Source organism: Eschrichtius robustus, chromosome 15, assembly GCF_028021215.1.
Source record: "Eschrichtius robustus isolate mEscRob2 chromosome 15, mEscRob2.pri, whole genome shotgun sequence".
In the NCBI taxonomy this organism is placed as follows: Eukaryota; Metazoa; Chordata; class Mammalia; order Artiodactyla; family Eschrichtiidae; genus Eschrichtius; species Eschrichtius robustus.
Genome location: NC_090838.1, coordinates 46,129,561 through 46,382,434, shown reverse-complemented (window position 1 = coordinate 46,382,434; position 252,874 = coordinate 46,129,561). Strand labels below are relative to the sequence as shown.

At 44.0% G+C, this 252,874-nt stretch overlaps 2 protein-coding genes and 1 pseudogene across 5 annotated transcripts; 1 reads left to right on the top strand and 2 right to left on the bottom strand.

The window, feature by feature from the left end:
* Nucleotides 1–12,432: 12,432 nt before the first annotated feature.
* On the bottom strand, nucleotides 12,433–207,314 carry SPTBN1 (spectrin beta, non-erythrocytic 1). 4 transcript variants are annotated; one of them, XM_068563955.1, is made up of 37 exons: nucleotides 206,380–206,477; nucleotides 204,205–204,286; nucleotides 153,407–153,601; nucleotides 81,194–81,345; nucleotides 69,935–70,108; nucleotides 66,057–66,148; nucleotides 64,741–64,821; nucleotides 64,249–64,364; nucleotides 60,401–60,513; nucleotides 59,413–59,600; nucleotides 57,967–58,084; nucleotides 56,760–56,918; nucleotides 55,787–56,089; nucleotides 53,777–53,930; nucleotides 52,204–53,074; nucleotides 51,975–52,112; nucleotides 50,394–51,150; nucleotides 49,243–49,445; nucleotides 44,233–44,323; nucleotides 39,279–39,425; nucleotides 37,726–37,989; nucleotides 36,331–36,555; nucleotides 35,615–35,704; nucleotides 35,164–35,442; nucleotides 34,359–34,489; nucleotides 32,947–33,151; nucleotides 32,185–32,559; nucleotides 28,323–28,567; nucleotides 27,036–27,174; nucleotides 26,137–26,221; nucleotides 24,122–24,318; nucleotides 22,914–23,026; nucleotides 22,117–22,180; nucleotides 17,551–17,789; nucleotides 16,148–16,321; nucleotides 14,598–14,640; nucleotides 12,433–13,766 (listed from the first exon to the last, which is right to left on the bottom strand). In XM_068563955.1, exons 3-37 carry the CDS (start codon nucleotides 153,552–153,554, stop codon nucleotides 13,548–13,550), a joined length of 7,092 nt encoding a protein of 2,363 aa, XP_068420056.1. In that variant the 5' UTR covers nucleotides 153,555–153,601; nucleotides 204,205–204,286; nucleotides 206,380–206,477; the 3' UTR covers nucleotides 12,433–13,547. The 4 variants fall into 4 exon arrangements, with proteins under 4 accessions (XP_068420056.1, XP_068420054.1, XP_068420055.1 ...); XM_068563953.1 differs by lacking the exons at nucleotides 204,205–204,286; nucleotides 206,380–206,477 and adding an exon at nucleotides 207,084–207,313; XM_068563954.1 differs by lacking the exon at nucleotides 204,205–204,286 and having other exon boundaries at nucleotides 206,380–206,577.
* On the top strand, nucleotides 206,701–208,564 carry LOC137777232 (uncharacterized). The gene is made up of 2 exons (XM_068563957.1): nucleotides 206,701–207,045; nucleotides 207,943–208,564. The coding sequence occupies exons 1-2, from the start codon at nucleotides 206,772–206,774 to the stop codon at nucleotides 207,972–207,974; spliced, it is 306 nt and encodes a 101-aa protein (XP_068420058.1). The 5' UTR covers nucleotides 206,701–206,771; the 3' UTR covers nucleotides 207,975–208,564.
* A 10,729-nt stretch (nucleotides 208,565–219,293) lies between these two features.
* Nucleotides 219,294–219,533, bottom strand: LOC137778049 (CDC42 small effector protein 1 pseudogene; annotated as a pseudogene).
* Nucleotides 219,534–252,874: the final 33,341 nt, after the last annotated feature.

Genomic DNA, 252,874 nt, shown 5'->3' with positions numbered 1-252,874 from the left:
ATTTTCCATCCAGTAGCCAGAATTATGCTGTGAAATAAAACCAGATACTCTTCTCTGCTCAGAACCCTCCACGACTCCCCATCACTCTCAGAGTAAAAGCCAAAGTCCTTATCATGGCCTACTGAAATACAAACATGGTTTAGATTACAAAATGGGTGGGTTAGACTAATTGCATCTTGCCTATGGTCTAGTCCCTTGCTACCTCTCTAACCTCTTCCTCCTACCCTTCCCTTGCTCACTTATCTCCAGCCATTCTGGCCTTGTTTTGTTGCTCTAACAAACCAGGCACATTTTGTCCTCAAAATCTCTGCCCTGGCTGTTCCCTCTTTCTGGAACAATTTTTCCTCATTTAGCTGTATGACTCATTTCCTTACCTTCTTTGATATTTACCCAAATGTCATCTTCTAAGTAAGGCCATCACTGGACCCCCTACCTAAACTGCAACCCACCCCACACCTCCACCAAATACATGCACCTCTTTAATCTCTCGTCAGCACTTAAGAGCACCTAATATTATACATCGTATTGTTAATTGTCTGGGTGTCACCATTAAAATTTAAGATCTCTTGGGACAGGGCATACAACAGAAGAAAGAATTTGAAAGCTGGAATACAGAGAGATTATGTAGAATGCCACTGTTATGGACTAAATATGCCCCCCTGCCCCCACCAATTCATATGTTGAAGCCCTAGCCCCCAGTGTGGCTGTATTTGGAGATGAGGCCTCTAAGTAAGTAATTAAAGGTGGGGTCCTGATCCAACGGGATTAGTGTCCTTATTTATAAGAAGACACACGGGAGAGTTCCCCTCCCAACTGCTTCTCTCTGTGTACACTGACAGGTCACGCGAACACACAGAGAGATGGGGGCTATCTACAGGCTAGGAAGAGAGTCCTCACCAGAAACTGAATCTGCCAGCACCTTGATCTGACTTCTAGCCTCCAAAACTATGAGAAATATACTTCTATTGTTTACTCCACCAAGTCTGTGGTATTTTGTTATGGCAGCCTGAGCAGACTAACATAGCCACGTAGAGAGATTTTGTTTTAAAGACACAATAAAATGGTAGAAATAAATCTAATATGTGAGTAGTTACATAAATATAAAGGATTAAAAAACAGAGATCACCAGACTAAATTTTTAAGAATCCAGGTAAATGTTACAGGAGACATGCCTAAAACATAAAATAATAGAAAGACTAGGTTGGGGGGAGGGTCAGGGAAGAATGGAAAAATAAACGTTAGCCAAATGAAATTTCTTTACTAACTGAATGAAATAATATCAGACAAAATAAAATTTAAGGCAAAATCATTACTAGACAGAAAGAAGGTAACTACATAAAATTTCTAAACTTCGATTCATCAGGAAGATAATAAAAATTCTAAACTTGTATAGACTTAATAATGAAGCTTGAAACAACATAAAGCAATATTGATAGAATAATCCCCAACTCAATTTGTGAAGCTCTCATAACCCTGACACCACAAACATGAAGCAACAGTATAAGAAAGGAAAATGATGCCAGGCTCACTCATGAACGTGACTGCAAAAATCCTAAAACTAATTTAGTAACCAAATATAGCTATGTAAAAACAAACAAAATAATACATCATGACTAGTTTATCTTAGGAATGAAAGTTGGGCTAGATAATATCACTATCGTAATTCATTTTCCAACAAATTAAAGGAGAAAAAACACACATGATTACATCAATAGACAGACAGCTCTGCCACTAACAGCTGCAGGGCTTGGGGCACAAGTACAGATGGAAGCCACATATCATGAAAATGATTTTTAAAAGTTATAAATCAGTCTAGGAAAATGATAGATAAAATATGCTTTATCCTCCTATCTTGATAAATATACCTCCATAAGGACAAAATCAAAAATATAAACTGAGATAAATGTGTAAAAAGTGAAAAAGTAAAGTTATTTTTATTATATTTTCTAAGAGAGCCATTTTATTTATACCCAGGACAAAAGTGTAATGTATGCTTGTGAAGACAAATTTGCAAATAAGTTTAACAGGCCTCAGGTTCTACCCCCAAATTTCCACCATATTGTAGACCATCTGTGGGTTAGATGTTATTGATTAAACATGAAATTAAGGACTAATCAAACAGTCTTTGAGGTTCCACATGCGTGCTGACCTAGCAGACACACTTTTTCATTGTTCTGCTGAACAATGCCCCCCACAAAGATATCCACATCCTAATCCCAGAACCTAGGAATATGTTACATTCATTACACGACAGAGAGGAATTAAGGTTGCTAATGAACTGACCTTAAAACAGGGAGATTATCCTGGATTACGCAGGTGGGTGCAATGTCATCACAGGGGTCCTTAAAAATGGAAGAGAGATGTAGATGTTCAGACGGTGTCGTGAGAAGGATTTGCGTCCACTGTTGCTGGCTTTGAAGATGGAGGAAGGGGTCACAAGTCAAAGAATTCAGCTCCCCTAGAAGCTGGAAAAGGCAAGGAAACAAATTCTTCCCTAGAGCCTTCAGAAAGTCAGCCCTACTGACACCTTGATCTCAGCCCACTGACACTTGTGTCCAACTTCTAACTTACAGAACTCTAAGAGAATAAGATTGTACTGTTTTCAGTCTCAAGTTTATGGTAACTTGTTAAGGCAGCAAAGGGAAACTCATACTGCCACTCAGTTTTTTAACCGCATTCCTACATTGTTGGAGTCCATCACCTCTTGAGGCAGAACTCTCCCTAATAGAAAATTAGAATGCCTTTTCCTGACCTCCCTTGCAGTGAGTGAGGGCACCGGGCCATGGCCTCATGTCTACCAAATATATGCACCTGCATGGCTGTAAAAACTGTAAGCCTGGTGCCCTGGCCCTCCTGGAGATGCTGGGAGCCTTAATAAGTTCCTTTTCTGCCTAATTAGCCAGAGTTGGTGTTTGTGGATTGTGACTCAGAAGCCTCAGTGAACCAGGTATGAACAGATAATTTATTCAAAAGGAAAAAGAAATTGTCATATTCAGGAGAGGAAGTTTACCCTAGCTGGTAGTCAAAGAAACTCAAAGCAAGCTCGAGATGCTGTATTATAATTACTAAAAATAAAAACAATCGTTTTTGTGGCAAGAAGGTTACTTTTGTTTACAGCTAGTAAATAAACAGATGAATTGTTTGGAAAGCAGTAATAGGAAAATGAAGTAAAATCTGTAAACATGTTCTTAGCTTTTGACCTACCAATACCCAATAAAATGTGGCAAAGTGTGTGGTAAGATGAAACAATTATTTGTGTATTTGTGAGAGAGACTACTGATGCAGGCTTAAAATGTGTTGGGTTGGGAATGATAAAATTTGCATTAGGACCCCAGAAGATTTTAGGGAGCAAGAGATAAAGACCCAATCTCAGTTTCCCGAAATGTAAAGTTCCTGAAGCTGTCAGGTGACCAAGGTCAAGACCCAGAGCTGGAAAGGGCAGTGAATCCCCAGAGAGAACATCTCCACAAAGGTGGAGCTGACCAAGCTCTGACTTCGTTCTTCCCAGCGGCAGTTCTCTGGGGGCATGAACTCCCTCCAGGGAGGGCCATTTCACAGGCCATACTCCCCTTTGATCACCTGCCTGGGCACACACCTCGTAAGCCTGTCTCTAGACCCCGCCCAGCCGTCATCACTGAGGGAGCCAGGCACCCAGCACCCAGCCGGCCCTCAGGCTTTTTCATTTAAACTGGAGAGAATCATTTGTATGGGATCAATAGGAATACATGTTGTAGCAAACAGCAAACAGGTGAATTCCCAGCTCACAACAATTGCCCCTATTTAAGAGCCCCACCACAGAGGTGGACCTGAAGTCATGATGCGCTATGTCCTTGCAACTTAACCCTGACCTCTGGCCACCTCCTAGGAGTAGACAACTGACCTAAGCTGTATCAGCTTTTGACACTTGAAGGGAGAGACTGAAGCTGGTTGAAGCTGTTACCTTAATGCCAGTGTCCATATACTCCCGCTGCCGAGGCCTCCGCGGACCGCGACCCATGGAGACCGCTGCCGCCATTAGGCCTCGGACTTCACGTCCTGGGTCCGGCCAGTGGGCAGCCGTGGCGAGGGCTCTGGAGCTCTGCAGGACACAGCCCTTGGCCTGTCCCTGGGGCCCCCGGCTCACCTGCCGGCCTCGAGGCCGGAGGGCCTGGACGGCCTGGAGGGCCCCGAGGGCCCCGGGGAGAAGGCCGAGACCCGCCGCCCCGCCCCACCCCACCCCGCCCCACCCCGCCCCGCGCTCTCTGCCGCGAGGACCGCTGGGAGCTGAGCGTCGGCGGAGCTGCAGCCTTCAGGGTGCCGCGCTAATGGCTGTGCGCCTGCCCCACCCCTGTTACACAACCAGTGGTTCTGGCACATTCAGATCCAGCTTGTGCTCCTCGTTTCTCAGCAAAGACCCTCTCCCTTTCCTCTGGGGTACGTTCACACTCGCACACCCACTTCCACAGAGCCCGGGCTGGCCGTGCAGGATGCCAGCGAGATCCGGGTCGACACCCTTTCTAGAAGCTGAAGGTAACACAGCTGAGTGGGGGGTGAGGCAGGGGGCCGGGGCGGTCATGGCGTCAGCTAGAACTTGTCAGAGCTTCAGGACACTCGGAGGCGCTGTGGGCTTGCTTCTCCTAGCTCGGGCGGGGCTCACTGTCTTCTGTTCCCTGCAGTGACAGTTCTGGTCTGAGCTATAACAACACCCCCGTAACAAGTGTCTGCTTCACAGGGTCACTGTGAGGTTAGCTGAATTAGCACGTGTGAAATGCTGAGGTGGCACCTGATGCATACAGTAAGAGCTCAGCAAGCTGGCCACCAGTCACAGCTGGGGCAGAAATAGCACTCCTCTTGGTTGGGCCCCAAGAGCTATGACGACAGCCCTGGGGTGGAACGCGGGCCCTCCACTTCTGCCGGCTCACATCCCAAAGATCTGAGACACGAGGGGAGGCATGTGGTGATGTTCCCACAGCCAGGCTGCTCCCCTGAGAAGCAGCTGTGATAGAGAAATGACGGAAATGCCAAGTGTCACAATTAAAAAGATAATGTGCAGACAGGTTCATCTCTGCAAACTGTTCTGCTATGGAATTTAAATCCTCCCCCTCCTAACTGAGGAATGCCAAGGATTCTGCCTCCCCTTCTTTTCCAAAGACCAGTGCAGCCTCTTCCACCCAGACCTCTGACCCACCCAAGCGAATGGCTTCCCCTGAACCCTGCCTTAGCACCCCAGCCCGGTCCCATGGGACACCCTTGGCCTTTTGAGTCATTCATATTCTGGGTACTTCTACCTCCTGTCAGTGACGAGAGATTTGGTAAGAAATACGGTGCTGAGTGGCAAGGGAGCAGCTCCCTCATGATGTAGGGCCCCCAGGGACAGCGTGCAGACCCTCACAGATTGTCTCTCGACCAAATGAGGTTCCAACTACCAACTCAGGCACTCGGCACTCCCCAGAGAAACAGATAATTAGCACCTTCAAAGGTGAGGGCTTTACTTCAAAAGAAAAAAAAAGTCCAATTCTTTAGCCAAGCATTTGGTTAATGCATAAATTTACAGCATCCCAACATCAGCTCCTTTCCCTGCTGAGCTGTGCCAGTGTCTGAAGTAACCCCCCACTGACTGCTGGAGAAGGGAGCCCTGCAGATGCGAGCAAGCAGGACTAGACCCTTAGGGCCTCTTCTGACTCATTAACCGGCATCTGTTCTCTGAAGCCAGGTGCATCCCAAACAAGCACCTTGGAGGGAAAGCCCAGGGCCCACCGTGCAGTCAGGGGGCAAGCTTGGATACATTAGCAGGTGCTTTAAATGCAGGGAGCTGCAGGCCTCATTCCAAGTGGTTTCTTCTAGAACCATTGTTCCTCCTTTTTTAAAAGAAAAAGTAGCTTTCAGAGAAGCTCCCCCTTTCCCCAAACCCCACCCCTCTTTGGGGGCCAGCACTCTCATGGTGAGATATGCGACATTTGAGGAACCAGGAGGAAAGTGGGGGCTTTAGCACCCCGACACTCACACATAATCTCCATCAACCTCCTCCACCCCCCTCACCCAAGCCACCCCTTGAGGTTGTTATTCATTGATGTGGCTTTCTCAGTCTTACGTCGTAATGGACAATGGGGGCCCATCCCACCCATGTCCACTGTAATGGCCAGTGGTTTGGATGGTGCACACCTCTTGCAGTAGGTGTGGTTCAGGGATGGTGCAAAACCTAAATGAATCCTTTCAGAGTGAAACTCAGGGCTTTGTTCTGTGTTTGGGGGAGGAGGAGCCCTCTCGCTCCTCCTAGATGTGAACAAGGACATGGCCTCGGAGGTGCTGGCAGTCCCCATCCCCGGGAGGGAAGCCAGGCTGAGGCCAAAACTGACCCATAGAGGAGGGTGGGGTTGACAGAATACAGAGATACCACCTGCAGTCCTGAGAAGATGGAGAATTTCTGGAGCAAATCAACCCATGGACTGGCTCTACCCCAGGATGTTTTAGTTGTATGAGCTGACAAAGTCTGTTATTCACTGCGCTGGGATGTGGAGTTCTTGTTATTGAACTGGGAAGCACTCTAATAAAATCATCTTTGGAAAAAAAAACCACAGAGAGCCTCCTCCTGGCAGTGAGAGCAGACTCATTTCTTCAATCCCCTTGTAAAGAAAAGATGACTCAGCCTCTGATAAAGCCCATGGTATGGAGTATAGCATACTGAAGCTCCCCCAGAGCTGGCACTTAGTAGGCGCTTTGCCAAGGTGATGAGGGAATATTCGTCACTTGGCTGCACAGTAACCAGTCTGGGCTCAGAGCCCACGCTCTTCCCCAGAAAAGCAAAGGCCAGGCAAGCCAGATACAGCACTCAGATCAGGTACCCAGGAAAGCCCAGGGGAGAGATGTGACAGACGCATGGAACAGATGGCAGCGGGAAAGGGCCCGCCAGCACGCCAGCAAACACGGCGGCAGACACACACTCTTCGAGGCCTTTTTAGCTGCAGCCCTGGCACCTGTCCCTAGGATGGCGGCCCTGGGTGGGAGATTAAAACCTTGAGAGATTGTCTCCCTCACAAAACCAAAGCTTGAGGAACAGGAACGCTGGAAATCATCCTCTGTGACAGGGAAACTCAAATGGTGACTGAATGGAGCAGATCCTCCAGGGAGAGGGCTGTGAGCCAAGGCTTCCTCAGCTCCATGGAGGAAGGCCCAGGCTCCGGAAGGCAGGATGCCCCACCCCTGGAGAAAGTCCCTGTGGGCTTCGGGAAGAGAAAATTCCCTTTCCCTTTAAAGCAGCAGTTCCAGGAAACTCCACTAATGTTCTGCCTCCTCCATTCCCACTCCCAGGCACAGTGGGTCCCCAGAGTGTGATAAACATTGGAAGGCACAAGTGGAAACTTGTGCTGGGGCCCGGATGTGGAGCCCTGCGGGATAGCTGTGTGTGGGGAGCAGGGCAGGGGGCGAGGCAGTGGGGGAGCCCTGCTGTGTCCCTGCCCCTCCAGCAATTATGTGAGTTTGAAGTGAACACTGACAACCAGGGCAGCTCAGGCAACAAACCCCACGTTTGGGGATTAGAAACTGGGGTGTTTCTGAGGACACTGGTCTTCCAAGCTCCTCTGCAGAGGAAAGAGACAAATGAGGTGCTACCTTGGAAAAATCTGAATTCTACAAATAATTCTACCCACTGTCACCAACCCCCTAAATCACCCCAGCTCATGTGAGTCTTGGGTCGGTGGCACAGCCTCAGCTTGAGTGAAAATTCCCTGAACAGCATAGGAGAGAAGCATCAGTTTCTCACATGTCTTGACTCCTAATTTAAAGTAATGGGAGAGAGTAGGTCCCTCCAAGTCCACTTCCTGAATCCCTCCTTTTAGAAGGAGGGCCTTCTACAAAAACATACAGAGCTCCAAACAGGATATAACATTCTTTCTCAAAGTCAGGCCAACTGGGAATTTCTTTTTTTTTTTTAACAAGTTGAAAAACTTATTTTTCTAGAGTGGCCTGCATTCTTTAACCTTTGAAAAACTTTGAAGCTCACATTTATTTCTCCCTTGGAAAGTCTTTACTCAGTTCTGAAAGTAACAGAAGAGCACTTCACATTAAGAGCTTGACCTAGCAAACTGGCCAAAAATAAGGAAGGTTGCTGGAGGGAGGGGGGGGCGTGGAAAGTTAGAGAAACTAATTAAAAAACTTACATATATACATAAACCACACCAAGGTAACGAGCTTCAAGACAGCCAAAATGACTAGGGAACACCCACATATGGATGGGGGGGGGGGGGCGGTGAGCATTAAATATAAAAATTATTTGTAGAACTAAGACTACAGGGGGTTCAGAGGGAGAGAGCAGAACTACTTGCTCAGACATTTTAGATACAATAAAACGACCTAGAAGTGGGGTAAAGGGGAGAACGGAGAGACCACATACAAAATGTTTTTAAAAATTGTTCTCAGCGCTCCTGGGCAAAAATTTTTATCCCAGAGAAATGAAGGTGTATGCTCACACAAAAACCCACACATAAATGTTTACAGCAGCTCTATTTGTAACAGCCCAAAACTAGAAATTATCCAGATGTCCTTCAGTAAGTGAATGATTAAGCAAATGGTGGTATATCCACCCCATTTAATAGCACTCAGCAATAAAAAAAGGTATGGATACGTACAATACACACAATAACCTGGATAAATCTCCAGAGAAGTATGCCGAGTGAAAAAAGGCCAATCCTAAAAGATTACATCCTGGGTGATTCCATTTATACATCATTCTTGAAACGACAAATTTATAGCAATGGAAAACAGACTGGGGGTTGGCAGAGGTTGAAGGCAGTGGGGCTGGAAAGCAGGTGTGGCTACATAAAAGGGCAGCAGGAAGGATCTTTGTGGTGATGGACATGTTCTGTATCTTGAGTATATCAAATATTCTGGATGTGATACTGTGCTACAGTTTTGCAAGGTGACACCACTGCGGGAAACTGGGTAAACGGTACCGAATTACTTCTTACAACCCCATGTGAATCTACGATGGTCACAAAATTTAAAAGTTTAATTAAAAAAATAAAAACTGTTCTCAGCAATTATATTGGTGGTAGTATTGTTGGTATTCTGAGTTGATGCATGTAATTTGGGATAAAGCACATGAGTAATTATAGGATATTCTAATTCTATGGCTCCTGTATCCTTGAAAGCCATGATCCTGAGTGAAAATGCTTAGTACACAATACAGGAAAAACCTCTACAATCCTGAATTCGAGTTATTTTTTCTTAGCTCTATCTACTGATACGCCTAGAAAACAAGGACCAACCCAGGAGCAACGAGCATTGCTAGCACACAAATTACGGTTTTCAAAATACCATTTTACACTAAAAGAAACCAGGTTTTCTTAAGAGGAATCTCTGATTGCAGGTCCGGGTGCAAGACACGTACTGGATGAGCCTGGGACAGTGTGTCATGCCAGATAAGGAGGAAGGGGATATCAAAAGGACTCAGAAGCCAACTTGAAGGGACTTCCACCAGCCGAAGATGGGACATCTTTAAATTTCAAAAAGGGTAATTTCATCAATGGTCAGTGTTGGGAAGTGGGAAGTGAATGATTTCACCATGACTCTCAATAGTGAGAAAAGTCCTGAGATTTGGTGGATAGAAGTTTTACTTTTTTTCTTTAATTTATGCTTTTTTGGGTTATGATCATGCTTAGAAAGACCAGCTTAAATCATGGTAAAGACTCAGGCATTTACACCCTGTCTTTCCTATATGAATTCTACCACTAGATGAAATATTCAAATATTCCAACTAATAAATGAAGAGAATGTATCCAGAGGGAAATATCATAGCTGCCCCCCACCCCATACACTACTAACCCTAAAAGTGCCAAAAAGTTGGTGAGAAGATAGCCATGTGTCCACTGCTCAGCCTGATATACTCTATTTCATTGACTGAAGACCTGTAGGTTGTACAAAGAATCACCACTCTAAGTACCGCCAAGAAAACACAACGCTGAGGCTTGGGAATTGAAGATGCATTCCAACTTCAGAGACGTTCAAATGTGACAAAAGCGGCCTTTCATCAATCAAGAATGCCTCCTTCATGTCCTGAAAGTCTTAATTTACTGCTTCTCAATTCTCAGATGTATACACAGAAAGACCAGTTTTATTACCCATCCTGCACCACCAAAAATTCAGGTAAAATAGTACATTATAGCAACAAAAATAAATGTGCACAATTCTCAAAATGTTAAGCAGTGCACGATTTTTACAAAAATCCATTATTTACCGTGACAGGATTGAAGATCACGATCTTATATGGCCTGTAACTTCCCCCTGTGAACATGTCTTCATTCGGATTTTCTAATCACATGTGCTGACATCAGCTCCTGATGACCCACAGAAGCCATTCTTCTGCAGCTGCTTCTCCTCCTGCCGCCCATCATCTTCCACTTTCAGGCCTCAGGCATCCTCAGCAAGGGCAGTGAGGCGAGCATGTACCACCAAAACCAGGTATCGGGGGTCTGCAAGCCTCTGGAATTACATGCAAAATGTTCCATCCACATCTACTTTCTATGGAAATCTGGGATTGCTGGTTAGTTTCCTTTTGAGTGTGGCCTGCCTGCCACCTGCCTGGCTTTGTCAGGTAGGCTGTAATCAATCATGATTATTATTATTTTTTTTAACATCTTTATTGGAGTATACTTGCTTTACAATGGTGTGTTAGTTTCTGCTTTATAACAAACTGAATCAGCTATTATGTATACATATATCCCCATATCCCCTCCCTCTTGCATCTCCCTCCCACCCTCCCTATCCCACCCCTCTAGGTGGTCACAAAGCACCGAGCTGATCTCCCTGTGCTACGTGGCTGCTCCCCACTAGCTATCTCTTTTACGTTTGGTAGTGTATATATGTCAATGCCACTCTCTCACTTCGTCCCAGTTTACACTTCCCCCTCCCTGTGTCCTCAAATCCATTCTCTATGTCTGCGTCTTTATTCCTGTCCTGCCCCTAGGTTCTTCAGAACCTTTTTTTTTTTTTTTGATTCCATATATGTTAGCATACGGTATTTATTTTTCTCTTTCTGACTTTCTACACCTCATTACAAATAACTCAATTTTGTTTCTTTTTATGGCTGAGTAATATTCCATTGTATATATGTGTCACATCTTCTTGATCCATTCATCTGTCGATGGACACGTAGGTTGCTTCCATGTCCTGGCTATTGTAAATAGAGCTGCAATGAACTTTGTGGTACATGACTCTTTTTGAATTGTGGTTTTCTCAGGGTATATGCCCAGTAGTGGGATTGCTGGGTCATATGGTAGTTCTATTTTTAGTTTTTTTTTTTAAGGAACCTCCATACTGTTCTCCATAGTGGCGGCACCAATTTACATTCCCACCAACAGTGCAAGAGGGTTCCCTTTTCTCCACACCCTCTCCAGCATTTACTGTTTGTAGATTTTTTGATGACGGCCATTCTGACTGGTGGGAGGTGATACCTCATTGTAGTTTAATCATGATTATTTTCTAAGATGCTTTTTCTTAAGCAAACATTTTGGTCAGAGGTTCACCTGTTGCGAATTGAACAACTTGATTCCAATCCTGAGTAAGGCGAGGGCAAGGGAGTGTCATGGTGAGATAAATGGCCTTGGGTGCTTGGGGGGGTGCAGGTGGGGGTAGGGGGAATAAACAGTGAGGTCTCAGTTCACCTGAGGGTAACAGAAAGCCCTGATGCTAGTCAGCTGTGAGGCCCAGGACTGATGTCATGGTAGGCATGTCCTCTGGGGAATAAACTACTGAAAAGTCTATAATACTAGCACCCATTGCTACTCTATGTAAGAAAACACGCAAGTGGTACGGAGTCGATACACACAGATAAACTAGGACAAGTACAACACACGTATCTAACCCACGATCCTACGCTGGCATCAGCAAACTGGCCCACGGGCCACACCTGGCCTGTCATCTGTTTTTGTACAATCTGTGTAAAATAGATTTTACATTTTAAATGTTTTTAAAAAATCAAAAATGACTATGGTGTGGCACATGAAAATTGAACGAAATTCAAATCTGTGTCCACACATAAGGTTTTACCGGAACACAGTCGTGCCCACTGGTTACATATCATCGATGGCTGCCTCTGTATTACACAATGGCAGAGTTTCAACAGAGAGAGTAGGGCCTACAGAGCCTAAAACATTTACTTATCTCTGGCCATTTACTGAAAACGTTTTCTAACCCTTGCCTCAGAGCTCAGGTTTAGCAAGCTCTCTGATAACTTTTTCATAAATAGAAGATAAAATCTGGATGTAGAGCTGCAAAACATTCCATATTTATTACTCCGTTTATTGTAACTTTCAAAGCTGGGGTACCAGACATGCACAAGAATGCGAAATAGGAACCCAGATGGACAGTCTAATGTTTCCCGTTTGCTATTTCTCACTTTGCAAATTCCCTACATGGCGTGCATGCAAGGAGAGGAAAAACAACAATTACCCACCATGCTAGATTTAAAAGCATTTAATGACATAGCATATATTTAACAGAGAGGGCAAAAGTCGAGAGGTACAGGTCATAACGACTGAGCACCGGGCCTGAGTGACCACCTCCCTGCTCAGGCCCAGCCTCTGGAGTTCATTCCTATCAATGCCATTTTGATTGTGCAGTAAGATGAAAATTTGTCATTACAATCGTTACAGTGACAGAGAAATGCACACTATGTATCAAATAGCAAGGTAATGAAGCAAATTATAACACAGTGTGGCAACGCACAAGCAAGTAACCATTAGGGTAACAGGACTTTGTCCAGTAAATGCTTCAGTTCCACTTGTACACTTACCAATGATTTAAAGGGTTTATTATACATCTAGTTTTATTATACTTTGTACTAGAATTATCTCAAACATACAATATAATGTATTTCAGCAAAAAAAAAAAAAAAAAATTGAAATTACAGATTATTTAAAACAGTATCAGCTTTCTATTCCTTCTTGGAACCCGACATTCTTAACCGTCGTCCAGGTTGATGCAGAAGAGCCGCATGTCGTGTGTTAGTAAGTGATGCCAGATACAAATGGTTTGGTCTGTAGAGTTAACAATGGAGCTGCACTGTGGCTGCAGCGAGATCATAATACACAATCTGTTTATTCCAGGTTAGACCCATCGTGGGCACTTCTAATAGTCAAGACTCAAGGTAACCACTGGAAGTAAATGGAAGAGAATGGTGTTGGGAACTTGGTACATTTTGTCTGTGGTGAGCACAGGAAATACTGTTTAAGCACCGCTGCCTTGCATACCAACAGCACTAGAGGCGGGTTATTTCCAACACAGCCTCACAAAATTGAGGAACAGTTTAAATATTGAGATCTAATCTATATAATTTCGTTTAAAAAAATCTGGTCTTCCCTCTGCACCTCAAGCTTTTTTGTAACTTGGAGATAAAGTGTTTAGGTGTATTTTCCCCACCCCACCCCCCCGAGAAATGCTCTATAAATTAAAAGAAAAAAATCAACCACATTGAGGAACATTTAGGCACAGAGAGTAATGTGTTGGTTCTGAGCTTGCATGCTGGAATTTCACTGAAAAGGTTAAGAGAAGGGCAGGAGGTGACGGAAAGGAGTTCACTTCTTTTTGCCAAAAAGGCTGAACCTCTTTTCTTTGTCTTTCTCTTTGTCCTTCTCCCGTTTGCCGGGACTGGACTCGCTGGTGATGGTGACAACGCTGGTGGGCAAGGTCTGAGCCCGGCTGGACGCTGGCGTGCTCTGGGTGCTGGCGGACACCTCGTGTTTATCGGAGGAGATGGCAGAGGAGATGGCCTGGATCCATGTGTTCATTTCCTCCTGGATGAAGGAGGGGACACAGGTGAGACTCAACTAAGAGGGACGGGCACGAGACGCTCTTCAGTCCCCCTGGGTGACTGTGTGAGCCTCTGGGGGCTGGAAGGCTTGGGAACGGTGTTGTCTGCCTGAGAGGGGAAAGCAGTTCCCAAACGAACCTCTGCTTTGTCAGGACAGGAGTGAACATGATTGAACGCTCACCAGAATTCGGTTTACGGTACCTGAAGGTCCTCTCTCTAGTATGTGGCCCTAACAAATGTGGACGAGCTGGAAGACGGGTCTACAGTAGGGTGTCAGGTCCCACCCTAGAAGGTGCTTTTTCTTTTCCTTTTTTAAACTGAAATATATTTGACCCATAACATTGTATAAATTTAACAGAAGTTGCTTTTTTCGAATGTAAAGCCCTGCATACGTGTTGCTTCCCCATCGGCCGACCCTCTCTCCTCTCAAGGAGGAGCACAGCCATGCAATGGTTGGTTAAAGGCAGCGGGGCGCAGTGGGTGCAACGGGGAGGCTCCTGGCTGGGCTGCAGGATCCACACCCAGTGCTGGGACCTGCTCCCTGTGCTTCACCCACAGGTCTCCTCCGCGGACTTCAAGGGACCCTGCACTAGCTCTCCTGCCGCGGCGGGAGGACGGCGAGATGACATTCACTGCCTCTGAGAAGATACAGGAGAACCGAACACCTGCCAGCGTTCATGACCGTGGAGGCCAGAGGACGGAAGCCACCACTGGATCATTACTTATGTGAAGAACACCATAAATAAAGCTCATCGGGCCACCAACACTTGCAAACTTCTAAGTATTTGAAAAAAAATGAAACTTAGAAACTTACATCGTCTTTGGCTTGGAAGAGGTACTCATTGCCGTCATTTAGTCTGTAATTTGAAGGAAGAAACTCAGTCACAATATAACTTAAGGAAAGAAAAAAAAAAAAAATCCCCCAACTCTCATGTGGGATACAAGCAAGCCGCAGGAATCACACCAGAAATGCCCGTGAGAACCCTGCACACGTCGCCCACCGTGCCGGGGGCCTGCACGGGCCCAGCAGCCGCGCCCCGGGGCATCAAGAAGCCATATAATTGGGCCAATATGCACAGGTAACATGGGTGTTTCAATCACTGGAAGGATCCAAAAAGCTCCGAACATGTCAACACCTGGATCTGTTGTGGCAAAGACCACTGGGATGACCGATCACTGCTCTAAACTGAACACAGAAGAAAGCTCTTTAAAACTCACGGGCCCTCCTGAAATTCTGCCACTGGACTTACATCCCCCACATTAACAAATACCAGGCTTTCTGAACTGACACCCAGAAAAGTTCTCCTAGACTTCTATTCTTATACACCTCTCAGAACAAGAGAAACTGCCCTGGCCGGGCTATCGCTGTGACACGGAGAGGACGCTGGCTGGGAGGGCCCCTCCTTCTCTGCTGCGTCCAGAGGAAGCGGGTGTTGCCGGTGCAGAGGAGGTAAATGCCCTCTGCCGACATCCCGACGCTCTGAAGCTGCATCAAGGAAGTACAAAGTGGGCGTGCAGCCAGGGTGGGTGCCAGGCTGGCCGTGCCTGGTCTTACAGCGTGTAAAGCGTCCAAGGTCCCTGGGGCCTGCCTCCAGTGCCCGTCCAGGGCTCAAAGAATCACCCTATTTGAACTGCTCTCGTTTGTGGTCCTTGGCCTCGTCCAGCTGGCATGAGACTCACGTGTAACTGAGGACCAAAGTTTGCTTTTCAAATCCCAAAGCAACAGATCAAGTTAGTATCAGACTAAGTATCGTCCTAACCACTAACATGTTTGCTTTTCACGCTTTTAAAAGAAAAACGGATTTTTCTGCCCATTCCCAAGTACAAGCAGAACTTCAGAGCTTGGATCCACTCTGCTGGGAGTCGTATGTGTTGTACAGGGTAGAGACATTTGGAACTGAATGGTTCCAGAGGCATCTGGAACATCCGCTGGGTGAGTCAGGGGAGCACCCGCCCCTTCCTGTTTGTCTCCACCTGGCTCCGGGATGACTCACTTGACCCATCTCCAGATAAGTCATGAGCAAAGAACAGCATCTCCTGGGTCTGGATTAGCTGCAAAGACGGGGAAACTATTTTTCTAAGCTCCCCTTAAACTGTGAAAAGTGACTAGCTCACCTTGTCTCAGGAAACACTAAGTTCCAGCTTATAAAAAGGAAAGCTCCTTTTCTTCCATGTTCAGTTGTGCCGTTAACCGGCCACCGAGCCCAGAGATCCTAACCAAGACGTGTGCCTATCCAGTTTGTCACTTTGTTGGTGATTTTTTTAAACGGCAGAGGAGAGGAATCAACTGGTCACAGCATCTATCTAAGAAAACCAACCCCCAGAGTGAAAATAAACACACACCCACTCTCTGGCAACGCTCACCTTAGCTTGAACACGTGCTTCTTCTTTTTGTAATCAAGGGCCACTTCACAGATGGCTTCTTTCAAACTCACAGGGACCTCGCTGTGGTAGGGAATTCCGGAAGCAGCTGTCTTTGCATCTTTGTAGAAACCCATTTCTTGGTTATTTATGACACAGTAAACATTGTGCCAGGACCTGAGCAGTAAAAAAAAAAGGAACTTCAAGTTTCTGCTCCACACCCCCCTCAAGAACTAAGGGTCTGATTAACACGAAAACGATCCTCACACAACATGGCATGATCCCCTGTTAAAGGCCCTTCCTAAATCCTGCTAAAAATACGCAATGGAACAGAATTCCTCTGTGGACTCCCAAGACAAGACACGTACTGCTTAGTGGCAGGTTTTTGAGGGCCACTTCTCACTCTGAGTTTGAAGAAAACCACAGTGCCCTCTTTCATTAAATAAAGGTACTCTTGGCTCTGACGGGAAAGACTTTTGCCGGTGTTTGGTACACTCTTGTGGTAACAGGGTACAGGCCAAGCTCCTTACTGGAAACATGCCTGTCCTTAAGCAGCTCTTCCACCTCAGCTTCATTCTGTAATGAAGTGGCCTGGCTACGTGACAGGGAGGGGGAGGCAGACCCAGGGCCACTAGCACTTATGGTACACTGGCTGAATTAGAAAAAGGTAGCCTTTCCCCCAGGGTATGGCAAACTGTCCTAATATACTGCCTTTATTAGAACAAGACACTTTACTGCCACCTGCCTGTATTAACAAATAAATCTATAATGTCCCCAATGTGGATGGCAGCTCTTAGATGGGATTCCCTTGTACAGTGTACAACCTGTACAACTGTACATGGTGGTTCCAGGCAGTTTGGTTTACTGGTTAAGCACACAGGCTGTGGAGTCAGATGAGTTTTACCCTAGCTGTGCCATTTACTAAGTTACTACACAGAGTGAGCTTTCTTAACCTCCCAGAGCCTCAGTTTCTTCATTTGTAAAATGGAGATAATACAAGTAGGGCTACTGGGAGATAACGAGTATAAAAACTGATATGGAGATAAGGTAGGGGAAATGGTGAATGTCTTAAAACATCCCCCAGGAGGGAAACAACAGTGAAATCATTTCACTCTAGGGAAGACTCCCCCCGCTCCCTCAATCTAGCAATATTCCTTCTCAGGAGGAACTACTAAGGCCTCTTCTTGCTGTTCCCACACACACTTAACTCTTCCTTCTCTCGGTGAATAAAAAAAGCACACTACTCCCACTTCCCAACGTCAGTCCCGAGAAGGATGTAATGCCCGGGAAGCTACAGAACAAATCAGCCACATAAACACACACTCCCCTTTCGATCAAGAGTGGCCCACCTCCACCTCTTAATGGGCCGACTTCCCCCGGGACCGCCTCAGCCTCTGTGCTGTTACCTGCTTGAGGCCTTCTTATTGTGGGCCTCCCACTCGTGCTTCCGATTCAGGAAGCCTTCCATCTGGGCCAAAGGCGTCTCCTGGGTCCTGGCCGGCAAGGTGGCAGCGCTCTGGGCCGGGAGGGCAGTCTTGGCTTTGCGCTCGGAGGTGGGAGAGGGGATGGGGCTGGACTCTTTCGAGCTTGTCCTCTGTTCTGCAGCGCCATTGACCATTTCGCTCGTGTCCACCGTTTCTGCCATCTAGGGACAGCGGAGAGGCCGTTCAGCTAACCCCGTGAGCCCCGGGGGTGACCACATACGCTCTGACTCGCACACGTGGCTGTGTATAAATGCCTGGCACAGATCGAGGCAGTACAGTAAAACCATTGCACATCCCACAAAGCCAGCTGGACACCAAGGACATTAGAAGGTGGGAATGGATTAATACCCGCCCGTTTACGGGGAAATGAGAAAAGCGAAATGCCAGGATGAGTTTTACTGCACTCTGTTCCTCTGATCAATCCATTTTCTCTAATAGAACTCAGATCATTTCCTCTTATGGTTACTTTAAAACAAAAGGACAACAGTTAACAATCACACATATTAAATATGAGAGAGTGGACGTTATACAGCAGCCACCTTACAACCAAGGACGCCACCAGAAGGGCTGGAAGTTGAAGCGAAAGGGCATTCACAAACAGATGGATAGACGACTCTACCAGTACTACACGGCATTCCCCCAAAGTCAGACAAGAAAGACCTTTGGTTTCTGAAAATGCTCTTCGGCTCTCCTCCCACCACCCCCCGACACATCGTCATAAACACATGCAGAAATTAGGACGGCAATCATGCATTTCACATCTACCATCCCCGTTAGACTTTGGAACTTAAGAGCTGGAAGGAAATGAGGCAAGTCAACGAACATCAATTTAACCACATCTGCCGAAGTTGTATCGTGAGTGGGTTGTAGTTTGTGTTAAAGGAGCTGGAAAAGCCAATCACAGTCACTCAACACCACACAGCTATTTACCCCCAAACAAAGACAGAACCAGGGCCTTCCCCATCACGTGCTGGTTGATCACGGTGCCTTGCTGCACTGAGACGAGAAAGCCCAGACAGCCAGGCTTCCAGCGGCTCTGACCCTTCGGGCTGGAGACGTCTTCGGGAGCTGTTCCTTCCCAAGCTCATTTATATTGTAACCCTCATGGCTTTTCGGCTTGGGAAATGCAGTAGGGTCTCCATTCATTATCGCTTTCAGCCTGTGTGCCATCAACTGTGTACCATGAACTGAAGCGGTCCCTGGCTGATACACCCAGGGTGTGGGATTAGCGAGTTACTAAAGCTGGGTGTGGCTGATGCTTTAGTGGATTACAGACAACCTGCACCCTTCGTACACGGACAAACATGGAGGTGTCAACGGCACGCTCATTACATACGTCCCCCACCTCTGCTGCCCAGAACCAGGTGACAGCAAAATTAGCAGCAACAACCTCAACAGGATCAAGGGGAGACTGGCCACCACCGCTTGAACATCCGATATGTCAACTCCCAGGAACTGGGATGTCTCTGTTGGGCCTTATCTAAGTGGTGGGCTGGGAGTCAAGTTTATACTCTGTCTATACAAACGATCACTGTCTGCAGCGGGGGGGGGGGGTTAAGGTAAGACTAGAGGCTACGCACTTGAAGGGTGTCTGTGATTAGAACCCTTTATCCACACAGCAACGTGGAAAAAGGATTCTTAGGGTAGAAAGGCACAGGGAGGAGATGCATGGTGATTATCCTGGCCTTGCAAGTGACAGCCTGTCGACCAGTGCTTATAAGAAATATGCTATTTAAATCTCTCTCTTGCCTTTCCCTTTTAAAGGAGAGACAAAGGGGAAATGGTAACCAAAAAAACAAAACCCCCGAGTCAAAAGTAAGTGAGTGGATTTTAAGGTTGACACATCTGTTCTAGTGTGAGATTTCAGGAAACTTCTGGTTGGGAGGAAGTATGAGATCGGTCTGGAAGGCCTGTGCCAGGCATGAGTCCAGGGAGACATGGGGTTAGTGTCTACAGAAACCAGGTTAAACAAAAAAAAAATTAGTGCTGCAGGTGTGACTCAAAAACTGCTAGTGACAGCAGTGACCTGGATAGAGGAATGTTTACTGGAAAAAGGCTAAAATTTATCACACTTGGTCAAACTTCAAGGTAGGTGACGGCCAGGGGAAGCCCCTTCTGGGGGAAGTTCTGCAGCAAAAATTTTTTTCTTTAGAGTTAGAAGGAAAGAGAAAACCCCAAACCAGTATGCAGAGATAATTAATGTTTATGCAAATGAATCACTAACCAAGAAAACAAGGAAAATAAAAGGAACAAAATGAATTTTAATGGACATGTGCTTAAGCATGCCAACAGACAACACGCCACTAGAGACAAACATCAAAAGCAAATCGTAGTGCTGTGACCAAACAGTGGGTACATGTGGATACACCCCTACCCCCACCCCACATTGCTTCTCTTTAGCGATTAGTGGCTGCGTACACCTGAGAATATTTCAATCAGGAGGTGAACATAAATGCAACGTGACAACTAGTAGCACAAGGGACACCTGATTGGTTTTCTAAGTGCAAGAAGCAACACTATTTTCAAGTTCATTAACTTGAGTCTCTGCACCGTAACTCAGAAGAAATGAAAAGAGCTTTTCTTCTTCTGATACAATCCAATTACAATTAAAAATTTGTCTGGCAAGCTACAATTTAAAAATCTAGATAAAAATAGGCATGAGAACACATGCCAAAAGCATCACAGCACTCCTTTCTTGTGTGCTTATGTGGCTTTGTTTTGTTTTGTTTTGTTTTGTTTTTGGTCTTCTGAATACGAAAGGCATAAAATTGGGTATTAGTCCTCATGATACAAAATTTAAACATATATATATGGACACACCACATATATACATATAGATCAATGACACATATCATTTGGAGCCAGAAACACACGTCAGGGCTCCCTAATCACCAAAGATGAAGCAGTAGTTTCTTTTCTAAAATGAATTTTGGTGTGTTTTAAGGCAGAGACCCAATAATGGTGCACACTACTCCCAGAACATAAGAAGCTTGGCATCTATCTATATACCCATCTACGGTCGCAAGTAGATAGATATGTACATAGAAATGAGGAAACAACAAACAAGATGCTATATGATGTTATCCTGACAAAAGAAAAAAAAAGACATGCATCATGAAGTGAAAAGACAAATTAGACTTAACTCATGGAGAACACATATCAAAACAGGTTTTCTGATTCCACTAACATCTAAATATGGCAAATGAGCAAGTGAATGTCTCACAAGGCTTTGATGTAATATGGGCTTGGTTTGGTGAACAGAATCTCTGTTAAAACATTTTCAAATCCCTGCTGGTGGTCTGATAAATGTCATCCTAAACGACTCTTTATTAGAGAGCGTCACAAAAGGTCAGAAGAAAACGAAAAATGAATCAGAAGGTCCATACGAGACATACAACGGAGTTTCTGTCTACAGAGACACTGAAGGACTTCTGGAGCCTGGAGGCAGGCAACAGCTCCTGGGGTGGTTCCCCCAAGTGTGTCGTTCAAGTAATCAGGGTGAACCAGAATGGCTTTTGTTCCATGTGTTTGAAAAATTTAAACAGTTTGACACCCTGAAGTCATCAACTGAACGGAGAGGCGTGGAAGTCTGGTAGGCAGGCTTCCCCAACGGGCCGAGAAGCGCTGCCACACCTGCCACATCCCACGTCCTGGCGGTGCCGACAGTGACCCAGACAGAGGTGGTGGCAGCAGTCAGTGGGCCCCTGACTCCTGAGGCTGGCTGCATTATCTGCTGCAAGCGAGCCTACAATTCTCAGTTCAGGACTTGGCAGAAAAAAATAGAGAGAGGACCTGGTTTGTAAAAAAGTAATAAATGATCCGAGGGTCTCAAAACCGTTCAGATTCTGCGCCTAAAGTTTAAAAAACCCTCCCAAGTAGATTCAACTTTTTTTTTTTTTTAATCATTTTCAATAAATGAATGCATCCTTCATGGAATGTTACACAGCTGACTCTAGGTTTTAATCTTAGTACTGGAAGTCTCCCTCCTCAATTCCTAGTGAACTATTGCAGGTTAATAACTCTGTAAAGGGGGCTACGTATAGTGCAGGACTGCACCCTGTTAGTATAACTGGATGTGTCATACCTGTCAGATTCTAGTTTTCTTCTTCATTTTGCTGTAATCTCATTTAATTTCAATTACTCACGTAAGGCTTTCGCTGCAAAATCTTAATAAAGTAAAAAGCTCACGATAAATAAACAAAAAATACGTATGTTGCTTTCAGGCAACTGAGCATCCATCAGTTAAAAAACTCAAATAAACATGAATTAAACGCAAACAAATATGAAACCAAGGAAGGCTATGAATTAAGTAAAATTTTTAACACTGTGGGTGAAGTGGAAGCCAAAAGGTCAAACCAACAGGATTTGGAAAGAGTGGTTCTTGACAAATGGTAGCGAACTTCACAGTCCAGACCACGGCTGGTCACTGGCTGTCCGTCTGCTATTAAAGTTTTTGTAGTTTTGGTAGGTTTGAGAGCGGTAACTAACCCGTGGAGATCCCTGTTCAGCCGGCAAACCATTCTGGGAAACTTGCTCTCCTTTTGAAGTATCCCTGTTGGGGAAGGGGGAGAAAGAAGACAGAGGAGAGAAGAGGAGGAAAGGGGGAAGGAGGGAGGGGAGGGGGGAAGAAAAGAGGAGGAGAAAGAGAAGAAGACGGGGGAGAACACAAGTCAACTTTATTAGAGCCCCTCTCTCAGGAAAACATATGCAGCCCTCTTTCACATGACGTGATTTCTTTCTAAAAACTCTTTTAAGTGTTTCAAATTGACTCTAGATAGAGAGTAAGACCACAGGCATCCCTGCCCATAAAGGTGGCATTCAGGGTTGTCATGGAGCTTGGACCCCAGCTAAATAATCAGCCTTTCAGAAATACAGAGTAATTTCTGCCCTTCGTGTGAAAGTCACCCAGAACTTTCAGAAAGCATCACCACACAATCACTGGCCTGAAATCTGGGTAGTTCACTCCATCCATTTACTCATGTGGAAATTCTAAGTGTGTGTGTGTGTGTGTGTGTGTGTGTGTGTGTGTGTGTATACACACACATGTGCACAGCAGAGATGGCTGCTGTCCACATTCCACTTCCGCTACCAACATAGCAACGTGACTGTGGACAAGTCACTGTCCTCAAATATTATCCAGGGATGACTGTACAGAGAGAGTCTCAGGAGTCTTCGGAAGTGACTAACAGGAAGGGCACATCAGCACGGGCTTAGAAAGTGTGCTCCCTAAACCTCTCTTGTCACTGAATCTGAGACTGAAGTGGGCGGGCTGCCCCGTGACTCACCACTGCTGCTGGGACTCGGTCTCCTCGGAAACCTTCGAGCTCGGCTCAGGAGAAGGCGGCCGCCTCTTCCTCTCCTCTTCCTCTTGCTGTCTGCGCACTTCCAGTAGCTCCAACTGAGGGAGAATACGCTGATGTGTGGCAGAGCCCCGGACTCTGCCTCTTTTAAGGAGAGGGCTCCAGGCAAACCCTCCTGTCTGAGTGGTCTACGCTGGATCACGCGGGACAACCAGAAGGTCTAACATCCTAAGCAAAATCTCGTTAAGGTCATAAGAACTGCAGCTACAACCTCAAACCACAGGAAACAGAAGTCTGAGTGATGAAACAGATCCATTCTATGGGCTGGCAGAAGCCCTGTGAGTTGTGTGTGCCCCTGGGACATCGGGTTTAGTTTCTAAATGAACTCTGCAGCTCTCAACTTTGCTGAGGAAGAAAGCACCTGAGCATGAGGGTCCGTGCTGGACTTCTCATCAGCGATCAGACAAACACCACTGAGTTAGAGCTGCAATAATTCCCACAGAGGCTTCTTGTGCTGCGGTAGGGATTCAGGTTCAGCCAAACCCCAATAACACATTAAAAAAAGCCACGAAACAGACTAACTGGAACTAAGCCATTTCATGAGCAATATGCATGTACCAGAAGTATTCCGTTTTAACACACGTGTACAGGTACATTTTAGATGCCCACAACTGTAGAAATCGGGAAGCACACCATAAAGAATCAGCTTTCCACCAGGAGTGCAAGTGTCTTGGGAGAGAAAACACCAGTGGGCAAGGCCTATTCTAAGGCCTTTATTTTGGCAGAAGAGATTACCAGGACTGGGGAGAGTTTTCAGTGGTCTAAGATCGAGCTACTAGTGCTTGATGGGAATTCTAATCCTGAAATCGGAAGAAAACTGTAAGGCTATGCTCCACGGCTTCTGTGAGATACAGGAAGAAAAGTAGATCAAAAGAGAAAAGCAAATCCCAATCGATCAATTCCCAGACAGGAAGTGACCACAGACCTAGGTGCCCAGCAAGTGGTTGAGGGGGCAGGAGCCCTGGACCATCTCCCCATGTCCTGTACCAAGAGAAACACCAACTCCAGGAAGATCCTTACTGCTTTTAAAATCAGAGCAATGACCTGAGCTCCCTAGCCTAGAAGGTGAGCAGGAAGGAGAGGCTGCCCACGGGAACCACGGCAGAGCACCCCGGCTCCCAGGGCCCACTTACTGTCGTCAGCCTTTCCAGGGCGGAGAACCTCTCGTCCCAGGTCGCTGCAGACTTTTCAAAAGCCTCGTGGCGCTTGATGAGCTTCTCCACCTCGTCCACGCTCTGGCCTATTTCTCGGCTGGAGAGGTAGGGCTCCTGTCCGAGCAGCCAGGCCTCGGCCACACTGGCGTCCCTTGAGAACTGATGGACCTCCAAGACTGCACAGGGAGCCAAGAGTGAGTGTGGAGGGCAGGGTGACTCGGCAGCTCAGGGTGGCGCTGCCCTCTGCTGGCAGCTGCCGGCACAACCAGCTTACAGTCTAGTCTAGACCTGCGCTGTCCACATAAACGTCATGTGAGCCACACGTGTACAACTTTAACCTTCCCAGCAGCCGCATTAAAAACAGGTGAAGTTGATTTCAAATGCACATTTTAGACAACCTGATGTAACTGTTATTTCAACACGTAATCAGTATAAAAATTAACTGAGTTGTGTTACATCTTTTTTTTCTTCTGTCTTTGAAATCCGACATGTATTTTATACTTGGAGCACATCTTAATTTGGACCAGCCATGTTGCAAGTTCTGAAGAGCCCCATGTGGGCAGTGGCTACTATACGGCCATGCAGGGCCAGGAGGTATGCTCTGCTCACTCAGCCCTACTTCAGTGAAGTAAGCCTCAGAGCCCTGAAGAATTCACAATCTACATATAACCAGATTACTCTTGATGGGAGAGCCATTCACCAATCACCCTTTCTCGGGTGGAAGTGCTATGCTTTACTTTGGGGGGTTGAGAGGCAGGGAAGGATCTGGAAGCAGTATGGAAAGTAGGGACAGTATGGGCTAAGGCTTCTGCTTTATTCGTTCTGTCCCTCCACACGTGAGGAAAACACAGCATGACCTCCACCCACTGCAGCTGTGAGAAGGCAGCCCAGACCTCCGCTCTGCCTGCGCTATGGCTGGCATTTTCATTATACCTTAAGCAGCAAAGGTTGGGGTCATTCGGGTAAGAAATCAAGACTGCGGGCAGCACTGGTGTCACCCTGGCGGCCTCCAACACGGCACAAGATGATGCCCCCACGGCTCGAGAGACTTGTCACCTCATCAGGAATGCCCAGCATGCACCCTGGTGCCTAGTTCACAGTGGAGTGTAATCTGGGTTCTGCTGAACTGAACTGAACTGAACCTGCCCTGGGAGCTGGCAAAATTTACAGACCAAATCCTCATCCAAAGAATGATCAAAAGTGGGATTTCTTTTTCAAAAGAACTGAGATGCCTCCACTAGGTCTCTTACACACCTTTCAGAAAAGGCCCCTTGGATTCTGCTTCTAGAGAGCACTCCTGGTGCCTGAGAATAAGGTTATATAATATAATATAAAGGACAGAGCCCGGAGCCCCAAACACAGAATGGCAAAGTATGGTAAATAATGCTTCAGTTGGGCTACCTTTGCAGTTCATACCAATCATAAATGCTATTCCCAATACTGTATATTATAAACTCTGTGTTAGCTCACATATTCCCTTTATAAAATGAGATTAAAACTAGAATCTACCTCAGAGGGTTATTGTGGGAAGTCAATAAAGAAAAACATATAAAACACTTAGAATAATGCCTGGTTCACGGCAAAATCTTTATCGTTGTTAGCTTTCATAAGACCTAACAAGCCAACTTTCCATCTTCTTGACTCCACAGTAACAATTCTTCTTAAAGATACCTGGAGGAGAAGGGGCTCCTGTCTGCACTCTCCCAGAGGGATGCCACATCCTGTCGCCCCCATACTGTTCCTACACACTCAGACCCCGCTCACAACACTGAGGTCAATCATGAGATGAAAGATAATGAATATGTCACAGGGAACTACTTAAAAATACTTATTAGCAGGAAATGGTGAAATAGGACATTAAAAAAGCAGCATTCAGAAAGACTCCAAAAATCATTAAGAGATAACATCATATCAAATCAATTAAAGCAGGTAAATAAACTGGCTTGCTTTCAGTGGGGACCCAAAAAGGGCAGAGAGATTAGGTACATCCTTACTCAGTCTTAACCATTCCCATCGGTCTTCCCACTTGTCAATCATTTCTTTCCTCTTTTCCGTCAACTGCAGTAACTTCTCCTTGATCTGTGAGAAGAGAGGACCCCAAGGACATCTTAATAGAGTAGATCACATCCTCCTAGTCTGCCCCTTGATGGGCCGCTTCATATAAGAAAAACACTTTTTATGTAGAGACCACCACTAAGGCAGGAAAGATCTAAGGACTGCTCAGTCGATCTGCGTACTGGGAGAGGAGAGAAAAGCATGGCGACGTTCCTTCCAGAAGGGGCTGGGAGGAAGGCCGGGCTCCACCCAAAGCTGCTCTGTCGTGAGGAGGCCTACAATGCACTGAGCCCCCTCCAGACTCCGGGGCTTGCTGTGGTGAAGACACTCAAGTTAAGAGCAGGGGGCGGCGAGAGGGGCAAAGCCCTGAGCTCTCGGAGGCCTCACACTGATAACCACTCACCTCTGTGTCACCAGCCTCCCAACTCGACTTAGCAACCATCCACTAAAGAGCAAACAGATCTAGGGCACAGGTGACAGAGAAGGGGTGGCACCTTCGAGAACTGATGGAGGAGGTGAGAGAGGACGAACCCTTGACCAGAGGCCCTCAAAAATTGTCTTCTGTGCCATGGATTGATTGGCTCTACACCTAGAGACTTGCCTGTCTTATTCTACACATACAGGAAAGAAGCAAGGAGCTCTGAAACACATATAAGTGTGTGCATGTGTGTGTGTGTGAATGTAAGCACAGATTTCTGTGTGTGTGTGTCTATATATGCCCACACACACATACACACACACAAGTGTGTATACTCATACGCTCACAAGAGCGAGTCACTGTACATCTGAACACCAGCTGCGCTCACCCCAGGGGCCCCAAAGCGAAGCGGCATCCTACCTCCTCTGATGCGTAGTGCTTCCTCGCCAGCAGCGATTTCCCAAGTTCAATGCAGGTCGTGAAACTGTCATTACGAGCATCGATTTCAGCTTTGATACCTTGATGATTATTCATTAATAGTTCAACAGAGGACACATCCCTAAAATTACACAAACGATACTTCCTTTAGGAGACCAAGCTTTTCAAATAAACGTGTAGGTTGCAAAACACGTAATTAATTTGAAGGAAACTGGCGGCACAGTATCTGATTCACAGTCTGAGCCCAGGCAGGGTCACTGAGCTGCAGCACAACGATGGTGTAACTCAGGCACAGCTTCACAACCTAACGCTGAGAATACGGCTACTTTTATTTTTGTGTGTGCGCTTAAACAATTTTTCTAGGTGGAGACCAGAAAAACCACTGGATCTCTGTTCAACCTTTTACTTTGAAATGCACTTCAGACTCTTCAAGAAGGTACAGACTCTTCAAGAAGGTACAGGTGTCCCCAGTTGTACCCCAGTGAGTTAGCTGCCCAAGGTTCAGGACGTGTGTGTTCTAAAGAGCAGCAAATACTGTCTCCTTATTTAGACCTGAAGACACACAGAGCAGGAACCAGCCAAGCAATCAGCGACTGGCAGAGCCGTGAGAAGGTCTCATCCATCAAAACCGACTGACTGGGAAGTCCTGACCTAAGGAAACACAACTGCCTCATGTATATAATAACCGTATTTCTTCTTTTGGGGCACAGTCCATTCCTCAGTTACGGTGAGGGCTGGAGCCGGCAGTGGGGAACAGGAGGCTATAATATGTGCCTGCTTGTACACCCACTAGCTCCTCTTCACCGCTTTGCATGAAACATGGCCAAAGAGAAGACACAGAACAAATACTAAATACAAATCCCGAGACACCATTAAAGCAGATGCTGAGTGCAAGAGGCACCTTTAGTAATATGTCTGAAAAGGGATAGAGTGGTTTTTGATCTGACAGACATAGAAAAAGAACTCAGAAAAGCCATCTCATGCCAGCGGTGAGGTAGAGCTAGTCCGGTCCCAGGTATGCGGCTGCTTTGAGGCACGAGGCCCACAGATGAGAGCAGGAGGTCCTGGGTGAACGTGGACCCAGGCGACAGGGTCTGGGAGAAATGGGGAGGGCTCCACAGGGCTCGACTACACTGGGCCCCTCGTTCCCTGACAACCGCGCGCAGGAGACAAGTGGAACAGCGGCGGCGCCCCCAAAAACCCCTCCCCGCCCCCGCTCTGGCCTCGAAGCTCTGGGGCAGGGCCCAGCCGGGAAGCCGGCAGCGTTACCGTGGCTTCTCCTGGGCTTCGATCTGCCGGATGACATCCTCCATCCACAGCATGAGGTCGCGCACCATGCTGAAGAAGCGGAACTTGTCCCCCGTGTCCACCAGCCGCACCCTGCGGCCCTCGCAGGCGTCCAGCAGGGCCTTCCAGGCTTCCAGGACCTCGTTCTCCCGCTTCTGGATGTCCTCGGCCTTGTCGCCCGCATAGGCGGCCTGGAGGCGGGCTGCATCCTCCTGCAGCTGTCTCACCTGTGAAGCCGCCGGGAGACGAGACGGCTCAGAGCTGGGCCTCCGCGCCACCACCCGGCCTCCCGCTCCCCCTCTGCACACCATTCTGCCTTCGCGCTGATGGGAGCCCTGGTCGGGAAAGGTCCCTGGAGGTGGCCCAGGATGTGAAGACGGCACAGAAACACACGGTATGCACCCAGATACAGTAAAGGATAAACACCTAATCTGCTTCTGCATGGTACAGACGGTGTTTTTTTTTATCAGGAATGAGAAACTGCCATCAAGAACTCATTTTGAAAACACCTTTTCCATTAGCTATGTGATGTTGCTGTTGAAAACAATGTATGTATCACCTGTAAGAGCTCCCACAACGGCACATTCCAACGTGAAAAACAAAAACGCAGCACTTAATGTAGTTAAAAATGCTGCTGCCAAAGAAGGTAAAATCTTAACCAGCCAAACTTCAATAAAAACTCTGGAGAACAAGAAACGCCAATGAGTCATATGAAAATATGCTACATGGAGATACTGTAATTTGTCATCTCTTAGTTGGCAAAAAATCAAGCTTGATGATGTATATGTCAGTGAGCTGATTCACTGTTGATGGGACGAAAGGTTACAGCTCCTACAAGCAGGCACAGGCAGTACCCACCAAACTTATAAATGCGTGTGCCCTTTGATTTTATGATTCCACTTTGGGGAATTTATCCTACATATACTCTTGCACTTTTAGGAAATGAAATACACATAAGGTTATTTATTGCACCAATGTCTGTAAATGCAAAAGACTGAAAATAAAGTGTCTGTTCGTCCATGAGGGACTGGTTATATCACAATGGCACATTCATACAGCAGGCTCCCATGCAGTCATGAAAAAGAATGCGGAAGGGCTCTGTGTACTCGTGTGAGAAGTACTCCAAGATGACCGCTATGTAGAGAAAGCAAAGCCCAGAGAGTGTACATAATATCAATACTTTCTGTGTAAAAAGGGGGAAAAAAACAAGAAACGGCTTTCACCTTTTTGTTGGGGGCGAGGGTGGTGGTGGAGGGCAGATACACCTTTACAAGAGAAACTAATAACCGTGGCTTATTTTGTAATTTCCTTCTCTTATGTTTTATATAAAGTACGTATTAGTAATGCCATACTCGTGCACAACATCTAATTTAAAATATACACGTATGGGGAGCGCACACTCAATCTTCATTTACTGATCGAAGTCTGAAGACAACAGCCATCCTGAATGACAGCAGCCTTCAGAGGTCCGTGAGGGGAGTATGTGGACAAACATCACGGGGGGGGGGGACGGGCACTGGGGCTTGCGGGGAGGTGTACCGACCCTGATCACTCAAAAGGCTCTAGGTGGCGGTAGGTAAGGAAAAACAAATTTCTGCCAGAGATGCAAAGAAGAATCAATGGGGTTTGGTTTCCCTGGTGATTTGATTCCCATATCCTAAGAGACTTTTGGAAACATTCTTTACATATGGCTCAGGTATTAACTCAAATGACAATAAGCAGGTTCCTAGGAAATTATTTGAAAAGCTTATCTCCTATATGACTAACCAAATCGTTCCAAACAAGTTAAAAAAAAAAAAAAATTTCCTGGGCCTCCAGCTGTTTTCAATTTGTTCTCGCAACAGCAAACCAAGGTAGATGAGGAGAGCAAAAGCAGAAATTCCCGCTAGAATTAACTACTGCTTTGAGGAGTCACTGCAGACCATCATCAGGTTCCCTCATGTCTACTGTTCCTGCACAGAATGGAGGATGGTGGCGGGTCAGCTGGCATTAAGAGTAAAGCAGCCAAGGAGGAAACGCCATCGGCTTCTGGAGGCTGCACCGGGAGCCCTCCCTTCTGCTCTAACTGCAGGAGGGGCATGCATACTTTTGTGGCTGAAATGGCCTGGCCCAGTGGGTATGGTGCGGTGCAGACTATCAGGCTTGACGGAACAGATTCCTGTCCTGGACGTTCCTGGACTCTCAGTGGGCTCCTGCATCTCTCTGAGCCTCACAAAGTGAAGGGATTTCATGAAAAAAAAAAAAAAATGAAGGAGCAACTCTACCATCTCTGGAGTCTCCTGAAGTTCTAAAACTAAATGATTTTACAGGTGCAGAGGAAAGACCTGCTGCTAATAAGGCTTCCAGGCATTCCAGAAGTTCTCTTAAGCTTTTTAAAAACTGTAACAATACACACTGCAGTCCTTAAAGCATTAGGGAACCGAAGCTTAGGAAGGAAATTAAACTTGCAGTGATACAGCGTGACGGGCTCAATTCAAGCCAGGGTCGGCCCTTCTCTGGTGGCCATGCTCTAAGTGCACGGCTCAGGATCCTTACGCGCTCACGTGGTGCTCCAGGGCCTTACACGCAGTGAGAGCCACTGAACAGGAAGCTGACAAGCTTCTGAATGGAGAATCCGCCAGCCGTGAAGGAAAGACTGGAAACCCGCACAACGCATGGTGGGCGCTTTTAAATTCTGCCTGATGCAGACCCTCAGCCACTCCACAAATCTCCTAAATTATCCCCCCCACACCTTCTACCTCCAGGATGGAAAAGGGGAAGCCACTTAACGTGAATGGAGCCCCAGCTGTGACCTACCTTTGCTTCTAGAAGGGGCAAATTAAGGGGAAGACAACAGCAGTAAAGGTGGTCCTTCCACAGAACAAACCCCAGAGCACACCAGAGAAGGCTGGCACACTAGATCAGGGGCTGGCCCACGGCAAATGTGGGCTCCCTGTTTTTATAAAGCTTTGCTGGCACACAGCCACGCCCTTCACTTTCGGATTGTCCGTGGCTGCTTTATGCTACGATGGCGGAGCTGAGTAATTGTAACGGACTGTATGTCCCACAAAACCAAAAATCTGTACTGTCTGGGCTTCTACAGAAGAAGTCTGCCAACCCCTGCACTAGATCACTGATGTGCTTCTAAAAGGTAAAAACAAACCTCCTGATATCCTCAGGGCTGACATCTTTAAGAAAACGAACTTCTTCTCTAAGATCTTGAAATTTAAGGGAAAAGGCAGATAAAATTTATTTTTCATCTAATAGACATAAGACTAAGCAGTAAACTGTGCAGGAATGAGAGTGTGAATTAGAGAGTGATTATACTACAGATCGTTACTGTTATATTGTTATCACTTTGCCAGACAGCTCTTAAACAAAGCCTTAGTGTTAACCACTTCATGGCGGGAGGGGAAGACCGGGCATAGTAAAACGTTAGAGTCTTGTTTTCTCTCTTCTCCAATACATAACTCAGACTCTGTTTGACGGAAAATGATGAGGTATCATTTTGGAAATTATTCTGGATGGATTATGCCAACGTAATTCAATTCTTGTTGAGAAGGCCTAAAACTTGTCAATGTTTGTGTATGTGTCTGGGTTGTTTATTTTAATCGTAAACACTGTTCATCCAACAGTGTCTGCAAAATATGGCAAACAGAATGTTACGGACTGGTAAGTTCTCCCAAATGGAGCGTTACAACAATGTGTGTAATATGTGTGTGTGCACACGCATGTCCCTTTAATTTGGGCAATTCTTTGAGGCATGTTTGGAGGAGCCAAGGAACGGAGAGAGATGCTCAGAGAGGCACAAAGACGCTGTACGGAAAGAACCCCTGCCACCACCGCTGCGCAGCGCCTCACCCACCTGAGTGCCCAGAGCCTGGATGTCGTGCTCGAACGTGGTGTGCATTCTCTGTAAGGTCTCCACTGTGTTCTGATCTCTCCCGAGCTCCTCGGGGAGTTTCTTGTGCTTGTCCTGGATGCGCCCAAAGATCTCCTTGGCATCGTGGTAAAACTTGTGCAGTTCATAGGAGGCGGCGAGGATCTGTGTCCTCGTGTCGATGAGCTCCAGGAGGTCAGCCCAGGCTTCGTTGAGCCCGTCCTTCCACTCGGCGATGGTGGCGGCATCCGAGTGTCCAGAGTTGATGAGTTCATCTGCCATGTGATTGACCGTGTCCACACGCTCCTGCCCAATGTTCCCCGTGTCCCGGGCGAATTCCCGGAATCGCTCTTGTAGCATCTGAAACAGGGATGAGCACCAAGAAATCAGTGAGACTACTGTGAACACTTTATTTCTTGATCACACGAACGTCCTTTGGAGAGAAATGCCTGACTTAACAGATCTCAGCTCCAAAGTCTCGTATCAATCAGGCTTCCTCCTTGCTCACTGCCGCCGAGTAAGGCACGGGCTCCATCTCCTCTGACCAGAGGAGGACAGGGCGCACGCAGCAGAGAGGTTCAACCATCCCCAAGTCGCCCGGTGATCAAAGTGTCAAACTGAAACGAAACCCCGCCGTCTTTGGCTCGAGTCTGGGGTGCGTTCTCCGCTCGCAGACAAGGCACGCAAGGGGCCCTCCACAGCCCGCGCGCGCCGCACTACCGCCCGGGCTCTGCCCGCGGTACTTGCCGTGACGTGCTCGTAGTCCTGCCCCAGCTCGTGCGACCCTGCGACCACCTCCCTCTCGGCGATCCACTGCTCCAGGTCGTCCACCTCCCGGTTGAGCTGGAACAGCCGGTGCCTCTCGTCCAGCTTGCCCCTCCTCTCCTCCGCCAGGTCCTTGAGACCCGCATACAGCTTGTCCACCTTGGACTGCCGCATGCTGATGCGCTCACTGCGGGGGGCGAGATGAGGGGGACACGTTCTTCAGGGGGACAGTAAATGCGGAGAAATGCCAAGAGATCACGTTCTACAACATTTCTCAAAGGAAACTTCAAGTTATCCTATTTAGCCTAAAAAAGAAAACTCTGAAATTTGACCTCAAGTAATGAAGAGCCAACGTGTAACAAAACACAGTAATCAAGGACAAAGGCCATCCTGACCGTGATGACAGAGGGAGGGGAGAGAGATCGAAACACTCTGCACTGCTGGCTCCGTATGTCAGGATTTCCTCTGACATTAGAAGTTAACCCAGGATCCGTTCTCAGGTGCCATGCTGTCGAAGGGACAGATAACATCCCCGTCTGCACACACCTTGACCTTCTCTGGGCTGTATGCTCTTCTCTGCCAGGAGGGCGGGCCCTGCTGCTCCCATTTCCTGGGTCCTGGGGGTGCAGCATCCGTCCCCCTCCCTCCAACTTCTCCCAGAATGACAGTCTTCCAGCATGAAAGCAGTCAGACAAGGACTTATTGATGCCTGTCCTTGGGCGATGAGGAAGGCCACTTTCCTGGGAGTCCTGATGACAAACACCTGAAGGAACCCCTGTACCAACCCAGCCACTGACCTCATCTCCAACTTGCCTTGATTAACGCACAAAGCCGATTCTTGTCTGCCTGAGCCGTAACAGGCAGTTCCAGAGAAAGCCTAAAATGACTGCCACCGAAGTGAGCGTGTAAGCCTGGTCTGTAACAGGGCAGGAGTACCACACACTCCTTTTTCTTATTCCTGAGGCATTCTCAAGACTCAATGTATAAGAGTTCAGAGGCAGCATCATTTTCTTCTCCCGGCAGCCCTTTTAATTTACAGGTCCAAGTATCCTTATCCATGGCTCTATTAAGACTAGTAATTACTTTCCTAAACTGGATGACTTTTTAAACCCAAGGGTAGGTGCTTTTATCACCTGTATATCCATGCAAGTCAATCGGTACTTCTGACGCATGACACCAATAATCTTCTCAATAGGGCTTGGCCAGCAGGAGATAATCAACCCGCAAGAGTGAGCTCCTGTAATGTAACCGTGCACCCTTCCTGTTCAGCACAGGCCTACTGGGTCTGTTTTAAAAATGCTTCCCAAAGATCTACGTTACCAGTTACTCGAGCAAGAGGCCCTGACTGGGGAGGAACTGACAGGCCAGTCTCACCTTCACAGAACGGCACTCACCTTTCAGGATGGCTGTCGGCCACCAGGGCCCGGCTGGTCTTGGAGAGCTGATGCACCGTCTCCGCGTAGTCCTCCACAGCTTGTTCTAGAATCTGGTGCTTCTTCAGCATGGAGACGGCACTCTGCTCATCCTGATTAGAGAGGGGGCCGTCACAACCACAGCCGTGCCCCCGCCCCTGACCCAAAACCCCCCGGAAGACGGGCGCCCGGCTGACCGCGTGGTGTGGCAGGAGGAAGACTTGGCAGAAAGAAAAAAGCCACACGTGTGATATGGGCGCTGGAACACGGAGCGCTCCATGAGCATCAATGTGGACTGGCCCGTGGGAGCCTCTGAAAGACGGACGCGAGGGTGACGCAGGGTGACGGGGACCCGCTGAAGTATAAGGTAAAGCCCAGGCAAACCTAGTGCATCCTGGCTGGCTGAAACACTCTCCACGGTCTAACAGATGTAGGTAACAGCATTCTGGTGAGAATACTTTCAAATACTTCTAGATTGTCTCAAAACAAAAGCACCTAGTATACTGTAAAAGACAGACTTTGGCAAATTTCTATTTAAAAAAGCGGAGGGCATGATGAATCCAGTCTTAACGACAATACCGGGATTCAGACAAGAAAATTCTGCGTCGAGGGGCAAAGAGCCAGGTTCCAGCCACCGGTACGCACCACACTGCCCCCACGACCACGGCGGCAACGACACGTTTCACGAGGACGTCGCCCCCACGGCCCACAAGCTCAGGCTCTGAGTCTGAGGCTCTCCGGCGGCTGGGCCGGGGGGAGGGGGCTCGGCCCCCACCCCCCGCCTCACCTTGGCCTTCTCCTCGGACATCATGTACAGCTCCTGCTCGCTCATCCACGCCTCGGCCTCGGCCGCGTCGAAGTAGTACTGCTGGGCCTTGTGCGCCTCCTCCAGCCGCCGGTGCCGCTTCTCCGTCTCCTCGATGAGGAGGCCCCACAGCTGCTTCAGGTCGGCCAGCCTCTGCCGGATGGCCTCGGCGTTGAGGGTGCTGTCCGTGACGATGCTCTGGCTCCTCTCAAAGACGTCGTCGATGCGGGGCTGGTGCCCCTGGATCTCCTTCTGCAGGGTCTGCGGGAGCAGGGCACACACGCCGGAGGCTCGCTAAGCCACGGCAGCTCGCTGCTTGCGCCGCGCCGCGGGGGCCGAGGAGGAACCGCCAGCCCTCAGAGCTCTGCCGCTCACCGCCTCGTAGCGTGGCGCCGATCTACCAGGAGGAGCCAGCCCCAGCAGACACGCTTACCTGATTTTTCTTTATTAACAGCTGCACGGTCTGGAGGTTGTGGCCGTGATCCGTGGAAGTTGCCAAAGGCATCCTCTCTCCAACCCACAACTGGAAGGAATTGTAAACAGGTGGTCAGGGCCACTCAAAAAGAACAAATATTTGATGCAAACGAGGGCAGGAGGGGAGAGCAGGGAGGCCAGCGTGAGAGAGGAAGTGTGTTCAACCCCACCGGGGGATAAACAACAAGGTCCTACTGTACAGCACAGTGAACCATATTCAATATCCTGTGATAAACCGTAATGGAAAGGAATATGAAAAAGGACATATACATGTATAACTGAGTCACTCTGCTGTACAGCGGAAATTAACACAACGTTATAAATCAACTATACTTTAATAAAATTTAGAAAAAGAAAAAGAATCCCACTGGGAAGGGCGGCCTGGGGAGCCTGCCCTTCTTCTCCGATACAGGGCACGGGCCAGTCTTCCAGACCTCACTTCATCCTCAATACCGGACTCTCCGTGAGTCCTCATTCATTGTTTTTAAAACTACCGTTCTAGGGGCATTAAACCCTTGAGTTACCTTTAGAAAGCCCGACAGAAAAACAGAGTTACATTTTGTGTGGATATACGGAGCACGGTTGGGACGGCTCAGCCCACTGACGTGACCGAGGTGGGTCGGGCCCAGAAGTGAGAACACGGGCACCAGGCTGGCCAGGCGGGGAAGTACTCACGATCTCGTCCTCCACGTCCCTGTTGAACTGATGGATCTCTTTGGAGGCCAGCAGGTTCTGCTTCCTCTCGCTCAGGGGCTCCAGCAGCTCCGTGAACTTGGTCTGCACGGTGAGGCGCCTGCTGTCCACCTCGTCCGTGCTCTTCCCCTCCTGGCTCAGGGCCTGCGCCTGGCTCTGGAGCTCTTCGATCTCCTTCTTCCGCACCTCCATCTGATTCTCCAGCATCTGAGGGCGAAGACAGACCCACCTTCACACCCGAGACGACGGACACACGGAGGGTGCTGTAAAATGTTCCCTTGTGGCACTGGCCAAAATGGAAGACCCAAGAATATTCACTGATACAGTGGAGAGCCCAAGAAATGGTTCCACATGGCCAGCGAACCAGCAATTAGCTCTCCACTTCGTCAGCTGATCTTTCAAAAAAAAATCCCTAGAAAGATTTTTTTCAACTTGGGAGCAACAGTCAAGTTTATCCAGGAACTTAGGAGGCAAATGACAGGGGAAACAAGAATTAATTATGGGGAAAGGCCAGTCTTCATCTGCCTGTTCAGAAGCCGTAACGACGTTGGAAACCAGTTTAACCCCCAGGAAGGAGTCAGGTCTTCTGCTTCCAGTTCTTTTAGGCCAGAAGGACAGCCAATGTTACCATCTTCTCTTGATTTCTTCAATCAGAAAGCTGATTATTCTTTTTTAAAACACTGGATAATGGCTAAAAACATCCTAACTGTGTATTTACATGAGGAACACGAGCAAAAGCAGAAGCAGAGGTCTCTCACTCAGGAAAGACCACCCTGGGAAGCCCACACACTGCTGGCTTAGAGACAAGGGGCTGGCGTCTGAGAATAGACTGACTCTTTCCTTAGGTAGGGGAGGACTCGGCCACGCACTGCAAACCTGGCCCAGGGAGCTCCTGCCAGGTTCTGCCACCAACTTGCTTGCTCAACCTCACCAGAGCTGTTTCCTCCTCAATTCAGAGTAAATTCATTGGCCCTTAGAAGGGCTTTAACTGTGATGCAAAAAACCCCAAATTTCTTTTATTATTTATAAAGAGCCCCGAACAACTCAGGTAACTATCACATATCTAGACGTTATACAGCGAAGTATGCAAACACGGTAACTTTCCTTCACGTAAATTGCGGACTAAATGAAATGAATATTTACTCAACTGTTAAGTGGTGATACTATCCATCAACCAAGATGATAATGAAAGAATATTTCCATGCACGGACACCCAACACTGCTACTGTGTCTTTCCAGTCGATTCTGGAAATGTCCCACGATGCTGTCAGAGCCCGCCGTGCTGCGTTAAAATCCCTTCCCACACCAAGGGGATGTCTGAGAACACAGTGGGCGAGTTAAGACTATCAGGACCACGGCAGGGAAACAGCCACTTGCCTGTTGCTTTTTCAGCAGGATGTTGACACTGGTGAGGTCTTTGCCATAGTCGTCAGATTGAATCTGACTCTCCAGGCCGTGCAGCCATTTGTCCAGATCTGCACAGCTCTGGGTGAAGAGTTCAGCTCTGTTTGCATCGAAGAGCCGCTGGGCCTTGGTCTGTGTGGTAGACTCAAGGACTTCCCACATTTTATGTAAACCTGTGAGTTTCTCCTTCACCACGGCTTCCGTCTCTGGCTTTTCTGAAATGAGCTGCATTCCTTCCTGGAAAACACACATACATGCAGTTTGCAGGAGAATAGGTGTCACTGTGAAAAACAAACCTGAGATATTTGATCTGTGAGTTTCCTATTCATTCAACACACACACACACACACGCACGCACACGCAGCCTTTCCACGTAGAGTTAATGGAAAACACACATACATGCAGTTTGCAGGAGAATAGGTGTCACTATGAAAAACAAACCTGAGATATTTGATCTGTGAGTTTCCTATTCATTCAACACACACACACACACACACACACACGCACACGCAGCCTTTCCACGTAGAGTTAACTGCTCAACAAAACTGACAATGGCCTGGCCTACTGTGGTTTTCACAGGCGTGGAGCACCAAGTGATTGCTGGGGCTTAGGGACACTTAATGCCAATAACCTAAAACTCCATCCCCTCCACATCACCCCCAAGAGACCATAATACATTATTTTAACTGTTAAGAGTTTGAAACAGTATAGAGTGTGAAGGAAGAGAAGGGTGGGTGGGGAATGTCACATTCATGTTCTATTGTGCTGCAGAGAACCTCCCTGTGCCGAAGCAACACATTTTAGATTATTTAAAATATATAATATTTCTAAGTTCTGTGGATCCGCTCAGTCTCTGTCACAGTCCAGCACAGATAACATGATCAACAGAGTGAGGACGCCGCCCCAGGGGTTTGCGGTCCATCAGGTGCAGCAGATGAGACACACGACAGAAACTCAACTCCTAGTAGTCATCAAAAGACAAAGCAGGGCTTCCCTGGTGGCGCAGTGGTCGAGAATCTGCCTGCCAGTGCAGGGGACACGGGTTCGAGCCCTGGTCTGGGAAGATCCCACATGCCGCGGAGCGACTGGGCCCGTGAGCCACAACTACTGAGCCTGCGCGTCTGGAGCCTGTGCTCCGCAGCAAGAGAGGCCACGACAGTGAGAGGCCCGCGCACCGCGATGAAGAGTGGCCCCCGCTTGCCGCAACTAGAGAAAGCCCTCGCACAGAAACGAAGACCCAACACAGCCATAAATAAATAAATAAGTAAATAAATTAAAAAAAAAAAAGACAAAGCAGGCATTTTGTGCCACCTGGTTGGGTTTCTGCTTTTCTCCCTTCTGCTGGGTTGAAGTCAGGAGTTGGTAGGTGGAGGTGGGACTGCTCCCGGCTGTGTAACTTCTGTATGTGGTCAGATATGACTCAAACATGCTGGAAAACGTGCTAAATACAAAGGAGCTCATTTCCACCCAGTTCGTTTACTCACCACGGCCACAATGACGGAGCCCCATCAAACATCTTAACTCACCTTCTCAATTTTGTCAAGCCATTCTTTGTTGGATGCGAGTTCTGCCATAAAGGCTTGATGTTTTAACCATTTACTGTGCAGATTTCTGGCTTCATCATAAGACATGTCCTGGGCTGTAAGCATCTTTTCATTGATCCAGAGAGACAGCTAGGAAAGAAAAAAAAAATCAGGAAGGTTTCAGAGATTGTGATCACAGACATCAGCCTCTCTTGTGCCCGGAAAGAGCCATTATGTCGTACTACACACACTCCATGTTTCCATGTCAACAGACAGCCAAACGTTCACTTTACCACTCTGACCCGTCACAGCAGGTTATCCCCACTGTCTGGACGCTGTACTGGAGCCTTGCTCCCAACTATGTATCTAACATTAAATCCAGGAGTACAAAAGTGCCCCGAGCCAGCTTTCAAACTGCTTGGCACCCTTAACCAGCTTCTCCCCCAAAGGCTTGTGTTTAAAATTCTGCCCTAACCAGGCTAGGTCACAACCTTCTTTCTCCTTCAAATAGCCGTGCCAGCTATACCATGTTAATCATGATTAAGTGTCTTCTACTCTGTTCGGTAATCTTTTTACCCTTTTAGTTCTTTTATTTAAAAAAAACCAAAGCCCCTACTCTTTTATCCCTCCCTTTTCCTTCACAGGCCTATCTACGGGGATGCCAAAAAGCGTAAGTAACTTGCTCACTATAGGGGTAAGGCAGCAACGATGCCCTCTCAATGCTCCCTTCAAGTCTGAGTCACCTTCGCCTTTTCTTCTATAGCCTCTGTCTGTAAAGAACCTTCCATTCAGACCAAGAACACTTCACAGGACTTGATTTTGAGACCCAACATGTCTCGCTTGGATCTGAACTCTAGGAAGCCTCTTCACAGAGCCTGCCAGCCACTGACAGACAGATCTGAGAAGCCTGGGGCGGGAGTCAGCCCAACCTGGCTCCTGGACACACTTCTCTTGCTGGCTTTCATCCTGATTTGCCTGGCTCCTCACTGCCTGCCTGTAGTTGGCCACACCAGCACTAACCAGGAAGAGCTTTTGTTTGCCCAGGCGAAAGATACGCAAACAAACGCAGGATCAGCCTGGAACCAGAAGCAAACGTCTTCAGGGGCTGTGCCCTTTCTCCTAATGTGACCACAAGAAGCCACTCTTACACCAGTTGCTGCCACAACGAATCTGCACCCAAACTGCTTCATGGTCCCGACACCAAAGGTTTAGAAATGGTGCATAAAACCAACAGAAACGCTCACAGAATCAACAATTCCGAGGCCATTCACTTGCACCCTGGGCTGCTGCTAGGAAAGGCTTCCTCATAAATTTGCTTCAACACTACAAAGTCTGTTCTTTGAAAACGATGTCAAGGAGGGTGATGCGGGTCATGGGAGCACCCCGGCTCTGCACATGGGTGAACCCCCAGGCACCATCCCTACTTTCCTCAGGATACTCACCCACCACACAGGAGGGGGTGGGGTTGAAAGCAAAAGGTGGTGAGACCTTTGATGTCACGCTTTATTAAGAGAAAAAAACCCAGTAAATCTCATAAAGCCCTTTGTAAGCAAGGAGCATATATTTGTTACACAACAGCCGAGACACTAAATTTCCTACTTTAAAAGCATTACCTATTTTCCTTCCAGTTACCTGAGTAACTAAGATCTGAAACGCTATGGCCATTCAATCTAAGGAGAAAAGAGGTTAAAAGGAAAGCAAATGGTAAAACTTTCCCCTGTACTCTGTACACACACACTAAACACAATAAAAGGCATTTATCCGAAGTGCAAAGGACATTCACATATTTGCGCTATTCATAAACAGCTACCCAAGAGAGATTTTTAAAAAAAGAGCTACATAAAAATCAGAGGCTTATAAACAAATCTGCTCTTTGCTGAACACATCATCCTACAGATAAAGCAGCATGCAATGCAGCACAATGAAATGGAGCTATGGAACTTGCTAGCTTATCAGCCCTCCATCAGCATTCTGGAATCAGAACCACAGTTATTATTTGTGGGCATTTACAAAGGTCATTTAAGAATATACTCATTCTCTGCAGAACAGAACACTGTGCAGATTGGAAAAGGATAGGAAAAAATGCTTTGATCACTGAATTAAGCTCAAAGCAAAGCACTGAACTCGCTATCCCTGTGCCACCACGTCTAGTTATACTGTCCTCCGGGGAAAAAAAAATCAATTTCAGAAAACAGGAGGTATGGTGGGAGGGAATAAAACAGAAAAGCAGTACCTTTTAAATCATTCATTTTTCAGGATATCACATTAAAGTAACAGTACAAAAATTATGATGCTCTTTGTATCGCTATCTATAACTGGGACTAGGTGGGCCCTGCTCATTCCCACGGCACCGCTGCGATAAATTTCCCCATCCAGGAAGTGTTTGTGGGGGGTTAGCAATGACGGCAGATTTCACAACCCAGCCCCCTCTAGCCTCTAACCCACGAAGAAGGGAGCGTGACAGCCAGACAACCTGGATTCTCTAGACCTTGAACAATACCAACAGCCAGCAATGGTATTAAGTCTGACCTCTGGGTGCTCTGTAAAAATCCACCAGCACAATAATAGATAGGTTTTCAAATGTTGGGCTGGTCCACACACAAGCTCCATTCTCAGGGGTTCTGGCTTAAAAGGGGTGTATTTTAATGAGGCTGAATGATGGAAAGTTTATAGTCACGAATAGTTATCTCTTAATAATAATATCACCCCTTTGCTTGTACTGCTACACTGAGGGTTTTGGAGCCCCAAACCTGACCTAAATTCCGTCACTATGTGGAAACTATATATGCTGATGTGGTACCCCCAGCAGATCCTATGGTTGTGCTAACTCTTAATGAGGTTCAAGGAGAGAAAGATAAACCAGGGAGACTTGGCCGAGCAGTCACAAAGAGACCTGCGAATCATCTCCAGGACAAAAAAGCCCGGTCAAAACCTTTGTGCATACTTCGAGGGGAAATCGTGCAGGGCTGAGCCCTCTGGGCGTGCCTAACAGTCACTGGTGTGTGTTAAGGAGGGGACTCCTTGTAACTAAGGATGCTAATTTGGAACAAGCGTTAACAAAGATCTAAAAATCTACTAAAACTATTTCCTGTGATTCAACTGGGAAGGACTATCGTTTTATCTGCTTACTTTTCCCACACATTTCTATTTTCGAATCCACACGTATGTAAATGGAAAATCGGGGGCTGGAAATTTCAACTGAGCTTCTCTCAAAGGTTCCTCCGACCTCTCACTTCCTGCTCATTTCCTGGCATTCTTTTTCCCAAATTTAGTCCAGGTTTCGCCATGTTCAGGTCAATGAATTTCATCTCAGTAATTTGTCCTTTAAGCAAGGGTATGGAATCCCACTGATTTCCCCAGCACAGCACTTCCAATATGTCTTGAGGTTAGAACAAGTCACTGGTGGTGCTTCAAGGGAAACATCAAGGTACTTCAGGGACCTTCGATCTGGGGAAGGCACAGCCCAGGCTGCAAACATCTCCTGACAACTTTCACTCCCTCCATTGCTGAAGGGTCACTTGGTATTCACTGCAGCACATCATGCAACTCTACACAGCTAACCTTGGAGCCCGTTACTCTTCCCTATGCCTTGTCTGGGGACGTGAATGCCTCTTCAAATGAGCATCCTATTCAAATGGGTTATTAATGCTCAGGTGTCACTTGAAGAGGCACTCCTGTCCTCAGCCTGTCTGGCTCCAGGCAAACCCCGAGAGACCTAGATCCATCAGTGTGGCCCTGAAAGCCAGCAGACCCTAAGCCACATAGTTGAGGGGCTTTCTTCCCTTCTCAAGGTTTAGCTACTAAAGCATATTTTAAGATTCACAGTAAGACAGCAGTTTAATGGACATGAAGGATCGCTTCTGTCACCGTCTCTCTGACTCAGCTGTTATTAGAGCCACATTTCTTTTAACACACAGCTATAAGTTTGCATGTGAGGGATTCGTGATGAGTCCAGTCATATTTTTAGCACATGACCTTGATCCTCTCCCCACCCCTCAAACTCCCCGTCCCCACGGTCCCTGCAGCTTCACTTGGATATTCTTCATCCCATTTCTGCCTCCAGTGGGATTTAAGTCTAATAAACCAGAGAGGACCGGGTCTCACTGTGGTTCTCTGGCAGACAGTGAAATAGGACGTGCTCATGATCTCACACATGTGAAGTCAGCTAGATGCTTTTTTCCAACTAGCTTGCAGAGAGATTGCATTTTTCTGGCTAACTTTAGTTTCCCCAGTTTGTTTATGCATGTATCAGGGGAGCATGAAATAGTTTGAGAATCATCAGATTAATACCACATGCTAAAACTCAAGAGCTTGAAATCAGGATTACTGCTCTTGGCATATCAGACAGACACCCGAGGAGCCTGAAAGATGGGTATTTCAAGGTCTTCAGTGAATAAGAAAGTCAGTTTGTATTTTTTTAAATCTTTCTTCTTACCTGGGTAGCCAACTGCAGTTCCTTTTAGTTCTTTCCTTCTGTACTATTAAATGTGCGTTATTGTAAATAGTTTAAAATATAATATTAGATGCTTTTAGGTTACGGAATACTTGAGAATGAGAATATCACTGTCTTTGACGATGGAAATGTTCTACATCTGCATTGTCCATGTGATATGGCAGCCACGAATCACAGCTGGCTACCGAGCACTTAAAATACAGCGAGTATGATGGAGGAACTACACTCTTAATTTCATTTGATTTAAAATGAGACAGCCACATGTAGCTAGTGTCTACTGCATTGGACAGCACAGTTCTAGACTACAATATTCTAGATTGTAATAACCTGGTTACTCTGAGTGGTAGCTTGTAGGCTGGAGAACTGACACTGCCCCACCTGCCAATTATATACGTGATATGAATTTCTGGCCTCAGTTAATTTTATAATTCCAAGGGCTCTTATGCCAAATGCTCGGCGGCTCTTGCGAGAAGAGAGGAAAGGAGGAGTTAAAAGGAGACGCACCTCCTGACAATCTTGCAGGAATTTCTGAAGATCCCTGTTGTCCTTCAGTCTCATCAGCAGCTCACTGGCTGCCTCACGATTCTTCCTATGTCTGTTACAAAGATAAGAAAAATAATTTTAAAAAGAGGAAGTAGGGAATCTTGAAATGCAGAATTTACAACTCGGCTTCTTTCCTGGGTCTCAATATATGCTGGAAACAGTTTGCCTACAGTTCTCAATCATGTCAAGGAGACAAGATAACCAAGAGAGTTTAGCATCCTCCAAATGAGTAAGCCACGGTACAAGAGACCATCACACCTGTCCCAGCCACACAACAGGCCAGGATGCAGGCAAAAGAGCTTCACAAATCTGGTGTTAGGGGAGAAAAACCCTGAGCATGTGCTGAGTTAAGGGTCTCCATTTTAGGAACTATGCGAGAATATGAAATTGATCTTTAAGAAACTCATACCTGGGTGACAGGCCATGTACATGGCTAAGAAAATGCATAAAACCATGTAACTGGCTTAAAGGAACCTTCCCTGATAATAAGATTCTCGTCAGGAGAAAAACTCACCCAAATCAACAATAAACCAAGAATGAAAATTTTTAGACCTGTGACATCACACACCTAACTCAATCCCACTCTTCATTAATAGATAAGGGTCACCAAGGTTTAAAGAAGTTAAAGCACAAAACCTTAACGGAAAAACTTAAAAGAACTGGAAGGAGCTGCTGAACTCGGGGAACAACAAGGGACGTGGAGTGCTCGCTCCCCAGCCCGGATGCTGGGCACAGGGCTTCTTGGCACACGCTGCGGGGGTGCCGGAACTCCCCTGCAAGCCTCCTTTACGCGCCGCCCAGGGGCCTCTCCACCAGACTGTGATGGAGAGCTATGTGAACGCTTTGAGTGCCATGGAAAGGGCTACCTTCACGTGGTTCTACTGCCATGGGGCAGAGCTTTACCACACTGAGAATCAAGAAGCATCACCCTAACACAGCTCCCCCATATTCCCAAGGGACCCAAGCGCCAGCCAGCCGAAGCGAAGGGTACGAAGAAGGGCAAAGGAAGAGTGCAAATGGGGAGGTTTGGTTTTTCATTCCAATTCCCAAAGCAATTTCTTGCTGCAGTGCCTGGGCAAGGTCTCTCGACCAGCCCTGCACGCCCCCCTGGCAGAGAGGAAGAAGAACACGACCTCTGATTCTCTACAACACCAAGAAAAGGCAGCTCAGGGAGCAGCACCTCATGCCAACTGGCTTTTAAAGAACCTTCTTCAAGAGCAAGAAAGACCTTACAGTGATGCATGTGTCACACAGGCCTGCAGTGGCTGCTGGCAACAAGGGACAGTGGCAGCACTGTAGCTACCATCTTGCCTGGGGACCAAAGGGAAACGCCCTCTGTTCCTACAGGTACCGGCGACTACAGAACACAGCAATAACATGAATGGAAATAATACTGTCAGGGAATTACTTGATACATAGGATGACTTTTTTTTTTTTTTTTTTCGGTTGAAAGGGGTTTCCATATCTTCAGGAAAAGGGGTCTTAATATGTTTATACCACTTAGGCAAAATGCAACAATAGAAAAGTACTTCTCATATAATGCTAAATGAAAAGAGTTTATGTACAGCCAATGATACAAAACTCCAAGGCACAAACTGGAAAAGCAAAAACTAAAATGGCATGTGCTAACGGTGAGATTAAAAAGTAGTAGTTTCCACCTCCCCTCCGAATTTTTAACATTGTAGCTTTTATAATAAAAAATAAAGGCCAAAGCCCCTTTACTTCATTGCTATCCTTTCTCAACGTTCAAAAGTTTTTTTTAAATGTTTTTTTAAAGATTGTTAGTGATTTCGGACTAAAGGAATTAGTCATCTAAAAATGTGGGTGGGGAAGGAATGTCAAGAAAATTTCTTCAAGTTCCCAACCCTCAAATTCCAGTCACTATTTGTAGGGGGGTTTAAGAGAAAGAAAGCAAATAAAGCAAACCTTCAGGAGGAAGGTAATTTGAGTTGGAGTTAAGTCACAAAATGCAAGAGTCCTGCCTTTAGCCAAAGGCCTTGAATGAAAGTTCCCATTCCCTTCCCCAGCGTCACACAAAAACGCTACGAAGGCAAGGAGTAATCAGAGACACGGGCAGTTAAACCAGGACATGCAACTTTGAAGCTCGTAGAAATAATAGGAGTAAAAATAACTTCAAACACTGAGAAAATTTACTAAGAGAGAAATACCACCGGACGGAATCTTGAATGTCTCTCTTATATAATCAAGACTCACACGTGCCCAGTAGACTTCTGCCTGGACAATTTTCCTCTTTCGGTGGGTGCATGAAGGAGGGAAAGGCCAAATGGTGATTTAAGGCCTCATGTCCAAACAACACAGATCAGGAGGGCATGAGGATGGCCTCTGAGTGATGTGCTCTGCGGAACGAAAAACAGCTACACAGGCAGCTGAGATGGCTGCTGCTTCAGAAAACCCTTGAGAGAAGTGAGCGTGGCTTAACTGTGCACTGGTGGTCACCAATGGTATTCACGGGAAGTGAAACTTGGGAAGGTCTTTCAAAGGGTGATCGTGGATTTAGTTATAGGGAAGGACCTTCTTAAACTTGGCCGTAGCTTTCCACACTCCTAAGAGTGCTCTTGGGGGCAAGGTTAAATCTCTTGCTTTCTTTCCATCTCTCACCACCTACCCCTATAATAAGACTCAAAAGCTCCTCACCACATGAGGCAGGTATTGGGCTTAACTGTGTTTCTTACGGAAAATAAAGAACCACAGGTACCTAAGTAAAGTGGGTTGGTGATTTTTAAGCTTTTTTTCCCACGTGAGATCAGGCCTGGCTTTATGAAACTGGGCACTTTTCCTTTTCTCCCAGGACTGCACTGGGGCTCGAATTTCCCTCTGAGCCAGGAAGCTCACCCGTTCACACCCACCCTGAGCAGGCTTGGACAGGAGGCTCCTTTCCATCCAGTCACAAGCCCTTTAAAGGACACTCACGCCCCCACCCACATCTGTTAAGAGTCAGTGTCTTTGTTCTAGTACTTCTTCTTCTCAACAAACTTCAGTGGTAATCGATGAGATTTCCGGAACGTAAGCAGGTTATGATGATTTTGCTTTCTACAAAAATAGCTTCACGGGAGCGTCAGAATGTTTCTGGACGGGGATCAGATCCGAAGAGTTAGATATTTACTTAGCTTGCGCCCTGACACCACCTGGAACTCAGATTTGTGTATTTTTTTTTTATAACAGACCAGTGTCCTCTGGGGTCAAGTTTCAGATCTTGAGGCCTCTGGGGATATTCAAGTGAAACCAGAATTCGGTTAACACGTGCTGAGGAAAATAAAAAAATGTAGTCCTCCTGAGGGCAGATCACTGGAAAGCCCCATCCCCCTTCCATCTCTCTTATGCTTATGGATAGTAGGGAATCTTCTTCCCAATGCTTTTTTAACAACAGAAATCCCCAGGAGGCCTTGGGACCCCACGGGCCCAGGCTCTCACTCAAGGACAAAAGGAAGGTTAAGCCAGCACTTGAGAGCTGCTGAAGCATTCTCTCACACCCAGGAGCCTCCCGTCTTGACAGAGTCAACTGCTTCCAACAAGCCCTTGCAGCTGCAGCATCAGGGGACGGATAAACACACTGAGGAAGCTGCCAGGCAGCTGCACGCCTGCCTGAACACAAGTGTCCCCAGTGGCCCGTCCTGCCTTCAGGAGACCAGCTGTGTGCACCTAACATGGAAGAACATGGTGTATCATGTTTACAAAACAACACGAGATTTAAAAGAAATCCTTTCTCCTCCAGGTTAAGCCTGTCTTGCCCAATCCTTGCTTCTCACACTCACTGAAGAAGGGCTTGGTGGAGGGATGTTTTTTTCTTTTTCGTAGCTGTTTTAAAAGCAACAGATACAAAATTATAATTAATATACCTTACATCCTATTCCATAGTACCACCCTGAGAGCATATGGTTTAGGATCTGAATCAGTGCAAAGGACAGACTGGTTAAAGCCAGGAGCTCAATCTTTACAGGGCAAGAGCAATTCTCCTCTCCACTGCACACTGTAAAACGTTCACCTGGCCCAGGGTCCCAGGAGACCCTCTCAGACATGGTAAGACGGTAAGTAAGGAAACGCTCTCAGGAAGAAGTTCTTCCTCTTCGCTGCACTTGAAGGCCAGAGGACCCTTGAGGAAGAGGTTGTTTCTCGATGACATCAGTCTCACAACAAGCCCTTAAATCTGGCCCAGGGCTCACTGGCACCGGAGAAGATCAGCTGGAGCAGAGGCTAGTGACCGACCCAGATGGGCCACACCCAGAGAGAAGTGGCCAGTCCAGAACCAAGCCAGGGCCCGCTCAGGTTGTGCTTCCAAACCAGATCTGCCCAGACCTCCTACTTCAGTAATAACCAAGGCAGAGTTAGGAGTCAGGGGTGAGGGTCTAACAGAGAACACTGGCCAGGGAGAAAAATCTTTTGGAACTGCAAATAAATAAATAAATAAATAAAAATAAAACAAGAGCATCTAATCTTGGAGAGGCCTTGGCAGAAAAGGAGGAAAAGAGTCTTGTTTCTTATTTTGAGAAAGATCCTATTACAGCATTACCCAAGCCAATTTTCCAAGAAAGGCCTGATGGTGTTCTCACTTTTGCCTCTGCCAGGTACTCAGGACAAGCCAACTTTGCCCTTCTTCCCTGTCCCCTCCTGAAAGGCCTCAGAGGAGCCTTGTGTGGATGAAGGTGAATGTGGGCTTGGCTGCGGAAGCGTCTGGCTTTCGGGGTCCCACTGGGTGACACGCTACGTGTCACCTCTCACAGGGCAAGGCTCACACCTCACCGCTACTCAGCACTCTGGCTCTCCTAAGTCTTTGGTTAAGAATTAGTCTGGCGTCTCAGGCTTTCTTTCTATTGTAGATTAAATTTTGCTAGGTGCCCACGTCCTGCCCACCGGGGGAATTTATACCCACAGCCCCAAAGACGTTGGCCAGTGTTTCAGACGTTTGACAGCCCCAGGGTGCATGACTCCCTTGAGAACCTCAGGATGCCGCACCTGTCATCGATAGAGTCCACCTTCTCCTGGATGCGGTCCGAACTGATGTTCCCATCGCTCACCAGCCTCCGGCCCGTCTCCACGACCGCATTGATCTTCTCCTCGTTGGCGTCCATGGTGGTCATGAAGTCCTCTTGTTTTTTAATAGCTGCTTCAGCTCCTTCCAAGGTGGTGGGCATTTCAGTATGGGCCAAAACATACTCCTTATTTAAAAAGGGAAAAACAAAATCAGAGCAGGATGAGAAATCATGAAATACAACTTGCTTTCAGAACAACAACAAAAAAGCACTCTTTCCTACATCCTGCATTTCCACGCAACATACTTTGCAACAATTGCTTCGTCACACTCATATGAAATTATCTATGGAGTCAGATAACACAAAAAGTTGGGCGGGGAAAAAAAATCCCAGTGGGACACCGCAAGTGACTAAATTTCCCTAAGTGGTTAAATGCTCTTATTTTTTTCCCAAAGAGAGTGAGGGAAGTGAACAAAGGTTTGTGCATCAGCCACAAGGGTCCACTCATGTGCCCATAAGGTGACAGCAACAGACTGTTCAAACCCAATCTTTTAAGAGGGATTATCAACCACAATGTTGGTGACCATCCTTAGCTCTTTCTCTTTCTCTAATCGCTAATGTCCTTGGGTCATTGGGTCAAGTCCCTGACCTTTCTAGAGCAACGAAGACAGAACCATTCAGAAAAAAAAAAAAGAAAAAAAAAAAAAAATCCCCTAAAATATTGGGTTGGCCAAAAAGTTCGTTTGGATTTTTCTGTAATCTTATGGAAAAACCCGAACTTTTTGGCCAACCCAATACTTTCTAGATTGAATTAACGCCTCTCAGAATGTCGCTAATTTAATGAACTGCTATGAGGACATACGTACTATGAACACACTAAGAGGTCCTCGACCGTAACTGCAGTGGAACTGTACCTTGCAAGGCAAGATAGCCCCTGTGGAAATCTTCAACTCTATTTCCTACGTTGTGATGGGTTTCAGTGCCTTAGATGTCAGGAAAAAAACAAATGTCTTTCCATCATTCTTCTCATTTCCCACAGGTGAGGTTTAAACCAGCAGCCCCGGCAGAAACGCTTCCAAAGGCAGCCAGGGCCTGCCCCGACAGGAAGGAAGCCAAGGCAAGGAGGGACGTTACCTGGTTGTTAAGGAAGGCTTCGGCCTGCTTGGTGTCCCGCAGGAACTGCTGGTAGGCGTGGGACTGGGAGAGAAGGTTCTGCCTGTTCTCCCACATCTTGTGGAGCTCATTCCACCCAGTGTCCAGGGCCTGCAGCCGCTGCCGCAAGAACATGTACTGGGCGTCGGTCTGGCCCTGGGTGACCATCTCACCCATGTCCCTCATCTTCTGGTAGTCCTCCTCATAGTTGTCGATCTCGTTTTTGATGTTCTCGTGCTGCGTGAGGAGCTTCTCGGCCTCGGTCAGGGTGTTGGGCATGTCCTCCGAGGCGATGGCCGTCTGGGTCCTGGAGAGCCAGGACTGGAAGTCGTCCAGGTCCCGCAGGAACTGCTGCAGCTTGCTGGCCTCTCCCAAGGAGGCCTCGCGGTTCTTCAGCGTGGTCTTCATCTCCTCCCACACGTCGCTGATCTCGGCCAGCCGAGACAGGATGGCCTGGGCCTGGTCGGGGTGCTCGGACTCCAGCTTCTCGGCCTCCTTCTGCAGGTCGCTCAGCTTTGCCTCGATGGCCACCAGGTCCCGCTCCATGCCGGTCAGCTTGCGCTGCAGGGCCATGACTCCCGCCAGGTCGTTGCCCAGGTCCTGGGTGGACTCAATGACCTTGGTCTTCTCCCGAATCCAGGACTTGGTTTCGTTGCACTCGAGGTGGTAGTTCTGGATGCTCAGGGCGGAGAGGAGAGCGTCCTTCTTCCGGTCCACCAGCTCCCTGAACTGACTCCACCTGTGGGCGCAGGGGCGGAGGAGAGAGCAGAGTGGGAGAGAGGCGGGAAGCTCACGGCTGGACAAGGAAATTAACAGTGATGGTCGAAGCTGCGGCTCCCCCTCCAACTCTGCTTTGACTACATGCGCTTTGGAAAATCATCTCCCTCAGTATATGGACACCAAATATCACCATCGAAACAGCTCAGAGACACACTATAATCGGGAAAGAGGCTGACAAGAGGGGGGACTTGTCAAAGGAGCTGCAAAGTCAGCAGTGACAACACATCTGTCCCCCAAAGAGTCACTTAATTCATGTCTGCAATGCACATTTTACTCATCTCCGAGCTGCACCTAATGAACGTTTCCCACACCCAAAGGCTTCAGAACCAAGGCCAGCTTGCCACCATGACCTACTCAAATGTATTTATTCAACAGAAAGATAAGACGGGGACAAAGGTCCACCTTGATAATCATGACTTTCATCCACCAATTACGTCTCAAACATGCTAAAACCCTCCCTGTTCCAGAAATCATTTTAAAAGACACAGGACAGGTGCCGCCTTGATGCTGTGATCCACCACGCTGGGCACAGGTCTCACACCCAGGCCCTCGCTTCCCACGTCGGGAGGGGCTGCCCCGAACGATGTCGCCCACCCCCCCTCCCCACAGAGACACTTCTTGAAAAACCAGGGTATGTCGAAAGGCAGATGCCGACATCATGACGTCAGCGCCACAGTGTCAGTGACCCTGTGCAGGAAATTCCTGACCGCGAGGCTCAGCAGGTGACCTCGCCATCCCGGCCCGGCACACAGGGAGCCGGCCCGCCGCCTGCCTCACGCTTACCTCGTGTTGAGCTTGTCCTGCTGGGCCTTGATCTCCTTCTCACTCGGGTGGCCGCTGTGCATCAGCTGCCGAGCGATCTGGTTCACCACCGCCACCCGGGAAGCCTGGTTGTTCATCTCTGGTTCTAGGCTCTCGAATCTGCAGAGGCAATTCAACAGGGGGGGTCACCGGCTCGGTCACCTCGGCTGCGAGGGCCGGGCGGGCCGGTGTCCCCGCAGCAGCCGCTCACCTGTGCTGGATGACCTCCAGGTCCTCCAGCTTCTCTGGGATCTGCATGTTGTTGAGCCACTGCTCCTTCTCGTCGATCCAGAGCTCGCAGGCGTCGGCCTCGCTGAACATCTTGTACAGGGCCAGGGTGTCCTGCAGCGCCTGCTTCCGCAGCCGCGTCAGCTCGGCCACCTCCTTGTAGCGCTCCTCGATGCCTGCCAGTCGGCCCTGCACGTCGGGAGACTCGGCGTGCTCCTGGGGGAGGGCGCCGGCCTGCTCGTGCAGCGAGTCGATGGTGGGCCGGTAGTTGGCGATCTCCTCTGCCACGTCCTTGTGCTTCTTGACCAGGGACTGGGTGGAGTACTCGTCGTGGCCCACGTCGCTGCTGGAGACGATCTTGAGGATGTCCAGCATCCAGGCGTCAATGTCGTCGGCGTCCGCCTGGAACTGATGCAGCAGCGAGGCCTCCTCCAGGCGCTTCTTGCGGATGGCCGAGAGCTGCTCCAGGTGGGCCCACTGCTCGCGAATGTAGGCGATCCGCTCCCGGATCTTCTCCGACCCGAAGTGCTCCTCGGCGATCATGTCTTCGCCCTCCTTGATGGCCTGCTCGAAGTGGCCGCTGCGGCCGCTCATCTCGTCCTCGAACGCCCGGTGCTTGCTGAGCAGCCGCACGACGCTGGTGAGGTCCTTGCCATAGTCGTCGGAGGACAGGATCTTCTCCTTCTCCCGGATCCAGCCTTCCTCCTCGGCCATCTCCCAGAAGAACTTCCAGAGGCGACGGGACTCTTCCAGGCGGGCCCGGCGCTCGGCCGCCAGCTGGCAAAGCTCTTGGTAACAGAACTCCATGTGGGCCACGCGGTCTCGGATCACCTGGGGGTCGCAGGGCTTGTAACCTGTTTAACGCCAAGGCGGGCACGTGGGTGTGACAGCGGCAGCACAGGCTCCTGCGCGTTTGCAGGCAGTCGGCTACACCCCCGTTCTCCCTCCTAGATCACCAGTTTACACTAAGTGCAGGGCCACGTGATGGGGCAATGGAGCACCTTCTAGGATCTTGACTGGATGAGGAGGGACAGGCAAGGATAACTGCTTCTTTTTTTTTTTTTTTTTTTTTTTGCCCCAAGCGTTATTCTTTTTTTGATCACTTAGGAACCAAAAATAGCAGGTAAATTTAAGAAAGAAGGCAGCTGCATTTAATTGTTTCTAAAACAGAACAAAACCAAATCCTTCCAAACATCCTTTAAACAAAGATATGCACAGCCAGGTGTGAAAGCCATGAGGTGTCTGAGAGACACACCAGGCTATCGGTGTGCAGAGTGTGGTCTGGCAGATTTCAGTGGCCAACATCAAGCCATTAAAAGCCAAGCAGCACTCGAGTGCTGAAGGAAAAGACAGGTCCAAGTCAGAATAGCAAGACAGAGTTAAAATGTAATGGAAGGCCACCCTACTGCATCTCATTATACCCACGACACGGCCCACTGGGAACCCACACTAGCAAGGTAACTTTAAAGGTCCCACTGCCACACATAACCGATCTACATCTCTGGAGATGGACTTTTGGTGACGAGGGGGTAACATCTCGAACGGTCTGTCTTTACCTTCCCCGTCTGTTGCAAACTTCTGGGCGGAGGCATTGACACCTCTCACCCGCTCTGCCTGGATGCCAATGTCCGCTTCAACCAGGGCGTGCTTCTGTAACAGGTCTTCCACGCCGAGCAAGTGTTTGCCATAGTCTTGAGACAATAATAGCACCTGCGCGCAAGAGGCAACAAAAAAGACATCCATGAATACAACCTTGACGTCAGCGTCTCATAATCTTTGGACAGGATGGGAGCCAGCAACCAAGCTGCACGCTCCCTCCAGCCAGCCATCCTCCCCATATCTTTAGGGGAAGATGATGGCATGCAAACCAGAGCAAAACAAACCCAAAAGCCTGTAGCAGGAGAGACATTATAAACTAATGACCATCTACCTTGGAATAAGAAGTCAAACCTATACTAAAAAGTAAAGAATAGAAAAAAGAAAAAAGAAAAAAGAAAAAAAAAAAAAAAAAAAGGAGGAACCTGTATGAAATATAAACCGAGCCTCCAAGAAGGAAGTGCCTGCAATAACAACCATTCAAGAAGATAAGATAAAGGTAACAGAGCTGTTTCATGTCAAGGTTTAAAGAAGTCTCCTAGAAGTTGCTGACCCCTTAACTGGATGCTCTCCTCACCTGCAAGCTCACTGGTACACCTCTGCGATACTTACACACTCAACGGGAGAAACACCTAGTTGAAAAGCTTACAAACTATATCTCTAACCAAATCTCTAACAGGGTCAGGTGACTGTCACGCTTAGGAGGTCCCGAGCAACATCTCTGGTTTAAGTTTGGACCCACTAATATTTTCTTTCATTTTTTCCATCAGCCCAATTTGGGGCTCTCATCACACATCCTCTCCAGATGGAATTTCTGCTTCATTCTTACTTATGAGGACGTCTCTGGCCCAATCTGAATTATAAAGTGCATGACGAATTCTAAAATGAAAAGCACATCTCTGCTAGATTTTATGAACATTTCTATTTTAAGAGGTCAAGACAGACCATACATGAGAACATCATAAACCTGGGACAATAAAGAGGGAAAACTCATGGTATGAAGTGACCTTGCTCCCCCTGCCAGGAACAGTTCAAGAGGTAAGCAAAAGACAAGGGCTTACATCCCAGGAAGGAAACCCCTCGCATGAGGTCAAGCTGGGGAACACAGCGTGTTGAGATAAAGGAGGCTTCACGGCACGGCCTGAAATCTGCCCTGTTCTGTCCTAGCTATGTGGCTAAAGGCCTGTCAGCTGGAGAACTGCTTGACACGGATGAGCTTTCCTAAGAGGCTTGCATCAGAAGACACAGACAGGCACAGGACTACGGCACAACGGCAGGTCTCTTCCTGGGTTGGGGGGAAAGCTGGGAACACCATGCCCAGAGCTGTCAGTAAAGGAAGGGGAGGCACAAATCGGCACTGGCAGCCCTCTCCAACCAGCACGCCGTCCTGTGATACATACACATATCTTGTGCTTAATTCTCGCTATAACCGGATGAGGTAGATGAGGCAGATGGTAAGTAAGCTCTCCGCTTACAGGTGAAGGAAGGAGGCTCAAGGAGATCGGGAAGCTCTGGCGCTCACCATCTGAACGCTGGCTGCCTGGTTCCCGGGATGCGTTCTGTCCACACTGCCTACTACTCTTCCGTACCACCCGCCTGGCCTCTCCCCAAAGAAGAGCCACTCACACACAGACCAACGAGACGGAAAGGCAGCCCCAACTCTAAAAAGTTAAAACCACAGAAGACCACAATTTGATTGACCCCCTACCAGGGGATATAACCTAAATTAGACCTGAGTCACAGCGGCAGCCCTCCAGCTATGGAACTGACCTCTGTCACAACTTCTTCTCACTTCACGTCTCATTTAACTTGTGAGCTAACAACCTTCCCGTGGGTGACATGGCCCTTCTCTGGCTATAAGTGAGCGATCAGACCAGGGGCATGGCTGTGTGTTGGGGGGTTAGTGGGCGGGTCCCAGATGAGAGAGGCCTGACTGGATGGGCTCTGGCCTCCATGCTGGCACGTTTTACCTTCATTTCATCCATCCAGTCCATAATGTAGAGCATTTCCTGGAATATCTTCTGCAGCCCCAGGTTCATCTCGAGGCGCTGCCGCCGGGCCCTGAGCAGCTCCAGCAGGTACTCCCAGAGCCGGATGACGTTGTCCTTCCTCGCCGCGATGCGCTTGATGTCGTGGTAGTTCTCCGCTTCCAGCTCCCTGGCCACGGCCACCACGGCCTGCACGCGCTCCTCGTACGCGGCAATGTCCGTCTCAATGGCCTCGTGCTTCTTCGTGGCAGCCTCGACGGCAGGAAGGTCAAATCCAAAGTTGTCCTAAGAGAAAGGGAACAAAAAGAAAAGAAGCACAAAATTCAAAAGCCATCCAATTTGGAACAAAGGAACAGAAAACGGAGGTGGAGTCCTGGGCACACCCCTTAATCTTGGCGGGGGCGGGGGGAGGGTGTCCCAAAGCCAAACACTGACTCCCGAGTCACGACCCCCACTGGTCTCCGCCTTCCTGGGGGCCCTTAGAACTGTGCTTGGGCTCAAATGCTGCCCCCAAAGCAAACCAGCAACTTCTCACTTTACAGAGGGGTGCAGCACATAGGTAGCACCCGGCTTACGAGACTGGAGCAGGCGATGGCTTTGGTTAAGCCAAGAAGAAAAGAAGCCACTTACTTATTTCATGGCCAGTCTAGCTGCCTTGAAGGCCAAAGACTGGGAGAAGGAGACAAATTTTTAAATATGAACGGTTCACACACACTCACTGGCTCTAAACAAACTTTGTTTGAACTACTTCCAGATCTATAAAAAGTCAGATAAATAGAAGAGAAAATATATTAGAAATTATAAACATCCTCTTCATGGGAAGTGGGTGAGATGACTTGACAGCTGCTGCAGGACACTGGATGTTGACAAACAGCTGTCCTAAGGCCCCTGAGCGTGGGCTAGGTTCTAGCGGACCCCGGGAGCAGTTTTCTTGAACACTGTTCTAGAGCAGGACCTGGGACACCAGACGCTGGTTCTCGCTCAGCCAGGTCTCCCTCATAGCTGCCTTGCGGTCGAATCTGCGGGCAAGCTGTTCCAGTTTCTCCTGTCTTATGAGCTCGTTCCGCAGGGCCAGTTCTCGCTCGTGTTCCGCTTTTTCCAGTCTTTCCCAGGCCTACAGAGATGAAAGAGAACAGTTTCCTGCTACGTTCAAGGAACAATCCTAGGCTGCAGTTAACAGCCAGTGCTTCTCAAAAAGACCTGAGAACTTGAAAGGGAAATCCCATTCCCAACCTCACTGACTCTTAAGCCTTGGGAAAAAAATCATTTTCTCTCAGTTGAGCCCCATGGGAACACTCTCCCCTATCTAAATCTAAAGATCCTATGTCACATCTGGGAAACAAAACAGTGTAGATATGGAGCAATGTAGCTAAGTTACAAAGACCTTAACTTTAAGTGAGAGGAAGCAAAGTATCTTCAACAGCTCTGATGTAAAAAAGATAAATGACATCTTCTAAGAAATCATACTATGAATCTCTCATTCACCCCACTCTGAAGTCACTTATTTTTAATTCACATATCTGAGTATTTTTTTTCCAAAATACTCACCAATTAAATTCATTCCTATGAAATATATCTTACTTCACATTAAAAAAAAAATTCCACTTAAAAGAATCTAAATGTGTACAACTGACCACAGTTCTAGATTTTTCAGATTTCTGCTTGGAAATAATGCCCACCATGAAATTCTATAATTGCAGATATAACAGGCATGGAAACAAATTTTTTGACAGCTTCTCTGACGGAAGGAGTCAAAATCCTAAGCTCTAACCTCTAGGGATTCCAGATACATGCAATAAGGTTTTGAATTCTCCCTTTTGCAATTTAAAGATGTTTGAGCCAATTGCCTGGGACAAATGACAGGTAAACTGATTATGTATCTGAGTGACAAGGTAAGCAGGCTGAACCTGGTTTGATAAAATCTAACACACACACACACATACACCGCCAGCCACCTGCCCCCAAACCACCACAAGCACTCCCTTGACCCTCAGCACTACGTGAGCAATGACTGCCGCTTATCAACTCGGCAGGCCAGGAAGGAAGCCTTTCAAGATCTCTTAGCAATCAAGACCCACTGATAGAACCTGAAAACCTACAGGAGGCTGGCGCCCACACCGGAGGACAGGGCCCACGAAGGAGGCCAGACGGATCGGTTTTACCTTGTTAATGTCAGAGATGAGTTTCCCCTCCCGGGGCATGTAGACCTTCTGGTTATTGGCCCTCATCTTGCTCTGAATAGTGAAAAGCAGGACTTCCAAGTTCCCCTTCTCAGTAAATCTAAGCAGAGAAAACCAGCCATAAACATTATACTATATTTTGTTCTTTCAAAAGGAAAAACGCATCTGCTTCTAGAGAAAAAAATAAAATAAAAAAACACACTTCGGGGCTTCCCTGGTGGCGCAGTGGTTGAGAGTCTGCCTGCCGATGCAGGGGACACGGGTTCGAGCCCTGGTCCGGGAAGATCCCACATGCCGCGGAGCAACTAAGCCCGTGCGCCACAACTACTGAGCCTGTGCGTCTGGAGCTGTGCTCCGCAACGAGAGGCTGCGGCAGTGAGAGGCCTGCGCACCGCGATTAGGAGTGGCCCCCGCTTGCCACAACTGGAGAAAGCCCTCACACAGAAACGAAGAAGCAACACAGTCAATAAATAAATAAATAAATAAACACACTTCTTGCAGCCTCACAATTTTAAAAGGTATTTATCTCCAGTCTGACTTTTACGTGAAACGCGTGCGTGTTAGAGCAGTGGGTTAGTTTTTGGGTACTGAAGACCTCAGTATGTACCAAACTGTGGGGTTTTTCTTGTGGTTCGTTGTTGTTGCTGAGATTTACAGTCAGGGGCACAGAATGCTACTCTTTTGTTAATCAACTCAATCAAGATTTAGACCCCAAGCCCTGGACGATGAACTGGCTTCATTCGGAGAGCACAGCTGAATGCATTCAACAAGGATCATTTCAAACGCCCACCTAGGGTCACTGTCAATGGGTTGTGGAGACCTCAGCCAGGAATTCACAACTGAGTGAAGTTTTCAGAAAAAGGAGGGATGACTCTTGTCATAATAAGCAAGAGATAAGGGCCACAATATTTACTGGACAACTACGTATCTTTAAAATATGTGAAAAATCAGACTTCTGGGGGCAGCAAAACCTGATCTGAACGGATATGAAACTATTGTTTTTTTAATTCACACAATGTGAATAATTACATGTTTTGCTACAGATATGTGAGGAGGCCTGATATGAGTTAACTGCCTCAGAACCACCTGGCATGTACCCTGTTACTTCTCTAAAATCCAGAAACGATGGAATTCTGAAACACATTAGGCACAAGAGCTTTGGATAAGGAACTGGGGACCTGCACCGTTTCTTGGGACTCTCACGTATCACACGTACCAGTGGCACATTTCTGCTGGAAAGGGCTCACAGAGGGTATAATTTGGAATACATCTCGGCAACACAGGCTCAGATTAAAAGGAGGAGGACAGGCCGCTGGCGAGAGGCATTCATTGAGAGATGAGACCATGCCAAGTCAGAAAACAGGGGTCTGCGGCTGCAATCACCTCTCTCCCCATAAGAAGGGCAATGCATTACACTCTGCATCTTACTTGGGCGGCTTTTCCACAGTGCGGTAGGTGTTGAAGGCCTGAAGCTGTTGTTGAACCCCAACCAGCGAGTTGGCAAATTTGCGATTGTTCAAAATAATGATGGTTTGTTCAATCCACTCCAGAAGGTCAGAGGCAAGGGATTCATACTTTTCAATCATTTTTTCTGTTTCAATAGCATTGTCAAGCACCTGTAAACAAGAGTCAGAAAAATGGAAAAACAAGATCGTATCCCTACGTAAGAGAGACATGACTGCAGCCCTATGGGAGCCCGCACACACTTCAGCACTGGCTCTGAAACGGTTCTATGAGACTTAGGCACAAGAGTTTTTAAAACTCCAAGAACCATGTGCTAATAAGCACTCAGACCGTGGCTATCATTTGTGAGCAATGACAACTTAACTCAACTGTAATTGGTTCTGTAACCTCCCTACCCCCAGGCAAAGGGTTTCAGATCCTGAATGACTCCTGATACCTCAGCTCTGAAATCCCTAGAGGAACAAAAAGGGCTCTATTTCGCTTGGTCCTGTCCCATGAATGCCCATGAATTTTCCATTCCATTGCACTGAGAAGACAATGTCATCTGATCTGCTGTGTTTTGAAATATATGGCAGGGGAACATCAGCCAAACAAAAAAATTTAAAAAGTGTAATACTGATGAGGCCTTTCCAAGCGTGGTTAAGTAGAATTTTCACGTCCATGACATCAGGTAACTCAATCAGATTTTCAATACCCAATTTTCTGGCAACGTTGAGGGGAGGGGTGTTTCTGGGTCTGAGATCCCCCTGAAATCCCTTCCTCAGTATTTTAGCCACCCACCACTCCTGCCTCCTGTTACTCTTTGGGATCGAGAGGCTGCTGCCCACTTCCCTGCCGTGTGGAGAACCTGCCACGAACTCCCAATAGCTAAACGTCTGAGTGCGTGGTGGCGGCACATTAAGATGCGAACCTTAATTACGTCTCACAACTTACAAAAGTGGTGTGAGCTCACCTTTCCAATTCGTTTTCCTTCAACAGCCAAGGCCTTCATCTTTGAGAAGTAGTGGTAATAAGTCACCACGTAAGTGATAATGGACTTCTCATCGGGGTGGTCCACACTGATATCTGCAACCCAGAGAAGATTCTGTTCAGTACTCTGCTCACGGCACCGCCACCCAGGCAGCAGGAACAACCCGGAACAGCTGCTCAGCACTGCACAGGCCTGTATCTTCATTTTTTGGGCTGAGAGTTCTGCCATCAGTGTGTTAATTATAAAGTTAACTAACAGGGATGAAATCACCTCCCTGGCTCTTTTATTATATGAACATTCATAAGTGCCTTCTACTGCAATAAGGACATAAAAGTCTTTTTTTTTTTTTTTAACATCTTTATTGAAGTATAATTGCTTTACAATGGTGTGTTAGTTGCTGCTGTATAACAAAGTGAATCAGCTATATGTGTACGTATATGCCCATATCTCCTCCCTCTTGGGTCTCCCTCTTACCCTCCCTATCCTACCCCTCTAGGTGGACACAAAGCACCGAGCTGATCTCCCTGTGCTATGCGGCTGCTTCCCACCAGCTATCTGTTTTACATTTGGTACTGTATATATGTCCATGCCACTCTCTCACTTCGTCCCAGCTTACCCTTCCCCCTCCCCGTGTCCTCAAGTCCATTCTCTATATCTGCGTCTTTATTCCTGTCCTGCTCCTAGGTTCATCAGAACCACTTTTTTTTTTTTTTTTTTTTTTTTAGATTCCATATGTATGTGTTAGCATACAGTATCTGTTTTTCTCTTTCGGACTTACTTCACTCTGTATGACAGAAGGACATAAAAGTCTTAACAGACATGATCCTTTCTCTAGAGGATCCCAGACTACTGAGATGACAAAATATATACAAAACTACTACACAGAAATGAAGAACATAGTAAGAACTGAGTCAGATATCTCAGTGATGTGGTTACCACCCAGACACACCACATTCACCTCCCTGCCTCCCCGACCCCTAAGCTGGTCTGTGTTTCTCTGTGGTCCTTATTTCTGCCAGTGGCACCAGAATCTTTCCCGGCCACTGAGTCCATGGACATCTTTATCTCTTTGTTACCCATATCCAGTTAGTCACCGGGTCTGAGACCTGATGATTCTATTTATGGAATCCTTACTGTCACTCTCGGGTCCAGCTCTCACGGTCACATAACCAGACCTGAAGCAATGGCTTCCTCACTGGGTCTCCCTGCTACTCGATTCACTTTACACACTGTGCCTGGCTGATCTTCCAGAAGCACAGCTGTGAAGCACAGCTCCCTCCAAGCCCAAATATCTCAGAAGTGCCCTGCAGTCTGAAAAATAAAGTATAAACCCCAAAGGCCTCTACAATTTGCCCTTTCTTTCCCTCCTTCCCTTCCTTCCATCTATCCATCGAATATTTATCAAGCTTCCTCTAAGTGCCAAATGCCATTCTAGACATTTCTCATTCTATAGCCTACTGGTTCTTCTAAGGCACTATAGATCTAAACCAAACTGGACTATTTACCACCCCTCAATTCCCAATATTCCTTCCGGTTACAGCCTCCCTTTATCCGAAAGGGCCTTCCCCAGCACACCACCTTCTTCCTACCCTTCAGGTCCAGCTCAGAAGCCACCACTCCAACACAGCCATTTCCGATCCCTACAGCTGGAATGACTGTCTCCTCTGTTCCCTAAAGGGCTTTGTTTATGGTTTGCTTTCTGCCAGGTCCTATGATTACTTATGCACATTTCATTAGTCTTACAAGACTGAGTTTCCAAGGCAGGAACCCAGTCCTGGGAAGCCCTGGGCCACCGTGCCTCCCCACCTCCTAACGTGCTGTCTATATACAGGGTGGGTGGTCAATAAATATTTATCGAGGGAGGGAGCAAATGAATGAAGGTGGTCAGTCTTCGGGGTATGGCAATGTTGAGGGAAGTACTCAACTCAGGATAGACGGAGGAGAGAACACACAGATGGCTCTTTGTTGACGTATGGGGCTCTTTTTTCAATGTGCATCCGCACACGCGCCTTCACTTCTATCCTCCTGGCAGCCCTGTGTGAGGCAGGTTGTTTCTCTTGTTTTAAAGACTTGACTACCAGGGCACAGGGCGGGAAAGCTCCCTGCCCAGAGTCACTGAGGCAGCTGATGGCAGTGGGGGCCACAGCTACTGTTCCCACCCCAGGGCCCCTGTGGCCAACTCCTGTGTCTGTTTGGCCCCATCAAAGTGGGCCCCGTGGATACAGAATTGGAGGAAGGCCAGGAAAAAATGCCATCCCTGTATGCAATTTAATAAACACAAAATGTTGACATAACTGGGAAAGAGTGAGCAAGCAAAACCTTTTTTAACTTGTTTACAATTTTATTTTAACTGATGCTCTCTGGGGCACCGGACAACTAACAGCAGCTAAGGACAACTAATAATCAAGATCAAACCCACAGAATAAGTGACATCGACTGCTTTTTTTTAGCTCCTTGTCTTCGAATGATCTGGGGAACATCAATCCCCTTTTCATAGTGGGTGGTGATTAGCAAGAGTAACTAATGAGCAACTTATTAAATTTCTTTTTGTCATAGTGATTAAAAAAAAAAAGATTCTTTATCTAAGCACAAAGAGCCCGGGCTCAGGGAGGATGCCTTTCCAGAGTAAGGCAGGGGTTAAGCACAAAGATTTATCACAGTCCAAGGAATTTTAGTTTTGTGTTTATATTGAGAAATCATTTAATGGGCTAGCACAAAGATAATTTTATCTCAGCTTCCTGTAGTGAAACTATCAGTGCATCTGATGCACTGGAAAATAGCAAGACGCCTGCCTGGCAGCCTCACGACCTCGATCTGCCCTTGGGGAGTTCAACTTCCTGTTCTATATTTATAAGAACTTTAAACTTTCACTCACATACAGTTTTTTCTCTCTAATATCTGCTAACAGCTGAGAGGGTCTAAAAAGCTCCAGCCCTACAAACAAATCCTCTTACGTTTTAAATGCTTCTCGACATCAGAGAACGTTCCTGTGATAGCTCATGCTAAGATGAAGCCTACAGTTAGGATTTTGGTAAGCAAGGGATTTACAACCTATGGGACTGTCCCACACAGGTCTGCTCCATGTCACCTGCAGTCAGTCTTCAGGGTCTTGCTGCAGGGATCCGCAGAGCAGAGAGGTTGGTTCCGTGCAGAGACTGGGCCGCCAAGCAGCCAGCCACAAGGAGGGACTGCACGTGTTACTCCTTCTGCCACCCACACGTTCTGGGTGCACCTTCCTCACTGAAGCTCTTCTTGCTCAGGAGCAAACACTGCACAGTCTCCTAAGGAGGCCCCTGCCCCTATCTCTACCCAGGCCAAACCACGCTCTTGCCACCGTGGGATGAACACCAGTCAACAAGCATGTATGAGAGCCTAAGGCAGGTTCTCTTCCTTGAGCACAGAGGCTAAGGGGCTTCAATGACTCCCCACTGCCTGCTGAATAACCTCTAAAGATTGTCACCTGTTGGGCCCCCACCCACCTTTCCAGTTGTATTTTTCCCAACATCACGCTAACACCACCTCCAATAAACTGTTAGTCCCCAGTCACACCTTCCTCTTTACTGGTTCCTTTGCTCACACAAATCCCTCTGCCTGCCCTGCCCTCTCCTCTGGCACATGTTTAAATCATACTCATCTTTCAAGGCCTTTTCAGATGTAATCCTTTACACAAATCCTCAAGTAACTCCCACACCAAAATTAAACTCCTCTTCCTTAGATAATTCCCAAAGCACACTGTACGAATACAACAAACTGACACAAAGCAGATTTTATATTTACCCCTCAGTGCTAGAGATACTGACAGTCCCACCTTTTACCCCTTGAGTCCTTACCTTCGGGGTCCAACAGTTTAGTGAGGCCGAGGTGCTGCTCTGCAAGGTTAAATGCATTCTGCAGATTGTAGTGTGCATTGGACTTCTTTAGCTTGTCAAAATCTATCAGGTCAGGCCTGTGTAGAACAACAGTGGAACACAACAAAAACTGTGGCTTGAAAACACACCGTGTGACCAGTGGGACTCGATTACTACTCCAAAAGTGTCCACTTAGCAGAGTAAAAGCCTACGATATTAGTTAATCATCAAACAATGAAACCCGATTTTTGAATAAACAACCTCAAAGTTTATGAAGAGAATGGGTGAACTTGTTTCTTTTGTTTGGGAGAATTTACACACTCTCTCTCACCTTCCTCACGGGGAAGGCAGGAATTTCCACCGTGATGCAACAGCGAGGGCAACGGACATGAGGACTGAAAGTCACCCAGATCTGCTACACAAGGATGTCAACATTCCACCCCCAAATTGTTAGCATGACCTCTAAGGACTCACCGGTGTTTGTGTATCAGTGCATTGAAGGCCATGCCGTCCCTCCAGCTAGTGGTGAAATTGTGAATGTTGACATTGGGGTACCTAACAAACACGAGGCACAAGACAAGAGCGACACAATTATCAAATAAAGGTCTGTGCTTTTGCTAAACACAGTGTTTAAAAAAAAAAAAAAGTCTGTAGGCACTGCGAAAATGTCGGGCAGTGAATATCAATAAGGACAATCAAATCGAAGCTAAGATCCGCCTCAACTTCTCCTTGTTGGAAAATAAGAATAAAACACACGTCCACATGGCTTTTCTTTCTTGGTAATTCGATCTGTGATCTGCGTCCTCGACTGAAAACACCACGCTTACTGAGAAAAAAGTGACCACAACTAGATGCCTCTGACGTCTCCCTGCTTCACTGGCTTTCCACGCCCCCAGCACAGCTATCAGAACCCTGCAGACACCAAGACCCGAGTTCACACGGCACTCCGAAGTAGCTGGGATTACCTGTTCAAACACTCAGCTCTCCTTCTTCCTTATCCCACTGAACTGGATGAAGTTTTGTAAATCTAGTACCTCCCTGAAACACTTCCCTATGTTTGAAACTTACCCGCAGTCAATCAGCTACTCTACACCACATTGATTATTAATAACTTTCTACCTGTGGTTGATTAAAAGTTCATCCCTAACTTGATCACCTTACTAAGCCTTACACTCTTTATGGTTTCCATAGTTACCACTGACTAATCATGTCCATTACAGTTACATCTGTCCTCCAAGTAGTCCTGACTTGGTGCAAAATTAACCTGGTACAAAACCAATCCTCAATTAGTACCTAGGAGCTCCGACAGTTTCAGTGAGCAATAAGCAAGATGCGATTCTCTAAAAAATATCTTCACGAAATTTCAATGAGAGAATAAAAGAAAGGGAAACTGAGAAAACGTACAAAGACCACCCACCCTTAAGTTTAATGCACAGAGCTTCCCAAAGCAACAGAAATTAAGGAGAGGAGAAAACCCACAACTTTTTACAAATATCATGGATGAGATTCTTAAACATGGTTTCAGGGTTTTAAAATTCAAGATTAACTTCTCTCTGGAACTTCCTTAATAAACAGAGGAAAACTGATTGTGCAAATGACAGGTCCAGGATATAAATCAACTCCTGTTCTGAGAGCTAGCTGAAATGTCAGCGCATCAACTACTTACGAGTCAACAAGACGTCTCAATGGAAGTGGTGGAAAAAGATACTTGTCAACACCTTGTAAGTGATGACTCTGGTAGAACTTAGTCCTGGGAGAAGCAGCCCCTAACCCCCTGAGTTCGTGCTCACCCAGCTGTCTTCATCTGGCACCACAACAGCAATGCATCCTTGGCAGATTTCTTCTCTTTGTTGTCTTCAGTTTCCACGCTGATATCCTGGATCTAAGATTTACAAAGAAATATTAGACCAATAGATGCGTTAGCTTCCGAATGAAAGCCACAGAAGAACAGGTCTGCATATACATAGAGTAAACTTTAGATCAACACCTAGCCCTGCAGACTGTCTACTCCAAGGGTCAATGAGAACTGCTTTCTGAAGCCAGGGTTCACTTCTTAGAAACACCAACCAGAACTAGGTTCTCTATTTTGCACAAAGATAAGACTGAAGTGAAGACTAGTTACCTGCTTGACTTCCAAGAACCTATTAGGGGTCATTTCTACCCCCAACATAGCCCGTCTTCTCCAACTACAAGCTAGAACAGTGGTGCATACGGTACACCTTGAACCTCAGCAGACCCTAGAAAAATACCGTTTGTTTTCTCACAACCAAAGATTTTTTTACACCAGGGTGAGTGAGTCCTTCGTTGATGAGGACAGTGCGTGCACCATTTCCTGAAAACTGACCCAAACTCTCAGAGAAAGAGTGCCCTTAAATGCTGTGCTTCCATGGTCTGAATGTTTGTCTCCCACACCCTCACCAATTCTTATGTTGAAATCCTAAGCCACACAGGTGATGGCGTTAAGAGGTAGGGTCTTTGGGAGATGCTTAAGTTATGAGGGTAGAGCCCTCATAAATGGGATTTGTGCCTTATAAAAGAGGCTCCAGAGAGACCCCTAGCGCCTTCCACCATGTAAGGACACAACGAGAGGTATGCAACCCGGAAGAGGGCCCTCACCTGACCATGCTAGCACCCTGATCTCAGACTTACAGCCTCCAGAACCGTAAGCAATAAATTTCTACTGTTTGGAAGCCACCCAATCTGTGGTACTTTGTTTCAGCAGCCTGAATGGACTAAGACAGCCTGTATTCATCAGCTACTCAGAGGCCGCTGATTCTCAACAGGACATAGAGCCTGGTCTACTGGCACCAAAGTCAGACTCTCTGTGTCCGAATCCAGGCTCCCCCACCTATTGCGTGTCCTTGGGCGAGTTCCTTGGCTTCCCCTCTGAGGGGTGGCTATCTCGGAGCGCTGCTGTACACTTGAACAAATGCAAATATGAAGGGCTGGGCTCTTAGTAAGGATCCATACACGTCAGCTCTTTGGATCATGGGCTGCCTACCAGTTACGTGATTTTAAACAAATGCTCTAAATACCCCTTTGCCTTTAGTTCCTTGATTACAATGATAAAATGTGGGATGGAGTCAAGGGAAAGGGTGTTGGCCTCTCTTTCAGCTCTAACCATTCCAAGCTTCCCTGTCCTGGCCCCTGTCAAAGGTCTTTCCATTTAATCTAGAAACACGCCCCAGAATTATTTTTAAGAGAAAGAGGTAGGAGGAGGATAAAATACATACATGTAAGATTTAAAAGTTAGAAACTTTCAACTAGGAAAAACACCTAGAAATTGAAATAATTACACTTCTAAAAAAAATTCTGCATTTTTAACTGTTGTAAGTGAAGTCTGAGCTTGCATAAACTCCAAACTCCAACGAGTGTGCAAGAATAACCTTCGCTCAAGGAGTAAGACACAGACTCACCAAGAAAGGCAGGTGGAATTTTACACATTAACCCCCGTCAGCTTTCCTATGCCTCAGTGTGAAGGGAATCTGTTTCCAGACCGGTTCTTTTAGAAACAAAATCTACCCTTCTGAAGTGAAGACAGCTCCCTATGTGGACTAGGCAAACTCGACGACTCTCATTCCAGTTTCTCACACCATCTTTTACTCTCTTTTAAGGGAAAGCAGCATAAAACCTGTCTGTCATCATCGGTATTTAATGCACACCTGCTACACACATCAGGGCAGGCCACGTCTTGGGGACTCTGGACACACACACACAGAGGAAATGTAAGACAAGGTTGCACATTCAGGAGCTGGGGGGCGGTGGGGAGAGAGATCTTTGTAGATACGTGGGACGCCTCACAGAAGACGCAGAATGTGAGCTGGGCCTTGGCTGGTGCAGAATCAATACATGTTTGTGGAGCGCGGGATGATCTGATAAAACTGCTGCAGGAGGTGGGGTCATGTCAGACACCAACCCTGCAGGCCATGCAGTGACATCAGCCTCAAAGGAAAGGGAGAAACTATGTATCGGCATTTACAGGTTCAAGCACAGAAAAAGGCAAGCTGGCAGGAAGCTAATTAGTCAATGACGCAACCCAATTCATGTGGAGAATCCTGGAAAGGGCTGTGTGTGCCAGCTCCCCGCCAGGGGCACAGACCCGCTGTCAAGAGAAGCTGCTGTCAGGACGCCCTTCCATGCTCTGATTACTACAGGCCAAAGGCAAGAGAAATAGGACTTTTTACTCTACAGAACTGAGGCAATGCTCCAGGAGAGTCCTGTTGGCCTAAGGCCAAGAGCAATAGTTAGTGAATGTAATGGTATTCACTCTGTTTTCAAATCATTCAGGAACTAAATGACAGAAACCTGCAGAAGAGTTCTGTTTGCAAAATAAAGTCACTGATTGCTGCAATTAAATCTCTACTAACAATGTCACCTTCACAGTGGTTCCCCGCCTCAGACCTATTTAATTAGAAGCGCTGGGGCTGGGACCAGGGAACCTGAATGAGTAAACGGCTTTCCCAAGGCAGGTCCAGGCTTAGGAACCCCCCATGCAGGGAGTGTCTCTGTACAGCTCTGGTTTGGTCCCCTACCCCCTCCCTCCTCCCACATACCCACCCAGACCACTGAACTAGAGCTGCCCGATCCCGAGGGAAGCGAGAAGGAAAACGACTGGTTAGAGGTTGATTTCAGCATTTTAGTAAGAATACAAAGAGAGCTATAATTTGATTTCTGACATGGCCCTTTGTTGGTGAGATTTTTATTTACGTAGGGAAAAAAAAAAAAAAACAATCAAACTTCATCAAAGGGGCTTAACAGGAAGGGAAGATACAGAGAACACAGCCACAGTGGAGACAGGACTGTTCGGACTTTTGTTTGCAGGGTAACCTGACGCCATGGTAAGAAGTGTTTCCTGAATTTCAGATTTTAACTGAAAAGCAGGGGCATGAAGCAACAGCCTGGAGAAAGAACCAGTCATCAGGCCGGAGGTGCTTCACAGACGAGAAAGGCTGAGCTCTCTTCCAAGGGGTCAGGAGCACGCACAGCAGCCCTGACTGGCTGTGTGATCCCTGGCAAGGCTCCTCCCTTCCCTCATAAAGTGAGGGAACAGGACAAAGTGACCTTGAGAGCACCTTCTGGCTTACAGTATTCCTATACTTAGAACCTTTCCCTCGGGTATAACAAACCCATAAAATCGTCATCAATTCAAACAAGCAGAAGGCTTTTTGGCACATCCCCCCTGAAAACTGCTTCCTCACATCCAAAGGAGAAGGAGAAGGTGAAAACAGAGCCCACGCGTGTGTCATGATCCTAAGCAGCTTCGCCTAAAGATATTCTATGATGCATGCCACAATCTGGCAAAGTTCACACAGTCTAGTGGTAGTAACCTAGCATCGACCACACCCTTACACCTCTGCTCCCGAACGCTGAGCAGCAGACACCAGACGTCTACAGTAGGTGTCGGCGAAGTGGTGGGCTGAGACGCAGCCCAGAAACCCTCTTATTTGCCAGGAGAGTCAAGACTTTCAGGGGCTGGCAAAACTGAGGGAGGATATGGCTAGCTGCCACATGCCTACAGGGCAGCCAAATGTGACCCGCCGCTCTGCACAGCTGACTCTGAGATGACATTTCAACCTGGTCTTCCTGGTCCCTCTGGAATGGGGAGGCCAGTTTCACAGGGATGCTCATACCCAGGAGGGAGGCCGAATCGCCGGGCCAAGTCCCTTACCTGGAAGCGCAGGATGATGGTCCAGATGAGGCCGAGGGTCAGCCGGTGGTTCCCATCCACGATGTCGTGGGACCCCATGTTCTCAAGATGGACTCGCTGCTCCTTCAGGAACTGAAGGGCCTTGTCCACGTTCTCCAGACAGTGGATGCGCATTCGTCCCTTGGTGGGTTTAGGCTAAAACAGATGAGCAGAAGGTGGAAACAGATCATCCAAGAGGGCAGAAACCAGCTCAGAACTACAGCCCAGAAAGTGCACACGTGCCCATTCATGCAGCGCTTTCCGACCCATACCAAAACGTTAAAAAAAACGTGCTCATTCAGTCCAAGGACAGAGTTTATCTAACAGCCTTAGAAAAGTTTACTTAAGGGATGGTAACCGATCACTCTTCAGAGGTTTTTGTTTAATCATGGAAGTGACACAATTTACAAATGAGCACAGAAGCTGGAAGCTTAAGAGAAAAAGGAACCCAGTTTTCATAAAGAATTTCAGAGCTACTACTGCCATCCATATAATTTTTGCAGATGCACAGCGAAAACACCTCTGAGGACTTTCTGGCTGCTTTAAACGTAAAAACAGGTTTGCCACCTGCTGGTTCGGGTCGTTTCCCAAGGTTGGCTCAAAATGAAAAAGGGGGGACACTCCACCCAATCAGCGGAATTTTCAAGTGCTGGTTTTGTGAGGATGATGGAGGGGGGTTGAGTAAAAGGGTGTGACTTACTGGAAAGAAAGGATAAAGTAAAAAAAAAAAATATGAGAGTAGTCTAATTTGACTACCTCAAATGTCTATTCCTTTTAATCAGTTATATCAAAATCAAAAAAAGGCATTTTCAAGGTGAGCATTTTAAATAAACAAAGCAACAGGTAAAGATACACACACACACACTCGAAATTTTCAATGGGTCTCTATCATCTCCTGTGTCAAGAACAAGCTCATGCCTCCATCGCCCGCCTCCATCCTTCCCACCCTCCTCTCTTGTCGCCCGTTACTCCCCCTTCTAGCTGAGGTTGCACCTCAGGCTGATCTCACTACTCCACAAAGCTGCCACCAGGTTGCCCATACGCCCCTGGCCAGAAGATGAACCTGGCCTGGCTGCCATCCTACCTCCTCAGCCAACTCATTGTACCCTACCCACCTTTCAAGGTTCAGGTCAAGGCACATCTTTCCTTCTAGGAGTCATTTCCAACCATTCCAGTTCTCACAGGTCTCCCCTTCCCCCCCAAACCTATATGTCTGTGGTCTCTGTCTGGACCACAGAGTTCAGGAACTAATCACATATCTTATATTTTTGCTGTTATTTCGTATGTGTTGTTTTTATTACTTCCAACTTGACTACTGCCTTGAGAGCAGGGATGATGCTTTATATGCCTGCTATATCCTCGGTGGCCTCTGGTTTGGTTCAGCACCCAGGGCCTACATGGAGTGACCTGAACGCCCACAGATGGACTGGGCAACGGTGTGTGCTATGAGCCGGCCTCACAGAGGAAAGGCAGCCAGGTGTGCAGCAACCTGGGCACACGCAGGTGTGGGCGGCAGCTAGTCCTACGGTAAGGTCTTGCCTGCTTCCCACTTTACCCTCTGTAGCTGAGATCCTCAGTTAAGTGCTAGATGGAAAACATGTAAAGAGAAGATAACTTGGCTAACAAGTGACCACGTTAAGTACCCAGTCTCAGATTATGTTATTTTTTTCTCGACTTTCTCTTCTACAAAAAAGGACTGGCAAGCATAGAAGAATGTGCCTTGACCCCGAGGAAATAAGATTATGGCCAGAGGCCTTACCACAAGTGGCAGATTTTTTCAAATAATAGCAATGGAAAAAGAAATGTCTCTAAAAGTCAAGCTTTTCATGCTCCAGTCGGCCCTCCGTACATGCGGCAAGTCCTGGAACCAATCCCTCTGCAGGCATCGAGGGAAGTCTGCATTATAAGAGTTTACTTACAACCTCCCACCACCCCCCCGCAAAAAGGCATCCTCTCTCAGAAACGTCACAGCTAATACATTTCAGGTATGTCAGAAATGCTAGGATTTGTTATTCATGTTACGTCAAGTGATAACATTACATCAAAATCAAGCAACATGGCGAGGTAAGAAAAAGGTCAGATATTTAAAACAGAAAGCGGTGGACTCCATCTAGGATTCCGTGAGCGACTGTGTAGACACACTCTGAGGCCGACACTGGAGCCCCCCTCTTCCAAGGCGCGCCCAGCAGCCTCCTCCTCTGGGTCCCCTCCTAACAGGGGAGATGGCCCTGATGGAGGGGTGTGCCCAGAGCCCTAGGGGGAGAAGTCCCCGGACTCTGCACCCGGTTCTCGCGGGCCAGCTTTCGGTTCTTCTCATTTTCTCTGGATCAGCGGTCATTTCTTGAGGTTGACAAAGTGACCACCCACAGCGGTCCCTTGTTCTTCTCGTGTCCAGGTGGCTCCTGCTGAAACTCTGTTCAAAGTCGAGGGGTGGGGATTAACTGCCTCTAAGGAAGCATGTGAATTCTGGGGCAGGGGGTCCTGACATTTCTCATTGCTCTACGGAGGCCTCTTCCTCTCGTCTCTTTAATGCCTGCGCCCTGACCAGTGAGCCTGTGACCAAACAGCATGTGTCAGGCACCATACGCCCAGGACCGCAGAGCAAGAGGGACGGAAGCATTCTCCTAATGGCAGCAGGTATCTGCGAGGCCAGAAGAGGTTATGTCCTAACTGAGCGTGAGAGGAACAGTGTGGATGGAATTAGAATTGGTAAAGTTAATTCGAGTACCAGGACCCACAAAAGAGGGGCCACCCCAGTGGCTCGGCCCACGTCACAAACCTAAGTAGGACTGCCCTTGAGGGAAACAGTTGTCAAGGAGCCCAAACACACACCCATCCCAGTCCTCCAGCTCACCTCGCCCCAGAAAACAGGACCCACTCGCCTCCTAAGGAAACCTCCAACCTCCTAGCCAGTCACGCCCTGCTCCCGCGCTGCCCCTTTTCTAACCTCTGGAAACCTGCTCTCGCCCCAAATCCCTAAGGAAACATGCTCCACCACTTGTGAGGCACGGCACTCCTCTGTCCACGGACTGTGTCCCCTTGAATAAAGGACATCAAACTCTTTACTAAATTGTTTAGTTCTGTCATCTGACAGAAGGACCTGAGCAGCAGGAGAACAAGGAACAGGCTGGGGGCTGTCAGGACCTTCCCAGGTTGCAGCAGGCGTAACTACAGTTGGTCCTTTTAGACTTTATCTTGAAACACTCAACTTCAAACGTGTGTGAGACACCGCTCAAGCCTCTGTTCTCTCGTTACAAAATCCCAGCCGACTGTGTGTTCGTTTCCACGTGAGTATGGGGTGCAAGGGTGTGGGAGGGGGAGGGCTGCGAGAGGGGTCCAAACGCTTTCCTGCAGGCTGGAAAAGCCCAACGCCACGTGGCAGGGACGCCGTGCTGATGCTGACTGGCCATGCCAGGTGGGATCTGAGGATGGTTCACCCCAGACCTGGACACAACGTTAAGTCCCCTCCAGCACCAGCCATCAGAAACACTAGTGCATGGGAACACAAAGGAAGGAACTAAAATAAAAACGGCAGAGAAACACCTTTGGGTAAATGATCAGACTTCTTCAAATGGTTAAAAAACAAACCTCACCAATTTCCAAAAGTCAGAGGAAATGGAAAACTTTCAGGAGACCCCCTCACCCCACTTGGGTTTTTTTTGGAATTCTCCCAAAAATCAAACCAAGATTCGGGGGGATGATACTCTGCTCTTCTCCCGCTAAAGCTTTTTTATTTTTAATTTTCCTACTGCTCCTGGCCTTTATATCTTTTAAAACATAAAACATGAACAAACCGGATCTCTGTATATGCTTCTGTTGGGCAATTCAGCGTAGAAGATGATGCTAATGTTAAAATGCCCACATTTAAGTTACAATTTCCCCACTTTCTAGCCAATCAGCGCCTTACTTCTCAAATGTCTGTTTATCCATAACATGGGGATAATATGAATAATTATCTCAAAGGGCTGCTACATAAATGAAATGGTGAACTAATGATTATGGTGTTCTCAAACCCACAAAGTGTGTCTACCAACAGGGGTGCCTCAAGGATTTTCCTCCCAACGATTCTACTTAAAAGAGGGGGCTCCCCCTCTCCATGCCACTTGGGCTTCAAACTGTTTAGAAATAACACACCTCTCTGTTAGACAACAGGAAATGTTCAGGGTCTAGATAGAACTCTCCCACTGAGAGGCAGAACTCTCCCACTGAGAGGCAGAGAAGTTGGTATACGTCAACTGAAAGGCAAATTTAATACCAGAAGGGAATGTGCCCCCCAATAATGGTAATGATATTACTCTTCTAATCCTGACACCCCAAATTAAACTCTGGACAGAAATAAAAGGAAAAGGTGGTAGAGAAAAATTATGACTGGCTGCTGCCTGGAGGGAGGGGAGATAGGACGAGAGAGCAGAGAGGATGTGAAAACACCCAAACCTCAACACTTAAGGCCTCTATACACAGTAAGACCTCTATGACTCAGAGCTTACTAGGAAACAAGGCTGGAAAGCACGATTTACAGAGATATTTTAAATATTACTATTATGCTGTGCAGCTAGTAATTCAAACTAGGCTAAATGTTGTGCAGTGAAAGTTGCTTCATTGCCTCACTATACCTCTCTATGTTTTTCAAACACTTTCCCACATTTCATCTCAATCGAAGCTCACTCATCTTCGGTGGCATATTAACCCCTTTTTAAACCAAAAGAATAAACCAGATGTGGCGTGATTAGATGATGTACGGGTAGCACAATGAGGGGGGAGTAAGAATCAAGACTAAAACTCAAGAATACCAACTCCGGAAACTCATGCTGTATCTGCTTCAGAGAGGGCTTCTGAAGTGTTTTAAGGCACGGTACCTGGGCAAGTTTAGGGGGCAATCATTACAGGGAATTTATTTTAGAAGGGTTAATGACTGCACAGAACTATATACACTGAAACACACTGGGTCATATAAACAGCAAAACTCCCAAGATCTAAAAATTCTTAGCTGCCATTTCCTGTGCCACTATGTTAATCTATCTGTTAGGTGGTTTACATTTATTTAATCCTCACACTAACACTGCACAGCAATAATTATTATTATTCTTGTCATTTTGCAGATGAGAACATGCCGGCTTAGAGGGGTGAGGTGATGGTGCGTGGCTGGCTGGTGTGCGGTGAGCCAGGATTCCAGAGCGCGCCCTCTTCAGGCTACACCGGGAACCAAGGGCAGTACACACACACGTCTACGTGAAAGGAAATTACGAGGCTCGGTTCCCATCTGGCAGACAGTTTTCCTTTTTTTTTTAAAGAGCTATTTTTATTTTACTCAACCTCCATCTTCTCAAGAGGAAGAAGAGATAACAATGGAGAGAACTGAACACCGAGCAACTGGGGGAGGGGTGCATCGCTCAGGGATAAACACAAGCCTCGCCCCAAGAGTGGCTCGCCCTGCCGAGAAAAGGAACCTTCCCTGTCTCGTCTCCATTAATTATTGTCACAGGTCCGTTCCCACGGCAACATGCGCATTTCTGTCCTCTGTGTCCTTTCTGATGGGGCAGTTTGAGATGCGACTTAGGAGGAGGCAAGGATCAATACCAGACTCGCGTGCAACTCAAGCAAGGGGGGCTCTGCAGGCACGGGCTCCTCTGAGGAAACGCTGATTTTTACGGATCCTCCTTTAAATCAATCTAACAAGTGTCCCTGCTCTTCCGCACCAGGGCCCGTGGGCCTGTGTCTTGCGGGCGCTTTTCCTGTTTCCCCTTCCCAAGGTCCCTTCTGTCCCTTCTAGTCCCAAATCTCTATCAACCACAGCTCCAACCCATCTGGGCCTTCCTCCAGACCCATCTTCTTTCCAACTCCAAAGGAGGAGTGGGAATTACAGGGCTAAATAACCAACCTCCAGAAACTGACAATATATTCCTGATTGCTTATTAGAGCAGCTAGTCCGAGCCCTGCCCCTGAGAAGTGGTGTGGTCCTGGGCAAATTCGCCAAGTGGGCCCAAGGCCCTTAGAAAGGAAGGAGGGGGCTGGATGCCGCCCCACACACCCCCCCCCACCATGGCTCTGCCCCGACTGTCACTCAGCCTGGAGTTTGGATCGATTACACGCTGTGGGGCATCAGGATTTGCAGAACTGTGGAGTAATCACGATGGCAGGCTTTTTGTCAGAGTCTAGAGATGGAAAAGAAAAAGCAAATGTTTCCTGGAGCCATTTTTAGCCTCCTTGAATAGAAGAGGAAGACATAAAGGAGGATTCCTGGCAGGGTATTTTGGGAGGACCCTGGGGAGCTGGGCCACTCTTCTACCCTGGTAAGCCCCACTCCCTCTGATTTTCTTCATGGGTATCCAAAGCCACCTTGAAGCCACCTGGAGCAACCGCTCTCCAAGGGTTGCAGGGTAGACAGAACACCAATCCTGGGAATTGGGAGAGGCCGACTGCCACATGCCAGCTGGATGGCCTTGATGGCTGCTGACTCTCAGTTACAGGACCTATGAAATAAAGGGATCTAACTTAGTGGCCACTAAAGTCCCTTCCAGCTATAAAATACAACCAACGTGTTGGAGGGTGAAAGACTCACTAGCATGCAAGGTGAATTCTAAAGTGCCTCCTGATCTCTCGTTTAGGTGAAGAAGAAAGAGAGAAAAGACACTACTGGTCTCAGTATATCAGAGCAATGGATACTTGCTTCTATTTTTGCCTTTTAATCAAAAATCAGTGTTTGCTACACACACACACACACACACACACACACACACACACACGCCTCTACTTAATACAGAGGGTAGGATGGGATAGGAATTTGGGATTTGGGGATAGGAACTCCAAAATCTCCTCTGATACAACAGACAAACTCATTTCACATTATGTCCCCAAACACCTCCCTACACATCACACTTTGAGCTTTAAGAAGAGTATAAACGATTCTTGCCCAATTAAAATTAAACAGGAAACAACATACTTTGTTCCATTAATTCCTGCCCGTCTCCTTCCTGGTTGGGACCCACTCCCAAGGAGAATCTTCTCCTTTAGCAGGACTCAATGAGAAAGGAGGGGACCAAGAGACAGGAGAGTAGGCTGGAGTCCAAGTTATATTCCTCAGTAGTGATACTGGCCTTGGGCGAGGCCCTGGTCACTCACTGCCCGTTTCTCCTATAAAGCGTAAGTTGTCCCCTTGATTAGACTGTGAGAACTAAACACATTATGCATGAGACAGAAAACACTAAAAGTGACTGACCATCATCACTCCTTCCAAAAACAAACTCCAATTCAGCCAGGATGCTTTCCCTACACCTGTTCCCTCCTGCCACCCACCCTCAAGCGCTCTCTTCACTCTTCCTCACGGCTGACACGCGGCCCCTCCTTGACACCCCATCCAGAAGGCCCGTTTCCCCTTCTGAACTCTAGGGCTTTGGGGCCATTCATTCAGTACTTTATCACATGGTATTACTATTACCTGTTACTATTAATTCACTTTTAGTATTTGTGCAATTAGACCCGAATTTAACAGGGGCATTCTTCTGTGTCTGGTTGTTTAGAACAAAAGCAAATTCTCCCACACAAGAGACGTTACAAACAACAGGCAGGTTCTGTGGCCAGTCCATAAAACCCCGTTTCTATAACAATACATGCCAGCATGTTCTCCTAACAAAGGCTCTATGTAAAACGCACTCAGGGTAGTTCAACGTGGGATTTGTCTAAGGCTTAGCAAATCTCATGGTAAATCTATCTTCTCCACCTAGCTCAGCCTGTTTTGGAATTAACGGTGGTAAAAAAAAAAAAAAAAAAAAAAAAAAATCCTCTTTTTGCTGCATTGTCTTCTTTGAGATTGATTAACAGAATAAGAAGACAGAATATCAGGAAAACATCAAGCAACCAAAAATCAGTGGTACCCGCTATTGGAAATGGCGGGGGCTGGGGGGAGGGCAGAAGTGTTCAGAAAACCTTGTCCTCTTGGTCAGAGGCGAGGGCTCAGTCTGGCAGGAGCAAGGCAGGAAACTGTCTTATTCAGAACCATCCTTCATGCCGAGGCCCACGGAGGGAAGGGGGCAGGCAATGGCCAACTTCGAACTTGGATGAGGACCCGTGGGCTCCACTTCACCCCCGAAGTCCAGAGGCCCCACTCCCTCCAAATGTCAGTGGGTTGTGCAGGACAAACCTTTACCCCTCAAGTCCCATTTCTCATCTGGCCCTGGGACCTAGGACCAATGACAAAGTGACCAGCACAGTGACCACTTCTACCTGGTCAGTTGATGTCGTAAAGGGTGGTCTATATTCTTTATGGAACTTTAAAGCAAGACATTTATGAACTTATAGTACATGGTAATTTCAGAGTAACACATTGGAAAGGAAAGGTTTTCTTTGTCATCAACCCAATCCCGATTAGCAGCAGCTTCCGGGCTCAGCCAAAGAGTTTCCTCACTGCTCCAGGATCTGACATACCTTGCGGCAAAGAGAGCGACAACTTCCGGACACAGATCCCGCCCAAGTCAGGAGCAGACGTGAGGATTCCTGCCCTCTCATGTTCCCCAGTACACTGGAATCAAGTGCCTTGATAACCCAAAATGCCTACCCAAAGCCTGCTCAAATCTAACTCAAATTTTATTAAGCCAAAATGCAGGGTGGGGTTAGGGTGGAATGCTCTGGATCATTAAGCTAATGTATTTCTTTGAACTTAGTAAAAATAAGACAAATCTCCCCCTCTGTAAAGAGGGATGAGTTGGCTCCAAGAATCTATTAATAAAATAAATTTAGATACCGCAGTCCCTCAAACATTTATCTACCACCTACTGCCAAGCTGGTGGTAAGTGCTGGCGCTGAAACGCCGATGGAGACATGGCTCCAGATGGAGTGCAAATGTTTATGTGACCCCAGGCTTTGGATCACTGGTGCAGAAAGCCCAGTGCTGACTGAACGTTATCTGATGATACAACCGTTTAGCTGTGGACATTAACTTACCCAGGCCTGGAAGCTCTAGCAACCTCATTCGTTTTGGAATCTGAAGATGCAAGAATCCTTTGGGGTAAGCCCTCATGGATGGATGTCCTCTCCTGCGGGGAGGGTCTCTAACGTTGAGTCCCTGGCAGCTTCTGCAGCCAACAGCAGAGTGTGGTCTGTGTCCCTTCCAGAAGGCTCCATGAACCAAATAAACCACGGGGCCAAAGAGGCCGAAAATCTCCAGTACAAATGAACAAGAGCTGTAGCTCACTCTATCTATGGTATCCTTACTTTTGGAATAAGAAGATTAATCAGACTGCCCAACCTATAGTCAGAGTTGGCTGTGAGGAAAGGATAATAAAAGAAGTCAAGGCTCTTGGGGTTTTACAAAGTGGTAAGTCATGGCTAAACACAGCTTCTGCCACTGACTGCCTGAGAGGATGGAGATGGCAGCCCTCTCATGCTTCTCTATCTCTACTCTCCCAGGCCTCTGGGTCACTGCAAAAAATTTATATATATAAATATATATACTGCTGGCAGCAAATAAACAGAGGAGTGGGAGGTATCTGCAAACAACCAAGAATTATGCTTTGCTGGTTGCTTTTTTTCTCCCTAATGTTTTTGTTGCCCTTTCCAGAATAAAGGGCAAAGGGTCTGATCCCGTTTATTATGTGGACATTATCAAGGACACAATCTTCTTGGTATGAAAGAATTATGGACCTTCCAGGGTGAACAATTTACTCCCCACAGCCCTGAAGACGGGACCCTATTGGGACAAAAATTAATGTTCAAACTAATTTCTAGTTTCAGGTGACCTTTAATGATTTTTTTTTTTTTAGCTACTTTCAAAACATCATTCAAAAAAAACCAAAAATCAATAGACAATCATACTAGGTTAAACATTAAAAGGGAAAAAAATGTGGGGCGGTTGAGAAAGTCTGGTTACCAAAATTGTATTTAAAGATGAATATCACAATAATTCTGGCCTAGACTCACGTCAAAAAACAAACCAAAATGACCGGCCCTCCCCCTGTGGACCCACTGCTCCCACTTGCACCTTACACACCGCCTTCAGGGCAGCATCACGGTCACGGAGGCAGGAGCCTCCTTTGTTTCTCCAGCGTGTCTAGCTTGACCCACAACCTCTCAAGAAAACGAGGCAACAAAACGTGCACGCTCAGGGAACAAAGAGCGTGTGGACCACAGGCACTGAGGATGAGGCGGGCCTTCACTGTCTCTTAGAGGAGGCTGTGCTGGCACGGAGGGGCAGGGAAAGGGAAACCTGATGTTCTTACCCGGGCTCAAAGGTGCCATTCTGCCTGTGGGCTAATGACGGGACAGGGTGCAACCGCAGCCCCTGGCCTGTGGTCAGAGGTGTGTGGGTCGGTCTGCATGCAGACCCACCGCGGCTGTCAAGTTACAGGGTGGAGCTCGAGTTAAAAGTGAGGCTTTCTGGCAGCCCTGCCAACCACCAGCATCATGTTTTCCTGGTGATGTCACTGCAGACGTGGGCTCGATCCCTGGGCGTCAGCCTGCCTTTGGCTGGGCCCCCACCAGCACCTATGGAACCGCCTGTGCTCTGGCAGAAGACAGCACCCATTTCCACACCAAGGCGAGACAAAACCTGTTGGGTCAGTTACAGTGACTGGTTTAAGATTCCTCAGTTTAAGGTCCATAGACAAAAGTCACATCAGAGACAGCCATGGCAGCTCTGGGAAACAGAATGGGGAGAACAGTTTCACTGCAGGCTGACAACTCCCCTGCCCAAAAAGGCGGCTCGGGGGAATTCATCAAAGCTCCAAGTTTCCAAGGAGACACAGCACCAGCCTCTCCCTCCACCCCCAAAACAAAAAGTGTGCATGGAAGAAACCAAAAAAACACCAGGGACCATTGAATTCAATTCCTGCCACCTTAAAACAGCAGCTCAGATTTTCCAGAGAATCAGTAAGACACAAATTTAAAATTATTCCATGATTTCAAGGGATACAGGTACATCCTGGAGCCAGCACCCAAGGCTGGCCCTTAAATTTCCAGCACCGTGCCCTGTTCAACAGGGGACACCAGCCAAGATCTTTCTGACCAAAGGTAGTAACCTTGCAAATAACCAGAATGAAGAAGCCGCTTCACTACAGTTCAAGAAAATCACCCAGATTCAGAATGTTACCCTGGAGCTTTCCCCAGCGTGCTCACCTCACTTATCAAGAGTCTCCTCCTCAAAAATATCAACCGTTAACTGCAGAAATCAACAGGAGACAACTCCACACTTGATTTTTCAAAAAAACATTTTCCCACCTACAGTGCACCACACTTCACATCCCCTCTTACCAGTCTCTCTCCGGAGAGGACCTCCAGCAGCTTGATGAGCATCCGTCCATCCCGAAGGTCAGTGTACAGGTCTGTGATCCGGCAGGACACCCGGGCGAGGTGGGAGTTGACCCACTTGGTGAAGGTCTTCTTCTGCACGGCTTCACGTTCATCTGCAAGCAGAGGAGAGCTCACTTTACCACCAACCACAGCCTGGGCAGTGGTGGGTGTGTGCCAGTGGGGGCATGAGACACTGGCCAAAGGAAGAAGAGCAAAACTCAACTGTAATGAACCTTAGCTCCTCTAAAGCACGGTCAGCAACTCGGGAATAGAGGAACCATACAATCCCTGAACACTGGAGCCCCTAAGCATAACCACCAGCAGAGCATCCTTCGCTCGCACTCATCTCATTTCCTCCCACCTCTGCTGAAGAGGCAACACGACAGAGAAGGTCACCGGGGCCCTGCCCGATAGTATAATACTTGGCTGGTAAAGTTTCTAACGTGGGCGTCAGCTATTATTCCTCCCCAGTGTGGGGGACGCACACAGTACACAGAAGGACGTGGGGCAGAACAGCTCAGGAGACAGCCAGAAATTGCTTCCCTCAGGTACAAAGGATCAGGCAACACCTGACGAGATAAATTCACTCATGACCTTGATCTGCAATGACCCTTTCACCTGCTGAGTGGGATGTTAAGTGAACAGCAGAAACAATGGTGGGCAACTTGGCAGAGTACAAGGAGACCTGGCCAGGCACTGGGAGAGCAGGGCCTGGGCCCGAGGTTGAGGTTTCGTCAAAAATGTGCTGAGACCCTGGGCTCAGTGTTCCCTTCCGTAAAGTGAGTAGACAACTATCATCTCCAAACTTCAACCATTCCTTGAAAAGGCAACTGCTGGTTTATGGTCCAAAGTGGGGTAGCTGCACATCTAAATCATCCAGGAAACAGTATTAAGCTTTTCAAGCCTCAGTGATCAAGCTCTGTCCAATTCAAAGCACAAAACTCTAGACACACGTGCCTAGAACCGGCCCTTCACATTTCATACAAATGGGCTTCCCATCTTCTTGCCTCTGCAGAATGTTCTAAATGCAGGCTGTTGAAGATCTTCGACAGGGATCCACAGAATGTGCCCTGGACCCACCAACTCACACTCCCTGACTGTTCTCTACTGAGCTACCCTTTGGTCACATATTCACCCCACTTCCAGTTCCATCAGCATAAATCTGTCCTAAAAGGACCCAAGACTTCCTCCTTTCAGCGTTAGGCCCAAACCCACCAAGATGCTTATGAACCAATCTACAAAAAAAGGGAGCAGACTCCAACAACTTTTTGTGTATTTCAGCATCACTGAGTGACAGCTAAAAAGCCACCCTTGCTGATGGGGCATGAACTTGGTGGCCTGGGTGTACTGGGTTCCCAGGCTGCCCAGGGTATCCTGGGAATGTCTGCAGGGAAGGCTCTGCTGAGGCCTCCACCCACCACAGGGAGGGAATGAGGCAGAGGCAACAAGAGATGAGCCTTTACTGCTGCCAACCTGGCAGGTGAGGCCACCGGGCCACCTGCCAAGACAGCGGCCCACCTTCGAAGCCAGCAGCTCCTCCTGGCCCAGCCTTCCCCCGAGGGAACAGCCCGCCAGAGGGAAAGAGGGCCTTGCCTCGCAACAAAGGCCAGCTGAAAGCAAGGGATCAGAAAGGGCAGGATGGGGGAACAAGGAAAAAGGCAGTGAGGGGCACAGTGCAAACTGAAAAAGGCACTGCACCAATAACATCATGATCGGTCGCAGAGAAAAGATCCCATGCATTATTCATCACACAATCATCATGATGGACGGTAACTTTATGACAGCGACACAGAAGCTGTATTTTTTGGCCGAAGGTTGGCTGTTTGGAAAGAGCAGGTCCAGAGCAGAGTACACAGACACATGAAGCTTCTCCTAGGGACATGTCACAGATGGCAAGTAACTCGAGGTTCAGGTGCATTTAGGGTCAACTAATTTTTTTCTAAATTATAATATCTTTTATGTGCTACACAGTTGGAAATGTCTTTAATAAAGCCCTTGATGGGTATCCTAGGTTGTTATTAAAGGGTCTGGGGCTCCAAATTGCTACCACACCCAGCCTATCACGGGAACAAGGTCAAAATGAAAACCTGCTTGGATTAAGTTATTTCTAAATAAACAAGTACCAAATGTGTCCCCAGCCAACTGTCACTGCTTTGGGTGAATCTCACATTACAGAAACACCCCCGGCTTCCTTCAGGTTCTGAATTAACAGGTTCCTTTACAAGCAGATTCGAGGATCTCCTCCTAAAGACAGTGCGCTCCCACAGAGCCCTGTCCTGAAGAGCTGGAGGCTGACCCCAACCCTCCTCCCCATGAAGACGCAAGCAAGCAAAGAGGCCACGGGTGGCGCAGAGGGAACCGAGTGGAAACAGGACAGGCTGAGGATCTGTGAGAGGACGGCTCCCCAGGGCTGCTGGGGTCCTCAGAACCTCCTGGAAGAAGGGAGGAAAGAAGAGAAGGAAGAGAAGTTCAAAAATAAAATTAAACAGAAGGAATGAGCGCTTGCTCTCCTGCTTCCCAGCTCTCTACTCTGCCCACCCCCGCCTCAGGAGCAGGCTCCAGGTAGCGTGAGCATGCTAGAAAAATCACGGAGGGCTCAAGTTCCTCGGGCTTACTGGAAAAGGCATGGAAGATTCCACCCAGGGACTGGACCAGAATCAACACCCTTACGACACACAAGGGGCAGGAAATGGGCTCAGCCGAGAGACACAAAGCCCAGCCAACTCAGCGTGTCCTCTTACAATGGAGCACTTGGTGAACAACAAACGCTTCTGAAACCGGAAGGAGGGAAAGGGAGGGAAAAAACCTACCCAGCGGGCCAGCTGAGGATGAGGCTGCCTGTCCTTGGGGACTCTGTCCTTTGTTCCACCCTTCCTGGGAAGGCGCAGTGACATCACCCCTGCACTCCCAACCCAGTGAAGCCAGGCCAGACACCTGCCCGAGGAGCTGGAGGCCCTTGACGCAGACAATGGAAGACAGTCCAGAGGCGTGTTCCCAACTTAAAGCTGCTGTCACTGTGCCCGAGCTATGTGAGGAGGTGGTGGGGGCAGCAGAGGGAAGAGCGCCCACTTCTAGTTCTACAAGTATGAGCAGCTCTGGGAGTCCTCACAAGCTCCACTTGATCTGGTTATTTAGACCAGTGGTTCCCAACTGGGGGCAATTCTGCTCCCCAGGGGACACTGGGCAATGTCTGGAGACATTTTTGATTGATTGTCATAATTGGGGGGGCAGGTGCCACTGGCACATAGTGGGTAGGAGCCAGGGACGCTGCTAAACACCCTACAGCGCGAAGAGCGGCCCCTACAACAAAGGGTTATCCAGCCCCGAATGTCAGCAGTGCCTGAGCTGGGTTGAGAAACCCTGGTTGAGACATTCTGGGCTTACACCAACTGGAGTTGACATTAGGACACCCGAGTTGGGGTACTATTCATTCATGACTCCCTATGCCTGCATCAAAGGCTTTTTGATCCGGATGGTGTGCTTGTTAGCTGATGGCAGCAGAAACTCCCTGCCCTCAGGCCCACTCAATTCCACAAAGAGCTGGCTCCTTCCTTGCAAGGCAGAAGGACAACCGCAGGGGTGGGCTCGGTCTGGGTCAGTGTGACATGGGCATTTCTGTCCCCCGTGCCATTTCTGTCCTCCTTTTCCCTTTCAGGGCCTTGTATTGCTGTTAATCAAGCCAAAGCATGCCCGCATCTCCTCCCGAGGAGAATTCACCTGGATAAGCCTGATGCTGCGGCAGGTTCCCACCCGTCTCTGCCCCAAACTCAGCAGTGGTGCCTCCGAGAAACAGGGACCCCACAGCTGCTCCCTGTGAGTATCCTTCAGCTGTATGTGCCCCTCTCCCCCACATGACACTTATGTGGAGGGACTCAGCTAAAGCTTGCTCTGGCATTCAATGCGAGGACGTCAAAGTGCCCGGCGTGTTGTAACTCTCATACCTTGGTTCCCTCTCCCTTTCCCCAGCAAAGCAGCCCTTTCAACAACTCAAACTATTCAAGAAACTTACCAGGGATCATGGAATCATATCATCTCAGGGTGGAACAAGGCTTTACAAGTCATCTGAATCAGCTTTCTTTCAAAAGCAAAAACTCCCTCCTCCTGTACCTGGACCAGCTATTTTAAAATTCCAAAAAAAGAAGGGGGGGAACTGTGTGTGTACACAGCAGGAGGTTAATAGTTGTACAGAAAGAAAACGACTTGTTCTTTCTTATTAAAATAATAATAGCATAATAGCATACCTACTACGTCCCTGGTACCGATCTGTGTGCTTTACACTCCTAACTACTCCATTAGTTAGGATCTGTTAACTCTCCAGGGCAGGCTGGCTCCAAAGCCCAGGTTCAGTCACTATGCAATAATGTCTCTACCACAACATTAAAAAAAAAAAAGTTTCAATGATACAACATATAGAATCACCCGTAATCTCACCATCCTAACCCAAGTCTTTATTTTGTGAAAGGGTCCACTCCATCACTGGGTAGCTCCAATTGCTGGGACGCCGTCTCCATAGAGACGAGATCTGGCTCTGTGACCTGCCGAGGAAGCTTGCTCCACCTTGGAAGCTACAGAGAATAGGGCTCCTCACTCCTCCACGTAAAGGCCTTCAGGCGTGAACACTCCTCACCGACCCCTCTTTGCATGACTGTCACAATGTGGTGGGCAGCGTGGAACCCAAGATGGTACCTGAAGACACAGCCACCTCTTGGTGGCCTACCGATACAAGCCTACCTACCGCACACCTAACCGATACAAGCCTACCTACCGCACACCTAACCGATACAAGCCTACCTACCGCACACCTAACCGATACAAGCCTACCTACCGCACACCTAACCGATACAAGCCTACCTACCGCACACCTAACCGATACAAGCCTACCTACCGCACACCTAACCGATACAAGCCTACCTACCGCACACCTAACCGATACAAGCCTACCTACCGCACACCTAACCAATACAAGCCGGGACTTGAGGCAGCCACAGCAGCAGCAGTCCGGAGGCAACAAAAGTGGGGAACCACGTGAGGAAAGGGCAAAAAGAACCCAGCAGCCCTCTGCGGGAGAGAGCCTGGTGAGGCAGTTTGTGTGTCAGTGCAGGGGTGGTAGTCAGGAACGGCTCTTAAAGCAGCTCTCAAAAATAAGTTTGCCAGAACCACAAATTCTACCAGAATGTCCGTGGAACCCCGAGAACCTAGGAACCAGAGCCGTTCCAAGTGTGAAGATCCAGCCAGCTAAGTCTTCTTAGCTCCACAGCCTCAGACATGAACTAGCCAACCACCTGGTCAATGAGGACCACTGGGAAGCAAACAAGAAACCCAACCTTGAATGGGCGACAACATCTGTGTTGGCCTCTGATTGGAAGGACTGAACTATAAATGGCTTTCTATTATGGTGCTCTTTCCCGAAAACAGAATTTTACAAGATGATGTGCCTGCAATGCACCATCATGCATCTGAAGAGCAATTTACGCTTTCTCAAAGCTCACTAGATCTGCACACCAACTCCATCAGGGAGGTGGGACACCAGTGTGATCTCCAGCAAAGCCCAAGGCTTGGTGAGGTGGTGGGCTGCTCAGTGTCACCAGCCAGCAGTGACACTGGGAGTGCTGGGTGGGTGTCTTTGGGTGTTGGTCTGTCTCTTCCACTGTTTAGGTTAAGAAGGATTAGGATCCTTTCCTCTGAGTATCTAGACTCACTTGTCTTTTGTTGGTGATACCTAACTTGAAATTTTTAGAAGACGTCTTACAGAAAGAGGAGGAGATATTCAGAACAGAGAACCATACTTGCTTAGGATCAACCAAAGGGCTGTGAATATCCTCTCCATCCTCCCCTTCTAGAAGCACATAATCAACTTCCTTTCTCTTTAGGGAATGACTATGATCAATATTGGAAGGCTGGAACACTTCAAAACTTACTTACTCTGGAGAATTGGCTGTAACTGGAAAAATGAACATTGTGTTAGCATGAGTTAAGCTACAGGATACAGAAATAGCTTTGATGAACAGAAGGGCATTGTGTTATGGAAATGATTGTACAGTATCTTTCTGCAACACCCTCTGTACAGAATGCTAAACATAACCACATTCACCATATGCCACAGCTCCAGCTATGGAAAGGGACGGGGGCCAGGGATGAAGAAAGGCCTGAAGGCATGTAACCATCTCTGGATGGAAAATAAGGGAAATACAGAAATGGGAACTGACCAATGACCCCATTTATTATTCCCTCAAAGACTGAATTTATACCTGGCGGAAGAGAGCAAATCTTTCTTCTACTTTTCAAACAGTCTGAACCTGCTGATATAACCCAATAATGTTTTCTATCAGGATCTTCCTCAATTATGCTAAGATAAATGGCCTATCTTAAGCAAGGGCTGGCAATCCATTACTTTTTTCTCCATATAAACACATAGCTAAATTAGGTACAGAGTTGGGTTCATAGAAGGAAAGGAGGTACAAGGATGGAAGCGGAAAAGACATCAAAAGGAGATGGTAAAGCAAGTGTCCCATGAACACATCCCCACAAGTGGCTATTTAAATCAACAATACTCCAATATTTTACAAAGTGCATACTGCATGCAGAACTCTCTATATAAGACAAGCTCTCCTGCCCTCAATGAACTAGAAGTCTAGCTGAGGAAACTTTCTACATGGAAAGTTAAAGAAATAACAAAAGATATTACAAAACAGTACAGGATCAGGTGCCAAGAGAATGATTTCAACAATGTATTTTTGGGTGTTTGGAAGAAAAAACTCACTACAATTAGGATGGTTTCAGGTCCTGTCATCCAACAGTTACTAAAATCCCCGGCCTTCTGCCTTTCCCATTCTTACTCTGCTTAAACATCACTGCCATAGCCGTCTTCCCCCAAACAGTGGTTTTTCAAAGTTATACCACTGAACCCAACACCTTCAAAGGACCCCAGCCATCTACAAGAGGGTCCAAATCTGAGCCTGGTGTTCAAGCCTCCTCAGCAGCCTCCCCCAGGGCACCTGCTTCGTCTGGGATCTTCCCTGACACCCACCCATCTCTGTGTTCCAAACCAACCCAACAGATCTTCTTCATTCATCGTCTTCTCAACTCTCACCTTGCACATTCCTTCTTCCCACCTTTGCTTACACCATTCTCCTAACCTGGAACGTACTTGCTCTTCTTTCGCCCTTCTTTTAAGACCCAGGCCAAGAGTCATTCTTCCAAGAGGATCTCACTTGGTGGGATGAGGTCTCTGTCCCTCTCATCTTTTTATTATGTATCCTGTGTCCTACCTCCTCAGCTAGCCTGTAACTGCCTCCAATTCTATATCCATTTAGGGCCTCAGCATGTGCCTGGGGACTGTGGGGCAGGGGGCAGGGGGGTGGTGCACATCACAATACACGCTTGTTGAATGAATAAACAAACCTCCAGTGCCCAACAAATAGGCTCCCAATAAGTCTTGCTGCTGATGGCGGCCCCCATTGCTAACGAAGAAAGACATTTTCCAAATCACATAGACAGGCCCTAAGCAGTTAAACGTTATCATTGCATGTCACTAAAAACTTTTAACACCTGAACTGTAATTGTTCTTCAGGGTCTGATAAATGATAAAAATGCAATTTTGTGGTACTGTCTTTCAGACTCAAAGGGTTCCAAAGCTAACCTAAAAGGTTTCACAAAATTTTGTTTGTTTTTATTTTGTTTTGGGGGCAATGGCCACCACACGCCCATACAGTAAGAGTGCAAAGCTGCAAAACATATAAGGGTATAATTATAACATGATTTTAACATGACCCAAACAAGCCAATAGTCACAAGACTTAATTTATTCTAATTTTAACAATTTATCCATTAAAGCTCAATTCTTGAGTTGGTAAAAAAAAAAAAGAATTCTAATTCAAAACAAAAGAATACAGTAGGGTGGAGTTCCCATATGTGCCTTGGCTTGAAAAAATAAATAAATCATTTCCCAAGAGCAACATGCAAAACACACAGAACAGGAAACTGGAAACAGGCAACTGGCTGTACTGATAATAGAGAATCAAACTGTTATCCTGAGGCAGCAAAAGGAAGGAAACTAATCTTTTGACTGAAGGCCCTGTGACGGATTAGTCTGGGGGCCTTTAATTTATGTTTGCTGACTTGTATATAAATAGAACTTAAGTTGAAATACTTTTCCTAACAGTTTAGCCAGCTTCATGGACAAAACACATGTAAACATCTGTTCTAGACGCATGTGTAGCAAGCATGCAATTCTCTGCTCGTACTTAACACTCTGATGTGCAAACTATAAAACAAGCATGAACTCCCTGTAACCCGGCACCCACGGCTTACGTCAGCTGAGCAGGCCCGGCTCACAGCTTCCAGAGGGTCTTTCTTCTGAGCAGCACAGCCCCTGCTTTGCCAGCGTGGAAACCAAGGCACTGCACGGGGAAGCTCTGGAGGAGAGCCTGCAGTGATGAACTGAGAAAGCAAGCCACACTCCAGGGCCCCCCGCCGCCCCTGCCACGGTTATCTCCTCAAGGTCACAAACCACCAACGCCGCCGAGGCCGTGGAGGAGGTGGAGGTAACGACGGGGGCCAGCTCCGAAAGCACACGGCAGAGCAACAGCACCGACCCCTCTGCGATGAGAATGAGGCTGAAGGAAGTAGCGCACGATGCCAAAACCAGGAGGGGAGACAAAGTGCCTTAAAACAGAGTCAGGACCTCAGGAAGAAATATTCAGAAACTGCCCGCTCCATTTGCCTGAAAATGGGTGGCATGCTTCAAAATGCCTTCACAGACAGGAAACCATCCCATGAGCCCGCTGCCTTGCTACTCTCCACCTCTGTGGGACAGGCCAGCAGGAACCAGCCTGAAACCGCAGCCAAGGAGAATCAGGAGGACGAAGGATGAAGTCAGTCCTCCTTTGCTCCTACGCACTGGTGGAGGCCGTCAGTTCTAACTAGACAAGGCCCAGAAAGGTTCTAGGGATTCTCCTGAGGGCGTACAGCCAGCAAAGGCCCACCCAGGAGCCGAACCCTGAAGAATCCCGAAGCTCCTACGCACATCCCATCCAACAGTGTCTGCGGAAAACATGATGCCACCTCCCCACACAGCACAAAAATCACTGCCATCCATCTCAGCTCAGTTTCTTCATGACTGAAATTTAAAACAGGCATCAGCAAACTTGGGCGTTACATAGTCTGTTTCTGTACAGCCTGGGAGCTAGAGGGGTTTTCCCTCTTTTGAGGGTCGGGGAGGGGCATCGGAGGAGGATGAGGAGATAAGATAGAGAGCCCCACGTGGCCCGCAGAGCCTAACATAGTTACGATCTGGCCCTTTACAGAAGAAGTTTGTCAAGTCCTGGTTTAAAACACCTTTTATAATGTCATTGGCCCCACATCCTATTTGTTAGCTTCCATTTTCAAGGACACGAGGCCAGGGTGACGTGCTCTAGCCACATGCGCTTTTTTTTTCTTTTTAAGTTATTTCACTAGGACGCTGCCCACATGTCAGGTCAGTAGGGGCAGGGGGTGGTGTGGGGACAACTCAGGGCCCTCTCAGCTGAGGGGTATTTATCTGGTTACCACGACACAACAGGATTAACAGCGCTACCCCAGCTGTCAGGAGGGACAAAGCATGATGTGCACCACAGGCTCCCGGAACTCAAGGCCACACCTTCTCTTCCCCTTCAAAGGATGAGGAAGAGCCAGGAGGCTGGAGACCAGATTTCCCACCCGCCTCTCCAGGTACACAAGCTTCAGGTCCTCAATTCCTACCCTGAAGGACATTTTATTCGCCACCACCTCTCCTCCCCAATCCTCCCTGGAAGGAAGACTACGAACTATTAAGTCAAGGTAGACTGAGGGTAATTTGTAATATCCTCAAAAGACGGAAAAGGTTTGGACCTAAACAGATACCATATCCTTAATTATTAAACTTATATGGCAGAATGCTCACATTAATACAGACTAGGAGAGAATTTTTTAAGGGGCAACAAATATAATAGGTACACTAAAGATAAGACTTTATGAAGGTACTTTAATTGTAATATATGAAGGCGTGTGTCTGTGTGGTATTACTTTCTCTAAGCAACAACTAAAAAAGCAGTAAATAATATACTCTAAACCAGACTATTATGTGGCACACAAATTCACTGGTAAAGACAAAATCCTGTATTTCATTTTCAAGGGCTTAAAGGTAGGTTTTTATTATAGGAGTCTTGGGATTAAGTGCAGGTGGTGAGAGAGAAGTTTACTATGCCTCTTTTTTCGTGCAATGAACAAAAAAGGGAGCCATTCTGTTCTGTGGACTGTATGTAGTTGGTCTAAACCAGTATATTAAAAATCAAATAGTGTGTGCCCTGGCCCTTGCTTATGATTTTTCTATCTTTTCCAGTCTTCCAGAATGCTTAAGGTCAACAGTGCAGGGAGGAAAACAGAACTCTCTTTCATACACGAGAGTCACATTACTGTCAGACACTCAAGATGCAAGAGGACACTTACTACTCAATGTTTTCAAAGAGGCTGACGCGGCCAACAAGATGACTGCACCAACTGCAGCCACTCAGGACAGTTCCTGATAACCCTCCTGTATAATGAGGCTGTCCAAATTAACTGTAATTCACTGAGTCCAAAAAGCTCAGATCCAAGGGACTCTTTTTTTAAACTAGAAAGACACACAAACAAGCAGGAAGGAGCAGTCAAAGACCTAAAAGTCACCCTAAAGCTGTCTGCTTCTCATGGATAGTATAGTGTTTACTAAAATAATCATTTCTGAATGAACTGATTATGCAAGCACCTATGTAAGAAAATCTAAGATATCATGGAAGTCCTCCAAATAAGGCTATGTGTGTAAATTTAATCTACAAAGGATTGGCATTTTGGAACAAAGAAAGCCACAGTGATGCCCAGTTATCACTTGGATCTATATAATGATGACAAGGTTCCACTTAATGAGAAGAGAAATTATATTTAAAAACAAATGAAACAGAAGAATTTTAAAACTGGCTTCTGCCCTAGAGAGCATTACAAATTAGTCACCTAAACCCCTTCTTGCCAATAACCATGATGCACCACAAGAACTATGAGGGTTGAAATGGCAGAATAAATTAAGTAAGACTGTCTCTCAACTTCAGTGCCAAACTCCAAAATTAAATAAGCCCAAGCTTTCATGTGTGTTTGGGAGAAAGGTGTCCAAACTACACTTGGATTTCAGAAATAACTAGTAGTTGTGCCAAGATGAAAATACAAAATGCACAATGTTATAAAGATGACCTGCTCTCTGGACTGAACTAAATAATTTCAGAGCTTAGCACTACTTTCTAAATGATATCACAATGCATCAAACCAAAATTTCACTTCTCACGATGCATATCCTTCATCCAAGAAGTAATTACTGAATGATAAATGCTGACCCAATCCTCGATTATATATGTAACTCAGCCAACTACTTCACTGGAAATTGATTCCATACAGAAGAGCAAATGGTCTACACACTAGTATTTGACATTCAGCCATACAGGTCTACTGTCTTTTCTTTCATCTTGGATCAATCTATCAACCAATGAGCAACCATTTATTGAGTAAACGCTATGAAAGCATTGGAAAGAGCACCTAAAAGCATTAAGGTTTCTTACCTTACGGTGATCATTTCATAATATACCCAAATGTCAAATCATTATGTAGTACACCTAAAACTAACAATACTGTACATCAACTGTATTTCAGTTTTAAAAAGTTCACCAGCAATTTTCAATTCCTTGGAAATTCACAGCAGTAGATAATTGATACCCATATTCAACTACCGTTTAGTTATTTTTAAGGTGTCAAAATGAAGAGAAAGTTATCACTCACAGCATCAAATACGCAACAATTCTGCTAGCTTCCTCTGTGGTTTTCCTCAACCCCACACATAGAATAAATGGCCACAAGAAATTTCTTACAAAGCCAAACGGCACAGAGTTTTGGCGGGCAGATTCTATAAGTACACAATGTACAGTACCTTGTTTTAATAAAGGAGGACAGAAAAACTGGAGGAGGAAATGACCTCAGAGTCAACCCCTGTAATGATCTAGTCAACAGGTGGGTGGCTCACACTAATCAAAGGAGGGCAGGACAGTTAACGGTTGATACTTTTTTTTTTTTTAAATCAGTACCTATTTCTCATTGATAGGAACCCTCATCAAAGATTTAAGCATAGCTTTACAGAAGCTAATGCACAAGATGTGCCCTGGATCACACTGAATCTTCCTAGCTTACAGCTGGTCATCTACCTTAATTTAATTTTTTCAAGTGAAAACGCAAAAACGGGGCATAAATGGGGAGACTGGTTTTTCTGTTGTTCTGTTTGATTTGGAAACTTAAACCTGTTGTACAGTGCCGCTTAACTTAAATTAAGTGTCTTCCCACAGAAGCTTTATGATGTCCCAAAGTACACACCCCCCACCCCGTGCAGGCCCCCACCCCCACTAACAAGGCATTAACTCTCACTCCACAAAACTGGGAGCTTAACAACAGGTGTGCGAAACTTGGCTGCTGTAGTTTCGTTTTTTGGGGGTTTTTTTTAAGTTTTTTTTTTTTTTTGGGTGTGGACCATTTTTAAGCTCTTTACTGAATTTGTTACAATACTGCTTCTGTTTTATGTTTTGGTTTTGTGGCCCTGAGGCATGGGGATCTCAGCTCCCTGACCAGGGATCAAACCCATACCCCCGGCATTGGAAGGCAAAGTCTTAACCATTGGACTGCCAGGGAAGTCCCTGTTTGCTGTAGTTTTGCCTGTCTGTAGGGGAATGGGCCTGTCACAGGGTAAGTATTACTCCTATTACCTGGACGTGGCCTGGGAAACCTACTGCTATAGCTGATTTGTTCTTTGGGACATTTTATTGCTTCATAAAGTCCTTGGCAGTTCCTCCTCAACAGCCTCTATAAAGATTATAATCTTGGAATTGAGTGGGAAGGGCTGGAGGCCCAGAGAGGTTCCATTGGGGCGTCAGACAGCAAAAGTTCCACTTCCAGGACTAGGTGAAAGTAGGCGAAAATAAACTCTGTTCCTTGAATTTGAAAAACAAATCTTGTCTGAAGACACAGAGAAATGGACACACTAGTATGTAGCTGGTGGGAGGGTAAGTGGGCAATATCAAAATTATTAAAATGCATTTTCTCCACCTACCAATCACACCTTAGATACTTTCTAGAAATACTTGCACATAAAGATGTACAGGATATGAAGGGAGATTGGTTCAAGATGGAGGAGTAGAGGGACATGCGCTCACTCCCTCTTGCAAGAGCACTAGAATCACAACTAACTGCTGAACAATCATCGAGAGGAAGACACTGGAACTCACCAAAAAAGATACACCACATTCAAGGACAGCAGAGAAGCCACAATGAGATGGTAAGAGGGGCGCAATCACAATAAAATCAAATCCCATAACTGCTGGGTGGGTGACTCACAAACTGGAGAACACTTACACCACAGAAGTCCACCCACTGGAGCGAAGGTTCTGAGCCCCACGTCAGGCTTCCAGGCCTGGGGGCTCTGGCAAGGGGAGGAGGAATTCCCAGAGAATCGGACTTTGAAGGCTAGCGGGATTTGACTGCAGGGCTTCAACAGGACTGGGGGAAGCAGAGACCTCACTCTTGGAGGGCACACACAAGGCGGTGTGAGCATCAGAACCCAGGGGGAAGGAGCAGTGACCCCATAAGAGACTGGGCCAGACCTACCTGCTGTTGTTAGAGGGTCTCCTGTGGAGGCGGAAGTTGGCTGTGGCTCACCACGGGGACAGGGACACTGGCAGCGGAAGTTCTGGGAAGTGCTCCTTGGCGTTGAGACCTCCCAGAGTCCACCACCAGCCCCACCAAAGAGCCTGTAGCGTCCAGCGCTGGGTCGCCTCAGGCCAAACAACCAACAGGGAGGGAACACAACCCCACCCATCAGCAGACAAGCAGATTAAAGTTTTACTGAGCACTGCCCACCAGAGCAACACCTAGCTCTACCCACCACCATTCCCTCCCATCAGGAAACTTGCATAAGCCTCTCAGACAGCCTCATCCACCAGAGGCCAGAGAGCAGAAGCAAGAAGAACTACAATCCTGCAGCCTGTGGAACAAAAACCACATTCACAGAAAGACAGACAAAATGCAAAGGCAGAGGACTATGTACCAGATGAAGGAACAAGATAAAACCCCAGAAAAACAACTAAATGAAGTGGAGACAGGCAACCTTCCAGAAAAAGAATTCAGAATAATGATAGTGAAGATGATCCAGGACCTCAGGAAAAAAAATGGAGGCAAAGATCGAGAAGACACAAGAAATGTTTAACAAAGATATAGAAGAATTAAAGAACAAACAACTAAAAGAATTAAAGAACAAACAAACAGAGATGAACAATACAATAACTGAAATGAAAAAATCATTAGAAGGAATCAATAGCAGAATAATGGAGGCAGAAGAATGGTTAAGTGACCTGGAACACAGAATGGTGGAATTCACTGCTGCAGAACAGAATAAAGAGAAAACAATGAAAAGAAATGAAGACAGCCTAAGAGACCTCTGGGACAACATTAAATATACCAACATTCGCATTATAGGGGTCCCAGAAGAAGAAGAGAGAGAGTAAGGACCCGAGAAAATATCTGAAGAGATTATAGCCGAAAACTTCCCTAACATGGGAAAAGAACAGCCACCCAAGTCCAGGAAGTGTAGAGAGTCCCAGGCAGGATAAACCCAAGGAGAAACACGGCAAGACACATAGGAATCAACTTGAAAAAAATTAAAGGCAAAGAAAACTTATTAAAAGCAACAAGAGAAAAACAACAAATAAGATACAAGGGAAGTCCGATAATGTTAACAGCTGATTTCTCAGCAGCAACTCTACAAGCCAGAAGGGAGTGGCACGATATATTTAAAGTGATGAAAGGGAAGAACCTACAACCAAGATTACTCTACCCAGCAAGGATCTCATTCAGATTCAATGGAGAAATCAAAAGCTTTACAGACAAGCAACAGCTAAGAGAATTCAGCACCACCAAACCAGCTCTACAACAAATGCTAAAGGAACTTCTCTAAGTGGGAAACACAAGAGAAGAAAAGGACGTAGGAAAACAAACCCATAACAATTAAGAAAATGGTCACAGGAACATACATATTGATAATTACCTTAAACGTGAATGGATTAAATGCTCCAACCAAAAGACACAGGCTTGCTGAATGGATACAAAAACAAGACCCATATATATGCAGTCCACAAGAGACCCACGTCAGACTTAGAGACACGTACAAACTGAAAGTGAGGGGATGGAAAAGGATATTCCATGCAAATGGAAATCAAAAGAAAGCTGGAGCAGCAATACTCATATATGATAAAATAAACACTAAAATAAAGAATGTTACAGCAGACAAGGAAGGACACTGCATAATGATCAAGGGATCAATCCAAGAAGAAGATATAACAATTATAAATACATATTCACCCTACACAGGAGCACCTCAATACATAAGGCAAATGCTAACAGCAATAAAAGAGGAAATCGACACAATAATAGTGGGGGACTTTAACACCTCACTTACACCAATGGACAGATCATCCAGAAAGAAAATTAAGAAGGAAACACAAGCTTTAAATGACAAAAGAGACCAGATAGATTTAATTGATATTTATAGGACATTCCATCCGAAAACAGCAGATTACACTTTCTTCCCAAGTGCTCATGGAACATTCTCCAGGATAGATCACATCTTGGGTCACAAATCAAGCCTCAGTAAATTTAAGAAAACTGAAATCATATAAAGCATCTTTTCCGACCACAACGCTATGAGATTAGAAATCAATTACAGGGGGAAAAAACATAAAAAACACAAACACATAGAGGCTAAACAATACATTACTAAATAATCAAGAGATCACTGAAGGAATCAAAGAGAAAATAAAAAAATACCTAGAGACAAATGCCAACGAAAACATGATGATCCAAAACCTATGGGATGCAGCAAAAGCAGTTCTAAGAGGGAAGTTTATAGCAATACAATCCTACCTGAAGAAACAAGAAAAATCTCAAATAAACAATCCAACCTTACACCTAAAGGAGCCAGAGAAAGAAGAACAAACAAAACCCAAAGTTAGCAAAAGGAAAGAAACCATAAAGATCAGAGCAGAAATAAATGAAATAGAAACAAAAAAAAAATGGCAAAGATAAACAAAATTGATAAACCTTTAGCCAGACTCATCAAGAAAAAGAGCGAGAGGACTCAAATCAGTAAAATTAGAAATGAAAAAGGAGAAGTTACAATGGACACCTCAGAAATACAAAGCATCATAAGAGACTACTACAAGCAACTCTATGCCAATAAAATGGACAACCTGGAAGAAATGCATAAATTCTTAGAAAGGTATAACCTTCCAAGACTGGACCAGGAAGAAACAGAAAATATGAACAGAACAATCATAAGTAATGAAATTGAAACTGTGATTAAAAATCTTCCAACAAACTAGCGTCCAGGACCAGAGGGCTTCACAGGTGAATTCTATCAAACATTTAGAGAAGAGTTAACACCCATTCTTCTCAAACTTTTCCAAAAAATTGCAGAGGAAGGAACACTGCCAAGCTCATTCTATGAGGCCACCATCATCCTGATACCAAAACCAGACAAAGATACTACAAAAAAAGAAAATTACAGACCAATATCACTGATGAATATAGATGCAAAAATCCTCAACAAAATACTAGCAAACAGAAACCAACAACACATTAAAAGGATCATACAGCATGATCAAGTGGGATTTATCCCAGGGATGCAAGGATTCTTCAATATACGCAAATCAATCAATGTGATACACCATATTAACAAATTGAAGAAGAAAAACCATATGATCATCTCAATAGAGGCAGAAAAAGCTTTTGACAAAATTCAACATCCATTTATGATAAAAACTGTCCAGAAAGTGGGAATAGAGGGAACCTACCTCAACATAATAAAGGCCATATACAACAAACCCACAGCAAACGTCATTCTCAATGGTGAAAAACTGAAAGCATTTCCCCTAAGATCAGGAACAAGACAAGGATGTCCACTCTCACCACTATTATTCAACATAGTTCTGGAAGTCCTAGCCATGGCAATCAGAGAAGAAAAAGAAATAAAAGGAATACAAATTGGGAAAGAAGAAGTAAAACTGTCACCGTTTACAGATGACATGATACTATACATAGATAATCCTAAAGATGCCACCAGAAAACTACTAATCAGTGAATTTGGTAAAGTTGCAGGATACAAAATTAATGCACAGAAATCTCTTTCATTCCTATACACTAACAATGAAAGATCAGAAAGAGAAGTTAAGGAAACAATCCCATTTATCACTGCAACAAAAAGAATAAAATACCTAGGAATAAACCTACCCAAGGAAGTAAAAGACCTGTACTCAGAAAACTATAAGACACTGATGAAAGAAATCGAAGATGACACAAGCAGATGGAGAGATATATACCATGTTCTTGGACTGGAAGAATCAATATTGTGAAAATGACTATACTACCCAAAGCAATCTACGGATTCAGTGCAATCCCTATCAAATCACCAATGGCATTTTTTACAGAACTAGAACAAAAAAATCTTAAAATTTGTATGGAGACACAAAAGACCCCGAATAGCCAAAGCAATCTTGAGGGGAAAACACAGAGCTGGAGGAATCACACTCCCAGACTTCAGACTATACTACAAAGCTGCAGTAATCAAGACAATATGGTACTGGCACAAAAAGAGAAATATAGATCAACAGAATAGCACAGGAAGCCCAGAGATAAACCCACGGACCTATGATCAACTGATCTATGACAAAGGAGGCAAGGATATACAATGGAGAAAAGACAGTCTCTTCAGTAAGTGGTGCTGGGAAAACTGGTCAGCTACATGTAAAAGAATGAAATTAAAACACTCCCTAACACCATCCTTACACAAAAATAAACTCCAAATGGATTAAAGACCCAAATGTAAGACCAGACACTATAAAACTCTTAGAGGAAAACATAGGAAAAACACTCTTTGACATAAATCACAGGAAGATCTTTTTTGACCCACCTCCTAGAGTAATGGAAATAAAAACAAAAATAAACAAATGGGACCTAATGAAACTTAAAAGCTTTTGCACAGCGAAGGACACCATCAACAAGATGAAAAGACAACCCTCAGAATGGGAGAAAATATTTGCAAACGAACCAATGGAAAAAGGATTAATCTCAAAATATATAAACAGCTCATGCAGCTCAATATTAAAAAAACAAACACCTCAATCCAAAAATGGGCAGAAGACCTAAATAGACATTTCTCCAAAGAAGACACAGATGGCCAAGAGGCACATGAAAAGCTGCTCAACATCACTCATTATTAGAAAAATGCAAATCAAAACTACAATGAGGTATCACCTCACACCAGTTAGAATGGGCATCATCAGAAAATCTACAAACAACAAATGCTGGAGAGGGTGTGGACAAAAGGGAACCATCTTGCACTGTGGTGGGAATGTAAATTGATACAGCCACTATGGACAACAGTATGGAGGTTCCTTAAAAAACTAAAAATAAAATTACCATATGACCCAGCAATCCCACTACTGGGCATATACTCAGAGAAAACCGTAATTCAAGAAGACACAAACACCCCAATGTTCATTGCAGCACTGTTTACAATACCCAGGTGATGGAAGCAACCTAAATGCCCATCGACAGACAAATGGATAAAGAAGATGTGGTATATATATACAATGGAATATTCCTCAGCCATAGAAAGGAATGAAATTGCGTCATTTATAGAGACATGGATGGACCTAGAGACTGTCATACAGAGTGAAGTCAGAAAAACAAATATCGTATATTAACGCATATATGTGGAATCTAGAAAAATGGTACAGATGGACCAGTTTGCACGGCAGAAGTAGAGACACAGATGTGGAGAGCAGGTGTGTGGACACCAGAGGGGGAGGGCGGGAGGAGGGTGGTGGTGGGACGAATTGGGAGATTGGGATTGACATATATACACTAATACGTATAAAATGGATAACTAATAAGAACCTGCTGTATAAAAAATAAAATAAAATAAAATTCAAGGGAAAAAAAACAATGAGGTATCACCTCAAAAAATAAAAAAATTTAAAAAAATTGAATTATAACTCACATTCAATAAAATGCACAAACCTTAAAAAAAAAAAAAAGATGTACAGGATATGAAGTGCAGACTTTTAAAATAATTGTAAAAAATGGATAGCGAGAACAACATAAAAAGACCAGAAACAAGTAAATATATTAATATACTGATTTATTAAAATATGATGCATTCAGGCACTTCCCTGGCAGTCCAGTGGTTAAGACTCCACGCTTCCACTGCAGGGGGCACAGGTTTGATCCCAGGAAAGGGGAACTAAGATCCCACATGCTATGCGGCGCAGCAGAGAAAAAAAAAAAAAAAAAGATGCATTCATATGAAAGAACAGTATGTACACTCTAAAAAGAGTAAGGGAAATGAATAAAGAGTTACTTACAGAATAGTATATATCTATATTTAGTATGATCCTATGAATATTTATTTATTTATTTAAATGTAAGTAATCACATAAAAAAGTACAGGAGGAGGACTTTCCAAACTATTAACTCTAATTGTCCTAAGGGAGTAGGAGCAGCTGCAGAAGGCATTTCCGCTTCTGTATTTCTGCACTGTTTACTGTTTTTTTTTCCTTTAATGAGCACATACCATTTTTTAAATATGTAAAGGGCATTTCTATTTGAAGGGAAAACAGACAATTCATTTTTATTTGATAAGAGAACTAAGGTTCACCAATGGGTCTGAGATTGACGAGCACGAATAAAAAGGGCACTCACTGGAGGAAAACAAAGTCTCCCAGGGCACCACAAGAGGTCATATGTGAAATGCTGTCTTCAATGAGTACTCTAAAATAAATAAAATGCCACCCTGAATTTTCATGTCTTTCTTCTGGAGAATACTAAATCAGTATTTAACCTTATACAACACTTATAAGCAAAATAAGGCAAATGACTATTAATACTTCCTTTCAATAGGCGTGGAACTGAGGCTATTAACACAAAAATAAGTGACAATCACTGAAGAAACACTGAGGTCTAGGGAAGCAGTTTTCAAACCAGGTTCCTGGAGGTCAGGCTCCAAGTACCACCTTCTCACCTGTACTCTGGTCAGAAACACTTCATTTTACACCCTTTATTTACTGGAATCCCACCTCAGATTTAATCTAGGGGAAAAACAAATTCCATTTTTAAAAAATGTTTGTACATCGCTGTACTAAGCGATGGGAAATAAAGAGAGATGCTGGAGCAGTTTACAGTTTAATGACACGCCACCCTCGACGACAGGTAATTATATTGCGCGGTAATGAGGAACAAGCAAAGCACAGAGGGATCAACCAAGTGGAGGTGAGTCAAGCGGTCAAAGCTTCACAGCTGAGATTTGACTCAAGAAGACATCATGAATCAGCAGCAAGGAGAGGATCAGAGCCTGCTGGGGTTGGTCCACCAGTACTCCAGCTACACAAGTGGCAAGTTCCATGGACGGGATCCTGAATCATGGGGAATTCCAGTGTCATCTCCCACATCCACCCGCATACTTAAGAGTTTATGGAGCACTTACTAGAAGGGACCAACGCCCTTCTAAGCACGTCACCCAAACTTATTTAATTCCCACAACTGCTCTGTGCAGCAGGCACTCTTTCGTCACACGTATCTTGCCTAAGAATAAACAGTAAGGTTCCGAGAGGTTCCGTGGCTTGCCATGGCCACAAGGCAAGTGCGGCCCCAGAAGTCTGACCCAAGGTCTGACGCCACAGCCCCTACGGCTCCAAACAGAATTCTACACTGGCACGGACCCTGCGGTGCAATTGATATGAAACGGGGCTCAAGCCTGAACATTAAATTAGCTTCCTCCCCACCTACAGGGAGCACGTGGAACTAAGTCTCTTAGTTCCAAGCACCTTAATTCCTGACAATTCTAAAACCAACTGTTTTACTTATAATTCAGTGATAGCAGAAGGCCTCACCGGAAAGCCCTCCAGCTCTTCAACTGTTCTTTCAATTCCATCAGGGTCTCTCTTCAAGTCCCATCAGGGGAGGTGCTCCTCTCCCCTGCCTCACACCTGGGAGAAGTGTAATTCACCTTGCTCCCGGTCACCACCAATCCAAACCCAAGATCAACACTTTCCTTCTCAGACATCACCTTCAGCCACAGCATAGAAATGTCCATGACTCTCTCCTATCCTGACCCCCGTTTCAATTATTTTTTAGACTCTGGAACCACTGAGTCAAGAAAACTAGCTTTGTAACTGTTTTACCATCATGTATTTTAACAAACAGATGAGATCATTTAAGATTGTACCTGTTTTTAAAAAAGCATCAATATCAATTGAAAACTTTGAACAAGCCTAGGTTATACACAGCCAGACTGCCAGGTGTGTTTTTCTTTTACCTTGGTTTCCAGAGCCACCCTATTCTTGGCCCTGATAATTATAGGCACTCCATGTACCAAACCACAGAGCAGCACCTCTGCAGCCAGGGGAGAGTGAAATGCCTGTTGTCTGGCATGGGGAAAAGTCTTCATTCAGATTTGAAAGTAAGTAGAGCAATTAATTAATTTAAAAAAATATATAGCTTGGGGTAATCAGCAGCAGCAACAAAAATGTTCAGCTGAGTGTCCCCTTTTTATCTTGAGGCAGTTCCAATAGGCAGATGATGCTCAGAATTAATGAAGTGTAATGAGACCTGCAGCAGCCGGCTAATTACTCAGTGAAGAGGAAGCAGTAATGACAAGGGAAAAAGCGTTTTATTCTTGTTATGAGCTCAGGCCTTGGACAGTCTTCCTCAACTGTGGGGCTGTGCCCCCAGGAAAATTCCTGAAAAGCCTCCAAGTGGTCCCAGGGCAAATAAAATTTTTTTTTACAAAGGCAAAGGAACCAAAGCATGAACGCTGGCTTCCAGCTGCGCAGGAGTAACTGTGGGAGTGCAGAGGCCGTGGCTGCTCAGGGCCAGCACGGTTCCCTGGGGAGCGACACCAAATTCTGTCGGCATCAAAGGATGACCACATCCTGGGCAAGCTGGACAGTCACCATCTTGTGTCTCACTGAAGACCTTGCTGAGGATTCTCAGATCTGAGCATCCCCTGCTCCCCAATACTAAGAATATTTAGAAGGTTATTCATTATGAAGGAGAAGCACTTAATGACAACGGACAACTCTTTTTGCTCTACATCCTGCACTTGGATCATCATTTAAGAACTGCACAGTAGGAACCCAAATTCTTTCAGAAGTAACTAGTTACTGGCAGCAAATTTCTCATTCTGTCAAGAAACAGTGAGGGAGGGAAGTCTCTCTGTTCAAAGAGAAATCTGACGATACTGGGATTATAATCTTTCCCCTCCACACAAACACACAAATAAGCAGCTGATGGCAATAATATTGATCTTCCCAACTGACGAGGCCTGTGCTTCAAACTGTTTTCCCAATAATGTGGGTGAATCTGCTCTTTACGTACTTAAGAAATAGGCTGGGAAGAGCCAGTGTAGGCCTTAAAAGTGAAAAGTGCTCGGCCAGAGTGGGCCAGAAGCCTCTAAATGTTGCCGGTTTTCTAACAGTTTCAGGTGCCTTTTAGTTCCACACAAAGTTCTACCTTTAACCTCCACCACTCAGCACACCAACAAGAGGCAAAAATCTACTCCTTATGTAACAATAAAGTCACCCCAGAGTAACCTTCAAACGCTGGGTGTTTACTTCAAAGAAAAGAAGCCTTGCAGCCATCACTGCCATGAAGAGGATATTCCAGGGGGGAAGCCTGCATTTTTTTCAGCATTAGCTTCCTTTCCCCTTGGGCCAGAGGCTGTCAGAACCAGCCTGGAAACCACTTTCTTTTATGGCCGTAGCATAAATGAAAATATTCCACTGTTAATTATTGACATGAGGAAGGTCATACAGGCTTGTCCTAGCGACACCAGAGAGCAGGTCTCGCCAGCAACTTTTACTCCGGCCCGGAAAGAAGAAAAGAAACTCTCATTCGTTCAGCAGAGCTTTGGGTTTATAACCTGTTTCCAAACTAAATACAGTCAACTGCTTGAGGTTACTTACTTTTACAGTTTTAGGATCTCTGTCACATTGTATTTTCTCAAAAGCTCTAACACACAATACAGTCATTAAGTCTTCATGCAGTGGCCAGAACTGGTTCCCTCCGAGACTGACACTCTATCTACACCCAAAGGTCAACAGTCAGGAGTTACAGAGACTCACAAAGGTGCGTTTCAGAACCCCACACAGCAGATACGTGTTCCCAATTCAAAAGCAGAACTGGGCAGCAGCGCTCAACTCCCCTGATGTGCCCCACCTGGAGCCACGTGCCCCAGCCAGTGAGGATCTGCTCCATCCAGACTGTTGTTGGTATTAAGAGAGCAGTAGTTTCCTGTCTACTGTGCTGTTCCTACTGTAAAGAGAAGCAACACTCATTGGGTGCTACAGACCCTCCGTGTGAAATGTGAAAGATGGCGGGTTAGGTGTTTTTAGAAACCCTGGTTTGTGATAATATGATATGGTTTACCCATACAGCATATAATATCACAAACACAAACACAATCACAATCACAAACACACTGGCTGTCATCTCCACAGAATCAATCTCAAAAAATGGTAACTGATAATCCTGTATTCTCTCCCTCTGGGTGACATTCTTACACCTGTGAGGCACCCCATGCTGAATGGAAGCTACTATAATTCACTCTGACTGCATGCTTGCTTCTGACTGCATGCTCCTTCTACATTTTAAGTACACTGCAGCTCAAAGAGAAGGTGAAAGAGATCAGTCGAACTATAAAAATCATAAAAAAAGCTTTACTCTCAAAAGAGATCAAAATGGGAGTTTATTAACATACACACTCACCATGCAGGAAGGTTCTTCTACAGCACCCCCAACAGAGAATTTCTTGGGGAAAACACGTAGCAGTGACATGGCACCTTCCAGTCTAATAATGTCAGACCTTCCCAAGAAAGAAGAAAGACATTCACATTTTTCTAGATAGAGGTGCCCAGGAAGAGAGCAAACCTAGAGTTCACCAACCCAACGATCCCATGACGAGTCTTGTGATTCCACACTCTGCAGCAGCAGAATTATCATCACACACACATGCACAACACACACACACGCACACAAAACCATCAGGAGACACCTGCCTAAGCCAAATTAAATCATTTCTCGAACGAGATAGGGTATAAAGAAACATAAATTACTTGCTTCTCTTATGCCAAATTCACAACACAATAGATGGCAAACAAAATCAAGCTTGTGTTTTTTAGGGTATAACAACAAGTAAGGATGAACAGGTGTCCCTCTTAAAACCTATTTTTCTATCTGCCACGGGGAGACTCAAAAGGTGGCCTGGAAAAAAATGTGAATAGCAGCTGGAAGTCTTCACATATTCTTGGCAGCAGCCGAACCAGGAACAGGGATTATCTACTTTATTCACACGTTGGAAATCACAGAACAAAAGGCAACTTGGCCTAAATACAGCAGCAAATGCTCCAGCAGCTGAAAATGTTTAAAGTCAAGGAAAATCAGCAAATTCCAACAATCTGAACTTAAAACATGGGTTTGGGCTCAACGCCATGCTCCTAGGTAATGCCATCGCTGTTGAAAATTGCTCCAGGGTTCCCTTCTGTATAGCCTGTACCAAGGAGTCAAGATCAGACTTCTAACTCCAAAATTCTACTTCAGGGCTGGTACCCTTCATTCCACGTTCTCAAAGTTCCTTTACGGATAATTTTATATACTAGCAAGATACCAGGCAAATACAAACAAAAACAACACTACCAAAACCAAAATATCTAAACAACAAAAAACTCAATACTGCGAGAACAGAAATGGTGAGTTTATGATACGGTGACAAATAACTTGTACCACTGGGAAAAAATCAGAGTCTGCGCTGTCAGTTCAGTCCCTTATTCTGCCAGAATTGCCAAAGTAAACTACCATCAAAGAAAAGGAAACAAAGCCTTCCACGATTAAGCAAGGCTTGAATTTTACATCACATCTACCATGCTGCCCCTCACCATCGCTGCCAATTAAGAGCAAAAGTCAACAAATCCTTTACAGTTGGAATAGGATCAGGAATTTCCACTTCTCGGCAATGGCTTTCACCAAACCAAGGTCTCCCTTGGGTCCTAACAAAATGCTAATCCAAGATCTACAAACACCCAGGCTTCCATCATCCTGTGGGAAACACTCTTGAGAGGCAGCACAGCAAAGTGGTTAAGGATTCAGAGTCCAGAAGCAGCCTGCCTGGGTTGGGATCCACGACTCTACCACTTACTAGCTATGTGTTCTTGGGCAAAGCATCCCTTGTACCTCAGTTTCCTCACCTCCACAGTGGAAATAATTCTTATCTCACAGGGATGTTGTGAGGAGCATTAGAACAGCACTGGCCCAGGGTTAAGTATCAAGAAGTTTTAGCTGTATTACTATTACAGCCACTACCACTTCTGGGCTAGAGTTTAAGGAGGGACCTACTTTCCTTCTGTGTTTGCATGAGGACATACTTTTCTTTTGCTTTCCCTCTCCTTGCTAGCCTGTTAGTTCTACCGCAGGACTGGTTCTGTGAGCCCAGAGAACAGAGGAGCCATTTTTTTTTAAGCAGTGGGCATCTGCCCAGCAGAATCTCATAGAAGCGTTTGGTGAAATGAAAGTTACCGAAGATGGCCAGTAGGACCCTCCATGCATTTATTTGAAGAGGTCCTTAAATCTGCAACCAATGATGATCTAACAACCCTTCGTAACAGGTAACAGAAGTGAGATACAAGTTGCTTGTGCAAGGTCATTTCACCAACATCAGCTGCTAAGCACCTGATTCCCTGAACCTATGCCAACACTAGCTGAATGCTGGCTAACAAAAAGGAGGCAAAAACCCCAACTAATAATAATAAGCATTAATAATTGAAATGGAAGGGAAAAAATATACATCATATCCTAGCCAAAGTCTAGCCGTTCCCCCAGCATCCCTCACGGTTCTGCAGCCCCCTCTGGTCATATCCCATCCCCACCCCCAGGCACCCACCACCTCATTACCTAATCCTGGTCATACTTAAAGTTGCAGCTCAAATGTCAACTCCTCCAAAAAGCCTCTCTCACATCCCACAACCCAGGAATGCTATGTGCGTGTCTTCGAACACCTGCCTCTTTCTACCTAGTATTCTCTTTTAGAATGTAACTTCAGACAGTGGCTGTCTGTTACACCTCTGTGTTTCTAATGTGCTTATTAGCATTGCAACTTGCTCACTTGTGCTTGTTGAACGACTGCATGGGTGGACACACTTGTTGGCTCCTTTAGAGATCTTAGAGCTATGAAGGTGTTCTAAAAACATACCCTGCCTTCATCCACAGCACTTATTCTTCATTACTGAGGAGGTGCAGGCTATTCTACTCCAACAGCCAATATGAACTGGGAGATCAACTACAGCATATTATAAGCAACTGACTTCCAGATTTTTTGACAGTTGAGTTTTTAAAAAATATTTTTTTAAATTTATTTTTGGTTGCATTGGGTCTTCATTGCTGCACATGGGCTTTCTCTAGTTTCAGCGAGCGGGGGCTACTCTTCGTTGTGGTGCGTGGGCTTCTCTTGTTGCGGAGCACGGGCTCTAGGCATGCGGGCTTCAGTAGTTGTGGCGCACGGGCTCAGTAGTTGTGGCGCATGGGCTTAGTTGCTCCGCGGCATGTGGGATCTTCCAGGACCGGGGCTCGAACCCATGTCCCCTGCATTGGCAGGTGGATTCTTAACCACTGCGCCACCAGGGAAGTCCCCCGACAGTTGAGTTTTGAAGACAAGTTCTAGATAACAATATTTATCACCAAAGTGAAGAAACTAGAGCCAACAGTGAAAAAACTGGGTCTACATACACCTCCTATCAACATTCTAGCTTTAAGTCATTACGTGAGCCACGGTAGCAGCAGAAAGAAGAAACAGATCTGGGTGATGACAAGAATTAACACAGACCATCACCGTACCCACCTTTCCCTCTAACTCTGCTGCCATAACCTAAACTGAACCAGATTCTGGAGGCTGCCCTAAGCACCCACCCAAACATGTTTCTTTTGTGCTACAAGTTAATTCCTGTCTCACCCAGGATAAAGGAAGAAAGACAAGGTTTTCATGACGGGCTAAGCAGAGGTGTGTTGGGACCCAGTTTTCCAAATGTAGGTAAGCACATTTTCCCTCTCCTTTTGGTTCAGAGGCTTGTGGGCAGGTTCAAATGAGTCATTGGTACCTAGCAGCCGAGCAGTCTGGCTGTCACTGAGTCACCACCACATCACTGCATCAAGAGATGCTTGGGGCTTCCCTGGTGGCGCAGTGGTTGAGAGTCTGCCTGCCAATGCAGGGGACACGGGTTCGAGCCCTGGTCTGGGAAGATCCCACATGCCGCGGAGCGGCTGGGCCCATGAGCCACAATTGCTGAGCCTGCGCGTCTGGAGCCTGTGCTCCGCAACAAGAGAGGCCGTGATGGTGAGAGGCCCGCGCACTGCGATGAAGAGTGGTCCCCACTTGCCGCAACTGGAGAAGGCCCTCGCACAGAAACGAAGACTCAACACAGTCATAAATAAATAAATAAATAAATAAATAAATAAACGAACGTGAATTTCTTAAAAAAAAAAAAAAAAAAAAAAAGAGATGCTTGGCTGCAGGTATTTCATCTCCAACAATTTGGGATCCAGCGCCCTCACGGTATTAGCAGTGGATCTATATCCATGTCTATTAACTACGTTCAAGAGGATCCTGATACGCCAAGGCTCAAAATCACCTGAATTTAGGCTATTACATGGCTCAACATACCCCAAATAGCCTAACTGCATTTACCAAACGCTGTATCCACACGTGGGTGAACGTCTGCTCTGTCCTTTAAGATATGTAGATACGTTACCCATCCCCACAATATTATGCCCCTTGCAATATCAAAGATAAGCAAATGAGCAGATTGCATTGTTTTTAATGGAAGGATTTACTCAGCAATAGCAACAGTCTTATCAGAAATTGACACGTGAGAAACCTATTGGTGAGCCTTCCATTTTCAAGCTGTGTATTCGATTTGTTGCTAGGTTAGGTGGTACACTTTTTTTTTTTTTTTAATTAATTAACTTATTTATTTTTGGCTGCGTTGGGTTTTTATTGCTGCGCACGGGCTTTCTCTAGTTGCGGCGAGCGGGGGCTACTCTTCCTTGTGGTGCACGGGCTTCTCATTGCGGTGGCTTCTCTTTGTTGCAGAGCACGGGCTCTAGGTGCGCAGGCTCAGTAGTTGTGGCTCACGGGCTTAGCTGCTCCGCTGCATGTGGGATCTTCCTAGACCAGGGCTCGAACCTGGGTCCTCTGCATTGCCAGGCGGACTCTTAACCACTGCGTCACCAGGCAAGTCCCTAGATGGTACACTTTTAAACACCTGTGAATTTGGCTAGATGTCAAATAAGAATAATTAAATACACGTTTTAAACAAAATTTAAAACAAAAATTAAAATCAATGCAATCCACACATGTGCTGACAGACACGTACACTATACGCCTTGATATGTGCCTCCACCTATTTAGAAAAAGCACCTGCTCTAAGTTCAAAGAGGTGCTGAAAAAGGCCCCTCCTTGCTGCAGGATTTCACAAAGTCACCCTTTTTGTCACATGCTGGCTAAGAACCTTGCCACCTTACTTCACCTTTCTGATCCTCAGGTTTCTCAATCCACACAGCAGACGTTATACCACCTACCTCACAGGGCTACTGAATGGATAAACCGTATGTAGGTGAAGGTACCTGACTTATACCTAGAGCTCAGGCTGGAAAGCCCACAAAAACTTTTTTAAAAGTCACGTTCAGGGCAAGAGAAAGCAGCTTGTGGTTTCACTTTTACACCACAGGCCTCAGTAGCTTCATGAGCAATGTGGTGGAAAGGGTGTGACCTGCAATTCCAAACCAGACCGCATTGATCCGGCCCTCACAGCACCCCCGGCTTACCGCGTGGTGACACAAGCATGACCCATCCTGAACACAGGGCGGGCAGCGACTCCAGCAGGGCCGACTATCAGCAACCGAGGGGCTTTCTGACCCTGGGGGAGAAGAGCTGACCTCCAGAGGGAGGAGGAAGGAAACCACATCATAAATCTCACCCCCAGAGGGGAGGATGCTTTCTGAGGAGCTAGGGCTGAGGGAGATGCTTCAAAGCAGACACGACACTGTGCAGGCTGCTGCTAGAAGATGTGGTCCAACTGCTCCCTCCACACCCAGCCACACCTAGATCCTCCCAGGAAGATAAGCACCTAGGAGAGGCAGTGTGGAGTAGGGCTCGGTGAACACACAGCCGGGCGCGACTGCCAGGCCCGGCCCGGCCCACCGCTTACTAGCCGTCTGCCACTGAGCAAGTTGCTTCATCTCTCCAAGGCTTAGTTTCCTCATCTGTAAACAGATCTGTGCCCATCTCCAGCATTCTCCCGAGTATGCAGTGAGGTAATGCATATAATAAATGGCACAGAGTCAGGTACTGAAGAATAAATGTTGGCTATTGTTACTGAAAGGTCTCTGCTTCCTTCCTCAGTGAACACCATACCAGCTGAGTGTACCTGAGCACAAGGACAGCCACGCCATTGTTTCCCCAACAAAAACTTCTTAGAATCGATTATGAATTTGTATTTTTCATAGGGAGTTCACGAATTATGATGTAACCGATTGTCACAGCAAACCGGGAAGAGAGGGGAGGGCCGGTGTTCTTCACTATGCAGGTGTATAAAGCAGCCCCCCCGACTCCTCATATATACCCATTCAAATCCTATTACAAAAACTGTTTTCCTGTGTCTTGACTTGTTTGTGAGCTTCTTGAGGACAGGAAAAGAAACTGTACCCCAGTGCCTAGCAAAGAGCTACAGACAGAGGCCCTCCGTCAGGCAGAATATTCAACAGGGGTTGAGTAACACCATTCATTATTCTAATGATCAGGGCTCCTACTCCAATAGGAGTTTTGTTTGTGGGTTTTTAAGGCAGGGAACCTTAGAAGATGAGTTACAGTGTGAATTCCCACTGCGGGAGGGGGAACAAAGACAGAAGATCCCAAATCAACTGCTGCATCACAGAATGACCTGGGCCTCACTTTACTCTCCCAAAAAAGCACTGAGCAGAAGAGCAGCTCCTGATCAAACAAAGAGGGAGCCAGGACCCAGGACACAATTTATGTGTGCAGACAATTATGAGCTCTTAGGAAAACGAGGTAAGAAAGGTCATTTCAGAATCCCTGGATGACAATGGCTGAGATGAACATCTGGGTCCGCCCTCCCATCGGACCCCCGGCACGCCAGGGGCAAACCCTCACAGAGACAGCCAGCGCCAGATCTGGCCCAGCAGATCTCGCTCTAGTGCACCTCCCTCAACTCCAACCCTCTCCCTTCCCCAAAAGCCATCTGAATTTACTACCCTGATAAACAGTGCATGTGGTTCTGTGGCCAAGAACTCCTAGTCAAGTCCAGCTACAGTCAAGCCCACTGCGGAGTGAGTATGACTTTAAAAAATTGCTTCCTCGTGTTTCAAGTGAAAAAATAACCTCCTGTCTCAAAATTGAAATCATATATATTTGCAGAGGAAAACCAAAGATTTTTTTAAAGGGGGGGTGGGGGTGGGTGTTGGGGGTGGAGATTGGAAGGCACTGAGGGCTGGTAAGTAGTAGTTCTTGGGCCAAAATTAGTTTTCTCCATGACTGTTTCTTCAGTTTAAAAGACCAAGCTTGCACATTTAGCTGGTATCTAAACTTCTGAGGCTGTGCCTTTATTTGCTCAGAGTATTATTAACTGCCTGGCTTCCAGAAAAGCATTACTCATGAGGCATCACTCTGAGTAAAAAGGCATATTCACATTAGAGAAATCGCATTCATTTTATTTACAGCCACACAATGTAAAGCTCTGAATGGCTACCACACCTAGAAGAATGGACTGCAGTTTCACGGGGTACACTTTTACCTCTTTTGCTATGTCCTAGTGTCACCCTTAAACTTTTCTCCTGGTCCAACTACTCTTGCCCACCCACTCAAAGGAAAAAGAAAAGCAACAAAAACGAAGAGACAACCCGATGCCTAATTAATTTCCAAGGACCGGTTCCTCTCTCTGCAAGTACCGTAATGCCGTGGGCTCCCCTCTCCTCTCCTTCCCACCGAAGTTAAGTCAATTCCCCAGTGCCCTGTAGGGTACATACAGGGACTACATGACGGAGGTCCCTAGGGTCCTATCAAGATTTCATTTTATCAAAAAAGGAGACAGACTCAGATAAGCTCTTCCTGAAGTTATAGTTTAGCCACATCATAGAGCCAAAATCATTATCATGAGTGATTCATTCTTTCATTCAGCACATTATTTACCATGTGGCTGGTGAGGCCACCTCTTCTCAGGGAATAAGAGTCAACAGGGAAGAAGAGCCGCTAACTCACTTTAAAACTACTCTATATGTGTTACTACTGCCTTCACTACTTTACTCATTCATTCATACACTCCTTTACTTATGAGACATTTATTTATGTGCCAAGCACTAGGAAGGAATGCAGGGGTGAACTAACACATACAGACATCATCTCCGTCCTCTATACACAGTAATAGGTGCTTTTATATATAATTAGGGTGACCTAGCGCCCAGCTTGCCTGGTACTCTAAGAGAGATTCTCTCTCTCCTAGAATCTGGGAGATTCCCTGGATGTGGGACAACCAGTGCTAAACTGGGGAAGTCTCTGTCAAACCAGGATGAGTTGGTCACCCTATTTATACAATATACGAATTTAAGCTTCCCAACCACCCCCAAGGGCTACTTATTCTTCCCAGTTTTTACAGATGAAGAAAATGGGGCTCAGTGAGGTCAATGGTGGAGCCAGGATTTGAATGCTGGCTTATATGAATCCACAGCCCATGAACTTCCCACCACCGTTGAGTTTCTAAAATGAGAGATAAAATGTCCTAATTCTGAACACAGCCCTTCTCACGACCGCCTGCTTCTCCCCTGGTCACTGCCACCCACTCTCCACCACAAACTCTGTGCAGCTGGGATTTCATCTGCTTGGCAGTTGTTCGCAGATAATACATAATCTCCCTCTACCACTGCAAGACTGAATTTTTTTTATAGCAAGTCGTTTAAACCTCTGTAGGAATAAATGTCTTCCTCAATAGAAATCAGGGCACCGTTTTCAAGCACCAGAAACACACTTTGCACTAGACTTGTATTCACCTCTCAACTACTATACAATCAAGCTAGCAATCTACAGAAACTCACTGGCATTTAACAGTTCAAACAGACTAGGCAGATTTTCAAAGGCTCTATCCACTTTAAACCAGACCTTCAAAGTTTCTCTTTAAAAAACGAACCTAATTCAAAATGCCAAGGCCACATTCCAAGGGATAACCACCATTTGCTTGTCAGTGTGGCCAAAATAATGTCTATGGTTTGTATAAGGATTTCAGGCCACACACACACACACACACACACACACACACACACACACTCCTGCAACTAGTCGTGCTTAAACCCACAGCTCTCACTCCAAAATTCCAACACAACTGCACTCTCAGTGGGGGGGTAAAATTCACCCAAATAATGACACAGCCTATGTAATTTCCTTGCCACCAGAGAAGAACAGAGCCTCCGGACGTTTTACGTTTTGCTCACATTCTTCATGAATGAAGCGTGCCTCAGTGATCCTCAAATTAACTTTCCACTTGCATCATTTAAGCATTAAAAAAAGACTTTAAGGCCAGATCGTTCACAAGGGCTTTGTGAGACCAAATATAGGCCAGCCTGTGTCTCCATGCTACTGTGTGTGATTACTGGATTTGCTACTCAAAGGTCCTGTGCCTCTTGAAAACAAGGCTGGGGGAGAGAGAGAGAGAGAAAGACTAAGAGAGGCCTTTCAAAAGCAAACACAGTAGAGGCATTCTACAGAGGGCAGCTAATGTGAGTCTGGCTACAGTAGTCTCTTCTGACGACGTGCTGGACGCTCTGGCTGCAGCACTAAGTGCTCCGCACGCTTTTTATGAACTTGGGAGAGGCACCACCACTGTGTCCTCAACCAACATCAAAAGTCACCAGGCTCAAGGGACTGCTGCCAACCCTGTGTACTTTCTAAAGGGCAACATAAAAGGGGGTGTTTTCGGCTGGGTGCATTTTCAGGCAAACTCAACGCTCTTCTACACATGCTGAAGGAAGCCACACCCAGAACAGGTTTCGGGGGCAGGGGCGGGGTTGAGGCATTCAACTCAAGTTCAAAAGACTTGCCGCTGCAGGGTACTGCTTTGCCTTTTAACCAGGACCTGTAATAATAAAGGCTGTTGTTGACTACTGAGGGCCCACCGTGTGCCGGAACAATTTCCATGGAGAATCTCACTTACTCTTCCAACAATCTTATTACACAGAAGTTGTATTACTCCCATCCCACAGAAGAGACAGCAGGTTCAGGTTGGTAAATAAATTGCCCGGATTTGGAAAGCAATTTGGCAAGAGGCACAGAAAATAACCACATATGAAATGTTTGTCATATAATGTTAAGTAAAAAAATAAAAAGATGCCAAGACAAAACTGAATCTATATAATGACTGTAACACTGTTAAACTGTATATAAACAAGAACTATCAGAAAGTTAAGATTTGTTGGGACTGCGGGATTTTACATGAATTATTCTTTCATTTTTATTTCTTCTGGAGATGACCTGATACGGCTGTGAAATAATAAATATAAAAAATGTTGGAGTAATACAAAGAACAGCTAGAAATTTAATTTTTGTCTATTAATAACCTTCAACCTTGCCTTTGAAAGAACACCGTCTGAATACTACTGCTTTCATTACCCACACCCCTTCCCCTGTCAGAAAGGTTCTGGAGTGATGCCAGTCAGAACAGAAGTCACTTATCTCCCCACCCCTTTTCTTTCTTCTAAGGGGCAAAAAATTCTGGCCAACAAGTTTCAGCAGGTGCTTTTTCTCCCCTACCTAATCAATAACCAGTAATTTTAAAGCTTCGCCTGCAGACTCACAGGAAATGAGTGCTTATCAAGTAACAGATATTTAATGTATTTCAAATCCAGCTTTAACACCAAAACCTGAAGGCACTTGCTGGGTAAGTCTGATATATATGAAACCGGACTAAAGTCTCACCAACTGCAAGAACACCAACATTCATTTAATTAGGATCATTTTAGTAAGATGGAGTGTGGGGAGGAGGGGGTATTTTTGCTTTAAAAAAATACTTTAGAAGTATATCAAAGGTTTAAGTCATGAAGCAAGTATGGACTTAATAAGCCTCTACTTCCCAGGATACCATGTTGAAATTCTGGAAGAACTTAGAGAAAGTAGCCCAGAGTATTTTTGTAATTCTCCATTAAAACCAAATGGATCAATGAAAAGAAACTGTGTTTTTTTAACTTCACAAATTTCTAGAACTGCAGGATTAGCAAGTAAGAGAATCCTAGCCAAACTCTACAAAGATTTATAAAGCTAGGAATTAACCAAACATGCTTTAAAGCCCTGTAATCTCCTAGGGTAATGCTAAACTTTCTTTAATTAACTATTATTCATTTGGATACTACATTATTTTTACAGTTAAAATGATCCAGTTTACTTAAGAAACACACACACACACACACACACACACACACACACACTTCTCCTTCCTTTAAAGCAGACTATATATGAAACACAAACGTTAAACCTCAGAAAGGTCATAGCCTCTTTAGGACTATTTCCTTCTCGGCTCAAGGGGTAGGGGAGCAGGCAGAGATTATTTCCGAGGCAGCACTTCTTAGACTTGTCTGTGCATACAAACCACTTGGGGATCTTGCTAAGAGGAAATTATGACTTAGTGGGTTCGGGGCGAGCCTGAGATTCTGCATTTCTAACAAACTCCCAGGTCATCTACAGAACACACTGAGTAATAAGGTTCTAAGTACCTTGCAGTTCAAAATTCAAGGAGGTTATGCTGTTTCTGTTTTTCATCACAACAAATGCAACAGCCTCCTAAGTGGTCTCCTGCCTCTTCTCTTGACCACCACCCACCTTCCAAAACAATCATTATACTCAGGAATCAGACTGGCCTTTCCTTAAGGAGAAAAAAATCAGAACAAGTCACTCCCATATTTAAAATCCTTCAGTAGCCTCCCACTGCCTTCCCAACTCCTTAACTTGATTTACAGGACCGTGCACCCTCTGGCCTTTGTTTACTATCCCTTCTAGTACCCCTCCTACCAACCCTTCCTCACTCTGGACTCTAAGCTCCGCCACCCTGGCCCTGCTTGAATTCCCCTACCTGGGTCCCCACATGGAACAAGTTTATTTCTCCACTTGCTTCTACTCATCAGTCAGCTCGGCAGCATAGCTGAGCCACGCTTAACTCATACACTTCCTAGCCAGAGGACAGCTGCTTACTGAAAAGCAGGCGATCAATAAATATGTGTTAATAAACAAAGAGAACAAAAAAGCATGCCCTATACTGCTTAAAACACTTTTATCATTTTATTTCTTAGGAGTCTTCTTGCTTTAAAATAGCCTAGATTAGTAACCAACTACTGAGCTTTTAAATGGCAAGTCCTTTGCACCCATGATATACAAACAACTGCCAGATTTTTAAGTAAGCCAATCAAGCAAAGAATACTGAAGTTAGAAAAAGGCTTTACAATGCCCCCATCATTTATTTCCCCCTGTCATTAGTTTTTCATGGCTGGGGCTTCTAAGAGTTGATAGAAACTTGTCAGGCAAAAGGGAGAAAAGGCACTAAGATCTAAAAATGGCTGGGATCTACCTGGCGTATTTTTGATAATGTGCACAAGTATGATTCCAGTAGGAACAGATGAATGGCTGTGAAGCTCTGGTTCACTGGAAACTTGACGCTCTGACAGATTATTGACCCCATTTGGCAGTCATGAGTTGGCTGAGGCCTGCAGATGTTAAATGGCTCCTCTAGTTTAGCAGGGTAGAGCTCATTCCTGACTAGCTAAATACCTTTTCCACTACTACACAATTTTGTTCTAAAACATACTTTTCCCTAACTCTTCATTCTTCAATAAGAAATCAGATACAATATTTGCTCCTATCTGGGAGCAATTCATGCAATCTGTTCTTCCCAAATCCTCCCACCCACCAAATTGCAAAGAGGGTGCAAATGATCCAATAAGGGAGCGTTTCTCAAACTTGAGTGTACATCACAGTCACCAGGCATGCTAGTTAAAAACTTATGACTAGGCCTCACCCGGAGAGTTTCTGATTCAGTAGGTCAGAAGCAGCGCCTGGTAATTTATATTTCTAGCAAGTTCCCAGGTCATGATGCTGCTACTGGTCTAGGAACCTCATTTTGAGAACCACTGAAACAAAGTATTCCATAATACTACTTCATTTACTCCTTAATAAATACTTAGTGACTTCTATGGGTAAGACAGGCTGTATCAGACTTTTGTCTTTACGCTCCCAGACTTTGTGAAATGTAAGGAAAGCAGAGAGGCAGATACTCAAACTGTAACCAAAGGCAGGATGTGAAAATCACAGGAGAATGACCAAGTGCTTAAACTTTAAATCTTAAAGGAAAAGAATCCAAGCAGAGATTCTGATCACCTCTCCCCTGAATTAAGTGGCATCTGAACTGAACCTCAAAAAAAAAAAAAAAGATCCTGACACAAGAAATAATTCCTAGGGGGAAGAAACCAGGAGAGCAGGAAAATGCAGGGTAGGTTTAGGGAATCATGAGTACCGTGGAGTAAGGAATAGCAGGAGCTGGAGGTGGGAAGGTCAGCTGGAGTCAAATCCCAAGTTTTTGCAGGGAGATCTCTTATCAGAGCCTGCATTTAGGGAGGCTGGGGCAGCTGCATGGGGGTGGGGGGGGGCATTAGGAAACCACGGAAAGACACTAACACAGAGGAGGCAGCAGTGGGGCTGTGAACAGACCCCTTTCTAGACCCAAGGCATGAGAAGAGGTGAAAATTGGGAACACAATCATCCAGAAAGCTTCCTCAGTAGCCAGGACGTTTAGAGTCCCATTCTTTCACTACCGTAAGTGGTATCTTTTCCTCAAACGGAGTAACTATCTCCCCCTCCTCTTCTTCCTAACCGGTCTCCAAAAGTCCTTTTTACAGTCATCCCAGTCAAACACTGGACTTAAGCTAAAAGAATCAGTGTTCCCTTGACTGTCGGTGTTCCTAGACCACCAAAACCTGAGGGCACCACATGTCCAGAAATCTGAGCAGTTCTGTGCTCGTTAATTTTCCATGCCACCAGAATGTATTCATGATATCTGGGTAATGGGTATCGTGGCTCATACCTAACCTACACTTTGTGGTCCTATAGGAGAAGATCAAATTTGGAGTCAGAAAACCTGGATTCTGGAGAGGTAGCCTCATACTGGTTGATCTTAATCCAATGATCTATTTCTTTATAAAAAGGAAGAGAATACCCCACAGGATTATTATTAGTACTAAGGAAACGCCCACTTATTTAGAACTTACTGAGTACTGGCTCCCATGCTGGGTACTCTGAATAATCTCATGGAGTTAATTAAGCAAGATGGTACATATTATAGTTAAGTGCTATAAATATTAATAATAATTAATAGTAGTACCTCACTCAAAAAAGATTCTAATTCACAAATCTGCTTGGAAGTTCTAAATTTTGAGCTGAAACTGTGGTAAACTGGTGAAAAGAGTTTTTTTTTTTTAATTGGTGACTTATCCCACAAAGTTATCTGGGCTTAGAAAAATCTATAGTATCATAGTACAGCATTGGCAGGTATCCAGACCAGAGCCCAGAAAGTGTTCTTATAAATCTTGGCCACCCCAAAAAAAACAGGGTTACCATTTGTCACCAACTCTTTTCACTGCCACAATGGGAAATATTTGAAGGCTATTACTTTATATCTAAGAACTTAAAGTTTTCTTCATGACAAGCAGGTGTAAACCCAGCAATCTTCTCTCTCTGTGGTTTATGAAATTACACAAGACAAACATCTAGGTACCATAACAAACTGGAAAGTTCTTTTTAAACACTTAGGAATGCATTTTCCCCGTGATCTGCGGGTATAAAACTAGCAAAATTCTTTCCCTAACAGTTTAGAAATCAAAACCAAAAAAATGAAGAAATTCAAGGAGGCAACCCTGAGAGAGCACGTAATAAACTTGAGTGTAACGCGTTCCCACAGCCTGCAACTCTTTAGTCTCCCTCTATGTCCCAATGAAGACAGGTGACTCCATGATTCCTTCTGGACAGCTGGAAAAATTCATTGAGCCAGAATAGCTAAGAGAAAGCGCCTTCTCCAGAAACACCAGGTGCTGGATGTCAGGGTCAGGCTGCAAAGAAGGCAGAGAAAGTTCATGTTGGTGCATTTAAACTAGATTCTGTCTTCATTACAACTCCACTGCCAGAACTGATAGAATCAGTGCTCTGAGGGGGCAGGTAGGAAGAAGAGAGAAGCAGGTTGGGGCTGGCATTTCACAAGGTCACCTTCTCTCTCTTTTTTGCAGAAATAAAATAATATTAATATCTAGAAGTCTGGGAGGAGAAAGTTCGAGAACAACAATGTTCAGCCTGAGCTCAACAGCGCCTGGGACCTGGAACAAGCTATTTGACTCTACCTTTTCATCTTTAAAACCTTGGGGGCGGGGGAGGGGCAATATAGGGGCAAGGGATTAAGAGGTACAAACTACTATATATAAAGTAAGCTACAAGGATGTATTGTAAAACACAGGAAATAAGCCAATATTTTATACTAGTTATAAATGGAGTACAACCTTTGAAACTGTGAATCACTATATTGTACACATGTAACATATATTGTACGTCAATTATACTTCAATTAAAAAAAAAAATCTCCTAAGTGTGCTATGAACACAAGATGAGATACAGACAAAGCTCCCACTAACACGTCTGGTGCATGGTGAGCACTCCGTGAAATCTTTTTCCCACTACCCAACGGAGGAGACAAGGAGAAGCTTTCTTGAATAATGGAATGTAAGCATAGTCTTAAAAAAATTGTAGGAAGGATTTCTATTGGTAAAATGGAAGGGCAGAGCCTTTGAGGCAGAAGGTAGACAATGAAGGAAAAACCCAGGGCTGGGTTTCATGAGGAGCTGCAGGCCTGCCCACCTGGAAGATTTATCTGGTTGGAATGTAAGAGCTGGAATAGGAATTTCGTGTCTGGGGCCATTTGGGGGAGGGTCCTGAATGCCAGGCTAAGGAGCCTGGAATTTAATTTACGCAAGAGGCAGGCACAACAGCCTCTGAGTAGAGGAGGAGCAGGAGTATCGTCTGATAAGGAGTGGAGCTGGCTGGTGTGAAACTGGAGAAAAGGTATCATCGTGAACGTCTCTGCTACTACAAACACATTTTTTAAAAACATGTGAGGTTGAGTTTTGTTGTGTTTCAGCAGTCCTCTCTTATTTAAAAAAGAAAAGCAAAACAACAAATCTAACTGCATAAGATACACGAACAGATTCTCAGGAAGGTGGTAACTTAATCTCGCAGGTGAAATTCGAAAGAGATCTCGAGTGCGCAGCGGATATGCCTGTCAGGTGTGTGCCTGTCAGGTGTGTGCTGGGCATCGGTGGTTAATGTTTGAAGCCATCAGAGGTGGAAGGTCCTATCTCTTATGCCAGGAGCATCAGTGTGAAAGACATCACTCTGCATCTCGGCCCCTTAAGCCCCTCAGTGAGGTTTTGTTTCTAATCACACTTATTTACTTACTGATAAATCTCTATAAACTATTTTATCTAAAAGACCAGACTCATTTTAACACTGTATTTCCCTTAGCTAGAACATTAAAACTCCGCCCCCTCCTGAGATTTTTAGGATCCAGTGTGAAAATATTTGAAACCAAGAAAACTGCAGAAATATCTCCTACAAAATCACAGTACTCTCAGACTCTAAGGTACAGACGCTAAATGAATAAGTTCATATAAGAGGCACTAAAAAAAAAAAATCGATACAGATTCAGAGGTGCCGTTTGCCAGTATTGGGTTATAAGTACTAGGAAGGATTAAAAAGAGGAAAAAGGCAGCTTAGTAGGCATGTACAAAATTAAATCAGCAGACAGAATCTGTAAGTTATCAAAGATGTGATGATTGGAAGAACTACAAATACTAAACAATAAGTAACAAATACCAGACGGGGATCGGGGGTAGGTGGGGATGGGAAAAGGTTTTATCAAAAATTTTCCTCAAGTTGCTTAAAATGCAATCAATTCCATGTGTAACTAAGGATGATGCCAACTGTTTGTAATTCTCCTGGGATCCACCATACTTGAGAGTTAATTCACCCTGTCTCAGTTCCTCAACACGGGTGGTTTTCTGTTATAGAAGAAATACCAACACTAAACTTGTGCAACTTCTAAACCGCAATATTTAGAAATAAGAAAGTTATCTGCAACTAAATTAGGGGACAAAGGTCATTTAAAAAAATCACCACACAAAATGTGGAGCTCACCCCTTTTGAAGGAATTTCCTTGGGAAACACGAGGTAAAATATCAAAGGCACACGGTGATTTTTTTTAAATTTAAATTTTACTTTTCCAGAGAGGACAGTTTAAGACATTTCCTGTGTGTAAGCTCCACCCTCCTCAGTGAGCAGTTTTACAACCGTCCTCAAACCTTTCAGAGTGACAGCCTTTTGTTATGGGTGGGCCTGTGGGCACACTGGTCCCCACACCTTCTTGTATTCTCTCCTTGGTTTTCATTTCTTCTGAGACTACAGGAGGGGGTTGACTGGACCTCAGTAATAGGTTTTCAGATCGAGGATCCTCCTTGGTGCTTTCTCCTTGGCAGTATGATACAATGAAGTGAGGAGCCTGGGTCATTTGAAGAAGAAGTGCATTCTGAATTCTCAGAACCTCAAACCTCAAACTGTGGGCCTTTGACCACACACCCAGAAGATAATGGATACACCCCACTCCTCTATTTACCATCTTCAAGTCCCCACCCCGCCACCAGCTCTGGCCCCCCCTAAGTTTTCCAAAAAAGCAATTTCTACCTTCGAAGAGCTCAAGAGGGATGAAGCAAAGACACACAACCATTCCCTAGAGGGAATGCAGCTTCCTCTTAGCTAACTGCCCAAGGAATGCAGCACAGCCTAGCAAATGTTTAAAATCATGTCCTGTTCTGCCTCTTGTTTTCCAGAAAAGTGTCATTACTGTCAACTATTTCACAAGACAAATAAACCTGTGAATGAAATATAGCCTCCCCCTCTCCCCAGTGAAAACATTCTAAGACTGAGCTGCTTCCTTCCTTCCTCCTCCTCCTCCCAGGATCCACATTTGAGGCACCAAGAAGAGTTAAAATAAGAAACATACACCGTCTGCAAAGGCTACTTTTTCACAGCACTAGAATCATTCCCAGCCTATTACCGATTCCAGGGGCTTCCTAACGGAAGGAGTTCTGTTTTCAGTTACAAATCGTTTTTCATGTATAAGCTCCGAGACACCACCGGCCAGGCCTGCTGGCTGGGCAGGGACAGCCAAGGGGGCTGCAGGGGCCACTTCGGCCGCAGGCAGCAGGCCCATCACCCCACACAATGCTCTCCATAAAAATATTAGATTCATTCAACTGTTTGAGATTAATACAGACTCCAAGAAACCTGTAATTGATCCAACTAATCTAACCCAATAGCACTGGAATGACAATAACTGGTTTTCATTATAAATTACATAGCTCACTAAATTGATGGCAAGGCTCTATCCCAACACAATACATCAAAAGAGTTAAAATGAAGCTTCGGAATCAAAACTGTAATTTACCCAAGTCTTAGGAACAAAAAGACCACTCCCTCCTTCCCTTTGCTATTGTTCTACAGGGTGTCCAGCAGTGCACTTTACACCTTTAGGCTTCCCAGAGGTAAAAGGCTGGGGGCCGGGAAACGGAGGCGACCCGGAATCAAATACTTGCATACTAATAGGTCTATTATCATTGATCTACTAAAATGCAAAGACAGCTAAAAAGAAAGAAAATGTGTGGGCAGTGGGCAGCAGATACCTGACAACCAAGAGAGCCCAAGGGAAACTGGGGAGAAAGACTCCAAATGGTGGCTTTTCTGGAGTAAAGAGTGAGAAACTGTCTCCTTTAAGTAGTGAATGGGGTGCTCGCAGCCAACCAGAGGCTTTGGGGCCGGGCGCGCGGCCGCCGGTCTTCATTAGGGTCACGTACCATATGGCACAAATAAACCCTCAGAACCCCTGGAGGCAGCACGGCCCCCGGGCAGGCCCGGCCTTTGAGACGGGAGTTTACCTTGTAGCTGCTTGAATCTCCCTTCCAGCTGGTTGTAGTTGTAAGGCACCTGCCCCGTGTAAGCCGGCGACAGCGGCCCGGAGATGCTTGACGTCCTCTGCAATTCCATTATGCCTAGCGTAACGCCCCGGCGGGCTGCACGGTGGAAATCCCGCTCCGGCCCCTTCCTACCCCCATCCAACACGCAGCAGCTTCCGCAACGCTTGGCTCCCGGCCCCGGCTAAAAGGGCTGGACCTTAGGCAAGCCCCATCCCGGTGTGAAAGTCCAGCAGGCAGATCTGATAGGAAGTTGGCCGCAGGAGAGTCCACCTTAGGCCACTCACGCATCTAATTCCTTGTGGCTTTCCTTCCTTTTGTGGCCCTTGGCTCTAGGCTTGAAATAAATTACCGAGGAGGGGCGGGAGGACGGAGGGAGGGAGGCGCAAGTCCTTCTTAAAATTTTTTAAAAATATGGCCAACCCTAAACACGCCTTGGTCGCCGAGCCCGGGAGCTCTCGGGCACAGCGCACACACCTCCTCCCGGCTGCCCTTGGCGGCCGCCGGTTTGTAATTTAATCAGGAGCCACTCGCCGTGCGCTGGGTGGTGATGTCACCTGATTAGCATAACTGCATTGTAGAGGAAACGCAGGCTGTACCACGAGGGGCGCGGGGGAGGCCGGCCGGCCGCGGCCCCCACCCAACGGCCGCCGCGGAGCCGCCGACCCCCGGGGTCGGGTCCAGGACGCGCCTGCAGCGGTGGTACCTTCCCAAAGCAAAGCTGCTGGAATTACAATCTTTTGTTGAGAGCCTCACGTAACGGAAAAGTCTCCGATTACTATCTCATGAAAAGGAGGCGGCCCGGTAGGGTAAGGCGCCCCGCAGGTCCCCGGCCGGGGCGGCTCCTACACTATTCAGCTTCAGGAGCACACGCAGCCATGCGGGCCGCGCACCTGGACGCTCAGCGTCCTCACCGCGCGGGCGCCGACCACGCGGAGGCGGCCCGGCCGTGCCAGCGGGTCAAAGTAAAAGTCCCTCTGGGCGTTGGGCAAGGCCACAGCGAGGGGGGCGGGGGGGAGCGTGTAAGTTCAGGCTCACGGAAGGATCTTCTCAGCAGACCCATCGCTGCCAGTACGAGACGTTAAGCGTAGGTTTTCCGGGATAACACCGGCCCTATAACAGTAACTCAATGCAAGCTTTATGGGAGCACCGACTTGCAAGGCATTGTGGGAGAAAGGTACACAGGTAAACACCTCCAGGATCCCTGACCTGGATGATTTTAGGAACCAATGAGGAGATAAAAGAAATCACCCTGAAATCTACTGTGATTTGTAAAACAAAGCCTTTAAACTTCTGAGTTCTTCAAAAATTTAAAACTCTCCTCGCTAACTTCTCCCACCAGTCTCAACCAAAAACAAAATCCTCTACATAGACAATATCAGTGATCAAAATGTGTTCTTGGGAAATAACTGACCCTAGTTACCCACCCACCCACCAATCCCCTTTCTCAGTAACTACAGGCAGACAACAAATTACAAATTTAGCGTTTCAAGCGTGTAGCCTTGCAGCCATACTCACTGAAGAAGGTAATTTCATTCCTAAGGGATTCCAATCTGCCCTGAAGAGATGGGCCTCCACCACAGGTTTACTTTAGTCCCCAGGGCACTTGTAATTCAAGCAACTGCATCCTGTTCAGGGCTAAAGTTAAAACAAACCCAGAGTCTAGCTAACTGCTCAACTCAGAACAACCCCACTCCTTCCATCCACACTGCTGGGTTTTTAATGCATCCAGTGTCAACCTTGAGCTTTCTAAAGCCAGGCCCAGGATTCGAAGATATTTCTCCACATCCAAGATGTAGCGCATTTTCTAAAGCCCCTCTACTGCAATTCAAAACACTGACAGCAAGGTGGCAAAATGCAGGGTCTTGGAAGAAGCACTTGACTAGGATTCCCAAGACCTGAGTTTCTACTCCTGGCCAAGCCTCTTAATCACTTATGACCTTAGAAGAAACCCTGGATTCTTTCTAAACCTCTGCTGTCAGACAGGGATAATTAATGCCTACCTACAAGATTACTGAGGGGATGATGTGAAAATGCCCTAAAAATGGTCATACTATTCAAAATTAGAAGTATGTTTTGCAAAATGCACCTCTTCTTGATTTTTCCCCCACGTATCACATCAAGGCTACAAAGAGGAGAATGGAGAATTTTCTCATTTGAGATCTTTTTAACAGGCCCCTCTTCACTATTTAATATACTGGTGATATGGTAAGTCTCTAAGTGTCTAGCTATGGGCACACAAAATGAGACTGCAAAGTGCTTGACAATTTACAACACATTTTTAATCTTTAAGCCACTTAGTGAACAGAGTATGAGTCACCACTCTAAGTCTCCCTTTTAGTTCCCTCTGGTACAGGGAAGTAGGTAAAGTAAGCTTTCTAATTCGCCAGGTTACATGCGATGTGATGGAGGGAGAGGCTGGGGCTCGTGTAGCCACACTGGATCCTCAAGAGCAGACTTAGAACAAGCCAGGTGAAGTGGACACATGTAAATATTAGAAAGAAAGGTTTTGAGGCTAGGAAAGGGTTTAATAGCCCCACAGGGGCAGGGGGTAAGATGTGGGAATGCTGTGGTGTGATGGGACCAGGGAAGAAGAGGACCCAACCCTAATGGCTCACGTGACCACCTCCACCTCAGCAGCGGGAGGAGGTAAAGGAAGGCCAGAGCACTCATTCTTTATTCCACGCAGTATTTCCTGGATGCCAACTATACGCAGGGCACACTGCTTGGTGTTTTGGAGGAGTCAAAGATAACTGGGAGAGATGGTAGCCAAAGGAGATGGGACAGATACGCCAATAGTCCAAAACCAGAACAGAGTGAGGAGTAGGTAGGGGAGCTGCAAGAGTTCAGTGGACAAGGAGGTCACATCTGCATAGGAAAGGCAGGAAGAACAACTCCAGGAGGGACTGGCATTTGACCAGATCTTGAAGCACAGGTAGACTATCAACAGGCTGGGATGAGGGGGAAGCTCTTCTCCTAGTTGGGGGAAAGCAGCCCAAGTAAAGGCACCAACTGGACTGTCGGGGGGAACAGCACCAGCGGGTGCTACCGTTTGACTGAAACATAAGGAACTAGGGTCAGGCAGGAGGAAAGCCAAGGGAGGCAGGCTTGGAGCCACTGGAGATTTTTGAGCCAGAGGAGGACGGGTTCTGGGTTGGGCTCTAGGGACGATTCATCTGGCAGTGGTAGATTAGAATGGGTTGAAAGGAGAGAGACATTAAAGGCAGCAAGGTGGTCACTGCAGTTGTCCAGGTCAAAGGGCTAGTCAGGGTACAGCAACAGGAGCAGAAAGGAATGGGATGATGCAAGAGTTAATCCATAGGACTTTGGTAACCAACTCAAGTCCTATGGGACTTCAAAGTCTTTGGGAGGTTCAAAGGCTAGGGGTGAACTTCAGACTCTGGGGTTTTTAGAGCTGGCTGTGGGGTACAGGGGGGGAATGAACATTTTCTTCCAGACAGGCTGCAACTCCACAGGGTGACATGTCCAGAAGCAGTCAGGGACGTGGAAACAGATTTCAAGGCTGAAGATACAACCCGTGCACAGACTGAGAGTTGAGACTGCAGTGGGCTGAAGTCTAGGAAGGGATGTAAGAGGCAAGCGGCCGAGCAGAGAGCCCTGGGGAAGGCCAGCATCTGGGAGGAAGGAGAAACAACAGTGGAGATGCCAAGGGATTCATAGAATGAAAGTTCTAGAGAGGGGAGAGATATTCAAGCAGGAAAGGTGGTAGACGGATGGCAGCACGTGCTGCAGAAAGAACTGGGAACAGAGAACAGGTGATCCAGTGTGTGAATTAGGAGGTCACAGGGATAATGCAAGCTGAAGTGAGGTCACAGGGAGTTGGAGAACGAGAAAACAGAAGATGGAGGACAAGAAGGTAGAGGTGGTGAAGGCAAGATGAGGGAAGGGAGCTACAGGACCAGGGAAGGGTTCTGGGGCGGGCCGAGCTGGCATGTCCTCCGCGCACAGGCTTCAGCCCCGAGGTGGCACGGGCAGGAAAAGGCTGGTGGGCAATGGCTCACCGGTGTGGGTGGCACAGGCAGCCTCAGCCAAGAGGAGGCCCACTAACCTTCAGAGGCAGGCGGGCAAGGACGGAGACGTTCTGAGGAGGAAAGTAGGAATTTAAAGGAGCTTGCCCAGCTCTAACTCAATAAAGCAAGAGGCCAGGGGTCCGAGTCACAGTTTTATTTCTAGTGATCTGAGAAAAAGAATCCTGAAGACACCTATGACAGAAACACGCAGCGTGTGAATGGGAACATTAATGCGGGGGGCGGGGTTCAGAATGCTCAACGGTCAAGCTTCCCGCAGAAACAGACCCTGCCATCTCGGCCTCTCCCCTCAATCTTTTCTAATCTGAAAAATTACTGTCCCTCCCCAACGCCAAGGATATCAACACATGTGGCCAACCCTGCTAAGTGGTTGTGCCTGCCTTCAAGCTGCATCAAGATTCCAAGGTGTGAGAATTCCCTGGCAATCCAGTGGTTAGGACTTGGTGCTCTCACTGACAAGGGCACGGGTTCAATCCCTGGTCAGGGAACTAAGATTCCACAAGCCGCACGACACAGCCAAAAAAAAAAAGAAAAAGATTCCAAGGCGTAATGAAAGATGGCCACGATTGACTGGTCAAGTCAGCTATGGGACTGAAGCAACTGAAGCCCAAGTAACATGTATCTGCTATCCTTGTGATGCCAGAAAGGCAAAGCCAAGTCACTATGGTTATCTGTAGACGGCACAAATCAGAAGTGCTGTGGTGTGGTGGAAAGACTCAAGACCACAGTCAGATTCTCAGGCTCACCCCAACTCCTGAGGGCCACCAAGGAGCTAAGTAATCGCACAGGTGCCTTACCTCCCTGGGCCTTGCAATCCTCGCCCACAAATCCAACAGGTTGGAATCTATGGTCATAAAAACTCCTTCTGGTTCTAAATGTATGAGTGATTTGAGTGCAATCTCCACATAAACTGAACAGCCATAATAACAACACCATCACATTATTACAGCACCCTGTAGCTTTCATATACATTTTCTCAAGTGAGGTAGGTACTGTGTCCATTTTGCAGACAAGGCAACCGAGGTTCAGAGAGATACAGTGTCTTGCCCCAGGCTGCACAGCTGCTGAGGCAGAGCCACACCTGGACGGCAGAACTGCCGGTCTAGCAATGTTTCTCCTGTGTACTCAGAGTATAATATCAGCTTACAAATGGTGTCTACGCTTTTCAGAAAACCCTAAGACTCAATAAATGGTTCAAGGTAAACCTAAAACCCAAGCAAGCCTCCACACGAACCTAGACAACACTTAGTTTGGGTCAGGATCAGGCACATTCTCTGCTGGTTCACAAAGAAGTTGCTACTTACTTGGAGGGTTCCCTTGTTGTGAATGGGTTTTGTCTGGTCTTGTTTTATTCCTTTTCTCATACTTGGTGGACCTATAACTAAGATTCTGTATGATTTAGCATGTAGCGCGTGAAGGGGAACACTAAGGGAGTGAGATTAAACCTCTGTTTGTTCCAAGAGGCTTTATGTAGTCTGGGAGGTCAAAAGAAAAAAAAAAAAAATATTGCTTTTCCTGCATTACAGCAAGCTTGAAAGGGTAAACCGTGGGGTGTTCATTTCCTGAACATCTAAACATCATCAAGATTGAAATGTCTGGGAGAGGATGGCCAAAATGCTAAGATGTGATGGGATTTGTACACATTCAAGGACTTAAAAAGCCAACCCAAAGAGCTGGGAAAGAAGTGGTAGGAACAGGGAGTGAAACAACAAGGTTTCACATACAAACTATCTTGCCAAATTCTCTGCCGCTTTCTACTGCTGTTTCCACATCTGCCTTTCGTGTGCATCGCGGTCAAATCCCTTGACAGTTGGACGACCACAGCCAATTTCTCCTGAGCCTTTCTTTATAGGAAACCAAAATACTACTACTAAAATAATCCTCTTCCAACCATGTGGCCAAATAGACAAGCGGGCTCCAAACCATACTGCTCCGTTTATGCTCCCTGCAGCTGAAACTTATCTTTCTGTCTCGTCTCCCCAACTTTCCTTCTGTCTTACCTCTCTGGCCCACCCATTCCCTCCTCCAGGAGCCTCCTGCCCACCTCCCCCAGTCTTGAACCTTAACTGTGATCATTCTCCTTCTACTTCTACTATCTAATGCCTGGAGAGCCGCCCACCCGATAACTACCTAGTTACTGCTGGCCTTACTCCCCAAAGCCTGCCTCAGGATGCACCTTCTCTTAGAACCCATCTCTTTTTCAATGGAAACGGCCCCACTTACCAGAAAACTCAACCAACCAACCAAGCACACAACCATGAAATCCAGCCAAAACCAGAAAACAAAAAAATTATCTGAAACCTCCTTTTCCCACCCCAAAGAACAATTTTCACCAAGTCCCACTGGCAGGCACATCTGTGACACTGGCATTTCCGTGCCTGCCAAGCCCTCCAGAATGTCTCCGTTCTCAGGGCCTACAGCCTGGGCGGCTGGAAGCAGTCAGCAGCACTTCCCCTCCCCTCACAACTCACAGGACTCCTAGATCAGGGCTGAGACCACCCCCATATTTACCCCTAGAGCACTGCCCACTGAGTGTTTGGGTCAGGGTTTGGAAATGCAAAGCTAGAGGAGGAAAGGTGGTTAAAAACAGACTTGGAATCTAGGAAGCTGGCTCTGCCACTTTCTAACTTTGTGATTCTGAGCCCGAAAAACTGGCTCAGTAACGCGACCAACCTCAAAGAGTTTTTCTATAATTGAGTTAACTGTTTAGAAAGATCTTAGCACCATCACAGCAGCTATGATTACTAGTCTTTAAACTTCTCATAGAGGAAATCTCAAAAACTAATTCTGCCCCACCTCTTCACCAAGGCGGCTACCAGCTGGAGGATGTGACAGGTTCCACGCGGAATCACTGTCCTCAGGCTGGGAACCCCTTTGGATTTTGGGACAAGGACAGTTCGGAATAGCAGGACCAGTCCTCCACCCGGGAAGTACTCACAAACCCCATTCCCTCTCTTTAACTCACCCCATTATGCACTGGGAAAGGCATATTCAAAATCGTATTTTATAGTCATAAAAGTAGCAATATCTCAGAGATAGCAAGAACACAATACTCACTATGAAACAAGTTATAAAAGGCCTATGTTTTTAGCAAGGCCAATGTTTGTTTGAGGTGGGGCTATCAGATTTGATACTTCGGGACTCAGAGTAAGTAGAACAAAGATTAAAGGGGAGGCTAAAGGTATTTCCATCCACAACAATTGCTATCTCTGTGCCTTGGAGGATACGGATGGATGGATGGACAGATGGATCTCTCTCCCTCTTTACACACACACACACACACACACACACTCACACTCACCCCTCCCACAAAATCATATAGTTTTATGGCTGAAATACCAGGGCAAATCTAATTTTTATTCATATCCTTTTCCTGTTTCTTGTTCCACTGGTCACAGCAGAACTGAATACAAAGCACTGACATCTCTGCTGAGAAGGAGAAAAAATGGCAAGTTACACTCAGTAACAAGCACCCAAGGTCCCGGGGCAAGGAAGGAATGCAGTTTATTGAATCTTCTACCCCAGCCAAACCTTATCCTGCATTCTTATCTCATCTGTTATCTGCACATGCAAAGCTTCCCCGGCAAAAGAAATGCTCCAGTCCAGAGGCCCCACCTTTGGCAAACAGGTGTTGCTATGCCTGTGAATATGTAACACCAGCCAGAGCCAAGACTCGGCTCCTCCACGCAGGTAGAATGGTTCACAGGAAAGAACATCTGAGGAATGCAGTTGGGGCCAGGTCTGCTCTTGCCCAGGATTTTTGATTCTGCTCCCCACCTCCAACTTGGAGGGAAAAGGCTGACACACACAGGTATTCAGAGCCATCGGGCCAGCGTTTTACAAAGGGGCAGATGGAACAGTGACAAGACGCTGTTTCCTGGTAGCAACAGCTACCGGCTGTTGGGAAAGAAATGGGAAAAGAGGAAATACAAATCTATTCTTTGTGAAAATAGGCCTTTGGACCCTGCCCACAGGTATCCACACCCAGGTTATCTTTTCCAGGAGCTTAACACAGACTGGCTGTAATGAGATAGGGTGAAAAGAGCAGGTTGAACAGGCACCTGGAGAGGAAAGGAAGAAAAGGAAGGGAGTGAGGAGATACAAACCTCATCATCAAGACACAGGCCCCGCCGCTCCTGGTTTGCACAGAGCAAAAGCCAACCCATCCAACAAGTTCTCAGCCCTACCGTGTTCTCAGCTCAGGCCATCGGAGGGACCCACAGCGTCATTAAGAAGTGATTTCTTCTCTGCAGGCACCTTCAGCCCAGAGGAGGAAACAGGACACACAAACGCACACAGGCATGTACACACAAATGCAAAGATGTGGTAATGCATGACAAGTGAGGTTGGTGAGAGTTGGTGTGAGTACCACTCTGAATGGATCAACAACAGCATTCTTCTCCTTGGCTGAGAAAAGAACAGAGCAGAGTGGGGTTCCTTCCACCCGAATGCTCTCTTGTTGCCATACCATCCTATCTGCACTTTTAATGTGGCTTCTCACCAAATCCCTGACAACATGTGCCATGCTAACACGAGTGTGTAGGTTACTGCACTTATTAATTGGGCGTGGGGGACGTGATTTCTCACTCTGAAAAACAGGCCCCGATTACCCAGCTGCAGGGCCATGGAACAGTGCATGCAGCCCTGGCATGTTAAAGCGTGAAATATTTTAAGGGTGCCGTCATTTCTTCATCCTCTGCACCTGAGCCTCTGCTGGTCCCTCAATGACATAGCACAGCCTCCTTCCCACAGGGCTTGGCCAGGCAGCCACTCGTTGGGTACAGGCCCTGAATAATTCATGGTCAGCCCAGTCACTCAGGAGCGCCAAGGCCCGCCAGCTGCCATTAACTGGGAGGCAGGCTCCAGGCTTACAGTAGAAGAATGAAATACTATCAACCGCCTCAGAGACCTTCTTTACAGAACCTGACAATCCTTCCCTGTTTTCTTTTTCTCCACATTTGAAACCAGGTACTTTCCCACCAGATCAAAGTGTAACTGACTTTTACTCTAAGGAGGACAGGTCCCAAGTACGGATGGGGAGGGGAGAAAGTGACGTCCTCAAATGAGCGCTTGGTGAGGATGTCATTCCCCCACTCAGCATGCTGAGATGACACAGGTGAAGGGCCAGACACTGTGCCTGCCGCCAGACAGATGCTCAATAAATGTCAGTCCTCGTCCCCTCCTCCTTCCTGTCTCTCTGCCCCAGCCTGCCTCGGGCTTTCTCATCTCCACGCCTCTGCTCCTGTCCTGGCGCTCCCCTCTCCTCTCCCTCTCCGTCTAAAGTCCACCCATCCTTCAAGCCCAACTCAAAACTTCCCTCCTCAAGGAAGGCTTCCCAGATTATCCCAGCTGGAATGATTGCTCCTTTTCAGAAACCCTATACCCATACTGTCAGCCCTGCATTGTCTGGCACCTTTTGTGTGCTGCCTTAGAGTATTGCTTATCTCTTCTTGGGCACCAGTCTTATCTACCTAATTAAAATAATGGAGAATGCACCCGTTACAGACTCAAGTGAAAAGTGGACTCCAGTCTCAACTTCTGACACTGACTGGCCTTGCTGACCCAGAGCCCGGCCCTTGGCTTCTCACAATGCTCTCCCTAAAAATGAAGAGATATAAAATAGAAAATCTCCAGGGTTCTCTGGATATAACGCTCTTGGAAATACATCATGATCTGTTTTAGGGCAGAGGCAAGTCTTACATAACCTTCACTCCACACCTAGCCCAGTATCCTCTAAGAAACAACTGTTCAAAAGCAACTTAGGCATTTCAGAAGCCTGCACACTGAACAGAAGCCTGAACAGAGCAAGGGCTCTGTGAGATACCTGACACCATATGGTAAACCGCAGGGCCTGTTCCACCTTATGTAACACCCCCCCCCCATCCATACCTTAATCCCTCACAAGGAGATGAGAGCTAGAACTCTGAACAGGTGTCAAGAAGGTCCTTTTCAAAATTCACCCACCTGAGCCAACCATCTCATTTACAGAGAAGGAAAATGAAGCATAGAGCAGCATGCCCACAGACACAGAGTCAGTTACTGCACACCAGCAATCAGAAAGCAGGCCTTCTGAGTTCCTGCTGCCTCTTTCATTTCCCAGGAAAACGTGAAGGTATCAGGGGCTGAGGACAAAGGCAGTGGCATGCATTTCTTGAGCCTTTCAGTCAGTGAAGCGGGCCCAGGGCTTGAAATCAGAGAAAGGGCATCCTCATCCCCTCTCCCGCCTCCCTTCCAGGATCCAACACCAAGTTGGAGCCGACAGGCTTGTACTAAGTGGCAGATGACCCATATCTTTCCGTGTGTTCTCTGACATCCAACTTGTACCAGCTGAGAGACAAGGAGGCCCCAGACTGCGGTACTGGCCCCTTTGATCTCACCCTCCCAGGCCAGCAGAGACCCAAACACACAGTCAGCCCCAAACAAACTGAATCCCAAGGTCTGTTGTTCAAAGACCCCCTTTCTCTTGGTTTTCTTCACTGGATTTTTCTCTATTATTCTTTTTTTTTTTTTTTTTTTTTGGCTGCGTTGGGTCTTTGTTGCTGTGCACGGGCTTTCTCTAGATGCAGCGAGCGGGAGCCACTCTTCGTTGCGGTGCACGGGCTTCTCATTGCAGTGGCTTCACTTGTTGCAGAGCACGGGCTCTAGGTGTGTGGGCTTCAGTAGTTGCAGCACGCGGGCTCAGTAGTTGCAGCGCACAGGCTCAATAGTTGTGGCTCACGGGCTCTAGAGCGCAGGCTCAGTAGTTATGGCGCACGGGCTTAGTTGCTCCGCGGCATGTGGGATCTTCCCCAGACTAGGGATCGAACCTGTGTCTCCTGCATTGGCAGACGGATTCTTAACCACTGTGCCACCAGAGAAGTCCTCTGTTATTCTTATGATGTTCAGAGGGAATAGTTTACTCAGGAGGCATTTTTTAAAACACATCTGATGAATGAATCTATTCATTATAACTAGCACTTTAACGACAGGTAAAGAATGAAGTGAGAGAAGAGACAGACTAAGCTCTTTTCTAAAACTTGCCATGCTCACCTCTAACCACCTCTCCACTCACCTTTTTATTACCATTTCTATCACCCTTTTAAATTACCATCCACCAGGAATACCACGAATTGTGACCATGATGGTATCTTTTTTCCACTACATCTTATCTTAATAACAATAAAAGTTTCAGTAAAGGATGGGGAGAAATTGGAACCCTTGTGCAGCGTTGGTGGGAATGTAAAATGGTGAAGCTGCTGTGAAGAACAGTATGATGGTTTCTCAAAGAATTAAAAACAGAATTACATATGATCCAGCAACCCCAATTCTGGGCTTATCCAAAAGAACTGAACGCAGAATCTCAAAGAGATATTTGCACACACATGTTCACTGCAGCATTATTCACAAGAGCCAAGAGGTGGAAGTAATCCAAATGTCTACAAATGAATGAATGGATAAAGAAAATGTGGTACATACATACAATGGGATACTATTCAGCCTTAAAAAAGGAAATCCTGTCACATGCTTCAAGATGGATGAACCTTGAGGACATTCTGCTAAGTCATTATGAGGACATTATGAAATAAGCCAGTCATAAAATGACGGGTACCATATGATTCCACTTACGTGGGGTATCTACTAGTGAAACTCAAGGAAACAGAAAGTAGAATGGAGGTTGCCAGGAGCTGGGGGAGGGGGAATTGGGGAGTTGTTGTTTAATGGGTTTTGAGTTTCAGTTTTGCAAGATGAAAAAGTTCTAGAGATTTGCTACATAACAATGTCGATATAGTTAACACTATTGAACTGTACACTTAAAAATGGTTAACATGGTAAAATTTATGTTATGTGTTTTTTACCACAATTAAAAATAAAGTTAAATGAAATTAAAAAGCTTTGGTACTGACTCTGTGGGAATCCACTACTGGGTATGGGAAGAAAAGCTGATCTAAGGCCATGTTACGTGTCTATGACTCCAAACTCAAACAAAACGTTCTCAAATGCTATCAACCAACACACTGATCCCTCCAAGTCCTCTCTTCAACTCTTAAGAAAAAAAAAACTGTATTGGAATCCTGCCAACTCTCATTTTTACAACAAAAGTCCCAATAAAGTACTTATTGACTCCAAATTGCCTCCAAGCCTCATGTCTGTGTACATAGTGCTGTAGAGTAACCTCCATGTACTGCAGTTACGCCTAGGGTCAGGCCTTCTGATCTCTGCAAGTCCACCCACCCTTCATGAAATTGTTCAAAAACTATTTTTTCAGTCAGCCTCTTTGAGACTGAATCCCCAAAACACAAATTTGCAGTAGTAGTTTTTGGTAGTTTAGGAAGAGTCAGTAGCAACACATCATAGTTAAGCAGGCATGCACACATCTACACAATTTGGGTGTGGGTGTGGTGTGTGCATCCACGAGCAGGCCCACATGTGCGCAGAATCACCTTGGCCGATATTAACACAGAAGTTTTCTGTACTCCTAAGGTTCTGTGATACTCCGTCAACTCTCATGAAATATTCAGACTTGCTGATATCCTCTTAATGTGGGCACATACATAGTTTTCTGTTAATAATTTTAGCGTAACAAGGGCTCATGAAGCAACAGAGCACAGTTCTTACCGATCAAAGTGTCCTTCTATCCTGCCTATGTAAGATTACGGAAAGGCGAATGGCAAAAATCATTACACAGGAGACGGGCCTGCAGTTTGAAGTGATTATAATCAGAAGTCTTGTTAACACTCTACAAGAGCCTGCATTTCTGACTCATCAAACATAAAAAGTTTACAAAAAATTAACAAGAGACTAGGACTTGAGTCAGAGTCACATGGCATTTATCATTTCCTGGAGAAGGACAAAGTTTGCTATCATCCCTGTACACAGTTTGCATCTCACTGTGTACACAGAAACCACTGGGAAAAGAGGCCAAAAACTCACCTTGGCAACCACGGGAAGGCAGCCTGCTAACTCCTCAGGAGCCCACACACGCTCCTGGAGGCCTACGGGACCTTGGAATACCTAACCAGCCCATCCCTCGTTTTTCAAATTAAAGTGAAGCTGAGAGAGGCTGCACCATTTCTCTCAAGTCTCAACCAGCCAAGCCCAGCAGCACCTCCATCTCCTGGCTGCAGAAACAATACGGACAACAGCCTCCCAGTTGAAGCCCTTTTGTCAATGCCGTAAAAAGCTTTGGGACCTAAAAAAAGTTTTCCCTGGAATATAATGCCCATCTTTAATGCCTGGCTCTCCTCTAACAGTAGAAGAGCAATGGAACAGTAGGCACGTTAAATAAAGTGCCCAGGTATGCCAGGATACCTTCACTTATTTAATTTCATCCTTCCTTAAATATAAACATACCCCTTTTCTAAAAATGTTTTTCAAGTTGTTTCTACAACCTACGAACAGTCATATCTAGGATATATTTTATACCTCCATACCTTATAAGGTAATTCATACCACCATATCTTTTTAGTATACTATTTAACACAGATAAATGTTTGACCTTTGTTAAAAGTAAGTCACGTAGGCCTCCCTTTTTAAACTGGTCACATTTCTCTTGCGCGTGACAATCAGAAGAAAGAACTCTGTAAAATATCTGATTCTTGATTCAGCTTTCCTGTTAAACATAGGTAATGTTTGGCTCTATCGGGAAAGCTTTTAAAATAAGCTCAATCACCACTGATGTCACAAATGAGTATTCATTACTTAAAAAAAAAAAAAAAAACTCTAAAAACTTTGCTCTAATTTCTGTTCCTCCAGCAGTTCTAATCTTCTAAGTTTATGCAAGGTATCTCAGAGTCTTACTCATAATTCTCTGATATGGAGTAACTGTAGGAAGAGGTACAAGATTTTTTTTTTCATGAATTAAAAGGCATTCAGATACCTACAAATACTTATGCGAAGGAGGGCAATTTACAAGAGAGTTAGATAGGTCAAAGATAGGCATCAGAGGCTTTCAATTACTGCCCTGGAACGCAGGGGCCTCTGATTTATATTACTACTAAAGTAGGAAGGCTGGGGCAAATAACAACCTAATGCAGAAAATCTCCGACTGAAATCTGTGAAATGGGGGCTAATGCCCCCTACTGAAGACTGCTCTTAATATTTAAGTAATATTTTTATAATCTTCCCCAAGATGAAAGTGATACACAAATTTTAAGCATTACAAATAATCCCCCTGAAAATCTAGCAATATTTCTTTTTTATTATCCCCTGATGCCAAACTACAGCTGTCTCAACAAGAAGGAAAGAGCACCAAACCTAATCACCCCCATAAAGGATCAACCCTCTCCCAGCAAGGGCCGGCCTACCTGACTTGGATGTTCTATGCTGAGCTCCCCCCGCCCCCTCCAAGCAACACAGGGCTCCCAATCCCATCTCCATTGCTCCCTCCCTCCAATCTTGGTTATTTGCAGGGAAAAAAATAAATTTCTCAACCTCCACTCCAAGAAAAGTCTTAAAATGTTTTTATGGAACTTTTCCCCTAAATCATTCTCTCAATGAATGTTTAGGGTTCCGATTATTTTAATGTGCACTGAGTACAAACTCAAAACAGGAAAATGCAGCCAGAGAAGATGCAAATGCAAAGAACATATTAGGGATTTTTTTTTAATTAAAAAGGAGGCTTTTCCAATGCTTTTCCCACTCCCCAGAAGAAGGCCTGGAATCACAAATGCCCTCAAAACACCACAGCAAACAAAGCCACAGGTCGGCACTATCTTTAGGCCATCAGACAGGCGTCCTTTGAATGTTCTTGCTTTTCCACCTTGACTTCTGATCTTCCGACCGTGTATTAATGTAGCATTTCTTAATATGGAAGGCCTCCTTGCAGGAGGAGAGAGGAGACCTCTCTTCAGAAGATTTATCTTCCTAGTGCAAGGTTATAATTAGCACCTCCCACGCATGCCTACCTTGTGCAGACGCTGAGCTAGGCAGCTTCCACATTAAAGTTCTCGCAACAATCCCACAGGGAGGATATTATGATTCTCATCCTATAGAAGTAACTTTGCCCACTACCTTATAGCTAGTAAGTAGCAGAGCAGGGATTTAATCTCAGACCCCAGGCCTTGAAAGCCACTCTTCCTTTCTCAGCATCAGCCCTGTGACGGATGGTCCTGGATGCCTGAATCCAAGCCTAGGAATAGCCAGGTGCTCAGGTCCTAGGAGGACCCGCACATGGGCATGCGGAGAGGCAGACGAGAGAGCTCGGGGCCCACGTGTTTTCCAAAGGCTGGGGAGAATATGGGCAAATGCAAGCTAAGGAAAACGCGGTATAATCCTGAAAACTAGAGGCCACGTGATAGAGCAAAAACAAAATACTGAACAGTGGCCTGCCTTGCATATTTGTGACCAAAATACCCCATACAGCTCTCAAGATACCCCAAGCATCTGGAACCCAGAAGAAAAAACTTAGCATGAGGTTTCATATAACCAAAACCAAACTCATGCTCCTCCCACCTTCCTTTCCCATTCCCTCCACAGCCCACTGGGGAGCAAGTCCTAGGGATTCTGATTAACAGTTTAAGTCCTTGCTCTCTCAAACCCTTGGCGACCGCCCCAGTTTCAGGGCCTCCTACTCATCTCCTCCAGACAAACAGGACAGTCTCCCCAAATGGCTTCCCTCTATCTAGCTTTTCTCCTAGGCCTTCCTCCATGGTGTCCCCAGAGGGCTCCTGCTGAGACCCAAGTGCCATCCTACCAATGGTTCTCAGGCTCAGGACCCCTGGGGGTAGAAATCCAGGTGAGGCCACTCTGTTTCATCCAGAGTGGCTCCAAGTTTGCCATTTTACATATTGAGGTAGCAAATACAATTCTACTTAAAAATAACAGTTATCCCAAACTCAATGTTGAAACCCACAGGCTAAATTTAAGGATAAAGACAACTCCTTGGCGTGGCATTCGAGGCCCTCCTCGTGCACTTCTAGGGTTCTCCCTCTAGCTCCTTCTGCACTTCTGCGTGGCTCCCCAAGACAGCCGGGCACGGTCGTGCCATTCTGGGCACCACCTGTTCAGCCTGTAGCTCCCTTCCATCTACTGACATTGCCTCTCCTCTGAAAGAACTGAAAATCTTTTCTTCTGGCCACAAGCTTGTTTTCACTTCATAACCTATCTCTATACAGTTGACCCTTGAACAACGTGGGTTTGAACTGTGCAGGTCCACTTCTATGTGTATTTTTTTCAACAGTAGATACTACACTACAGTGTTACATGATCCACGGTTGGTTGAATCCAGCAGATGCAAAACCACACATACAGAGGAACCATGATACAGAGGGCTAACTGTAAAGTTACACAGTGCTCGGATTTCTCACTGACACAGAGGGTCTGCATCACTAACCCCCACATTGTTCAAGGGTCAACTGCATTTCTAATGTTAATCACAGTGCCTGGTACATAGTAGGTGCTCAATAAAGATTTCATTTATTCATTCATTCACTAATAAATGAATGAAACAAAAACATCAAATAATCACTCTAATAACCATGATTCATAAAGCTTAAAAACAGAGAGACCACTTAGATGTTCTTTCAAATGGACTTGTTATCACAGGGTTTTCCAACACTGTTGGTTATAAACTCTAATTAGCGGATCAATACTAGCATTTAAAAAAAATAGAATGAAAAATATCACAGCATCTCATGAAATACACGTAAACACTACTTTGTGAAATTGAAATGTGGGTGCACACACACACACACACACACACACACACACACACACACACCCCCACAGACAGTTCCTTACGATGGTTCAACTCGATTTTGCAAAAGCAGTACACGTTCAGTAGAAACCATACTTTGAATTGTGAATTTTGATCTTTTCCTGGGCTAGCAATATGCTGTATGATACTGTCTCGTGATGCTGGGCAGCAGCTCTAGTCAACCAGGCGGTCACAGGGGTAAATGACCAATACACTTAGAACCATTCTCATTTTCACTTTTAGTACAGCACAAACAATACATTACATGAGATAGACAACACTTTATTATACAATACGCTTTGTTAGAGTCAGGCTAATGTAAGTGTTCTGAGCACGTTTAAGGTAGGCAAGGCTAAGCTATGGTGTTCAGTAGGTTAGGTGTATTAAATGCATTTTTTTGGACTTATGACATTTTCAACTTGCTGATGGGTTTATCAGGACATAACCTTATTGTAAGTCAACGAAGATCTGGACATAAGTTTATGTGTGTACTAGATTGCCGTGTAAACTATTTCTTACTGATATTTTGCTCAAATTTTTTTCCTTCAAAATCTTAAGTCAGTTATAGATTAGATCAATGTGATTACTCTAAAGTCCTCCATTCAGTTTAAAAAACATAGAAACTTCATCATTCATGATAAAATTCAGTTCAGATAATAACGGTGTTGGGTGTGTCAATTAAAATGGCTCCCTGAATGTGAGGGAGTTAAAAAAAAAACAAAACAAAACAACAACCTACATGTGGGCACACCTGAAGATTACAGCTGATTAAATGCACAAAGAAAGCACAAGCACACCTGTTAATTCAGTGTCAGGGGTTTTGGGTTTCAAATTAGTATCAAGTGCCTTCTGCAGCCTTGCCTCCTCTCCATCCCATAATTCTCAAGGCAGTCTTAAATACCTCTCCATTATTTACAAGCATCCCTACTAATACCTACTAATACTGGCCTTCCCTCAAATGCTTGGAGACAGCTCCATGGATGGTGCGTTTAGGGGCTCAGGGCAAAAGCAAGAGGTTCACACTGATCCTCTGCAGGATGACCAGTTCCAGGTACAAAACTTTGTATTTTCACAGTAGAGACACACAAAGGGCTAAAAGATGTGGTCTGTAAACTTATTTTTCCAACATCAGTATATAACACAGCTTCAGGACTATCAATCCATGGAACTGTCAAACCCACATCCTGGCTAGAGAAAAGGTAAAAACTGACCATGGGCCCAAGCTGGATAAATGACAGGCCGCTAGCCCCATGGAGTCAGAAAGTTACTAGATTGTTTCTGTTGTTGTTAACCACGGTTAAAAGGCTTAAATTATACATCAGTGAAAACAACCATCATAACAGCACTCAAGTCCACTTGGAGCCTAATCTAGGGGACAGACGAGTGGCCTTTGGCTGTTGAAGCAAAATGGAAGTATTCTAGGAACCATATACTACAATGATAGCAATTCCTTCTCTGTCGTGTGTGGCCACCATATTCGCCAAATTCCCTATGTCCTTAAAGTCACAATACAGTATTCCAGGAGGAAAACTGTGGCCAGCATTTACAAATTTGTGATGAACCCTTAAATTATCAAACTCCAACTGCCGGCACCCACTTGAGGCTAATGACGACACACAGGAGAACACAGGCAAACTGCAGGCCCACCCAGGAGTGAGGGCCTCTTTAGAGATGCCCCCCCATTGAGCACCTCTAGTATCCCAGAAACATGCAAGGCAAAGAGACAACGAGAGAAGAGGTCCAGAAACACTGCAGTGACATGAAAGAGGAGAAGACAAATCAAGAAATCTTTAGCTTTAGCTCTTCTGGCCAAAAAGCATAAAACCCTAGGGGCAGACATGTGCAGCACAAAAGGAGGCAGGTGCCACCCTGAGAGCATCGTGGAAGGATGTCTGATCCACTGTAGAATGGTTTGTACCAGCTTCCAAACAATGCCCCAAACTTCCAAAAGCCTCTCTTCAGGTGACAATGCAGTAAGGAGATCGGCTCCTGCAAGAACGAAAATCTAAGACAGTCCTCTTTGGTGGGGAAAAGACTAAACTCCAGATTCTAACAATCAACTGGTCCTGCTACTGTTTATAATAATTTACATGGAAAATATCCCAAAAGATACACATCAAACTTTTAAAAGGAATTATCTTTAGGGATGGAGACAGGTTTGGGGAAGGGGAAACATTCACTGTCTACTTCCGTAGTGTTTGGACTTTCTTTTTTTTTTTTTAACAATGCATGCATTGTAACATACAATATACAATGCAAGGCGTTATTTTATAATACATTTTAATGTAAAATTCTTAAATACGTAAAACTAATTTTTCAATGGTATTACAGAAACTAGGGAGAAATTTTCCCCAAATGAAGTGATACTTAGTAGTTCTGATCATGAATCAGTTCTTCAGTCTGACAAGTAAAAGTACATAATCGCATTCTGACTTATGCGAGGAATGCCGGAAAAAAAACATTACTCGTTGTCACTGTCTTTGAGGAGTTTAGCAGTCAGCCAGAGAGACAAAGTATGGATACATCCACCTTGAGCACACACACAAAATTAATAAGGGTCAGGCTGGAGCCAGTGAAGAGGGCTTGGGTTTGCTGAAGACTTATACGGTGATCCAAACGGTAACATGCAAGGCAGGGAGGGTCCAGGGGCCTGGCAAATGGCCCAGCATCTCCCTGACTTCAGTCCATCTGTTTCTTACGATGCCTACAGACACAATGATGTGGCTAAAAAAGCAATTTCACATACATGTTCAAGAAATCAAAGGAGTCTGCAGAAATTTAAACCTATGTGACAAAATTTTTATCAGCCTCACCCAGTAACATGTGCCCATCACCCAATTATGTCACTACCTTAGGGTTCTGAAAATTCACAGGTTTGCAAGAAAGAGATCAAAACTTCCCTTGAAAATTACCTAATGAGACTCTAGAAGAGATAAGAATTGTGGAAAATGGACATCTCTATCAACCAGAAAATGAAGAGACCAAGATTCAGGTTTTGGGGAAGTGTCACAACACTTTTGTGTAATACTGTCGCATGCATTGACTGTTATACATACAGTCTATTTTCCCGAAACAGATTACATGTCGGTAAGGAACATGCTAATACTGTACTTACATCACTGTACTGCTAAAAAATCTGGAATGACACTCTATTACTGGGCACCTGTCATACTCTAAGAATGTGCTGGTCCTTGAGGTCCCAGAAGAAAGAATGGGATAAACTGTTTCCAAGTCACTAAATCACCAAGCAAATTCACAAATTAACTTCGGTTCAAACTGAACAGCTTATTCTAAAGACTGACACGCTAATGTTCATTTCTCTTTGTTTACGTTTTCAAAGGTCTTAAAGGAAGCTGTAAGGTTATTGGTTGCTTTGTTTTAAGGAAGCTATTCGTCAGCGGTGAAGATCATCTTGCCATTTTAATAAAATAGTGTTCCCTCTGAATCAAGGACATCAATCTATCTGAAAACATGCCGTGAACATTTACTATTATATACTGCCATCTGCCCAGCACCCACTCCCTTTTTCAGGAGGACCTCCATGTGGTTCCAGGGAGAGCTACCGTGTTCTTACATCCCTCTACACCCTACACCACAGTGCACCGGTTCAGGAGTCACCCTGTGACCAAAGCCTCGTAAATTACATCCTCCTTAGCAAACAGCCCCAACGTTTCCAACTGGAACTAGAAAAATGGGGCAAGTGGTGGATAGCAAAGTCCAGGGGCACATGGCAACCACACCTCCTGCTACCTGGAAGACCACCTGCAGGGGCAGAGACAGAAGCTAAAATCAAGAGATTGAGAGATGGAAAGCCTTAATTTCTGTTGTTCCGGGGCCTGTCTGCACTTTGCCTTTCCCTCAGACTGGCTGCTTAGCTCTTCCCTTGATCACACAAGATATACCAATATCTTTCCCCGAAAGTCCTAATATAAAATACCTTCCCCCACCACACCACAATTCTGCATTAGAAATGCCAACCATAGCCTCCGACTGCCAGCCAAATCCCCTCTAATCCGTGGATGAATGCAGCTAGTATGTTTTATACATATGACTTCCTGCTCTTCACCAATGTTCTGGGTAACTCTTTTAAAGGTAATCATTTGTAAGTAACCAGTTGGTCATGACCTGGTATAAAAATATTATCCGGGCCAATCAGAGCCCCAACTCCATATTCAACCTCATAGAGATCTGAACCAGAGAAGGCCAGGATATTGAGTCGTTTAGCAATGACGTCAAAAGAGAAAGATTAGCAGGAGGTAGAGTTGGAACCACAACATACCAAAGCCATCGGTGAGCTGAGTTATGATGAGCAGATACCAGCACTATGCAGGGGGCTCCCATCCATGAGGTACCCGCCCCATCTGAAAGAAGAAGATCACCTCCAGCCCTACAGCAGCCTCAGTCACTAATGGATTTCTGGGGCTCGTGCACCTGAAACTTTGCAGTAACCTCCCAACCCCCACTCCACCACACACTATCTTTTTTTTATTCAGACACTCAAGTGAATCCCTGTTCCTGAAAACCAGAAAGAACTAACCCCAAATAATTGTGAATGCAGAATTCTTTCCAGAGAAGCCAATCAGCAGACACACACCACCTTGTTACCTTCTTACCCAGAACCCTCCCACTGGGTTACTATTTATGTGATCGTGTCAAAACTACCGACGAATACGCAGTTTAATCATCAAAGCCATCTTCTTTAATCAACTTGGTGTCAAACATCAAAACATAATTTAAGAAACTATTTAACATATATCCAGCATCAATTTTCTCTACAAATTAGAAAATTAAATTGAATGGTACTGCCGCAGATGGTGGTTAAATAAAAACCTTAGCTATCCGAATTGCCATTGTTAATATAAAACCTACTTCATGACATTTTTAGCTTGCTCTCATTGTGGGACGTGTTTTTAAAGTAGACAGGACTTTATAAATGCCCTGTATGTAAATGATGTATTTTCTTTTTACCTTCTTATATTTTCTTCTTTACCTGCTCACAGGTCCACTTTGATAGAAAACTGGCAAAAGAGTTAAACGGTATAAGTGAATTTAACAGATGGAACAAAGATGACCATGTGAGATCACCAAACACCCACCAGGAGGCTTATCTGATGACCACATCCAGGTAAATGAAGAAGTACTTAACTCTACAGTACTTTCAGATGCCTACGAGGTATTTGCCATCTACTCCCAGGCAACTGCCAACTAAAATCACAGTATTATGCTGTCAGTAACTTTCATAGAATTTTTTCTGTTCTTCCTCACTAATCTACCGCTATTACTTACATAAGAGAACAGAGGGACAAATCAGAGAGGTACTGATAACATGCTATACAACGTGGATGAACCTTGAAAATGTTTTGTGAAGTAAAAGAAACCAGTCACAAACGGCCACATGTTGTATGATTCCATTTAGATAAAACGTCCAGAAAAGACAAATCCATAGTCAGTAACTAGATTAGTGGCTGCCTGGAGCTGGGGAGGAGTGAAAATGGGAAGCGACTGCTAATGTGTATGCGACTTCTTTGGGGGGTGATAAAAATGTTCTGGGATTAGTGGTGATAGTCGCACAACTCTGTGAGTATATTAAAAATCACTGAATTGTACACTTCTTAGGGGAAAATTTATGGTATGCAAATAATATCTCAATAAAGCTGATATTTAAAATACAGACAGATGGCGGTGGGTGGAGGGTGCACATATGCAGAGAGAGCCAGGAAAAGTAGAAGAGAGGAGAAAAATCATGAATTTTTCCTCTTTTGCTTACCTAGGCAGTCTCCAACAAAAGACAGGTCACATTCCCTAAGTTCAATCACAAATCAAGCATAAAATAGATGGGATTTTCCCCTAGAAATGGTGATTGGAGTTCCTCAAAAGTAAGGGACTGACTTAAGGAAAATATTCTGGTGGGGTGAGAAATTAAGACAAAGGCTAAGGTGCAGTAAGAGATGAGTAAGGGGATGAGGATTGAGAAGTTCTCTGACCTAAGGAATGAAACTTGAAAGAGACTGAAGGGCAGGAATGGGGGCTGCGTTAGGAAGAGGAATGGTGTGTGGTTAAGACGTTTGATGAAGGAGAGGAATAGTAGGCTGTTTCTCCCAGCCAGGATCATTCATCTCAGCTGCTATGGAGTTTCAGCCATTGCTGAGATGAGAAGAAAATCTGAAGAATATAAGGCACAGGAGCGGAAATCCAAGCTGATTTCAAAAGTCAGGAGGGTGTCATCTACAGCAGTAAGGAGAAAGAGAGGGGAGGGAAATCTGAGGAACCTCTACCCAAAAAAGAAAGAAAAGATTCCTGCAGTCCTACAGTCAGGAAACTACTGAAGCCTTATGTATACAGAAAATAAATTGAGGGTATAATCCAGGACTACTTCTAATGACCTAAACAGACCTTCTCTTCACTAGCCTGCATGAACCTCTTTGATATGAAATGCTCTTTCAGATTCAGATTTCACAAGTAATGGGTGGTGTATTTAGTGGCACTAAGGACCATGCCGCTCTCACAAATAATCCCAAACAATGCATAATTTAGGCAAACAGCCTCAAGAGTAGATGGGGAAAAAGATGGGGTAGCTATTAAATCTGTTAATCCTAACTATAAAAATCCACTCCATCATGCAAGAAGCCTTTCCCTTGGGGCATAAAAGTGTTCCATCTGAACAGGGTGATGAGTATGCAAATAAGAAAAGCTCTAGCTTAATTTTCAAGGAACGAATCCAAGCTCAAGGTGGTGTATCATCTTGAGAAGCCAAAAGCACTTTCTGTTTTAGTGAAAGGCCTCTTCTGTTTTGCTGCAGTGGAAACGGAAGCAGCCACGCCAAGGTTCAGGCTCCACTCTCTCTCTCTCTCTCCAAGTTCCTATGTTCTTTACATTACTTGACCCATCCTCTTAAAGTGCCTTTTTTTTTTCCCTCTTGCGATCAATCCTTCCCTCTAAATTACTACAGCACTAATTGCCTGCACTACTTTCTTGGCACTTGCATACAAGTTTAGTTCACATTTCATGTAAATAGGTTTTATCTTCCTAATTAGATCATTCCAGACCATGTTTTATAGATCTCTTTGCATATTCAATAGCAAGCTGGCACCATACTTCCACTAGAAGGAAGTAAAATATTTTACATATATTTGTTTGTTTGTGTATTCAGTCTTGGCAGCGGGGAATGACTGTGAATTAACAGTCGTATTCTGGGACGTTTCTAAGTAAAACCACCGTAGCACAGGGGATCTTAAAAAATATGAAGCCAATATCTAAACCACCTAATTAAAAATTCACGATTATAGGTAGAAAAGACAATAAGACATCTCTCAAAAAAGGTAAACTAAAAAATCTTTTACAGTTTTAAAATAAGTTTCCACCATATATGCACAGGTCTATCTATCTGGGGATTAAGTAAATAATTTAAGCATATAACCTTAATGACAGCTTGAAATTTGCAGTCAACTGGCAGAAAGTAGATGGCAAGTTCTGCTTTGATTCTCAGTGTATGGAGTCCAAGTCTTTTCCTCCTGAGAAAACCCTGTGCCTGAATTTTTTTATCTATAACTTTTGAAAAGTCCCCACTAATTTTAATTAGCACTAGAGAGCTAATTTAGGCCCCCAAGAAATGTTCTGCCCTCCTGGAGACTACAAATTAAAAGGCCCAAACAACTCTAGGGGCTGGGGTTAGGCGGGGGAACCTCCATCACCTCCTGCAGGAAGATGCCCCAGACAGGGGCTATAATGAGGGCAGGGATTACAGCAAGAATGTGTTCCTCTTGCCACGAGACAGCTCTCTACTCAGTTCAGGCAGAACATTAAGCCTTCTTAGGTGCTGAGATATCAAAACATAACTGTGACCTACTTACTGGGGGGAAAGGGCAGACTAATATTTTAAAGGAAAGATGAAAAGTTGATTTTCACTTTGGTGAGAATACTCAAGGATAATAAGATTTGAATATTAAGTGAGAACACTTTAGACCATGTCACAGGAAAGTGTTTCTCAAAGAGTATTGTATGCATTAAAAATGCAGATTCCTGTGCTCCCTCCCACTGAAGTGAATCTCAGTTTTTTGGAGGGAGCGTGGACACCCTGGAATATGCATGTTTAAACAAGTCTGCTACTGAGTCTTCTGCCTCCAAAAACAGTGCTCGAGCTCAAGAACAACGCCAAAGTTTTCAGCTGAAACAGCAGAGTGTGGATGTTGTGGAGGATCTTTGTTGCTACTTTGCATCCATTTAATAAAAGTTTAGAAGTGGAAGGCACACACACATATAAAGAGTGATTATTTTAAAAATAATGATTCAATTGATGGGTTATTCCTCATCAGAATTTAAATTCACATTTTGCCAAGTGGCCAACTACTCATGGCTTCACAACTATACTCGAGAACAAATTTGTGATGGGGATTTTTTTTTTTTTTTTAAATATTTATTTGGTTGTACCAGGTCTTAGTTGCGGCAGGTGGGCTCCTTAGCTGTGGCATGCAAACTCTTAGTTGCAACATGCATGTGGGATCTAGTTTCCTGACCAGGGATTGAACCCGGGCTCCCTGTATTGGGAGCGCGGAGTTTTAACCACTGAGCCACCAGGGAAGTCCCCATGATAGGGATTTTTAAAGCCCACATTTGTTCAGCAGGATCTATAAAGTTTTCACCAATAAAACATCTACGTGAAGGCACTAGAGATGCACTGTCCAAACCGGCAGCCACTGGCCATGTGGGACTAAAAATGACCATGTGAGACATGGAAAATAAAATATATACTGGATTTCAAAGACTTAGTAAAAAAAATGTACAATATCTCATTTATAATAAGTTTTTTACACTGATTACATGTTGATACAATATTTTTGGATTGTCTGATTAAGTGAAATATCTTACTTAGAACATTTAAAGTCACATGTGGCTAGTATTATACTTCTTTCAGACAGCACTGATCTGGACATTTAAAGTACATCACTGCTTTAGCTGATTAAATGCTCCACCAAAATTCTTGGTCACTCAAATAAATACTTATGTTTAAAGGAAATCTGGCTTACACATACAGCCACTAATAAGTGTTATTTACTCTATCCATGTAATGTAAAAGATACAATTAGGTGCTTTCACCTCATTTTCCTATGTTTCTCAGCTGTCCTTAATTCCCCATAACCACATAAACTCAAGGTCAATTTCTTTTCCCATGTCCATACCTTAGCAGAAAGGCTCTCCTGCAAAATTTTATCCCATAAACGCTAATAAGTGACAACTCCCAAAGTAATCTTGTTTTTAATTTGTCATTTTTTTAAATGTTCATTCATACACAGGCTTTCTCCTACTACTTCTCTATGCCATTATTTTGGGAGAAAAATTAATCAAAACTTTTGAATGTGATATTTAGATGTTAAGATGTTTTCATGTTGTTTTTTTTTCCTAATTGCAAAATTGTTCACGTTTATTTCAGGAAAAAGTTCAAATACAAATAAGAAAAAAGTTACTCAGAAAGAAACATGGAATATTTTGGTACATAGCCTCCTAATTTTTTAAATTCACTATTTATGAGTGTTGATATAAAGATATTAATTTTAATTACTTTATCAATATTTTCAAGCTAAATGTTGCACTTTTAAAAAGACTACTTTTCCTACTTCCCCTATATTTTGTGTTGATTCCACAAAATATAACCTAAAACGTAAACACCCATCACTTGCAAAAAGAAAATGTTTAGCTTTTACCTTTCTTTAAAAGGTTAAAGGGTTTCTTTAATATGTAAGTTTCAGGTTTTACAGCAATAGAATTCCTCATCTGTATACACTATGAAGTGATGACCAGCACAATTCTAGTTATCATCCATTCACCATACAGTCGACCCCCTTTCACCCATACCCACCCCGCTTTCCCTGTGGTAACCACTAATACGATCTCTGTATCTGTGAGTTTGTTTTTGGTTTGTTTGTTCATTTGTTTTGTTTCTAGGTGAAATGGCCTCAGACACCCAAGGAAGTAGACCAGATGACCATCGATACTCTACACCAGTCTCAAAATGGGATTCCCCAGACCAGCCACATCAGCATCACCTGGGAACCTGTCAGAAACGTAAACTATCAAGTACCATCTTGGACTTACTGAATCAGAAACTCTGGCGGTGGGCCCACAATCTGTGCTGTGATTCTGAAGACCACTCAAATTCTAGAACCACAGTTCTAGACGGCGCTGGTCTGATCTGTTACTCCCACTATCAGCTTATAAGGCTTCTTAGAGAGCTCAGAGACTTTTCTGTCCCACAGAACTGGGAAGTCAGATAATAAGCAAGATAATTTCTTCCATGAACAGGTGGTTTTCCTGGTAGCTTCTGGATTCACTAAAAGCAATTCTTTTTTTGTTTTTATTTTCTTTTTTTTTTTTTTCCACATTATTTATCCTGGAGGCAGCATGTTTTCTTTTCAGTAACTTCTCGTGGTTACTCATGGCTTCTTCAAGCCACAGGATGCATTTCTGAGCCTTCTAAAGATCTTTTTAACATGTTTGCATTACCCATCATCAATTCTCTACCCCAGTGAGCTTTGAATCATTTTGCATTTTACTGAATATAAAAAAAATAGTAGAGTATACACTTTGGAGCCAGTCTGCCTTCAGTCACTTATCAGCGGTGTGACCTTGGGCAAGCTACTTAATCTCTTTGTGCCTCAGTTTCCTCATCTATACATTGTAGATAACAATCTCTCTCATAGTTGTTATGGGATTAACTGTTAATATATGCAATACATTTAAAACAGTGCCTGACACACTGTAAGTATGCTTACTATTATTAGCATTTGTTCAACGACCTGGATAACACAGAGGGAAAGACATCTTAGGAAATGTAAGGACAACTGATTAATCCTAAGGACAGCTGGGGATCTCCTCTGGAACTACAGAAAAGAACAAAGCAAGGAACTACTCTGCAGTTTGCGAGTAAAATTCTTAAAGGGCGATACTACAGTTGACCCTTGAACAACACAGGGGTGAGGGGCACCAATCTCCTCCAACTGTGGAGACACAGTTCAAACCCCCGTTGTTCAAGGGTCAACTGTACCTGGTAGTCTGGAACCAGAAAGTAAATGACTCATGATCAAAGATAACTGGCCACTAATATCATACTGGTCTAATGGCTCAAATGAAACCTCAAGAAAAATGAGGTAAGACATTAAAGTACAAATCGATCCACTAGCACAAGACAAGATCATGGTTTCCATACGGTGCCATGTTAATGAATAAGCTAGAAAATAACTCTCTAATTCTAGAGTGACTATCTGGTTAATCATTTATGCCCTCAAATCAGGCAAGCTCAAGAAAGACCTACAAATCACCACCACTCAAAAAACAAATTATCCTAAGGCAGCTGAACAATTTTTCCATAGCACTTAGTTGCCTGCATTCTCAACATCCATTTCCCTCTTCCTCCTTCCTGTTATATTCTAAATTTTCTAGCCAAGCTGTTTGGGTGGGACTGACCCCTCGCCACTCCCAACCCCGCAATTCCCTGCACCCCAAGATGCATTCTGATTAGCTGATGTCAATCAGCATATCCTCTTCTGACTCCAGTGGAGAGAGGTTCTGAGAGAGGCACGTGACCCAAGCACAGTCAATCAAGCCAGTGAGACTGATCCCACGGCCATAGTGGAAGTACAGTACTGGGCAAGCAGAGGTGCTCTTTTCTACTGGATGTCCTTACAAACAGATTTGGGACCCGGGGCAGCCATCCTGGGACTCCAGGGACCCAAGAGCCTACCTGAGAATGGAGTCCACACCAGCAAGGAAAGCCAAAAAGTGGAAAGAAACTGGATCCTGGTCATACCATCTAAGCCCAGGAGCAAGTATGGCTTAAATGTTGAATTTGTCTACTACTCTCTGTCATGTCTCTTTGTCATTGAAACCACTTTGGGTTAGGTTTCCTTTTACTTACAATCAAGAGAACTCCAAATGATACATGCCTCATAAACAGATTACACTGTAAAGGTAACAAAAAAGTCAGCTATCTTCACAATTAACAGGAAACTTACTTGTTTAAGTCATGACTTTTGTTTACCTGTCATAATTAAAGATATTGGGAAAAAATACATAAACCCACTTTTCTCACTTGGAAATCATTTTATTTGGAGTCTCAAAGTACAGAGGCAAGCTTTTGAATAAGCTCCACATTGGCCCCTTGGTTTACACATACTCAATACTGCTGAGTTTTCATTGTGACTGAACCCCTTCCTGATTTTTCAGGGCAATTCCAAGATAAAACACTCCCACCCCATCTAGGGCCCTGGTAAAAGTGTGCCCTAAGTATTCAACAGCAACACGGGAGTGAGAAATCATGAAGTAAGGGATCTGTGCCTGTTAACTTTATCAATGGCAGACTTACCTGTTATAGCATTAAATGTGCCCTCATCAGATTAAGCTATTGCTTTTCAGATCCAAAACCTTTGCACGTGATCCTAACTAACCTCGGTCACTCAAAGCAAGTACTGTAACAGGGCAAGTTAATTTATATATCACAGGCCCTAAGTAAACAGGTTAATTTGTATACAGTTGACCCTTGAACAACAAGCGTTTGAACTGTGCAGGTACACTTACACTTACACATTTATTTTCAGTAAATATATAGATGTACAGTAAATGTATTTTCCCTTCCTTATGATTTTCTTAATAACGTTTTCTTTTCTCCAGCTTACTTTACAGTAAGAATACAGTATATCATACATATAACTTACAAATTATGTGTTAATCGACTGTTTATGTTACGGATAAGGCTTCAGGTCAACAGTGGGCCATTAGTAGCTAAGTTCTGGGGGAGTCAAATACATGGATTTTCAACCATGCAGCAGGTTGGTGCCCCCTAACCCCCATGCTGTTCCAGGGTCAAACTGTATTTTCGTGTCTAAGGTATTGTATACGTCAATATATTGAAATGTAAGATGTGTTAAAAATAAAAGATTTCTGACAAGCCTAGGGCATCTCTTTCTGAACGGCTATAAAAACCACCTGGTGCTCTGAATCATTTTGGCTGTGGGACTGACAGTTCCCCAAATAGGAAACTGGCCACCTTACGGAAACAGTCAGCTTGCTCTGGTGGGACGTGTTGAAGCAGAGGTGAGCTGACCTTGAGAGGGGGACAGGGTGGGTGATTTCAAAGGGACCTGTAAGGCATCCCAGGCCCCTGTGACGGGACATGAGGGCCCCCTACCTGCCAGAGCCTTGATGCGGGACCGCTCGAAGAGCCGCGCGGAGCTGTTCTCATTGTCCCAGTCGTCCACGTCCCAGCGGTTGTTGACGTCGCTGTACTGCTGCTGGATCTCAATGTTGTCATAGTCTGTGGCTACTGTGGTCGTCATCTTGGACCGCCTCAGCTGCTCCTCCACATCAGCTCCTTCTTAGAGGTCTGTGAGAAACAGAAAGAAAACCCTCGTCAGAAGTCTAAGCTGTCGATCCCCACAAAACCTACTGGGGAAAGGTGAGCAGAAGATAACACAACTCCTGCGTGCTGAGAGCAGGTCTCTGGAGTCAATCGAAGCTGGCTGGGAACTTCAGCACTGCCCCGTAACATGTGTGTGACCTTGGCCAAGGCACAACATCTCTGAGCCTCCGCTTCCGCAGACATTACGGAGGGAAGACACTCTACAGGTTGTTGAGAAGACTGAATGAGATGACGGATACCCAACAAAGGGTGGGTTTCTTCCTCCTTTCTGAAGTTTAAACTTTGCAATTTTAAAGTTTTTATTAGAGCTGGATGAATACCTACCTTGGGGTTCTGCATGAACTAATCTGTTTCTATTGTGTGTCACCATAAACTATAATCTTTTAGCTTCTCCTAGAAATTCATATAATGTGATGTAAGAGAACTAACAGATCATTTTATCTAAGCATTATCATTTACATATTAGAAAACTGATGCCTCAGATTAAATGACATAGTAAATATACAGCAGCAAGGACAGTACTAGTGTTTACCAGATACCAAAAAATGACTGAATAATGACTGAAATTATGTATATGACTGTGTTATTACAAATTCTACTACCCACCCCAATACCCACGTCTCAGGGACCCACCCAGGGCCACAGCGTTTTACAGGGATAAATGGGAAACAAGAACTTCAGCCTCAACGTTTGGCCCACTGCCATCTTTATCACAGTGCCCTCAGAGAATTAAGAGAGATACATTTAGCTTTAAATATATAGCTTCTCCCCTCAATATAGCTATTATTCATTCATGGAACCAAAATGTTCCAGGGACCTAGTACATGCTCAGCACTGTTCCAGATGCTGGGTTAACAGTAAACAAGATAAGGACCTGGCTCTAGTGAAGCTTACATCCTACTAGGAAGAGCTGGACAAAAAAAGGCACACAAGAAACGACAAGATAGTTGAAAGAAAATAAAATGAAACTGGAGTGATGTGACACAGAGTGAGTCATCAATCATACTGTGTTATAAACTTCAAAGCTGCTAAGAGACTAGACTTAATCATCCTCACTACAAAAAAGAAATGGTAATTATGTGAAGCGATAGAGGTGTTAGCTAATGCTACAGTGGTAATCATACTGCAATATATAAACATATCAAATCAACATATCTTACACCTTAAAACTTACAAAGTATTATGTGTCTGTTATCTCTTAATTTAAAAATAAAAGAGAGAAAAGGAATGAATGGCTAGTTTAGAGCTGGTGGTCAGGGAAGGCCTCAGTCAGTATTTAAACTGAGCTCTCAATGGTCTTGTCACACCCAGATCAGGAGGAATAACATTCTAGGCAAAGGAAACTACTCATGTAAAGGCCCTAAGGTGAGAACAGCAGGGCTTGTTGGAGGAATGAAGAGCTCAGTGTGGCCCAAGTCTGGTGGGCAGGGAGAGATACAAGGAGATGAGGTTGGAAAGGTTAGGTGGAGCCAGTCCACAAAGGGCTGTTAACCTAAGTGTGAGGGAAGCCACGGCAGAATTTTAACCTAATAACTGACATCCCTGGATGTATGTTTTTAAAAGATCAATCCTGGTGCTGTGTGAAAAACAGATTCTAGGAGGCAAGGATATGTGCTTAATTCCTATGGGTGTGGTTAACTTCCTGCATATTTTATATACAAGCCTATCTAAGTAACTTAAAAAGAGGAGGAGGAAGAGGAGGAAGAAAGATGCATACACACCCCCCCACTTAGTTGTAGGAAGATATCCCAAGGGAAAAGATGTTTGTCATCTCCCCCTCCCATCCCTTTCCACAGGCCCCATCTTAAGACTCAAAAATTAATTACAAGATTTTGTACCTGGATGCTCGTTTCGTGAAAACCTCATTCAGCGTGCACCAAGAATGCACGCACAGACCAGAGTTAGCAAGCCTAATCACTGGAGCTCATGCACTAATCAAACCAGACACCACCCGGCAACCACAAATGGACCACTCGAGCTCACATTTTCCCCCACACATGGCACCAAACAAAGAAAATAAACAAAGCCACATACGCAGAAAAGAAACATTTCTCTTATTGTGCTTCAAAAGGCAGCTTTTCTCAAGTTCTAGCACAGAACCACACAAGGCACACGTAACCAGGCGTCCGTGGACAATAAATTAAGCTGAAACAAATGAACTGCACCTCAAGTAGTGTAATAATTGGGGGCAAAAGCACAGACATGCCCCCTCTTTTGTCATTAGCTGTTTTCTCACAAGATATCCAAGAATATCCCCAACACATCCTCCGCGTCCCCCTCACAACTGAACCACCATCTGTAACTCAGAGTCACCCATCTCTGCTCAAACAGAAACATCTCGGATGGGAGTAAAATCCTGGATTCCCATCAGGCAGACATTATCAAGGTCAAAAATATAAATTTATCAGTAGATCAATTTTAACACCTCCATTAGCAACGTATTGAAAATATTTCATAAAAAGACAAAAAAATTCAGACACTTAAGCCAGTAAGTATATTCTATAGAAGGATCTTACAATTGGTTTTTAGCATTCAGAGTCATAACCCTCCAAAAAAAAAAAAAATCAATATTGTTATGTACCATTTGACCTTGGAGATGGTTAAGTTTTATGACTCTATCAAAACCAAAGACTTCTACAAAATTCAGCCTTGGAGGATGCCATCTCTAGGGGGAAAAAAACGTGAGCGTGCTATTAACTCCAAAATGTTTAACCCAATCCAAGGTGAAATCTAAACACCACATACCTCTCTCCAGATTCGTCCTGGCTATTTGGTGCCACCTGCTGACCAACGAGAACAAGCTACACCGAGGCCTCCAGGGCAGCAAGCAACCTGTGCTCCAGCTCCCACCACCCCTGACTCCAGAGTAAGCCCAACTACATCCCATGAATCTCTTCCTACCACTGACTTACCCACAAATTTCTCAACAAGCAAACATTGAGTCCTTGACTTAAGTTTAAAATAAGTCATTTAGAGAATGTCAGCACATGTTTCCTAAGAATTCTTCTTTAATGCTGTTCTTTAATAACGCCATTGTTCCTCAAAACAAAGAGGTGACTGGGGAGCAAAAGTTCCTAGGAGTCTGTATACAAAAGAAGTATCGACTATAAGTTACTCTTTTTATTCAATTGTTTCACTCGAGCATCTAAAAACTTGGCTATCAGGGGCATTTTTGTCTTCAACATTCTCTGTCCTAAGGCAATATCCTCACCAAACAGAAGAGTTTTCATAATGATAGAATTTTTTTTTTTAAGTTTCAGGGATATGTCAAAGCAAAAAAGTCCCACATCCCCACCAGGGCCATAGTGAAACGGTGCTTCCAGGTATTCAACAGCAACAACGCAGGAACCTGAGGGTGAAGGAACAGTCAGAGTCAAGGCAAGAGCATGGACGAGAGCATGCCCATGGCACAGGGATCCCAGAAAGCCCAGCAAGCTACTACCATCATTATCCCCTAACCCACTTCAACAAAGGACGGTGCCAGCTGCGGGGGCAGCTTACATCGCACCTATAGGTGTCCCCAGGCGGTTATCTATAAAGGGCTAGATTTTCCCAAGGTGCTAGCTATCAGCCATGTGTCCCAAGGGCCAGTGAGGCAATCTGTACTTCTATGGCTGTGGGAAGATTAGGAGGAGAGAAGAGAGGAGGGCTGGCCATCTTGGAACTGGGCCTGGTGGTGGGGCTGCCATTAGGAAAGCTTGAGAGAACTACATAAGGGTGGCGGGAGGTAAGACAATCTCCACTCCAGAGAAGGGCTCTCACTGTCCCAGCTGGCTCGGTGTGGCCCGAATTCTGACTTGATCACCACGGCAGGAACCCATTAAATAATCCTTGAGTGAATACAAATCACTAATATCCCAGATGTGATATGAATAATATCCACGTCTTCTGTGGCCAGACATTGGGAAGACGATTAAAACTGCTTCCCTGCTCTTCTCCATCCTAACTCGTGTGTGTGTGTGTGTGTGTGTGCGTGCGTGCACGTATAAAAATAAGGAATAAGTAAAAAAGCCAAGCCCCCTTCACAAATTACTCTTCTCTAATCCTCTGCCCTTCTCTAATTGCTATGAACTGGAATTTTCCAAAAATACAAAGACATTCCAAAAGCTTTATCATTTTCTGCTTCATTAAGAAGACAATTTTATTTCTTCAAACTGGCAGACAAAGACAGACCCGAAGAGGCAAAGAGGTTCCTCCAGCTCTGGCACGTGCTACCACAAGGTCATAACCATCAGGAAAAAAAACTGGAGCTTCAGCACTCCCAGCTTTAGGAGTTATTATTGATAGCTCTCTTCATTGACTAAAATTCTGGAAGTCAACACCTGGCAGAGTCCAGAGGGAAAACACTTGATCTGTTTATTTTCCAAGGTACCGTATCTGTTTTCCCTGTCACATGGGTATTAGATCAACACACAGGGTTTTGTTCTTTATAGTTTATCTCCAGGCTTCCTTCCACTGCCCTCTTCCGTCTGCCTGGATGATGTTACCCACCTACCCTATGCTGACAACCACTCCTTGGACAGCTAAGGGCAGCGTCTCCTAAGGATCAACAAGTCCGTGTCTACAACTAAACTCCTAATTCCTCCCTCCAAACCTTGTTTTCCCTCTGTCACTCCCTCACTGAACAGCACCCTCATTTCTCCCACTGACCTCAGCTAGAAACCTTGCGGTCATCCTTCATTTCTCTCTCTCCTCCCACATTCAGGCCCCAAGGTTGCCTGCGCCTCCTGAAAATCTCATAAATCAGCTCAAGCAATAGTTTCTTATTCCAGCGCCTCACCTCTCATTTTAACCCCTAATCCGCCACCCTACATTGCCGCCAGAGGGACCTTTCTAAAATGTAATTCTAATCACTTTATTCCCATGACTGAAATCCACCAATGCCCACGCCTTCAGAATAATAAATCCCCATGCCTTCAGAATAATGCCCAGAACCCTTTGAAGAGAAATGAGAGCCTTCATGAGGGGCCTGCCCAGCTCTCCAGCCTGGTTTCAATATTCTTGTCTTTAACTCTTGTAGCTCCTGAAGGAAAAGTCATGTTCCGGTCTCACCTCCAAAACTACTACCTAGAACAGCTCTCTCCTATTCCAACAAATCCTAGCTGATGTATCACCTCATCCAAGAAGCCACCCCTGATGCCTCCACCACCACCACCACCACCACCACCACCACCTAGTCTGAGTTAGACGACCCACATATGTCCTCCCTCCTAGACTCCTTATATATCTCTGCCCTATCACTTATCATCATAAGACTGTTTCATAATTACAAAACTTCTATTTACTAATCATCAGTAGGACACAGGCTCTTAAGGTCATGTCCCCATCATACTGTGTTTATATTTCTCAACTCCTAGCAAGGTGCCTGGAAACAGTAAGTGCTTGTGAATTATTTATGGACTGGTTGGGAGGGTGGGAGACTGGATGGAGGATGGGAAGGTGAGGCCACAGGAGCAATGACAATTCAAGCTGCCACGGGGGTACCGTATCCATCAGTCATAGAGCCCAGAACACATACCCTTTTAAGTAACACAGATCTGCTGGGCTCTCTGCCTTCAATTTCAAGGCAGTCACATTTTTAGACTAGGCTGCTAATGAACACGAACTTGTATTTAATAAGGTGCTTCTCTACGTACTTATTAAAATGTATGTTTTCCTTTTTAATTTAGTTTTTACCCATGAAAACAATTTATTTTTTGTCCAAACTAGAGAACAAAGCAACAAACAGGGAATAAATGGAATTTTCACTGGCGCTACACACATGCACAAACACACACTTCATTAATACCCAATATTAATTAAAGGCTCAAATAAATTAAAGAAAAAGGTGACTTAACATTTGCCAACCCTTCTTGAGGAGGAAAACCATATGCCAACAATTACTTCGACAGAATTCACAAACCCAAGTGTTCTGCAGATGCTTAAAAACCCTCCCACTTCACTCATAAAAAAAAACTTAAAAAAGCATACACTGGACTGCTGGTGTCCCACCTTAAAAAAAAGAAGAAAAAAAAAAAAAGATCCTGCTCAGGGACTCTGGAGGGACCACACTATGTCCGAGAGTTTCCAGGAAGGGACCTCTGAGAGTTCTGCCTCAATCCCCTCAACTCTTCAGTAGCCAGAAAACAAGAGGGTCACACCCCGTTTACAGTTTGCCACCGAGGCATTCTGCAGCACGTGTAAATGGCCAATAAAGAGGAGTCTCTGGGCTTCCCTGGTGGTGCAGTGGTTGAGAATCTGCCTGCCAATGCAGGGGACACGGGTTCGAGCCCTGGTCTGGGAAGATCCCACATGCCGCGGAGCGACTAGGCCCGTGAGCCACAATTGCTGAGCCTGCGCGTCTGGAGCCTGTGCTCTGCAACAAGAGAGACCACGATAGTGAGAGGCCCATGCACCGCGATGAAGAGTGGCCCCCACTTGCCTCAACTAGAGAAAGCCCTCGCACAGAAACGAAGACCTAACACAGCCATAAATAAATAAAATGAATAAAATTTAAAAAAAAAAAAAAAGAGGAGTCTCTGCAAGAAACCACATCTAGAACCACTGTGATGAATAAATCTGGCTAACCGACCATTACTCAGGTTCACGGACCCAGTTCCATAAAAAGGCTCAAGAGTCCAACCTAAACATTCAAAGTTCTCTGCTCACAAACACCAGGACACACAGAAAAAGTCCTAGTGTGACAGCTGACAACGTAAGAAAAAATCACATGCATACAAAGTCCTTTAGAAAAGTTTATCATTCACTTTTACAATTATCTAGTTTACTTGGAGCTTTACAGGAACACATCTACTGTACAAAGAGCATTATATGGCTGCATAAACCAGCCAAAATTCATAGACTCAGACCATTTTGCGAGGGAACGGTACTCAGAAACTTGTTTAAAATGAAACCTCGTTAATAAAGGTGGTCTTCAAATACTCTATAGTCATACTAACTTTTGTCTGTTTTATTTATCAGTGACAGAGTATGTTAAAATCTACCACTATGATTGTGGTTTTAACAGATTTCCCTTGTAACTCCCTGGATACATGCAAAATCATAATTATTTTATCTTCTTGGTGGGTTGTTAACATGAAATAGTCTATTTCCTCCATATTCATATATTAATTCTATTTTTATTGACAGAAACATTTGCCTGTCCCTCCCCACCCCCTTTCTGTTCTTTAAACCTTCTAGAGTCATTTTGTCTTAGGTATGTCTCTTATTTTTTAATTCAATCCAAGAGTCTGTCATTTAGTGGGCAAATATAACCCATGTACATTTATTAGGATTACTGCTATATTTGAAGTTTCAACCAACTTACCTTGCTTTCTATCTTAACAAAATGTGGAAACTGGGGTGTGAAGATTTAAACAACTGGATCAAGTCATACAGCTATGAACCCAACATCTATAATATCTTTATCACCACTGAATCCAGAGCCGTAAGAACTTGTCTGATCTTTAAAATGCAGACAGTTGATGAGACTAACAACCAAAGAAAACTCTAGTACTATTAGAAATAACTTCATTTTTTTGCTGGCTTATTTTATGCCAAGCATTGTGCTTTACTCGCTTTTTGTCTTCCCCAGCAACCTTCTGAGGTAGATACTATTATTGCCTACTTTACAAATGAATAAACTAAGGCTTTGCCCATGGTGGCACAGCAAGGAAATGAGGAAGCCAGGAGGGTTTGAAACAAGTGTATGACTCCATGAATGAATAAATAGCTTGTGCTTTGAGGAACAACCCTTTAACAGCGGTCCACATCAGAAAATTGTCTAACGGACTCAAGGTTCTTAAATAAATAATAGATTAGCCTCCTTCAAAGCCTAATTACTAGGTAGGGCAGCAACCCACCCAGCCAGGTATCCTAGCTCATGTATTCTCAATGGGGCAATACTGGTCCCAAAGGATGAAAATTCATTTGGGCGTTGGGGCAAAAAAACTTTCTTTTATGTAAGCACAGATACAGTATATCTGTAGTATTAAAATTTCATGGGTATTAAAATTTCAAACTGTCTAAAAGACTTCTGGTGGAGGAAAAGAACAGTGGGAAACAGGTTAAGAAACACTGTCCAAGCTAAAGGAAAGATGGGTACCACCTTCAGGTAAATTAAGACTTGAAGGCAGGCCTTAGAAGACAGGAACATGAAGAGTACATTTCCCTGTACTAAAGAATTGGAATTTCATACACCATGGGTCCCATTTATCATGCCTCTGATATAAAAACTCACATTAGGCTACTCCTCCCTAGCACTAACGTATGTACTTCAGGGAAGCAGTGATGATTTAGCCATCTTCTGCCTACAACACTCAAAGACTAAAGCACTCATTACAAGCCTGCTGCTACCGACTGAATGTTTGTGTCCCCCTCCCCCATAAAATTCACATGTTAATTCCTAACGCCCAATGTGACAGCATTTGGAGTTGGGACCTTCAGGAGGTGATTAGATCGTGAGGGCAGAGCCCTCATGAATGGAATTATAAGAGAAACCCCAGAGTGTAACCTCACCCCTTCCATCATGTGAGGACACAGCAGGATGACGGCAGTCTATGAACCAGGAAGCAGGCCCTCACCAGACACCAAATTTGCCAGCACCTTGTTCGTGGACTTTCCAGCCTCTAGAACTATGAGAAATAAATGTTGTTTATATGCCACCCAGTCTATGACGTTTTGTAACAGCAGTTCACACAGACTAAGACACCTTCATTCCCAATATTCAGAAGTAACCTCTTTCCTTCCCAGATCAAAGATGCCACTGGAAGGCCAGTTCTAATTTTATGAATAAAGCTGTAGGGACAAATTTTATTTTTTTAACATGGGCAGGTTAAACCAGGTTCTACTACTTGGAGTAGCAAAATTACCCTAACTATAAAGAAAATTACTTATTTTAAAAGATTCACTATCAGAAAATACACTGACCATAATTCGTTTTATTTTAAAACAATCTGTTTAAAAGATTACATCAGGGTGGCTTAAGAACTTACCATTATACAGTATGACCAAGAATACATTTCTTCTACAAGGAAAAGTAGAAAGTAGGGGGAATAACAAGGCATCTCCCTGACCCTCTACTTTACAGAGTGAACTGCACAATGAACAGTAAAATTATAAACAGATTTATTATTTGAGCGCCTTAAACAAAAGAAAAATTCTTAACATATGGCATAGAAATTTATCCTTATGTACTATTTGTACTTTAAAATTTTAAACAAAGTACCTTATTTCTTTTCTGTGCCTACATATGATACTATCTAGATTCTAAATATAAATTTGTAAGCCCTAACATTTTTTAACACTAGCTTTATTTCAAAAATAGATCAAGAAAGTAAGGTCAGCTTTTCCAGTATCTATCTATAAGCCTCAAAATCACCTAATTTGAACCAAACAAAAACATTTAAAAATAATTCCTATTAAAATACAAGGCTTCGTCATATACTTGGCAGTTAAAGGCTATCCTTGTTTTTGTTCTGTTAACAGAGAAAAGCAATTGAAAGTGAAATCATTAACTCAATGCAGACCTAACACCATGGTCTTATGGCCAGCGTGGGGTTTCTGAGCCACTATAGATCACCACTTTGGTCTTCCCTTTACTTCCAGAATAGTTTTAAATTACATTAGGGTGTAGGTCTAATGGTACTGCTGCCAAAACGCCAGTCCTGACTTTCAGTGAGTTTGGCACTTCATGGCCTTCCTCTCTGGGAAATTTTATAAGGCCTGAGTGCCTGAACAACAGAGGAGCAATAACATGCTGTTTGGAAGCAGACTTCTACTCCCAGAACAGCCCAGTGCCTAAATTCTCTGCAAATCTTATCAAGCGAAAATGCGTATCACAATTTCCTGGAATAATGATCACATGACAGAAATATGTAAAACCACAATGAAAAGCAACACTACAGGAAATGATGAACGAGGCACACACGCTAAGCTCCATGAGGGCCAGGGTTCTCTCTGTCCTGCTCATCTTTATATCCCCAGCACCAGCACTTAAGCCGCCACAGACGCTCAAGAACAATCGTGAAAGAAAATGGCAGGTGGCAGGGGAAGCGTCACCACAGAGCATTCTAATGCTGAAGCACAATGCTTCTTTCTGCCTAAATAATAATGTATCCTGGATCAGGATAAACTGTAATTGTTATGTAAGGGGCCACAGTCTCCTCACCCAGATTCGTTTAGCAAAGGATACATTTTTATAAGAAATTTATTTTCAACCAACAAAATATGAAGGGTCATATTTGGATAGGAAAGGAATAATCACAAATTTCGCAATCTCATTTGGCATAAACAAACATACTTCTTTTAATATGTTATATTTTGAGAATCATTCTCCTCTGGAAAATGACTTAAATCTCAGGCTTGTCTAATAATAGCCAAATTTCCAAAGGTTTAAATATTATTAGTTAAATTGTCTCAAAGAGCAGTTCAAACAACCCTCACTGCTTGGATTTACATGTCAGCAGCAAGCCTTCCCCCTCTGCATGGTTGGTAAATGATTCCCAAACTATTTAGAAATCTGTAACCTTTCAAATAAACAAAATGAGTGAAGGTTGGCCTATGATACTTGAAAAGGAGAAGTGACATCAATCCCAGAAAAAACATTCAAATAATTACCATTTTAACATGATCAAACCTCTGTTACTAAAATTTGTTTAAACCTATCAATTTGAAAAAAAGTTTTTTTTAAAAAAAAAACACTGTTAACAACATATACAAACCGAAATCCATTAGAATTCCACACATTACTTTTTAAAAACTTGACTACAAAGGTACTGGGTATGAAGCTTGGTAACAAAGGTCAGTTAAGGCAAATGTGGAGATTCACTTTGGCTTTCCATAATATTTAAACACTGCCACGCGAGAAAAATGAGCCACAGTGGTTAAAATACTGCCGTAAGTTTAGAATCACAGAGGAGCTCTCTGATACAGAACTATGAGCAAGCGTTCACCATAGGTGACCAGACACAAGCACACACATCCACCACAGGGCCAGGCCATAATCCAACCCTGCCAGCAGCCCATCACTCCAAGCTTGGAAGAAAGGCAAAGGATCAAGCACGGCCTTTCCAAAGCTACAGGGGCAGGGGCCTGCAATTCATATTTGCTTGGCTCCCCCTCTATTGCTCAAATTACTTCAAAATGAAAATGAAGTCTTAGCTGGTAAAGTCCTCAATCAGGTTCAAGAGCAAAGGAACAACAACGATATACCGTACAGCACAGGGAATTACAGCCATTATCTTGTAATAACCTAAAATGGAGTATAATCTGCAAAAATACTGAATCACTATGCTACACACCTGAAACTAACATAATATTGTAAATTAACTATACTTGAATAAAAATAAATAATTTTTTAAATTTAAAAAAAAAGAGAGAGAGAGACCGCGAGAGCAAAGGAAACCAGCAACTTTCCTTGTCTCCGCAACAGGCGGATGATATAGGCTTAAAAGAACAAGAACCAGAACATCCAGACTGCTCTGAATTTCCTTCTTTCCTTCCTCCCTCGTGATGTGATTTTGGAAACTGTATTTTTGAACTCCTTGCCTGACCAAAATCAAGCCTGTATTTTCAACTCCTTGAAATATGTTATTAATAAACTAGTTTTCTACTTCCCAAAATATCTACAACGTAACACGTACTTTTGTTTTTCCTTCCTCCAAACACTTTCAAAGAAGTTCGCTGTTTCTTTTGTCAGACTCAGCAAGAGTGAAGAATGAACAACAGGACAGTAGGGCAATTTACAGAACTGGAGGGAATCAAATTATGTTAGCATCCCATGATTCTGCACAGAGAGAAAATCAACGGGTGGGCACCCCAGGAGTGGCTGGATTTTTAGTGGTGTCTGAGTGAACCCTAAAGCTGTCTTTCGTGCCGTTAAATGCCAATTCCAACCCAAAAAGTATCAGTTAGGAAGGCTTTCTATTCTCATTAGCAGTGGAGCTGCTCTCTCTCAATAATTTCTGATTTTTAAAGATAGGGACAACAGATAAACAAGAAACAGGTCAGCCTAAACATTACTTTCTCCAGGAAGGCTCTTCTGAAGCTCCCAGACCAGGGCCTGCTGCTATATGCTCTTGTTGCAATCTTTTCTCATGCCATGTATCAAGAGTGTTTAAAAAATTACCTGTGTAATTGTTAAATAACTATCTCACTTTATATACCATACTCACCATGAATTATTAGGTATTTCTTTTTCAGCAATATATCCCTAGGTATAATGCCTAGCACATGGCAGGCAATCGGTAAACATTTAATGAATAAACTTTATACTTAACAATTTTAATCTTCCAAGGGTATGATAGGCACTTTCCCTACCAAAGCAGCTGTATCAAGAAGAAAAATTTTCCAGTTTATCCATGGTAAGTTTGTTCAAATTAAAGCTAGAAATAGTAAAAATCAAACAAACAAAACTGAAATAAACCCCTAAATGATAAAAGGATTATCTACATCTTAATTTTTCTACTCTACTTACCACCTTAGAATTTTTGATTTCCCATAGTCACCAAAGTAAAAACTTCAAATGGCAACCTCAAATTTCTATCTAAATTACAGAGGCTGATTTCCCAAGTCAAATCTTTACTGCTGGCTGAACAGCCATACTCAAAGGGTGCTGACTTGAAGATTAAAGAGTGGTGGGACAAATTCATAACCCAGGGCCCAAGCTAGTCAACACCTTCCTTACGATCTCAGAAAGCACACTGAGTACCCACGGAGGACCCCGGACCAAGAAGAGACTAAGAATACATCGAGTCCTACATTTAGATTTTTTAAGTACCCAAGGTTAGAAGAGGTGAAAACTGACAGCAGTGCAAAGAAAACGTGGTCAGCTCAATACAAATCACCAGCAGAAGGTAGTGCAATTGTTAGACATGAAGTAACCACCTGTGGTACTGAGCAACTCGAGTGTGTCCAGAAGGGGGCAGCCAGGATGTAAGACACCTGGGAGTCCCGGCCAGGACTTAGGACCCTCCGGGGGAAAAAAGTCTTAAAGAGACACCAGACAACTATCTTTAAGTAGCTTCAGGAGCCCTCATGTCGGCACTGGCACAGACTCCTTGGCAGGCAGTGAGCAACAAACTCATAGGGACTCAGGGTTAGAAGGAGCTTTCTGGACAACTAGAGCTGTCCAAAAATGCAGAGGGCTGGCCCGAGAGCAAGGGAGTTCACCAGCACCACCAGAGGCTCATCCTGGGTGGGAAAGTATCACTTGACAGGGCAGCCACAGTAGGACAGAGCACTGGGTGCGAAGCTGGGCTTCAGGAATTCCAAGATCCCTTCCAACTAACAGGCCTCTGTGATTTGGTTAACCAGAAAATGTTTACCGTTCTTCTGATCAGCACACTGTAGTAATAACTACAGTACTCACAACTTGGTTCCCAAGGTATACACCACACTCTCTTCCATGGAGCTGAGGATATTCCAAACGAATGGTTTTTTTTCCTATTTTTAACTGAATCTCTATTACTTTAATTATAACCATTCTTTGTTGGGGTGTTTTCGTATTAAGAGAACATTTGCATTCTCTTTAGAACAAAAGTACTCTTCTGCAAACATTTATAAACATTTACATTGGGTTTCACGACCCCACTGAAAAAAACGGGCAAAAAGTTTTGAAAATAGCTTTTACATTTTGATGAAAACATTAATTTTAAGTGTACTACTGGAAATATTTATTATCAAAACAATTATTCTATTAGGTAATTTTATACTTTTTAATATCATAAGGTAGCAAATAAAACATCTGTTTATTTAAAAACTTTTCATTGGAAAATACTGCCTATGCTGATGTGACGTATTTTTGAGGGCATATTACTGAGCCTGGGAATTTGTCCTTCACAAAAAGTAGAGACAGTCCTGCTATCTAAATAGATGTGAAAATGTAAAAAGTTTTTTATCTAAGAAAGTCAAAGAATATCAGAATATAAAACAGTTTGTGCTTCACAAGTCTTCTGTACCTCTCTTTGCTTCTTCAGTTTGGGGAGAAGGGGACTGCATTTCAAGTTTCCCTAAGAAATTTCTCTGTGATTCTCCTGATCAGATTTTTGCTCTAACAGAGGGGACTGGACCACATCAGTCCCACCCAGTTCACTTAAAGGTCAATGCTCACATATCCAGCATCGGTCATTTTACAGTTTAGTGCTGGCATAACTACAGGGTTACTCAGAAGATGAGTTGGTGACAAACCAAATCAAATAAACAAGGTACCACACCGGCTGCAGAATTTGTTTTATTATGGCTATTTTAAATGCAGTTCCCAGAAGTGTCCTTATCTCGCTCACTTTCTATAGGCAGATCATGATATCACCAAAACACGTCTGAAAAAAGTGAACTGATACATTTGGAAGCATCAAGAAAATACAGGAAAGCCATTCTTTGTAACCACACTCAGCTACGGGATGATGAAGAGTTAGGCATTTAGCAGTTTCTCAGCCAGAAGTTGGTTGGTTTTGCCTTATGGCAATGGGCCTATGTTTTCTGTATTGATGTGCTGCTCAAAAAGAACTGACTGATACGTTCAAAGACTAGAAAGAGAAGGCCTGTTTGTAAGACCAGTGATGAGAGCATGGATCAAAACGGTGACCTATAAGGATGGTCATTTTCATGCTTATGGAGACACTTCTTGCCTTGGATCCTTTTAAATCCCTCAGATTCTCCAAGGGAGGGAGTAGGGAGCCAGTGTCAAAGAGATTTCTCTAAAATGCATCTTGCCCCACGCTGGCCTGTAGAAGGATGACAGGAAGGGTTCTGCTCTGACTGCAAATGCCCTAAGCAGGTGAGCAAAGAAACCCCTCACACTATGCCTAGTCTTCCGAGAAGAGGAAGGCAGCCGTCGGCTTACACGGTGTGCTGAAAGACTGGCCAAGTTCCTGCGAGATCATTCTCGTATCTCCAGATGGAAAGAAACCGAGTAAAATACATCAGAATGGAGACTCCAGTCTTGGGGGCAGGTTGAGACTGTATGACCAGGGTCCAAAAATGTTTTTCCTTTTTTCTTTTTTTTTTTTTTAATTAATAAGCTCAGTAGAGTAAGCTCCACACAGGAAAAGGATTTTTTTTTTAAACTTAGGGATCGCTACTACAAGACTAAGAATGTACCCAGTTGTTAAAACCCCTCTTAGTGTAAAATCCAGAATGACTGCTGTGCCGGGAAAGACTCCAGCTTCGCAGGCCGGGAGGATCAGCTCTCTTTGCTCATGACCACAGAGGGAACGTGCAGTGGTGTCAAGTGCGCTCTCCCCTGCGGTCAGGGGGCTGCTGTGTTATCCCGGGAGTCTGTACGGAGCTCCCGCCTGACTCTGAATGAGGGACAGCCCCTCTTCATCCCGACTGCTCACCACTCACACACTCTCCGGGAACCTCCTTCTAGAAGTTCCAGAAAGTTCCTGCTAACCAGTTCAACAGGCTTTCCCAGTGAGGGATGAGGAGCCCCCTCCCCCTTGCTTTCAGTGTACATTCCAAACAGAAGAAGAAGGAAAAAAAGGCCAGCAAAGCCAGCGCTTGCCCTTGGTTTTGCATTGAGATAAATTTTTCATTAACACACCTCTGACTGACTTCAGGCTAAGTCTGTTAAACTTTACATCCAGAACCGTGGGCAGGAAAAGCTGGCAGGGAGCTGTCACCCATGCCTACACATGCAGGCCTCAAGACGCATTCTCTGAAGTGAATATTTATCTGACTTCCTCTAAATGGCAGGCGGCCTCTTCCAGCTCTGCTGCGTCTCTGTTGCCAGAAATAGCGATGTCAGGAGCAGCCTTCTCTGACGTAACCCAGCTCCTCACAGAGCAGTGGGTAAGCAGGTAGAGCCAGACCACTCTGGCAGCCTGACCATCCCACAGGGCTCAGTTCATGCCCTCTGCCCACTGCGGCCTACATTCCTTAGGTCCTTGTTACCGGCTCCTGACAAGAGTAACAAACCTTCACCATCAGCTTCCAGATGAGAGCAGGGGTGAGGCCTTCGGGGCCAGAAAGCAGAAAATCACCAGCCTCCCCATCACAGCCACAGTCTCCCTCTTGGGGGTGGCGATGGAGGGTTATTTCAGACACCAGTTAGTATTTTAAATAAAGGATGAGTGAATTCTCTGATTGACATCCTGAGAAGAAAAACGCAAACCTTTTTCTTTTCTTCATTTCTCCGAGTTTCACATTTGGAAACGGATGCTGTCATATTACAAGAATAAACGGCAGGTCTGGAAATGAACCAAAGCTCTTTAATCCAGTCTTGCTTCACAATGCAAATGTTTTTCTACCAAACGCTCCAACAATATGCTAATCATCACCTGCAGCACAAATTTTCAGGGAGCTATAAATACTTAACCAAAATTTCTTCAAACTTTTCTCAAGGAAAGTGTCTGTGCACATAAATTGCTCCACGTCCTGGCTTCCTCTCCTCTCACAACTCCCCAGGCCCCCTGCTTTGTGATCTCCTCTCCTAGAGGCTTCTTCCCCCAGGTGGGGTGCGCCACAGGTGCCCAGTGCGAGGAGAGGGGGTCAGCTGGGTTATCACCCTCAGTACCACTGTCCAGTGCGCAGCTATAGCTGCAGCACCCACCTGCCCAAGCAGCAAGCAGCGGAAGTACAGGTAAGGAGGGCATCGTAGACAAAGCCTCGGACGTAAGAAGGGCTGGAAATGACAAACTCAGAGTGCACCGGGTCCGGCCCCTCTTTTTGGATAACACATACCTGCACCTTGCTGTCCAGCTAAGTTATCCCTAACAGACAAAACACAGCATTAGCAATTGTCAGTTACACCAAACACTGTGCCTAATTAATATATACTGCTCCCTAAAAGGGGAGAAGGAAGCGTCTAAGAGATGCAGGAGGGGACCAGCTATTCAAAAGGCTCTTTGGTGATCAACGGCAAGTGGTCTGGAAGCTGCCATCTCATTTAGCTAATTACAAACCTATTTGTTTCCGAAAAAAAAAAAAAAGGAGCACCTGAGGCAGTTTATCTCCCCTCTCATTGAGGAATGTAGGTAGCTCTAGTGGGAAAACAGAGGGCGGTTTCTACGTGGGTGAAAGGGGTAGGGACCTCAGTGTTCAGTCCTGTGCAGTGGATCCTGCTCCCTGCAGCCTCCTGGGCTGACTCCGTCCACAGGCCTCTGGGGAGAAGATCACCAGAGATCTGCAATCAGAGACTCTGACATCCCTTCCAGAAGCCGATGACCCCACATTCAGCTCAGTCCCAGGGGAGGCCTTGGGACAAGTCACCGAGAGGCTCGGGGCCTCAGTTTCCTCGTCTGTAAAGAGAGAGGACTGGAGAGGAACGGCGGTTCCCAGCCCTGGGTACACATCACCATCACTTTTGGTGATTCTGTGACTTAATTAGGGTCAGGTGTGGGTGGGCAGCAGGATCTGTAAAAGGGTTGAGAACAACTGATCAACTAGAGCCCTTTCTACCTTAAACAAAACAAAAATTTCCTAAGCCCCAAAAATCAGTGACATCATCTGCACCCCTCCCCCTAAAGGGTGATGGATGGGGATGAAAAAAGCGAGCTCATCACTGAGTAGGGCCAACCTGGCCCTGAAAATGCTTGATGAGCACTGAGGCTGCAGCCTACCTGAAGGATCTCGAAGTGTCCAGGCAGCTCTAAAATTCGGACAACGTATTTGGAATTTAGATTTTCTTCCCTCTGCTGCCTGAAACTGAGTCTCACAATAAACTATCTTAAAAGAAAATGTTGTGGTTGTTTTAAATAACGTCTTCGTCGAACAAATGAGACTGCCTGCCATTGTTTTTTTGGTTTTTTTTTTTAAACAAAGAATGAAAATCTGCTTAAGCATTCGTTCATTCCCTCACTTTCAGTTGATTATAGGCCACAGAAAAAAACATAAAACAAGTCCTAAGAAATGAACAATTAACATAACAAAAAGTGAAAAGAATTATAATACCAAGATGCCAAAAATATTGATTACATTTCAATTACTATTTGCACTTTCATCTGGAAAACATATCCTCCGTTGGAAAGTACCCAGTATAACAGCTGCATTGCTTTTTCAACTTTCACAAACACTCTAAAAGTTGGCCAGAACTCTGGGCTGGCTGACATCCAGGGTTTTATTATTACGTACTATTAGTTAATAGTGAGAAATGTGGGCTAAGGAAGGGAGAAAGCGAAGTAACAACAGGGTCTTCATAATCGTGTGCAGATGTGAGAGTTTCTGAAGCTTTATCTGCCAGAAAATGCCTCCTGTATCACTTCTATTACCTGTAGCCTTTATTAATTTAATTAGGTAATTACAAATGTTATGTTTTTAGGACATCATTTAGAGACTTAACGTTAAACAATTTTTCTTATGTCAGTGGCTGGTCCCTGCTGACATTTTAGTATTTTTCATATGTAAAGCAAACTGGTCAATCTTCTCCCCTTCTCGCTCTACTTTTTAGCAAGTGGGGAAAGCAAATCAACAGGCCAACAACCAGTCAGTCCCCTTCCTTCATTATATCCATTTCTTGTCAAATCAATTACGGCTCAAAAGCCTCTCACTTCTAGTACTTCATAAATGTTGGGGCTTACATTATTTTCTTTAAATGTTTATATAAACCAAATGGAGTGGTATGGTCCAGTACAGACTTTTCAATCTCGCAAACCTCTAAAAGTCAAAAAAAAAAAATTGGAGGGACCAACATGGGTTTCTAACTTTTATTAAGTAAGGAGTAAAAATTAAAACAAACACGAAAAACTACTATCTAATTCCGCCACTATTGTATAAAGAAGACTCAAAATAGGAGAAGGATCATCATCATAATCTGAGAACTGAAAGATCAATCCTTTGCAGAAGAGAACAAATGGTGATTTTACATCAAGGCTTCTAAAGTGGGCAGGGAGCGCCCCAGGACACACCTGGCCCCAGAGGTGCAAAGGGAAGCATGAGTCAGTAGTCAGACGATGAAAGCTGAAACCAGCTAGCTGACCAGGAACAGGCACAAAGCTTCTCCAGGCTTCTGCAACTATACCTGGATATTTACCCTACTTCTGAATTACCTTCCTGTTCTAAAGTCCCGTAACCACTAGGTGAGAACACTCTGCTACTCTGTTACCTATTTTGTTAGGATGAGGGATAAGAACCAAGTCTCTTATGCCCCACGATGTGTATCTCCAGCACAGCACTGGGCACACAAGTCAGGGCTCAATAAATATTTACTGAATAAATGACTTTTCTGATCTCCACAGTGTTGAAGGATTTTAAGAAAAATGCTTCCTGAGAGAAAATATAACATGGATCTGGCTTTAATTTTTAATTTTATGGATGTATGTATATTTTCATTATTTAACAAACACTTACACAGCTCTATGTGCCAGGCCTCAGAGCTTTACAAATACTAACTCATTTAATCCTCAAAATATCCTTTTCGGGGTAGCCACTCTTATCTTTCTCATTTTATAGATGAGAAAATTGTGACACAGAGTGGTTAAGGAATTGCCTAAGGTCAGAAAGGTAAAGTCAGTGGAGTTGGGATTTGAAACCAAGTGGTCTAGTTTCTGAGTGTATCCTGTGCTAATAATGGTTGCCACGAGTCACATGAGGCTATTTAAATTCAAATGAATGAAAATTAAATAAAAATTAAATATCAGCCTTCCAATGTACTAGCCATGTGCACTCAGAAGCCACATACAGATCAGGGCGACAGTACTGAAAAACGAAGATGGGGAACAATTCCACCACGGCAGAAAGCCCCACTGGAAGCACGGTCTACGCTCTCAGGCAATGCTCAACTGCTGCCTCTCCATCTGGCTGTGGCTCAAGACCCTGCACTCCCATCTCCATGCTGTGCCCCCAACCTAATAAAACATAACACAAAGGGGCTTTCCAACTGGGACTCTCTAACGCCCATTCTTTAAGCAAAAGTATAGAAAAACAAGTCAACAGCAGCTTGATTCTTGATAAACGTCCTCAACAAGAAAGCTTGGCTTGGTTTTTTCCTTTGTTATGTTCTATTCTTCTCCTGACAGGATGTCTGCAGAAATGGTCTCTGGCTCTTAGGTCACTGGTGCACACTTGCACCTGTCCTGCTGTGAAGGGCAGAAACCCTGATTTATGGATTTTGTAAGTAGAGTTCAGCCAGAGGGTAGCCCTCCCCGAAATTCAGCTCCCAAAATATTTGCAGACATTCTTTCAAAACGCAGAAGGTACATCACAAAAGGTTCTTTCTGTAACACGGAAACAAAGTTTTTGGTATCAATGCAGCCTTTAAATTCTCTGTCTCAGAGGAAGATTCAGGGTGAGCTGCCCCTGAGGGGTGGGATGGGGGTGGGTGTTAACGATTTCTGCAACTCCTAAAATAGCTACACCTTTGAGAAAAGGCAGTTGTGAAAGTTTAATTGCCTAAGAAGGGTAACACATCAAGTCATTATTCAACATAACATCTGAATCCAAAAGAACTTGAGGGGAAATGAGACACAGGACAGCTAAACTTTGGTAGGAGAAAAAGTCAAGTCCCAGAACTGAGGGCAAGGAAAATAAAGAAGTAAAGAGAAAAACTCTTTGGGTGGAGTATCAAGGGAAAAAGAATGAAAGTAGGAAGACCAGAAAAACAAAACTAATTCATAGTTCTGCTGTGGCTGGACTTCCCGGTTGTAAAATTCTATTTCTGCGTTTGTTAAATGAAGTCAATAAAAGATCTCTAACAAAATATATTTATTCCTTCTCTCCCTCTTCTAATCAAGGCATTTTTATGATGCTTACTTTCAGAGAACCCCAGAGGTTCCCCACAGAAACCCTAGGGGTTCCTTGACCAGACACGCATCGTATGGGTCAACAGATGACAAGTTTCTCTGGCAGTAAACAGAGGCGGGAGCTGAGTATGCTGGCTTCCTGCTGGGGCCTGAATACCTATAACCAGGAGCTCAGACTGTGGACAGATGTTGGATCTTCATGTTCCATGCTGTATGTTTGTCCCCGTTTACACTTGGCCCTCCACACCCATGAGTTCATCCACGAATATGGAGGGCCGCCTGTACTATGCCATTTTATATAAGGGACTTGAGCATCTGCAGATTTTTTGTATGGGGTGGGAGAGTGTTCCTGGAACCAATGCCCTCCGGATACCGAGAGACGAGAATACAATTTCCCGAACAACTGTTTCCACAACCGTATGCCCAAATCATTGTCCGTAACTTCTGCTGAGCACTGCTGTACATTATGGATGTACCATAACTTTATATAACCGAGTCCCTACTATAAGATACATAATTGTTCACTATTCTCAAGAATATTTTCATGAATGTGGTAGTATCATTGTAACCTTGTCCATTATTTTGTTAGGGTAAATTTCTAGATCAGAAACTTACTGCCCTACAAAAATGGCTCCTCCCACCAGCACTGCAGGAGAAGGCCTGTTTCCCCTCCACCATGATCACACCAAGTAGGTTAAGATCACTACAAAAAAAAGAGATATCTCTAAAGTGACATCTCACTGTTATTTTAATTGCACATCTTTGCTTACCAGTGATGTGACCTTGAATATGTTTTCATAATCTCAACTGATCACTTATTTGGGCAAATTACTAACCTCTCTGTGCTTCAGTTTATTTATCTGTAAAACCGGAATAATAATTGAACCTATATCTCATAGCATTGTTTTGAGAATTAAATGAGTTAATGCATGTAAAATGCTTAAAACAATTCATGGAAAATTCAAAAAAGTTTTATTATTCTTTATACTTTTTAACTTATTTCTGGTAAGGAAGAAATCTTCCTTTGAAACAATAAAGTTCACCTTGGTGGTTACTTTTTCTGAACAGCACAGATGAAATTATTATCACCGGGTAACAAAGAACCACTGTATGTACCCACGTGTAATTCTATAGAAGTAGATCTCTGTCTCCTTCATTTAGTTATAATATCCACTAGACCAAGACTATTTTTCTGTAATATAAACAAAAGTACATTTGAATTAAATTTTAATAAGTTGTACATTCTTGGATTTACTTTTAATAAAATTCTGATTTTTCCAGAATTTTTTAAATTTTATAACAAAATTTTATAACAACAAAGAAATCCCAAAACAGAGCTCAGTTAAATAAATCATGATATATATAATATGTAGACTGTCAAGCATCAATAAAAACAATGATATTTTATATGTACGTGTAAAACAGGATGGTGCTCAGATGAAATAACAGGTAACAAAATAAGCATACGACAATTCTAGTTCTGTTTGAAAACATACTTTTATCTGGAATAATACATATACCAAAATGTTAAAAGTAGTTATTAGCACTGGGTGGTGGTATTAAAGGCAATTTAAATTTTCTTATTTTCTAAAGAAAACCATGTTTTCCTTAGTTTCTACAAAGAACACTTTATTTTTGAAATGAGAAATTTTAAGTATTTGTACAGGTGGGATTCCAATGCGGTGTGCAGTTTCTTGGACAGAGCAGAGCTGTCTGGCGAGACAGGTCCCTCTTGGATAACAAGGTTCTCTCCGGCAGGAACATTCTGTGGACAGGCTGGGGAGTGGCATCTCATCAAGGTTCCTTGAGCTCAGAACCTGAGATTCCCACCTCCCCACATTCTCCCGGACATGGGCAAAGGGCCTGAGCTGATTTTGTCTTTCTCCTGCTTACCACCCACCAAGGATGCCCCAAGGCTTTCAAAACAAAGCTTCAAACTATTTGATAAGCACACAAGGCCCCTGCTTTTCCCCAGTGTCATCCCCTGCCACAAACCCACGCACCCTTAATTCCAGGCAGCTCAACCCTCTCGCAGTTCCCAGACTCTGCACACACACTGAGTGTAAACCCTTGTTTACACTCACCTCAAGCTCATCTCCTGCAGGGGGGCTTCACGGTACCCCTGGCCCCATATATAGACAGCATTCTGCACACTGGACCACAATCGTTGGCCCATTCCTGCCCACCTTCTTGACTGTGAGTGGGTTGGGTGGGTTACAGCAGAGTGGTGGAGCCAGTAGACAAGTGGAGAGAGGGCTCCTTGAGGTACAGTTGACATATAATAACTATAATGAACTGCACATATATAAATTACACAATTTGACAAATTTTGATATATGTATACTCCTGTGAAACCATCACCACCATCAAGAAAATGAGCATATCCACCACTCCAAAAAGTTTCCTCATGCCCCTTTGTAGTCCACTCCTCTTTGCCCACCTCAGCTTATCCCCATCCCTGACCCCCAGGCAACCACAGATCTGCTTTCTGTCAGTATAGATTAGTTTGTAACTTCTATATACATGGAATCACTCAGTATGAACTCTTTTTCTGTCTGACTTCTTCACTCAGCATGATTATTTTGAGATTCACCCATGTTGCTGCATATAACAACAGTTGATTCTTTTTTTATTGCTGAGGAGTATTCAATTGTATGGATACAACTCAGTTTATGTATCCATTTACCTGTGATGGACATTTGAGCTGTTTACAGTTTAGGGCTGCCACAAATAGGTCTGCTATGAACATTTGTGTACAAGTTGCTGTGTGGACATGTGCTTTCATTTCTCTTGGGTAAATGCCTAGGAACACCTGGGTCATATCATAGGTCATATTGTAACTTTTTTTAAGAAACTGAACCATGGGACATTCTAACAAAATTTAAAAAAAAACAAAAAACAATGAGCAGACAAGTACCCAAATGCACCAGGGGAATATCCTTTTTAAAGAAACATAATAAATCCTTTTATAAGGGATGAGTCATTTTACAGTGTGAATAATCATTCTCTGTGACTTTTAAAATTCAATCTTCACATACCAAGTTTTTTTAACATCAAATGAGTCATGCCTATATTAATTACAGTTACATAAAAATTTGTGCTCCCTCCACTGCCCAATTCCCCTAAGGTGAGCCTTGTTCTTTTCAGGATTTGGACGGCACCACTTAATTGCTTCTCTCTCTGGCATTCTCTACAGTGGTGTTGTGAGAAAGAGCATGATGTTGTGATTATATCAGTCTTGAAGAAGGATCCTTTCTTTGTATGTGCTCCAAGAAAAGACAGGAACCCGCTCATGTGACTTCGGGGGAGTTATATTAACTTTCTGTGTCTTTTGATAGCCACCCTATCAGCACCCAAAATTAGATGTGAGATTTAAAAGGCCTTCTGTTGAAGAGGTCTATTCAGCAGTGAATACGACATGGGCTGAAAAAAGAAAGCGATTCTAAATGGAAATACTCTATCTTGGCACTTAGGCTGGGACCCTCACCTCCAACTTAAACCTATTTAAATTCAGAACACATAAAAGCATACAGTTTACAGAATATGAGTAATCTGGAACATCGGGGAGATTATAAGAAAAGTGCTCTTTGGTTCTATCTAAACTTCAAAGGATTGGGTTTTCTGGTAAATACTGTATTCAATATTCTTGTAGACGCATTAAACTGCACATGATTTTCTAAACATAGTTTTAAAAGAATCTGTGTATAAAAGCATAATAGAGCTAAACAGAGTCTGACAGCTTTTACTATTTCTGTTAACTTTTCTGCTCTAGTTTATACACGCCAATAAATCTCATTCTTATTCCACATGAAAAGAAAGGAAACCCACCCAGTAGTCAATTACATTTCTACTGTAGGCTAGGAATATCTTTGCTTGAGACATAAGACACATGTCCATGTGTCCTCAACATGAAGACCACTGTGATTTACGTAAATGTTCCAGAAGCAAACCTTTTAAGCAGCAAAAACCAAATCCCATATAAAATGTTACCAGCCTGCCTAAGTCTGAAGGCATCTGCCACAGGAGTCAGTCAGCCAACACAAGGGCAGTAAGTAAGACACCTGCAAGGAGGTCACTGGAACGCACAGCCTTAGAAACAGGTGTTAAATGAAACTCCTTAGATCCAGCAGTTCCCCTCTTAGGAATCTACGGGAAAAGGTGACTTCGGATAAAAATTTGAATTCAATGATGCTCTTCATCATTGTACTTTTTATAGCAGCAAAAATACTGAAGACAACTTAAATGCCCGGTAATAAGGGACTGTATGGGTACTTTACAGAGCCACAAAAAAAGTTTGCAAAAGACATTTTTAACATGAAAACAACACATAATGTAACAAAGTGAGGACAATTATATTAAAAAGTGTAATGTAAGAACGTGAGTGTATGTGTGTGTGTAACTGCAAATAAGCAAGACCAGGAAGAAGTATATCAAAATGTTAACAAGAGTTACCCTGGGATTACAGGACTGTATTACTTTCATAATCAGGAGTTATTTTCTTTAAGGGCCTATAAACAAAGGCTAATAGGAAAATCTGGATTTAGACAAGAGAAAAAAAAGAAGGAAATTACATAAAAGTGATTCTTCAAACCACAGACGTTTCAGAAAGATTAATTTAAATGATGCATATGGTTAGAAGGCACTTAAAATACAATGTTCAAAATTTTACTTCACATGCAACTCTTCAGGAATATACTGACTCCAAAAAATTATTCTTACATAATATGACCAGTAATTTCTGACCAGTTCTTCACCAAGAATGTTGACTACCAAAACAGTTCGAATCTTAATATCCAGTGGGTAATGAAAAATTTTTTCTACCAAACTGTAATCAAAAGAGAACACATTTGAAAATTATAAAGTCCTGTTAATAACGTGGGCAAATCTTCAACCTTTGAATATGGATTTGGAGACTCTTCACAATATATGACTACGTGGGAGAAAAAGTAAATCCTCACAGTGGTGGACCATGATGCCCTAGGATGCAGTGTTTCCTGTCAGTCGGGTTTATTATTAGCAATTTCTCTGGATCACCCCCCAAATTATGAACTATAACCTTGACTTTGGTTATAGCGTTTCTTGACTTAATTATTGCTTACTCTGCCATCACTATGCCCTACTGAAATTCACTCTCTTCCGTACTGGAGCTCAAGTGAGCTTTGAAAAACACACAAACTTTCCTAAAATCTTTCACCACCCTCCCCCCTTCATCTTTTGGGTAAGACTTCCTTTGAAGGGGTACACGACGTTACACCTTGTTTCATTTCCCTTCATCCTCAACATGCTCCCTCTGTTCTGGCCGTAACAGAACCCTTCCCCCAAAGCACACCATCTTCTTCTCTCTCCCTGGCTTTGTACAAGTTGTTCACCCTGCTTGGGACGCTCCCACTCCCTAATCTTTCCAGCTAACACCATTCATTCTTCAAGAGTCATCTCAGGCATCATCCTTCTTCAGAAAGGTGTTCCTATCCCCTTGCAACCATAATCTACCTGCCCACAGTTTACAGTAATCAAGACAAGGACTTGTCACTGGTTCCCTGTTTCCTCCTCTGAACGCTAGCCCAGTGAGGGCAGAACTGTCTCATTTCTGTGCCCTGGTGTCCGCACAGAGCTCAGCAATGGGAAGCACTCGACATTCTGACTGAAGCTCCATGCCCATCGATGCTAGTAAGGCAGTGGTCCTACTTATTAGTCCAACAAAAGACATCCGCTACTCAGGGGAAACCCAAACATGGTCATTCATCACAGTATCCAGTTATTTTAAAATAACTTATTCTCAATCCAAAATTTCTGGAGAAACTGCCTTTTGAAAGAATGCTCTTATCGCCATTTCAGTGTTGATTTCAAGATTGTTCAAATGTCCTATTTTCCCTTTTTGGTGGACCCTACCTGAACTTAGGACCCTACCTAAAGCATTACCAGAAAAGACCCTTTAAATACTTTCAGAATTAAAAAGATCTGTTTATAAAATCTCCAGAAAGTTGTTTTCTATCCTCTGCATCATCAACCCAGCAAAATTAAACAGACTTGGGGTGGCTCTGCGAGATCAGCATGAATGATTAAGGCTCAGGTGCTCTCTTATTCCTATGGAAACACACAGCTAGGATTAAAAATATTTTAGGCTCAAAGAACAGATCACAGGTCCTCTCCTTGATCCAGAAAAATCCAACTAATTAAAAATCACAGTGAAAAGATCATTTCAAAGAACATTCTCTATAAATAACTCATATATATACTCAGTAATATTTTGCAAAACATTCCCAGTTAGGGATTTCTGTATGCATGCTCTTTGCAAAAGCTCTTAATCATCTGAAGCTGATCAGCTCTCAAGTCAGAACTGTGATTTTAAAAATGAGTAACTTAGATCTGTATAGTGCCATGTATTTTTCAAAGTACTTTCAATTACATCACTTTATTTGATTGCATTTTCAGCACTCACTTCTCAATGTCAAATCCAAGGATTAAAAGTTCTTTTTCTAAATTTTCTAAATCTAGAAAATTGTATTGTTATTTTAACATCTGGTGTTGAAGATGTAAAAAAGTAACAAATGATGTAAAGATGTAGGAGTAACAATTCTCTTAATTGTTAACAGTGGAATTAAATATTGTATACAACTGTGTTTGTTCAGTGCTTTAGTCTCTTTACAAAATGAGTCCTTTGTAAGATTAATAGCTTCATTAAAATTGAAAATCGGAAAATAATTCACGGAAAAGTGTGAAAAATTCTGTTATTTTTTCCCTATACAAAATGTACCATCTGGAGTTATTCTGCAGCCAAAAATATATCAGGAGATAAGACTTTTTTTTTAATGATGAGAGGAAGAAAGAAACTGTAAATCACAAAGAAGCCACTAGGATGAGACAACACACAACACTGAAATCTGAGAAAAGAGGTCCCACAGATCACCCTCAAAGCTCACACAAGCTAGTGTGACCACGCAGGACCTGTGACATGCCACCCTTTAAAATGAAGCAAAAAAAAAAGGACTCTGGGAATGAAATGGGAGAAGTCAACAGCCAAAATTAAAAAATAAAATGATGTCAATTTCAGAAAGAAGACTAAAGAGTGAGGTAGACATCACATCTGCCTAAGGTGAAACTAGAGAGTCACTGATTCTCGAGGGGAGTGGGGAGGTGTGGATGACTTAGGCAGGTCCCTGGTCTAGTCCTCCTCTGGCTACCTTTAACGGTACCTCCCTAGTCCTCAGTTCTCATCTGAAAACTGAAGCAAGTAGTTCTCAAACTTGGCTACTCACTACAATCACCTAGGAATTTTAAATACAGATTCCTGGACCCCGTGCCTAGAAATTCTAATCCAACAGGGGTGTGATGTGGCTGGAACCTCTAATTCTAAAAAAGTCCCTCAGGTGGTTCTGATGTACATGTCTGGAAACCATCAAACAAGATGATCTCTAAAGTACCACCTCATCCTTTTCATTGCAATTTAACCTCACCGTCGAGAACCCGGGTCTATTTATTTCTAGAGGATTTCTCTGTGTACTATACTAAAAACTGAAAGCTTATGGTATTTCAGAACACAAATTTTCAATGGCTTGGGGGTACCTTTTCTACTTGCCCTTTAAAATTCAATTCTATAAAGACCTCCGAAATCCACAAGCAATAGAGGACCAGCTGCACTCAAGTTACCAGGATTGCTCCCTACTACACAAGATATTGATGAGTCAATGCTTGCTTTCCTATTATTCTCCTTAGCATTTCTTTTTGGCCTTTCCAATCTTCCATTTTCCTGCTTTTTAAAAAAAGTTAACATTTCCTATCTAGATCTCTGAGCTTGAGAAAAGAGAATACACAAAATCAGGCAAAATAAAAGTGTTCAACGTAATTCAATAAAGATCGGTATTAACAAAATGCATAAAAATTATTGACAATAGGAAGAAAAGGAAATATGCCTCTTCTCCAACAGTCAAAAGCAGAGTAGACACATGCACCACAATGTTCACTGCAGCACCATCTGCAATAGCGAAGACATGGAAGCAACCTAAATGTCCACCGACGGAGGACTGGATAAAGACGATGTGTTATATACTACACACACACACACACACACACACACACACACACACACACACAATGGAATGTTACTCAGCCATAAAAAAGAATGAAATAATGCCATTTGCAGCAACATGGATGGACCTAGAGATTATCATAAAAAGTGAAGTAAGCCAAAGACAAATATCATATGATATCACTTATATGTGGAATATACTAAAAAAATGATACAAATGAACTTATTTACAAAACAGAAACAGACTCACAGACATAGAAAACAAACTTACGGTAATCAAATAGGAATTGGGTGGGGAGGGATAAATTAGGATTTGGGGATTAAAATATGCACACTACTATATACAAAACAGATAACCAACAGGATAGCACAGGGATACTGTATAGCACAAGGAACTATAATCAATATTTTGTAATAACCTATAAGGGAAAAAAATCTGAAAAGAATATATATATAATATATATGTACATATATATGTAACTGAATCACTTTGCCATACATCTGAAACTAACACAACACTGTAAATCAACTATACTTCAATAAAAATTTTAAATTTTTAAAAATTAAAAAAAAAAAAAAATTAGGGAATTCCCTGGTGGCCCAGTGCTTAGGGCTCTGTGCTTCCACTGCTGGGAGCCTGGGTTTGATCCCTGGTCGGGGAACTAAGATCCTGCAAGCCGCACTGTGCAGCCAAAAAAATTAATTTTTAAAAATAATAAAATAAAATATTACCCCCCCCCCCCAAATAAAGCAGACTGGAAGTAATGCGGGAGGTCCTGATCACCTACTCCTCAGGGCAAACAAAGCAGGCAGTGCCGCGTGGTTATTATTTGTCAGTACAGATATTTAGATACTACCCTGTCAAGAACACTTACTGGCCAAAAGTGTACCAAAATGAGAAAATGAGGCCTGCGACAGGCATTTACACTTCACCCGATTTAACAGCAGACAATGACAAAATAGGAAAAACCTCAAGTGACTCACAGACCCTGTTAAGCTGCTGGGACACACACACCCCTGGACCCCTTGCATGCTTTTGATTCACACACTGTCAGAGCTCTTCCCACGCTCTCCTTGTGCCCATGAACACTTCACATTTTCTTTTTGGTGGGCTCAGAGAAACCAATGGAAATCTGTTCCTGGGGAGGTGCTAATGTCCAGTGAAATGCGAGAGAGGGGGTTCAGCCTGGAGGGTACAGACTCAAGTGCCAGCCTCATGACAGCCTCTCCACCTGCGGGTTTCTTACTCCTGCAGAGGACCTGCCTGAGGGGAGTGTCCTTTGGAAAATCCACATCCTTTAGCATACTTCATTCTTCCTCTATCCTTTCTCTTTTCCATTACTCTACCCAACTTGGCTGTTTAAGTGAGATGTCTGAATAAAAATGATTTAGTCTGTTCCCATCCTCTCAACCCCTATCTGCTCAATGCCCCAAGAACATAGGGGCCTACATGGAACTTTATTTCACTAGAAATATGTGCCAGCACCATCCTTCTCTCCCACACACTAGAGATGAGCCAGGAGAGGCAAATGACTGAGGCAGGTGTCTCTTCAACAGAAGGGACAGAATCTGCTCTACCTAGTTTCACCCCAAATCTCATGCTTCAGTCCCTAAAAGGGCATTCCTCAGCTCTGCAAGAATAAAGCTTAATTCTCCCCTCGCTGGCCCTGGACTCCCCGGGGTTCACATTCTCCTGCCCTCAGAGTTCACCACACCCCTTCAGGCTGGTCTGCTTTAAACAGGGCCTTTCAACAAGATGCGACACCTAATCCATTGCACCAGCTGCGGCAGAGCTTCTGGTGCCAAAAGACCATTGACAAAGAGGCTGCTAAAAATGTATGTGGCAATTTGGTACTGGCAAGTCCCGTTGGATTAGCTCTATTCCAAGCCTGTCCGTCCTGTGTCAGACTTCTCAAATGTTCACGGCTCCCCACCCTGTTCTGTTGACATCCTACAGACAGCCTAAATGTAGGCTGTCCACCAGAACTTTCTGCCATGTTGCAAACATTCTGTATCTGCAAAATCCAATACAGTAGCCATGAGTCTTATGTAAGAACTGAGTATTTGAAACGTGGCTAGTGTGACTGAGGACCTCAGGTTTTAGTTTTCCTTAATTAATTTCAATATTAGTAGCCACATGGGGCTCCTAGCTTCCCTACCGAACAGCATAGGCTACAGCCATAGTTCTGAGTACACCAAAGGATAATGTGCAAACTTGGTTAGAATCACCTGGGGAGTTCTTCAAAGTCCCAGTGCCCATTTGGTACCCCAGATAATTAAACCAAATTCTCTGGGGGTGGGACCCACATATCTGCATTTTTAAAATCTCCCCGAGGGCTACCAAGATAGAGAATCACTGCTCTAAGAGGTGAAAATTTCCACCATGAATAGCCAATCCTCATCCAACCAGACACCTCCAAGTACTAAGCCATTTAAACAACTAGGCCAAATATTCCACCCATCATGCAAATCAATTCTACAACACTATGATAAACCTCAGGCTTGTGATAGCCTGAGGAGCAAATCATGTCCAAAGGCAAAGGGCCACCTAAGGAAGCAATGAGGAGACAAGGAGACCGCTCAGAAAGGAAAGGAAGAGTTTTTTGAAATAACTATCGGCATCCAAAGCCTGGCTAGCATGAGCCCTTACATGTAAATGAGTTATTTTCTGGAAAGCCACCAGTTAACAACAAAATACACCTCAAAATCAGATACTCTGAACAAACAGCTCTAACCGGATTTTTTCCCTTGGCTATAATCCACCCACACACTATCTGTGCCTCAGAGTAAGCTCTCACCACTGTGCATTTTTCTACAAAGGATAATCTGAAACCTGTGCTTTTTCACTGGGTACATTAAACTTCTTAAATGGCAGCAATTAAAAAGCCAGCATTGGTCCAAAACCTGCTCTCTCTGGCTCACTCTTCTCCAGCAGGCACAATGGCAACCTTCACTTGCCATTACTAATTTCCCCAAGTGTATCATTAACGGGGTGAAGCTTTTTCTCCAAGACTTGGCTTAACAGAGGCATCATACCCAGAGTGTAAGAAATGCAGACACTCAGGTTTCCGTGGCCTCTAACCTTCCAATCAGCATTTCCCAAAGGCATGCAGTGCCCTTCTGGCTGAATGCTGACAGAGTTCCAAGGCTGATGCAAAAACTTCACCAGCATTTTCTAAGCAGCACTACTGAAAGTCAAAAACAGGAAGAAGAGATTTTAATGGGAAGAGTGTTTGAAGGTCACTCTTAATGACAATAAAAGTTGTTGCCTCTATGTTGACAAGTGAAATATAAATCATCCATAATTAAATCCCCTTCCCCAAATTATTACTAAAGTAATTCAATCTCAAACCAAGAACTCCCCGAGTCAGCCAAGACTTCAGTAAGTCACCTTCACCAATAGACTCCCGTTAAAAGAGAAAGAGCTGGCTTGAGTCCATCCACACTCACAGACAAGGAGTTCTCATGGAGCAAATGTAAGTCCTGCTGCTGTGGCAACTGAAGACTGAAGCCCATTTTGTGTTGGCCTTAGTGGATACCCAGAAGCAGCTACACAGTAACAACTTCTCAACTGTCCATTGCAATGGTGGATAAAAAACGTGGACTTTTTAACAGGTAACACAGTACTTACAACAGGAAGTGGACTATACTTTTGTATATACATCTGAATGTGGGTTATAGGATAAAAAGTCTCTTTCGACTATATAACTGAATTGCCAGATAAATACAAGATGCCAAGTTAAAGCTGAATTTCAGATAAACAAACTTTTAGCAAAAGTACACGCCAAATACTGCATGAGACATACTTCCACTAAAAAAGATATGCTAAATTTCAGATAAATATCTGAAATTCAAATTTAATGGAGTATTCTGGTTTCTTTGTTTTTCCTAAATCTGGCAACCCTACATATCAGTATGCTAGGAAAATCCAATTTGAGAGAGGCAAGGAAGAAGTCTAGTTTGGGGACGCTACCACCCAACCATTCCAGTATCTCAAGGTCAACTGTGAAAACTCTGCCCTCTAGTGTGGCTACTAATTAGCCACCATCTGATAAACAATAGCCCCAATGCCCATCCTTCTCTGGACCACAGATGCTAATTATATAACTCAGTGCCAGGGGTAAAGGGCTCAGATAAAGCAAGTAATTAAATATGAGTAGGTACCCTAAACAGGAGTCATTAGTAAATGTTAGTATTTATTCAATAAAATTAAAAGCAAAATTTGCTATGGAGAAACAATATGAAGACAACAGAAAGTAAACTGAATATATAAGGGGTTATTATGTGAACTAAGCATCCTAAATAGTATTTTTTACAATAGTTAACTCTATTGAACAGTTACTATGCGCCAAACGACATTCCAAACACTTTACATGTTTCATTGCACTTAATTCTAATCCCCTAAAAAGTGAGTACTATCATCATGCCCATTTTACAACGTGAAGAAACTGAGACACAGAGATTAGGTAATTTGATAAGACTAGGGGGACTATATTTCCTGGTTTGCCTCGGACAGTCCCAGTTTATGCCTGTTGTCCTGGTACAATTATTAAAAGCACCCCCTTTCATCACGCTCATGAATTACCCAGTTTGGATGATAAATTACATGGTCACCTACCAAGGACCCACAGTCAATAACGAGCAGAGGCAGGGTTCCATCCAGGTAGTGTGGTTCCAGAAACAGAAGCCAGTCACTGAAACATACTCCCTCCCAAGTCCTACATTCCAGGAAGAGGATTCCAAAAGGAGATGAGATTAACCTTTTTACTAGACATCCCGCAGGGTTACAAATCATAGTGAGTTGAAGGCAGGGGGTAGGTGAGGGTCATGTTTTTCAGAACTGTCCTTTATCTCCCTTTAAATCATTGATAATACACAGCACAAATCACCTGTGAGCAGAGAGAATTCCTCAGCCAACCTATATCCACATCACTGGGTCTAAAAATTTTTAAACTTACTCAACTAATCAGAGTAATATTTAACTAGATCCTTTTCTATTTTGGAATGACCTTCATCTTCCTTCAGCCTGGTCTGGGCAGCCAGGGCTTGGTTGTTGCTATTTATATTAAAACAAAGGTGCGCATGCTCTATGTGCTGGTTTTTAGTTCCATACACAATGAGCTTTCCTTCTTTCCCTATAATAAAAACCTCTCTTCTTTTTAAAAAAAAAATCTTTGGCAAAACACTATTTTCCCAATAAACATTAATGCTAGTTTGACAGCATGAAGACACAGAACATGAGCATTAACTTGTAGGCTCTCCTCATATACATAATTGTGAAATGCATCACAAGTGGTCCAAGAAGTAAGATGCCTCTCAAGGTTCAGCACAAGGAAATGGTCACAAGCAGACTGTGTTCCCACATATCTGCAAATGCTTCAGAAGAAAGTGTCACCCACTTAACATGGTAATGTCAGCCCTTAACACTTGAGGCTGTGTGACTTCACCTGCTCTCTCTTAGCTTATCTCCTCCTTATACAATGGAGTGGACGGACTAAGGTCTACAGGGTCCTGCCTGGCCCTGAAACGTCCAACTCTACATACTCCCTACAGTCTTCCTGACCACGCACTGCGGCCTACAATGTGAAAACTCTGCTCCACCACAAACCCTCCTAACATCTGGCTTCTCAGCTGGTTGGTCCACAAGGGTGGTCCACGAAAGGACACCACTACAGGTCCCCAAGGGTGAGGAAATCAATGCTCCTCTCTCAAAAGCAGACTTACACCAAAGCTACCTTTACTGAAAGCCAACACAAGCATCTGAGGTGGTCGAACACCTGAAAGACAACGGTCCTGTGACCTGGCCCAGAAGCAGCCCTGTGGTGAACAGTGATATTCTCATGTCTGTCATACTCCTTGATATATTAAGTTTGACTCCTGTCATCCCCAGGCCATGTGAAAAATGTTTTTTACTGTTTATTTTTGTGATGGGTCATGAATGCTTCTTCTACAATGACACTAAAATCAACAAAAAGGACAAAACTAGGAACCATGGCTCCAAAGAAGGTTTTTTCCTGACTCAAATCCTCACAAGGCAAGTTTACTGCTGGTCAGGTCCTGATTATAAAAGCAGTGGGAAAGGGGCGGGATTGGGGCTGCTGATTTAACCGATAGCTTTACAAGTGTGTTTCCTGTCACGTAACAGCAATGGCCCTTCACGTCTTTTCGCTCACAAAGAAAAAAAACAAAACAGAAAATGAAAACTGAATTCTCAGCCTGGATTTCACATGATTTTTCACAGAAACTGACTTCATCACTTAACAAAAAAAGCCATAAGCTCAAAGGTCTGGGAGTTAGTCATGATAAAGTTCTACTCATGCATAGTTATGAAACAGGAGGAGCACCTTACCTTCTCACCTAAAGCTTTACTGCATGAAGTTTACAGCCACATTTCAGTGAAAACTTCCACATTGAGATTTGTTACATATGCAGGCATAAATCCCTGGCAACAAACATCACGTTTAAATCCAAAGCCTTCTGGCAGAGAAATAAGTTAATACCTCTTGACAAAAGTTGTCCCTCTCCTTCTTATCAGAACCCTCATTTCAGTAACGTCAAAACTTCTAGAAAATTTGTTATGGAAAGTCAGAGAGAATCAAGAAAAATGCAGAAACCAATAAACAATTATATGTGTTTGGGCCATCTGCTCAAACCAATTTAATCTTTTATCACCACAAAGATGTGCGGTCCTGGTTTGTTTACCTCTCTCTTTTCAGCGGTAAGTTTAGAACACAAAAGCAACTAAATGAAGACAAAATCCTATGGATTCAACAGAGGCATGTAACCAATGACTAAAATTTTAAAACAACATTGCCTGCAATTTGATTCATAATCACAGAAACCAGACTCTTCAAATAATCAACTCTTCTAGCAAACAATAAATACAAAGCTTCTTCCCAGCATACGTAATAATTAAAACGTGATTCTAATAGTTTTCCCTTGTATGAGAACAGACTAGATGAGGGCATCCCAAAGCATATTCTATGAAACCCTGGCCTAAGAGAGGCTATGAAAAAAAAAAAAAAGAATTCCAAAGTCAGCTAAATTTGGGAAACAACATACATCACTCTCCCCTCTACAATGCCTATCAGCTTATAAAGGCTCTGAGAAGTCCCTCACTAAAGAAACCCATTACATTTTACTTCACCTAGCATTCTTTTAAATAACACATGTTAACATACTGCAAAACTAGTACTTCAAAAACTTGATAAGAAATGCCAAGTTAGACCGTATTACCTATACCATCATCTACGTTTGCTCAGAAACTTCTAATGCTCATAATAGCCAGTCTCTTCTCTTTCCGGTCACATGGGTAGATTACACTTGTCTGCTCCCCCCTGCAGCTGGGCAAGGTCGTGTGACTAGTTCTGGCCACTGACTTAGAGGACCCTCAGCCAGAGTTCCCAAGGGAGAAAAACATGGGGGAGAGCCCCCTGCCATCCTATGATGGACATAAAATATGAATGAGGAATGCACTTCTGTGGGTTTAACCCACTGAGACTTTGGAGATGTTTGTTACCGCAGCACCAGCCTAACCTGCCTGATATGCTAATGGAGGTAAATTTTCTTAAATAAGTCAATATAAATTGACTAAAGTGACAATATAAATTGAAGTGACAAAATAAATGTAGAGATAGAAATATCTGAAGGATGGGGAGGTAGACAGTAGAATAAGCATACAACAAGGATGCACCTTTAAGAAGGCCACTTTGGTCTACAGAATCTTAAAGATCTAAAGATCAGTGAGCTAAAACTAAATGCCATGGTATGGACTATCTGAAGTGGCCAAGTTTAGCCTGTTTGCAGTTTAGTTTGTTGGCACAGGTGGGTAGTGAGGGTAACAACAACACTTACCGAGTACCTATAATGTGCCAGACCCTGAGAAACAAAGTGTACAGATTGCTGCTTTTAATCTTGACACTGTGATAGTTGGTAGATGATAACTGTTGGCATCATCTCCCTTTCACATGAGAAAACCAAAATTCTATTACATAATTCGTCTAAGATCATACCACTAATAAACAGCTTTCATATAACTATACCTGTCTACATTCTTTTCATTACACCATTAGTCTGAATTAGTAGAAACACCTGAACTATGAAATTTTTTAAAAAATAGTTTGGAGTGTCATTACTCTAATGCACTTTGTAAGAATGTGAAAGTATTGTAGAATCAAAAGGGGGCAAACTTTGGCCAAATGGAAGACCTGGAGCTTTTAAAGAATAAACAGGATGTTCTTGTAATTAACATACTAATTGCTTGCAATGGATAACATTCACTTTTCCAAAAAAAGTTTATCTTTTTAAATTATAAAAGACATACTGATGGTAGAACACTGGAAAATACAGAAAAGCATGGAGACAAAAATAAAAATCACAAGTAATCCTACCACTCTCTCCCAAAATTAATATTTGGAGTATTTTCTTATTTCTTTTTCTTTGTTTTTGTACATAGTTGAGATCATACCATTTATATAATCTTGTGTTCTGCTTTTTTCCCCTTATATTAAAAACTTTTCTATGTTATTAGGTTTTCAATAATAATAATATTTTTATCAGCATAATAATAACTAATAGTTATATATTTGCCAGGTATTAGACTAATCACTTTACTTACGTTAACATATTTAATCCTGACAATAACTCTCTAAGGCCTGTATTACAATTGTGCCCATCTTACAGACGAGGAAACTGAGACAGAGTAGGGTTAATGACTTGCCCAAGGTCACAAAGTGAATCCATGGGAGAGTCGGGATCCAGACCCAGGCAGCCCCTGGGTGAGCACTCTTAACCACTACATTGTACTGCCTCCATAATATTCCTTCCTCTAACCTACCAACGATGAACATTTGGGTTGTTACCAATTTTTTTTCTATTACAATAATAATGTTAACAATAAACATCTTTATAGGCATCTGAAGCAATATTTTATCTAAACCTATTCAGACAGCAAAACTGTTACCATTTTAACAAGTTCAATTTATTTTCAGCTAGCTGACAACAGCTGTAGAAACATCTAAGACAGCTAGCATTTCACAAACCAACTCACTGCTCCACCTACCCCTGGTATGAACTTCCACGTGGTCCTCACCTGTCCACCCCACTGCCATCTGCAGCAGATTTCTGTAACGTTTCCATCTGCCTTCACACGGCACAAAGAGCCAATTAAAACCCTGGGTCTGTTCTGTGTGTCCCCCAACATATATAAGCAAATTCCGTAAATTTTTATGTCTGGAATATTTTAAATGCTAACCTTATTTGTCCCTAGTCTTATAAGCTTGTGGCAACACAAGGCATACAAAGAGAGATACTATGCTATATGCATGTATAAAATTAAAATGAATGATTTTCTAATTTAGACAATAATCCAGAAAAGGGATATTCAAATATTTTACTTTTTGCCTGCTTTTCACTGCTTACACTGAATGACTGAACTCTCTTGCAAGATTAAAAGAATGGTCTGAGATGAAAATAACCCAAAATCAAGTTTCACAAGCAGATCAGATAATGGTGTGTTAAGTAAAAAGGGAACTGGTTGGTGGCTCTGGCTCACGGTTCACACCTTCTGAATTCAACTTACCAGCATGGCTATCCAAGAGTATGTTTTAAAAAACAGGGAATGTGTAAAAGAAGGGAAAGGCAAAAGCATAATTTAAAAAGTTTAGAAATCATAAAGAAATTTTCCAATACATCAACCATACCACATAGAGAAGTCATTTGCCATTTAAGAATGAAAAAGATCAATACTTCTCAGAAGCTAAGTATCTCCACATTTTCTACAAAATATTTTTCATGTTGTAAAAAAACCAAAATGTTTTTTACAGATTCTGAAAACACACCTAGAAAAGTAACCTTAACTTTACTGACCAAAGACCTAATAATTAGAAACTATAAATCTCTGTATAAGGTACTTACATAGAGCCACAAATAATGTTTCCATACAAGGAGAAGCCCTCTGAAACACATGTAAGATACGAAAAGTGGCAAAGCAAAATTCAAAATATTATAGATCTGCAGACAGCAAAATAAAAGAAACAAAGCCATTTGTGGGGCACTCTAAAAAGCTTAAAATTATTGCAATTAGTCCAAGTCCAAACTTCTAACAGACTTTAGAGGATAATTAAGATATCTGTTAATACCAACTTTCAGAAAATTCTTACTAGGAACTTGGTTTGTATATAAGCGCTTTAAGATAAAGTTCACTCACTGTTTTCCTGTTATAGTTAACATCTAAATCCTCTGTTCTTATTTTAGTTCCACTCAATAATCCAAATACTGCATTTTTAAAGATTTCATCTTCACAGAACCCAAACTAACAGGTTCTTTGGACTTTCCCCACAGGCAGCCCCCGCCTCCACCCAGCCACCCAACCCACCACCCCCACCGGCCTGTTCATGTCCCCATCAGGCTCCCAGCGCCCCGCACGGGACTCCTCCTAAAGACTGCACAGCCCCGCCCCCCCCCCCACCGTGTTTCTACCATGCTGATTTAAAAAAACAAGCCTTGCAATTAAAAACAATTTTGAAAGACCACAGTCAGGAAGTAAATCAATTACACACAAGAATCAAGTACTGCAGACAAATGGCCAATGACACGAAGTCAAAAAGTGAGTAAGCGAAGAAAAAAACAAGATTTTGCATGACAGTAACCAAATGCCTTTTATTCTGCTTCTACAATGTTTTGGCATCCAACCATCAAAAATTCATATACAAATGACAGTCAGATATATAAAATATAGGACTTTTTTTTTAAACCTTCAGGGCCCCAATTTTCATTCAAACCACAAAGACTGCATATTTTGCAGTGAGTGGAGTAGGCAGGGCAGGGGAACCTCCACGTGAAGTCTGGCAGAACGCATTACTCATTAGTCCAGGTAAAACCATGCAAGATTTGATGTTACACAGAAGTGTTTTCCTCCATATAGTCACAAGATTTAAGATTACTGGAACAAAAAGATAAATAAATAAAAATAAACCTTGCTAAAGAGGAAAGCCACCACCTCTATTCCAATTCTTTGCTCAACTGAAATGACAAGTTTCAAGATATTCTGTTAAACTGTAGCTATTTTAAGGCAGGACAAAGCTGCATCGGTGCTTGTCACACAGCTTGCTCCCAATCTCTTGGCAGTTCTCCAACACATTCTAATTTTTTATGCACAGCCTTGCTGGAATCTCACCCCACTTATCTCTAAAGACACACTAAGTAAGATGTTGCCACATTACACAACCAGCCTGCCATTTATTCCCATCCGTTCACTTTGAACAATGTCTGACTAAAAAAAAAAAAAAAAAATCAGAGCACCATCTGTGTGGATGCAGCTTAATCCAAATGATCCAATTCACATGGGTCCCCAAAACAAGTATCAGAATACTGTTCAAACCGGGAGGAAATGCTGTGTGTCAGTGCCCAGAGAAAGGCTGAATACTCACCAACCAAGGAAGGAGAACTGATAAAGAGGGAAAAAAACAAGATCAAATCCTGACTACAGATGCTAGACCCTAGTCATGCAGCCACTGCCTACATTTTGAGGCAGATTATTAATCAGGGTGTATTTTAAAGGATAAACTCAGGATTTAATGAGTCCCATTACCTCCCTGAAAAGAACGATTTAACATAGCATTACATCCTCTAAGTCAATGTACTCTCTAATTGTTAATATTTGGCCAAAAAAAAAAGTCCTCTTCAAAAACAAACTGGAATGGTTAACCACATGCTGTTACATTCCATTCTTGCTAAAAAAATATATTTAATTAGCACATTTGCTCCTCATGGTCTGCACAGCTGCACAACATTCCAGTGATGGGCCAGCTATCGATACACTCTTTACATTAAAAAACTACTGACTTCAAAAGTTGAGAAGACTGAGAAGCAGTTCTCAAGCATGACCCACTAAAGATATATTTATTTCATGTGAACAAGTTTCCTTTAACAAGGGTATAGTCCAAAGGAAAATATATTATAATTAAGAATAAAATATTCATGCAAACATACACTAACAAAATCATTCTTCAGAGCTGGAAATATATATATATATATATATATATATTTATATATTTATATATTTATATATTTATATATTTATATATTTATATATATCAATATATATAAAATTCAACTGACAGACAAGAACAGTCTTCCTCAGGAACAAGACAATAAATTAGCCTGCTGTCTAATTAAACTTTCACCCTTTCTGAATCAAAGATTTTTAGAACTAGGATGAAAGCTGATGTTCTTAATGTCAGGAACACATACTTAAAAAGCAAAACAAGCCTTTCGAAATGAGAAATCATCCTGATTATCAGGGAAATTCAGGAATTCTTCTGGCAGTGGGTGTTGATTTAAAAACAAACCAACAGACCAAAAGAAAACCCCCAAAAACAAAAAAAACCTACCTTAAAGAATAAAACACAAAGTGTGCACTGGTTTCTCTTCTGCTCAAATGGCACACAAATGTCTCTGCTCCAGGATCAGGGTGCTTCTTCGACTCCGCCCCAGGAGATAAGTCGGGTATTTAAGGGCAGCTGGCAGCACGGAGTCGTCAGCCTCGCTGTGAGAAGGACCAGGCCCCTTTCAGAGAAGTTACCCAACTGATACCTCTAACCACTCGCCTCCTAAAATAGACAGGTGTGCTCATCCAGTCAAAGGTCCAGATAAGGCTACATTCAAGCCTCCTACTCTCCCTAACCTGGGGCACCGGGACCAGACACTGGGCACTGTCTCAGCTCAGTGCCTCCCCAGGTGCCAAGACTCAACGTTTGAAGCTGCCTGTAGGTCAAGATGAGATCCCTCCCTACTCCAGGCTTCAGTCAGCCCAGGCACATTAACCAGCAAACATTTCCCTTGATGGGTTTTGGCCACCCTCAAAGAGAATGACTCCCACCAGGTTGGGAGTTTCTGAACAATCCCTCATTTGGCGAGAGGAAGTCCAGAGTGTACCTGAGCTCCATCACCCAGCCCAGCTCCATCCACCACCAGGCCCAGCTCAGATTTCCCCTCTAAACTGTGCAAGGTGCCACCACTGGCCTTAGTGTTTAAACCTGGGAAGAAGATCATTTGCCATTTTTCCTTGTGGCCAACTAACCCAAGTGAGACCAGTAACAACCACAAAGTACCTCACAGAAATTGCTGGCAAGGGCTTTCTTTCTCTTCCAATGAAAAGGTATTTCTCCCCTCTTCCCACTCCCTCTTTCCCTCAGCACATGAAGAAACCATATTAGCACCTTCTTCAGGAAGAGGCCAACTATACTAGAATTAAGGCAACAAAGAAGTGCCAGCAAGTCACCTGCATCACATCCATCCATCTGAGGTCCCATGGCTTAAGAAACTGGCTTGCATAATCAAATATGTATATTGCTTTTTCTCCTTGAAATAGATCCCGGATCTGAAGATAGAATTTTAAAGAGTTCAGCTGATACAAATACCCTAGGAAAGCTGAGCTATACTGTATGCTTTCAACAATTACAACCAAATCCAGCCCAGTAAAATTTATTACATTTAAAACCAGGATTATAATAACCACATCCATTCCATTTGCAATACTTTATAGGGTAGCTGGTTCCAAAAACTCTGAAATCTGAAGACAAAAGTAAAATCAGATGTTGTCCGAAGCATACGGAGATGTCTCTCAGGGAATTAATGCAACTCTGATGGGAATTCCTCTCAAAACAAACAGCACACATTATCTAATGATAGCTTAATTTCTGGTACTTTTCCACTATAAAACAATTTTTTTAAAGAAGAGAAGTATCTACAATAAGCAAATTTGGGATTCTCTCAATCTTTGCCGTTTTCCTTAACACCCCGCCACTGAAACAACTCAGGGAAACCGACAGTATCCATAAGCCACAGTTTTAAATATGGCCAGTAGTAATAAGATATTATGTTCTGTCATGCTACATGTACCAACTGGAAGGGTGATAAACATCAAGGGATTATTCAGACTGTGAAAACTTTACATCTTTAGCTTGAGATTTGAGGACTGACCCTTATTCATGAGACGAACAAATATGTACAGAGGGAAAAAGGTTTAAAAGACAAACACCAAAATGATAACTGCATGTCTCTGGGGTCACTGAATGGGGTCAGTGATTTTAATTTTCTTCTTTGTGTTCATTTTTATTTTCCATATGCTCTACAATATTTATTATTTTGGTAATAAATATTATTTTGAAAATTTTGAAATTGTTATGTTATGATTTTATGCTAATTTATACCTTTTTGAAAGTATATATTCTGCATAAACTATTCAGAAAAAACTTAACATACTGTATATAGTAGCAGACACTCAAAAATTCAGGGATTCTAAAAGGTGAAGAAAATGAATATTTTAACTTTTAAGATGATTGTTCTCCCTATAAAAGCACTCCTATGCTACAGGTTATAAAATACAATGGAAAATGTTTAAACATCACAGAGAAAAATAATAAGTATTGCCTTAGGGAAGAATCTAGGTTTTTCTTCCCCTTTAAATAAGATAAAAGGGGGGAAAAAAAAAGCCCTAGACCGTGATAAAAGTATGCATTATCCCACCCCAAAGACTCTGTACAGCTGGTGAAGAACACTTGGAAAAATGTGTAGCCCTTGAACATTTAGATTTGGCCTTGAAGCAAACACACCAGGACAAAAATTATCCCTGAAACAGCCATCCAAGAGGGTAGGGAAACAACAAGAAATTTCATCCAGAACCAAAGGCAGTAGCCATTCGAGGCTGGTCTCCGCTCGGATGATGCTTCTGTCAGGCTCCCTTGTGGCCCAGTTTCTACATCTTTTCCCACACTCCACGGAAATGGCAAGGCTCTAACAAACTGCACATTTAAATGAGGAATGAAAAAATCTTTTCAAAACTTCGGCGTTCTTTACACCTTCAGTACTATTAATGCTGCCTTTCTGAAAGCCCTGGTAGAAAAAAATTGAACAGCAGAGGGTATATTTAGCTGATTAATCATTTCACTCATTAGTTTTTATCCAGCTAAAATGACGTTTGTTCTGGTGTTAGGATATTTTTAATAAAGATCAAAAGTTTATCGGTAAGTATTTTCAAAAAATTTGGAATATATGGAGAGATGAAATTAGAACTCCTCCACAATCCCATCACCCAAAGATAACCACTGTTAGGCTAATGAACTTACTAAGCAGAGACATATTTAATTATACAAATTAAACACTGAACATATATATTTCAAAAGAATAAATTCTATTCATATGTCATTCTAAATTTCATCCTATTTCATCTGTTGAGTAAAAAATTCGTAGTTATATTCTGATACAGATTTTACTGCCTAAGTAATGGCTTCAAGTTTATATGTTAAAGATCAGAATCAGCAAGGAACTCTAGGATCCTAGAGCAGAGATGTCAAATGGTTCTTTAGAGTTCACTAAGAATGGAATTATGATGCCTATATACAAGGGCCAATTTTAAAGCAATCTTGAAGTTATAACATCTTACTTTCATATCTCAAAGCACACTTCACCTGAACCCCCCCTCAATCAACCATTTAAAGTTCATGGCAGAAAAAATACAAAATTCCTGAAAGTAAATTAGTTCATTTTTATAAGCTACATTTTACAAAGTACCAATACAGTTGAGGACGTGGACCATAAAACAGAAAGTACTATTTCCTCTCAAACATTTCCCTCACCAGCTAAGGACAAAGTGACTCATTCCTGGGATTCATCTTCCTTCAAAATACTATCTCTATAAAATTCCCCACTTAAAAAGTCTTAAAATAGCCCTTTGTCTCCCTTCATGGTGGAGCTTTCTCAATCACACACATCTCTCTTTCTCATTTATGTGATAGACAGATAAAATAGATATCATTATATACATACATAAATGTCATATGTAACATTATATAAGAATTTCTTTTCATAAGATAAAAGGAAGGGTATCATTAAAATTCATTCCTCCCACTCTTAGCCTGAATATTCCTGAGATGCTGAGAAACCATTAATTGGAAGTAATCTAAATCTGGAGTCATTTTTATTTTAAAATTTTCACTCAGAATTTTTTTTTTAACATCTTTATTGGAGTATAATTGCTTTACAATGGTGTGTTAGTTTCTGCTGTATAACAAAGTGAATCAGTTATACATATACATATATCACCATATCTCTTCCCTCTCGCGTCTTCCTCCCTCCCACCCTCCCTATCCCACCCCTCTAGGTGGTCACAAAGCACCGAGCTGATCTCCCTGTGCTATGCGGCTGCTTCCCACTAGCTATCTATTTTACATTTGGTAGTATATATAAGTCCATGCCACTCTCTCACTTCGTCCCAGCTTACCCTTCCCCCTCTCCGTGTCCTCAAGTCCATTCTCTACGTCTGCGTCTTTATTCCTGTCCTGCCCCTAGGTTCTTCAGAACTTTTTTTTTTTTTTTTTTTAGATTCCATATATATGTGTTAGCATACAGTATTTCACTTGGAATTTTATCTACATTTCTGACCAATACCAATGAAATCTGGTGGTCTAATGGTTACAAAATTAGTTCCAGCAGCAGTGTTTGGGCTTCTACAAGTGAGAACAAATATGTCACAGAATTCCACTGCTCTCGTCACACAAGTGTGCGGTTTGGAAATAATAAAGAAACCTGGTCTTCCCCACTCTTTAAGCTGACCCAGACTAGTGGTGTCTAGCTATCATTCCATTACATCTGAATGCTCTACCCCTCTCAGACCCACACCCTTCAGAAGGTGACTTACAGATGCTGATGTTTTCCCACTGCTCTAGATAAGTGCAGAGGACAGATATGACAACCCTTCGGACTCTTAAACCATCCCCTAACAATAATCTACAATTGGCCAGGCTTACTTTTTTCATTTCTTTTTTAAAAACTAAATGGTTGATTGCTTTTTTTATTACTTAAAAAATGATCCTCATGGTAGTCTATTATATTATTTACTGTACTCTTCTCTATTTGTAAGATATTTCAAAACTCCAAATGAGAAACATTAAGTCATAGGAATTTCCTTTCATATAAGAAAGGAAATCACCCATCAACCCACCATCCAAAGCAAACCATTAATATTTTAATGTATTTCCTTCCAGTCTTTAATATAACAAAACTGGAGTTATACCATATTGTACAGCTTTGCATACAGATATTTCCACTGAATATTATATTGTTAGCATTTTCCCTTTTCAGTAATACTCTAACAAACCGTTATTTTAAGCAGTACATTGAATTCTATCCTATGCCTGTGCCATAATTTATTTGACTATGCCACATTTGCTTTTTCACTATTAATATTGCTAAGAAAATCCCTGCTTAAAAGCCTGTCCTTATTTTTAATTCCTTCTTTAGATTACAGAACTACAAGGGGAATTTCAGCCCAAAAGGCATAAACATTTAAGTTTTCTGTTATATATAAAGGACCCCCTGTTTTCCACTCAGTTTGTATTAATCCAAATATTCTCCCAACACGTGATGCAGAGGCCCAATCTCACAGCATCCCAGAGAGCATTACCTACCAATTTAAGTGGAAAATTAATCTAATTGTTTTAGTTCTTATTTCATATTACTGGTGGGTTTGAACAATTGAATATGGTTATTGGCTTCTATGCTGTCTTCTTTTACAAACTATGTTCCTATCCTTTCCCTAAGCACTAGGGTTTTAGCGTTTTCTTATTTATTAAAAATAAGTATTAATCAGGTTTGCTTTTCCTACTAATTAGACATAAGGACAAGTTTAATATAGACTTAGCATTATTTATCTGCATGATGGTATTGTTTACTGGAATGTATCTTTTCTGAATAAATCAAATTATTTGAAAGGAAGCATAAAAGTGAGACAAACTAAGCAAAAATTCCACGTTTTATGATAATTAAAACGTATTGTGATGGCACTGGATTATCCCACTTAGCTTCCATAATCCTTTGTGACAGAAACTGTCAATACCACCATTTTGCAGATGAAGATACTGAGGCTCACAGAGAGGTCAAGGCAGCTTGCCCAAGATCAATTAGCCAGTGCATGGAGTGACAAGGTGGAGTAATTCCAGAGCCCAAGGCTCGGGACTCCTGCATCCAACAGCCTCTCCTCAGCCACCCTAGCCCTGACCTGTCTCCTTCAACTTCTTGAGCATTATCTCCACGAAGGGTTCTGCCAGAACCTCAAATTCAACATGTTTAAACACAAAACTGATTCTCTTCCCAACCAGATATCCACTCTTCCCCTTAACCTGTCTACTTCCGTCATCATGGTGACAACCAAGCTCTTTGTCATTATTCGATTCTGAACCCTTTATTTTAGCTCCTTATCCACTCAGGTCCACTCCCATCCAGTCACCCTGCAAATTGTCAGCAAAGGATTGGGGCTTCACAACCTTTCTCCCATCTCTCCCCTCCTCCTCATTCTCTCAGCCTCCACCATCAATTGCTCCCTTAATCTCTGGACCTTCACCATCACCTCTTTCCTGTCTCCTTGCTTCTAGTTTCTTACTGTTCCACTGTGTTTTGAACAACTGCCAAAGTGTTGTGTTACTCAAATACCATCACAGAATTTTAGGTGTACAGGATCTTGAAACCTAAGTGCCAGATCCGATCAGTTGGCAGTTCCTGACTCGAACACTGTATTGAGGGTGTTCCTGGGGCCCCATCTCAGCTCTGCAGAAAGAGCGCCCTGATTGATTTTCTATGCCTCCCAGGGACACAGGGAGTGGTGCCCATGTGCCAGGTTTTAACCCCCACTAGGATTTCATCTAAGTTTTTCATTTGATAAATTTAGATCTGAGACCAGAAAGATTAATGGCTTGCTGAAGTCACACACCTGGTCAATAAAAGATCTTTACCTTCCGTGTACATATAGAGAGTATATTCTATACGTTAGGAGTATAAAGTCCTTGGATTCAGGAACTAATTCTTATTCAGCTTTAAGCCAGCCCACACCACCATCATCCTAACCCAATGACAAGCCTTGGCTACAGAAGGTACCCAATAGTTATTTACTGCATTAAAAACCATATTGCAAAGTAATCTTAGAGTAGCAGCAAAGGAATAACATTCATATAAGTGCTTCTTGGTAAAAGAACTATAATTACACTACTTTCAAGAACAGGAAACTGAACTGACAAAGGGTTTCCACTAAGTGGTCTTGCACAGCCTGTGTTAATAAATATAAAAATTCCATTGGTAACACAGAATTTAAAAAAATAAAACAACAATAGCTCTTTTGGCATAAAAATGTTAAGGTAGTTTTGAGAAAGCACTCCAAGAGGGGTCAGTGGCTGGTATAGCTTGGATAGTCCAAAGAGAAAGGAATGGAACCGTTATCAGCTGAACGCCTACTATGTGCCTAGCACTGTACACTGCTATCTCACAACTGTATGAGGAAGTATTATTATTTCAACTTTACTGATGAGGAAATCGTGATTCCAAGAGTAATGAACTAACCCAAGGACCTAGATGTGACTACATCTAGGTATACCACATCGCTGGCATACAACAGCATTAGGATTTGAGCCCAGATCTGTTTGACTCTAAAACCCAAGCTCTTTCCAAACTAAGGGAAAATTTTCTGCAACAACATAATCATCCTTACAGACCTTAAAGGACAAAAACTTGATTATGATTCTACTGAAATTATGAGTGACTGTTCATCAAAATAAACCACGAAGAGTTTAAAAAAAAAAAAAACAAAACACAAACTGGGAGGTAGTTTTTGCAACACATATAATCCACAAGGGATTATTAGGCAATCTACATTAAATCAATCAATAAGAAAAATATCTAAAAGACATACAGACAAAAGACTAAACAAGGACTTAACAAAAGAGGGAACCCAAAAGGTCAATACTATAAATATATACTTAACCTCTATAATCAGGGAAATTGCAAATAAAAAGCACAATGAGGTAACATTTCACAAATATGACTGGACAACATTCTGAAGTCTGGCAAGGTTGTGGAAAAACTGTAACATCTGTACACTTCTAATAGGAATATAATCAATACAATCTCTTTGGCATTATCTAATAAGGTTTGGCATTATCTAGTAAGGTTGATGATGCATATACCCTATGAGCCAGCAAATTTCATTCCTGAGAGAGAGAAAAACAAATAATATGTTTGTGTGCATGTGCATGTATCCCCACATACATAATAAGAGACATGTAGGAGACCCATTCATAGCAGTCCTTTTATAATAGCAAAAGAAAAAAAAAACAACTAAAATCAATCCAAATCTCCATCTACAGTAGAAAGAATAAATAAGCCATGGTGAAATACTACACAGCAGTGAAAATGAATGAACTACAGCAACAAAATGAATGAGTCTCAGGAATATGTTAATCTGAAAGGACAAGTCACAGAAAAATACGTAAAGTGTAATTTCATTTATATAAAGTTCTGAAACATATAAAATAAATAAGAATTTTTAAAAGGATAACCCATAAAGAAGAGCAAGGGAATGATAAACACAAAATTCAGGACCGTGGCTGCTTCAGATGGGATGACAGAGGGGCACATAGGGGACTCTGAATGTATAATAGGTTCTTCTTCTTGAACTAAGTGGTGGCTGCCTGAGTGTCCATTGGCTTGTGATTCTGTAATATATCTTTTATGAACATTATTTTGTATATACAAATCACTTAATAAAAAACAACTTTAAGGGAAAAAAATGAACCAGAAGGTCAGGATATTGAATACACCAGGAAAAATAGCTGATGACAGAGAACAAGATGCCAGAGGAGAGCAGAGGTAGTAGAGGGGACCCTATGGTCAGGGGTTTAGCTTCCTGGACTCCAGTTCTGCTATCTCAAAACTAATGCCTTCTTCTAGGGGGGGTGGGGAGTTTGTTTTTTCAACATTAGAGGTGTTTTAGAAAAGAACCTAAAAAATTGATTAATCTAAATAAACATAGTAAATAGAGCTCTTCCACCTAAAGATTACAGAAGAACTTTAAATATTTCTGTATTAAATAACTTACAACACATGCATCAATTTCTTAGTGATGCAAGGGGAAAAAGTGTGCTGATACTTCAGCAAAAGACAAAAGTAAGATACTAGTAAGAACCTTTTGATATGGAAGCCTTTTAGCTGAAGGAGCAGAGCAGTTTCTCAATTTAATGTCCATACAGACCACTTAGGGGTCATGTTAAAATGCAAATTTTGATTGGAAAGGACTGAGCCTCTAAGGATTTACATATACAACAAGCTCCCACTTCGTAAGTGATCCTGTCCTGATGCTGCTGGCCCACGAACCTCACCTCACTATGGTAGCAAGAGACATCATGAAAATGCCTTCTCTGGTGATGGTTAAAAATAGAAATATGAGAGTATCTAATTGAGACCGTTTCATTTTCCCCCAAAGTAGAGATTGATGACGTTATTCCTACACTATAAAAACTTGGATACAGGACGCTTGTTATCAGAAAAAAATCAAGAGTACTAAACTAGGTCTTTTGCAAAGAAAAGGTGCTTTGAGAAACAGCAAAGACTGAAAACTTCCAAGAGAACTCCAGGAGAGGTTTTACTCACCTCCACAGACCTAGAGAAATCGCTTTTCCAGCAGGGGTATTAGCCCTTTCCTTATGGAAGAATGGCTTACATTCCCAAAAGTCTCAAAGGAAGAAACCAGGACTACCATAAAGATATTCACAAAACATTAATTAAGGCCTGCTTTTCATGCAGATGTTGGTGGGGGGCCCCACAAAATTAAAGGAGCATCCCATCACTGCATGTAAAAAATATATATGTTGGGCTTTAAAATTCTCTCTAAGAATATGCTATTAAAACGAAAAGCTTATTATCTCAACAAAAACCACAACGAATAATTTCCCCTCATCATGCCTATGTTTGTTTAGAAGTAGTAAAATCCTCCCATCTCAAAATAGTACTTCTACATGTAAAGTCATACTTTCATACAGCAAGACAAAATAACCACTCACATACTCTTCCAAGGAAACTCTGCCAATGCCAAGTCTCTGCTAAGGATGTGTCACTAGTAGAGTGAGGTCTTGTCGCTTGCTCCTGCAACATCACAGACAGTTGTTACTACTCTCATCCGAGAGATGCTCTTTACCGAAAGCCTGAACAGCAGAAGACGTCCAAGTGACAGCAGTTTCTTCACTGCCCCAGTACTTCTCATTCTCTCTGATGAAGGTTTTGGTCCATCCAGAGCCAACAGAGTTACAAAGAGCTTAACCTAACAGAATTCTGCACCTGGTAAGTCAGAACAGCTAAACTTCCTGTGACATCAACACAGGGTATTTTCTTACAACACAGTAAATCCAAAATGTCTGGATAATCTATGGAAGGAATACTCCCAAACATCATAATGCAACATGATTTTATACAACCAGCACAAAGATTTAGCCCAAATCTAAAAAATTCCACCTTTTAATGGCCCTCTATTACTGAAAATAATGCACATAAACCACACAATCTGCAGTCAATTCTATTCTGCAGAGCCACATAAAATCAAATGCCACTAACTTGGGTTCATTAGAGATTTAAAAAATAAAAGCAGACACACCCTTGCTTTGAAACACTGATCTTCCCTTCCCGTTAACATACTGAAATTCTCTTTTTCACCTATACATTCTAGAAGAGCCTGGGGTGAAATCTGAAATGTATCTCATTTGCCATCCCACATTGAATTGTAGAAGTGGCATTTATAAAGGAAATTCCTTGGGTACTACCCCAGACTAAATAGATGAGGATGTTGGAACATCTCCTTCTGACCAGATACCAGCTACACAGGCCCTGGTGGTCTGCCCTTCACAATCCCCTCCCCAGCCACATCTGCAAAATATATGTATATAAAAAGTACATATATATATATAAACAAACAAATGCAATCAGTTACCACCACAATCCCATTATTCATGACTGGAGACTTAACTTGGCTAGCAAAGCCAATCTGAATACCAATTTACCATCAACCATGACACATTTACCAAATAATCCTTAATAAAGAATCCGAATATGTAAACGTATTTGATTACAGAAAAAGCAAACGATGAAAACAAAGCAAATAGAGGTTAAAAAAATCATTTTCCATCCATCAAAAACATATATAACTTCTTTTTAAAACAATTTACTGCATGTTAATATTTTTTAAAATGTCTCAGGGACATATGAACTAAAATATATCAATGGTTTCATTTCAAAAAATGGTTTCCTACAGGAAAAATTCATACTCTTAGTATTGATCAAACACAGAGGTACCGTAATGTCGTAGCTGTAAAGCACCAAATAATAAACATCAACTTTCACATATGATGAAATTGATGGAGAGTTGGGTTGTGGTTTACGGATTACGGGTGAAAAGACGCTGCGACTCCCAACACAGACTGCACCACTGCCTCCGCACACCACTGGGCCCGGTCCTCCCGGCAGCCCCTCCCTACGGCTCAGGTCCCTCGGTCGGAGATCAGATTCCGGTCCGCAGCCGCAGGCCGACTCCCTCTGCCCGCATTAGCACTGCAGGACACCCCTTCATCCCAGCACGGCCCAACAGGCTAGGCGGGAGGGGGTTACCCAAAGAGAAGACTCCCCCCCTCACTACTAGGTGACCTGGTCCTCCCGACGCCACATCCAGCTGAAGCAACATGACAAGGTAGAAGCAGCTCCGAGTCTCGGCCAAGGGCAGCCCTGGGCCTGGGTGGGGCCCGGCGGGGGCCGCAGGCGCCGAGTGGCCTTGCCAAGCCCCGCCAGCGAGAACCAGGGGAGGCTGCGATACTGCTGCATTGTGCTGCATCACGGCGAGGGCACCGTGAGCCATCCATCTTGCCAAAAAAATCACATCCCCGTCCAGATAAACCCCACCGAATCCATTTTTCTCCTCCGCCGAAGCACCCCCATACTCGTCCTCTCCTCACTTACTATCTGGCCCGACTTCTGACTGGAAAAATAACGGACACGGTTTGTGTACCGAGGCCCACAACACTCCCCCCTCCCCATCTGACGGCAGGCACTTGGCATCTTTCCTATCACAAAAACAAAGGGAAGGCTCCCCCCAAAAAGAGGGCCGCGGGCGTCGTGTGAGGGCTGATGACCAGAGGGGCTTCCAGCCCACCTCCCCAAAGGCAAGCCCGGAGGGTCCCCGCGCTGGCACAAACCTGTTGAAGAGAGGGTGGCAGGAGCTGAAGGGCGGGCGCCGCGGCGGCTCCGCGACCCGAGGCGGCTCCCGCCCAGCCCTGGGAGAGCGGGGACGGCAGGGAGGGCGGGGGGCGGGCGCGAGGATGGGCGGGGGTGGGGGCGCCGGGCCGCCGCCTCCTTTTCAGCTGCAGCGCGGCGCAGCCGGGACCACGCCTGGCCGCATCCCCCGTACCGTTACGCGCAAAGCCCGGCCCTGTCAACACCGCCCCCGCTCGCCACCAGCCGGGGCTAGAGAGAGGGCACCCGAAAATACACCCTCCCGTCTGCCCACTTCGCAACCACCCCCACGCCGGGGGCCGCTGCGCCCGGCTGGAGGGAGGAGGCGGCGGAGGCGGGGAAGGAATCGGCCCCAATGCGTCCAGGGATGAGGCTGGGCGGCCGCGGTGCGCACGGCTGCTCTGCGACCGCCTCACTGCGGAGCCCGCCGCCCCCCGCCCCGCACCGCCCGCGTACTCAGACGCCACTGGAGACCCGGCTCCCCGCGCCGCCCCCGCCCGGGCTCTACAGCTTCCCCGCCCCCACCCCGCTCCCCGGGCGCAGGGCAACGGCGGGACAGCCGCGTCCTCCCGGCCTGGGCCCGCGCCCCTCCTCCCGCCGCCCAGGAGCCAGCCCGGGAGACAGCCCCAGTGAGTTGGCATCTTCCTGCCTCAGGCCCCCTACCTACCTCCCGCGGATAGGGGGGTGGGGGCGCCGGGGTCCCGTCCTCCTCCCGCTCCTCGGCGGCCGGGCGGGTGGGCCGGGAGGCGACTCCGCGGGGCTGTCCGCGGCTGGGGCCGGGGCTCACAGGACGGGACCGGTGGGCGCTGTTGCGCGGGGCTGCGCGCTCGCTCCGGGCGGAGAGGCGGCCGAGGGAGGGACTGGAGGAATCCGCAGCCTGCTCGGCAACAGCTGCACTGATTCCGGGGGTTGGGCGGGAGCGCGGGGCGGGGGGAGGAGGGGAGGGAGCTGCAGGGAGGGGGCGAGGGGCGGGGAGAGGGAGGGCGCGGACGCGGGCAGGCGCCGTGTGCGCGCACACGCGCGCGCGCGCACACGCTCTCTCCCGCACACCCTCCACCCCTCTGCTGCGCTCCTCCCTCCTCGGTTTCCCTCTGCCACCGGCCCTCCGCGCTCGCCGAGAGACCCGCAGCCGCCCACCCGGCGCCTGCTCCGCGCGCGACCCGAACCTCGGGCGCGTCCACGCTTTCCCCGCGGAGCCTCTGCCCTGGCCCAGCGCCGACCTTGTCCCCTGCCGCGGGGACTGGCCGGGGCTGGCCTGGGCAGGGTGGGCACCGCCGCCGCGCTGTCCGAGCCAAGGGACAATGGGGGCTTTGTCCCCACAGCCGGCAAGGGCCAATTTCATGTTTAATTTGAGGCTAATTCGATTATCGCCATGGAAAAGGGCAGCCTAATTTTCTACGTGACTCGTGCAGCCTCTTTTTGCCCTCGATGTTTGCGTTTGGAACGCAGTGGAGAGAGCGTGTTGAGGGAGGCTTTGGAGAGTCGTTTGGTTGTTTAGTTTTAGTTCTAGGTGGTGATGCCTATAGGTTCTGCCCAGTCTGATGAAGACCGGTGGTGACCTCTCCGTGGGAAACCTGGGCGATGGAGGGAAGGCGGTTGTTCCTCGGCGAAGTCAAGATCTTCCTCCTTTATGAGTGATTTTTCACCCTTTCCCTCGGGGTAGCTGGTAATAGACCCTACAAGTGGTTCGTCCAACTCTTGCCTCTCTCGCCGTGAAGCCGGCTCACTTCAGCCTGATTCGGGTGCCCTTCCCGAGCCACTCCTAGGAAGTGGGGACGTCCCGGGTGCGGTGGAGGCCCCGCGATGGCCTGAGGGCTTATGTTCTCCCCCTACCCATGTACCGCGAGATGGACACGGGACGTTTCCTCGAGACTTGGCAAGTGCTAGAGCCGATTCTCAACCAGCTTGCCTACCCTCGCAATCCCCGAAGCTATGTAGAAATTCTGGAACCGCCACTGTTGAGGAGAAAAGATGGTGTCATCACCAGGACCACGAATAGAAATGCTCTTTAGAAAACAGCCTGGAGAAACTGACTTTCTGCGTGCTCTGTAAGTGCCCAAAGCGGCACTCTAAGCCTTCAGAGCGAAGAGGGGCCTTCTCCGTTGTTTAAAAAAAGCCCTAAGGCTTTTCTCCTAAAGATCTGACCCTCAATACCTGAATAAAAATTTTTTCAAAAAATAAATAATAATGATGATAATAGTCAAACAGCTAGGATCATGCTTATGTCTCAAATCAGTAGACATGATGGATTTATATTTTTGTATGTATTTTTCATGAATATTTTAAAATAAAACTAAACAAAATAGTCTTCGCAAAGTGAAGATGATTCTTCCTTTTAGGCTTTCGCTATCAGTTTGAATGTTTGACCAAAAGTTTATATTTGATCTATATGAAAAAAATTGAGGAAGGCAAATGATTTAACATTTTTCTCACAAGGTTGATCAACACAGCCAGGTAAACTCTCGAAAGGCAGGGTTCTTTGTTCACTGCTTGTACGTAGCAGGCATTTAAAAGGTACTCAAAAAATATTTGTTGAATTGAACAGAATCAACATGTATGTGGCTGCCCTTATTAGGTAATGCTGGATACCCACTAGAAATAAAAGTTGTTTCCCTTTCACTTATTTTGTGCCAGAGCCCCCAGCACCTCCCCACCCACAGTGTTAATGAAATACCAAAGAAAACAATGGCAGTACTGAGAAATGCCTGTTTAAATTCTTTCAATGTTATTCTGAAATTGTGACTCTTAACTGCTTCCTTTATCACAGATAACAGTACTCGAATAAATCTTCATTTGATGCATGAGTCACCTCCCTCTACCCCATTCCACTCCCACTTAGTTTTAAAATTTTCCTTCAAAAAGGAAAGCCACACATAACTTTAGCAAGGTACGTTAGTAAAGTGGCAGTAAGTATTCCAAACATGTGAAAGACAAGGATTCAGAGTTTCACTATAAATACCTGACTAGCAATTTCAAATTCTTACCTTTTGGTGGGGGGCGGGGGTGGGGGTGGTGGTGGGGGAAGCATCACCCAGGAGAGCCCAGTGTATCACTGACCAAGAAAAATTAACAAGTAAAAAAAAAGTCTAAATCTGGAGAGATTATTGGAGAAGACACATATCTCTGTGGAAAGAAAGAATCTAGAAAAAGAAAAAACTTTAGGCAATAATGATGGTAACTCAAAAGGATTATTCCCAAATATCTCAGAAGCAACTTTGCTGAAGTTTATCCTCACATTAGAATCAAGGTTGATTTAAAGGAACCTTAAACTCCTTGGTTTCCTGTCTGTAACAATTCTACTCTCCATTTTTAAAACCATGTGGGTATATATGGCTTTGTCTCCCATAGAAATAATACTTCATTACAAAATTTTTGAGTTATAAATAGTTATTTTAACTTTCCATTCAAAATTTAGGGGAAAATCTTGTCAACATACATTAGTCACTATAGACTGTTATGATAACACCATAGACTGTGTTACGATAACACCTAGTTCCCAAATCTCAGTATAATACGCACTTTCCAAATCAACAAAAACTAATTTGTTGCTTATACAAAGTCAACTGTGGTTCCAAGAGACTCTCTGGGGAAGCTGTCTTCCAAGTGTCAGCTCAACATTTCAGAATACTTTAATACTATGGTACCTTCATGTCAATGGGTACTCCCACAATATCCATTGCAAGGAAAGAATGTAATGGAGGGTTAAGTACCAGCAACTAAATACTTCTGCCCAGAAATGACACAAGGTTTCCTCCACTCACACTTCATTTGCCAAAGCAAGTCATGTGGCTACACTTGAAATGAGATATGAATGAGCAATAGTGTTGTCTGTCACTACCTGTTTTATTTAGAAAAGAGAGAATGGTACTTTAACTATTTCCTTGGTTATATTAACACAATACCCATATACATACAAACTATTATGTATAAAATAAGCTAAGGATATATTGTTGAACATGGGGAATATAGCCAATATTTTATAATAACTAAAAAAAAATTCAGATTATAAATGCTAAGTTATGTATATTTTACCACAATAAAAATTAAGAAAAAAAAAGAAAGCCCATCTTTTATTATAATAATAGTACTCTAAAATTTTAAAATCAGGACACATTTTGAAAACTTGAATAACTTTTTTCATTTCTAATATTCTTAAACCTGACTTCCTTTTAACCTTGAACTAGTCTGGGAAGTCTCCTCATATTAGAAATGTTCCATTTGGTGACTTACACATATTAATTTTGCACTGGGGGAACCTAAAGACTTACATGTTTAAACTGTCATTACCATGAATGAATACTTCTTGAGCACCAACACACTTACTGCTGAATAAAATAATTCATTCTTTCAATTATTCAAGAAATATGTATGCCTTAATCTGTTCTAGGCTCTGAAATAGAGCAGTGGGCAAAACAGTAAAAAATCACTGCCTTCATGAATCTTCCATTGTAGTAGGGGGTACAATCAATCAATAAGCAAGTAAAATATATGTATGATGATCAATCTGACTATATGGTAATGTAAATATTTAGAAATAATATTTGTAACATGGTCAGAATAGTCTCAGCTTTCTATAAAGGATCTTCAAATTTTTCTGTTAACAATAATAATGATCATAAGTAGCAACTATAAAATGCTTAACAGTTTTTAAAGTGCTTTAGCAAATGCCACACTATCTTGTCCTTTTGTCAGTTCTGTGAGGTAGATATCAAACCCATTTTACAAATGAGAAAACTGAGACATGGGTAGGTTGAGTTGTCCGAGTTTACACAGCTACTAAGTGCCAACGATATCTACTTGGAAGCTAGTATATCAGAGCTGTGTGCCTGGGAATTGCATATTAATTATTAAAAAGTAATTCTCTTTGCAAGATGAAAAAAAGTTCTAGGGATGGGTGGTGGTGATGGTTGCACAACAATGTGACTGAACTAATGCCATTGAACTGTACATTTTAAAATGGTTAAAATGGTAAATATTATGTATATGTTACCACAGGTTTTTTAAAGTTCTTAAAGTAATTCTGAATTTAAACCTCTGGAATAGTAGAGTAGACGTTCTCTTAATGATTCTTCACTTAGCCCACTTGTTGGATGACATTGTTCACTCGCTCTGTGTTGTAAGCACACTGATGTCTAAGGCACAACAAACATACTCTGCTGGTAGACTATTCTCTTCTACATCTGTGTATTTCAGCTCCTACCAGTTGTGTTATATATTTACCAAGGCAGAGATGTGTTTGTCCCCAAATTTGTTTATGCCAGTTATACTTACTATACCTAATAATTATACTTATTATAATTAAGCATTACATACACCAATTAAATATGAGTATTTTTGAAATGTCTCAAGAAAGGCTAAAAATATTGCCATCAAATTACACATGGTCAAGCTAACAGTAAAAAATCAGAAAGGGTGGAAATTATAAAAATCTTGAAATATTAGGAGACAGGTTGCTTTGCAGGTGTCTCTAAGTTCTTAATCAACTTAAAAGAAGACAAAAATGTGTATCAAATAGCTGTGGCTTTTGCAAAAGAGAAGTGACCTTTCACTCAGTAAACATGTTCAGAGAAACACTTTGTTTTTCAACAGATTAACAGGTGAATATAAATTTATGTTTCAAGTAAAACAAAACTTTGTCTTTTTCCAGATATACAGCTATAATTTTATTTTTCTTTTGAAATGTGCTCCAAGGATTAGGCAATGAATCATTAGATATGACACCAAAAACATGAACAACAACAACAAAAATAGACAAATTGGACTTCATCAAAATTTAAAACTTTTGTCCATCAAAGGACAGTATCAAGAAAGTGAAAAAATATACAGAATAGGAGAAAATATTTGCAAATCATACATCTGATAAGGGTCTAGTATTCAGAATATATAAAGAACTCACAACTCAACAACAAAAAGACAAACAACCCCATTCAAAAATGGGCAAAAGAGTTGAATAGACTTTTCTCCAAAGAAGATACTCAAGTGATCAACAAACACGTGAAAATATGTTCAATATCATTAGTCATTAGGGAAATACAACCCACTAGGATAGCTTTAATTAAAAAAAAAAAAAAAAGTAAAACAAGAAAATGGAAGAGATCAGATTTGTGGTTACCAGAGATGTTGGGGGTAGAGGGGAGGATGGACAAAGATAGTCAAGAGGTACAAATTTCCAGTTATAAGATAAATAATTGTACAACACAGAGACAACAGTTAACACTGCTCTATGATATATGTGAAAATTGTTGAGACAGTAAATCCTAAGAGTTCTTATCATAAGGAAAAAAAATTGTTTTTCCTTTATTTTGTATCTATAGAAGATGATGGATGTTAACTAAACTTGTGGTAATCATTTCACAATAAATGTAAGTCAAATCATTATGCTGTATACCTTAAACCTATACAGTGCTGTATGTCAATTATATGTCAACAAAACTGGGGGAACAGCAGAAAATAACTAGTATTGGCAAGAATGTGGAGGAATTGGAATCCTCATGCACTGTTGGTGGGAATACAAAGTGGTACAGCTGCTGTGGAAAACAGTTTGGCAGTCCTTCAAAAAGTTAAATAGAATTACCATACAATACAGCAATTCCACTCCTAGCTATAGTCCCAAAAGAACTGAAAACAGGTACTCAAACACTTGTGCACAAATGTTCATAGTAGCACTCTTCACAATAGCCAATAGGTGGAAACAACGCAAATGTCCGTCAATGGATGGATAAACAAACTGTGATAGATACATACAATGGAATACTACTCAGCCATGAAAGGAATGAAGCACTGGTACATGCTACAATGTACACTTAGCATATGTACACTTAGCATAATGTGAAAAAAGCCAAACACAAAAGTCACATATTGAATGATTCCATTTATATGAAGTATCCAGAATGGGTAGATCCATAGAGACAGAAAACAGATTGTGGTTGCCAGGGGCTGGAGTAAGGGGCTGGGTGAGAATGGGGTATAACTGCTAATGGGTATGGGGTTTTATTTTGGAGTCATGAAAATGTTTAGATAGAGGCGGTAATTGCATAACATATTGAATATATTAAATACCACTGAAATGGTTGCTTTAAAATGGATAACTTTATGTTATGTGAATTTCATCTCAATTTAAAAAATGCAATTCAAGATTGAAAATCTTTTTTTTTATTAGTTCCTCACTTAACCATTTTTTCATAACCAACCAACCACTTGTCACATCAGGTAAACGGACTTTTGCATGTTCTTTAAAACTTTCCAGGACTTCCCTGGTGGTCCAGTGGTAAAGAATCCGCCTTCCAATGCAGGGGACTTGGGTTCAATCCCTGTTCGGGGAACTAAGATCCCACATGCCATGAGGCAACTAAGCCCGTGTGCCACAACTACTGAGATTGCACGCCTCAACGAGAGAGCCCACGTGCCGCAAACTACAGAGCCCATGTGTCCTGGAGCCCACGCTCCACAACTGGAGAGAAGCCCCAGCGTCTCAATGAAGAGACTGTGCACCGCAAGGAAAGGCCCCTTGTGCCTCAGCGAAAATCCCACGTGCCGTAACTAAGACCCAATGCAGCCAAAAAAATAAAGAAAATAAAGTTAAAAAAAAAAAAGAACTTTCCTACATGCTCCTCTTGAGAAAGGGTTTATCACAATTTACCTCTCAGATATAAGCTAATTATTCCACTCGCATATTTTCAGGCAGCTTGATTCTCATTATCCCACTACAGAAGTATAAAAGTGATCTGAGTTCTTATTGTTGAAACCAAAGTAGAAAGTTTTAAAAAGAATTTTCTGGAATCTCCCTTTGGTAAGTAGCAGCTGAGAATGAGGAGGGGAAAAGCTCAGAGTGTGATGGCTCTCCATATAACAACGTGTACTTTTCTTCATCGTCCCAACCTGCACTGTCCAATACGGTAGCCACCAGGCAACATCTGGTAGTGAGCACTTGAAATGTGGCTGGAGTGACAGAAAACCTGAATTTTTAATTTTAATTAACTTAAATTTTAAAATTGATTCTTGGTTTAGTTATTACACAACTTTTAAGTATGTTTAGAACAACTTGGGTATTTGAAACTACTTGTTCTAACTGTAAATCTTATGAACTCTATATACACACCAAATTCAAAGACTTAGTTTAGAAAAAAAGAATGTGCAATATCTCAATTTGTAAAATGTCAATTATACACTGCAGTGATATTATCTTGGGTATAATGGATTAAATAAAACGTTTAAAAAATTATTTTCACCATTTCTATTTTATTTTTTTCAAATAAAACTATGGCAAAATTTTAAAATTATATATGTGTCTCACCTTACAATTCTATTGGACAACGCTGTTTCAGACATTGTCAATGGGGACCTCGGTCACTGGCATTCTGACTATTTAGGGTTGGGAAAAAAGAAAAGCAACTAGAATTTGGAATATGCCACAAAGCAAGAACTCCAAAGTGAGGTCATTTCCAACCCCAAGGCTTCCCATAGTGCCTCCATCACAATGGCCTCGGTATCTGTGGGCAGCAAGCCAGATGCTTTTTGAGAGCAGGAGGCAGGCAGGGCTAATGTTTTCATGACTGGTATCATTCTTTTGGAAGTCCAAAGACGACCTTGGCAATGACATCTTGCCATTGCCTCAAGATAAACCACCCACCCACCCCAATATGACATACTTTGCTGGCCTATGTACAGGATTCCAGAATTGGGCTAGATTCATGCCTAGAATTCATTCAAGAAATTGCAAAAATTCATAGGCTGATGGGTGAGGAACAAAGAGAAACAGAGAGAAAAACCACTCCCTCACAGAGGTCAGAGAAGTTTAACATGTAGCTGGTCTGAAGAGAAACTCTTCTGTCTGGATTGAGTGATTGGATCTTGTCCTCTAATCATACTTCCGACATTGGGGTATCTTCTTTTCCCATCCTCTGTCCTCAGGTACTGAGTGGGTGGGGATGTGTGGTCACAGCACAAACTTTACACCTCATTCTCAGAGGATGACAAAAACACTAAGACTGTCTGAACATTTGCCATAGAGGCGATGAAATTCTGTCCTTGCTTGCTTCTCATGGTTTGCAGGCTGGTCTCTTCTCTTGGGTTCTTTCTTTTACACACAGGTTAGAGGAAGCAAGAGTTCAATTTTAATAATAAGCCTTTATTTAAGACTGAAATGTGGGCCCTTAAAGACTCACAAAAATGAGGAAATATTTGCTAAATTTCAGTTAATAAGGATTTTCCCCAAAGGAGATGCAAGGTATAATAATTTTTGGTTTTTGTTTTGACATTATTATTTTTACTACATATATATGTAGGCACTCTAAGTACTTTACATGTATTTATTTAATCCTCACAGCTAATCTATGTGGTACGTACCATAATTATCACCATTTTATTGATGAGGAAACTGAGGCAAAGAGATTGGGTCAGTTGCCTGAGGTCTTACAGGTCTTGAATTCTGATGAAAACAGAATTCAAACTCAGGTCCATCTGACACCAAAGCTGTTTCCAAAAGTTTGAAAAGGGAAATAGGATTTTAGTCATTTTACTACAAGCTTTAAAAGCAAACATAATGACTCGAGATGTGGTCAAAGGCACCCTTTTTTTAAAACTGACATAGTTTTAATAAAACTTTAAAAAGATATTTTTCAGATGAGGGCTGTAAGGATGTGTCTAAGTTTGAAAAAATTTCAAGCACCTGGATTCTTATGTGCTTATGTTTCAAAGTTCACCCAACTTGAAAGTCATCTGCTCCTTAATAAGTGCTGCCAATATGGAATAAGAAAAAATACTTTAAACAGAAAATCCCCCTGTGTTTGGTGAACAGAGCGGTATTGTTTGTTTTTCGAAAGGGACAGGAGATGGGGGTAGAGGTGGGAGTGTTTGTTTTTATGAGGTCTGTTTTGAAAAGCTCTTCTGAGGCCTTCCCAGGAGCAGCCAAGAGAGAGTGCTGGGGTTTGATACAATACCTGCTGGGTAAGTATGGGCCTGTCTCAGCTGCAAGTAATTTACACTTTCAGGATTCTCTCCAAAGAGGACCTTAGACCAAAGCAAGCTGAGAAAATCATATATTGGATTTCTAATTGCTACAGGGCTCTGGTAGGAACAAAAATATTTTTAGGTCTAAGTTTCTTGAGTCAGTGGTCTAACTGAATCTGAGAAGAACTGGGGATTTTACCCATTTGGTGGGAAGATTTATGCTATCTGAGGGGTAGATTCTAGGGAAGGCTGGGAAAATTTTCCGAAAGCATTCTCTGAACTGTGTCTTAGCTATTGGCAATGTAGGTGCTACTCAGAGCCTTCTCCAGTCATTCTTCTGTTAATTTGCCCTCCAAGAGGATCTGAGAATTTGCTAGGCTGCCCCTGTCCTCCTCCTCAACTGAATTCTCCCAGATCCTCCAGAAAGAGTAAGGATGCTGATGCTGTAGTTGTGGGCCTCTCACACAATCACCGGCCACATCCCAGACAGATGGAGGCCTCTGGTTTCTGAGCACCTGTGTCAGGTGGTATGAACTGGAGAATCAATGTGGCTGGCTTGAGAAGAAAACTCCAGGAATATCTCAACTGCCAAAGTTTCACCTTTCCAATGACAATATTGCCACAGGGATTCACACCCCAGTACAAAGCTGCAGCAATAAATTAGTAAATCATTCCTTAGTTCTTCCCTAGCCTCACTGAAAACTGAAAATCAACAAGTAAGATAAATATCTGTTTTTGTTTAAAAATACTGTCACCATCAGAGGTTTCTCTTTTAACTTTAGCTTTTTCTTTGCGTAGGTATGTATTGAAATTCTCACTCTCACCCTGTCCCCACCTCCATTCCCCATAGGCAACCACTTTTTAAATTTCTATGTACACTAACAGGGCACCTCTCTAAAAGAGATACCTGCCCAGTGTCTCTTTAGGCATGTATAAACAAAATCAAATATATAGTTTTATTACTTCTCTCCCTTTATTATACAACAGGTAGCATACTACAAACACTGTTCTGTATCTTGCCTTTTTTTTCACTTAATGCATCCTAAAGCTTTCTCCTTCTCAGCACATGGTAAGCTTCCTTATTCCATGTTGTTGTTGTTGTTACAGCTGCTTACTATTCCATTATGTGCCACACTTTATTTATTTGGATTGTTCAGTCTTTTGCTTTTAAAACAATGCAATCAAAGGTTTGTGACCAGATATTTCTGGATCAAACTTTGTTCCTCTATTCACTGGAAATCCCACAGGCATGTATACGGCAGTCCAAGGAGTGTACACTAGACTTACAGAAGGGTAGAGATAGAAGAGGCTTCGGATCTCATCTAATCCAACCCGCTGTTTTAAGAAAGAGGAAACCAAATCTCAATGAAGTGACTTACCCAAGATTACAGAGTGGTTGGTCTGGGACCAGAGCCCAGTTTTCCTGGTTCCCAGCCTGAAGTTTTCCCTGCTAGATCACACTGCTGGGTGCTGCGTGTGTGTGTGTGTGTGTGTGTGTGTGTGTGTGTGTGTGTATTGCTCCTCCAGGAGTATAAAACTCATTGAATACAAAGTTGAACATGATGAGAGCCAGGAGAGAGACCTACAAAGCCCTGAGGGGATTCCTTCAAAGAGGAAGATACCAGGTTAGGGGAAATCTGGAAAGGCTTCATCAAGAAGGTAGCATTCATGGTTGGGCCTGGAAGAATGCATAGGATTTTACCAGGTTGAACAGGTGAAGAAGGACATTCCAGGTGAAGAGGTCAGCAAGAGCAAAGACATGGACATGGGAAAGCATCAGGTATCTTTGTGTAGCCAAGAGCCAAGTGTGTCTGGAGTATAGTGTATGATTAGAAAATAAAACTACTAGTAGCTTTAATGAGATTATTGAGCACTTACCTTATGCCAGATGTTATTCTGAGTGCTTTATCAATATTAACCTTTAATCTTCACAACCCTATGAAGCAGTTACCATTATTAGCCCCATTTTCCAGGTGGGAACACTTGGGCACAGGGAAGGTAGGTTACTGGGCTTAAGTCCCACAGCTAGTAAGTTTGCATTCTAGAGAGTCTGGCTTTAAAAGCGTGTCAGCACCTCTCCCTGTTACTGGGAGATGAGACTGGTAAAAGAAAGTGGTCACATTAGAGAGGTTGCTGGAACACTTGGTGAGACACAGAAAGATTTATACTACCATGGATTGCAAAGGGAAGGAGGCAAGTCTTTACTGAGTATATACTATGTCTTCAAAATATGATGAGAGATTTATTTTCTTTTTTTAATTCAATTTTTTATTAATTTAAAAAAAGGAAAGATCTTAGGGAGCCAGCAATGCTACAGAAACATAGGTTTAGAGCCCTACCTAGAGAAAGACCCTGGTATTGGCAGAGAGATATTGAGGGACTGTGAGTTTAAAGTCTGAGATCTAAATAGAAAGAGTAGACTAGCCAGTGGTCACCCTCCCAGCCCCTGCTTGACGTCTGCTTCAGTTCATTCCAGGAGGAAAGAGAAGGGCAGGGAGGTAGGGAGCATCTCAGCAAAGCCAGCTTCAGCTTTGGTAATCTCACCTACCGACCATATTTAAGGAGTTCCAGGTTAAGAGTTTAAAAGCATATGGCACCTAGGCTGTCATTCAGCAGAAGGGATCACATTCCAAGTCCAAGAAAACTCCTACCTCAGATCTGAGAGTGTTCAGGGCTTCAGCTGAGCTCCTCTGGCTAACGAGTAGTCACTTGGTCAGTCCTGCTGCCTTGACCCCATCTCCAGGAGGGGCTACAGCCAGAGGGAGTAGAGGGAGTCCAGCGCCCAAGCCTTTTGCGGCACTATTAATTAGATAGGGAAAAGAGGGGCCCTGGGGTCACTGATTCTAGGAGGGAAACTGGTATGGGCAGCATCTCTTCTGGGCTGGACAGAGTGAAGCTTGGACATACAGCAGAACCATTCCTATTGGAGCTACAAGCCCCTAGAATTGCTCCACAGCCTGTCTTGGTTTCCCTTGAATCTGATCTGCTCCTGAACTGCACCTGTCATGGCCAGTCCATCTCCAACCCCCATCTCCCTAGAGCCAATGTGAGGCAGGTGGACAAAATTCATTGGTTCCCCAATCATGGCCTGGTCAAGCCGCCTCCTCTTCTTCTTCAGCTGGGGTTTCTCTACCACGCAGCAGCCCAGTTTGTGCCAAAATTCACTCATCCCCTGATGGTTACGGTTTCACTCTGCCTGAGGCCCCAGAGGGCTCTTACTCTGGTGCCTTGACCTCCCACTCCTCACTCCCCTCAGGTGTAACAACATCCTAGGTTTACTCAGCTGGACGGGTGTAGAGAAAGTAGAGTCTCTGGAGCCCTTAGCTGAGCAGTGAAGGTCAGCGTCTCAGACCCTGAGAGACAAGCAAGGTCAGAGAGTGCGGTGGGGAGGCAGGCACAAGATTATGTCTTCCACAGACTTGGAACCCTGCTCTACTCTGGCATTGAGGTGACTGGCGGCAGCTGGTGGGGGGGCGTCCCGCTTGGGGCCCACCAGTGTGGGCTTTCCAGGCTCGCTCCTCGGCGGGGTGGTGGAGCCAAGGGCCGGCTGGCAGAGCTAGATTTCTTTTCTGCATAATTCAGATGAGGAAACCAGGACTCTGAGAGGGTAAGTGACTTACCCAAATTCTCAAAGCTGTCGAGTGGCAAAGAAAGCCTTTGAGGACCTGTGTCTGAGCGAAAGCTAGTGTTCTTGCTTATCTACATGTAGCCCACAGAATGCACGGCCTAGAGGGGAATGGAGTTCCGTGGTGAAGCTGGCTTGGGAAATGCTCAGATAATCCAAAACAGATGTTAATTTAATTGCAGGTTTTCTCAGACTTTAGTAGGCTACCATGCTTCATAAGGTGGACGTCTCACATTTCCAAAGCTAGTTTTACCACGATACCCTCCTCTCCCACCACCCCCAAGCCCTTTGTTCAAGTCACATTCAGTGGAGAGAGTGCTGGGAGGATACTAGTTTGGGAAAGCCTACATAGACCATACTGGAGAAAGGAAGGAAAGGTGTGTTTCCTGATCACCTGGGTGTGTGGCCACTCTTTACAAATACAAACAAAGGGCACTTGAATCTTACTTCCTGAGAACAACACAGAAAAGACATTATCTAAACTTCCACATCTCGGAAAGCTGGTGTGTTTTGTTTTTTGTTTTTGTCTTTGTTTAATTTTTGATCCCTAAAACAAATAAATTGTCCTTGTTTGTTTTAGGGATCAGAATGGAAAAGCCTGATTTGATTTCTATGGTAGAATCTCCCAATTCCTAGTCTAGTTCTCTCATACCCTAAGGTTAAGATGTTGGGATGTCAAAACCCAAAAATATATGTAGGTCATGCTTGATTGGATTATGCCTGTGAACTTAATTTGTATTTAGCTTGTGGTTTAATATATAATCCAGTGTTGCTATCATATCATTATAAAAGACAGTATGTCCAAAAAAGAATACCTTTACCCTCTCCCTTCCGAAAATCCTCATAAAGTGTAAAACTTATACCCAGCATGACTGAACCAAGTAAAACCTTAGGCATTAAGAAAGGATTCTGGGGCTTCCCTGGTGGTGCAGTGGTTAAGAATCTGCCTGCCAATGCAGGCGACACGGGTTTGATCCCTGGTCCAGGAAGATCCCACATGCCGCAGAGCAACTAAGCCCGCGAGCCACAACTACTGAGCCCACGTGCCACAACTACTGAAGCCCGCGTGCCTAGAGCCAGAGCTCCACAACCAGAGAAGCCACTGCAATGAGAAGCCCGTGCACCGCAATGAAGAGTAGCCCCTGCTCGCTGCAACTAGAGAAAGCCTGTGTGCAGCAACGAAGACCCAACGCAGCCAAAAAATAAAATAAATTTTAAAAAAAGAAAGGATTCTGTAAATCTTAAACACTGTGTGAAAATAATACTCTTTGACTGGCTACAAATTCTGCCTGTCAAAGGACATTTTCGTAGGCAGTTTTTATTACATTTGGTAAGTTGGGTGGAACTTCCTTTTCAACTCTGGTAGTATTTTAAGAATTTGGGGGAGGATTATTGGAATGACCAGAAATGCTATTGGTGGTGGTTTTAATTACTCAATAAGATGACCTAATTTTAAGAATGGAAGGGCTACGTAATAACACTTGTTCTTATTTAGAGAGCCGGTGTGTGGGTGAAGCCTCCAAATTTTGCAAAAACTTCTAGAATCACTTGTAGTGTTATTTCATAGTCTGGGGAATGTTTGGTAGTGATCCCTTTAGATATAAGACAGAACTGAGTGTAGGATGTTTTTCCTAAGAAACTTTTTGTAATAAGTAGTCTGCTGCTGCTGCTACTGCTACTCAAACTTAATTTTCATCACTCAAAACTGTGAATGAAGTCCAGGCTTCCTCTTTTACCAACTGCATTATGACTAGAAGGTGGAGTATCGAGAATTATCATCAGTTCATTTTTTGTCCTTAGTCCATATGGGAAGAGGAACTCAAAGGAAAAACACAAATAAAAAAATGTGTTCATTCATTATCTTTCTTAAGCCAAAATGAACAGTATATAGCGATGCAAATACTAGTGAAGCAGATTGGAAAATAGAATAGGAACATTGAGGATAATGCTAATTGCAACAAAATACAGATCCATCCCTCAACTAATTAATTACCAATATAAATATCTTCTTTCTTTTGGACACCATATAACATGTACGTATGCAATGGAATGTTTCTCAAGTATAGGAAATTGGGATCCCCAGCCCCCAAGAAACATACCTGCCTTGTGAAAAGCTCCTCATCTTAGGAATCATGGGAATTGGAATTCTGTGCAATTCTGGTGACTTCTCAGTTTATGGAGGTGGGTAGGAATTCTGTTTTCAAGATCTTGGGTGAAAGGAAACTTGCAATGGGCATCCTGAATTGTAACCTTGGCACCCCCCTCCCTGTGAGCTCAGACAAATGGCTTCATCTCTTGTGCCTGTTTTTTTTTTTTTAATCTCCCAATTTCTATTCTCATTCTTTTGTATCCAGAGGTACGTGTCATCTGAAGCCTTATGCACTTTGCATAGTAAATCAGGAACAAATCCAGGAGGGAGAATGAGACAGAGAGACAATTACTGGTTAGTAGCACTAAGTTTCTGCATAAATTTTGTGCTAGGCTTGATGAACCTACGGTAATGTATGATGTTTCATGTGCTGCACCGTGTCTTACACATTTATACATTTTCTCCTGGCCCTTGGGACACTGAAGTCTCTGTGGAACATTCCATGAATGATCATCAGCATTACATTCTACTAAAATAACTGGGACCTATTTATAAACCACAGGAAATTGTTCTTGCTCAGGATACAGTCTGAATAAGTAATTTAGAAAATGGAAAACACTGTCAGTCATCCATATGTTTTCTCTATCTACTATTTTCCAAACTGGTCTTGAGTGTTCCTATCGCTATACCTTTGCTCGTGCTGTTCTCAAAGCTAAGAATACCCTCCCCACTTTTCCAAATCCTCTTCTCCTTTAAGGTTCAACTCAAATGCCACTTTTTTGGGTAGAAATTTCCGTACTTTTTTGACATGGCCCCTCACTGCCATAACCCAGGGATCTCTTTTTCCTTGCAATTGTGATTCACTTCTAGCCCCTAACACTTAGCACTTAAGTGCTCCCCTATTGTTCTCTCCTTTTTTTAAAAATAAATCTATATATTTATTGATTGATTTTTGGCTGCATTGGGTCTTCATTGCTGCATGTGGGCTTTCTCTAGCTGTGGCGAGCGGGGGCTACTCTTGGTTGCGGTGCATGGGCTTCTCATTGCGGTGGCTTCTCTTGTTGCAGAGCACAGGTTCTAGGCGTGTGGGCTCGGTCTCAGTAGTTGTGGCACGTGGGCTCAGTAGTTGTGGCTCGCGGGCTTAGTTGCTCTGCAGCATGTGGGATCTTCCCGGACCAGGGCTCGAACCCATGTCCCCTGAACTGGAAGGCGGATTCTTAACCACTGCGCCAGCAGGGAAGTCCTGTTCTCTCCTTTTTGCCATTAGATAAAACTGGGATTTCCAGAGACTGTAAACTCCTTGAGAAGAGGGTCCTACATGAATAACCAAGAAAGCATCTAACACAGAGGTGAGAACATGGACAGCACTCAGTGCTATTGGTATAAGGTGGTGGTTTTCAAGTGATCTAAAGCCAAGCGAAAGAAAATCACAGAAACCCTATGTGCAGAATAAACAAAGGTTGACCTACTGTGGTAGAAGTTGTGGTAAAGGTAGGTACACTGGCATCCTGTCAGCTGGACCCTACTCTCTACCCTCTTCTGAGCAGGCCCTGGAGCACCCCCAGGGTGCAGGCTGCCTTTGTCCCCTGCCCTGCTGGTGCCCTGTGTTCTCAGGCTTCCATGCTGGGAACCTCACCTTCCTTAGAACCCAAGTTTCCTCCGTTCCATTCTCTCCAGGCTTAAGCATAAATGTCTTTTAGCTGAGTTGTTAAATGTCTCATTAGCTGAGTGTGTGCTAACGTTACCCACCCTCTCCAAAACAAGTGCATTCTCACAGTTTTTCTAAACAGAACACCTTGGCCTGACCCATGGATCCCCATCCAGTCAGTTGGAGAACTCGGTGTAGCTGATCATGGTGCAGTCCCTGTGGCCATATTCCCCCCTTCCTACTGCTCCAGCAAATTCCAGTAGAAATGCCTGCAGGATTGAAATTCTGGGGTTCCTTTCAACTCAAACTTCCTGTCAACACAATCACACTCTTCCCCATAAGCAAACATTTCCTTGTTCCTTCATACTCCCAGTTAATTGCAAGGAAACAGAGTAAACAAATTTTCTGATGGAACTTTGGATGGCACAAGACACATCCCATTCAGAGCAGTAGGAACAGAATGCAAAGTGGCTGTACCATCCACCCTTTGACCCTGGCGTCACTTCAACCCATCCCACCCCAGCACCGTGTGGACTCCTCCAGGATTGACCCCCTTGGCTGCCTGCTATCCTGGGCTTCATGCTTGCATTCTTGCTCCTCCCTTGATTTGATTATTGGGGCAACGATGCGTTTATCCCTGACTTTACATCCTGCTGATCTCCTTTTACGTGGGGATCCACTTTTCACTCCAGACCCTAATGCAGGCCCTGGTGCTCTTACTATTGTTCACTGACCAGTGGCTCTTCTGGGTCCACATGATCCTGGTTGCTTCAAGACACCAGGCCCTGACAGCCACAAATGGTGAGCTGATTATGCCAGCTAGAATCTGGGACTGTTTTCCAAGAGACCTTGCCTGGCTCTAAACTGTTTGTCCTACGGGCCCATTTCCATTCAGTCCCAAACTGAGCAACCCCAATCTCAGTAGCCTCCTGACTTGACATCGTATGTGTTCTTCCAGCTATTTGACTTGGGCTTCCCTCTACAAACATTAGCCTTGTTCACCTTTGTGCTGTGTGTCCTCTAGAGCCCTTTGCCTTCCCCACCCCCAGTACCTGCCCCACTACAAAAAGTCACACTCTCACCGTCACCATTATAGGACATTCCACTGGCCCCTGAGGAATCAGCATGAGTCAATCAGAGAAATCATTTTACAAACAGAGGGTTTTGATTTCCTTAAATTCACCGCGTAGGGCAGGAGTTATTCTCAGAAGGAAATATAAAATAGGGGATGTAAATCTGGAGTCTTAGTCCAGTCAAGAAGGAGGTACAGAACTTTTATAAAGGATAAATGATTTACTGTCTCTCCTACCATTCTACCAGATGGGGTGAGGCCTGCTGGGAATGTTGTGAGGGAGATGTTTATCAGGAGGATAGTAGAGCACTTAGGACTCTTTTGTTATCTACCTTCCATAAGCAGGCACTTTTCTCTTTTGTATTCCTTAGGGAGAAAAAAATTGTTGGCTTGAACTCCTCGTGCTTTTTTAAAAATAATTAATTAATTAATTAATTTTTGGCTGCATTGGATCTTTGCAAAGATCTTTCTCTAGTTGCGGTGAGCGGGGGCTACTCTTCGTTGCGGTGTGTGGGCTTCTCATTGCGGTGGCTTCTCTTGTTGCAGAGCTCAGGCTCTAGGCGAGTGGGCTTCAGTAGTTGAGGCACACAGGCTTAGTTGCTCCGCAGCACGTGGGATCTTCCCAGACCAGGGATCAAACCTGTGTCCCCTGCATTGGCAGGCGGATTCTCAACCACCGCACCACCAGGGATGTCCCCCTCATGCTTTCTGATGTAATAAAAAAGTCAAGCAAATGGCATGTCTTGGTTCGACCTGGACTCACAGCCTGCCTGCATTATCACAAGTGCTAAGAGGTGGAGGCTCTGTGTGCCTTGAGGATTATCATGCATTTTTTTCCCCAAGTGTTAAGCCTTTTTCCATGCAGAAGGGGCCCATCTCAGGGCAGGCCATTATGATGCCTAGTCCCTTGTTGATGTTTCAGCTAGCGTTAAATAAGGCTTTAGGGTTTTATTGTATGGGTACTAAATTTGAAGGCAAGATTTCCAAAACCAGTTTTCCTCTTAACTGACTATGGGTACATCATAGCCCAACTGGGTCCCTTTTGCTCATCTGTAAAATCGTGAGGGTTGAGCCCATGCAACCTGAAAGAAACCCTCCAGCTCTGAAATCCCCCAACTTCGTAATGAATCCTAGTTGGCATCTAGGCACTAATTGGAAATCTATAAACCAGCTAAGATACTCTAGAATTGAATCTATTGGTATCCCTCAGCAATAATAGTAATAATTAGAGTTTTAGCTACAATAAGAAGTCATCTTCCTTTTTTATGAGGTAATATATCCAGGGGACCACCTGGCATCGATAGGCCATCAATACATTTCAGTGAAAGAGGCATTTCCTATACTAATATTTCCCAAAATATAATTCTAGAAATCCTATTCTTTCACCTAGATTCACCAAGGCAATTGTGCCCTACAAGGTCCTTTATAATGTTTTTTATGTGTGCAGGATCCAAAGATCACACATTGCTAGTTATTAGTTCTCTTTAGTTACTCTTAGTCTAGAACAGTCTCTTCCCATTTTTCATAACATTGATACATTTGAGGAGTCTGGGTTGATTGTCCTGTAGAATATTACATAATCTGAATTTACGGGATTGTTTCCTCATGTTGAGATTCAGATTTAATCTGTTTGTCAGAAAAACGACTTCAGTGATGTTCATACTGTTATTTTTTAAAACTATTTTTATTATACCTTTAATATGTGATCAAATATTACAGAAATACATAGGGAGAAATGGAAGGTGCTCCAAAATGTCACCCCCAGAAATAACTAGTATTTACATTTTAGTATATATGCCATCAGATTTTTTTCATTTGCATATAACAAAAATGGAACCATTTTCTATATCATTTTTGTAACTTGCTGTTTTCATTTGTTGCCATATCTTAGAACACTTTCTGTGTGAGTACATATAGATCTACCTCATTTTTTTTAGTGGTTTGTTTCCAGTTTCTGGCTATTAGGAACTATGCTGCAATCATCCATGTAAATTTGTCTTTGTGTACTTATGTGTTTCTGGTTACCTTCTGGAGTAAAATTCCTGGATCAACTTTGATATTACAAACTTGCCCCCACAAAAACATTACATCAATCAATACATTCACCAACAATGCGTGAGAGTGACTGTTTCCTCACATCTTATCCTGGTATTACTACTCTTTTTAATCTTTGCCAATTGGAAGTGAAAATTGCTATCTCATCATCATTTGAATTTTTAAACTATGAGCGAAGTTGAGTATATTTTTGTATGTCTATTTCCTGTTTTTGTTCCTTTTTCTGAGCTATCTGTATATATCCTTTGCCTATTTTCCTACAGGATTATCCTTTACTTATTGATTTCTAAGACTCATTTTTATACTAAAGAAATTAACCATTTGTTTTGTGTACTTGTAATTATTGTTTTGTCCAGCTAATTAGAGCACCTAAGTAACATCCTGTGAAATGTGCTCCAAAGAATATGCCTAACTTAGGAAGAAGCCATGTTTAGATTCTCCTCTTTGAACCTGCCATATAGGGAAAAGAGCCAGAACACCTGCTTGACTTAAATCTGTAGTGTGAATAAAATATATGTATTCATACATATACATACACTGTATGTATAATTTGAAAGTGGTGGTTTTAAGAAATGTTTTCTCTGTGGTCATTTTCTTTCAAAAAAATAAACTACATTAAGATTCTTTAAAATTGGGCTGTGGTGGGTTATAAGGTAGAAGCAGAAATTGTTCTGAAGCTGAAAATAGGCTGTAGATTATGAAACCCAGTGTCCACAGGTGGCCAAATCTCCCCTCTCCCCCTCCACAATGACTGGACATAGTGTGGAAGCCATCACTCTGGAAGGTCTCAGGAAGCTCTGACAAGAAGAGCATCTTCATAAGGTAGACTCTGTCCACTTAATTTTCTCCCACCTTGAGCTGCTGGGTTTGGTTCCGTGGTGGCCCGCTAGCAGCCTGCAGATCGCGCTGTTAGGTGTACTGCAGGCCTAAGTTCAGTCTTCAGAAATCTTTCCAAACAGAAAGGACTTGTGGGCCAAAGTTTTGTTGTTTTCATTTTGCCTTTCCTATCCCAACCAAGTTGGATTCCTTTTCTCACAATTTGGACCATGTCCTTGCATTTCGTATGAATAAGATTGTCAGCTTCAGAGATGTCTATATTTGGTGATAGGGAATTACGTTCAGCAGTTTTACAATGCTCTCCCTAATCATCTCTCCTGGTCCCTGGATGTGCTGGCTCTGTGCCCAGTACAAAAATGAAAGATTATTTAACTGGATGCACTAGGTACATGGCCTCCAGCTGCACTTAGGACGCATGATTAACTCTCTTACCTCTCCTAAGAGCTGCCCGCACTCCTCTGCCCTAAAAGTAATGCAGTTCTTTCTTGTTCAATACTATTGACTCCTCTATAGAAAGAAACAGAGGGAAAAAAGTCTCTAACTTTGATAGCTCAGAGCTGGATCTGTCAGCAATCTGAAATACATTCAGTCTCTGATAATAAAACATTTTCGTATGTCGCTCAGAGGGAGTTAGAAGACGTTACCTCGGAATTTGATTTCACATATGTGAAATCATGAGGTTCATGAGGGCAAAAGTAAGATGTCAACACCCAGCCCCCCAAACAGCCACGAAATAGGAAATAGAGAAAAAAACACATACAGCCAAGAAATAGGAAATAAGGAAACAAGCATACTTTCTGAGTGATAAACTCTGAAATCAACACATAATGGCACTGGGCAGAGATATATAAAATCTCCTTAAAGGGGCAGAAATCAATCATCTAGCCTATGCCTTTAAGGCTTGACTGCTGTCCACTCAAGCATAAACGCGTATTCAAAGAAAAAAATGCACATTATTTGTAAAAGAAAACATAGAAATGTTACATGGCAGCTTTTTGGGTTGTTATATAATATGGATATATTAATTTTGTCTCGTCACTGCTATTCTTTCCATCTTTTTTCCCATGGGAGATACTCACTGGAATAAAAATATTTTTCCCTTTATTTTTTTTTCTTGCTAACATAGTGGAGCTGCTTGAGAGCTGTTATTAAACACACTCATCTGACTTGGTTGGGATAGAGCCACCAATACCTTCTGAATTTAAGCTACAGCTGAAATATTTTGATAAGAAAAACAGGAAATTGCTCTACAAATAAACCAAGGTACACTCAGGATTGAATCAAAACTTTTCCTTCATGGGAAATAACCTAGCGATATCTCTGTTTTTTTTGAACAGAAAAGAGCTGGCACAGTACATGGCTATTGTACCACTGTTAAGTTCGTTCAAATTAGGTCTTATGGATGAAACATACTGACGATCATATCCTTTGGTTGGACTCCTCAGCAGCTGTCCAATGAACTAGGCTTCATAAACAGAACATTGAGAAAAATATTTCTGCTGCTTCATGGACACACCCGTAACACATTCATACAATGGTCTCCCCACGCCCTGGACTTACACACACTCTGTAGTACACAGCTAACAGTTAGCATTCAAATATTATACATGTTGATTTGATTGTACCACAAGGATATTCATCCTAGCTAGTCATCTGTCAGGGATATTTATCTCCTAAAAATTCTAATTGCTAATCTAAGAGATTTTGACTGAATTTTGACAATCAGATTTGATGTTCCCCTACCACCTCACCAGTTAGAAGAAAGAAAAAAAAAAAAAATCTACTGCACTCCTCATCCTTCTGATTTGAGTGATTGTGCCATGATGACTTAATTTGCTTTTCATACTTTGTGGAGGAATTTAAATAGCTCAGATGCTTAACTCTTGAAAAAGTGGTTACTAGTCACACATAGCAACTACTTCCTTTAAGAAAAGTCACAAGGATGTTTATAATTGATTGCTGGGCTTGTTCAGCATAGCATGCAAATCAACTTACATATTTACATCCAGCATCCAATAGGATCTTAAAGGCACTGCTCAAGCCAATCAAAGCAGGCACCCTTACTGGCAACCCCATGGCTCTGCTTTTCCTCACTCTAGCATTTTTCTAGATGTTAAAATAATCCCATTCCTATGATGTAGGAGTGCGTATATGTGGTCAGAACCACAAAACACAAGTAAAAGGTGGCACAGGCACCATTCCATGGGTGTCCATAGAACTCAAAGCTGTTGACCATAAGGAGAAGGGAACTCCAAAGCAAAGGCCTCGCTGGAAACCACAGCCACATGGATTTAGCGGTCACTGTTCATAGGTCCTGGGGAATTGTTGTATGACTGGCCCCAAACCACCGTGATGTCAGCGACCTTGTGGAGTTGATCCCTAATATCATACCTAAAAGCACAGGTAGAAAATTGTCTAGGCTGAATAAATGGATCCTGAGATGAGAAGGACTTTGGAATAGGCCTACGGTTCCCGGGACTACCATCCTGATAAAAACCCTCTCTAACTGCTAAATGCTGTCTGAAATTGCCTTATTTCTTTGGCTTAGGGCTTTGATAAGCCTTTTTAAAATGAAAATATTTGAGAGAGGTATAATACTGTATGCTGTTCTTAGTTACCCGTGTCTTAGTATGAGTAAGGAATAGCATGTTCCTAAGATAACGTATCCACAGAGCTTGGAGAAGTAGGAAGAACCTGCCTGCAGTGAACCCTTGGGGAAAGAATGCTCTTGAAGGTGAGGAGCTAAGGGCTTGATGCTTGATGTTCTGCTAATGGCCTCCCTCGGAACCCTCGTAAGTTTCATTCCCATGGAGAGCACTGGTGTCTAAGCTGCCTGTTGGTGATCCCGTACAAAGCTGAAGCAAACCGAGTGAGCTGCCTGGGTCCTGAGAAGAAGGAAGAGCTGCTGCGCCACAGAAGCAGTGTTGTGTAGCAGAAAGAAATGCGACTTGTGGATGGCAAACCCTTTTGTAGCTTTCTGTGGCTTATAGCTTCTTCCTATATGATCAAGTCTCCTCTTAGGGAAGATCAGCCCTCTCTAGATATTTACAAAATTAATATTCCAAGTTAATTCCCAAACCCAGCCCAGCCCTGAGAGCCTGCCAGTGCACAGGGCTGCAGAAACCCTTCCACAGCAAGGAACGGCAATCAGTGGATCTCAAGAGAAGGGCCAATGTCCCAGCTGCATTCTTCACTCGTTGCCACCATCGTGTCTCTGCCCAGAGATTTAAGATTTATTTTGCACCTTTCTGAGTGAATCTCAAAGCCCTTTACAGACACGAATAAGGGTTATCCCAGGACAGGACTCTTAGTCTGTATTCATCAGATTATACTTGGCCAAAGCAACAGCCACAGCTGGAAGCAGGAACAGCCTTCATGTTTCCTAAGAAGTCTGGTAGGGATTTTGAAATCACAGGATGAGTCTGGAGTATGAGACAAGTCTTAAAGTAACTAAAATATGTGGCAGGGGCGTGTTTCACTGTGACCTACACATTGCATATGCTGTTTCCTTTAATCCAATTGGCCAGGTGGTGATAGTGGGCAGTGGATAATAATAACAACAGCAACAACTAACATTTACATAGGATTTACTATGCACCAGACACTGTTCTAAGACTTGCACATGCATTCGCTGATAACATCCTATAAGACAGGTACTATTTGTATCCTCCCACTTGACAGATGAAAATACTGAGGCACAGAGAGTTTAAGTAACTTGCAAAGGGCATATAACAATAATTGAACTAATTACATTTTAAATTCTCAAAATAACTACTACTGATATTACCTTCATTTTGCAGAGAAGGAAGTTGAGGCTCAGAGGCAAGTAATGTATCGAAGGTCACACAGTGTTGAAGTGGTGGCATGGCCCACCCCTAACATTTGGGGGAGCTGGAGCAAGAGTACAGAGACCCATACTCCATGGCAGAACTCTTACATCAAGCTAAAGTTAAACAAAATGTGCTCTCTTCCGTTGTTTTGACAAATAAACCTTCAAAACAACCTGGAAGACCAGATTCAAATTTAGAATTTTCAGACTTCTTGGTCTGAGCCAGAAGAGGTGGGGCACAGAGAGTCATACCCCAGTCCCTGGCCCAGTACCCTTCTCTTCTCACCCCTGAAACTCATATCCAGATACTCTAGTGTGCATGACCTACTCCTGTCCATACTCTCTACAAACAGCTGCCCCAAGCCACCCTGAAACCTAGGGTATGCATACCCCGGGGAGGACACCCCTGGGAGTGGCCTGCACAGGTCCTGGGAGTGGCCTGCACAGGCCCTGGGAGCAGGCTCGGGGCTACTGACAGGGCAATTCTGGTGTCTTATTATGGTCTAGGGGGAGGGATATGGGCTCTGGTGGGCATGTTTTTTGACCTGGTTATTGACCTTCACTCCATGGGGTGGAGCACGCCTTGAGGAGGGCCGCAGTGGGACCCTCTGGAGCTCATGGCCCAGGGCAGGGGGCCCAGTTGCCTGGCTCTGAGAGTAGCACTGGTCACAGTACCAGGGCTTCAAACATGTCTGCCTGACTCCAATGTCCTTGCCCTACTCAACCACCATTAATGTCACCCCTCTGCCTCTGACCCCAATTTGGAAATTGAAGCTGAAGAGGAATGCCGTGGGAAGGAAGGAGCCCTAAGAGTAGGGGGCACAGAGATTTCCCCTCACCCACTCTCACACTTTCCCTTTTCCACTGGGTCCTGCCTCTAGCAGCTGGACAGGCTGCATAAACACTGCCCAGAGCAAATCCAAATCCTGACCACACCCTTCCTTGTTTACGAACACAAGGCGAAAGAAAGAATAGGCACTGCCTCGAAAATGTTTCCTTTAAAATCTGTTAATTCTCTCTAACCCTGGAAGATAAGGCTTCTGAAAAAATAATTTACCTAGAGAAAGCCGTTTTTCTTTCTTCAGACTTCAGCACAGCCAAAAGGCCTGCCTGCCTAGCCAGTCCCTCTACTGCAGTTACTTCCTGGCACCTGGCATGGGCTATTTACATGGTTTTAGGAAGGAGCCTGTCCATCTGTCCAGGCTTCTAAATTTAGTTTCCATACATAAATGCAATTTCCTGTGTTGGTTATCATAATTAAAATTTTCCACAGGCTTAATTTTGTATTGTTGACACTCAAATATCATCATTCACGGTGTCTTGCTGCCTTTTTAAAGAACCACTTTAACACCCTGACACACCAGCAGCTTGCAAGCTCCGGCACTCAGAGCTAAAACTCCAGTGGGCAATGTCCGTGGATTCGGATTGCTGCAGGGCATTCCCACTCATCCGAGGGCTGGGCTCATTAGCACCCTCTCCTTTTCCAAAGGCACTGGGGGAGTGAAGACAGACCTGCCCAAATACCAGAGCCCTTGTGTCCTAGTCCTGGAACCTCAGAAATCCACTCAAAGCAACATGAACAAAACATGGTGTTTTGTCATAAAGAGCAGGCCAGACTTGAGCAGGGAATGTTTCAGATCTTTCCAGAGGATTGGAAACAGAATTATGAAAGGCACCAGGAACTGATCTTTCTTCTTGCCAACCCCTATCCCGCCACGATAGTTTATTGTATCACTTCTTTCTCCCTGCAATCCACTTTTCTCTGCTTCCCCACTCCTCTGCACCCCAAATAGCTGGGCAGGCAGCACTGCATGTCCTCTGGTTTGGAGCTCTGGTTTAACTGCAGCTCAATTCCAAATCCAGAGCAGCTGATTGGTCCAGCCTGAGTCAGGTGCCCATGTCTGGTCCAATTGGCTGTGGCTAAAGAGGATGGATAGAGTCTGGGACAGTACAAATAAACCTGCAGGTCACATCCTTGGGGTGGAGTGGGTGAGAAGTCCTCATGAAGAGGGGGTGAGCAAATGCTCTAAAGTAGTGGTCCCCAACCTTTTGGGCACCAGGGACTGGTTTCGTGGAAGAAAATTTTTCCACGGACGGTGGGGTGGGGGGATGGTTTTCGGATGATTCATGCGCATTACATTTAGTGCGCACTTTATTTCTATTATTATTACATTGTAATATATAATGAAATAATTATACAACTCACCATAATGCAGAATCACTGGGAGCCCTGAGCTTGTTTTCCTGCAACTAGATGGTCCCATCTGGGGGTGACGGGAGACAGTGACACCCGAAGTGTGTTGCTTATGTCCAGTCTACTCCATAATCTCATTTCGGTTGCTGTCACTGCAGAAAACCCTGCTTCACGAAGATAGGATGCTGGAAATGGAAGCAGGCTTTTCGGTGCTTTTGTGGCAATCTCAGGATATTCCGCCTTGACTTTAATCCAGAACGTATGGAGATTTGAAGTTGTCTCAAATATACTTTTAAGGCCACCGTCATTTGCGATCTCAAGCAGCTGATCCTCTTCTAGCACAGACAAGTTGATTCACCTGGCTTATTCACAAATTGGTCGTGGATCCATTCTTCCCATTTTGGGGGTCTTTTGTGTTTGGGTAGTAATGCTCAAACTCTTTTGAAAGCTGAGATAGGTGATCATGCAGCAGCTGGGAGAAAGAAGGCCCTGGCTCGGTCTCTTTCAAAATCTCTGCTAATGTTTGAAACATGTCAAAAATCCCAATGTTCACTCGTCGCCCCCATAAATCCAGTTTGGCTTTGAATGCAGCCACTTTATCTGCCGACTTGAACACAGTTGTCGTTCTCCCCTGAAGTGACAGATTGAGTTCGCTGAGCAGGTTGACTATGTCACACAAGTAAGCAAGTTTTGCGACCCACCCTGTGTTACTGAAATGTGCTGCCAGTTGTGACTGTTTTTCTAAAAGAAATCTCTGGAGCGGCTCTCGTAACTCAAAAACACTGGCCAGTGATCTACCTTTAGAAAGCCATCTCACTTCCGTGTATGAGAGAAGACGTGTGTGCTCTGGGTCCATCTCCTCACAGAGCTGCACGAACAAATGTGGGTTAAGGGCATGTACTTTAATGTGGTTGATTACATTAATCACATCCTGAAAAACGTTGTTAAGTTCAGGTGACGCTTATCGGCTAGCCAGCATTTCTCTATGGATGACACAGTGCATATACTTACATTCAGAAGCGACCTCTTTGACCTGAGTAGTGAAACCAGAAAGCCATCCACTCATGGCAGCTGCTCCGTCCATGCATATACCGACACAAAATGACCAATTCAGTTTTCCTGCTATGTAATCATTCAAAGACTTGAATAGTTCTGCAGCTGTGGTGTTGGTTGGCAACAAAAGTACACATAACATATCCTCATGCACATCCTCCTGAAAAATATATCACACAAAAACAAGCATTGTTGCCTTGCTGTCAACATCGGTAGACTCGTCAACCTGGATTGTGTACCACGGTGACTCATTAATCCTCTCTAATAATTGTGCCTCAATATCTTCTGCTATTTCATCAATTCATCTAGTTATGGTGCAAGCCGAAAGAGGAACACGTGCCACCTTCTGAACTGCAGCCTCTCCTAAAAGTTCATGACAAATGTCCTTAGCAGCAGGCAGGATCAACCCTTCACCCATGGTAAAGGGCTTCTTAGCTTTAACAATGTGGTTAGCCACTAAGAATGATGATCTCAGTGCAGACACACTTGATGAAGTGGTGGCCTTCAGTAATTGCTTCTGTTCTTCGTGTTTACGTTTTTTTCTTTTGCAAAACTCCAGAGGCTTGTCTTTTAATGCAGGGTGCTTTGTCTCCATGTGGCAAAGCAGTTTTGAAGGTTTCATGGTTTCATTGGATAACCGGTCGCCACATGTTATACAAAGTGGGCTTGGAGGATGTGAATCACCTGTTGCAATGAACCCGTAATTTAAGTAGGACTCTTGGTATTTTCTTTTAAATGCAGCCTTTTTTTGTTGGCAGTCTTAGCGTCTTCTGCTGCCTCATCATTGGGTCTTTCCTCCTTTTCAAAGAAGCTCTCCAGTGACATTTGTTTTTTACTCGTTTTGGCTAGGGTTAGCATGTGGGCTTACCAAAACTGTGACTGAGACAAGTGTGCAGTGCAGAAAAGAGGCAAAGATGGAAGTGGTAAATAAAATAATGGGCGGGCCACTTGCAGACTAAAATGAGTGTCAGATTCTAACTTAATGCCTACTGCCAGATGCAGCTGTACAATTGAAGTACATCAACTCACTTGCCACTATAAAGCCTGCCACCAGATGCAGCTTAATTGTCACTTGCCACTCAATGATAGGGTTTTGATGAGCCTGCAAACGATTTATTATGGTCTCTGTGCAGTCAAACCTCTCTGCTAATGATAATCTGTATTTGCAGCTGCTCCCCAGCGCTAGCACCACCGCCTCAGCTCCACCTCAGATCATCAGGCGTTAGATTCTCATAAGGAACGTGCAACCTAGATCCCTCGCATGCGCAGTTCACAGCAAGGTTCGCGCTCCGATGAGAATCTAATGCTGCTGCAGATCTGACAGGAGGTGGAGCTCAGGCGGTAATGAGAGCATGGGGAGCGGCTGTAAATACAGATGGAGCTTCACTCGCTCGCCCGCTGCTCACCTCCTGCTGGGCGGCCCGTTTCCTAACAGGCCACGGACTGGTAGTGGTCCGTGTCCCAGGGGTTAGGGACCCCTGTTCCAAAGGTAGGCATAGGTTCACGACCCAGGTTGTACACATATTTAAAATAGTTAGACTACTACCTCTTTACCTTTGCCTTAACATTTTTGGATGATAAGCAGTTTGAGGTCAGGTTTCGCATCTGTGCTTGTTCTGTTGCACATTGTGTACCCTTATTTACCATGAATCATCATCATGGCAATATCCTCATCATCCCACCTTTCATCATTAATACCTTTTCTGGCTTTCTATTATGGAGCCGTATCTCTCACCCAAACTCAAAGTGGGAAGAAACATTGTTGAGAATTCAATATGATGACTGCTTAGCATTTTGCCTGGCTTAAGCCTATTTGAAACTTGCACAGAAAATGACTATTGTCAACTTGGTTCATTTTTTGGGCCCCCAGCCCAATCACAGCTTTTGCTGCATTTACTTGACTTGTCTAATATGTAAAACAATAGCCTATTCTACACTCTAAAATATCATAAACGTCTCAGTCCACAAATCCCAGACTGGGATATCTGAGGAATTTTTGGCAGATTCACCAAGAAACATGGCCAATCTAGATGTTAGAAGAATTTCTTGAGTTTCAAGCCAACCAAAAACATTAACACTTCACCCATATTCTAGAGGAATGCAATCATTTTGTACAGTTGGATAGTCTTTAGGGAATGGGCTATATTACTATCACATATTTTAAGAAATGTGTATTTGGTTTTCCTGACATTAATGTTCAGGGGGAACAAAACACTCATTGCAAACTAAATTTTGGGTAAGGTATAATCTGTGCTGCCAAATTAGTTTCTATCTCTCTCTCTCTCTTTTTTTTTTTTTTTATTAGAATGACTAAAGAAAAATTCTGTGCCAAAATCAAGATGCAAGCTGAATTTCATTAATCCCTTTCTTAAGTCATTTGCTGTTCACTGGGTATGTACTATGTGCTGGACACTACGTTAGAGGATGCAAATGCAGAGGTAAAGGATACAGTCCTTGTCCTCATCACACTCACAGACCAGCAGTGAAAACAGATGTATCAACCAAAAATGACAGTGTGATATACTAAGGGTATAAATACAATACATAGAACGTTGAAGGAGGACAGAGCAGGGACTCCTAACCCACCCTGGGTTGAGTGGGGTGAGGAGAAACTTCCTGGTGGAGAATGAGGTCTGAGCTGACTTTTACAGTTGAGAAAGGAGTTAAGCAGGTAGATGAAGTGAGGAGGGTACGCAGGCAGGGGAAGAGCCTGAAAAGAGCAAAAGAGCATGGTGCATTGTGGGTATTGGTGATGGCTAGTTTTGGCTGGAGTTTAGGCCAGGAGTAGTACAGATAGGGCTGGAGAGGTTGGCTTGGGAATAGGTCACAAAGGACTTTAGGCCAGGCTAAAGTATTGAAACTTTATTCTGGGCTGATATGGAGTCTTCAGAATATTTCTTTTTTAAGAAAAATTTTTACTGAAGTATAAAATATATGCAGGAATGGGCACATATGATAAGTGTTCAGCTGGATGAATTTTTATGACCTCATCACAGCTGTGTAGCCAGAAACTAGGTTATAATGTAACCAAAACCCCTGAAGACCCCTCTTGTTCCCTTCTAGTCACTACTTCCCTCTCGAAGGGGGACCACTGGCCTGACTTCTAACATGATTGATTTGTTTTGCCTGTTTTGAACATTATTTAAGTGGAATTGTAAAACAGGTAGTCTTCTGTGTCTTCTACCAGCCAGCACTATGTTTCTGAGCACCATCTATTCTGTCTTATGGAGATGTGGCTCATTCAATCTCACTGTTGTACAATTTCCCATTGTATGAATTTGCCGTAATTTATTTATCCTTTCTATTATGTATTAACATTTGAGTTCTTCCCAGTTTGAGGCTATTATGAATACTGCTGCTGTGAATATTCTTGAACATGTCTTTTGGTAAGTATATGTGTACATTTCCACTGGCTAAAATACCCAGGCGTGGAATCTCTGGGTCATAAGCTGAGTATATATTCAGCTTTATTGGATTCTGCCAGTTTTACAAAGTGATTGGACTAATTTAAAACGCCAGCAGCAGTGTATAAGAGTACCAGCTGTTCCAGTTTCCAACAATTGATATTGTCCTTTTCATTTTAGCCGTTCCAGGGTGTGTGTGTGTGTGTGTGTGTGTGTGTGTATGTAATTGTTATGGACTGAATTTTGCCTCACCCTCAAATTCATATACTGAAGCCCTAATCCCCCATTCTGACTCTATTTGGAGTTAGAACTTTTACAGAGGTAGTTAAGGTTAAATTGGGTCATAAGAGTGGGGCCCTAATCTATAATAGGAGTAGTGTCCATATAAGAAGAGGAAGAGACACCAGAGACCTCTCTCTTTCTCTGCACACACACACACACACACACACACACACACAGGAAAAGCCATGTGAAGACACAGTGAGAAGGCAGCTGACTGCAAGCCAGGAACAGAGCCCTCATAAGAAACAAACACTGCTGGAACCTTGATTTTGAACTTCCAGTCTCCTGACCTGGGAGGAAGCAAATGTCTGTTGTTTAAGCCACCCAGTCTGTGGTATCTTGTTACGGCAGGGCAAGCTGACTAATAGAGTTGTGGAATAACACTCCAGTTTTAATTTGTGTGTTATTCCTCATAGTCTTTTAAATAAGAGAGGGAAGTTATCAGATTTGTACTTTAGCTGCAGGACTAGAAATAAGGAAACTAATCAGAAAGCTAAAGGAATAATCTAGGCAAGAGTTTAAGAAAGCCCGAACAAATTCAGGGCCAGTGGGTTGGATAGGAGGGGTTAGGTCAATAAATGAGAAAGAAGTAGAATTGGCAGATTAATGGGGAGTAAAGAGAAAGAGGTGCCAATTTAGCATTTTGTCTAAGAGAGGCGCTGGGGTCAGGCTATGTGAACTCAAACACTGACCCCATCATTTACTAGCTGTGTGACCTTGAGTTTCACATTTTACCATACTAAATAAACTTCTATTACTTCAAGTATAAATTAAAGAATTAATAAAAATATTAACTTCCTTCTAGAGTTACTGTGAGGACTAAATGAGATAATGAAAAGTACCTATTTGGAAAAAAAATAATATAAACCCCAAATATATTTGATTTAGCCTTGAGTAAAATTAAAGCTGAAACCAGAGGCTACAATTTCTTTATTATTAAAACGTATTTGTTTATTATTATTAAACTTGCAAGAATGAGGACATTTTTTAAAAGTCTGAGCACTTATTTTCCATTATTTTCTTTGTGAATACACATAGTTGTGCAATACATATAAATTTTGCATCCTAAATTTTGCATCCTATTCTAAATGCAATATTTTAGCAAATATGAAAATGTACTTTATTGAAGATGACAACAAGATTACATCTTTCAGCTTTCTTTGCCCATATTTAGCTGATGAAAAGTATAGGTGAAAATACCCAGAAAGTCTTCAAAGCTATAGTTAGTCCAGTCCAGGACAAGGAATTAGTAAATCAAAGCTACCATTAAATGACAAGTATTTTGTTTTGATTTAATCCTTGTGAAATAATTTGACTAAATGTACGTGTATCCTATATCATATCATAATGTTGAGATTTTCTTATAAATAAAATGAAAGATTATTTTAATGAATAACTTTGAACACAATGCAGGATTTGTCTTTTCCTTGACATTAGCTCAGAGCAAGGTACATGCTAGGCACTCAGTAAACCTTAGCTGCCTTCATCACCACCGCCATCAGCAGCACATTATCATTATGGAGGTATTTGGGATTACTTCTGTGGTAGATTGCAAAAATCACTGCACTTCTCCATCACTCTGCGTATACACACCACTTACAATTTGACTTTGCAGTTTCTTCAGTCAAGAGCTGGTGTGTATTTCTCCAACCATTGAGCTTGGGTGGGCTTTGTGACTTCTGGCCAATAGGATATAACGGAAGTGATAGTGTATTCATTCCCATCTTAGTCTTCCGGAAGTCTTGAATGGTTTCCGCTTTCTTTCTTGGAACTCTGCCCATCTGCCACGTGAATAAACCTAGGCTAACTTGGTGGAGGGTGAGAGACCATATGTGCCCACTTAGCCCAGTTGTCCCACCTGAGACTCAGACATGAGAGCGCCCAGCCAGGATCAGCTGAGTCTGGCTCAGGTCAGCAGAAATGCCCAGCTGACCCATAGACTTGTGAGCAATAATAAATGACTGTTATATTAAGCCACTATTTGGGGGTGATTTGTTAGGCAGCAGTAAATAACTGATACAACTTCCAAACAGAGACATAAACTGTGGGAGAGAATATAGGAGGGAAAGCCCATCTGAAGGTGGGAGACCTCTGTTTCAGACATATGGAGTTTAATATAGCTAAGAGACGTAGCGTAGAGGTGTTGAGAAGTACAGTCTGATCTGGAGGCAAAGATTTAAGAGAATTCAGTATTAGGTGGAAGCAGATGCCACAGAAATGGGTTTCATTTTCCAGGAAGAGAGAAAAAAGATCTGAGGAAAGAAACCTGGGGAAAATCAACATTTAAGGGATGGGTAGAGGAAGAAGAATGTGAGAAGGAACAACCAGGGATGTGAGAAGAAAGCCAGAAGAGAGTGGTATAATGGAAGAAAGCATGAGAGTTTTGCCCTCATTTTTTTTCAATTTTTAAAAATTGAGGTAACGTTGGTTTATAACATTATATATTTCACATGTACAACACTATATTTCTACTTCTGTATACTCTACAGTGTGCTCACCACCAAAAATTTCATTTCCATCTGTAACCATACAGTTGATCCCCTTTACCCTCCCACTCACCACCCCCTCCCCTCTGGTAACCACTCCTCTGTTCTCTGAATCTTCATGTTTGTCTTTGTTTGGTTTGATTTGTTCATTTATTTTGTTTTGTTTGTTTGTTTTTTATATTCCACATGAGTGAAATCCTATAGTATTTGTCTTTCTCCAACTGACTTATTTCACTTAGCATAATACCCTTAAGTTCCATCCATGTTGTTGCAAATGGCAAGATTTCATCTTTTTATGGCATATGTATATACTCCACATCTCTATCCATTCATCTGTTGATGGGCACTTAGGTTGCTTCTATATCTTGGCTATTGTAAATAATGCTGCAATGAACATAAAGGTGCATATATCTTTTCATATTTGTGTCTTGTGTTCTTTGGATAAATATCCAGAAGTGAGATAGCTGGATCATATGGTAGCTCTATTTTTAAGTTTTTGAGAATCTCCATGTTATTTTCCATAGTGGCTGTACCAATGTGCATTCCCACCAACAATAAAAAGCATGAGAGTTTAAAACCACGTTATTAAGATAAAAAAAGAGGTAGGGAAAATATTCAAAGCATCCTCCCATACCTAGCTGACTCTGTGTATTGGAGGTAAGAAGAGGGGAGAATGAGCTGAACCTAGAAAGATCATGAAGGATCTCATATACCATCCCGAGGGGTCTGGATTTCATCCTGAAGGATTTTTAGCAAAGGAGTGACTTGAACAAGTTCTTGTTTGAAGATCACTCTGTAGCAGTGTGGTAGCTGGGCTGGTTGGAGGAAGCAAGGCAGAAACTGGGGAGACTAGTTGGGAAGCTCTCAGAGTAATCCACATGAGAAAGGATGAAGGCCTGAATTGCAGGAATGACTGTGAGCATGAAAAGAAAAAAAATGGATTCAAGAAAATGTGGGTGATGGCACCGACAGTGCTGTGTGACTGATTATCCAGGGTAGGTCAGATAATACAGAATGACTCCTAGTTCTCAGGCTTAGGCATTGGGGTAAATGGTCTGATTTAGATGGAAATAAATGTAATCCAGATGGAATACCCTGGCCCCACTAGCCTGTGACTATGACAGAAAGCGATTCTTCCCTAGTCTATCTAAATCCTTATAGCATAGAGCCTGCCCTGGAACTACTTGCTGGAAACCAGCTCCTGTCAGTGTCTGGTTTGTTAATTCTGACTGTATCTTAGAGCAACTGCATCTCAGTTGAGTTACAGAGCAAGTTCCTTGGGTTCTTCCCCTCTAACCTAATCTTGCTGCTTCATTGTTGCTGCTACTGTTAATGCCATTCTGAGATCCCTGCTCTTGGGGATCAGATGACTTACGGGTATTGCTACCTATGGACCCCCATTCCAGCCTCGGAAATGGGATGTGCCCTCTAGGGACTAACCAGGTCCACGTTTGCTGCCTCAGTTTGGTATCTCCAGAGCTGCTTCCCACCCCCCACTCCAAACCCCACCTTTTCTTTCTTTTTTGGCCTTGCTTTTCCAGCCTCCATGTTGCCGCTAGATCAGAAACTTGGTGTTACCATTCACTGCCTCCATGTGATAGAAGCAGTTACTCTGCTAGTAGAACGACCCTAGGCTCCTCTGTATCTAGACTCAGTTGGTCTTAGGCCCTAGATCTTTCTCTCCTCCTCCTGTTTAGAGCATTCCCCCACCCCCATTTCTGTCCCAAGAGAAACCACATCACAGGACGACGGAGCAGAAACATACATTCTCTGCTGGGAAAAACTCTATATCCACTCACCAGCCTGTGGTCTTATTCTATTGCTCAGAAGATGCATTCACACAATAGTTCAAGGTTAGCATATTTCCGACAGGCTGGGTAGATCACTCTTATCCATGGTTACCGTAAGAAACTGGGAATACAGGAAAAGGTATATGGGAAGATCATGTGTCCATTTTGCCTTTGATGATGTTGAGAAGATATGATACTCAAGTAGATTTGAGTTTGGTTCAAACGAGAGAGAGAGAGAGAGAGAGAGAGAGAAAGAGAGAGAGAGAGAGAGAGAGAGAGAGAGAGGGAGGCGGGATTTCAGCCTGTAGGTGGTAGTAGCAGTGGTGGGTGCAGTGGTGTGCTGGCATGGGCTCATACAGCTGGTAAGGGCTGATTTTGTGCATCAATTCCCAACTCCACAAGGATTGGTAGCTTGAAATCAACAGTGGTGAGAACATTACACCACAGAAATCAGCCAACACTACAAATCTGGGCTTTTTAATCCCCCTGGAAGAGCTGTTTGTTAACATTTACCATACACTTTTGTGGGTTGAGGGCGAAATCATCCAAAGAAGGCAAATACAGTAAGAGGAAAAGTTCTGAGGAGTGCTAAGGAAGTAACATTTAGGGAGTGGGCAGAGAAAGACAAGTTGTAAGATAGAACAAGAAGAAGCATCCAGGATGCAGCAAAAATGTTGTGCTATAGGGGAGAGTTTACAAAATAACCCTGTGGGATATATGTCTTAAGATATCCATAAACAAGATCAGAGACCAAAGGATGGATGGCTATTCTTATTTTTTAAAGCTATTTTAAGCAATCAAAAGGACTGCTTCATGGTCAAGCCAGTCAGTGTTAAGGTTGCTGAAATAATTAGCCAAGCATTTATTTTAATCTAGTTATCTTGGTCATTTCAAATAACTGAATGATATCACTAGTTTATTCTTGGGCAACAGACCTATTCAAACTTTGTGTGCAATCACACAGAGTTATAACTATCAAATCATATTATTTTGGAACTAGAAAGAAACTTAAAGATCATCAATACCCCAATTATCCAGCCAAGGAAATGAAAGTGCGGAGAAGGTAAGTGACCACTGCATGACCACCACCAACACACAGCTGGCCGCTGGAAGGTCTCGCGACACCTTCTCTCTCCTGCCATCCCCACCTCTTCACAGAGACTCTCCCTGTGAGTGAAAGACTAACCTGAGTTCAGCTGAGATGAATCTTGAAGCAAAAAATGATAGGAGTCTTTGCAAACTTTTTATTAATATTCAAATAAATCAGGGTCCCTGGGTCTATTCTCTTCTGCTTGGGAATATATCTCCAACAGTATGCAGGATTTCAGCCCATGAAGGGCTCTGACTGCCGTAACCAAGGGAAACCAGAGGGTCTGGGAGCCATTTTGCTTTCAAGATGGTTCCAGGATGAGCATGTCGGGTGGGCATTCTATGGTCCGGGAGACTTGGCACCAAGTTTATCCAGAGTGCCAGTAAAAGGCTTGCCTGCTTGTTGCATCAAAAGGTAAGCTTTTGAATTTGATTCTAAATCACAAATGTAGTGCAGTGCTTATTTAAAATATGACAATTTCTACTAGAACTAAGTAGGAAGAATAACTTTGGTTTTACTGAGAATTTGAATCTATCTACTAGTATTATTTTCCACTTAATCTCTTCAGGGGACCTGTGGTTCACAGTATCAACTTACCGAACAGCCTCTTTTCCTGACTGTTGTTCAGAAGCTCAAAAGACACCCCTACAGCTTAGAGAGTGTGTGGGAGAAAATTTTACTCCTTTCCCTCATCAGAGGGGGTGGGGAGACAGCTGCTAATTGAGTTTTCTTACTTCTTGACTTGTGGCTGCCCCCCTGCAGAGCTAGAGTTCCAGATTGGAACCTTTATTCCTCTTATTATTGTTTCCTCTTATTATTGTTGTTTATCTAGAGAGCCAGACGCCGAGTCCCTGTTTACTGCCCTCCAGGAGCCCGTAGGTCAATGAAATGACCAGAGCACTTTGTCCTTATTGTTATTTACTTATATGGATGACTACAGTCACCCAATGCTCCCCCTGAGCCCTGAATTATTAATTTCTTAAAGTGGCATCTAATGGGCGGTAACGCATGTCCCAGCCACCCCTGCTTCTTTCACATACAGGCTGGCTGATGCCTCCTCTGCCCAGATCTTTCTCTCCTCCCTTTACAATTTGTTTCTACTCACTGTCATTTGTGTTCTGCGTATTCTCTGCAAGCAGATTTTTCTCCTTTCATATGAAGTAAGCCACCTGAGGAAATTATTCACATTTCCATTTTCAAAATATATTCTCCTTCTCATGTGGGTGTTATTCCTGAAGAAATTGGTTCAGCAGTCAATGTGAATAACCCTGATGTCATCCACCTCACGTGGTTTTGTTTCTTAGTTTCCCCAAGAGACTACACATTTTTTTCAGTTGTCTCTGTTATGTGTACCTTTTAATCTTATTCTTTTAAAAAATATTTAATTTTAAAACAATTTATAGTAAAATGAAAGGAAATTCTATTTTGCATTTTATGTAATGTAACCATGATAAGAGATATGTTGGTCATTATTTTCAGTAGGTACTACCGATCTTTTTTACATAATACAACTCTATTGAATATCCACCACCAGCTTCTTCCTTAGTGCATTACACGTACACATGCACACTCACACACCCATGCATGCACGCGCGAGTGTTCATTTATTTATTTCAAATATCTTACCTTTTTTTGTATGTCTGGCCTTATCATTGGTTAATGTATGAGAAAAATTCTAAGTAACATTTCAAAGTCAAGTTTCTGAGGACACGTGCACATTACAATACCCTAGAAGAGAATACTTATCAGAGAGCTTTACTTGGCCATAGACATGTTGAGAAGTACAGACTTGGGAGACTTCCCAGTGATTGCCCATTGACCTTGAACTGTCATTTAAGTCAATGGTTTCTCACAGTGTCAGTGGTGACACTTCCAAAGGACCATAGAGCGATGAGAAATAAAGTCAATATAGGAAGTTTACATCAAACCAAGTTTATTCAGTTTGAAAAAACTGTGAAATGTACATCTTTTCTACTTTTTGGAAATTAAATGTTCTTTGTTTTATGATGGTGATGGTGACAGTAGGTGATAACTTTTCCCCTTAATACTTTTACTTGGCAAAATAAAAATAAAATGATTACTCTATGTCAACCTGTTAGTTTTTCCGGACATTTAGGAATTATTGGAATCTCAAAGTCTGGAAAGTAAACAATTCACTTCCTTGTGTTCTTCTATTTGCTCACCCCTCCTCCCCACCCCCCCACCCCCCCACCCCCCTTCCAAACCCCTACACACATCCTCTGTTCTCCTCACCATCCCAATGGCATTTGCTAACCCTGAATCAATTTAGAAATTGGAGGTCATGCCTGCACTGGGGTCTTCTTCCTTCCCAGTCATCATGCAGGCTTTCTGTGATAATTACCCTTGGGTTATACAGGAAAACAGACCTCCGGAGAGGCATTTGTGCATGTAGGTACACATTCAATAACAATTTGCTGAGCGCCTAGGTGTTGATGGAACAGCAGAGACTAGGACACATGGTCCCAGCTCCTGCGAGGCTCATTTTCTGTTGGGGGGGAGGGGGGGCAGAACTGTGGGGTGGGGGTGACAGGAAACAGGTCAACACTTAAGTAATAGGATTCCATGTAGTGATAAATATGAGGTTATGGAGCAATTTCCAGGTTATCTCCACGACTGCTGAATGACTGGTGGTGCCGGGGAAGGGAGAGCCTGCTTCAGATGGGGGCTCGGGGGCAGCTCCATGAAGGAAGCGACGTTTGGACAAGATCTGAATGACAGTGAGGGGCTTTCCACGAAATGACTGGGAGAAGAGTGTTCCAGGCCCAGGGAAGAGCTTGTGCAAAGGCCCTAACCTGCAATGTGTTCTTTTAGGGGACAGAATCAAAACTCTCTTCTGAACATATTAATTTTAAGTTGATCGTTGGCATCAGATGGGGATTCCACATATGCAACAGAATGTATTCGTTCTAAGTTCAGGCAAGAGGCTGAGGCTGTAGATAACACTTGGGAAGCGTCAGTCTGTGGATGACTTTTAAATCAGGCAGGGATGAGAAGATAGGGCCAAGGAAGGAATGACTCTTGTGTGAGCCGACAGTGAGGAATTAAGGGTGAACAATCAGGAGACTGAGAAGAAACAGCTAGAGAGATAGGAGGAAATCCAGGGACGTTTGGAGGCGAAAGGATTGCACAAGTGAGTGGCCAACTGTGCCAAAATGCCGTGTTGGTGGAATTTTTAAAATACCAAAACCTCTCTTCATTTATATAATTTTAATAAACCCACAGTTGTAGTAAATGTACAGAGAGCTCCTTTCACTTGATTCAGGCACTGCTTCATTTAAATTAACCCTGGTTCCACACTCACCTTCCCACTGTTCTGCTCTGTTTGCTGCTTCTGCCTTACAGAATGGCCTGCTGGATTCTGAGCACCATGCTAGGTTTGGTTACTTTCCGCATTAAGGGCATTACAGCAAGTTCAGCCCACTGGAACAGGGATCACTATTAATTACCCCCTAATTCGGAAAGCTTACTTTCCTCTCATGCTGACAAAAGAGAATATAAAATTTTCAGAGACGCTGAGTCTGCTCAAATTCCAAGATAGATTCAACCCAGTCTCCCTCTACCTAATCAATATAGATTAAATGTATTTTGCATAGAATAGTTTTGATTTCCCATTAACTAGGTTAGTGAACGATTGGATTCCCCACCTCATCCCTTTTCTAGACCATTGCTGTCTTTACAGAGGGTTCTTTTCCCCTACATGTTTGAAAAATATTTAGAGAAGCAGAACATTTTGAAAGCAGCTTCACGTGACGTTTCTCCCATTCCTCTTTGAGTGATGGCTGTGTAGATAGCTGGGAAACTGCTGAAGCCTAAGAGAAGAGGAGGCCTTATATTCTTTATTGTTATTGTTCTATTTTTCGTATATCATTTGCGCAAAGGCGTAAGGTAGAATAAAAAATATGGGACTGGAATTTGAGAAAACCAATTTCTGTTCCTAACTCTGGGCAACTTGAAATCTCTTTGAGTTTCAGAGTTCCTCAGGTAAATGGGGCAGGCCTATCTGTACTAGTTAATATGTTACAATATAAAAGGGAAAAATCACATCTCTCCGGCAAATATAATATGAATACATGTCAAAGATTTTATTTATCGAGGGGAACATTAAGATGTTAAAACTGGCCCAAAGAGCATTAGAGATGTGTGTATATACAATTCAATTAAAAAAAAATAAGATTGGCAAGTTAAATACAAAACTGGTTAATGTCCCACAGGACAACAGACTGTAATCTTTGCGCTTATCTGTTCTATTAAACAGAAATTATTTGCATCTTCACCAGACAAAAAGTTTCAAGTTAGCCTCTGCACAGTAGAAAATCAATCCCATTGCTGCACTGAAAGAAGGCCCAGTAACCTTCTCTGCCTATTTTCAAATGTCAGATAATTTTTCTGACAAACGTCTATAACAATAATACTTGGCTAGCGTTTCTTAAGCACTAACACTTTGCTGAGCAACACTTGACATGTATTATCTCTTTGGAGGCTCACCACAACCCTATGAGATAGGCACTTTTATTATTCCATCTGATAGGAGAGAAGATTGAGGCGCAGAATGGTTAATTAATCAGCCTACAGTCACACAGCTCACAAGTTTCAGGGATGACAATCAAACTGAGGTCTTATTCCAAAAACAGGTCTTCTGCTTCTTATAATTGTTATTATTATGTTAAGGGTCAAAAGGAGTAATAAATGGAGAGTGTTTTAAAGATTGCGACTTTGCTATAAAATGAAAAGCATTATTGTTAAATCAAGATCACTATTAAAGAATAGGCAGTAAGAGTTATTGCCAGCCCAGTGCAGAGGAAGACGTATTAATTATGGAAAAAGTCTGTTGTTCCAAGAATGCCTCTGAGACTTTATCTTAAATCTGTTCCCTTGAATTGAATAGATTTTACTAGCCTACTCTTTCCTTCCTCCTTTTTTTTTTTTTTTTGAGGGTGGATTTTATTGAGAGGGTTTCTTAGCTCATTTCTTATTACGTGCATGGAGAGGTATCTACTCTGAAACCTTTCCTCACTTCTCTTTGTGTTTTCTTTTCTCAGCCTGGTAGAGTGGAAAGAACATTGTCTCAGAACTGGATAGACCCGAGTCTGAATTCCAGCATCAGTGTAAGACTTTGGGCAAATTACTTAGCCCATCTTGTCGCAGAGCCTGTCCGATTGCACTGAAATCTCTTGGAGGAGAGGGGTATTGCTCATCCAACATACAGGAGAGGGTACCGAAGAATTTGAAATTTCAGGTCCTCATTAGTGAAAGGGCAGTATCAGCATTCTACCTTGGAAGTGATTTTGAGAAGTGATATCTGATAGGACATCAGAAATGTTAGTTCTCTTCTTCCCATCTTCTCTCCAATGAAGTCTCATTCATTTGCCATTCTTCTCTCCTCCTGTCCCCTCCATATTTCTGTTCCCTCCCCTCCATTCCCTTCCTCTCCCCTCCTGTCCATCTGTCCCCTTCCCTCCTTTCCTTTCTCCTCTCATCCCCACCTGTTCCCTTCCCTCTCTCCTTTTGTTCCCTCCCTCCCTTCCTCCCCTCCCCTTCTGTCCTTCCTCATCCCCTCTTGTCCCCTTCCCCTCCATCACCTCCTGAACTTCCCCTCCCTTCCTATAGGTCCCCTCCTCTCTTGTTTCTTGCCCCCTACTCTCCTTCCCCTCCCCATTTTTTCTCTCACAAGGCCCTGAGACTAGACATCTCCTAAACAATGAGACCTGGTTCTTACCTTACTAATTTAGAGAAACTATGGAATTTCAATTTAATGGCAAGTGCTGGGGCCTCTTTCTATTCCAACCCTCACTTTGTCAATGAAGGAACCAAGAACAGAGAGGTTAATCCCAAACCCACCTGACTCCTGGTCAGTGCTCCTCCTAACACACCACCAGGCTGCCTCTGTGTTTGCACTTGCGACACGATGTTTTGGTTCATCCCCATCTTCACTTCATAGTTATCAGGAGGCTGGGAGAAATGGGGTGATAAATTATTACTGTTATTTGTTTGTGAAGAGTAAGGTCTTCTAACCCCTGAGACCACCAAAGAAAATGTGCTGTGGTGACAAAAAAGTCAAACTTCACCATCAAATATGCAGTATCATCTTTAACTGGTCAGGAAAACACGGCAAACACAAATTGCAAGGAAACTCACCTGCGGTCATTTCCATAGAGAACTAGCGCTTTTACACTCAATGTCCCCGAGAAAGGAATAAAACAGTGTCCTGCAGTAGATAAGGCTGGAGAAGAGAGTTAATCAACTTGGTGAAGGCAGCCGGGGCCAAGCCACCACATGAACCATGCCTCCTGCAAGTGCCATAGCAGAAAAGTGAAAATTCACCCCCAGGTTTCCTTTGCGTGTGTTAGCCCAGGACGCTGTGCTTCCTGCCTTGCCCTCATTTTCTCCTCACGCCGAATTTCACTGGTCCTGCTCTCTTGGCTCTCGATATATAAGAGGGAAGCTGCGGGGTGGGAGCTAAGATAGTGCTCGCCTCAGGGAGGAGGGGCTCAAGTTAGCATGGTGACTTTGAGAGCCTCACAGAGCAAGTCACCTGTTCTAGAGCAGAGTCTCCAGTTTCACGTGAGTCTATGCTGAATTCCCTGTGTTCTCTCTGAGGCTTTAATGGGTGGTGTTTACTTGCATTCAGTCAGCTACACTCTGGGGAGGGCCAGTAGCTACACTGGGGCCAGAGCATCGAATAGGTGTTGCCCCTGCCTACCCAGGCCTGGGGAGGACAGCAGAGGTTTGGGAGGCTTCTCAAAGGGCAAGGTGTGAGGAATAGGCAAGCTTACAGACACAGGAGGTAGATTAGTGGTCGCCAAAGTCTGGGAGGAATGAGGAGTAACTGCTAATGCGTTCCTTTTCCAGGTGATGAAAATGTTTTGGAATTAGTGGTGATTTTTGCACAGCTTCGTGAATATATTATTAAAAGCACTGGCTTGTATACTTTGAGTGAATTTTATAGTATGTGAATTATATTTCAATTAAAAAATTTCGAGGGAAAAAGGGAGAAAGGAGAATTTTGGAGCAATGCTCAGGGCTGTTAAGGTCAGCTGCTCTTCCCCCAGGTGTCCTGCCCACATATCATAAATGTTTTTAAGTGTCTTATATACTTTTCTTTCTTTTTTTAAAAATAAATTTATTTATTTATTTATTGGCTGAGCTGGGTCTTTGTTGCCGCCTGCAGGCTTTCTCTAGTTGCGGCGAGCGGGGGCTACTCTTCGTTACGGTGCGTGGGCTTCTTCTGTTGTGGAGCACCGGCTCTAGGCACGGGCTTCAGTAGTTGTGACACATGGGCTCAGTAGTTGTGGTGCACGGGCTTAGTTGCTCCGCGGCACGTGGGATCTTCCCGGACCAGGGCTCGAACCCGTGTCCCCTGCACTGGCAGGGGGATTCTCAACCACTGCGCCACCAGGGAAGTATACACTTTTCATAATTTTCATTCTTATGGTAGAATAATGGTCCACTGTGTATCATAATTCATAAAGAGGTATTTCCAATGTTGGTGATTTAAGAATGTTCCATATTTTTGCTATTATAGATGTCAAACAAGGGCAATAAAATTCTTTTCCCACTCTGCCACAAATCTTGGTTTTCCACAGGCTTCCTCCTGGAATCCCTGTTCCCACAGTACCGGACACTCATTGTCCCTGTTTTAACTCTCTGTGCCTCTTCAACTACAGTTTCACCTTGTCCCCTTCGTAAGCCTCCTGTCAAGCTGCCTGCTCTCTGCTCACCTACCCTACCCCCCATCGTAAAAGTCAAATTCATCTGACTGCATCTGTGGTTTTCTTGCTGAACTTACTGAACCATTCTGTAATGCGTTTATTTACCTACGTGACTCCTCTGCCAGACTGTGAGCCCCCTGAGGTCAGATACAGTGTCTTACTAACTTCTGAGTCCCTGTTGCCCCTGCTTGGCCGGTGGAAGGTGTAAAATATATGCTAATTGAATTTAATTGATTCGGCCAAGGCTCTGAAGAATGGTGCTGAGTGTGTCTCTTTGCTTCTGTCAAATTATTCTCCTTAGTGCTAATTACAAAAACTGGAATTACTGGGTCAAAAGGCACGAATGCTTCTCCATGTTGCCATAGTGCTTTCTCAAAGGCAGTACTAGTTTGCCGTGCCACCTGAAATGAATGAGGGTGCCAATATCACCGTCACCTTGCCAGCCCCTCATTTTTTAAAATGCTAATTTAGTAGGTGTCACATGACATTTCAAGGTTGCTTTAATTTGCATTTCTTTGATTACTACCAGGGCCAAACATTTTCTCAGGTGTTTATTTACTGTTTCTTTTTCTCCTTGGGGGAATTGCTGCTTCATGTTCTTTGCCCATTTATCTATCAGAGTAAAGAAATACAGCTAATAAATTTAAATAAGCTCCTTTTATATTTTATTTATGACCCAATAGTCTGTAACATATGATATAGATTTTTTTCATATTCTGTTTTTGTTTTTTTATGTTTTTGCTATTTTTTATTGTATAGAAGTTTAAAATTTATATGTGAGTTTACCTATCTTTTTCTTTCCTTACCATTCCTCATAAAGTTTTAAGGAAAAAAAGTTCTTCCTCACAGGTTTGCCAATCTTTATTCAAATGAACTTTAAGTTGTAGATCTGGGACTTGCCTACCTACTTGTTGATCTAATCTCACCTGTGTCAGTTAGGCTGGGTTTGATTGCAGGTAGAAGAAAACTCAAGCCAAAACTGCCCTACACAAGAGAGGCTTACAACACGGAGGTTAGTTCGGCAGCTCTACCAGGTAATGAAGGGTTTCATTTCTTTTTAGCTCTTCACGCTGTTGGGCCACATAGCCTTCCGGCTGAGGCTGGTGGTCCTTGTGGTGGTCAGAGGGCCAACAGTAATGATTAAGCCTATGCACTTCCTTATTTATGTCCATTAAAGATACTGTTTCTTTTCTAGACCTTCCCGCATTTCTCCCCTTCTCTTTTCCGCAACATCTTTTTTCAGTCTTATTGACTAAGCTTAGGTCCTCGCTCACCCCTGAACCAGTAACTGTGGCAAGGTCGGGTGGGCGGGGATGAAATTACGCT

What these genes read in the sequence shown, in the direction of transcription:
- SPTBN1 (XM_068563953.1), bottom strand. Translation starts at nt 153,554, where the DNA reads ATGACGACCACAGTAGCCACAGACTATGACAACATTGAGATCCAGCAG. An exon ending in TGCCAGATGAAGACAGCTGG is followed by an intron (nt 64,822 to 66,056) that starts GTGAGCACGAAC and finishes CGTGTTTGTTAG; the next exon opens with GTACCCCAATGTCAACATTC. An exon ending in ACCAGCGTCTGGTGTCCCAG is followed by an intron (nt 56,090 to 56,759) that starts GTCCTGCTCTAG and finishes CCTTTCTCTTAG; the next exon opens with GACAACTTTGGATTTGACCT.
- LOC137777232 (XM_068563957.1), top strand. Translation starts at nt 206,772, where the DNA reads ATGCGTCCAGGGATGAGGCTGGGCGGCCGCGGTGCGCACGGCTGCTCT. An exon ending in CAGCCCGGGAGACAGCCCCA is followed by an intron (nt 207,046 to 207,942) that starts GTGAGTTGGCAT and finishes TGATGCCTATAG; the next exon opens with GTTCTGCCCAGTCTGATGAA.